The sequence below is a fragment of the Sturnus vulgaris genome, chromosome 3 (assembly GCF_052056855.1).
Source record: "Sturnus vulgaris isolate bStuVul1 chromosome 3, bStuVul1.hap1, whole genome shotgun sequence".
NCBI lineage: Eukaryota > Metazoa > Chordata > Aves > Passeriformes > Sturnidae > Sturnus > Sturnus vulgaris.
This window is the reverse complement of record NC_142245.1, coordinates 64,408,968-64,674,117: the sequence shown is the minus strand read 5'-3', so window position 1 is coordinate 64,674,117 and position 265,150 is coordinate 64,408,968. Positions and strand designations below refer to the sequence as shown.

The window sequence follows — 265,150 nt, the reverse complement described above, 5'->3', positions numbered from 1 at the left end:
TGGTAGCTTTCCTATTGTGAATCCAATGCTTTTTACTGGAAATCAATCATTACTTCCATGGGAACCCATTAGAAACTTTAATAATAGCAATCTATTGCACCTCACTGAGGTTTTCCAGCAGTCTAATCTTCTGGACTTGTGTTTACCAATGATTTAGAATGGCTAGCTCCTCTAAAATACATTAATTGGTTGTAGTCCTACTGTGTTTAAAGTCTTGCAAAAAGACATTGTGTATTGATTATAGTCTTCCTCTGGAATTCTAGGGAATGAACTTGGTGTGATTTGGAGCTAGCTTGGTTTCATGCTAGAGGGTTGGTGCATTATTCATTAAAAAAAAAAAAAAGCATCAAGCAACTGTCAATGTAAGGAAAGGAAGAATTTATGAGATAGATCAGATTTAGGTGATTCTGGCACTTCAGACTGCAGCTTCAGGCTCTCCTTTGAGAAGGCCTGCATTATTTTTCCCATCCCCTATGATATTGCAATTCTCTGATTCAGAGCATGGTCTCTTCTACTGTGTATCCAAAAGGGATTAGTGAGAAGAGCAGGCTAGAGCTTGGGTCTTCAGCTTGGATGGCATGGAGCTCCTTGAAGAACTGGGAGGCTGTAAAGGACAACTCAAAACATCTCCTTTAAGGAGCGACAGACATTCTATTTCCAGAAATATCTTTAGTTTTCACTGTGATTATAATTTGCATGCACTTGTTTCTGTCTTTGGATGTGAAGGCAAGGCACCCTTTCAGCTGGGTGGAGAAGGCCCTTCTCTTCTGTTTGCTTTAGAAAAGAACAAGAGTGTGTGCTTAGTGTAAGCCATGTGTCTGCCTATTCTCACATATGGGCTGGTCAGGGGTCAGATTCCTTTTCTGATGAAGAGATGACCTGAATGCTCCTTCCTGTCAAATTCAAGTGTACGAGAAAGAGTATAAGGGCTCACCATGATATTTTATTTTTCTAAATTTGGTATTTCAATATTTAAGAAAATATTTAATAAGAGTGTTTTAAATATTACATATTCAAGCAGAGAGCAGGTATACTTTTGGGTGGGTACCTAAAAGTTTTGAAGACAGTATATAGGCATTGGCCATAAGTTCATTTTGTGGGAAAAAAAGGTACCAGGTAGTACAGTAACATGACTAATTTATCTAGTGATGTATTTATGCTTGAGTCTGAAATGTTAGTGTGAGCAGTCTAAACTAGTTAATTGGGAAGTTTTAATATAAAAAACCTTATTAGACATTTCTATGTTTTTTAAGCAGCTTGAATCTTAATCTTCAGTAGCACTGTGACTACATAGATGGTAGATTTGTTTTTAATAACTGGTTATATTAAGAAATCAACAAAAGTAGTTTATATATGCTTATTTCAGCTATGTTATCTGATGGAAAGAAGATGTTGAAGAAGAGGGATGTTGTCTTTATAGCATAAATCTGTAATGTGTTGTTTATGTTGTTTGTAGTAAGAAGAGAAACCTTGTGAGTCTGGATTTGTTATTGTTAGAAAGTTTATTTGAAGATTTATTAAAAAATTACCTAATTGTTTTACTATACAAACATAAATATTTTTTTAAATATCAAGAATGTGGTGAGTGTACAAAGATTTATTTTACTTTAAAAAATGCATATCCTAAATGTCCAAAAACATGCAGCCATACATCAGGCCTCATTGGCGAGATAAATACTTGCATGTTTTTTTATAAAAATGAAGAAAGTTATCAGGCTGTGGGGGAGCATGGATATGGGGTTGAGTCTGCTGCTTCATCCTGCTGGGATGGGGCACTGGGCAGGGCTGACACCAAGCACGGAGGAGCAGGGGCAGAGGGAAAGGAGCTGCAAGCACAGCAATGCTTTGCTGCCCAGCGCTCACGGCACTCTCCTGCTCCTGGAACAACTCGTAGGCTTTGTCCAAAGGATGTGACACAGGAAAATAGGGTGTGATGAGCAATAGGTCGAGAGCAAGGTTGCTGCTTGTGTATGAAGACAGTGGCAATTGTTGGAAATCTGTCCACCAGTACACATGCTGGCCTCACCAGTGTCACATAACAAAGTACACTCTAGTCCCCAACCTCAGCTCCACTATTTGCATACTGACAGTGACTTCATTAGCCCCCTTTCACCTCATCATCACTCTGGAATCTCATGCTCAGTTGTTAATTCTGTGTAGTTCTCACCAAGTCCCTGTTTCATATGTGGTATTTAAGTTCCCAAGCATGGTCCAGATGCTTTTGTCTAGAGATACTTGGCATTTAAAAAGATCATTTGTTTGAGAGGGCCCAGACTGACAAGTTAGATATCTGCATCATTATTATCTGCTGTTCTGACAATCTATGTGTCATCCACACATTTTACCAGCAGTGATATTGTGTATTATTAGAGAACATTAATAAAACATTATTGAATTAATCCCTGTACAGGGATCATCCTGTTAGAATATTCCTCACTTCAGTATAACTCTCCATTGACAGCTGCATTTGGGCATCTGCCAATTAGTGCATTCTTAATCCATTTAATATGTTCTCTATTGGTGTATGAGAGACTAATTTCGTAATAGGACTCACATGTGGCACTAAATCAAACACCTCATGAAAGGTAGACTTTTTCAATTACTTTTGTCAAACAAGTTAGAAATCTCAGAAAAGAAAATCACAGCTACAGTCATCTTGGCGACTGAGTTACAAAATATGAATCAAAATCTCTTTTAAATAGAAAAGTACTAAAATATTTCTTTAGGGCTAATTTCACGGAGGGAATTTAGAATCGTGAATGTGACCTCTAACCCAGGTTAGAAGTTACTTTCAGGTAAGTTCACGAAAAGTGAGTTAGTATAAGGTGTAGCATCTCCAGGGGAAAGGAATGAAGATGCCTTTTGCTCCCCTCTTTATAGCAGTTTTCTCCCTGAACAGATTGCTCCTCAAATGAGTTATCATAAGTTGTGAGAGAAGCCTTAGTACACCTTGGTGTTGGAAAAAAAAAGAGTGGGAGCTTGAGTGGTTATGCAGGCCCTCTGTTCCAGACATACTTTAAAAAAAAACCACCAGCTCTTCCTTATCTTCTGAGAGAAAGATGGCAGAGCAGGAAAGAAAGATGTGCAAAACAGGATAAAGTGCCTAAATTCTTCCCTGCTCTCCTTCCTTCCATCTCTGTTTCTGAATGATTAGTTTAGATCTCTCTCAAGTCTGCCTTTGTGCAATCCATTTTTGGGCACCTGAAAGGATATCTGCACAGGCTGTTGTCTATCACTGTGCCTGTGCAGCCCCCAGTCTAAGCCTGGCACGTGTAGTTTTCCACTCTTCAAGCTGTCATTTAGCACTGGACTTTGCTAGCAAAAATGTACTTTAAGTCTTCAGAGGGAGCAACGTTATACTGCACATAGCAGCTCTTTGTCTTCTGGCCCTATTGCCAGAAATGAAAATAATGAACACTAGGGTCCTCAGTCTAAGGACAGGCTTTCAGAGCATTAAGGTTTTTGTGCCTCTAAGTATCACTATTTGGTAATAGAAGGAAAATCTACCTTGAATGTGTAATATAAAATAATTCAGAATAATATAATGTTAAACATTTTTTTAAAACTTGTCTTAACATGTGCCTACAAACTGAGAACAGTAGCTGCACTAATCTTATAAATTTTAATAAGCCAGAAACAACTCTTAGGATATTCCATACTAATGGTGATATTATGCAAAATAACCACATACAAGGAAAATCATATAGACTTTTGGGAATGATAATATTCCATCTTTCCAGATCTATCCTGATATCTACATCAAAATTTTAAAATGCTATAATTCCTTTGTATATGGCATCAGTCAGTTTTATGATCTTTAAGATAATTTAATTGTGCAGGTCTTCAGAGGTTTAGTGTTACTGTCGTCAGGCATTCCTTCAGATAATCATTGTTACTAGAGAAGATAAGAGGAAATGGATTCAAATATCATGATCATGATAAGTTGGCGAAATGTTCAGAAAAAACTAGGCTGCAGTTCAATAAACCCGAGAAGAAACACTGTACTTACATGAAAAAAGAACAGAATACAAGGCAGGGAAAAGACAAATAGGAGTTTCCAAGGAAAGGATTGAGCTATATTATGAATACAACCGCATGGACCAAGGTCAACAGTCCAACGGTGTCTGTTTCTGACAGTAACATTCCATGCTTAGGAAAAGACTGCTAGATACAGGAAGGACAGAATGCCACCTCTCCTGACTCCCTACACTTCTGGCACTTGAGATCAGAAGCTTAGTGGATTGACATCTCCAACATCATATTTTAGAATAACTAAGTGTAGCTCCCAAGTTTTATTAAAAAATCTCTGGACCTATTTTTGTTTGTGCTCTCCAAATCATCCTGTGGCAAAAGGTTTCAGAGTTTAAAACTGGCTTCCTTTTCTTAATGTTAAACCTGCTGCCTATAATTTCATGCACTTTATATTATATTTTATGAAAAAAAATAAACCATAGGTCTTATTAATGTTTTAAATTGCTTTTTCTAATTAAAATTAAATTTAAATTTTTAAATGTAAAAACTAATTTAATTTCAATTTAAAAAATAATCCACGTTTTTATAACTGTTATTGAGTACTGGGCTTACATTCTCAAAGAACTGTTCACAGGAACTCCAGTCACATTTTTGAGTCATAAAATCTTACTGCAAGCTGTTGCTATACATATAGAATTACAATTATCTTAATGAGACTTATTTTACATTTATTGTTTCCTCCTGAAATATTTTCATGCTTTATTATGAGACTCTTCTCCAGCAATTTTCAGCCAGTTTAGCTGTGACTAACATGAATGTGAGTGCTTGTGCTGCACCCCAGGTATTGACCCATGTCTGATTTAGGAGGAGATCTGTATACCTATATCAGTTTGCCTATGTGCAGAGCCACTCACCATATAAGTAGGTATGTGTGTAGATATCTGATTTGTGATTAGGCAACTGACATTTATGAACATAAATCAGGCACCCCAAAATAACTATATTTTCCTGTCACCGAAATTCTGGTCCTCAGTGAATTAAATGTCATCTTTATTAAAAGCATTAGGTGTATGTAGTTCAGTCCTTAAATCCCAAAATTGAGAGAAAGGTCAGTTATAATCTCTGCATGTTGGTGCTGTTGATGTTGAATTGTTTTTTTTTTTTTTTTTAATTTAATAAATTTCTGTGGAATGGAGTCTGTAAACTGATTAATGACATGAACATCATGGCCTGGACCTTGTATAGTTTTCAGACAAGACTGAACTGGAAAGAAAAGTAGAAAAAAGCTTACAGGCAGTGCTGCTGTGTGTTCTTCGGGGACACCTATTATTACCCTTTGTTCAATCTTATAACTGTGAAAGAATTATTATAGAGCCTTCACCCAAAATGTTAAAGGTAAACAGAAAACTGGGAAAATAATTTTCAAAATGTAGTGTGCCCAATTAGGCATGAGCTAGCTGAATGCCTGACTGCACACCCAATTGGCACATTAAATTTGTCATGGTTTCTTATTCAGTTTGGGTAATCGTGCATGCAAATGAACAGGTACTCATATAACCTGTAATTTCCATAAGTAATTGGCATATTTGCATGTGTAATTACTTTCTTTGTAACTGAAACTCAAATTTTGACTATCTTAATGTTCATCAAGAGCATGAGCTGTGTTCCTTTCAGCTGGAAAGTTCAGTGATCAACTGACAAATTTAATCCACCTCAGAAAAGTGGGGAATTAGCTCACCAACCTAGATAATCCCAAATTGTTCTTTTTCTGATTTAAGAAGGAGGGGTATCAGACTGCATCAGCAATGTCAGACAAGATATCAGACAAGATCCTGGCTAAATACAAACAACAAGGTTCTAGATACAAAAAGATTATTCTTAGTAGCCACTAAGTCCCTAAAGATTTTTTAGAAATAAAAATGAGAATAGTTGGTCAACTCGTCAAAGCTTTCTAGACAAAATACCATGGATACTGTATAGGCATCTAAGTGAAATAACCAGCATAATAGAGGTGGGATAGCTCATGACTATAATATGAACAAAAATTGGTATATACTAAGCTCAGAGAGAACAAATACGGGAGAAGCAAAAAAAGTATTGTCTTGCATATACAACATAAGGTACTTGGCAACTGAAAGTAGAAAGTATATCCCAAAAGTCTCTGGTTAATAGCTAAAAAGAATAGGGAAGTAATACTGCAGATATGTTGACAGCTCTTCACAATTTATTCTGAAAGACAAAGTTGAAGCTTAATGGCAGGTATGAAAAATGGTCAGAACAGAAACAGGATGACATGACAGGGAAGAATGTGGTACGTGGTGGACTGCAGGCTGGACAGAAGTTAATAGGGTTGTCCAGCTGTGAGCACCATGTCTGGGACATATTATCAGGGATGCAGCCCATAGGGTTTCTGTTCCTCTCAGACCTTTCTTGCCAAGCTACATTGCTTTGGTCGTTACACTTTGAGAAAGGCATGAGAGAGTCCAGGACAAGCTCTATAAAAGGTGGCCCTGGGAAATATTGAAGAAACTGGATCTGGATAAGACAGGATATAAAATATCTGGGACACTGTAATAGAATTTAGGCATATGGAAGTCTGCTACAAAAAAAAAGAGAGGATAAATTGTTTCCTAAGCTTTTGGGTAGATAAAGAAACAGTGATAAGATTTGCTTTTATTGCTAAATGATCAAGTTGGATGTTAGGAAACACTTCCTCCTTATAAAAGAAAGTGTCACTGCTAGTCATAGCTTTGCTCTGTATGAGCAGGCGTCTGCAGTAGTTATAAAATCTTAATTGCTGGAGATATTAAAAACGATTTAGCCATATGTCTTTCATGAACAACACAGGGATAATTGATCCTGCCAGAGCTGGGCTAACTAATATTCTCAGGGTTGTTCCCGAGTGTTCTTTATGTAATTATGTTATTTTACAGTTGTATTTAGAATCATGTATTCTTAGTAATTGCATAATCTTTTTTAAAAAGCAGAATTGAAAAAATTTAATGAGCCAGTGGGATATAGTTTCACAGACATTTACAGTTCCACTTTGTCCTCTGGCCTCTTTATTCATTGTCTGTTTCCAGAAAAAGAGTGGCTTAGTGGCTTAATATGCTTGTCCCTTTAGCAGGTCCCTGAGGACAGTCTGCAGGTAATTTCAGTGTCCAAGAGAGAAACAATCATGAAGGCTTTAGCCCTCTGAAAGTTGGCTAATCCAAGCAGTCAGGGCTGTCAGGGTTGAATAATCCACAAGGTCTCTCAAGAACAAAATGACTTTGACTTTCAGTCTATTTTTTGTCGTTTCTTATCCTGACTTCAAGCTCTGAGTGTTTCTGGGAGGAAACTGTGGAAGTGGTGCTAACCCCCAGACTCATATGCTGCATTTCTGGTAGGAGCTCCTTCTGACTGATCCAGACATTGGGAAGCTGGAACAGCGACTGGGGAGGGAACACAAGTCTATACTCATACAGGCAGAGTCTTCCATCTTTCCTGAAATTTATACTCATAAAAACCATGTGCAGTATCAGGCAAAAAGCTGGAAGAGCACCAAAAGTCGAAGTTTTAATAAAATAGGTATGACATATTCTAATGATTTTAATGATCACTTCGTTTAATTATTTTTAATAATATGGTTATTTCAATGAAGATTTCATGGAGAAAATAATGAAGATTTATGCCTCTGACTTGGATAAATAAGACTCTGCTTTGTCTTACAGCAAAGCCTGCCTGATATTGGGGAGTGAGAAGAGTCTGAGTGAAAGCAGGAAACACAGAGGGCTGGATCTAACAGAGGCAGCCAGCGAGCATGGGTTGAGGTGTGTTGGCAGCTTGGAGGCATCCATCTCCATCCAATTCCTGGCAACTTGCTCGAGCAGCTGGCATCCAGGGACCAGGCTGCCAGACACGGCAGGCAGTGATGATGAAGCTTATATTAGCAGGCTCTGAGTCTGCAGAAAGAGGTTTCTCTAGAAGTGATAAAGAGGAGCTCTGCTGGAGTTAGGCAGCAGTAAATACCTGTCAGCCTGGTGCACCACCCAGAGCCATACCTGCTGACCACCGTGCACCTGCGTGGTACACACTGGGGACAGTGACCTTCGAGGATGATGTGAGTCAGTGGAAATTAGTGATGCTCTGCAGAGGTTTGCCTCACTGAAGGCTATGGTGATCACGTAGGTGTCAGTGTGACTCCTGAATTCCCAGTGATGGCTGTGCAGCAGAACCTGACACAAACCAGGTTCCTTCACTGGAAGCTTGGCTGTGGCTGCTGGTTCCTTTGGGAGAGAGGAGGGAGGATGACACATTCACCATTTATATGGATAATAAAAAGTATCATTGATTTTTGCAAATTCAGATTCAAAGTCATAGTCATATTATTCTAGTTGTTTTTTAAAACTCTAAGGATCTCTGCACTATTAAATAATGAGGCATACATTCACACAAGCGCTCTCTTCAAAATACAGAGCAAAACAAACTGATGCTTGAAACTCAGTTTCAGAATTTCTGTGAGAAAAATATCTTTTTATTTAGTATTTTGGTGTTTATTTGGTTTTATGCTGCCATAAGACCTGTTTACAGCCATCAGGATTTTTCCTTGTACGTGCCTCTCTTCCCTGGGCTAAAGTAATTGCATTTAAATGATGATTTTCCTTTCAGAATGCTGCAGAAGGACAAATATTCACAATGCAGTGATTTCATAGTAGTCACATTTCAGTTTTACTTGCAGCAATCTTGAATGTTTAAGGAAAAGCTACAGAACAAAATTGTTCTCTGACTTTAGAAAACATATGCTAATGCTGCTTTCCTTCTAATATTTTACAAGGAATTATTGCTATGAATTAAATTTACTCTTATGTCTCAATCTATCATATGTATCTATATGCCCATGGCCAAATCCTGGGTCAAGTTTCTTGTCATCCAAGGAAGTGGCATAGCATGAGACCCCTAAAATTTCTTAAAAGTAGGCAGCAGAAAGTAGGCTGGGAAGCTGCAGGTCAGAAGCATCTTGAAGGTGTCTCTAAAGGAACCTTGACTTTGTTTACTGCAGAAGGATGTCAACAAGTGTGTGTCCAAAATGCAAAGTATACAATTGACTTAAAATTTAGAGCTTTTTAAATGAGAATTCTTCCCAGATTAAAGTGAAGTAAAGCAGATCTCCTACTAAAGGAAGTATTTTACTTACAGGCAGCTGATAAGAATTTTTGTACATTTGTATAACATATGTAGCTGTAGATGTGATGGTAAGAACTTGAAACAAGACTTTCTCTTCTGCCTTAATTTTGCTGGACTCGTGTTTCTGCTAAAATGTTTCATTGACAGGATGGTTTTCTGAGGTCCTTTCTTCCCAATGTCATCGAAAGTTAAGGTAAATGGAAAAGATCATTGACATTTGTATTATGGCTAAGGAACATATGTCCTCTCTTTCTCTAAATTGTTAGAATATTCTAGTTTGTAGGGGCCTACAAAGATCATCAGTTCATTTTTGGTAAGAGGTTTCCTGCTATTCTGAAGCATTGCATTAATAATGACAGTGCCAGCTGCTGGTGCAGAAGGTGTTGGTAAGGTTGATGTAGAGATTTTGAAGCCATGGAACAGGGGACCAAGGAAAATTTTTGCATCTCTGTTACTGGAGGGATTAAAAAATAAGACAGCTAAAAATCTATTGGCAATAATTTAGGCACATTTTATCTTACATACTCAAGATTCCTTACAGTTTAATTTTCTGTTATTTATTGATTTTAGCCACATGTCTCAAACTGTATTGTGTTTTCTTTCTTTTTGTTTGTTTTCTTAGTCTTGCTTTTTATTTTTGTTTTTGGATGGCTTTTTAAAATTTTAGCTCATTTCTTTTAATCTTCATCCCCCAGAGCTATGAGAACATTAGCTGTCAATGAAAAAACTTAAAGTAACTTCCTACCTGCAGAGAAAGGCTGGAATACTTGACTTCAAGATAGCCTGAGGACACAACACAAGAAGGATTTAACAATAAAACTCTGTTCTCTGTGAACAGCAGGACTGAGGAACCCTACTTTCCCTTGGACTCTAGCCCATTTTTTTGCTCCTCCACCATCATAATTCCAACTCTCTGCAGCTACTCTGCTTTCCCTACCACGATACCACTCATTTTCCTACAGGCCCTCCTCAGCTGGTCAGAATAGGAACTTCTTTTTCCTGACAGGTTCAAAAGATGCTGATCTTCCCCAGGAACCCCATTTGCTAAACCTGTTTCTTTATAATGATGCTTGGTGGAGCACCAGCTGATCCAAAGCTGTAGAGAAGGTGACTGCTGGCTGCTGCTGCTGCTGCTGCTGCTGCTCTGGGGCAATAAAGAGAAGAGCCAACCCTGCCTTTCCACCACCTGGTGCACCTCTGTCACACCACCTGACTGGTGGTTTTCCCTGCATTTGCAGGAACTTAGTGAGACCCCTGTAACCCTGTCAAAATGTCATTAATATTAGTTAATGCACAACAGTGAATCTTGGAGATTGATGGACAGATAGAATGATGGAAGTCTCAATTAAATTAGATAAAATTAGTCTTTACAGTTTTAAATACATTGAAATGTTGGAAACATAGCTCATATTTTCTGAACCAGTGGAATTGTCAGATCTGAACAAAATGTGCCTTGTAATAAACATCTCTATAATCTAGTATCTTGCAAGCCCTGTCACTGGCTTCTCTAAATTAGTGTCTTTCTCTGCTGGGAATGTAATACCACTCTTCCACTTTAACCCCAGTGATGTGGAATTGTTCTGGTAAACTAATATATCTTTCTCTGGAATCGAGAAAACTACAACTGGTTCCAAGTCACATAAAATAAATTATCTCAGACCTGATTAAACATGTCCTGAAGGTCTGATTGGAATTTAATCACCACAGATTTGGATGCATTTTTATCAGAGGATGTTTTGGAAATATGCATATGTGTTTACACCATCTGCTCACACAAAGGGACAAAACAAACTGATACTGGTCCTTGTTAGAATTAATTTGTTTTTTTTTTCAACTGATGTGGATTTTCTTAAAATAATTTAAATTATTTTCCCCTTGAACATAGTGATTTTAAACTTAAATATCATATTTGGAATTTAATAATCTGACTATAGTATAATAAGTGTAGAATCTTTTAAATTATATTGAGTGTATAATATTACTTTTGATAACTGCACAGTCAAAATACCGTATTATCATGAACGACACCCATGAAATATTAATTTCTAGCATAATATTAAATAAATAATATGAAATTATGACTTTAAAGACTCAGAAACAATGCTCAGAAAATTATTCAAATGTAATATTGCTGAGAGACACTCATTCAGATATATTTTTAATTTCCCTGCCATGATTTAATATGATAGGAAGGAAACCCCAAAGACTGCAAAACAGCATGAGTTCATGACTTTGCTGTGCTCATCTAACCAATCCACTTAGAAAAACAGGTCTGGAAATCATAATTCTAAGACTTAAAATTGGAAAATTTTTATACATTTGATGGTGATCTGTTATCCTTTTTTGATTGAAGGTATAAAGTAGGAAATGGGCATGAAACAGACCTGTAATCAAAGGCCAGCCTGAAAGTCATATTTGAAGCCTGAGTATACTGCAAATATAATTTCCTCAATGCTCTGCTTTTTGTATAGTTAAACCAGCAGTAAGCGATAGTGGCTTTGACTGCTGTACACTTATCCCTAACCTTATCTTGACTTTATATTCTCAGCAGTATTTGGTCACTTTCAGACCAGAAAAAAAAGCTTAAATTCTTATACATAGTGAGGTTGGGATTTACTGCCACCACATTCTCTGTCACCTCCTTTTGGACTGGAGCAGTGGAATGAGTCCTGATATGGAGCACATGCCGTGGTGGAACAGTGCTGTTGTACAGGTACCTCAGCAGGAACACTTCTCCTAGGAGGCGTGGTAATGTGAAAAGACAACGTCAGCTCTTTTCTGTGCATTCTCTCCTGTCAGTTCTACAGCAGTTGAAAATGTATTTCTCCCCTGGGGCCAGAGGGACAGAGGTGTGGGGTGCCCAGGGGAGCTGAGCCAGCTCTGGTCTGGGGGTTTCCAGCCCCGAGGGGGCACAGCCCTGAGCAGTCCCCTCTGACCTCAATGCTGAGCACACTGGAGCAGGGCTGGACAGGAATATCCCAAGGTCCCATCCCAAAAATCTGGCATCCGTTTCCTAAGCCATTGAACCTCAGAATAAGGATATATGATACTCAGAAACAAAACCCAAATAAAACATTTACACAAGAAAATTTCAATTACAGTATTTACCAGAATAACTTTTGTACCAGCTCTATCAATAATGGAACAATATGTCCCTGGCAGAAGCAGAGGTAAGGGGTCTGCCTGGGCTAGACAGGACAGACTTTTTCAGCAGACAATAAAGACTCCAGTTCATCGCTTTCAGATGCTCGTGTTATAAACTGTACCTTTGACAATACAGACAAGTTCTCCATTCATGAGAAAGGAATCCTGTGGTGACTTGTTGCAAAGACAGCCATTTAGTCAGGTGAACCTCCTCTTTTAGCCTCCTCCTCTGGGAGCCTTGTGAATGACTTCGCAAACTCAAATCCGCCTGCACAGAATACAACTTGTCTTTAAAGCCTAACTGTTACTGCAAATCACTGAGGTGTTCTTTGAAATATGTTTGCATGCCCTGCCAGCAATGATTTTCTCCACTGCAGAAAAGTCTGTGCAGATTACAGAATTTTCTCTCACAAAGGGAGATTTCTGGCATTTATCTATCCCTTTCATAAGGAAATGGGTCAAATAAAACTCATATATTTGAAAGAGAGTCAGGTTTTTAGGGAGAGCTTGCACTTATTAGTATTTGTGTGTTCAGCACTTCACATTTGAACAGACATAGGGAGAAGCAAAATGATGGGCATGGCTAATCTGATCTCAATGCAGAATTTTTAGAGTCTCTCTTCTCCTATCTTATTTTTCTCTGGAGCTATAAAATGATGGGTACTTTAAAAATAATTTTTGACACAAGCCTTTTGATTTTTCTTCACCACATCAACATATTATATAGGAACAAGTGTTTCAATATTGTGAGGAATGTTGTTGATTACAGAAAAGGGTTCTTGTATCTGTGTGTTTTGGTTTTTTTCCATCACAGTAACATAGGATTGCTATATCAGATCAAAACACTGGCTCATCGTACCCTACAGCCTGTCTCTTGCCCTAGCTTATATCTAAGGGTTTTTAAAAAACAGAGAAAAATTCTGTAATGCACTGAGGCTGTTGGGGTAACTCTGGATGCAAGTTAGATATTCCAACAGGATTTCTGACCGACCTCTTTACAAGATGTGTTTCTACATCTACAATTTTATTATCTGTAACTTCAGAGGCATGGTTACTATGGTAATATAATTCACCCTTTTGTATAACTAAGTCCATAATATTTGATGCAATATAAGGCACTTAAAAATAATCTACAAATCAATGTGAATCTGCAAGAGTTTTAATTAGGCACTAATGAGGGAGACCAGGAGTCATATGCATTTTCATACATAGAAAGACAGGAATAGAAAATACTTTAATTTTTATTATATTGCTCCTTTCCGTCAAAAACATCCCATCATTTTAATCTCTGTTTCTGTGATACTTATTCAGGGTCTTTTGTTTACAGCTAAGATCACAGAAGTTTGCTGAATCAAAATAACATCTCTGCTGAAGGGGATAGGAATGCATTATTGTTATGCTTCTGACCTTTTGCCAAGAACAAAAATACATACTCAAAGACAAAGAATAACTGGACGTAGCATCAAAGTTTCTTTTGTAAAGCTTCCAGTTTGCTGAAGATTTACACTTCCAATCACTATTGAACCACGTAAAAATTTTTGGTGTGCAGATGGAAGGCCTCACTTCAACAGGCCTGTTTCTGTAGAAGGTGCAGCTACCACACTGTGAATGGATAGCTGATTAATCAGCGAGCTGGCTGGAAAGCTGTGTTCAGTTCTTTTTCCAGATCTCCCATAAATTTGCATGACCTTGGGTAAAATATCCTTGCTAAGTCCTTGTAGGAACATCTGCCATTGTTTTGTGTTTCACAACTCCTGTGCAATGAGTAGGAAGCCATATAGATCAGCTTTTTATGACCTTGATAAAGATTTACTATGGTAGGAACTTCATTCAACACAAAGCAGGACCAGGGGTGGAATTTAGGCTGAGGGGTTCTCAGGGCAGCTATGGTTAGGAGGAAGCTCTGCAGGGGTCTGGTATTACCTCCTGTACAGAGCTGAACTGTTATCCAAATTATATCATTTTACTCAGGAGCTGACCAGTGAAATTTTAAAAATCTCTGAGGATGGATCTTATGCTGTATCTCTGGACACCTGTTCTGGTGCTTACCATTATAATGGTGGTTTTCTCTTTTTTTTCCTCATTGAAAATTGTGATCATTGTGTCTGTGAGAAGACCCTGGTTTTGCCTTTTCTGTAACTGTAACAACTTTAGGTTGTGGAAGATTGCAGTTAGTCTTTACTCTTAGTCTTCTCCAGGCTGAAAAAAACCTCTTCCCTCAGCCTTTCGCCATGCAAGCCCTTAACCACGGGACTGACCCTGCTCTGGCCTGGCTGCCAGTCACACCCCTCCTACTGGGGTGGCAAAACAGGACAGGACATACCTCCACATACCTCCACAAAAGTGTCAAGAAGAGGGGAATAACCTTTTCCCCCAACTCCCTTACTGTATGCCTCGTGATGCAACACAACATGCTGTTAGCCTTCCTCATTGCAGGGATGCACTCCTGCCTCATATTTAACTTGTTTTCTAACGTGTTTTTTTTCTGCAGAAAAGCCAGTTACTTGCCTGCATTGTTTCACTTCCTCTTTCTGTCCCAAGGCATTAAAAATTATCTTTGTTGAAGTTTGAGTCTTTGGTCCCAACTTTGAGCTAATTTTTGGTCCAGCAAGTGATTCACCCATCTTGTAGTCTAGTCATCCAGTCCATATCCCCAGATTTTACAATTATTATTTTTAATTAGTTTTCTGTATTCCTAGTTCCATTGCTATAACTTAAAATTTTGCTCTCTGAGTGAATGACAGCAAAAACTCACAGGGGAAGCAAGTTTTCCTTTTTCATTTAGCAATGAAGAAGAGTGAGTTTTGTGTCTGAATGCACTATCAAGCAGAAGCTGTTCTGGACAATATCTACAGCATAAATACTGTAATGTTATTACAGGGAGAGAAAAACACTGAGTCAGGCTGACTGGATAATAAATAATGCTCACCTCAGCTAGTGCCAGAAATCACTAGCGAGGATGTTTGTGAAGATGAGAGAGGAGTGCTGTGCATCTGCACAGGAGGTCTAGCTCTGAGTACTCTAGCTATGAACATCCTGGCAGGTCCTAAAGGCAGCAGAATGATTATTTCACAACTTGCAAGTGGATGCCAAAGATTTACTGTCCCAGCCATCTCAGTTACTGTTCATTTGCTGTCCTCTCTCCCTGTAGGACAGTTATCATTTTGTGCGGGTTACTGATTAGGCATTAGACTTCCAGAGGAATAATCTTAGCAGGAGTCAGCACATTCAATTTCCTTGAATGCTGAAAACTTTTACATGCAGCTTATTACATTTTGTTCTCATTAAATTAGAATTCTATTAAGGATATTTGGCTCCTATTGCTATTTATCCTGCTTTTTCTGGAGTATAGTATTTACTGGAGTCAAACATTCATGTTATCAATCAAATCAATTAATGTTATTGATCAAATTTTCAGTGTTATTCCTACCATATATTTAATCCAGTAAGAGTTCTGACCTCAAGAATAAGTCAAACAAATTTAAGACCAGTGGTCTGCTCAGTCTAAATGAAAATAAAGTACTTGATTTAAAGGAGCAACTTCAGCACTACATGCACAATTTTGGACCATATTTCTATTCCTCCATAATGGAAAAAAATTTGTTTGGAGAGAACAATGAAGTACTTTTTCCCTTATGAAGGGAAGAACTTTAAAGAATCATGCCAGCAGAGAGAAACAGAATATATAAAAGCACAGATGCCTGAAGGAAAAGGCCAAAGGAGACAACCATTAAGTAATTGGATTAACCTCTATTTGTCCCTTTTCAGTTGAGTGAGATTTATTTTGATAACACTTTGTTTGCTTTCTTCCAGGTTTTCACACAATGTAGCAGCCATTCTCAAAGGCTGAAAAAAAGACTGAAGCATGCATCTCAGTAAAAGTCTCTGTCTGGGTAATAAAATAATACATCTTTCAGTAACTTGAAATCTGTAATAAGATTGTTCCAGTGGCCAAAACCTGAATAACACACAGATGGAAATTTTTTTTACATAAAGATTCTTTCTAAATTGCAGCTGCAAGGACAACCTCAAGAGGAAATAAGAACTTCTCTCATTTTAGTTGAAAATTGATTTAAGACTAAAAAAAGTATTTTAAATTAGAATAAAGCATCAAAATCTAAGACTTTGCAAGTTGGAAGTCCAAAGCATATTTGATTCAAATAAATTATATTTTACATTAATTTATAAAAAACCTTTATCAAGAGCTAAAAAAATTGATTGTCCTTGATCAACTATATTAGGTCTAATTTAAAAACAAAGTTATTTCCAAGCAGAAAAATGTAAGAGTTTTGTTAGAAAAGATCAAAACTGTTATTTTGGACAATTTTGAAACTTAAAACCCAAATATTTTCTTCTAATATCATCACCTTCTCAACAGATATATAATTTAAATATTCTGTAACAAATATATACATTTCATAGGAACTGTAGGAACTGCTTATTTTTCTCAAAGCTTCCATCCTAATTTATCTAGTTTCTGAATATGTTGCTTAAAGAGAATTTCAGCAAGGACATGGTGCATTTTCCATTTCTGTGGATGGGCTGTTATCAGCGTTTCCTTTGTCTTCTATGAACATAGGTGTGGTGTGAGAGTGGTCCAGCCTGTGACCTTCAGCTGTGTCCGTGCAGAACACCCAACCCAGTCATAGCATCTATTACTGAGATAAGGATGGGTCTGGGGCCAAGGGGAGGCTGGCTGATGTTTGATTTGAAAGCAATCGAAGTGCTGCCTATGGGAAACAGAAGGAACAGATGGCAAAGAGAATATTGGGACTTTGACTCAAAGCGGCAAATAGGAATAAGGCTGGTTCACTGCTAGTATTAGAAAATCAGAGAGCTACTGTAGAGGACGGGTCTAGCTTTTTTTCCTTGTCTTTGACTCTCATTTTGTTGTGTATTTGGGTTTATTTCTTCAGTCACGCATTTAGTATCTATTACTTTGAGCTCAGACTTTGCAATGATTTTTACTAAGGACTCTACTTTGCAACCATCTGGAGACTGAAAATGCAACAGAACTCTGTGCTCATTCAGAGCATATCTTTCTGGAGTGCACACAGTAATGTTCCTGTATTTGTACTCTCCACACAGTAGGAACTAAATAGGATTTTGTTTAATTTGTTGTCACTGGATAGTTTTAGTCTTAGGATCTTTGAAATTGTCAAGACAAGAGTTTGAACAAACATTTTGTCCAAGCCCTGAGAGTCAGAATTTATATGAAATTGTAACAGATAGTATCATGGTAATTATTGTCCCAATAATCCTTTTCATAAATCTATCAAACTTAATCTTAAAACCAGATAGTTGTTTTTTGGTTTTTTTTCCCCCCCTAACAATATAACATATGGAAGGGCTGGTTCTAATGCTGTTTGGGGTTAATAACAGCACCTTCTTTTGGTTTCCATTATGTATTGACAGCTTTCTAAGCAATTGTTCTCCTCAAGATTTCTTGAAGATTTTCTTCAAAAGCTCGAGTGTTTAATACTGTTAGAAACTTTGCATATGACTGTTTATTTATATTTTTTACAGTCCTATTCTCTTCATTTCATCACATAAAAATGCTTAGAATGAAACTAGTGTGCTTTTCTTAGCTAAAAGCTTTCTGCTTGAGTTGCCTGGGATAGAATTTCCATGAGAAGATGTATTTCCGGATCTAAAAGATTATAAAATATCCAGAGGCTTATGCTTCCTTTGTGCTCTCACAGGTTTAGGCATAACACTGAGCAAAGTCACCGAAATATGATAGTATTTTTCCATTCTGCAGCTTTTTTGGTAACACTTTATCACCAGAAATTGTCACACTTTCTGTTTTACACTGAAGATCCAATGCTGGACTGATTCCAGAGTGTTCAAGGAACACAGAATGCAAAACAGAGAAAAAGCATTGTTAGAAGCTAAATTCAAGATTTACAATTCCTTTCCCTCAATCATTGTGCAGGATTTTAGCTCAGAAGAAACAAGACTAAAAATGTAATTAAAATGCCATAAATCTTACAAATAATGCAGTTTCAGACAGTAAGATTTCCTATTGCAGTCACTGATATGCCTGAAGGAAATTACAGGGACCTATGTGAGCTCTGCATTTTGTTAGAAATGGGGAGCAAGATCTGAGCTTAACTTGTGGAAAACATTACTATCTATGTGTTTAGTTATAAAACAAAATCAGATGTAACTTCCAATAGGAAAGACATATAAAGACATCTTTGAAACAAACTTTGTTCTACTGTCCTTATGCTCTGCACAGAAGTGCTTTGATACAGGACCAACAACAAAGAGATTTCTGTCCCTCCAGTCATTTCTTGCCTTGCGCCTGATGCGTTAGGGAGTGAAAACACGGAATTTTAGACAAATGGCAAGTAGAATTTTCTCAAGTTTGGGGATTTTACCAAACCCTTTCCCCCAAAGGATCTTAGTCATATTCTCACTATACCATTTTCACTCAGCAGAACCAAGAACTGGTGGTTTTTGTTTAGAGCATTGTGCCTCACCATTTGCCTGGATGTCACTTCTATCATTTTGCTGTCCATCCTTTTTCATCTTTTAAACTGGAATAGGAATCACTGATACATGAAGAGAGTGAACTGGTCACTTGGCAGGAATGAATCATCATCTTTTTCATTCTTTCCTACCTATGCCTTATTTTTCCTTCCAGAATGCTGCTACTGACATCCATCTATGCTTCTCTCGGGCTAAAGATATCTTGTTCCCATCTAAATACGAAATATCTAGAAGGTACGGAATAATCTGCTGTCCTGAGTCCTGACAATGGAGGCAATGGGGCATTTCACCTGTTTCTGCCTTTGCTGTGGATAAGGTTGAAAAACAAGTCTCCATAAGAAACTGAGGAACTGGAGGTTAAGAGATGATAGTTTGATGTCAGGAAGCAGCCCTGAATTGTTTGACTGTTGAATAATTTATAAGGAATGTCTGAGTTTTCATGAGGAAAGTAGAAAGGGTATTTTTTTCTGGTAATGTCACATATATAACACATTTTGGAAGAGAATAAAACAGAGCAAGGTCCTTACTAAAAGACTGAGAAGGTCTCACTGGAGAAAATATGGGTCTTTTATCTCCCTCATCAGAAAAGCAAAAAAACTCTGTTCACCACTGGATGTCTCCCCATTTCTCCACTGTTTCAATGGATGTTTTTCACAACGTAGCCAGGGCATTACTTGTTGAATTATTTATTTTTCAACAGAGGACGTGAAGTCACAGTGACCCCAGTTTTCTCTTGTGAAACGCTCTTCACAAATAACTACTTTGAAAGTCAGTGCAGTACGTAGGTGAGATGCCCTAGGTATGTTTAATTATTTAAGTTAACTTTCATCCTCTTTTCTCAGCAGTCTTAGCAATTTTAATGTGCACTTTTAAGGGAGACTGTTATAAATGTAGCATCTCTTTTTGCTCTGAATAAAGTGCTGTTTTCCCTCATTTTGAATTTTTTTTTTGCTGGTTTCAGAAAGTGGAAAAGGACAGGTTCATATCTTAGAGAACTCAGATTGGGCTTGGAATTTAATTATGGCTAATAACTGCATAATACATGTTAGGAAAGATGTTGTGAAAACCCACTAAGGGGAAATTGGCATGAAATATGTGGCCACATGCATAAAACTGCTTTTCTAGCAATTTATTGCAATGATCAAATTGCTCTGCCTTCAGGAGCTGAAATCTAAACCACACGAACAAATTTGGGTGACTTCAGCAAACAATATATGGGTTTTAATAGAGCAAGCAATGGATTCTGGGACAATTGTTATTTACTGTCATAATTTTAAATCTGAAACAAAGATATATTTCATTTAGATCAGTTGGTATTTCAGAAGAACAGGAGACATTGTTATTAGGAGAAACAATGTAGTCAAAATAAGAAGCTAGAAGTGTAATGTTTGCTTTATAATTTACTTTTTCATCTACAGGGAACTGTATCAGTATTTTTTTTGCCTAGATACATTCTTTTGTGTACATTTTCATATCTGCATCATATGGATAACTAGTCCCTCAAACATCAGTCCTCATCCTGATATTTTTTCATTTTGGAATTATTAGCTATCAGATCATAGTCACTCTGTGAGGAGCCTCCTACTTTGTAGTCCTCTGTATCATTCCTTCCTGTTACTTTAGTCTTGAGAATCATCTAGTTCCTTCCTATCATACCTGAATTGATAATATTATTCTTTATTAGGCCTTATAAAAGTTTCATTATTACAGTCCTAGTTATTTTGTTCTCAACAGTGTTCTTAGGAAATTAAATTAATTTTGCTGAAGAACTTTCTTCTGAAACATCATTTCTCTAAATGTGCTCCCCAGCCTGGCATATTGATTTCCAGTGGGTTACAAAAGGGATCTTTTTCACACATGAGAAGCAATTATAATTTTATGTTTCATCAAAGCTCTTTCTACTAGAAAATTTGTAAGGAAGAAATTCAAGCCCCCTTAGCACTGAAGAGATCAGACATAAAATCAAGTATCTTTCCTGTTTGGATAAATTGTCTCCATATTTTAAGACACCACATGTTGAAACAATTACATGATCCCAGAAAAAACATTAACATTCAGTCACTCGTAGCTAGGACTTAAAATTTAAATACACAGAGTCATTTATTCTAACATGTAATAAGCAGAGACATAAGTGAGGAACTGAGAAACCAGTCTGTCAGTTACAAGTAGCACAATATTTGAGAAATTTAAGAAGGCATCATGCCACATAAACACTTTTCTATTATATATTAAATATCATATACTATACAAGGTATCTTTATAAAAGGTAGCAATTATATGTCATAACTGGGAGTTGTTTCACTGCATAAAAATTTAAGAAAAGTAGCCTTTTAAGTGCACAGATTTTGTGCTTTAGCCCTTCATTTTGAGATTTATCCTGGGGGCAATTGCACAATGCTTTTGGATTGCAAAGAAAAAATTGTTTCATTCAGAATTATAGTTAGAGGGGGCTTCTTTCCATTCTAAATGAAATAGCTGGAAAAATAATAAAAGAAGAAATTGTGAATGTTTACTTGAATTTGACTGATAGGAACAAACAAATTAAAACATGAGAAAGGAGAACTGTACTTTCCTAATATGTTACGAGAATCTATCCAGAGAAATTATGTATTACTTTATTGTTAGTTACAATAATTGTCCTTTAAATGAGCTATTTTGTTCCTGTATTGTATTTCATGGCAGGCATTGGATTTGAGTGGGGTTTTTTTTGTTGTTGTTGTTGTAGTTTTTGTTTTTAAATCCGAGCAGGCTCTCCTGCTGTTTCCAGAGGTCTTAGAAAAAGGAAAGAGGAATCAAAGAGAATTATTCCTGTCCCAAATTCTGATACTTTCAATCTAAGAAAAATTACTGTGGGATAAATCTGCTTCATTAACCTGTTCAAATATTTTCATTTCCCATCAAGAAATAACAATTTAAACACCAAATGATGTCTAATCAGCAGCTTTTCTGATTTTCAACTAGCTCCCACAAAGCATGATGAAAAAGAATTTCTCCTTAAATAAATTTCTTCATACTTTTAAAGCTTCTGTTCTAGTGATAGAAAATTGTAGTTTGATAGGCAATAATACCACTTCCACTGGCATTATTTCTCTGAGATTCCATAGATAGAAAATAATTGCTTGTTCAGGTAAATACCACGGCTCTGATACTGATTGCATGGTACCAATATGATTCAGCCTCTGTAGATGTTTTCTCTAATTTCACCTTTATATAGGGTTGTAAAAACAATTAGTAATTGGACTGAAGTCTGTGGAATTTTTCTGAAATGACTATAAGTGTTTCTATTTGGAAAACATTGGTAAATTATGAGGTATAGAAACCTTGTTTCTCCAGTTATTTCAGTGGGTTTCTCCAGTTATTTTAGGAAGTGCCACTTCCCTGCTAGCAAAAGTCCATTCAAGCAGCCTGTAGGAGTAATACTTAACATTTGTATTATTAGAACGAGTATTTTTTTGTTATTTCAGAATAATTTTCTTAAATTTAACTTGAAGGTTCCTTGTATTCTTTTTTTGTTTAACCATTAATTTGGTTGCAGACTCCATAAATGTTTTTATTCAGCTGGATTTAAATTCAACCTTGTAGCATTTTGAAAATCAAAGTTTCTTGAAGAGAAAATGAAATAAAGTCTCCTCCACAGAAGCTGTTCTTCTGCCACTCTTTACTAAATAAAGTGCAGGAGAATCAGGAGATGAAATAAGGGAAAAGAAATATTGTTAAAAAGCACCCATCAACAGGAATTGTTGCAAGAAAATATCTGAAGTGAAAGGTTTCTTTGGCAAGTAGCAAAGTTGGCTTGGTTTTCATAAATTAGAGGGTCGTAATTTATTCCTCATTAATTAACCAAATAAAAAGAAAGGGAAGGTGGAACAAATTAATGCAACTGGAAATTAGAAAATTACCAAATTACTAAAATAAATGGTAGCATGTCAAAGGTTAAGTAATTTCTACTTCAATAAGGTACAGGAAAGCAGAGGTCACCCTCCTTAAAGAATTAAAAAAATGTAAACCCTTCTGATGGGAAACTTGCCATACCATACCTCAAGCCAAGTAATTTCTGAATTTTACCTGGTATTTCATTACCTTTTTTTGACAAAATATAATCATCCAAAGAGAGCAATACACAGTAGATAGCAGTGTGAAAACAATGAGGTAATAGCAATATATATATTGAGATGTATATATATATATGTATCAATTTTTTGTTTGGTACAGAAATAATATTAAACCACAAATCTTCAATTTTTATAGACAGAGCTTAAGTACTAGAAAGCCTTCCAGAAAGCAGAGTTGTATGAGCACTTTTTTGAGATCAGTTTCTTAAGGATCATTGATCAGAGTTTATGACTGCTCATCGTTGTTTTCTTTATGCAGTTCTGAGTGGTCAGGCCAATTTCAACAAAGTTTTTCAGAGGAGTTTATTCTTAAATTTACTTTCTTCAAGTAAATGTCACATGAAATGGTCCCTAGGTGGAAGAGAAGTGGCCCTACTGGTGCTTCTCTTGGTGCAAAAATATGTGGAGATGGGAACTGCAGTAAGCCATCCAAGTGGTGGTGCACTTCAGAACATCTTCAATAGGGAGAGTCTTGAGCTCCTCCTAATTTGCTGGGAAAATGCAGAGTGTGCCATGGAGTAGGGTTGAAGGGCTCATGACATTATGGGAGCAGCCATAAAGGTTTGGCAGACATCTGAGACAGGGAAAATTACAAGACTATGGAAGACTATGGAAAAGAACTACTGTCATGGAATGAAATGTGGGATACATTAATTCAGCTGCTGCAGAACAACACTAGTTTTTATCTCCTTTATTTTATTTCTTTGGTTAATAACGCTGCTCTCCATTATGATCTCCAACAAATATCTTTACCTTTCTATTCCTTTGCTCTTATGTGTAATGATACTAACTTTCTTTCCATATTTTGGAGAAGCACATAGTTTTGAAAAAATAATTTTGTTATTAATCTTCTGAAGAACATGACTCCAGGTGAGTCTATTTAAAATAATAAGGCAGTGTGCAAAGCCAATTTTGGCAAGGATGTGTCATGAAAATTTTATATATAGAGAATTAACTCCATTAATGTGTTGTTGAACTAGGGAAAAAGAAAGCCTGATGATGAAAGTGTTTTGTAAAGAATCTTGGAGATGGTGGAGAATGATAGGCCTTTCTAAGAAAGAAAAAATCTACTGCACTATGATAGGTTTAAGAATGGAGAAGAGTATTATGGGTACTGGAATGAATGAATTGATTGCATGGTGCATATCAAATGCTGATGTGAAACCTAGGAAGTTCCAAAAAGCATGTAAATAGTCACACTGATGAATCATTGGTATTACTTTTTGAAAGGACTGGCTTAGACTTTTGGATGTTGTGGCAGTGATTCTTCATTCATCTACTTCTGTTTTGCAGATCACAGGAATCACATGTTTCAGACACTTATTTGCAGAACTTGTCTTGGTTATTCTTTGGGAATAAGCAAGGAACATAATATAGGCAGCTAAGTTTGCCTAGGCTCCCTCTCTAGTCCATGGGGAGTGATAATCACTTTCAGAAGGTGATTCAGAGCGTTTAGAATCAGTTTCTATCTTCACTGGCTGCGTTAAATGTTTATACATGAATGGAATATATATTCCTCAGTCAGAATATATCTGGTGGGAGGCAATGTGGTAAGTTATTTGTTGATGCACCAAAATATATCAAGGGGCAAAGTGGTACAGCTGTCAGATCACTTTTTAATACATCTGTTTTCTCATGTAGAGAGGGTGAAACTGTTATGTCCTTATAAAAAGGAACCCAAGTGTTCCTGTGCCAGAGTCATATGGGAAAAAATGAGGACTCAACATCTCACTTCTCCAGATTCTGTCAGAGCTTTCCTAAGAGCATCTCATGAACAAAGTTTGTTGAGATATATTGATCTTGTTGAAAGCTGTTAGTTCAATACCTTATCTACTCTACACAGTATATGTTCAAATGATCAGTCTTTTTCTTCTTCATGAAATCCCTTGTTCTAGGATACATTTCTCATTAGGCAGCTTCTCTGAGTCTAACATTAATTATGTACCAAGTTCTAAGGGAAAGTCAACAAAACCACCTGATATGAATGAGCACAGCTGAGCATCCACAGGCTGTTAAACATTTGGGATCTTTGTGCCAGGATTTCCCAACAGAAGGGTCTAATGCAGCTGGACTTAGCTCTGCCTTCACAGGGCTAAACCTGAAGACATTTCACTCTATCTGGGAACATCAAGATGAATCAGAATCCAAAGTAATTTCACCTTGGAGCCTGCTAAAAAGGTGTCTTCCTCATACAGATGAGCATTCTTCTCCTGGTAGCATGTCAACGTTATCTGTCTTACAGAGGATACTGGATTTTGGCTTAGTTTCTTTCTGATATGTAGTACTAGGAATTAAAACATTACTATTAGCTTTGCTTTGGTATTAGTGTGATCATTGGATTTATCACTTGAAAGCACCTAATTAAGACAAATAAACCATGCCAAGGATCACGACACTTGCTTTATTCATGATTGCTTGCAGTATAATGGAGAAGAGACCACAAAATTTCAGCAAAGGTCAGTGCTCAGAATGGCCAATCAGGAATACAGCTATATTCATCCAAATTTCTCCTCTAGCTGGAAGTATTTTGCTGGTAAATAACCCTGGGAGAAATGAGGATACACACTGATGAGTCAGAAATTGTCCTTGCCAAGCTCAAAGATCCAATCAACTTTAAATATTAGGGAGAGGTGAACTTGTATACAGAGTCAGCATGCACACGAGAGCCATTTCTTAATAGTAGATCATAAATTAATCACTTAATATTAGCAGATGACTGCTAGTCCAAATATGTGGCTTTTGACTTAAATCAGCCTCTACTATGACAATACATGTTCCTGTGCCAAACTGAGAGGTCTGCCCCATCAAACATGATAGATGCAGAATTGCAAACCCCATTTGTTCAACAGTGGAGCAGTTATAAATATTTATAGGCTTTCCATTAGAAGCTGGGAATTTGACTATGCATAAAAGATCTGTTAATCACAGAAGTACAAGTGAAAGTCTTACTCACCTATCCCATTTCTGGAATGTGCTAGTTATGTGAGCATTCAGACAGCCTTCCTGAAATCCCCACCTGGTGCTCTAAGGACAGACCACACTGTTTGACAAGGCAATCTTTATTTCATTCACTGAAAGAACAGAGATGGACTTCATGCACAAAAACCTTGAAACTAAAAAGTGCTGCTGCTGATCAAATCAGGAATGGCCAGCAGTGATACTGCCTTATGTAATTTGGGCTTCTTTTCTTCAGGAAGTGAATTGAGAAAACAATTCCTTTCTCAGCTGGCTGCACTGTCATGTGGAAGTAATGCTCAGTCTGGCTTGAAATCAACTTTTAGTACTGAGTTCTGCTATCCTATTGCTATTCCCTTAACCTCTACAGCTGTTTTATGATAAAAGTTAGTCATGTGCCAATACCAAGTTCTCTAAACACCATGCTGTGGAAAATGAATAGTTAAGTTTTCAACAGATGTCTGACGATGGATTATTTTTGTCAGGAGATTAATTGTTTTATTGGGTTCTGCTGTTCTGCTGTACTCTTAGGCCATATCTCATCACTTCATTCTATACTGTTTATTTTCACAGTCATAAATTTGGTAAGTTGAAATACAGGATATCAACTGCAGTATGTCATTTTACACATGAATAATTTTTGTGACTGATTTTACCTAGTCTGCTAGATGTGTACAAGTATCTATCTAGATCTCCTGTGGTTCTCCATTTTGGTAGAGGGCTGTGTTTCTCCATTGCAAAATAGTTGGATTTTGGCAATCTGCATGTTGGCAATCTGTGTGTTGGAAGTACTCAGGCATTTACTGAGGCTTCTAGGCCTGACATATGCAAAGGCTGCTGTATTTCAGTTTAATGGCCATATTAATCCACTTGGGCTCAACTAGATTTTTGCAAGGAAGTTGTCTCTACGGATAGAACTTCTAAAAGGGAGCCAGATGTTTAATTCTGAATTATTTCAGCACAGAACTTACTCTTAGTGTTTATTAATAAATACTGGTAACAAAGTACATGCTTTTTTAGAGTCAAGCAGTATTGCACATGATCACTATACTGGAGTCAACAGTCTGGAGCACATTAATCTTGCATTCTAAACCCTTAATATAAAGTGCCCCAGAGGTTTACTGAAAAGCCACTACCAAAGAGATCTTCCTATTTCTTCAGAACTGCAGACCGTCAGAGCTCAGACTCTTATTCTCAAATAAACACCTAAGCAAGAGCACCCTCACGGGAAATCTGTGTTTTAGATAGTTTGTGCAAGTACAATTGGAAATTAACACATGTGTTTCTTAACAAATTTGGAAGTTAAAAAATATTATACCAGCAAAAGATGTGAATGTTTAGTGCACTTTTTCTTTATTTCATTCCTCTATAAAGCAGTGCAAATAAAGACATCCCAGTTTCAATATTTCTTCTCTGATGAATGACAGTGTAGACTTGGGCTCTTCAGGTTGGAAAAAAAAGGCTATGATTTGGGATTCAAGATAATACCATGAAATCAGGAATATCATAAGGAACAAAAGTAGGAAATTACTGTACAGTCTTTTCTAGTACACAAATGGAGGTCAAACAAATGAACCTAGCAAGTAGCAGGTGAAGATGGAATAATGGCTGTTTCCTCACACAGCATGCTGCTAAACAGTGGAGCCCATTCCCTCCTAAATATTTTGGATGCTAGTATTTTACAGAGTTTAAAAACTGGTCAAACTCATGAAAATAGAATTTGTTTAAGATTACTAGTTGGAAAGAGAGTCTCAGTACAGGAAACATAATTTTGATGTTTTTTTGGTTTTCCAAGGAAAATACCATTATACATCTACTCTATTCTTACTATTTCCTAGGCATCTTCTGCCATTGGTCTAAGCAGAGAAAAAATATGTCTATTTTTCTGTTCTGGTGGAAAAAAAAATTCTAGTCTGGTTAACTGGTGTGCTGTGTCATTGCTCTAGAAGAGACTGTGCTTACTTTATCCAATTATTAGTGTATCCTGATTGACATTTTCATTTAAGTTGTTAATTGTTCAAGGAGTAGACAGGAGAATTGAAATCCTTCTGAATTCCCATCCCAGGTCGTATCTCTCAGGAGGACTCTTCTGGTGCAGCTAATGCAATGCAGTGCACTGCAGACTTTCCCAAGCTAATTCTAAATACACTTCCAGGATCCTAATCCACTCACTCACCTAGCTTGCTCATAGGCTTCAATACAGCTATAACCTAACAAGCATGCAAAATGAACTCTGACAAGCACCTCCTCTGCTTTCAGTAGTTTCATGACATTAGGTGATGCTTCTTTTCCCTTTATCATGTTTTGTCTTTTAGGTGGGTTCATTGTAGCTTCATATCGGGAGAACACTTGGAATTGCCAGGGAAAATAATAGGTTTCACCTATTATCTCTCTTGACTGACTGGGCCACTCTTACAGCATTACAATACTTGATTCTAATTGTATGCTAACATCAATAATTGTAATGGATAAGTGCTCTAATCTGAGAGTAATTTGCTTTTTATACCATTTGCATGTATGTGGCTTTCAGTACTATCAGAAATTGCACAATAGGTGTTAATTGGCTCCTGAGAACAATTTTTGTAAACTAATACTCCTTATTCACGTATTAGTACAAAAAAAGAGACATAAGAGGGTTATGTACAGGAAATAAATTATTCAGAATTTTAAAAAAGACATTGTATGAAATATGATGTATTTGGGGCAGAGAATTCACTAGAGACATTTGAAGAGGCATTCAGTGTGATCATGGTGGCATGGAAAGTGAATGAAGTTTATCTCAATCTGTTGAATACCTAAGAGGCTGAAGAAGAAGTTAGATTGTAGAAGTTAGTCCAGTTTTTGGGAGGGAGAACCCACAATTTTAAAAAATATTTCTATGTTATTTATACATATGATGTGTCTATAAAGGCACATCACATCATAAGTGCCATATTGGAAGGAGAATGTGTGGTGGTTAAAATGCTACTGTTGGCTAGATAGGACTTTCCTCATCACAGAAAAAGAGAAAAAGTACTTTTAATTTAATTATTTAAATTACTTCTTTATCTGTTGCACTCAGAGCAATTATGAATTTGGACATGTCCTTTGACTCACTGACTAGCTCTTTCTTAAAACATACATAAGGAGAAGAATAAAGCGAAAGCCAAATTTTAGGGACAAGACGATGAGAAATTAAGCCCTGAACCCCATCCAGTGATAGAAGCACTTGTGTGTGATGTGACCCCTTTCAGTGGTGCTGCAATTCAGTAAATTGCAACATAGTTCACTATTAACCCTTCACGTACACAGTCCTGTGAATGCACTCCGTATCTGAAGTATTTATGAAGAACCTTAGCATGGCTATGTGTTATCAGAAAAATGAATATTAGTGTTGACACATTAAAATTTTGCAACATAAAGTCTTTTATCATGTGCTAAATGAAGCACACAGAGTGTTTAGAAATTATGTGTCACTTGCCTGCTTTCTATTAATAATCACTGTTTCACTGGAACTGTTCCTTATCTAGAGCACAAAAATGCCAAATGAAGTTTATTGTGATTTATTAAAGAAGTCTTGCTAATTTGATTTTAGTTATAATTTTTCATTTAAGTGAACTTTTAATTGTTTTTATTAACAAATTCAGTCAGTAAAAATAATTAGCAATATAAATCCTTTAACAGTATTACACTATATCTTTATTATACCTTAATCACTCAAAAAAGGTACCTGCAAAAAAAATTAAAACCACAAATGCATTTATGATGTTAATTGAATCACATTGTTTTGACTGCATTTTCATTATAATTCTTTTGTAAGAAAAAAATTGCCAACATATGGGATCTTAGTAAATTAAGACAAAGATAAAACTTTTCAATTTTATTTTACTATTTTCTCTTCATCAGAGGGTTTAAAACCCTTTTTTTTTACAGCCCTTTCTTCTGAAATGCTTAAAGACTGTTATTAATAAACAATATTCCTGATATCAAAATCTTTTATAATGAAAAGGTCATTTTATCTGCTAAAATAGCATATTAACTTGTTAAAAAAATAATTCAAGAACATATTTAGTTACAGGCAAAACTGTATGGATATTGTGTCCATGAATTCATGCTGTCACATTGCAATATCTTGGGTTGGGGTGGATATTCAATTCCATAGATCCACTTAGAGTTTGTGTAGAAATATTATGTGACCTGACATCTAAATCTGTTTCTTTGAGGAAGCTGATTCCTTCAGACGTATTCCAAGCATGCTTAAGAAACATTGACAACAGTGTCAACAGTATCAACAGTATAGCGAAATTGAGAGGTATAATGGCTTATTCAGTACTATAATAGAAAATCCAGGAGGTATTTTTGTGTTATTTATTGCAAGTTAAGCATGCTGTGAGTATGTGTGCTGGTTTTGCCTGGGGTAGAAATAATTTTTTTCGCAGTGGCTGGTATGGAGCTGTGTTTTGGATTTGTGCTGGATACAGGGTTGATAATGTTGAAATGTTTTTGGTTTTGTTGTCCAGGGCTTACACAGGGTCAAGGCTTTTCTGCTTTTCGTACTGACAGGCTGAAGAGGGAAGTTTTGGGGTGCATGGAAGGCTGGGAGGAAACACAGCCAGGACAGATGACTCCAACTGATCAAAGGAATATTTCAGACTATATGACATCAGGCTAGCTCTGGTATTTGGGGATGTGGGAGACTAGAATGTTGATGTTTAATGACTCAAACTATTGGCCATTTGCAAAAGTAGCAGGGTGCACAGATACCATCAGAGTGTACAAGCTGGGTGTTGGGCAAAATAAAGGAAGAGGCTGAAAATCCTGTGAGATGGGATAGTGCTTTTTATTGTGCCAAAGTCCTTAAACAAATGACTCAGCTCTGAGAACTCCCCTCCAGGGAAGAACCAGGACATCTGCAGGCCTGAAGTTATTCTCCTTTCTGATGGGCCATAATTGACTCAAACATGCTTATGTAAGAGGCAGCTGTAATGTACTAGAAGGTGTCATAAAACATCAAAGACTCTTCACTTGGTGAGAAGAAAAATACAATTAGAAATTCTAGTGGAATCTCAGTTCACTAGGTGACATGGAATTAAAAGGGTAGAGGGAGTGAGAAGAGAAATTACTCTAATGTACCGAATCTGATATTAATACTTTTGTTTTGGCATCTAAAATCTGACATAAATACACTGCATTGCACTTTTTTTGTACATCAAGATTATTGCCATATACTGAAACCAAGTCCATTTCTAGTTTTTCTTCTAGTCACACAGCATCACAGAATCACAGGTGAGTCTCACATGGCTTTAGTTTTCTGAAAGCTGCTGAGATATGCTCTTAACAGCAAGTGAAGAAAGACTTGTTACTCTCATGGGTGATTCATCCCAACCCTCAGATTTTTATTTTAGATTACGTGAACTCATCAGCAGTTACCAGTCTCTTTCATTGATTACAGACTTATCATTAAATGCCTTAGACTGGACACCTGACAAAACAGAGATAAAGTGAGAAATCACATGCAGTACCTTTTGAGTGATACAATTCCATATTCACTCTGAGCTTTAGTTTTACTTCTATACAGTCACGTCTTCACTGTGACCCATTGGGAAATCAGAAATACAGCCTCAGAGCCTGCTCACAGTTTGTTTTATAGATTTATTCTCATAAAGACTAAAGTAACAGAAATATATATATAATACAGATGGGTTTTTTTTCATTCCTCTAGAAATTAAGGCAGCTCCAGATGCAGAGGTTAGTCCAGTTGCAGGAATCTTAAACAACAGGGTTTGATTTCTCTTTGTTGGTGCTACTCAACATTTATGAAAGAGCAATTGTGGGATTCACAAAGCTTTTACTACTGAAATGAGGTCTGACATCAGAAAGAAGTTTAATGTAGTTCATTGTTTTCAAAAATATCTGAAAATATGCTATAGTGTTGACTGTCAGAATGCAATAGTTTCAATGAAACACCTCAAATGCTGTTTTAGAAGCTGGTTAAATTTAAAGGTGCTTATAATTTCTTGTCACTTCAGAATTCCTTGCTACAGCAAGATAAAGTGTAAGGATATATACTAATTCAACCATAGCACTTAGGGCTAGAATGGGGGCTGTGAGATGATTGTCCTTGCTCCTAGGCAGGATCAGCTATTACAGTGTCTCTCTCTTGACACGTTTATCAAACCTTTCCTTTAAAAGTTATGAAAATTCTGTGGGGTCTAATAATTTCCCATTTATTCACTATTTTTACAACTAGACAGTGGTATGTAACATTTAACCAAAACCCTGAAGTAGGTCTATTCTTTGCTTTGATAGTTGGAGCTAGGCAGAGAATCTAATCCCATTTTTATTTCTACAGTGAGAGGAGTGTATGCATTTTCTTTTTTTTTGTCCTCACACATCAGAATTTTAGTCAGCAACCAGAATCACATTTCTGGAAGTAATACACCATGCAGATTAAAAAAGTTTGAGCCTACTCTGCAGGAAAATAGTATATTATTAGATATGAATATTTGTTCCATATAGAGAATTCCTAGTATTGTTACATGAGGTTATACTTTTTTGCAACACAAAGGCAGAACTATTAAGCCCAGGGCTACTGTTTGCAAGAACAGGTAGTGCTTAAAAAGACTGAGTTGGTTTCTGTTCTGTGATGAGTGACTGGGAGATGCAGGCAATGGAACAAATGTTTCAAGAGCCAAGCTTTCCAGCACATCACAGATGCAAGCTCCATTGTCTAATATCCAGTGTGTGATCGTCAGTTTCCCAAAGAGCCCTGGGATCACACTGCACAGAGGCATTTTTTTTCCCAGAGGAACTGGGAGTCAAAATTTAGGGTCATATTTGTCCATCAGTACTGTATGGTACAGACATCTCGGTGTATTTGGGTGCATGCCAGAAAACAGAGAAGGAAGGAAGAGAATGCCAATTTTTTTGAGGGTCAGCAGATTCAGCTGCAGAGCCAGCAGATTTATTCTGGCTAGGACAGTTGATTTGATCAGGGATTGATATCCATCAAAGCTATTGCAAAAAAAAATATAATTAAACAAAAACAGACACAGCCCGCTTGTGGTTTTGCAAGGGAAATGGCTTGAATTCCTGTTTTGAACATTAGCACTGTACATCCAAAGATAGCCCCTCAGAAATACTTGCAAAATTGAATGCTACTGCCCCAGAGAAGAACAGAAAATGCTTGAGAGTAGCAAAATCTAACTTTGTAGCAGGGACTTTATGGTGTCTTGGTTTCCATTACCTCCAAATCACCCCGAGCCTCATGTCCCTTGTGCCTTGACTTTGCTCTCTGCTTTTGCTGTTCTCCTGCTTCTCATTTCTTCCCGGGGTGAACAGCTACTTGCAGGTCTGATCTCTCCTCTCAGAGAGAGGGAGAGGGAAGGAGTGGAAGAAGGTCTTTCTTAGGAAGGAGAGATTCCACTAGCACGGTTGCACTCATATTTGTGTCCTTAATCTCTCATTGTCATGTGTGTGATTTTCCACTCAATAGTTTTTCTCTGGGAATTTTTTTCATAAGTTTGAAATTGGTTTAATAAAACAATGCCGAGTTTAGCTATTTTGGAAGACTTTCTATTAAGCCAAAGTCAGTTTTCAAACTTTTAAATAATTTAAGTTAGTTAATTTTAATATACAAACTTTAATTTTTAATGTACAAATATGTGCACATTTAATATGATCTAAGTTGTTGTCCTAGCTAAACATCTCTGTACTCAAAAATGAGAAATATTTACAGCTGCTCCACTTTTTCATCTCCTGGATAATAACAGTGATGGAGTTTATTTGAATCTGTCTCCTGAAGGTTTTCACAGTAGGAAAAAACCGATTTTCAAAATCAGATACAATAACGATTAGCACAGATTCATCAATGCACTACATTGCAGTGATTTATTCTGATCTCTGCCTCATGTGAGCCTTCACAATTGGCAAAATTAAATTTCAAGAGTTACATATAACAGTAAATTGACATAGAGTCATCAATGTTGGTGGGAGAACAGTAACAAAACCTTATTGATGTGGCTGTAGTTGGTGGTGGAAAGAAGAGACAGGTCTCCATCATTGGAGACTGAAACATCTTATAATTACATACAGCATGGGAAAAAGAGAGTACTTAATCTACACTTTTTTTTTTAGTTTGGCTGAAATAGATTTTAAAGAGTTGCACTATATTCCAGCTTGAGTTATTATACTCCATATAAAAGTCCAGAGGTTAAAATATAAGGGCCTATTTCAGCTTTAAATTCCAGGAATTTGCAATTGTGTGCTGAGAGAGTGTGCTTAGGTCTCTGCAAGTGCATGTTCATAGGAGTCCAGGTGCCTTGCTGCATCCACACACACAGAAATTTCTTCTCATTAGTCTCCGTAGGTATTTTTTGCAATGACTGTCAAAGAGCTGATAGCTGGCTAGAGTGTAGCTCCACTAAATGTATTTTTCAAGTGATACCTGTTTGAGCCATCAACAGGTAAGAATTCAGACACAGTGTGAAAATCATTCATTGCTGGCACCTCGGAAGATAAAACCTCTGTCGTGTATTTTGGGATTTCATTATTGTTTGCTATTTTTTAAAAAACAAAGTGTGTGAAATTATTGGAAAAGGTCTTCCTTTGATCTTATTAAAAGTATCAAACGATTTAATTTGAATAATTTTCTGTCACTTAAAAGTTTTGGTTAAGACATTGATATGACCAAAATAAAAGAAGGGTCTAATCTAAAAATGGTTACCAGAATTTTCTTGTGCTGATACTTCCATTATAAGGCTAAAGTCTTCAGCTCAATCCTACAACCGAGTTCTTTGCATCTTAGCTGATGATATTATTTATATTAATCAGTATTAGAGAAAAAGTGTTAGAGAATGATTTTGACACTCTAACATATGCATTTATCTAAATAAAAGCAGATAATTATATATTTTTGGAAGAAAAAGAGTGACAATGATTGCATGTGATAAAAGACCCCCTTCATAGCAGAGGTCTCAATATGAAGGGTGATAGCTGTCAAATGGGATCATACCCAAACTTGTTAACTGCTCTATTTCTGCAAAATTTTTTTTAGGGAATTTGTCAACTAAATTGCAGAAATCCTTTTCACTGCAGTCTGCCAATCACTCCCGTCCATGACACAGCTGCCCACAAACAGATAAATCTGTAAAATATCCCCATGAATCTGTGAATTGGTCTCCCGTACCTGGATTATTTCTGAAATATTCTTGTAATCCACTGAAACTGTAGGACATCAACAACATTCCTATCAGCTGAAGATGCTAAATTATTTTTTCCTTTAAATCATTAACTTTTGGGCAAATTAGAATCATGCTGCTGGCTTTATTTTCTGGAAGCTGAAGCACCCAGATGTTTCATTTTCATGACATTTAGCATTTAATAACCTCACTGTTACTGGTGCTAATTTTCTAAATGCCTTTTCTGCTTTTGTTTTGAAAATAAATACATGACAAAATGCTTTGGTACTTCAATTTTCTCTTCTAGTTTTTGGGGAAGATTCCAAAATAATTAGCTAAATGATCAATCAGTTAAAAAAAAAGTGAATTCGGAGCTGGTTCCAAATGTCCCTATAATCTATACGATTCTATTAACTTCTATTACATCTGCCCAGAGATGATAAATCAGTTGGCCAGGCATTAATGGGAAAAAATGACTCTTGACAATAAACTAAAAGGGAGGATGATTTGTATTATTTAAACAGTAAGGGTCTTAAAATCTTAGAAAAATGGGCACTTTAGTTTTTATCTTTGACTTCTTTTTTTAACATTTTTTGTGAATTTAAAAGAACCCTCAATGTTATTTGACTCATCACTCCAGCTCCTTGTTCTAGTTTACTAATTTGATTTATCAAAGAACATGTTGTCATTCCAGCTGAAATGTAGGTATGCTAGTATAACTATATAATCACTTATATGTGTAAGACAGCAGAACACTGTATTGACTTTCACACTCAAAACAAGCCATCAAGCAGCAGTGATTTATTTAGATTTTCTCAAGGCAGACTTATACACACATCAATGCAAAGGAGACTCAGCTGTTTTGGGAAAGGCTGGCTATATGACTTTGGCAGGAAGATACAGTTTGGAGAGGCACATGGAAGGTTCTCATCATGTTGTCTTCATGTTGCCTTTTCTTCACTGAAACACTACTTCTAAGCCCTAATTTAACAACATGGTACTCAAGACATCTCCTTAGCATCTTTTCTGAAGGAAAAGAAACCCCACAGGAGCTGAGTTGCATGATAAATGTGTATTTATGCCTTTCTATTTCAGGTGGAAATTATGCCTGGAGCATTAATGTTAGCAGCTTTATTTTCCCATTTCTTTGACAGGTTCAAAACCAAGCAGACCTCCATTTTGTAATATCGCTCTTTAGAATTAAAAAAGCAGGTGAATTAAATGTTTCTGTTACTCTTTACCATAATTACAATTTTTCAGTTTGGTGATTCAGTTTCAAAAGAGATTGGTTATTTCTTCTAGCTGAAGCTTAACATGGAATTAATGGGAGAACAAATTAATTTCTGAGCAAAATTTAGCACAAAAATGAAAAGATTTTAGAATTATGAAAGCAAATAGCACACTTAAAAGGAAGAAATTTCTTGTTATCTCTGCTACTACCCAAATTCAGTAGCTTGCTGTTTCAACCACCAGCCATACTATCTAATACAATTTTATTGGTGACTGAGACAAACCCCAAAGGCTTAAGACATGGGCATGCTTATTGCCATCAGGTATTCTGAAAGAAAATTAATAGAACATTTCAGGCAAAATCAAATCTGGGAAGAAATTTTCCTGTTGGCAGAGCATCCTTTAGAATTATAGAATGGTTAGGGTTGGAAGAGACCTTAAAGATAATCTAGTTCCAACCTTCCTGCCATGGGCAGGGACACCTTCCACTAGAGCAGGTATCTCAAAACCTTGTCCAACCTGGCCTTGAACACCTCCAGGGATGGAGAGTCCACAACCTCTCTGGGCAACCTGTTCCAGAGCCTCACCACCCTCACAGTAAAAACTTTCTCTCTAATATCTAAACTAAACCCAACCGCCTTCAGCTTAAAGCCATTCTCTCTTGTCCCATCACTACATGCTGTTGTGAAAAGTCCTTCTTTAGCTCTCTTGCAGGCCCCCTTTAGGTATTGGAAGACTGTTATTAAGTAACCCCGAAGCCTTCTGTTTTCCAGGCTGAACTGCCCCATCTCTCTCAACTTGTCTTCATAGGAGATGGGCTCAAGCCCTGTGGTCAACTTAATAACTCCCTTCTGGACTTCCTCCAACATGTCAACATCTTCCCTGTGCTGGGGTTCCCAGTCCTGGACACAGTACTCCAGGTGGGGTCTCACCAGAGCAGAGTAGAGGGAGAGAATCACCTCCTTTGATGTGCTGGCCATGCTGCTTTTGACGCAGCCCAGGATACAGATGGCTTTCTTCACTTCCAGCACGCACTGCTGACTCATGTCGAGCTTTTCATCTACCAGCAACCCTAAGTCCTTCTCCCCAGGGCTAGTCTCTTTCCATTCTCTGCCCAGCCTAAAATTGTTTTTGGGACTGCGCCAAACCAGGTGCAGGACCTCACACTTGGCATTGTTGAACTTCATCAGGATGACCTGGGCCCACCTCTCAAGCCTGACAAGGTCCCTCTGGGTGTTATTCCTTCCCTCCAGTGTGTTGACTGCATCACACACCTGGGTGTCATCAGTGAACTCACTGAGGGGGCACTGAAACCCACTGTCCATGTCACCAATAAAGATGTTAAAAAGCACCAGTCCCAACACTGTTCCCTGGGGAACACCACTTGGCACCGCTTTCCATTTGGACATTGCCCCACTGACTTCAACATTTTGAGCATGATCATCCAGCCAATTCTTTATCCACCCAGTGGCCCACTCATCAGATCCACGTCTCTCCATTTTAGAGACATAGATGTCATGTGGGATGGTGCCTTTGTTCAAGTCCAGGGAGATGATGCCTGTTGCCCTCCCCTCATCCACCACTGCTGTAACCCTATGGTTGATAGCCAAGAAATTTGTCAGGCATGATTTGACTTTAGTGACGCCATGTTGGCTGCTACCAATCATCTCATTGTTTTCCATCTGCCTTAGCAGAGTGTCCAGGAAGAGCTGCTCCATGATCTTGCCAGACACTGAGGGGAAACTGACTGACCTGTCATTCCCTGGCTCTTCCTTATCTGCTTTTTTAAAAATGGGTATTATATTTCCCCGTTTCCAGTCAGTGGGGACTCGACCAGATTGCCATGACTTCTCAAATATATTGGATAGTGGCATAGCCACTTCCTCAGCCAGTTCTTTCAGTACCCATGGTCGTATCTTGTCAGGTCTCATGGACTTGTGCACCTCCAGATTCCTTAAACGCTTTTGAACTCGGTCTTTTCCTGCAATGGGTGGAGAAGAAAAACGAAACAACTTAGGTTTTTCTTAATGCAGAATAAGAATCAAGCCAAAGGGAACACAGCAGTCACTATTTGAGCAAGAAAATATTTTTCCCTTTGAGAATAAACAGCTCATCCAAGGAAAATGGCTCAAAGTTGTAAACAAATTTTATCTATTGAGTATTGGTAAAAGAGCTATGTAATAAAAGTGGTATCTGGAAAGTGCAATTTTTGTAATACTTTTCCTAAAAGAAGCATAACTGAATGAATTGCTAGACTTTTGGACCAGGCAAAATAAAATATATTCTAAAAATTTTACTAATCTTTATCACAATAAAAGACAAAACTGAAAACTGAAGAAAACTTCTTCAGTATGAGAAGTATTTACAACATAACTAAACCAGTCCTTGAGATGTGAGGACTTCAGAACAAATGGTTGCATGGGGTATTTATCACAAACAACCCGCATGCACAAAAATCCATAAACCAAGATAAAACCCAAAAAATGTTATATTATTTCATTGTTTAATCAAATGACTAAGAATTCAGCACTGGGAGATGTACTTGTGTTTTGCCCACAGATGAATAGTATGACTCCTTAATTATTTGGCTAATTGGGAATTTCTGGAGAACTTCATTCAGCATAGATGAATGGTATGCAAGCTAGAGATCTAGTGACCTTTTTAGGTGTATAAATAATACATGTTTCATATTTTCAATTGCCTTTGTATTTCTTCCTTCTGAAGAACGAAAAGGTGGCAGAAATATCACCTCCTTCAAGATTAATCTTTAGCAAATACTACTTTTATGTTCCTGCCTAGGAACACTCATAAAGCATTTTGTATTTACTTTCATTTTGTTGATTACAAGCCCCTCACATCTTCACTTTCATCACTACTACTCATGTAACACTTTTAATTTTTTTCTTGGCTTCCAAAATCTTCAATCCCTGGAAAGAAGTGCTGCCAACAGTATGTAACTGAAGGCAGTCAGATGTTGACTGTCTTAAGTTCAAAGCAGTTTAAAGGACCAGTGTTCTCCCTAAAGGGGTAAGTCTCTCATTTTTTGCTATACTGTGTGGTGAAGAAAAATTTTAAGACAGGAAAGGGAAAACTGTTTCAGCTGCTCTCCTGAGTGCCTGTGTCCTAGCAGATAAAGACATCTCTCTAAAACTGTGCTTACTGCACTTCTATTATGTTGTCTTAGAGTTTTTAACATGGAGAATTTGGCATCTATACAAGAATGCACTAAGTAGTTTATGGCTGTGTATAAAAAAAATCTAGCTGTGAAGTTTTAGAGTTGGGAATTGGTGGGATAAATTTTTGAGGCAATATACGATTTACATATGTTCTGTCTTGTGTTCTAAGTGGTGACCCTAAGTGTGGGACAAATAGAATTTTGTTGATTTTTAGTAGGACATGTATAGGATCTGTGTAACAACCAGCTGTGGTGGGTCAGCCGTGGTTAACAGCCTAACCTCCACCCAGCTGCTCACTCCTGCCCTCAGGGAGAGAAAATGGGAAGAACAAGAATGGGAAAGCTCATGGGTCGAGCTGAAGAGTGACAGATTGTTTACTAATTACTGTTGTGAGCAAAGAAGACTAGGGGAAATAAGCTCACAAAAATGTATGATTTCATGATTTGGATATTGGGAAACAGATAGGCAAACATTAAATTAACATCTTTCCTCCCCCTTTCTCGAGCTTAAAGTCACTCCTTCACACCAGTCACTGTCAGTAATAGTTGGCCCACGGTGGTTCCTCTTCACTGCTTTGCTCTTCTCAGACTTTAACCTGCTCTGCCATGGTTGGTTCACAGACTGTAGGGAAATCTCTGCCTTGGTGTGGAGCAGCTCTTCTTCCTCCTCATCTTCTGACCTGGGTGTTCCATCTTCTGCTTCTCAGTCTTTTTGTTTCTCCTCTCTCTCTCTGTGGCATTTTCAAACCTTCCTTACAAATGCCTTCCCTGAGACACCACCACCATGGCAGCAGGGCTTGGCTGTGCCCTGTGCCTTGGAGCCATCTGGAACTGGCCATGTCCAGCCCAGGGTGCTCCTTACAGAGGTCACCCTGCAGCCCCACCAGCAGCTGGGCACCTGCAGTGCTGTGCACCAGCACAGTTAATCACTAAAGAAGACTAACTCTTCTTACCCAGACATTCTGAGCACCCCTTCACTAACTGGTGCAATAGAAATGAGCCATTGGAAAAGCTCCATTTTGCAGGCAGGTTTTAAAATGGATGCAACTGGACTCCAGCTGTGGCATGGGTAGAAGTGTGAAACTGAACAGGGACTGAGGGCTGGGGATGGGGTCTGAGGGCTGCACCAGCAAGAGTGAAGTGAATCAGGCAGCAGTGTAAAACTTTTCTCACTGCTCTTGCTGGAAATTGACTGCTCCCATTGACTTCATCAGGATTTTAGCACCTCAGAGAAAATTGTGCAGAAAGACTGCTGAGTGACACACCTCACATTTGGGATAGCTCACCAAATTCTGCAGGGCAAAAACTCTTGAACCCCAATGCAGAGCTGAGCAACTGCAGTTGCATCACCTCTAGGCTGTAGTCTGTTTCCCACACCAGCTCATCTGCCTTAACCATTGCTAATATAGGCAAGCCATAGTTCCTGTGGGGTTTAGTTGGGAATATCACCATTTTTTACACTCTCAGTTTCTTGGTGGCCATTTTCCTTATTGTCTGAACTGCAAACTTGTCATTGGAGATCACGGCTTTGTCTGTACTGGTTGTGCAGTTGTATTGTAAATAAGCACTTTGATGAACATAAATGGTTTGGTGTAGATGAAGTTGTACCTTGAATGACTGCAGCAACAATTTAGCTTTCCATATGTCAGAGTGTAATCAATAAAATGTGTAAAAAAGCTGGCTAAGTATTGCTAAAAGCCCATTAGGAGTAAATATAATGCTGGATGGGTAATTTTTCCAGCCTAATTGCATCTTTATAATCCGAAGATTTCTAAACTCTGCATACATAAACCCTTGTCCTGCACTTTTGAATTCACAGAACAACATATCACAGCCACTGAAACAGGGTTTATATTTTTTTATTTTCCAAAATGTATAACAATCAGCAAAAGTTTTTGCAATATTTCAGGCTAATTTGAGTAAAAACACACAAACCAGGAAATTTTTTAAAGTTTCCAGGTGAATTTAAAGACAAAACCGCTTGCCTTTCTGAGAGTGGACCTGTTTTTTTCTGTTTTTCCAGGCAGTGACTAAGATTAGGGAACAAAATTAAAGAATTGATTTTACATCACTTACGCAATTATATTAATTGCTTATATTTCCAAAGCTTTCAAATATCTAACATTGAAACATATCTAATTGAGACATTATGGAAATGAGATCCAGAACAAATTCTTGTCATCTCCCATCTCAGACAGGAAGGAAGAATTAAGGGTAACTATAATGAAGAAAAAAAATTTCCAAAAGAAGACAAAAAAAAGCTTAGAGTATATATATATATATTTTTGTCTCGATTATTTGCATTAGATAAAATCTTAAATTAAATGATTTTGAAGAAAGTTAAAATCTCATTTTCAAGACAGCTTTCACAGTAAAACCTAGGGCAATAACATCCATCATAATGTATACAAAATCACAAATTGGGAAGGAAAAAGTTGTTGGAAATATAAAAAGAGACACCAAAAGAAAATTGAAAATCATCATTCTAGGGTTAAAAATTCTCTGTTGACAGTGCTATCTCCAGAGCAGATTTCACAGGAGTCTGTGGGGACATTCACCATGAACACTCATATCTATAGTGTGATTCTACATAAAACTACATGCTACTTCTAGAGCAGGACCTGTTCCTACTTCTTTCTGGTCACCACTGCCTAAGCTGCTTGTTGCAATGACAGCTTTTGCAGCACATGACCTGTGCAATATCAGAGCACATTAAGACCAAGGATCCAGTTCATATGAGGCCATGACCAGTAATCTGAGAGTAACAACTGGAGCCAGCAGTGCAACAGCAAAGCTTTCTGAATTGCACTAATCTGTCAAAGAATCAGTTGTCCAAAACTCATATGAGTCAATTATTTTATTAAAGTAAGATGAATGGGCAGGGAGAGTGTAAGAGGGAGGAGGCCAATGCTATCTTGGGCTATACTAAAACCAAAAAAGTGATATATAGTTTTTTGTGTGTGCAGACTCCAGAAGTAGTGGGTTTGCACAAAGAGGATCATGTTGCTTCAGCAGGCAACTACATAACTAAGGTCACTGCTGTATATTTCCCAGATTAAATGCAAAAATATAGTAAGGAAATGCAAACAAATAGCAGCTTGCAAAAATGCGTTATTTACATTGCCAGACATAGACCAGTGAGATGCCAATTTTCATTCATGTGCCTTTAAATGGATCAAATGCCATCCTGTCTCTTTTTTAGGGCAATAAATCCTTTATGCCTACATAAATGCACAAAAGAAGGTTGACGACAAGCACATCTACTTTTGGTTCTACTATAAGCCATTTACAGTTGTGTGCTGTGAGGAAGTCCTTTCATTTCATCTAGTAAAATGAGATACCTGGATTATTTCGTGTGTTTATGTTTCGTTTTTTTCTGATTCTTTGTTTATTTCGGTTAGGCTTTGGTTTTCATTGTTGTTCACTGATCTGAGATAGCATCAAATTCACACAATTACTGGAAATTTGGGTTGCTTTAGTTTTGTGAATGGCATCTCACATCCTAGTTTTTCATCTGGCTTAAGCTAATAGCAAATTTTTGGCTGGTATATTGTCCATTTACATGGTTTTTGCTGCAAAACAATCTGATTTAGTCACAGAAGAAAAGTGGAAGCACTAAAATTATTTCATTTGTTTCTTCAGACCTTCATGTCGGTAAAACAATGGTTTTCCAGACCTTTGCCATGTGGTTTCATTTTCTCTTCTCACTTTGGGCCTTAGGAAGAGAAGAGCTTTATTTCATCAACAGGCAGGGCAAAGAGCCCGTGCTTTTACAGTTCCAGATTAAATAGAAATATTCATCATTAACATGACTTGTGGAGTCAACTTACTGGTAGTGTATTGAGCTGCTCCGAGTAAGTGTGAGCTTCAGGCTACACTGGTCAATGAGACATAAAAATAGCACCAGTCACAGAGCACATTTTCATGACTTAGTGAGGCATTTTCCTGTCAGCAATTTGATTGAACGTTAAGAAAAAGTGGTTTAGGATTGCAGCTAGTCTTGCAATCTTGCTGATATAAGAGCTACATTCAATCTCTCACTCCTTAGATAAGATTAAATGGAAAAGACTCACTTCAATGCTGAGCATGTAGGTAAAGAAAATCAAGAGCAAAAGAGGCATGAAAACACACACACATGCTCACACACACAGTCACATCAATGCTTTGTTAACATTGCAGCCTTTCCATGAGAAACTGGGCACTTTTACATTTCTATCTTTGTTAAAAACAGTTCATTGTTCTGCTTGTTCTGCCGCTGCCCCATGGAAACTTTTTCCAGGTACATGTGTGCAAGTGGATCACGTTCTTGCAATGACAAGTACCACTGTAGCTACTGTGGACCTCAGCAGAAAAGATAAAGTGCAAAATGTCAGTGATCACAGGACTCAGTCTCTCTACTGCCCCGGTTTCCTTGTCTTTCTCTTGGAAGTCTTTGAGTGAGTCTTTTCTTCCTTGTTTGAAGGGGGATTAATAGGAAATTGCAGCCCAAATCCATTAGGTCCATTTAGGAAGACACATTGAAAGTAGCGGACAGGAGCTAGGAAAACAAGGAAGAGATGATTAATTTTTATGGTTTCTATTCTGGGGCCATGAGTCTATTCCATGTTCTTTCAGAAAACATCTGCATGACTTTATTCCCATTAAGTCAGTTATAACATCACAAATCTCTAGTGTGATCACAAGCCAGGTTCCACATATCAACAAGATTTTAGCTGAAAAGCTCAATGAGAGATCTTGTAGCACAAGTTGAGAAATTATTGACAATTTCACATTTAAATACATAATTTTTCTCAGTGTTACAGTCTTACTTTTCCCAGAATATTTGCATTTTGGGATAACTGAATGTAAGCCCCTAAAATTCACACATATATTTTTTGATTTTTATATTTCACAGTGATTTTCAGATACGTAGAAGTGTTCCAGAAAGACTCATATTTAATTCATATCTAACTCATACCTATTTATTACACTTCAGGTGAATTATCTTTTATTGTGAATAAAGGGATCATAAATGACTGTATCTATTTTCTGTCCTTTCAGAGTCATGGATGTTTTCTCCCTTTTAATTTTTGAGTCCTATGTATGTAGTCATACTTTCCATCATGTTTTAAAAGCTTTCAGGAACACATCAGCACAGATGGGAATTGATCTAATTGGCTTCAAAAGCTGAGTTTTGCACTGTGAGATTAACATTGACGAGATTTTAAAAAGCAACTATTTATTATTATTAAACTTTTAAAAGACCACTGTTAAATTTTAAAAGACAACTATTTAAAATGACAACTATTTAAACACACAACTAATTATTGTGTGTTTGGGAAAATGGCTGGAGGAATGTTGGCATCTGAAACAAGTTAGTTTTCATGGAATTGATTTTCTGATTACGTTTTTCTTTCCCCTGCTGTTCATCCCATATTAAAAAAAGAAAAGTTAAAAATAATTAGCTCTTCCCTGTGACAATTCTAAACTGAGATGGACTCCAGGACGCCCTGCACTATATACAGGGGTGCAGGCTTTATTTATTGACTTCCAGGTCCAATTAAGTGGTGGAAAACATAGCAGTGCATCAGAAATGCTGGTATATTCAATCCAGTTGTAGTATCCTCTGTGGTTTTCTTTCCTGACTCATGCAAAGGTTAAACCTTTTTTGTCTAAAAGCACACTTTAAAATAAAATTGGAAATTAGGTCCTAATGACTTACTGCTTATTCACTAAGTCTAAGAATGGAAATTATTTTTTTTCCCCCAGATTCTGAGTGTTTCTGTTTCTTCGTAAGATGAATGTCAGATTTTTTTTAGAAAACAGAGATAAAGCAACTCCTCTGATTAGGATTTACATGCCAAATGTGTCAGCCCAAGGTTCTTCTTTGAGGCTTGACAAACCATGGACTGCGTGAATGTGCTAAGTCCTCCACCACTGACCTTTTTATGTACATACATGGGCAGAAACAGGAAGCTTCTGAGATATAATTTCAACAAATAGACTTATTCAATTCTTGAACTAAGGTAACTTTTATGAGTAAAATTAACTGAAAATAGTATATTGCCACAAGAACCACGATGATTAAAACTGGTACTGTGCTACCAAAATACTTTGAGATTTTTCAATCAGATCTTTAAAAAAATCCCACAAACATAAAATCCCCTAAACTTTCATCACAGTGGATGCAAGGTTGACAAAGAGAAATTCTTTAAAGGAAGAAAAATGCCAATTACAAATTCACTTTTTACTGTTAAAAGGAAACTATTTCTATGTATTTCTTTCATGTATACAAAAATGAAAATAAAAAAGGCAATTACACTTTTCTTCATGAAGAAGGCAAGTAGGGCACCACACACTTCCTAGCCCAAATAAATGTAAATAAATATTTTACTTATGGGTAAAAAATTATTACTGCCTTCTGTTTTACATACTATCAGAATACAAAACTGTACCTCTTTTATCATCACATGCATTTGCAAAGTTCTGTAAAAGACTGTCTTACACAGCTACATACTTGAAAGTATTCTAAAAATGGTTATGCTATTTATGTATTGCAATTATAGCATACCTGACACTACAATGTTTTCCAGAGGTGTTACCTGATCATTATTCTAAAACGATTAGTAGAATTAGCTGCTGCAATAATTTCATTTGAAAATCTCATGTATAATCTACTGTTAAAAGGGACTAAATTCATGAAGGGGAAACTTTAAGATTTTTACAACTCAGCCAGCAAATACAAATTAATTATGTGGCCCATAATTCTGAATTGGGAAGAAAGAGATATAAATTACTTATTTTGGAAAAAAATTATCTAGGAATCATGTTTGCTTGGAATGTATAATGCTAAATATCACTTTATAATTGTTTATTTGGAATGTTAATACTTTGTTGTGTTATTTCTATCTCCAGTGTTTGTGAAGTGAGCCCTGTTTTTTTGGCTGGTATGTACTCATGTTGATTGCAATATGTTGAAGTGATATTCAAATGTTTATATAGCCTATTACTTATCATCTATCTTTAGAAAACATCAGAAAAATATTGCATAAAGAGGAACCACAGGAGAAATAGGAATGGTAGTAATGACTTTTGTTAAATTTTCCTGCTAATTGTTTTCATAAGAATAATGTAATTTGTTCCCAATTTGTGAAACTTTCAGTACTGAAATTGGCTGCAGGCTGTATACATATATATTGTTTGTTTGTTTGTTTGTTTGGGGTTTTTTTTGGCATAGATCACCAAATACTCCCAAAAGGTGTATATAAAAAACCCACAAAACAAAAACTCTCCAAAATCCTCACCCAATAAGAGGATATTTTGTTTATGTCTCTGCCTGAAGAGTAATAGTAAGATAGGGTAAACATGTGCAAATGGGACAGGAATAACAGGGAACTACAAAAGGCAGGACATGTAAAACAGGTTTTAAGTTAAGGAGGAAAAACCAATCATGCTTCTTTCAGGATGTGCTGGTTTTGGCTAGGGTAGGTTTTGTTCTCTCTATAGTAGGACATTCTCTCTATAGATCTCACGTTCTCTCTATATAGGACATTGTTTTGGATTTCATCTGGAAACAGTGTTGATGATTCAGGAATGGTTTAGTTCCTGTTGAGCAGGACTAACAAAATTGAGGCCTTTCTGCCTTTCACCCCACCCCACCAGCAAGGGGGCTGCGGTGCACAAGGAGTAGGAGGGGACACAGCCAGGACAGCTGACCCCGACTGACCACAGGGATATTCCTGTGGATATTCCATATTGTATGGCATCGTGCTCAGCTGATACAGCTGAGGGAAAAAAGAAGGGGAAGACATTTAGAGTGATGGCATTTGTTTTCCCAAGCAATGGTTATGTTTGATGGAGCCCTGTTTTCTTGCAGATGGTTGAATGCCTCCTGCCTGTCCATGGAAAGGAGGGAATGAATTCCTTGCTTGGCTTTGCTTGAGCATGTGGCTTTTTGTTTTATCTATTAAATTACCTATATTTCAACCCACAAACTTTGAAAAAACTTTTGTGATTTTTTTCAACAGTCTACATGATATGAAAATATCAAAATATGAAAATATGAAAAAATTAATAATTTTAAACTGGATTTTCCTTGGAAATAATCTGAAATATTTCATTCTGAAAAGTCCCCATTTTCTTCAAATGTTCTTTTGAAGGTTAGACAAAGAGGCACAATGCTTAATGAATTGATCCTAATATCCTAAACTAATCTATGTTTACACCTCATTTAAAACTTAAGCAGACTCACTTGGTAAAAGATCAGCTATTTTGATATGTTGTAGAGTATGTGTGATCTAGTGGTTACCATTATAAGAGTACAAGATTTGATAAGCAAGGTGTTATGCTTCCAAATGTAGGTAGAGAAGGACGTAATTTTCAGGTTTTGGAAATATTCAAACTATTAAAAAAGTCTTTTCCCCATACTATCTTTGTAGATGGTATTTCATTAATTCTCCCAGTGCAAAACTACTCACGTATAAAAGCAAATTTCATCATCATTCTACGATAGAATGGATCTTTTATATTTTAGCTAATTAAACAATCAGAGCTTTGAAATAGACATACTGCAAGTTTCCATATTTTCTGGTAATGATCTCATATTTATTTTTTAAAGGCAGATGAATTTCATACTTTTTGTAAACTGAATTGTCTGTCTCTAGCATATTCTAACTTGCTAGGTAAAACAAAGTCAGCTGTCCGTATAATAAGTCTATGCAGGATGAAATTGTTTCAGTATTACACTTTTTATTACTGCTTCTTTACAATTTCTGGTTCATTTTTCCCTTCTTAGGCTGCTTTATCTAGGAAACCTCAGCTGCAAAATATGCAGATAAGAAATTCATTCAGAAAATACTGACATCTGTGGAACTGTGTCTGCAGCAGTGTTATGGTACAAACCATAGTCAAGAGAACAATTTGAATTTTGGCATGCAAATAAGAATACAAATACATCCCACACTGCCTTTGCAATTCTTACATTCAATATGAATGCAGAATGTGTCTTTTAAACTGAAGAGGGTTCTCACTTTGAGTGTATTGTCTCATATCTTCAGAGCAAATGTTACCAAAAAGAAAAGAGGAGTAACAGTAGGAGAAAAATGTGGTTTTACAGTAGACTTATTAAATAGACATTGTTATCAGCTTAAGCAGGAAAAAAAAGCCTTATATCTGGGCTATACTTTTCTTTAGGATGTAGTTTATGAGAATTCATATAATTACTTAAATTCCCCTTATGATACTGAGGAAACAAAAATTCAATGCTGGAAAAGTGTCATAACGCTTTTTAAAAATATTAGAACTGCTACTCTTATATGAGAGCATCTGGTAACTAAGATGGATTAATTTCTAAAAGGCTGGAGGAAGGGATATTTGTTTGTTTCTTTTTCATTTTGGGAAAGGAACAGGAACTTCTTTAAGTAATCTTTTTCAGGATGGAAATCAGTTAGAGAGAGAACAGACAAGATGAGTTCCAGAAAGAAAAGAAACAAACAAAACCCCCTAGATTGAAAGATTGTGTGAAGTTGTTTAGGGCTTATACAGTGGAAATGCTAAGTACATTCCACAGTTACTCAATAAAGTATACAAATATTCCATGGAGCTTATTTGTGCTCTTGATTTCTAAGTGATATTCATGTCACACAGGGGGCTGGTTTCAAGAAATGACAAGAATATTGCAAGAGCATTGTCCTGGTGTTTTCAATTCTTTTAGCAGAAAGGAGGAAAGCATCTTATAATAAAATTTAATAATCCCAAAGAGCATGAAGTTGTTCCTGTTTATGTATTACAATGATTAAAGTCTCCTTTCTATAAGGTTCAGATAGCTGTTTTTAGTGCAATTCAACAAATTAAATATTCATTAGAAAGAAAACTCTTTTAGCAGTTCAGTTATTATAATAACAATTTGGCTATTAAGGGAAAATTACAGAGAATGTGTGACAATTATTTCCTAGTTTGAATCCAACTTCTTTGCTTAAAGGCTGTCCTAATAGAAGTAAACAATTTAAAAACCACAAAAATTCAGACAATCATAGCACTAGAAACTACTATTTGGTAAGCAATTACAAATAAAAGAAAAATTCTAACAACTACAGTCTTTCCTTGTGACTGCTTCTCAGGAGTGCACATGAAGTGCAAACAAATTTCAGAAATCAAAACTGAACCACACAACAGCATAAAAATTTTTCTCCAACTACTTAGTAGCCAAAGATTTTTTTCACTTATTAAAGGGTCAGGAGTAGAAGCAAGTGACCAGACAAAGCACAGGGCAGATAGGGAAGGGAAATCATGTTGAATTTTCTATAAATATCACAAAGTTTTGCTTTCACACTTGCTGAAAAGAAGAATGTAATTCTTTGTGCTTAATCGCTCTGTGCAACTGACATTTAATTACATCTTATTTCTTTAATAGAAAAGTTAAATGCTCTTCAGGAGCATTCTCTCCTCTTCAGGAGACCAAATACTATTTTCTTAAGTTCACAACATGTCCCATAGATACCTGCTATTCAAAACAACATGTTTGGGTCAAAAATTAAATTGTTTATTTTCTAAAAAATTCTTTTTAACTCCTTTCTTCTTGTTCATGCTGTACAGTCATACTACTCTCATTCTCAGAAATTACAATGCTTAATGAGAAGAAGAATGGGAAAAAGAAGAGGTGCAAACATTTATATGTCCATTACAAATAAACAAGAAATACCACTACTGCTTTAAGTCAATTCTGTATATCTAAAAACATCCTCTTCAAACGACATTTTTCTAGCATTGTATAGACAATGCATAGACAGGGAAAATAAAGCAATTATGCCACGAGGACACTTCTTTTGCATCTTATTTTGTGATTTGAATAACAAAAAAAAAATATTTGGAAAGTAGCTCTCAAAACTACTTTCAGAGTGTCTGTGATGCAATGTAATTAATTGCATATCTTTGCAAAGACCATCCAAATTTTCATATCCCTTTTATCAAGGGGTCTGTCAAATAATCAGTTATTTAATGAAAAAGGGCTAAAGATGTTTGAGGAACAGAATTAAATACTAGCAATTGCATTATTACTACAGCCATGAGAATTCAGATTTTCCTTAACAGCTCTTTTTCAGGCATTGTGGGATTTCTCCAGCAAGGTCTGGAGAAAGTAAAATAGATTTATTTTATAAGAGTTAATAGGCTTTTTCTCAGAAATAATCCTCAACAGTGAGAAAAAAAAATACCCAGAAGATTGCCCCATATGAGTGTCTGTGGTCCCAATTTGCCTCCAAATTTTGCTGAATACACAAAAGAAATGAGCCTTTATCAGTGTTTCAATGTGGAAAAAAATAGTATCAGTACAAAGTCAGTAATACATATCTCTAATAACACTTTCTTAGTATATAATATGATAAAAATGTACCAAATCAATAACACCAGAAGGGCACTCTCATTACAGTTAATGTCATTAGAGGGGAAAATATCACCACAGTAAAAATATATATAAGATTAAAGGAATAGAACTGGTTAAGAGCAGTTATGATCTATCACTTGTCAACGTCAGTGCTCTTTTCGAAACATAACAACAAAGCTCAGTGAATGTGATCTTGATTCTAAGAAAACCAACTCTGCAATAGAAGGTGAAATTTATTATTTCTTTCTTTTAGCTTAACTATAACATATTACATCTAACAACCATTTAAGGAAAAATTCTGTGTTTTGTTAACTGTCTCTTGCATTGTCTAGTAAGGAGGCTAAATGGATAAATAAGCTGTATATCTATGGAATATTGTTACATTCCATGTTATGGTCACTGCACACAAACCACGTAATTCTCCCATAAATGTGTGAATATCCCCAAAGTGACATTCCCCCAAAAGTCATTAAGAAAATTATTTTTGTTAGACAGTAAAACCATGCAAGATGTAAAAATGCAACACATATGTGGTAATGCAGACATTTCCAGCAAAGCATAGCAATAATCAGAGCACACAGGCTTTATAATTTTGCTAGCATTGAGTTTTCAAAGGAGTCCAGTACTGGCATGATTTGTTTTATTACTGAAACATAGGAGCAAATGGATGAATCATTCAAAAAAATTATATATATAGAAAAGGGACCAGAAGTTATTAAATTTTTTCACAGTGCAATAGCAATTATATGAGATTACAGTGGTTTTGGTGGACAGCAAAATCGAATTGGATTCTCTTGCTCAATAAATACTGATGGTGTCATGGTAGGACACACCATGTGCTGGTCATGAAATTTAGGCATGTTGACATGATATTGTCTCTGTCAACTTATTCCTATGTCCAGTACATTCAACTAATGTAATTTCAACGTATCACAAGAAAATAATTGTTTCTAAATTACTGTCATTCACTTAAAGATTGGTTTAAATTTTGCATGCAAACACATTTATGTACACAAAAAAGAATAAAACCAAATAAGAAGGAATAAACAATCAGGGATCTTTTAAGAATTCTTTTAATAAGAATGGATACCAAGTAACTGGAAGTTAATACCATATATTTATTTTGCTGTGAAGGGGTGGGATAGAGAAAGAAGGGGAGGAGAGGAGAAGGGAAGGCAGAGGAGGGAAACAGTGTATGATAAGACAGCTAAGCAGCTAATGAAAGGGAAGTTGGTGTTTGATCATGAAAGTGATTTCTTCATTTCAGTTATCATCCTAATTGAAATCTTTATTAAATAAAGGTTTGAGGGATTTTTGGATTTTGTGTAGCATTATGTCCACACACTTGTCTTCCTCAATGAGAACTCCTCTGCTGGGAACTTTTATGACAATAAAAACTCAGTGTTGAACAGTCTGATGAACTGCTGGCAAAACCTGTTAGAACCAAATTCACCCTGCTTAACAATAGGCACTGGAGGCACTACCTTCTGGATTTAGCTCTAGCCATGTGACATAAAGCTGGGAAGCAATTTAGATTCTGAAGCGATGAGTAAGCCATTGGAGAAGTTCCTCTCTGATTTACCATGAAGCAAATATGCTCTTCTCTTTAGTGCTAAAGATTAGAAAAGATCAGATCTGTGCCTGTGTGCTACTTGCAATGACAAATGGAGCTAAATTAGAATGTCTTCTTCACCCTGAATTTGCACAGTTCTGGGAATAAGGGAAGACAGGAAGAAACTGTAGGAACTCAATAGGCTGTCTTCTTAAAATATTTTACAACATCTGCTGCCACTGATTAAAAAATCGTATCACATAATTAGGATTTTTCCACTGGATTTCATATACTGACGATAGTCTGGAAACATGAACTCACTCCAATATCAGGATGCCTGCTTTTTGCTGATAATTTTTTAAAAACAAAACCTATGCTGATGAAAATACATAACAGCAATTACTTTCCTAAAGCTGAAGAGGGATTTGAAGAAATGGCCATTTATCTGAAACAAAGATAAATAATCTCTGACTCAGAAAACTGTTGAAGAATTACATTTTGTATATAACTTTACTTCCACAAAGTATGTCATGGGAATACATAATATGTACTTTTTTCTCTTTTCTAGCAATGTGATTTAAGAAGATATGTCAGTCAAACTAAAGGGCAAAATTAACATAACAATGTTCACTTAGATACTAGGCATTTACATTTTGTTTGTGGCAAAATCGTTCAGAGACTTATACAGGTATATTTTTGCTTCATTTGTCTTGAAATAAATTTCATATACATTTACAAGTGTTTGGAGCCATTTAGTTTAGTTTCAGAAAAATGTTTTAACACAGCTAAGGGGAAAAGAATGAACTCATTGTTCAACAGGCATAAATAACATTACTAATTTGATTAATTTTTCAAATTTAGGCAAAACAGATTCTTTCTGCTGGACCTAAACCAGTGTGTTAAATAAAAATTTTTTTCATACTCTTTTTTTCTTTTTTCCATAATCTGTGACCCTTGTATATTTAGTTACACCACTCTGTCCTGGATTTATAGAAAAAAATAGGTGTTTCTTTAATAATTTTCTAGACAAATATATTTTGAGATTAACATAAGAAGGAATCAATTAATGAGTTAATTGTAAAAAAAAACCAGCTTTTGATTACCTTGTGCATTTTTAACTATTGCTTATCTTCCAATTAATTTTTTTCCCCAAATGTCCTTAATTTCCAGGATGGCTCTCTGTGAGTTATTACTTGTAGAACTTTTTTCATCCTCTTTCTATACAGAAAACCACTCCAAGCTCATGTGGCACATTATCAAGAGTAATGGGAGAGGTCTAATAATGTCTGTGGACCAAGACTTAGGGTGGACTTCAGACACCTTGAGCAAGATTTAGGTTTACCAGTGCCCACATTTGAAGTCATGTTCACAAAGCAGATCTTCAATGAAAACAGGAAATAACTCTCCACTGTAAACGGCAGAGCTGTCAAGATATTAAACTTAGTGCTGTGCATATGCATGAGCCACAGGAGCCATCTCCATACATTACTAGGTGTACCCTGGAGCATAAAAATTATTTTACCCATAAACCATTTTGAAGTATTTTACATAAAGAGGTTTCTGAAACAGAAACAGACCTGTCAAGTAGATGTCTTGTCTATTAACCTCTGGTACCAATGGGTCTTGTATTGATGGATCTGGAATTGTGCAAAGTTGAGAGGAACAAGCAGCTTGCACTCCACCTACACTATTTTGTAACTCGGAAGCCCTAGTGCCCTCCTGGAAAACAGAAGCTGTAAAGCTCAGGCTTTCCAGTTGAAAAAGGCTTTGAAAGAGTACCATCTTAACCTCTTAGAGGTTACACAATGACTGCAAAGGTATAAGGGAATTATCATTATCTATATAATTTTAAAAGCTGCATTTTGTCAAGGGCCTGATGAAGGTGGCTTGGTTGTACTCAAAACATGTCTGGCAGACACGAATTGTTAATCATGTTTCTGGATCCTAATGAAGGTTTTGAAGGAAAAGAGCACTACTCCACCAGTTTGCCCTGCTTCAAAAGCAGGGATGTAGGATACAGAAAAATGTGCTTGCACCTTATGGATGTATAAACCTTAGGCTTTATGGAACCTCTTTCACACACTCTTTTGGACATTAGAATCTTCTAAAACGATGTTTTTTCTCTGACCTTGTATTTTAGACAGGGATTTGATTGGCAAGGACTCATTCTGCTTATTGATCTTCAGGATTTATCAGAGATTTTAAATAAGAGTCTACCAATGGAATCTCTAAAGCATATTCATGGTTGTGGAACAGCTCAGGTTTGCATAATAATCAGAAGTTATCAATGGCAAATAATGTTCAAGTGTTTTTAACATATAGCTGATATTTAGTTGTTACACTAAACTGAATGTAGTTGTTAAACTGATAGGAATCATCTCTTCTTTTTTCAATGTGTTGATAGCTGTGAAAACTTATGATTGCTTTCTGGGGAGGCTGCCTTTAAACTGATTCCAAATAACTCTTGTCATAAGGCAAAGATGATTGAGATTCAATCTTAGTAATTTCCAATTGAAAACTAATCTAGACAAGGTAATTAAATTACCAAATATGGCAAAAAATAATTTAAAAAAAGAGATTTAATTTAGAGCTAGGGATAGATGTTAAGAATCTCCTGTAGAAGAAACGACATGAACCCAAGGTGCTTGTAGATTCTCACTGTGAAGTTTTTTTGTTTTGAAAGATAGCTAGAACTTAAACCTTTGGGCATTTAAATAAAATCTCTGGAATTCATAATTTAAAGTATAATGCCACTGTGATTAGAGGCTATTTATAAACTCACCATTAACATAAATCCTGATATTTTGCTCTCCTTTTGGTGTGTCTTTACAGATTTTGAATTTCAAAACTTATTACAATCTTTTAGAAAATTTCCAGTGACATTTAGTCAGTTTCAGGACAGAACCTAATGTTTACTTTTTACCTAGTTACCAAAATATGGCTGAAATTTCCCCCTTGTATGTCTTTTCTACACAGAAATAATCAGCAAGATTAATTCCAGGTAAATTAAAAAGAGGCTAATTAGTCCATATAAAATGTTTTGTATATGCTCATTTGGAATTAAAGCAGCCTCAGGTGAAAATTTCACAGTAGGTTAAACTAACTTAAATCAAGGTCACCTTAATTCTTAATAAATGACCACTCCAGCATTTAGCATGGTTTAACTGTGCTCTTTTAAACATATGCATCTTCTAAATGGGCAGTGTTCCTCCGGGTCTTCATTTAGACAAGCCTGGTGAGATTTATTCTCCGGGTATTTGCTAAAGAGTCAACTTCAGAATAATGGAATGACTAACAACAACTTGCTGGAAAACCTACATACACAGGCTTGGTCCTCACAATTCTGACCAACATGAAATGTTGAGACATTCCTGTATATTCACAGAACGGAGGATGTTCTACATGGACTCTCCTGCAGGCAGTCTTAGTGCCCACTTCATCCTGCTCTAATGCTGAGTTCTTGTACTGGAGTGTGATGAACGCCCCAGAAAATCTTAGTGAGAATAATCTAAAGAGACACAGGTCTTGAAAATAAATGAGAACAGGTCTTTTACAATAAATTCTGAAACTTCTCAGAGTGTCAGTTCCTTCTAATGATATTCTAGCAAACAGCAGACTTTCTTATGTCCAGAAAACGACAACATAAATATTAATGATTTATTGCTGAATTTCGGTGAGAAAATTCTATTCAGTATAAGTTTATGCAGCTTGAATTTCTGGAAGGAACTGCTGAGAGTATATCAGAACCATCATACATCTGGGACACAGAGACTGGGTGGCAAGGAGAGTAGAGAATATAGTATCTGCAGTTCATTACCTGTCTATAGGTGAGAGCTACCTGCATTGCAGAGATGAAGTTCTTGCCTTCTCTTTTGACTATTGCACAATATTTTTAAAAGTTGTTCAATGCTTCTATATTATAGAATATTAACAATGTTTGTGCTTAATGACATTGAAAAAACTTCCTACTTCAAAACAATGAAAAAGATCATATTTTACTCAAAAGTTTTCAAATGCTCTAGAGCCAAGGAAAAAGTGAAGTGGTCTTATTCTCTTTCAAAATAATTATATATGGGAAAAATCTCATACATTGCACTGCTGACAAGTTTATGTTCCCTTAGCACTGATGAAATCTTCATAGTTTCCCAAATGGCTGTCATATCAAACCTCACATCAAATAAAACTTTCTGCTTTTTTTTTGAAATCATCTTTGCTTTTGAAAATATATTACTAGACAGAAAGTGCAAAGCATAGAAACAACCTCACTAATAAACCAATCTCCACACACTTACAAGACATGTAATGAATTCAGCCCCTGCAGTTGTTGAGGTTTTCTTGTAGTGATTAATAAGTAGCATTGAATATGTATTGATAGTATGATGAAATGATTGCTCTTTATGCTAGAAAATATTTGAGAATTGGTATTGCATTTGAGAACCTCTATCTACTGCAGAAGCAGGTTAAAAATCTAGCTTTTCATTCCATAAAAGTTCTTGCATTGTATGCTCATATAAGAAGTGTTCCAACTCTGCTTAATGTTAATTTCAGTTTTCACAGAAGCACAAGTTCTTTAAGTAAACAGTAGTTATAATAGTTCCCACATCAAAGAAAGTTTCACTCATGTCAAAGAAAGTTTCAAATGTCTAATAATGTATGAGGGTAAATGCACAAATTATGTAAGTCTTGAGGGTGGATGAACAAATTATGTAAGTCTATTTATGACTCATCTATTTACAAGGAAGTTATAATGTGTGGTTTGGTTTCACTTGACCTTGAGAATAATCCACACTTTAATTAAAAAAAACAACAACATATAAGAATAGTATCAGTTTCATTAATTCTCACTTTTCATGCTCTTGCAACACAGCTTCTCTTTATCTCTGCCACACTTGCACATCTGTGGGCAGTAAAAATGTCAACACCTTCAACTAACTGTATTATAAATGCAATATGCATTGGTTCCAGAGTTTTCATTCAAGAGGGCAGTTGGAAGGTAGTTAGAATAAATAAAACTTTTGATCAATTTAGATTTTCTTTCTCTGATATTAGCCTTGAAACAAGCAACAAAGTGTATAAGTGTACAGATGCTCATATAAAGAGTATGGTAGATAATCCTCACTAGAGAATTGAATTTGTACACTCTTTAAATTTCATTCCAAGAGTCAAAAAACCTGCTTTTGTGTGCTTCCAAATACATTTGTTATAAGATAGAGATAAAAATGAAGTTCCCAGAATTCCTGGTGGGTTCTGAGAAAAATCTAAGAACATGGGAATCTACTTTATTCAGCTTTTGAAGGCTGAATGAAGATTTAGTATTTAAAGTTTTAGATTAGCTCAGAATGTGTAAATCCTTTTCTACTTCCATTTATCAGAAAAAAGAATTAGTAGTCAGTGCACTGGGAAAAAAACCACTGGCTTCATCTGCATACAGAATAGGGAAAAGTTAATAAGTTGCAATTCAAGTACACATGACCTGGGACTTGGTCTAAACTTTTAAATTCCCAATTTGAGTAAATACCTAAAAGCAACATCCATAAAAGAGTAACTTATACCTAAAAACAAAATGCATAAAAGAGTAACTTTGATGTTCTTCTGAAAGCCTTTCATCCATTGTCTGAAAGCTAACTATTCTTTTCAGTGGGCAGAGAATATTTTGAAAACACTTACTATTAAGTTCTGTCTGCAAAGGCAGTTATGAAGAACTGATTTTGCATGCACAGAGCTGCTTATAATCTGAGAAACATTCAGTCAAGAATAATTGCCCAGTGATAATGTAAAACTAAATTAAACAATCATAATAATTAATGTAAATGAAAGCCACAGAAACATGATTTTTGAATGATGTAAACTTTGTAGGAGGGTGGTGGGCAGGGGAAAGTCCAATGAGAGAAAATTTTTAGTACATTCTTGTTTTACACTAAATTTGGGATTTTGATGCATAGGAGAATTCTTTCATGGCAAAATCTTTGGTTTAATGTACTGGTTATATATTATTATTAGCACTTCCTGATCTATAAAAATTCTGTGTTAATTAAATAGCAATACATTTTTGATGACATGTATTCTACCTTCTGTATCTGTCAGTTGATAACAATAATCAAGAAGAATTAAAGTCTACATCTGACTCCATATTTCTGTGTTCCTTTTAAAGAAAATGCAATGAAAAAAAGCAAAGCTGTTCTTTTACGTAAATGTAGTTGCCCTTATAAAACAAAGTGAGCCATGTAGGCAAATATTTTCATAATAATACATAAGGTAACAATTGCAAATTTTACCATAGCACTTCATTTGTATTTTCTCTTCCTTGAAAACAGATTGTTCTGCACTTATTTTATACTTAGGTATCTTTTTTATTATTCTATGGTTTAAAGTTTCTACATATGGATAAATAGATATTTCTAAATAAATAGATACATATATTGCCATTTTATATCATGATTGCAGGACTCTAAATCGTTCTACTTACAGTAAAGGGGTCAAAAAGGTATGTACAAGGAAACAGTCTGGATGATTAGAAGTAAAATATTTTCCTCAGTAGTTTAAGACTAGTTTAACTAAGTTTAAGTTGCGTTAGGAGGAACCATATTCACACATAGCAGATATTTTCTGTGTAAACCAGTTAGACCTCAGGTGAGATTTGATCCTTGTCTGTCATGAAATAATGCAGTTCCCCTGAAGTCATAGCTATTAATTTAATTTATACTTGTCAAGAATCTGGAACATATATTTCCTTTTGCTGTAAACTAGTAAAAACATGATTACACAATGGAGGGAGATTTTCTCCTGAGATGCCCATCTTTATTCACCCTTTTTGCTGGAGTGGAGTTGGGGCAGACTGTGATGGGAGATAATTAATGTGAGAGAAGAAAAACTGAACATGTTTCTCCCTGTGTGACCTTGTTACAGAAAAGATTTTCTATGAGGAGAATATATTCGTTTTAAATACTGCACTGCCAGATTAACTATTGACCTCTTGTTTTTTAAGGTAATCAGATGAATATATGTTTAAAAATTTAGGAAGGTGGTAAAGCAATACCATTTCAGCAATTCATTCTTCACAGGAACAAGATTTATGGATTTGATTTGCCTGGCTTGTCTCACATCTTGTCCCATAGACTTGAATTAGAAATGTAAAAATATTATAAGTGTGATCTCCCTTAAAAAAAAAACAAAACAAAAAACACAAAACCCCCCAACAAAACAACAAAAACAAACAAACCAAAAAAACTCCCCAACAACAACAAAACACCCCAAACAAACCCAACAAAAGCAAACAACAAATCATAACTTTCCTGAATCCTTTTCAATAAAGGAAAATCATGTACCTGATGTCACGTTTTGATGTCTTGGATCTTCTTTTACTGGTGGGACACATAAAAAAACCCATAGATAATAAATTAATTTACAGTTTCAGGTCAAAATATGGAAAGAAATTCCAATAAGAAACACGTTTGTTTCTTGGAATTGTCTGTCAGGAATTTCTATAACCAGATTTTTTTTAAAGCCTAACTCTCCTAGTGCATAATTTTAGATAGACAGATAAATTTTTCTGTCCAGTATAACCATATAAGCAAACTGCTTCTAGACAGTAGTTTAGTGAACTTGCACCAGTGCCACTGCTATCCTTTGAGGCTCTGGATTTCAATATGCAAAGTTTATATACGAGTCATTGCATTTAACTAACTTAGAGGAGATATTCATGTCTTCAATCACTTACCTAATAAAATACTGTAATTTATTGCTATTAATTCTCTTTAGAGGTATAATAGAAACCATTTCTCCATTTTCATATTACTGTGAGGAAACATTCAAGGCAGTGCTGTGTCCAGGATGTTAGCCAGAATATGGGTGATCATGAAGTCTGTCTTGTGTATAAAAAAGGGCTCCTTGTTATCAGTGTTGTTATTTTCCAGCACGATGCTGGTGACCTGAGCCATCAGAAAAGCCATGGGGATGAACTTTGCACTACCTCAGTAGGGAGCAGACTGAGAGGGAACTGCTCATCCTGCTGGGGGGCTGGACAGGTCACAGCTGTGCCAGCCAGGGAGGGTCACAGGCAGGGCACCGCTGCAGATTGGATGCACTGAGGTAATCCTTGATACTCGTATGCAAAGGAGGCACCAGACATTCAATTACTGGGGATTTATGTACAATTTCATCATTTTGGCTTACTAGCATGCGTGTAGAAAGACTAAAAGAGAGCCTCTTTCCAATCCCATAAAAGCCCCCAAATCTGAATGTTTGCATTTTTATTGCTGTTTGCAGAGATTTTAATCCCTTTATTACCTTTAGTCTTTTCATCTTTCAGCTGTTTCTTCTCAGTTGTTTTTTCTACAAAGAAAAAGTAGCACAGTTAAAGTTCTGTAAACTGACTTCTGAATAGATTTTACCCAGAGTTTTCAAGTACAATTCTTTGAGAATTAACACAGATATTTTAAGGGTTGCCTCAAACAGCAATACATGCAAATTTGCAATCTCATGCTATTTTTATTGTTATCTTCTACATATGTATGAAAACATGGAGTAAATTCCTACCTTCTTTTTCCTTAGTTGTCTTTGGTTTTTTTGCTGCTAGAAAGATTTGCAAAGAAATAACATTAAGTGTCAGGCATCAGAAATGCAGGGCTTTTACAATAAGCACATTGCACAAAGATTCTCTCCCCAGTAATTTCCCTGGAAGAATTACTGTGGTAAATGTGTCTCATGGCATGTTTACAATGTCTGTAATATTGCAACAGTGCCTGCTACACTTAGTGGCAGTAGCAGTTCTTCGTGTAGAGTTGTCTGAATAGTTTGAATATTGCTGGTTGCAGAGTAGTTTAGAAAATCCTGATAAAGAATTTAGCATTTTAATTCTGTAATTCCCTAACTCCTGCCAGATTTACCTATTTGTTTGTGGCCAAAATACACTAGGGAAGTCCTCTGTCTATTGCTTGCTTCTAAGTCTCTTTCCCAGAGTGATCTCAAGCATCTCAAAGAAATAAACAAACAAAAATTCCCAGGATATGGAGATAGATGGACCTTTAGAACTGCCATTCAGAAGTCCTGCAGCAATAGATTGTGATTTATTTTATTGAGGGGTGTTTTTTCTAGTCTATATTCACTTAGAGCATGTGCTGTTTCCTTTTCCGCACCCTTTTTCCCCAGCTGCAAAAGCGTTTGGTCTGTGACTCCATTCAACCAGGCAGGTTGAAATTAAGAAATGTATATCACTTCAGGCACCTGAGCCTATTTCATTCAGTTTCCCCCTGTTGACTGCAGCAGAAAAATAGCTGGCTGCCTTCAAATGGCTCATTTGCACTTTGCATCGTCCAACCAGTTGTAGTAACACTTTCTTCAGTGTCCTCTGGCACCCGTGTCACCTGGTGCACACCTGCTCTTTCAGTGAGGATCTAGCTCACCGTGTCTAGCTCACCAAAACGTGCTGCAGAAGTGAAGTCCACATAACCAGATGAAAAGAAGAGCCTGTGGCAGAGACCTGTGTGGCTGCAATGCTGTCACTTCACCCATGCTGCTTTATGTTATCACTGAACAACATGCACTCATCAACGCTGGTATGTTCATTGGCTCCTTCCATGAGGCTTACTAGAAAAATGTAATATTTACCTGATGTTGGGATTTCAGCTGTCGGCTCTCCAGGAAAATAACCAGTAATGAAGAGAAAGGGGGCGGGGAAGGGAAGGAAAAGAACAAGAATTTCAGTACCATGTTTTTTCAGGGTATTTAAATAGATCTCTTTCATCTGCAACTTTTCTGCAGGGTATTAATTTACAAACAAATGTGCCTTAACAATGGGCGTATATGTAGATTTTCACACTGAAAGCTAAGAGTCTCACTCTTTGAAGTACTATAATCCAGCATGCAATGATTCCTGCAAATGCAAACACTGTGCCAATCCAAGATTTCCAGCAAGCAAATATTTAAACATGCTTATTTTTAAGTGTGTCTTCAAACTTATAGCTGACTATGCTATTTTCCAAAAAATGTATTCCGTTTGTTACCTCTCTTTTCCTATTGTCCACACTTCCCAAAGACTGACACTGACCTTGAATAGCTGACCCCTATCTAAATTTCTCCCATATTAGCAGTTTGCCTTGCCTTTTAAGAATAAAATTTCTTGAGAGATTTTCCACACCAACTAGCACAAGAGAAGCATATATTCTTGTGCTATTATAATACCCAAAATAATTGATAAAAATTGGTCAATCCAAAGGATAGAAATTCTCTGGTGTAAAGCCGTCATCACTCTTTTTAAATCAAAGAAATTAATATTGTCATTTTGAATCCAAGAATTTTTTACCCATCACTACTTCATTAGTTCCAGTTTTATATAAGAACAAAATTTGAAAGAAAAAGAATGACCTTGCTATCAAAATAAAGCTCCTTTTCCTAGAGCTTAGAGCATTACAAAAAAGGAATAAGATCACAAAAGATTTCAGGGTATTCCTTTGATTGAGTTATCTCTGTACTTTCCTCCTGCTGAGTTTTGGCTTCAGATGAACATGAGCTCACACCAAGGTGAAAATGTTTCGGTCAATGTTTTTTTCAACAGGAAGACTGAGAAATTAAGCAACATTTCCCCTAACACATCCCAGGAAACTTTCACTGGAGTCTTGGCTCATATGGAGACCTGTAAATGTCAGTGCTCAATGCTTAGGCACCATGGGCATTCAGCAAAAGCCAGTTTTGCTGCTATTAAATGCTAACATGCTAAAGTCCTTCAATATTTACCTCTTTACTTATGCTCTTGCTCATAGCTTCTGGGAGCTGATACATTGCTGCACTGTGACCCATGGAATAATTAATATGTTTTTCGTTTTCTGAGGAAAGAACTAAGATTATTTTCTGAGGCACTAAATATAGGAAAGAGGTTCCTGCTCCTACTTCTTAATTGAGGGAGTCTCTCTCTGAGGGATCTGGATGGGCCCAGTTAAGTGCATGTACCCTAATTTAGGATTAATTTATTTCCTTAGACAGTCAGGTATGAGGAGACTGTTAACCTGAAAGGGCAGTTGATTTTGACCCTCTGTTGCATGAAATGTAAGGGCCATTCCCTCTTCTCAATGCATCAACGAACTTCCACTTTAAGAACATTGGGAAACATATTACTCCTATTATGGGACTTTCATTATAAACCCAAATGGGAATATAATTTGTCAATTCTTAGGGTCTTTTTCAAATATATCAGCCATGTTTTTCCTCTTGACTGCAAACTACAGTTTAGTATTCCTGCATGTGTAAGATCTGCCATGAGCTTTGTTTTCTGTTCAAGGTAATGTCTCACAATTTGTGAGTTTTTAGTCAGCATGCAGAGAGTAAATTCTGTTTCCTTGCACATTCAATGGTCAATGTCTGTCAAAGACCCTCCTGTACACTAAAACAGAAATAGTGAAAATTAAGATGATTTACTAATTGCTTTTAAAATTGAGTGAGTGGTTGTGTGGTGTATACCCGCCTGCCAGGTTAGATCATGGCAACAAGAAATTGTATGTGTCATTAATTTGGGTAGATTTCAAACTCAACCTTCTCTTTCTGTTTGTACCTGCATTCCCTAATGATCTGACTTCTTTACTAACTTAAAACATATGCTCTTACAGTAAGACTGAAGATACAATGTCTGAATGAATTCAGCCCAGGATAAATATATTCATTTAATTTACATTCCCACTGGATCTGAACTCCAAAATCAGTGGGTATTTTGTGTCCATTACTACATCTCATATTGAATTACATGATAGCTGGGTTCATGTTATGGTAAGTACACTGTCTACCTGGCTAAGAAATACATGAAGCTGAATTGTATAGTCCTCTACAAATAAAGAAGTCAGTGATCCAACTAAGTGTTCTCCTTTAAGTGGAGAAAGTCAATTTAAAATAGATAGCTCTGGTGTTTAAAATCTTAAGCTAGATCTATTCAAGGATAGTTTGCTCAAAAAGGGACAGTGCAAAGAGAATTACTTTTGTAAATGACCATAGGTAGGTCTGCTTGTTACTGTTTTTCTTTTCTTTTCTTTTCTTTTCTTTTCTTTTCTTTTCTTTTCTTTTCTTTTCTTTTCTTTTCTTTTCTTTTCTTTTCTTTTCTTTTCTTTTCTTTTCTTTTCTTTTCTTTTCTTTTCTTTTCTTTTCTTTTCTTTTCTTTTCTTTTCTGTTTTTAATTTTGTTTTGTTTTTTCTTTTTTTGGTTGCTTTTCTAAAGGCACTGTTAACCTTTATAATCATTTCAAGCAGCAGAATATAAGCTCCAGAATGTGGTACAAACATCCCCCTGCAAAGGTCAAGGGAAAATATCCTGACTACTCCTTATATTCACAATATACCAGGGTAATAAAGCTCTTGATAAAAAAGCATTGTTGACAGTGATTTTTGGGATAAAACCATAAGGAATTAGTCACTTAAATCTGTGATGAGCCTCCAACAGTAGTGAGTGCCATCACTGGATCTCTCAGACAAATCATTGCAGATGACATTACATGTCAGTATACAGATCCAGTGAAAAAAAGACTAAAAAAAGTGAATAATAGAATTAAATAGAGCAAAAATTTCTTAAAATACGGGCAAAAATGGAAATAAGCCCATGGATAGCTTCACAGGAAGTAATAACTTTCCAATAATAACTCAAAATGGAACATTGCAGTTTGTGGCTGAAGGAGATCCTTCAAGCTAGGGACATTTCAGATGCCTTATGCTCATGATTTAGTGTAACACTGTTTTCCTACAGGTGTTTAAGAGTAAGTATTCATCCCCTCTAACTTTAAGCACCTAGCACAGGTGACTGGTCTAGGAAATTTCAGCAAATCATTTTGCTTTGCCTTGTCGTCGGCTTGCTTTCCATCAGAATGACACATGGTTTGGTCTTGATGTGCCAGGCACAGCACCAAAAAGAAAACACAGATCCTGTGCTAGAGAGGCAACAACTAATTCACCTGTGCTAGTCCATACTGCAGCATTTTCAAATTCAAAGCATGCAGTACAAACACTGCCTTCTGATCCTTGTCTGACCATGCTTTGCAGACTGTAATGTGTAATGACTTGCCACAATAAGCACAGATCCTAATCCTCATCTGTTCAGAAGCCTGCCTTAAAAACGACCTTAAAAAGGGCATTATCCCATTACTTCAGTGGAAGTTTTTGCAACGTGAAAAATTCCTCTTGAATCCTCCTTAAAACTAATCTAAACTGGAAATATCCCTTTCTCTTATTTAATTTAATTTAGGTTTTTTATTAAAGAAAGCTTTCATTGGAACAAGGCCAACAATATGCTTAGTGAATAAAAGATGTAAGCAATTTCCAAATGGTAAAAGAAGTAAGGGAAAGGTTGACTTATTCAGTTATACTACACGCTATTTTCAATAAACAATAAATTTGCATAAATATAAATTATACATCTAAAACCACCAGAATATCAGTTTTGCTACCAGTGTAATTTACATCATTTTCTAGGGAGTAAAAATTGGAAACAGAATGAATCTGTTGAATCTTGCAGCTTCACAATATTGCATTATAAATGTGCTTGATTTTGTTGTATTTGGCTGTTAGTAAGCAGACAGAATACAAGAGTATCGGTATTATAAGCAAGAAAATAGCATTATCTAACATGACAAAATTGCAAAAATTCAAATTGAGAGAACATGCATCTGAAAAGAAGGTTTCTATTCCATAAGAAATAAGTCATTACACGTACTTGCAGTGGTTTTCGGTTTGACTGAGAAGTAAAAAGAGGAAAGAAAAATGGTCAAAACAGTCAAGTTCAGCATAATATTGTTATGGCAGAGAATGGCTTTATTTGTTCTATATGTTTCCACATATCGAAACATATTTTTACTAATCTCACAGTAATTAATAACAATCTAATAGTGAATAATAGTAGTAGGGGTGTTCTGATTTACAGACTATAATTGTAAGAATGACTAATATTAACAATAAAAATTGTAACTCTGCTGATTTCCTTTCATGAAGAAGCATGGAGCAGGCATTTTTTAAACCCCTGATGATAGTCCACAGTGAAACTGAACAATGCTCCTTCCTATACCAGCATCAATTTTGCTGTCTTGTGCAAATGAGACTGTGCATGAATATGATATCGTAGACATTTACCACAGATGATGGATAGTGCAAGATCAAAATCTGAATAATATATCATATAATACCTACAATGGGTGAAAATTAAAGTATTGCTCATCCTGGGGGGCTAACTGTGTTGTGAAGTCCAAATAAAAGGCACATCTCCACAAATAATTAGGCAAAATTGGAGCCATTTAAAGTAAGCAGTTTCAGAAAGCAGTTCCAATAATTTGCTGGCATATGCCTTTGACATCAATGGAATTACAGAAGCAGAAATTTGACCTTTGATAGATACATATATCTATATCTTAAAAGGACAACCAGCATTACAAATATGTACTGTGCTATTTAGTCTGTGTTACAGCATGTCAGGGCCATTCTATACATCAAAATAGATCACAGGACCATGGTTTTGACATTTGTCATATGCAATTGTATTTCACTATTTCCTTAAATAATATTTTCAAAATAAACATGCAAAATAAAATGCAGGAGTGCTTACCTGGTTTTGTAAGGGGAACATTTTTTTCATGTCTGACTGCTTCATGCTCTAGACAAAAAACAACAGCATAACAATATTGCCATAATGTTTCTAAGTTACAAGTGCACTGGTGGGGTTTTTGTGTGTTTGCTTTGTTTCTATTTTTTTTTTTAGTAAGAAAGATTGCATGTATGTGTTTTGGGATTAAACATTTCCTTTCCCTTGTTTCATGCTGTTATTTTGAAAAAGAAACCCACAAATGAATGACTATTAAAAGATTATCCACTGAGGGATCTGCCACAAAATAGCAAAGTTCATTAGTACTGCACATAGCTTCACAAATATAGCTACTATTACTGCTACTAAGAGGCTTGCATGTGTCTTAAGGAAGAAATAGGTTAGTAGGGCTCCTATAATTTTCAAAGTAATTTTTATCTGTTTTCAATTTTTATTATTGGAAAGGAGAGTGCAGAGTAAACTCAGCAATCTTCACTCATCCTATATTCTTGATTCAGATATACTTGAGCTGAATTCCCAAAGTCTTGGACACATACTATTACATATGAATAAATTACATTTAGGTGTGGAAAATGCATCTCATCTCCACATGCCTGCTTCCCTACCCCTCCTCCCATCCTTCTACTTCATTATTATTACTGAAAAAATATAATTTATGCTATGTTGTGGGAAACAGAAAAGTTGAAGAAGCTTTTCTTTTTTTTTTTTTTAAATAGGTCTAGCAAACAAAAGTCAGACTTAGAAAAAAACCCACCCCGCAGATCTCATAGCACAGTAGCAGCTATGCAATGGAAACTGGGGCCAAAAGACATTTTAGGGTTGTGGAATCAATGGGCAGCTCTGTTGGCTTTGTTTCCAGGTGATGTTTCCCACAGCTTAAGGACTGTGCATCACTTTCCTTTTGAGAAATGAAGACCCAAAAGCATGCTGGAAAGTGGAAAGTGCTGAAAATGTGAATGGCCTCTGAAAAAAGGGCAATATGCCTCAGCCATTCTGCTACTCAGATGTATAATTGAACTACTAGTAAGTGTGATTTCACGTGGGGAGACAAGTTGAGAAACGCTGAGATGACGACATCATATGGAATTTCAAATGGGAAACACTTATGAAGCATGAGTGAAAAATTGGTTCAGTGAAGAGTGATTCGTTTCCCATATCTGAACTTTTTTTGATCATTAAATTATTTGCGGAATTAATTGACAGTTTGAATTATCATTATTGTAGTTTAATTTGCATTCGGAAGGTGTGAAAGGTATAGAAAATCAACAAGCAGGCTGTATGGTAAGTTAAGGTATGGACTCTTTCTTGAGTTCTTTTTGACTGAGAAGAATTCAGGATGCAGTTATATTAAATTAATTTCATTTTTTCTTTTTTTTAACTTAGCAGGAACATTTATTCAACCCAGGTAATTTTTATAGTAATTTTTAGAAGATTTATAACTCATATATGAATTTTTGTTGATATGGGAAGCGTAGAATGAATTTATTCCTGCACTGAAGCAATTGGTTATGCCAAATGGACTTTTAAATAGCAATGACAAGACAGTATGTTAAATGAAAGGAATGGAAGACATGGTGATAAAGATACTACAAATCTAAGCAAAACTAGAAATTGCCTAGGGCATGTTTCCTTATGTAAAAGCAAAAAAAGACACATATCCAACAATTTTACAGGAATTTTTCTGATTAAGGCAAGAATCACATACTTGCTGGCTTTGCCTGGGCTACAAAAGACAAAAGAGGTTAAACTGTAATAGTTAGATACAGAAAGAAGAGAAAATATACTCTTTTTTTCTAGCTTCTAGAACACTCATTATTACTTGATTTTTTTCCTGTCAGCATTACATAAAAAAAACTATAAGGACTTAATCACAGATAAGACCCAAAGAAATAGAGTTTAGTCTCAAAAACATCTTCTCCATAAGACTGATTCAAAGTCCTAACCTATCTGGTAATTTATCCTCATGGCTGGGATCTTTTCAGAGATCTGATTTACTGCTACACCTCATTTCATCAGTCCATCTCTGGCTAATGAGAGGCTGGAACAAGCAGCTAAGGAGCTGAAAGGCCTTGACCTGTCTTCATCTTTGGAAAGACAATTCTTAGTAGAACAAAAGCTGCAATTGCCACCCTGTCGGTTTTGCTTTGTTATCAGTTACATATTTCAAAATACTGTAAAAAAATATTGCAATGCAAATATACTACACTAGATGAAGTCCTGAATAGTGTTTAATATCCTCCAGCCCCCTCCATAAATCAGGAGAGAATCACTTATTCTTACCTGACTTCTCAGTGGGAGTTGTCTTTTGTTGTTTCATTTTCTCCTCTGTATTGTGAAAGCAGCATTAAAATCACAATATGCTAGCATATAATTGGAAAAATATTTCTATAGGTGATATTATGCATATGGTTTACAATGACAAAATAAATGCATGTCTTCAGCATCACTATCCCATTATAGCACTGTAAAACAGCATGCAGGCATTATGAGTTCTGATTGCATGGTGAGATGATACTGATGGAAAAAGTAAATTACTGAGCCTAATGTCTCAGCTGCTGGAAAACAGCCACATACCCTTCAGCATCTTTCAGGCAGGCACTCAGGTGGAAACCATCCTATTCCTGCACCCATTACACCTGTGCCAACAGCACCTTCCTGGGTGTCTAAGCCCAACTGTTTGGTGTTACACAACACTAAGAACTTCTGTTTAGATACTGCCCAACCACAAACATGGGTGGAAGTATCCATACACTCCGAGGATGAAAAAGATATGGAGACACCCAAGCAAGTAGTAGCTCACAGAGGGACATAGGACAGTCTGAATGTCAGTCCATACCACCTGCTACTGGATAAGCCTACCTAGACCTAGCTGGACATCTGCCACAAGACCCTGGAGCAACCTTCAACTTCTGCTAATCTCATGGAAAATCTGCATGGAAATGCTTTTGAGCTGCCAGTGGATTTGCTCAGCACAATTCTCAGATGATGTGGACCCATGGTGACATCAGCCACCAGACCTGAATTTCCTCTTCTCCAAGTAAATTGGTGGGACTACACTTTCTAATCAAGTGGGGCTTGTTTTACCTTCCCAATGTCCCAGTCAGGTGGAAACTGGGATGTTTATGTTCAGGTTTCACAGAATCACTAGGTTGGAAGAGACTTTAAAGATCATTGAGTCCAACCTCTGCCCTAACACCTCAAATAAACCAGGGCACTAAGTGACAAATCCAGTCTTTTTTTAAACTAAATTTCTACTCTGCCCAGTTTGGTTGATTTTAAATTCACTCTACCTCATCCTTTCATAGATCTGCTCCATCTTATGCATTTTCCCATAATTGAATTCAAGTCCCTCTCCTAACCTCTACCTTTCAACAATCGCATACATTACTAAATTCTTCTTAAGTACCCTAAAACACATTCAGATGGTATTTGCCATTCCTCTAGCTGAAAGCAGTTTGCAGCCACCAGCTTCTGGTCCCTTCCTTTCCACTAAGACCTCTGGAAGGCATCAGATTGAAGATTACAATGACTGGGTGAAGACCAAGTTGGGCAGATATCTCTTGGTCCCCATCTCTTGCTTATTTGGTCTGCTTCTGAAAGAAAATTAGTACACTCTGATGCAATCCCTGCCAGAATTATAGGTGGTGGCTGCTTGGCTTTTTCTCTGAAATTCTAGCCCATGACAGAGAGAAAAGTGAAGGAGTAGAATATCCAGATTTAAGGAGAATAATCTCTATAAAGGAATAAACTTTAAGACATCAGGAAGCTTCATAAAATTGTTCTGTTTACCACATTCAGTATGAAGAAAAGCAGAGAAAAACATATGATGAGGATAATACATATTATTTTGCCAAGAACATAAGTAATATTTCTAATTTTTCGTGTATTTTTTGTTTTCCATATCATGAGGAGTCTTGCAAATAAAAAAACAAACAATTTTGAGGACTTCATAAAGGTATAAAGAGTAAAAAATAATTTTCATGAATATTTAAAAGAAAATACTTATTTTAAGTAAGCCCAAAGTTTAAAGTTCTGAAATCTTTCATTGAAGAGAATTTATTTGCTCTGCAGGGCTCCAGTTTTGCAGCACTACAAGTATTAATATTAATCTTTTCCCTGATGTACCTAATTTAAATGGAAAAAGTAAGGCTGTAAACATATCTCTGTGTATTGCAGGCAGTTTTACATCAGGAGAATTACATCAGGAATGAATTCCCTGGCTTTACTTACTTTCCCTGATGCACACAAAATGCTCTTTAATTTAAACTTTTCCCTACGGGATCAATATATTTTCTGAAATTACATAGCATTTCAGTCATGTGATATTCTAAGTCTGATGACAGGAGGCATAGGAAAAATGGTTTGAAGTTGCACTGGATCAAGGTGAAAAAGGAGACCACTGTTTTGTATAGAATGAAGCTTTTATAATTCAAGCTGCTAACTCAAGAGCACTCATTGGCACACAGCAGGCAGAAGCACCATTACCACCAGTGCCTGCAGATTAATACTTCTAGTCATCAAGTGAAACTCAAAACAGCCACTGTTCTCCAATGCAGCCATTAATCACCTGAGAATTGAGATTTTATGCTAAAGGAAATTTAGCAAGCATTTTCCTATTTTTTTTCCCCCTTCAAGCACTTAAATTCCAAGGGCTTGGGGTCTGGAGTGTACTGTATTATGCTAGAGTAAAATCCTAATCAGTCCAATATACTGGCTTGTGACACAGTGCTCTGATGTTTGAGAATGCCTTACCAAGGAAATTTATTTTCCTGCTGCTATGTGGATGAGATGGGGCTAATTGTGCAGCAGGACTGATTTTATTTAGCAGGAGAGGTGAGTGGTCATGTCATCCATCCAAGCAACCCACTTTCTGTTCACCACTGTGACCACCAAGCTCAGCTTCCTCACTAGGACATTCCTGTCTTGGTTGAACTCACCTAATTCCTGAAGCATTCTGCTAGCTGCTGATACACAAAAAGTGATCAATGAGTTAAATAAAAAGCTTGGCCTATGTGTCTTAGAAAGATGAAGAGAGAAATAATTTTTCCACGTTGACTCAAAACCAATACATCGTCACTAAATCAGATCCTCAAGGCTTCCAGGAAACCTCAAAATGTATGAAAAGTATGAAAGTACTTAACTTACAAGGTGGAATATTGTACATTATAAAAATGAATGAGAAAAGTACTAAATACATAGGATAAATTGATTTCTTGAAAAAAATAGAGGAAAAAGTAATTAAATAAAGCCTGCTTGCATATCATTGAACACATAAGGCTTAAATGGTTTATTTAGTCACTTATTCATGAGCACTTCATTTCAATGTGAAGTTCAAGCAGCAGAACTGCCAGCAAAGGTCAACGGGATGTGCATACTTGCTTTCCAGTCTCCACTGCCTCTTGAGTGCGGACTGGTAAACCACTCAGGAGTGATGTAAGCTGAGCATAAATATCTGAGTTTTCTGTGAGGTTGCCTTCTTAGTCTTGTTAATTCACACCAGACCCAACTGTGGATCCTTGAGTGCCTTCCTCCTCAAAAAACATGATTAGGGCAGAGCCCCGGTTTGAAAGAGGGACCCTTTGTCCTGCTCATTGCAGCCATTTATGGTTTACTTGAGTGCACAGTCAGTCCAGGAATAGTATTGCTATTCTTAGTTCAGCTCCTGCTAATATTGAGTTTCAGGAAGGGGAGGCTGACTCTACTGCTGAGTGTGTACTTAATGAGATTGTAACTGCTCCTTTCTGGGGGGACCACACTCACTCAAAAGGTTGAGAAGGGTTAATTCCCAGTATATCTCTTTGATGTAGTGCAGGGCATTAAAGCACTCCTTCCTCACACCCTGGAAAATGGGTTTTGCTAATACTTTTTAGTACATCAGTGAGAAAAGTCATAAGAACAGTCAAAAACTGTGACAGCTGAATCCTTTTAGTTAAATTTCACTCTCATTTTTGTTTCTCTCCAAGACATTGAAAAAAACCAATGGCACAAAACAAAATACCTGTACCCAGCTCAAAGAAGTCTCCAAGTTTTGCAGACCACACATATCCTTATTAAGAAGAGCTGGTGTAAGTGGAGGTTACTTTACCAAACCTACCTGGCTTAGTCTGAGAGACAGCTTTTTCACGTTTAGCACGTTCATGCTCTGAAAATAAGAAGAAATATTAGAAGGCTCTTTAATTTTTTGGAAGATTTTAAAAATAAAATATTCTCATTATATTTTTAAAATATGACTTTGCATTACATATTCCAGCTAGACCGGAGAAGAATTTTTCAATTTCTCTATACTTCTCAAGAAAAAATGTTTAACTTTCTTTTCCCCTATAAAATTAAAATAATGAAAAGTCTTTTTTAACTTTTTAATATGGTTTAATTATTTTCTGTGTATTTTTAGAAATATAATAGAATTTCTAAAGTTGTTAATTGCTTCTTATATTGTGATTGCTACCACTGATCTTCTGTAAAGAAAATTTCTCCTTGATGTTTAATATCGAAATGAAGAGAGTTTTTGTTACAACAGAAGTGGGGTTTTCTCGTACAGAATGACAAATAAATCTTCAGTATCCTGAATAAAGGAAAAGAAAAAAAAAGGTTTCCATGTTGCTCTGTGTCCTGGATTTGGCTGTACTAGAGCTAATTTTCTTCATTTTAGCTAGTGGGGATCCCATAAATATAATGTGAAGCACTAACAATAATGGACATTAGTCTGTACTATAGTATGAAGTGTATGCAATTTTGTGCCATTTGAAAAAAGCCTGCTATTTAAATCCCAACATCATGAGACAGAAAATAATCCAGGGGAATTTTAGAAATATGTTTAATTCGGACTTGTAGCTCTGATGTCTAAGCTATGCAGCAGGTCAGCATTGCAGCATATCAATAAATAAATCTCTAAAACTTGAACCAGAGGCCTGGCCAGAGAATTGCACAGACTCTCCCCCATCTGTGGCTCCCTCGATTGTCTCCCAGTGCAAAGCTGCCATGGAGACAAAAGACATAGGTGGGTCTCAGCTGAATTGGAAAATGGTTTCCACGCAAACTGGAACCTGTGAAACACACTTGGTCCTGCATTACTGAGCGAGTTGTTGAAAACCAGTTTCATAAGTCAAAACGTTGCGTGAGTTTGTGTGGATGAATTCCACTTCAAGCTGCTAAAACTTTGTAAAAATAAGGAAATACCTTCCTTCTGAAAGTTAAAATAACAATATTCTATATGGCCTTGGTACTTACTGTGTTCATGAGGGTTCTCTGAGGTAGCTAGAAGAAAAAAAAAAGCATATTTTAATATTGTTGTAGCTGTGGTGCAGAATTTAGTTAATTTCTTAATGACATTAAAGACACACAAAATTTCAATGAAATCTGTATTGAAGTGTTCAACAGTTACATTTTCTCACACTGTCCACCCCAGATGCATAAATGGGACTCTTAGCCAAGGAACACAGGTGCTCTGAATTCCTAATTTAGACAAAATTTGGTACAAACACCCCTGGAATGCTCTTCACCTCTTCTGAGGGCTGAATCACCCTCACTGAATAATGACCATATACCAGACCTAGGGAAACCACCTGGCTAACAAAGGTGCTTACATTACTTATTGCCCACTAAGAGACACGGAAAATTCAGACCATAAGGTCTCTACTACACAAAGACAGAAAATTAATTTTAGCAGGAGTGAGGAAATAACACCTAGGGCAGTCTAAAGATGAGAGTCCCTGACAATTGCACTTGCTCTTTGAGGCCAGTAAATTTCAGATGGATTCAGTGATATTCCAAGAAGCAGAAAGACATTTGAAAATGTTCATTAACTTCATTAGGCCACTTCTAAACAAAAAGATTTCAGTGCTGCAACTTCTAAACTTTGTACCATTTAATTTTCTGCATTTTTTCAGAAAAAAAAAAATCCCAGATGAGATAAAACTGAAAACCAAGTGAATACTTTCCATGGATGTTAAGACAACATTCCTCAGACACAGAGAGCTTGGCAGCTCTACCCAATGCCATTATTGGTTCTACAGAAGGAAGCAAAATGTCAAGACCTAGCCCTCCAGCTGGATTTTTCTTCTTGACTTTTGCTATGCAGCTGTTGTTTTCAAGAGAAAAAAGGCTCTGCCACCTGCATGTCTTCTGTGAGAGAGAGAGAAATCCCACAGAGAGATGTGGCAGGGCAGGGGATGAGCTGCCTTTGCAGCCCCAGCAGCACAAGCAATAAAATTGCTGCTGTGAGCTCCCAGGCTGTGACTCACTGAGCTCCTGAGCTCCCCAGCTTCCACTTGGGACAAAAACTCCTGTGCATGTGGGTTTCTGTTTCACTTGTTTCCCCTGCAGTATAAAATCCACTTCCATTTTGTATCCAGTCTCTAATCCAAGTTGTTGTTGTGCATTTAAGGAGACAGCAATTGGATATAGTATACAGAACAAAGTAAAAAAACCCCAAATGCCTGAAAATTTTTGTGGGTAATAAAAAATAAAGATACAAAGTAAGAGTACATGCTTTTTCTGAAGTGAGGAATTAGAAATCAGAAATCAAAGGGAAAAGGTCTAATGACAAAGCTACATTTGTTATTTTTATGTCTGTAAGTCAACCTTTTTGTAAATTTAGGCTCATTTAACATGCCAAAATCAACCAAAAAAGTAGTTCCCTAACCATCATAAGCTGAAGCAAATTCTATTGTAATTGAGTTTCCATGAAATATGTCGGAAATTTGTAGAGGAAATAAATTTTTAATTGCGTCAAAATACATAGTGAGATATGCTCAGGTAAAATGAATTTCAATTTACAAAAAGGAACTTCAAAGCAAATATTTAAATCAAATCTGAACATTATACCAGGGCCTAGTATAATGACTTACATAACTAATACAGGATATTGTGTCATATAACTCAGTAATCACCCAAAATAATCAGAGCTAGGCTACATATGAACAATGTTAATTTAAAGACTCTCTACTGACACTGCCTAACACATTTTACAAGCAAGCTTTTCTAATAACATCCTTATCTAAGATCTGCCTAAAATCAAAACAAAACCATTACTTAACTTTCCAGTGAAGTCAGTACAGTTTTTACAGTACAGTCTTTTTCCCCCCTTTTTTATGCTGGTAAATATCATTCACAGAGAATGTTTTAAACAATAGGAACTCAGTTAAAGTCTGGTTCCTGAAATTTGTGAAAATATCGCTGTTGTCCTTTTCCATCTTTTCTGTGGAGGCATTAATTAGACAAACTTGTATAATGTCAGCATCAAGACAGATTGAGCACTGAGATTACTGCTATCTGTGCTTTGCCTAAAAGGCCAACTTTCTTATTTCTGGCAAAACACTTAGAGATATTTTGATGAAATAATGAGGATATTCTAAAGTTAAAAGTCTCTAGAGTGTTGGTTATTCTAAAACCTATCTATATCTTTTCTATAAAAAAAGCCAAACAAAACACCAAGGTGAAATTCTGAAATGGCATTTGAGCCATAAAAATAAACCTTCACGTTTTGCTAACTGTGATTTCAGTCCATTCAATATTAATGTATCCTTCTTGTATGCCATTATCTCATGAAAAAATGCAACTCAAATGACTTATAGACTAAGCAGAAAGTTAAAAAATTAAATCCCAAGACCATTAGATTAATTTTTACAGTATCATAATTATCTATGACATGGGTACCTTGATTTTTATTCTACTTAGGGAAAAGCAAGATGATAGTCCAGGTCAGACTTTGCAAAATGTTTAATGACATATGTTATTTAGCCTAAATGGTGAGAAATTAAAGGCTGTGTTCTGCAGCTCTGGGAATCTCACACAGTTCATGTAGTATCGTGCACTGAAAGTACAAACAAACATTTTATGTTTTGGCCACTGACGGTGAGAGGGCTAAATCAACTCTTGGTCTCATTTCAAGTAGTTCTGACGTCATTAGCTAACAGGACTACCTACTGAGTAAAAAATTTTTTTTTTCAATTATTGGTCTAACATTATTGCTCACAATGTTAGAAAATTCAGTCCTAAGTAAGTGTTTTATTCTCATTTGTTTAACACTTAAACTGTACTAGAGAAGGAACAAGGTCCAATTTGAATTGAATGCAAACAGTTGGATTTTTGATGAAGTATTTGAAGCTACATAAGAACTGGATCAATGAAATTATCTGGTTATACTCTCAGCAAAAATTTGAAATGTATTTTCTGCCATTCTAAATTAAACTTGGAAAACAGGCCTCCATCTTGCTGGTTTTCACTTAACTTTTTTTTTTACTTGACTGCTATTCTGAAGGCTGCAAGGGTATTAATTATATATGGCATATTTTTGTAAAATAGATTCTGATATGGCTTCAGAAATTAAATCCTGCATTTTATTGAACCATAAATTGGTAAGGCTAAAAGCAGAATGTGCTTTTTGATTATAACATGTCTATTTTCCATCTGGCTAACAGTTGTTTACTATTCAGACAAGAAATACATTTGTGAGTGTGCACATTCTGTAAGAAAATAATATGCTGTGCAGGAAATAAAACCAATGCCAGAAGTACTTGTTTTAGTTAAGAAAAACAGAATAATAACACATGCTGTAGCTGGGAAATATTATTTTCAATTAGATAGTTACAGGTGTATTATAAATAAGAAATCTACTTTCCACTTAGACATGTAAGAACCTGGTTTATTTCCCATTAAAGAGAGCACAGAGATTCTTTACCATGTTTTGGAAATTGCATGAATACACAACACACACATAATGTTAATCATTAACAGCATTACAGGCCAAGAGAGATCAAGATCAACAGGAATCTTCTAATGGAATTATCAAAATTTGAAATGTATACCTTCCAGTTTATGCATCATGACAAAGGTACAATTTGATTTCCCTATTTAATATGAATTCATTTTCCCTGAACTACAGACAAACTATTTGTCCTTCGGAAAAATCAGCGGACATTATTACTTCCAAATTTAATTTTCAAGAATTTAAGAGATCACATCATTTGCATAATTTAAATAAGACAGTTTTTGGTCTAGTTTTAGGTCAAAGTTTTTCAAACTTTGAAGCAACTATATTATAAAGAAGTCAAACAGAATAAAATATATTCCTTACATGTCTCAGATAATAAGTTCAGAAAAAAGGGGATTTTAGGACTTACCACTCTGTTAAGGAGCAGTTCCCTACATTTGTGAAGTTATTGTCTGGATTCTTTGTCATTCAAAGGAGAAGTCAAATGTACACATAATTTTTTTAGATTGGCAGACCTGATCTGCATATCTGGCTGTCATATCAGTCTTACTCAAGTTCTTCTGGCTACATGAGCAGCTGGCAGACTGTGTTGCAAAGCCAGTCTACTGAGCATATGTCTAAAAAAGTGACTCAAAAACCAGATTAGCTGCAGCAGAATTCCTAAAAAGAGAATAGCTTGTGCTCATCTTGACCTTTGCTCTACGTTAAAAAATTGCCTTGGCAGAGTATGACCAAGAGTTACCCCGTGGCTGAGTCAAAGTAAAGAAAGCAAGTGTGTGGTGGTGGCATGATAGGGGAGGTTGGTATCCGATTAAAATACAGAGCAGGCTGCATGAACCTTGTCCTCACAGGATCTCTTAATTCCCCACAACATCCATTTTACACTTCTGGCTTGCTTTAAAACTAGTATTTTCCAGGACATTTGTCCAGGTTTCTAAATATTAAGGAAGTATTATACCACATTAACCTGATAAGTATGAAATGCTAAGTGATTAAGGCTGTCTGGAATATTTGTAGGGAAGTAGAGAGCTTGATCTTCTTACTCCTACTCTTGGTCTAGGAATGCTCCTCTGAGTCTGTGCATCTCCACAGACTTCCTTGGGTCACTCTATAAGCAGTGGTTGAAGGATGTTAAATAGGGTAAATGGTTAAGACAAACCATCCTAAAATGCCACAGTTTTCCATTATCATTAATAATTAATCACTGATATTAGACCCTGTAGGGTATTCACTTGCAACAGACAGACCTTCCTATTGCCACTTTCCACCAAAAAAAGGTGCCAAGCTGCTCTCACAGTTTTTTCTGCCTTATTTTTATTAGCAGAGCAGCCTGGGCCAAGATATCTATCTGCTTTCCTATAGTTGTCATGTTTGTGCCCTTGCTGTTTGGTTTGTTTTATACCTCGGGGCTGCATATTGAAAAATGAGCTGACTCTTGGTTTTGGAGGATTTTGTTGATGTTGTCTAGAACAACTTGTTTTTTAAGACTTGTTTTTAACTGTCAGTTTAAGAGTACTTTACATAACAGGGAAAACGAAAAAGTAATAGAGAGGAGAGAAGGGAGAAACTTTATCATGGTGTAAATATAATAGAAGTAGCAAAGAAGTACAGACATTTCCAATATTTTTAAATTACTTTTAATAAGAGGAATTGCTTCAACTTCAATCTGAGATGCATGCCTTTAGGAATCATCAGTAATGATCCAAATCTTTCTCTCTTTCACCGTTTTCACTTAACCTCTGGGAAATGTAAGTTGTTGAAGCAGCAATCTTGCACGATAACACTAAAACCTAATATCTTTAAAGTACAATAAGTCCTAAAATCCCAGGACAACAAATCTTCCATCGACAGAGTTGGAAAGAATAAAATTTCAGTCAAATGTAGATGAGGTACATCTGCTGCATTAATGCATTTCATCTTTAGGCACGTGTAGTGAAAGACCTGAAGAGCTTCCTCTCAATATCATCCTCAGCTTCTGATGTTTTCATGTGTTGTTCCCTGAAACTGTGGGATGGGAATATACAGATGAGGGAGAGTATGCTAACAAGCTTGCACTTTTAGAAATATCAGTTTTACATTTGCATATAGCTAAGACAAAACACAGTGGAGCTTGGGCTGTCTTTATTGCAACATTAATCATTGACTCACAAACGGCAATTGAATGAAATCAGGCAGACTGAAGTTTATAGGATGTTAGAATGATTTTTCAGAACATTTTTATGCAAAAAATGTTCACCACTCTATATTAAAAATTGGAGCCAAAAGTAGCACCTCTTACTGATGTTAATATTTGTTATAATTTAATCTTCAGTCATAATCCCTGTTATGGGTGAAAGCTGGCAAACTGGCCCTTTGGGTCCAGATTCCATGCAAGCACTTTGAAAAGGAACTTCTTAGTTGAGGTCCTTTTTATCTATGACTGGATTTGTAAAAGCATAATAATGGCTGAAAATATATTTGCAAATGTTATTAAATAAATGTGAAATAATAAATTAGAACATAATAAGATGACTATGGAAATCGAAGAAAGAAGAATTTTGGAGGAGAGATTAGTAGATTTAAAGGGTGGAGAACAATAAAAATTAATTGGCTTTTGAAAAAATGGACTTTTCCCAGTGTGCTACTCAAATTAACATGTTGATTAAAGCAAAGGGCTAATGACTAACTTCTAGAGCCATAACGGTACTGAACCATCTTTGTTCCTCATGAAATGCTGCTGATCACTGCTTTTGCTTTAATTGCAACTTTGTAAAAGCACATTTCTGTAAATGATGTCTGCATAGATAAGAAAAAGAAAGGTAGATTGACACTAGAAGAACTATTCATTCTGGAATTGCATGTGAATAGAATACCTCTGAGCATTCATCTGTACACATCTTTGTGCAGAGCAATAAAGTAATAGTTTATCCCATGGGGAAATTTTTAGCCAATTAAACATGTGTTATGTGGATATGCAGGTGTTCAAGCATATTATGCTGATTGACAGGTGTGAGTGTTTCTGACATGATGCCAATATATATGTGTTATACCTAACTTACAGTAACAACACAGGCCAACAATTACACAGAGCACTCTTTATTCAGAAATCACAGCTGCTTCATAATCATTAAAACAGTAGTTTAACTGACTCCAGTTTTTGGTAGCAAGAGCTGAATAAATTACTGTCGTACTTTAACGCAAATAAGAATGATTAACACAAGTTGTAATCATAACTGCAATTAAAATGCTATACCAGGTCTATCAATATGAATAAATTTTCAGGTTTGTTGTTATATAAGACTTCAAAGAGTGTAATCTCAATTTCACCTTGAATAGATTACAAAATTGTAACCAATGTCAAGGTTTTGCTTAAATCCTACTAAGAATAAAAATATCGGCATTTTTTGAAAAAACATGGATGCAAGGTAACATCATTAGATTTATGTGCTTTAACTATGAGTACATCAGGGTGTTAGGTAGATAAACATGGAGATTTAACCTTACTGTTAAAATGTTTAGATTTGCATTAGATCCTCCATCCAAGTACAGTGTCAATGGATATTCAATCAGTTATAAAGATATACAAATTACTTGCTCTTTCTTCTCACTTCTCTTTCAATGTCAGATTCTTAAAAGAGAGGGAAAGTTGTTAATTAGCAACAAACAATCCCAATATTCATGATGTTTGTTTTCTGTTCTTGTTACTAAACCTAAACTATATTCCCTGTTATAATTGAGAAATAAAAGTATAAAGTATATCCAGAGGGGCAAGTAATCGCTTTCTTACACAGACATAAGACAGATGAAACATTCTTTGCAGATCTCTCCATCAGCCCTAAACTGAGCCTAAGGTGAACAGTTTCAGTGTAGATGCCTAAATTTAGACATCTAAATTTGCATGAGGAAAAGTTTCTTAAGTTTCTTAATAGACTGTTTACATCAGTCTATTTAAACAAAATTCTTAAAGTTTATGAATTCAGTGAAAAGTCATGAGCTTGAGACATTCATTCCTCCACCTGCTTATATTGAATGGGTCATGTTTTATCCCACTAAAATCTCTGCAACATGGAAAGTTCTGTCCATCACTAAACAAACAGTGGTTACACAGATCATTGTCTCACCTAACCTTATAAAATGGATGTAAATTATTTATATCCTCAAAATAGTTGATACAAAGCAAACAGAGGTCAAGTAAATTTCACTTAACTGATGGAGCATTTTCAGATAATTTTCTTTATTTAATATGAATTATCTGTTCATCAATATTCCTTGAAAATGCTGGGGACTTGTTATTTTAGCATGGGAAATCAAAGCTCACCAGTGCATGGCTAGCCATCTATTAAATTGAAACCATCTTTAGCTGGATGGATTTACATTGAAAAACATCTTGTTTGTAGTTCAAGATTCCTGTAAAGTGTTCTTCAGTAAAATCACTTTATTTAACTCTTAATCTGATGCAGGATGACAATATCAACTACAGTTTGGAAGATCCTTTGGGCTCCATCTTGTGGCTATTTCAGTGATTGTTACCTTTGAGAGAGCTGTCTGCCTTCAGCTGGTCAAAATATCACTACTAGTTTCAACAGCATACTAGCGTATGGCTGTGTTTATTATTTTCTTGTATATAATACAGAATGTTTGACCCTATTATAAGAAATTTTTTTTTAAAGTATTTATAATTATTTGGAGTTTTTTAATTCCTTTGTTTAGGACTAAAAGGTCTGTTAAGAGGCTATGTACTACACTTTGCAGTTAACAATCAGATAATCTACTTTCTTATCCTTTGATGCTTGTTAGAAAGCGGCATAAGGAAACTGTGGTTCATCTTGAACCAGTGGCATCTGAAGCTGAGCAGAAATCCCATGCTACCATGACTATTTGCTTTATGAGTGAGATGGCTGACTTCTAATTTTTCTGCTCAGTTACAAAACTAAGCAGTTCTGAAATTCACCCCCCCTTTTTTGTTTTTTTTGGAAAGCATCTTGATTTTTATATATATTGAAATGGGATGCTGCTCTGCCTTGGCCAGTTTATTCCACACTCTGTATGCAGAACAGCAGTGTCCAAGCCATATAGTACTATTACAAGGAGTACTAGAAGGAAATTAATCTTTATTGAATTGACAAAAAGATATTGTTTGGAGCTTGACTGTACATGTCTGGCTCATTTTTTCCTTTTGTTTAATTTTAACTGCACTCAGAATATATACATTTTTTACACTACAATGCATTTATTGAGAAAAAGTCTAAATGTGATCCCACATACTCTCCTGTCAATCTGTTGTGGTGAAACTTGTCACATGAACGTGATTTTCATTTTGCTTTCTAAAAACTAGTAAATTAATTTAAGAGCAAGGTGTCAGAATGCTAATGCTAAAAATCAGAATGGGAGTGCTGCTATTGACAAGCAACCAGCGCCTGCATCTCACTAACTTGCAAGTCCTCATAATATCTGACTTTAGGCAGTCTACAGAGCAGATGAGACTCACTCAGATCTCGGATTAGATGTGCTCTCACAAGCAAGGCAGAGTTTGTTCTGTGTCTTATTCACTGGCTCCAAGGAGCCTGGTGAAACCAAGTCCCTGCCAGGTCAGGTTCATGCGTCACTTTGAACAATGAGAGTGTTCTTACACTCTCCCTTGTGAGAAGGGAGCAATCACAGGGATCATGAAACAGCTGAATCCTGTTTGGTCCACTAGAAACACAGGTGCAAAGAATCTTTACAAAACAAGACTTCCTGACACTGACTGGAGAGAGAAATCACTAAGCTTGCTTACCATTCCCAACCCAGTCCGTGTCCTCTATAGGCAGAAATAAATAGGATATGAGAGGTATCAGTTGAAAAAAGAAATTCCACTTTATGCAAAACTAGGAAAACTTGAAGTTTTCTTTGATCTGGCTCTATTCCAAACAAGAAATATTTGTAACCCTCTGTAAGTTCTAAAACATTTTTGAGATATGAAAATACTTTTATGATTTATATAAAAAATTATTAACATTTCTTTCATTAAAAATGGCAATTAAATGTGAAAAAATGATGAAATATTTCAGCATGTTACATGTCTGTTTACTGCTTTCTGGACATGCCCTGGAAATGATGGGATTTATATCACTTCACCTGGGCCTGTTTTAGTTCATTTGATTCCTTGCTCACAGTGCTCTGAATTATTAGCAAGAGTTAAAAATTTTTGTGTACTGGCAGCCAAATTTGCTCTTGGGAAATTTAGGAAGTGCTTTACTCATGAAAAGGTTTGCTGCCTCTTGCCCTTTTGGAATTGACAACATGTACACTTTTCTGTGACAGCTTCTCTATCCCACACATTTTGAAAGAAGGCATAACATGATGCTGGAAGGTAAAGCTGACCATTTTCTAGGACTTTGGTCATAAAGTCCTAGAGACCTAACCTTTGAAAGAGAAATAGTGAATGCCTACATTTAATGCATTAATTGTGCCTCAAGGTTCCTGTTAGTATCACTCATATTTGGAGAAATCAGCACAATATGTAATCTTTTTCCATCCTAATTTTGTTCTTTTCTTTCTCTTGCCAGCTCCTTCAAGTCTGATTTATGCTATGCATAGAATGTACCATCGACTGAACACGTCATTCCATCTTTTTCTCTTTTATGATGGCTTGTCACTCTGTATGGCTCATTATTCTTGTTTTTCTAGATGAAGGATGCGTATTTGAATAAGACAAAATAATTGGGGAAAACTTCATGTAGAGTACAGTGTCTGTGTGCTGTATGATTCACATGAGAAATGGTAAAGTGCTGTTTGAACTGTGCATGCTACTACCACAATATATTTTGGATAATGAGCCAGTCAATTTAGAGCACTGCCTGGCTACTTCTATTATTTTTGCAGCTGTGCAAAAAATACTGTATCCTTAAGCAAAACCAGTGAACGTTACCCTTTTTTATTGCCAGTCAGAGGAATATACATGAAGCCTAGAGCAATTTCTTGTGACAACAGAATAAGCAGAAATAAATAAAACCTTATCATATTAGGAGTTAGCTAGTAACATGCAATATTTTCCATGTGGGGCCTGCAGAGAGGGGGAAGCTAGATGAGAACGCATGGCAACTAAACATAGCATGCTCATTTTTTGGAAGAGGCCTTATAACTTCTCTCCAGTTTTTCAGATTAGTGCATATCTACCAAAAGCAGGAACATCACTGAACCAGTTTTCCTTAGTCACTGGAAGATTTAATTTTTCTGATTTTTTGTTTTTTTTCACTAGAATCAATACCTTTATTGCTGACAATGGTGGTTATGATCTCAGAAAACCAGAAGGAGGTTTAATCCAAAAAATAAATAAAGGAGTGATATCATAAGAATGACTAAAGCTGAATTTCAGTTCATACTTCCACGTTTCTGTGAAATAGGTTGGTGGTAACCAGCAGGATGAGATACAGACTGAGCTGGGTGCTTGAAAGTAGCCTACATGTACTTGTTGCAAAATCCTTTCAACTAAGAAATCAAAGGAAATTTTTTTAAGCAAAATAATATAGAAAAGAAAATGGAATGGAAAAATCGATCTAACTTCAAAGAATGTTCATGAAAAATGCATTTTTGTTGGGGAAAATCAGTTTTGTTGGGCAAGATTTTGGTTAAGGGGGAAGAAAATCTTAACTAGTGAAAAATGAGCTTTAGGTATTTAAAATAAATTCCCCTGGTATTCTTCTGTAAATGAATGGGCCCATAATCTGTGAGAAGGTTGAGAGAAGTAGCACCCTTAACAATGACTTCGTTCTTTTCTTTCCATTAAGAATGTAGCAGTTCATGTTTTTGAACACAGCAGACATTTTGATATCTGAAAACCAGTGGCTCTAGGTGTAGCTGCCAGCTTTCTGATTCTCCCTGCTTCATGTGCTATCTTTCACGCCTCAGTTGTTGCAAATTAATCTTTGGACAAAATATCCTGCTTGATACCCATTAAGCATGGTTGTTTTTGATAACTGAAATGAATTTTATTGTTCTGTTAAAGACATGAAGTGAAATTTTGGCTTCAGTGGAGTGAGTGGGAATTTTGCCACTAACATCAACACAGCCAAGATTTCACTCATGAGCTGCTAAAACAGTTGAGACTATAATTTTTTTTTTTCCAGTTTGGTTAACAGCTCTGTACAGGGATAACAGAAAAAAAAATAATAAATTAGTAGGATTCAACATGTATTAATGTATAGAGAATAAAGGCTGGCACCATTGTTCAATTATGCGAATCATAGAATTTCCAAATGGCAAAAGACACACCCTAGCTCCCCCCTCCCCCCAAGTTTCCCATCAATAATAAAGGGGGGTTTTTTCCTCATTGAATAAAAAATAAATCTCAAATAATCCTAAGAAACATATGGATATGTTCTGAAAATGTTCCCATTGCTCTATTTAGTGAGAAAGACAAGATTTATAAACTTAGTATACAATAAAGTTGAATAGGTTAAAAAAATACCACCTCAGTGCAAACATTTAATTATTTTTGCTGTTTGAATAAAAGCAGAAAATTAGGAAAATAAAGTTTTAACTCAGCAAATCTTATTCTGAAAGACAACACAATAAATAGATATTTAGGGCCCAAAAAATACATTATATTTATCTTTAAATAAAAGTAATATTTTAGGTTGTGATTTAGGGCAAATTTTTCCACTAATCTGTTAAAATATCAGAGAATGAGTTCAGCAAAGGTTACATGCAAGCTCCATATATATCTGAAAAGAGGAAATTAAATGTGCCTAGAAAAGCAGCTTCTGTAAAGAACAAGCACCCAGGTCAGCATGCATGGTGCACTGCAAGTTTTGTTCTCTTTGACAAATCCTAATGTGGTAACAAAGGCCTTTCATTTTCCTCCCAGCCAGGATGATGAAGTGTCTGATACTGGTCTGTATTGGCCTGTTTTAAAAAGGAGCTACCAATAGTGGAAATGACAACAGTGTTATCACAGCAGGAGCAGATAAAGTTGGCTGATGGAGGCACACGAGGTGCTGTATGTCATCACAATGCTGTATATCATCCCAGTTGTATCACTGAACGAAAGAAACATTTCTCACAGCAGTCACAGCCTGAAAGACGGTTCAGTCAAGGGAAAAGATTTATTTACCTTTCTTCTCCCCCTCCTTTTTCACTGCAGCTGAAATAGAAACAAAAATACTGTGTTTTCAAAATTGAAGTTAATAGCAGTATCAGTAAAAATAATTCAAAGATCTATATGAGCCTTTGTGTGCATATCTCTAATACATATATTATGCCATAAAGGAATAAATTTCTTTGCCAGATGAAAAAACTGAAGCATTTCCTCTGACACCCAGCTCTGCTATTGAAGAGAGCAAATTCCAGCTTTCTATATTCTCACATGTAACTTTAGTCATGGTCAACCTTCCTCCCAGACATTGACAATGGGAGAGAGAGTCATAGAGTGAATATTTCAAAATCAACAATGAAGAAGGATAGATTGAAATGGCAAGGCATAAAGGAGTAAAAGGAGTAAAGAGAAAGGTTATGAGATATCATCAGCTTTGCTTTTTACTATTAGAAATAGCAGTATTAAAAATATGCATAAAATAAGAGGTAAAAAACTGCCTGAAGTTATGTTTCTAAGCCTCTGCCGCATATTGAGATTTTCAAGATCTGATTATCCAGCAATCCCACCTCTACATCCCATAGCATGAATTTTATGGGAAGGAAAATGGGAAAGAGACTGGATGAAAACTGATACTTTAAAATTTAAACCAAATATAAAATACCTGGAATTAGTTCCTCAGGGTAAGCTGTGATGTATGCCCAATATTCAAACTCTGGAGACAAGATAAAAGTCCCCTAAAACTCAGCCCAATAAAACCTTGCATACCTCTACAATGAGTGCTGTGCAATCAACTAAATTTTAGTAAAAGGGATGAGGTGGTTAAAATGAGTTACCTTCATTTACAGAGGACTGCTGCAAATGTGATGGAGATGTGCCAACCTTATTCTTAAATCCGTTCAAAATCCATGCACTACCCATTTCCCAGCCTACATTTATAGGACTGAAACTTCTAAAAATGTAGTTACAGATGTCACTTTATTTTGAAATGTCTGTTAGAAGTGGTCTTAGTAAGCCTATGCCTTCGGCTTGCATTTGCAGGTAAAAGAAGAGAGAGGAATTAAGACTCAGAGCCTGTATTTCCCAGAAAAGGGTGTTCAGCACCTGGCTGCCAGTATGAATGGATCTGATGTGGCACTGAAACTGGAAATGAAACAAGCAGAAGTATAACTCTGCCCTTCATTGGATAATGTGCCCTGGTACAGGACAGATCAAGGATCACGAGGTCAGAAGAGGAAAGACACTCCCTAGTAGTTTCAAATGTTTGCATTTTGGGTGCTGATCTCTGTATCTTCAGTCTTCTTAAAATGAGAAATCATTTTACTTCAAACTGTTTGTACATTTGGATAAGACAGATCAAGAAGGAACCAGTTAAACTTTGAACTACTAAAATGGTATTTATCAGTGGCCTGTGGCAAAAATAATTCTGATTTCAAAGATTTTTCATGTTTTCAACCACTTACTCTCCTCTGACAATAAGATAAATTTTAAGCATCTCAAGAATGTGCTCAAAAAAGTGGTTTCATGACTAGAATCGGTGAAAAACTGGCACAAGGTTACCAAGATCTGGTGCTCTTTGCAGACACTCCACTTTTCTAGGTAATATGTGTCTCAAAGCCGTGCTGGTCACCTTTCACAAACTTTTGTTGCAGCAGATTTAGTAGTTTGTACCCCTAGAGTCTGCAATAGGAACCCCAATGGCTTTTGAAAGGAGTACTTATACCTAGCCATTTGTGGTGTGTTGAAGTGACTCCCAAATCAACAGAAACCCCAAATATCGAGACTCTGGGAAGGGCTTATGGGGTGAATGTGCAGTGCACCTCTGGGCTCCTCCTGCCCTCTGTGCTGCCAGCTTATGGGATGTGGCTCTCTGTGCTTCTGCTCCCAAGTAAGAGCTGGCCCATCCATGCCTGCCACTGCACTTACGGCTGGCTACTTTCTGTTATTATGCTATTATATCCTGTTGAGGTATCTGTTGGAATTTTCACCTTGGCCACAGTATTTTTGATGGAACATACTGTAAATGCTCAGCAAATCTCATGAGACAGAAGAGGCCTCATTCTGACCACTGTAGCATTGCTCTGGTCAAATCCTGCTACACAAACGTCAAATGACAAGGAATAAGTAAAAAAGAGCAGAACACTGTGCTTTATATTGCTCTTTCAGAAGTTGAGCCATGTGTCTGCATCTGAAAAGCAGCAAAAAGATGGATAGTTCACCCAAGGAACTTGGTTTGCCTGTCATAAGAGGCCGGATTCCCTCCCGAATAATGTATGGTAGCTAGGGAGGGAAAGACATGAAATCGAGTGATGAACTAGAAAGTGTGATGCTCCAGTGTAAGAGTTGCTCTTGCCATGTGCTTTTTAGCTCATTATTTCGAGAAAGAACAAATTTTTGAGTCAACTGTTTTGCTCTGCACTGATAAGACTTGTCTTGTAGTTCTTGAATTAGGAATTTGTACACACGAAGCTATTGAAAGAGGACTCTATTAATATACAAAACAAACCACATTTATCAAGAATATCCATACCACACTTTGGAATTATAAATCTAGATTGACAACTATTCCAGAAACCAGAAATGAGCATTGTCATATTTTAGGTTTTGTGAATAGGTTAAAATTATTACAAACCATGGAGGACCTTATTCAATTTTATTTTATGTAGGGTGGGAAAATAAAGGTAAATTACAGTGGTGGAAAGGTCAGAAAACTGTAAACTGTAAACTTCTAAAGAGTCCTTGACTTCGATTTGTGATTTGCAGTTTTATCACGATCATGCTAATTAATCTCAAAGGGAATCTTGAATCTTTCCTATTTCACTTTGTATGAGACTTTTGTTGTTTTTCGTAGCCCACTCCAGTGCCACATTATCATGCAAGGGTTTTGTACACAAAGCTCTGGACAAGATGCAACTTTGATTTATGCAATTTAGAACAGTATATGCATTTTTCCTAAAGCATTTGCCTATGGAAGAAAATTTTTCACTGACTTGTCTGCAGCAATACTTAGGTACTTTCCTGAATTTACACAGTGAATTTAGAGATAAATACTTCTTTAATATTCTCTCTCCACTACACATTTAATTCTATTTATTGTCACTAAATTTTCTTTGACATTGTGTTGTCTGTTCACCTTGTAAATTCAATGTATCACAGCCCCTTCTGATCCTGAATTCTTTAACAGATCTTGTCATATGAAGATTTCATTACATTGTTATTTCTATCTTATCCTGTTTATTAAGGAATATAACAAGACTCCAGACATGGAATCATAAGCAATTATTCTGTAAACGAGCTGCAAGATGAAAATTAATCAATTGCTCTCTGTTTCTTAACCAGATATTTATTTACTTTAATACTGTAGGTCTTAGGCAGCAGCTCCTTGGCTTCTGCAGTAATTCTTACACTGAAACTTTATAAAGGTCTATTTAAATATTTAATAAATCATTAAATGCTGTGTTTATTACTTTATTAATATACTGAAACCAGTTATTAAGACATAGTTTCTATTTCTAGATACAACACAGGCTGGAACTCAGTATTTTTCCAGATATTTGGTTTTGTTCTGATTTTATTATGAATTCACCAAATATCTGACAGATTTATTTTTAATTTCTGAATAACCCTGGAGTAATTTATGAGTATTTGCCCTGACATGGTAACTGCTTTGTTTGAAAGTGATTAAAGTTTTTACTAAGTTCTTATATATTTATTTTGCTTATAAACATATGAGCTATAGGGAGACGATCAAATGCAAACTCATCCCATGTGTCAGGTACTCTGTGATAACTGCTCATATGCATGCTGTTATGCTGAAGTGAAAACCACCTCATGTAGACAGCTACAGCAAAGCATCTGGCATTCACTGAGTTGATACTGTCTTTGCCCATCTCACCATAAATTGTCCATCTGTTCATAGCTTGAGAAGAAGATACTCTTTTAAAATATTTAAGAACGGCATAAAGTGATATTTCTCTCTCAAATCTTCCTAGAAGATATTTTTTTCTTCCTCTTTCAGTCTTTTTGGGTTCAGAATTTCTCTTATCCATGTCATGTGAAATCTTACTTATGTTAAGAAACTGCAGTTAAAAGAACCAGTATAGTGAGCATCATAGAGGACAATTTAGCCTTTAAATTGGCTGGAGCATCTGTTATTTAGAATAATTCTCATTCAGTAGCAAGAAAAACCTTTTGTGCCCTTTTCCTCCTCTGATTCAGATTTTAATGAACAGATTTGGAGAAATAACCTCTTATTCAATTATATTAATGCATTTTATCACTAATGGGCAAGAATGATATTACAGCTGAACTCCCTCATAACCTGCCTATAACTTTGCCTTAATTTGTATGACATAGCTGCTGACCTACTAAGAAAAAATTTATTCACTAGATAACCCCCAAAAAGTTTACAGTGCTTTTCTCTTTATTTCCAGCAATGCCTTAATGAGAATACACAAGGATATTGTCTAGAAGGAAAGTATGCAAACTCTGAGTTGAATTATCAATATTCACACTGTATGGATTATTAACCTCACGTGTTGGATCCAGCTATGACAGGGTTATTTTTAACAGTAGTCAGAAGGGAGCACAGCCAGGACCCAGAGGTAATTCTATACCACCTCATGTCATTTTCTGGGGGTGGAAGCAGAGATGGATTCCAGGTTGGGTAGGTGGAGGACAGAGAGGTGAGTTGTTGCCTGGTGTTTCCACAGGGATCATTTGAATGTGAATCTCTTGCTTTTCTGCTTGTACACTCTGCCATTAATATTGTTGCTGTTATTGTTCATTGTCTTATTTCATTGCTGTTTCCAGAAAACTCTTCTTATTTCAACCCATGGTCTGTACCTTTTAGGTCTCCAACTCTTTTCTCCAGCCTGCCACAATGGGGGAGTGAGGGGAAAGCAAGTGAGCAGCACGTGGTTTGGAGTGCTCCAGTGGGAATACTACATTGGGGAGTACCATTCCTAAACCACAACAGTCCTCTCTCTGTAAAGCCACTTGGCAGAGGTGGCAAGACTGTGGCAATGTTCCTGAGCAAATTCCCTTTGACTGTGCCTGAAGCCTGGTCCAGTCCAAGCAGGGACATTAAATCCAGAGGGACTGTGACACACTTGAAAGGTGAGCTTGTGTGAACCTCATGAAGTTCAACAAAACCAAGAGCAAGATCCTGCACACAGACTGGGGCAATCCCAAGCACAGATACAGACTGGGCAGAGAATGGATCGAGAAGGCTCAAAGGAGAAATATTTGAGGATGTTGATAGACAAGAAGTTCAACATGACCCAGCAACGTGCATTCGTAGCCCAGAAAGCTTCTGGGCTGCATCAAAAGCAGCTGGGCCAGCAGGGCAAGGGAGGAGATTCTGCCCTACCCTACTCTGGTGAGACCCAGCTGGAGTACTGTGCTTAGTTCTGGGGCCCACAACTTGAGAAGGACATGAAGAGTTCCAGTGAATCTAAAGGAGGCCATGAATATGATCAGAAGGCTGGAGCACCTGCACTACATAGACAAGCTGAGAGAGTTGGGTTTGTTCAGCCTGGAGAAGAGAATTTTTTGGGGACACCCTATAGCAGCCTCCAATAGCTGAAGGGAGAAAATGGAGAAACTTTCTTTACAAAAACATGTAGTGACTACACAAGGGGAAAGGGCTTCAAACTGAAAGGCAGTAGGTTTGGATTAGATACTAGGAAGAATTTTTTTACAGTGAGGGGGATGAGGTTCTGGAATAAGTTGCCCAGAGAAATTGTGGATGACCCATCCCTGGAAGTGTTCAAAATCAGGCTGGATAAAGCTTTAAGAAACTTGGTCTTGTTTGATATGTCCTTATGTCCCTGCCTGTGCCGAGGGTGTGGGGGGTGGGGCGGGGGGGATAGAACTAGATGATTCCTCCTAATTTAAACTACTCTATGTGTCTATGAGAAAATGGCAATAAAACAGAATAAGCCTGGTTCTGTCAGCTATTGAGAAGCACATTGTCTCAGTCAGGAGAATCCTTGTTTCTGATCAAAAATAATATTACGCATCAAGAATTTTGATTTATTGCATAAACATGCACAAATAAAAAGTTAGACTTATTTCTGGGCCCCTTACTTCAAGCAGGACACTGAAGTGCTGGAGTGTGTCCAGAGAAGAGCAATGAAGGGTCTGGAGCACAAGTCTTATGAGGGGCAGGGTAGGGGGCTGGGGGTGCTCAGCCTGGAGGAAAGGAGGCTCAAGAGAGACCTTATTGCTCCCTACAACTGCCTGAAAGGAGCGTGTAGCCAGGTGAGGGCCAGTCTCTTCTCCCAGGCATCCAGTGACAGGACCAAAGGACAAAGCCTCAAACTGCACCAGGAGGAATTCTTCATAGAAAGGGTTAATAAGCACTGGAATGGACTTCCCAGGGTGTTGGAGTCACCATTCCTGGAGGTGTTCATGGTCTATCTGACAATGAAGTGTTCTGTCTACAGTTGGATTCAATAATATTGGGTGTCTTTTTCAGCATAAATAAATCTGTGATTTTTTGATTCAGAGGACTTTTCAGGATGCTATTATGGAGTTCTGGTAGCACCAGCATGTAGCAGTCCCTAACTCCAGGAAATACCTGAAGTATCTGTAGACATACTTTCATTAACAAACCTGTTTTTACTACTGCGAGTGTATTTCTACATACACATGCAGATGCTACTTATTCAGCTTGAATATTTTCCTTAAGGAAAAGTAATAAAAAAATCAAGTATCAAGCCACAGGGACAACTTCACACTTTGTAGTTTGCCATAAAACATACCTCATCTTTATATAACTGACTTTTTGGAATTAAAATTTGAAATCCTTCCTTCCTAAATTGGTGTTCATTCCCATTATTTATGTTACCTCTGTTTTTGGTTTCTGTTTTTGTTTTTTTTTTTTTTTTTTTTTTTTTTTTTTTTTTTTTTTTTTTTGTTTTTTTTTTGTTTTTTTGTTGTGTTTTTTTTTTTTGTTGTTGTTGTTGTTGTTGGTTTTTTTTTTCTTATTTTCTAATGTCAATTGAAGAATATTTACAGAGAAGTGCTGGCTCAAAATAGGAATTTTATACCTGCCATTATGACTCAGTCCTGGTTATATATGTGTTATTGTCTTAGTCTGACTTTTAAAGCTCTGGTATTTTTTTGAAGTATTTCTTGCCAACAGTGAAGCAATGGTGTTCTGCAACGGATGGGTCATTTGAACAGGCTGATATTGAGATTTTTGTATACTAAATATATCTACCTTATATTTTTGTTCTCTATTAGTCAGTATTTTATATTGTAATTCTACATTGAACGTGTGTGAATTTGATTTTTACATTTCAGAAATGTATTTATCATAACAAAGGGGTTACACTGAGGCCACTGCTGTTACTGCAATTTACACTGGATTTGACAGATTTCTGTATAGTAGCAAACTATATAGCTGACCCAAACATTGCTATTTCATAAGGCATTTTTGGTTGGCTAGTTTAACCTGAGATGTCCTTTGAGGAAGCAGCCCATGTATTCCCAGTTAGCTAAAAAGCAAAGTGCTCATAAATGTGACCTCCTGCTCACACTTGGTTACAGGGCAATGGCCACAAAATTTCTGGAATACTATTCCCCAGAGAGGCTTTTCTCAAACTGTCTGCCTGATGTGTGTGACATGCCACTTATCATTGTTAAGAAAGAGTGGGTTAGTGATGTGCAGCATCCCACATGAATGCTTAAAGCCACTTTACGCATTGGGGTTACACTCTTCTGACAAAATGTCAATGTCTTGTCATGCATATTCAGTGTCACTGAGTTAGCTGTATTTGCTTTTGGAAATGTTGTACTTGTTTGAATCCCAGAAGCTAAGAAATAACATTATCTGTCACATGAAACAGAAAAGACAGAAAAAACTTTAAAAAAGCAGCAGCCACTGAGCTGAACTGCCTCCAAAAGAAGATTGTATAAGATTTGCTGTATTACAGACTTTGATGACTAGCAAATTACTGAATCCTATTGTTGACATAAAAATGGTGTCACTATGCATGAGTGTGCAACCTGAGATATTCCCACTTAAGCTCAACTTTCCTACTCAACTTTTCTGTTGCAGTCCTGCTTCAGAGGCCTTGAAGGATCTGTAGTCCTGCTCCTTGGGAGACAGATCTAAGATACACAAATCAGTTGGCTTAATTGTGTTTCTGACAGAATGTAATCCAAATATTTTATGCTCTTTTAGAGTCAGCTAGAGTCAAAGGTGTGAGATATCATTTCTCAGTGAGGGGTGCAAGGCATCAAGTACATCCACAGATGATATACAAGGTTGTATGGAATAACTGAAGTGGGTAGTGCTCATCTCGCTTGGGAAGCTGATAAAGGCTGTGAAAACTCAGTGCTATCAAACTAGATTATGGCATTGCTCAACCAAATATCCTGCTGTAAGTATAAAACCAATCAATTCTACCTCAGACTTCACCCACACTTCTTGAACAGAACAATCATAGGTGTCTCTAATGTGACCTCAGACTGTGGTAGAGTTAAACTCCGCATACTTCATACTAAACATTCAAATATTCATTCCTGTGCTTTGACAAGCAGGAAACTATAAGACTTTAAGACAACACAACAACATAGATTTTTATGTTTCTTACAGTGTTTTAATCTGTAGGTTAAAACGTTAGGCCATGCAGAAAAAATCTGCATGAAATGAAAGTTCATTTCTGAACATAGCGCATACTTTCTACTGCTGTACCATAAGAAAAATCATGCATGTGTTCTATCAGCTACTACAGGAAGAAGACTTAATTTTACTACAAAGAAGAGAGAGATAATAGAATTAATCACCTCTGGATAGTAACTTTCCTTTTCAAATATACTGAACATAAACCACCTCATGTGCAGCCAGTGGAATTCTGCAGTGTTTAGTTAAACATGTCCTTTCTTGAAATAATTCAGGTTTGGAATTTGACAGGAGTTGTTATTCACCAGTTGTTTCACTGTCTGATCAAACAGAGTTAATGAAGTCCTTTTTAAATACTTATTCTTTGTATAGTTGGGTGGGTGTTTGACACTTCATTGAAGCTAATTCATTAGCATTGCAATTAAAACAGTTTTACAGACATGTATTTCTTCTTTACAATTTTTGATCTTTTGAAGTAAATAGCATTTTATTTTCATTATTATTTACACTAAGCAATCTTCCAACCAGGAATATTTATGAGAAGAATTAGAGAAGAAACTCAATGATAAGGTCAAGAGTCAAATACTTAAGGATCTAATTAATGTTTATTAACCTAACTATGTTTCATAGACATTTTTCCAAGAACCTAACAGGCCTTGCTTGCCTCAAGCTTAAAATAACAAACTAAGTCTTATTAAACCAATAATCAATGTACAAAAAGCTTTTCTGGATGGCCTCTTTCAACACTTGCCAACTCTTTCTGTGAAGGATTCACTCCCTGTTGACTAAAGTGAACTAAATGGAACAGTACAATAACGTGTCCCTATTTTTCTAATGCCCTGGACCTTGAACTGACAATTCAGGTTCATCTACTTTGACTACTACAAGGAATTTACACTACTTAAGCCCTAGTTCATTTTCATAGAAATATAAAATGGTTTGGGTTGGAAGGAGCCTTAAAGATAACCTAGTTCCAATCTCCCTCCCATGGCAGGAGGGACACCTTTGGCCAGAGCCCCATCCAACCTGGCCTTGAACACCTCACAGTAAAAATTTCTCCCCACATCTAATCTAAACTTACTCTCTTTCAGTTTGAAGCCATCCCACCTTGTCCTGTCACTACATGTTCTTGTAAATAGTCTCACCCTATCTTCCTTGAGGACTCCCTTCAGGTACTGGAAGGCTGCAATTAGGTCACCCCAAAGCCTTCTCTTCTCCAGGCTGAACAAACCCAATTGTCTCAGCTTTCCCTCTTAGGAGAGGTGCTCCATCCCTCTTACTATCTTGGTGGCTTTCTCTGGATTTGTTCCAGCAGGTCCATGTTCTTTCTGTGCTGGGGACCCCAGAACTGGATGCAGCACTGCAGGTGAGTCTCACCAGAACAGAGCAGAGCAGAGGGAAAGAATTTCCGCTGGCCACACTGCTCTGGATGCAGCCCAGGATACAATTGGCTCTCGTCTGCAAGAGCATATTGATGTCCAGCCTCTCTTTCACCAGCACCTCCAAGTCCTTCTTGACAGGGCTACTCTCAATAGCACTTTTTTCTGGTAGCACTTAATCCTTTACTTTGATTCAGAATGATATGCAAAGCAATAGCTGATTTCTGCTATTCTGCTATACACTAGGTGAAATAGCCGCACTTGAAAACTTGTAAATGTTCTCTTCCATAATTTTGCCAGAGAAAATATTGCCTCAATGTTTCCAGTATTCCTTAGGGAAACTCTAAAGATAGGAAGCACTATTATTCAATTATCTGAAATAGTTTTCAAAACCAACTGGAAGATTTTAAGATTGACATTCCCATAATTTTAATAACTGCTATTAGTTAACAAGTTATTACATATTTTTATCCATGTTAAATTATTTACACGTTTAACCTGAGTGACTGTTTTATAATGAAAAAGTGGCATTTAATCCATATGCAAATAGGATAAAAGTAAAACTAAGTTTTGTTTGAATTTATTTGATATAAATAAATAAACCTGAATGTAGTTGGTTAATTATAATTGCAGTGCCTAAAAATACCTAGTATTTGAGATGTACTATAAATTGTAACTGATTTTTATTTGATGGTTAGTGCTGATATTTAAATATGAGAAGAGAGAGAAAAGTGCAATCAAACAATATGTAGAAGTAAAATGCAGTCTGAAATGACTAGTTTAAATAAAAAGAATGAGACAAAATAAAGAAATAAGAAAATAAGTTCTTTTGACTTTAGAGTCTATAAAATACCACAGCTACAACTTGCTTGTATAGCTTCATATGCACCTGTCACTTGTTCAGCCAGATAAAAAAATTGTTCAGCAGCAAAAGATGCCATTCAAGGTTATTTAGGAATAGCTAACTAAAGAAACCAGGACTTAATTTGTGACTCCTTGCACAACGAATTTATTTTCTCAACTGAAACTTCTGTTAAAGCTCAGTTCAACTTGGGGTTGTTACCTTTTTCCTTGGGATTAGTTGAAGCCTTAATTTCTTTTCGTTTTGAAGAGTCTGAAAAAGAAATCAAACAAAAATGAAAGGAGAAAATTAGCAACGTACATATACACTGTGCTCATTGGTACTGTAACAAATGTGCATAGCACCAGATCAACCATATGCATAAAAGAGTTAGAATTAAGAATTCAGAATTAGAAATTCCATTTAATTCAATAAAAGGCACAAACTAAAGTTGAAAGCAAACCAAAAAATAATTCCCCCTAAATTTGCTGGCAAAGTTTCTGCAGGTCAAACCATGCACTCATTCCTGTGCAGCCTATTATTTCAGCCTGTCATGTGCATTCAGTAGCAGCTCTGTTACTAATTCACTCAGAACAGATTATAGCACTCCCACTGCAATACTGGCTGTGCACTCAGACAGCAGTTAAAGAACACCACAATAAGAAGGGTTATGACTTTATTATTTCTGAATCATGTCAGACACTGCTCCTTTCAATATATCAGATCTTTTAAATGAGAAGAATCTAGGTTTAGTCCCTTTTTGCCAAGAGCCTGTAATTCAAAATATATCAAAACTGCACTGAGATACCAGCAGAAGACTTGTTCTTTGCCAGCCACATAATGATAAGATGTTACCTTTCTCCTTTAAGGCTGCTGGAGGCTTCACATCTTTTCTTTTACCAGTCTCTAGAAAGAAACATTTAACATTTATCAAAAGTCAGGTTAGGGAAATAAAATGACACTTGAATAGAAAGCAAGTCAAACAATTTGATATGCACAGAGCAAAAGAGATGTGATAATTAAATGGATTTAACAGCATGGAAATAAAGAACAGGACAAAAAAAACAAGGTCATCCATTCATCTTTCTAGTCTTGGATATGCAAAATAATAAGCCTTCAATATGTCATTAGTTTCTTTGCATTTTGAGGAAACTGTGGAGCCCTCTCAAGCAGACAATGAAGAATTACTTACAAAGAAGAAAGAAATTCTACAGAGCAGTTGGCACCAATGACTTTTTCTTTTGCTGAACCCCCAAAAAATTAATTAATCCACATTGATACAATTGGAATATTAGGAATACTGTCTTGAAATCCAGAGGCTGCTGATAAAGGTAAGTGGGAGGTTTTTTTTATTCAGGAGTGACAAAAGTACCAGCTACTCATTCAGGACTCCAATATTCCTTTAATATCGAAGAGGCCATATGGGTATTGCCTGTGAACAGAATTTCACTTCTTGCGTATATATAGCCTTTTAAAATGACAGGCACACTGGCTATAAAAGAAGAGCAGTGCTCACCCTTCAAATGTACAATCATATATTTTATGTCAAAATGAATAGTCCAGAGACTTAATTGTATCTTTAATTATTTTTATTCGGTATATGACAAGGTATTAAAGGAGATGAGAAAAACCCCATGATATTCTAGTTCTCTCTTTCTAGTAACCGACAAGGCAGAACCCAAGGACAAAATAACAAACCAACCAAAAAAAAAATCTGAAAAAAGCCCCCCAAAAATTCAGGAATTAACTAAATTAAATAAAGGAAAATTATGATCTTCTTTTGGTGCCCAAGTGAGACACAGGGACTGACAGCAGTGGCATAGAGGAGAATTCTCAGCCACAACGGATGTCCTGCCTTCATTTCCTACAGTTTTTACACGGAATAATACAGTCCTTGCAAAAGTGTGTCATTTTGTTCTATATCTATTCAGCAGCCACTGAATATCTTCAGCTTCCAAAAAATGGGACTTGGTAAAAATTTGGACTTCAGGTATGCTGTTCCAGCTCAGGAACCAGGCACAGTTCTGATAGCCTTTGCTGTTTAGTTTAATTTTTTCAGCTCTTTTAGTACTCTCCAGAAAGAGAATGTTCTATACCATCACATTGCAGCAAATAGGGTTTTCTCCAAATAGATGCTATCAAGCAACCCATGACCCCTGTGTGAACAGTTAGCAGTGGTCTTGCAACTGAAAGGGTTAGAGACAGAGATGTATGCCCACGTTGCCAACAAATTAAGAAAAAATCGTGACATAACAATTACCCTCAAACACCTGGATCTGTCAGTAGCCTCAATCATTTTGAATCTCAGACATCCACATTCCTGAGCTGTAGCCTCATGGACAGATTTAATCTAGTTCCCTTCACTAATGTTCCCACTATGGGATTTACGTAACTCATTTTTGACAAACTAACATCCAAAAGTGGTATAAAAATAAATTTTAGTATTTCCCACAAGAATTTTTTCCCAATACAAATTCAAATATCCACATTTAAAAGAAACTCGGATGATTTCTAGGAATCCTACTGGGATCTGTACAGCACAAGTATTGTTAAATCAATATCATGGCTAAAATAGTCTAAACAGGAACCAGGATGGGTTTGGTTTTCCACACTTCCATTTTCCTCCTGAAGAGCTCTTTCTAGACTGAATAGCTGTTCTGATATTCAGGTCTGTATTTCTTAACTTGTTCACTTACCTTTTTCTCTTAAGGTCTCCGGATTCTTGGGATTTTTTCCTTTCAGGGAATCTGTAGGGAGATAATTATGTTTCTGAGACTTAGAAGACAGGACTACTCTTCTACATTTGAAAGAAAACTCAATAAATATTTAAAAACCAAGACTGAAAATGTGAACATAAATAGATGCAAGCTTGACCTCTCTTTACACCCTCTCCAGAGACTGTCTCATATTTTTAAGGTAATAATGTTAGCAGCAAAAGCAAGAATAGAAATTGCTTTTGGTGATTGTCTGTAGAGACCACATAGAAGAGAGACATTCAAAAGGAGAAGAGGAAAATGCAAGCAAGACACAGGTTTAGGAATTTTTGGGTCTTATCCAAAACTTCATGAAGACAGTTTCTGCTTTCTCTGTCTGAATAATATATCTTTTGCCTCAGTTCTTCAGGGAATAAGCATTCAGGATCAGCAGGCACAGGAAAAGCATACTAATGTTTAAATATTTTTTTTTTTGAGCAACAGTGTCTTGACATCTTAAGTGTATTTATCAGGGAAATTAGGAGAAAACAGTTTTTTTCCAAAGTGAAGAAATAATTTGATAGGCTTATGAATGTATGTGGTTTGAGTGAGAGAATGGTAAATCGACCCAGTTGCATTCCATCTGACAGGATATAGCACCTAAGCTTCTAGAAAAACACATGCCATTTATTCCAAATGAAAGTAAACCAAATCTTTAGTAAAACAGAAAAAGCTAAAAGAGGATTCTTTACAAAATAATTTTAACTCTGAACATCCTCCTGGCTGCCATGGTACAGGAAGCAATCCCACTTATCCATCTGGATTTAAGTGAGAGTTGTAACAGAAAAAATTCCCTTCCAGGGACGCTGAAGCTGTTGGAGAAACCACACTGCACAAGGATAGGTTATGAAATTAGGAGCCTGATCTTCACAGCAGCAGGTGGAGTCTTCTTCAGGGGACTGAGAGAAAATTTCCAGCGTGAAGCCTGAAGCCTTTTGAAGTAGCCTCTATGTCGACTATACTAAAAGACTTGAGGCAAAGCTGCCCCACTTGACCACTTCACTCTGGGCACACTGGTGATCTCAGTGATCAGCAGCCACTCCTGCAGCCACAGCCACAAATCTTTGGCCTTGTTGGTTTTGTGCCATATGCTCATGCTGGTTTTTTGTCATCCATATAGCAGATCTCCTTCAGATTTCCTGTAATATATAGCTCCTAAAGAAGGTTCAGCACTGTTGACTCTTACAACTTTTGGATGCAACTTTCAGTGCAGGACACTTTACATAGTGCACCACGTTCCCCATCCTCTGAGCCAAGGATACTGAGATCGCCAGTTCTGCTTTTCCTCCAGAGAGCAGGTTTTCATTTTCAGAAGTTTAAACAGGTACTCACTGAGGACTTTTCAAACTTCTCCTCTCAACTGACCACTTCCATACTGGTCCCAGAAGGGGAAAAACATAAGGCTGGCTTAAAGCCAGCTTCTACCATAATGCTTTCCTCCCACATTCTACTCCGGGGGCAAGCTAGGTCAGGGTAGGAAGACGGTATAGAATGATGAAATAGCAGCAGAATGTGACATCCTCAGGATATAGTTCTCATGCAAATGACAATGACAAATAAACAAATGGAAATAGACAGAAATGTGAATTGCTACTGCTCACAATATAACTCCATTTTTAAGGGGAAAAAACGTATGTTACAAGTTAAGATGAAAAATGCCACAGGCAAGATATTATTTCATTTTACCTTTACTTTAAAGGAAACACAAGTATTGCATAGAAAGTGCAAATCAGCCCATTTGTTTCTTTAATGACAGTATACTATAACGTATATGGCAAGAAAGAAATACACACTACTTCCCTTATCAATCTGTGCATAAAAATAAATAGGCTTATTATCCACACATAGATGACATAAGAAAATACTCAAAGACAACCCAAAACATGTCAAAAACAAAGAATAAAAAAAAAAGCATTTTTTGGAAAATAAATAATGGAACACAGGGTGAGAATGAATTTATGTTATCTATACAGGAAAATGCTGTCAATTTAATAACTCAGAATTATGAAAATATCTTAGAAAAATTAAATGAGGAGTAATATATGAAATATTATGAACTTTTAGTACCACTGTTACACCTTCCGGATGAATGAACTTCTACTCTTGTTAGCTGAGTAAGATACCTAACCAAAAACCATGTGGCAAATTATACCTTAGAGTTTCACTGGCCTCAAATGATTTAAATATACTTATGTCAACAGAAAATCAGTTTTTATATTTGTGAGTACAAATGGGCTTCTTTACTCTTCTTTACTGCAGGGAAGAGCTGAAAAGCCAGTTATAAATTCAGACAGAGTCTTGAGATGTCCTGTATCACTAAGAAGTAGAAAACTTATTATTCCAGTGTTCTCTTTAACTACTCTCAATAAAATCAGGCTCCAAGAATGAAGACATTTTATTCACCTCATAAAATAGATAAAGTAACTCTGTAGGGTTATGATCTATAGAGTATCCCAGCAACAACTCTAGATTAAAGGATTTATTTCTCCTCTTTCTGCTTTAAATAAAAGCACTATGCTTCAGTTTATGAAAAATAGCCTGCTTTAGGGTAAGGTTTTTGGTATGGACATCTTCCTTGTTCATTCAAACAGCCCATCCTTCAAAGAGAATGAGGTGTGAGGATATCTCTTTTATTGCATAAGGTGCCAGACTCACATTAATCACCACAAGTATTTAACACTTCGTCTAGAAGTGTTCCTTTATTTAGTTTACATGAATAGTAACAAACTCCCAAGATACATGATTAGAAACTATATGCAGTCTTAAAAATCTTTACTTTCCTGTGTCCTTTGATATATTTGTATTTTCCAAAAAGATCCACTTTCAGAAAAAAATTGCTAAACACCAAGTTGCAAAGAGTAAAAAGAAGTCCCCAGTGACCTGGTCAATACCCTTTACAAAGGCCCACTCACTAGGCTTGAAGAGGTGATGGAGAAGGGAAGGAATGGCATGCTAATAGGCTTTGATTAATTTATGAACTATAGTTTGGGCAGATACAATGTCTGAAATAGGGGACAAATAATGTTAGAAACATGTTTAGGCAGCAGAGTAATCCATAACACAATAAGAAAATACATGGCTAAGAAAGGCACCAAGATTTCTAGAAGTTTCTCCCCACAGCTTTATAAGTTGTTCCTACAGTCTTTGATGCAGATATATTTTCACCTGAGCTCACTAATCAGCACCCTCATTTTCTGGCACAGGCACAGAACTATGCCAGTTTGATGCCTATTATGGGAAACAGTGGTGGCTGCATCAGCAAGAGCTCTCAGGATCTGAGGGACAGGCTCAACTGGGCTGGACATGTGTGCTACTGCAGGAGCTCAGGAACCTGTGATGGCTTTACAGATACATTCGGCAGCAAGTTTTCAGCTGTATTGACACTTAAAAGAAATCCCTGCCTGCTCTTTTCTTCAGGCTGGGTGGAGAAAGTCTAGCTTCCTTTGTCATGTTAGAAGGACCTTTAATTACTAATAATTTGGTAATTGAAGTTGCTGTTATGTTAAACATGAGCACAGGAGACCAAAAGCAGTGTTGTGGCCACTCTCAGCAAAGGACACACTACGGAAACTTTTTCAGGGCTGGCAAACCACTGCTCATTTGCTCAAAATAAACTGTTATTAAAGAGAAAGAAAGTTTTGGGCCCTCTCTTTTTTCTCCTCTCCCTGCCTCTCTGTAATCCTTTGAAAGGAGCAGCAGGCTGAATGCACATGCTCCATGCAGGGAAAGAGGGGGCGGAGTTGTCACTCAAGTGCTTCTTCTAATTTTCCAGCACAACACCATCAGGGAGACACAGATCATAGGAGTCTGTGGAGAGGGCCACAGGACTCCATGGAGTTTGGATATACAGTTCTGGTCCAGATAACCAAGCTCGTGTAAATGGGGCATATGTGGATTAGGAGTAGAACACACACAGAATAATATATGCACCATAGAAATTGCAGATTGCCATAATGTAAATCAAACTTTTCAACAAAGAAGTGAGTGAGTGAAAACTGGAATGATCTGCCCGGGGACGTGGTGGAGTCACCATCCCTGGATGTGCTTAAAAAAAGACTGGATGTGGCACTCAGTGCCATGGTTTAGTTGAGGTATCAGGAAACAAGTTGGACTCGATGATCTTGAAGGTCTCTTCCAACATTGTGATTCTTGTGATTCTTGTGAAAATAGCTTCTAGGATTTTGAAAATATGTCTATATTCCTCCTTTGCTTTATATATTTTTGTCATCTTTCAATACTGCTTGAATTGACCTCTTCATTTAGTTCTTTTTTGAAATTGCATAGAATGACTGTAACTTGAAATAGTTATAGACTAAAGCTTATATATTGCAGACCATATCTATCTATATGTAGCTATAGATTTATAATAGTTATAGACTATAACTTAGAATAAATATTAATTTGACTATATATATGGCAGATCTTATTATTCTGAATATGTCAAATAAGACTTATCCATAAGTAACTTCTTCCAAATAAAGTTATATCTAGAAAGGAAGGAAGATGTGTAAAAAGAGCCGAATAAAACAACTGATGAAAGGATATGTAACTGAGTTAACTGTCTACTCTGATCAAATTGGAAAAAAAAAAAAGATAAGGACTACAAGAAAGATTCAGACTACCTCTCGTTGCAGATGGTTGACTGGATGACTGGTTGACTCTGGGGTTTTAGCTATAACTTTTACAAAGTACAGAAAACATTTTTCCCAGTCATGCTTATAAAACCTACTTTCTTCCTCTTATGTTCACACATCTGTGAAATGATTCAGTTTCACAGAATTTATTAACAGGCCCCTATTAAAGACTTGGCATTGTTCAGACCTTCTTTGCAAGATTCTTGACTATTACACTGAGTGGTTTATGATATTAATTTAATTAATTTTGAGAACTCTGAAATTTAATTGTCTCTATGTATTCTATTTATATTCCCCCCTCCCCACCCTTTTAAAGCTATAGATCCTGTGGACTATTTTAACTAATTAAATTTTGATTGTTTAAAATTTATAATGAGGAAGACTGATAATGATTGCTTAAAAAATTAGCATTTTCATACTACTTTGTGTGGTTTTAGCAAGTCCTATATTTTATTATGTATTCTTACCTTTTTCTTTTAAAGATGTAGGATTCTTTCCTTCCTTTTCTTTAGCATGGTCTGTAAAAAAAAAAAATCTTCAAGCTAGAGTGTTAAACAGTTAACATCTAATGCCTCTAGGATAATGATTGATTGAATAATTGCTGGTTTCTCACTGATACAAGATACCAGCTAAATGTATAGTACAAAATTAATTTTCATCAGTTTTAGCATGCTTACAAAGTGAAATCACAATTTTTTTTCAATTTGATGATAGAACAAAGAACTCTAAATATATTTCACTTTGAAGCTTGTAATAAATGTTAACAAGCGTTCCTAAATTCTGAGTTTAGCCTTCTAAATTTTCATAACTATTGTAACCAGTGCTCTCTTTGCACTTCTAATTCAGGTAATGCCAATTAAGTTTCATAGTAAATTTTCTGAAATAGTATTAGGGTTACAATTTCTTAAGTAAATCATACTTTAAAAACTGAAATGGCAATGCATTCCAAGTTGGTTTTTTTTAATGCACAGTTGTATACAAATTATATATATATATATATATATACTTACATATGTGTATAAGAGTTATATACAAATTCATCTTGCCATGTTACCTTTATTTTTTGTGGCAGCTGGAGATTTCAATTCTTTCTCTTTTCCAGGATCTGTAAAAGAATTAGTCACACCAATAAAGTGAGAGTCAGAAACCACAACTGAGTGAAACAATGAGATTTAACCAGAAGTGAGAATGAAGCATATAGATTGTGCAAGAGACTAAAACTATATATTGGAAGATGTGGTTAAAATTGAGTTAGTAAGATTTATACAAAATTCTCTGGTATCATTGAGAAAGTTGAGTCCACAAAATGTGTTTTGTGGATTAACTATTGTAGATTTAATTATAAAATTTGCAACCTTCAATTTATGTATGAGACAAGGACAGCTTTTCAGTGTTCTTAACCAGAAGGGTCAGAGCTGATGCTTTGCCAAAGCAAAAGTGAGTTTTTGACTCACAGGAGATGACTGTGGCCTACATCCCTCATCTGGGATTGCCCATTCTTGCTGAGCAATGCCAAGGGTCTTATTGGATCTATTCTTTTCTGAAGGCCAGATGCTGATCAAAGTGAGTGAGCAACGTAGCAGTGACAAATAGGTGGGTGAATCTGCCTACAGACAGGTAAAGATGGCTGGGCCATACCAGCATTCCTCAAGTAAGGGTAGTCCCCTGGAAAAAGTATAAGAAATTTGCACCAGATGGAAAAGAAGAATTCTGTTTCAGACAAAATGTGAGATCATTATTCTGGACTGATGAAATGTCTCCAAAGCTTTCCACCACAAAACTAAAAAGGCAGATAAGACTGTCCCAAAACAGTCTATTCAAAAGGAACAGGGACCTGGATTTTGACATCCTGCATTTTAAGTGATTTAACCATCTGACTGCTGACTAAACTGTTTTGTACATGCCATCTGAGAAATGCTAACAGGTGTTTTCTGGAAAAAAAATTAAAAATACTAGGTTCTCCATCACATATGAAGCAAAAATTCCTTCTATTGAAAAACAGCAATAATTCAGTGCCAGAAGATATTAAACAAACTGTTAGAAGACCCTCTTGGTTTCTACACATACATAGGATAAGAAGACTTCTGATGAGGAGGAGTTTGTCTTTAGGAGATGGAGGTTGTGTTTAGTAGATAGATATGAGAATTGTATAAGCTACAGTAGGTAGTTTTAGTAGTAATTGTTTACTGCCTTAATGACACACACTTCACAAATTGTCTCTTTTATTATGTATGCATAGGCTGTGTCCAATAGTAATTTATCATTATATCAATAAAGCTTCTTGTTTGTGGTTTAGTATTTGTCTCTGACTAAGACAAACTGAGGTCCAGGGGAATCTGAATTGAAGGAATCCATAAATAATAAATTTTCATTTATGTTAGAAATAGCTATCAAGTGGGAAAACCTAATTTACTGTTGACATTGAAAGTCCTCTTCTGTTGAGACTGATGTCAAGAGATAAATTTTTCATTACTTTTCTCCTTCTACATTGTGTTTCTAAAAAGGCAATACTTCCATACAATATAATTTTTAACGGAGAAGACTTGAGACAGAAATATGTAGAGCAAGGTCAAAAATGCAATTTTATTGAAATAAAGGTGTCTCTTCTATTCCTCACTACACCTCAGACATCTGCTTCAGAAACCACTCTTGCTCTCTTGCTTTGACCTTCATGTTTTGTACTCATCAATTTATTATTCAGTCCCTTATTTTCAAAATGAGAAAATACACAATTTACTGCAGATATCTGTAGGCATATTTGGTGGACATATTCAGACATATTCATAGTCCTAATAAAATAAAAATCCAAATTTTAAATATTAAGTTAAACACAGAAGACTCTGCAAACAGAAATAAAATTCAGTGGGAAGATTGAAAAACTTTTCCTTCTGTGCTCATGCCTAATGAAAAATTCCCAAGAGGTTTCATGTTCAGTGCAGTAGTGTCTACAGAAAAAAGAAGACAGTGAAGACAGCTCCAGCCAAAATAAGTATTTAAAGCATGACATAAAGCTGTTACTTTCAGAAGCCTGCCTGTAAGAAATTAAAGCTGTTGTACACCTCCATTTTTAAGAGTATAGTTACCCAAACTCTTGTGGAAGATGTTATTTTAATGAGTAAAACTATAACTTACTTCCTTGTTTCATCTTTGGTTTATCTAGAGAAGGAGAAGGGAAGGAAAACAAAAGTGAAAAGAGAAAAGAAAAAGGAAACGTTAGAATACATATTCAAATGGGAAATTTTTTAAAATGTAATCAACTAATGAAAATGTATTTAACTGTATGTTGACCTAAAGTGCTTAAATACATCTTGAACCTCCACTGTTTCTTGACAGAGTATGTGAATAAAGTTCATGGTTCCCACCTATTGCCTTTCACACACACACAAAGAACATGAAACCCCCTAGCCTGATATGATCGTCTTTAACTGATGGCAAGGCTTCTTTCTTAGTACTATTGGATACCACTAGAAAAAAAAAATACCTTTTTATCCTCTCTTTTGAATATTAATTCTCAGTACCAGACATTAACTTCTTGGAAACCATCTGATATTTGCTCATGACATTTTTCAAACAAATAGGCCAAAGAGTTAAAGTTAAATGCCCTCTTACTCATCTTTTAACAGTTAAAAATATTATCTGTAGTTTAATTTTGCAACTAATAAAAGACCATTGAACTGAGATGTTGCTACAATCTTTCAGCCCATTTCCAGATGTGGGGATTTGAGGTCAGAGCTGCAACAATCACTAAAACCTCTGTTTGAACAATGAAGTTATGTCCTGATTGCTAAGCAAATCCTCCAGCCTCCAACACTCCAGATCTTCCTGCAAGTCTCCTTATACTGTTCTTCTTATATTGCAAGTCTCGATTTTGATCAGGACTGAAACCCTCTACTTTTTGAAATGCATCCTGATGCAAAGTGGTCTTCTGTGAGTAATATAAGTACATGGTAATATTAAAAAATCATCCAGAAAGGTTTTTTTTTCTTGTTTGCCTTTGGGGCGATCAATATGCTGGCAGAAGCTGCATATATATAGGGTGCAGAAATGAGAAGCAGAGAGAATTGATGTGTGAAAGTGTTTGTGCTCACTTCTGTGCACCAGAGGAACTGAGATGCTGCCAGCACTGGGAAGTAGCTGCAGAAATAGTTGTGACAGACATTACATGTTGCTCTTATTCCTTTGACTTGGAGAGACTAGATAGTGCTGGCGTGGGGAGACAGTGCTGCTGCTGCTGCTGACTGCTGTCATGGGAAACAGTTTGTCCCTCTTTTGAGCTCCTTGGGTATCACAACCTGTGGTTTAGAAAACACTGCTCCATGCCAACCATGTGAAACTGTATTTTGTACTGCTCAGTCTGTGCTCTTTATGACACAGTTAAAATGCTTGGCAGATAAAACCCCAACTAATGGTGGTACATTGTAGAAAGGACAAATCTTACAGCAACCACATGACTCATTGCTGCATGAGACAGACAAAAAGAGGGGAAACAGTACAGATGTCTGGAGAAGCACTTGTGTGGCAATGGAAAATAATGTGGAGATACCCAGCCGAACAATGACTGAAATCTAGGCCAAGGCCCACCTAATTATAACATTTTCCATGACAACTACCAAGCAGCTGACAGCTGCTGCAGGGTGTCTGTGCTGGCTTGAGTAATTCTGAGTAAAGCTGAAGCTGAGAAACTGGAGAAAAGAAAGGGATAATAGCTCGACTGACCAAAGCTACACCAATAAACATATCTTACACCTTATACTAAAGGTTACTGGCAAGTTCATCATCAGGGCTCTAGCTGACAGTTTGAGGATGAATAAATACAAAAATCACCTCAGTAGGCAGATAGGAAGTGTATCACATAAAGGAAACCTGAGCTAATAAGCTTTGGGGATTTAGACCCTCCTTTTATTACTTTGCTTCTTACTATACTAACCTAAAAAAGAATGGATTGCTTTTAACCAGTGTACAAAAAACGAGTATGAAGTATATAATGCTGAAGATAATAACAACAACAACAACAATAATAATAATAAAATAAATGTGTATAATAGGAAAATGCATATCTTTAGATGGTTTAAGGCATCGATCCTTCTATTGTGTTCACTCAGTGGCTTGAGTTTTGTTTTGGCTGTGATATGACTATTCCTTAATATTCCTACTGTCGTTGGCTTGGGACACTGGACACAGACTTTGTGTCCCTCTGAAATATGTGCCATCAATATGTAGTTTTTGCAGTCTTTCTTCTGGTGTTCCCAATCAGACATTCCCACTCATGCCTTATCCATGCCAATCCTAAGATTTTTGTGAAAAATTTCTACAGGGTCTGGTCTCAAAAGGTTTTGAGATTCTCTGCAGTGAACAAAGAATCTTCATGTGGCTCTTCATGGGGGTGATGTTTCATCTGGGATCAGAAGGGCAGCTCAGCTGACTTAGCTGACTTCAGAGGGACTCTGCCCCTTTACTTCATTGGAAGTTACTCTCTCAGACTGACTAGCAAAGGCTGATCCCCGTCCAGGCTACAGGGGCAGAAACCTCTTGCAAGATCAGTGGGACACTAAGTCCTAGCACAGAACCTTTCATCTGAAGTGGGCAGCCGTCTATTGAAGCTTTTTGTTGGGGAGGCAGTTTTGTGGAAGTGGGACAAAGCCCATTTTTATAGTAGAAATTCCCTGTTGCTCTGACAAACACAGCAGAACTCTGAAAAAATAATGGTGAACCAATGGACTTAAAGGTTGCTGTCATCCAACTCTCTGAATCTCAAGTTATTTTTTCTGTGCCATAGTGTTTTAAGAGAGATAACTCCAACATGTTTTGTTACCTTGCACTGCTGCCTTTGTTGCTTTTCCTTCTTTTTTTTCAAGTCCTGCTGCAAATAAAAGATACAGTTTAAATAAGATTTCTAGTCAAAGGTGTTGCTACATCAAACAAAGCTCTTCTTAAAGGCTTACACATTATTTTCAGTCAAAAGATTTCAAAGATTTGTAACCATGAGATTCCCCACCAAGATACGAATACATAACATATTTTTTGTCTGTCTGAAAGAAGAGTGATTTCTTTTCTTATTTTCTTTCAGAAAATAAATATTAGGTAGGATCAAGCAAAAGGTGGGGCTACCTAGTGCAGGGGGCTTGGAACTAGATGATCTTTAAGGTCCTTTCCAGCCCAAACCATTCAATGATTCTGTGATATCAGGTGAAAGAGGGGCTAAACTGCAGCACGCATTTTGTAACAGAGAAGAGACCAAAGCAAGCAGGAAGCACGGTTTTCTGATTGCTCCAGCAGAAACCTCCACTCTGCACCTGTGACACAGCAAAACCTTGCCCCATATTCTCAGTTTTAAGCACGTGGTCAGTCTCAGTGAAGGTGGCAGGCCACAGATGGACTGTATGTTATGACATCTAACTTGTTCCTTCTGAGAGCTGAGATTTCTGTGGGCAAGCAAGAACCAGAGCACTTATGCAGCAGGGCTGCTCAGCCTTGGCTGGCACCAGGGGAAGCAGCTGTAACAGCCCAGGGCAGGATGCACGGACAGATCCAACTGCTGAGTCACAAGCTTCACAAGCACAGTTTGTAAATTCATTTACATATCTTGGGACACAAGGGATATGAAGGATGAAACTGTCTAAGAAGAGATGGTGCAGGAAGGAGTATCATTAGACTTTGCTCACATAAATATGGGTATCTTTCATAGTTTCTGACAATTTACACTGCAGGTTTGGTGATGTACAAGATTATATCTTTAGGACAACCTATATAGTTCTTATCTCATTGAATTATTTAGGGAAATATTTCAAATCTGTAAGTTTACATATTAAGCTGTAAATAGCACTTCCAACACTTCTGTGAAACCAAACTTTTTTAGCCAATATTTAAAACTATTATGCTAAATAAAATCCTTCTTTTAATTTAAAAGCCTCTCCTCTTTCAGTGTTTGAGACAAAAAATGCAGCATTAAGAAAATAAGCTTCGCTGTCATTGTTTGAAAGTAATGTAAAGAGCAAACAATCAGCATAAGTAGCAGGATGTAAAGTGGACAGTGAAAATTAATTTAGTTCTGATGGGTATAGAAGATGTCTTTGCAGCTTTGGGGTCCTTAGCACATATAACAACCTCTCAGCTTGTTATTTCATCCTGTCATTTTATTTGAACAAATCACAGTTGAAAATTAAGAGTTTAGCTTTTGGAGACAAAGTAAATTCTGAGGGTCATGTTCTCTTATCATTATATATCCTGAGGCAGTCAGGGAATTCAAAGGACCTTTGAAGTGCCTCCATGTGTGTTCACTGCTTCCCTGCTGCCCGGACTGCAAGTCTGGCCTCAGGGGCACCACCAGGACACTCTTTCAAGAGCATTTTGGAACTGCTGGGCATGGTGGCTCAAGCAGATCAGCTTGGTTAATCAGCTATGGCCTGTCTGCAATGTCTGCTGGTGGGCTGGGCACCAAAGGAATGATCTTCTGTTCCCAGATTTTCTGAATCTGAGATTTAGTGAAGTCAGGTATGAATAGATGAAATGCTTCATGTTGAGTGGGATGAACTCACTCAGAGGCATCAATTACTCCCCTGTGATGTGAGCAGGTGTTTGTGAGCAAGCTCCGTGTAAACAGTGAAATATTACACTTCTGTATCTTGGTTACCTCAGGGAACTTATTTTATTGAAGATAATCTTCAATTTTCCTGAAAATAAAATCTAGGTTGAAAATATGTCTGACTCAATCCTCAAAGAAAAAAAGGGATTCCATTCCATTTCTATCCAAGTTCCTAATTTTTTATTGGTGTTCATGGGCACAGAGAAAGACAAAGAGAACCAAAGACCCTTAATATTTATTGTAGACCTCTGCTATTATCATCCATGTTACCTGGACCCAGATCAGGAGTACTACTTATACTAACCATGAGCTAGACACTGACAAGCCAAGATGAATCTGAGCACTGAGCCTGCCACTGAGCAAATCAAGATCATGGTGCTTCTAAAATGCTCACTGAAGTGGTCAATACCTTGAAGAATAAGCCTATTTGAATGTGGAAAGAAACATATGAAAAGGGACACCAGGAACCTGTCCCATACACATTTCAAAATATATTTTTAGCATTAAAACTGCAAAAGCAGCTATGACAAGAGTTAAATGAGTTATTGAGAACTATTGTTTTCTTCAAAGCATTTTTATACTTTTTAGCTGAAATAAAAGCAGTTCTGGTTCATAAAATTTCTGAAAGCCAGAACACTAATTGAGTAAAAGTATTTTTTCTGGATACTGAACTGCAGGCTAGAAGAGCAATACAGCTTTCTAAGAAAATCAGGTGTTTAGTCATCAAATGTATGTGGTGGTGGTAGACCATGAGTGTGGTTATCATAAAGGAGCCATCCATCCTTGAGAAACATCGAGGCTGCCATAACAAGCAGTACAATTAACAGGATCCTGGATATCAGTGCATTCAGTAAGGCAACACCACTTCCACGAGTGAGTGAGTGAGTGAGTGAGTGAGTGAGTGAGTGAGTGAGTGAGTGAGTGCTTGTAAGGAAGAACTTGCTGGGACAGAACAGAGCTTAAGTAACTTTTGGGGACTGCCAAGTTCATCTAGACATGGCAGAGCAGTATCTGGAAGGACAAACAGGACATTCTGTTATTCCCTTTGCTTTTTTGGAAGAGAGGCATGAGTTACTTTGGTGATACTGAGAGGTCTTTTATCAACAAGGTAATAGTTGTCACTTTGAAAGTCTGTATGAATAAATAGGAAGCCTGTCCATGTAGAGTCAGTGTTTGAAATAAGATTCAGGAGGCGTGGTTGTGTCTGTTTCTATCAGAACAGAGACAAGTTTTCTGAGTAGGTCAAGATGTCATCCCATCCACTGGGCATTCTCAAAGTTCTTGCCACTTCTGAATGGCAGCCTGAAAGATGATCTCTTTGTGAAAAATGACCCTGTTCCAGGTATTCCCTATTTGAAAAGCTGATCTTTTAGCCACGACTTAAGTAACATGAATGTTGTAATGCATTATAATTTTCTCCTCTGCAGAATGGCAGGAATTAAAAAAAAATAAAGAAGAAATACAACCCTCCATCCTAAACCAAACCCATTATACCCCTGCATGAAACAATACAAAATAAAATAAATGCACATGAAGGTAAAATCAGAAATTCATCAGGGATCCATATTTTCAGTAAAATATAGTTTAAAAAATTGATTAAATAAATGGAGCAATATTCCCACATATATTTTGTCATTTCTCAGCAAAATTCTTGACAATTTGGCAAAATGTAGATCAAATGGGCAATTTATAATTGTTTCTCTGATTCCATCATAAGTCCTTAGGAAACAAATAAGAGACAATTCAGCAGATATTGCTTTATGCTGAAAGTGGCCAGGAGAGCAATTCATCAGTCAAATATTTCTGCAGTCTCAATAGTTGTAGGCTACAATCAAATTTGTCAGAATATTTTTATCCCAAAAGAGTCAGGTTGCATAACTAGCATCCACATCAAAAATATGCATTCCAAAATGTCACTGATTTTGAAGCTATTTTGAGATATTTGCTCAGTGTGATGGAAGACTGAAATAAATCATTCTCACTGGAAACAAAAAACATTTCACTCACTGAACTCTGAGGTCAGAGGTTCCTCATTGTGGCATCACAAATATCAATAAATCATTAACCTAAGAGGTGTATGTTATGGTTTAGGAACTGTTTGGTTATATAAAGAAGTGAAAAAATTACATGCTGTAGTGGCTTGAGAGAAAATGCAAGAAAGCTGCATATGAGTTTGATAGTTCATAAGAAGTACAGGCTAGTGGGAATGGCCCAAACCTCTTTCTATGCCAGCTGATTAATTTTTTTTTTAGTTACTACAGAAGAGAATTTCATCAAAAGCCTTGCTTTTTTTTCAGAACACAATTGTTTGTCTTCCGTGAATATGCTTAAAAAAAATTTACATTTTCTAACACCTACTGAATACTGAAAATCACATTGTGCCCAGAGAGCTGCTAAGTCTCTAAGGACTAACAGCAGCAAAATGAGAAACAAACAAATAAATAGCAACATTGTAGAAAAAAGAAATATGGATTGAAAAGCAATGTTTTTCTTCAGACTTAGAGAAAGGTTAAACACTACTAAAGAACTGCTATTAAACAGTACTAGAATTTGTCTGCATAACAAAAGAATATAGAAGAAAATAACAACATTCCTTTGTGATTCTTACTAAAAGGCAAAAGGAACAGCTGTAATATTTAATGAATATGATTTTCCCCCTGGAGTACAGGCTATGTTTGAGTTTCAAATTTAGTAAATGAAGTTAAATTTAGACGACTTGATAACAAGAAATTTTTAAGAAATCAACAATTACCCCAGAGCTAAGATCAGCTCATTTTTATTTAATGAAGAATAAAACAAAGTTTCCATTACTTAAACACTGGGGAGCAATTTCAGGTTCAATATTAGGTTGATAAAACTAAGATGGCTGAGGCCAACAGTTTCAGTTGTGAGACTGCTCTTTTGACAACAGAAATAACAGAATTATTCCTATATTACATAATGGAAATCCACTTTTTCTACTTATCCTTAATTAACTGAACTTCCTGAAAGTTTTTTTCCCCATTTGTCTGAAAGGGGATGCTTATAAAAGTATGGCATTTATTGACATGAATAAACATGGACTAAGATTTTTAAGTTACAACTGAAATCTGTAATGTTCTTGAAGGCAATTTGGAGTTAGTAATTTACAATGTAGGTATGTAAAAACCAGACACTATTGTGAAACAATTAAATATTTGCTATATTTGCTCAGCTTGAATTTATGTCCTTGATGTTTCTCACCAGTCCCAGTTCCCTGTGCCTTGTGGAAAGGAGCAAACTTTGGAGCAAGCATTGATGCTCTCACACCTCCTACCTTTTGCCAGTTCATGTATGAAAGGTAGGCAAAAACTCTTGCACCAAACCTTCCTGAAAAGTTCCCTAGACTCAATAAAGAAAACAGCTGTTCAGTCACTGGGTTTGTCTTGCAGTCAGACTGGTAAAAAGTGAAATACTGTTTTGTGTCATGTCTATGTAGAAGATTGGTTACTTCTGCTTTCTTCCTGTCACAAAAGCCTTATGGCTTGAGTTAGGATTAGAAATTGATTTTCATCTCGTTGGAGAATTACAGTTAGTCAAAAAATTTTAGGAAAAGATGCCTGCTTTGAGATGCTGCAAAGAAGACACCATTATATTTTAAAAGGCTGTTTTAAATAAAAGCTAAAAGTTTTTTTCACAAGAAGTTTATTTTCATTACAGTAAAGAGCAGCATTCTTCCATTTCAGTTTTCAAAACAAATCAGATTACTCACCTTTTGACTTTGAAGTTTCCACAGATGCTGTAAAATAAGAGAAAACATTCATAGAAACAAATTGCATAGATGAATAAAGAAATTAAAATTGATCCTAAAGCCTCTTCCCTTCATCATTATGCTACCTATCTATGCAGAGCAGTTCATTTTTTATGTAGAGAGAAACTGACACACACATATGTTGCTTGTTTAGATAGTCTCATGGCAGATGACTAATTAACCTGCAGAATAAAAGCAATGAAAAACAAGGCCAATGGATAAGTTATATATGGAACTTCAGTACCTCTGCTATTTTCAAGTATGAGGATGAGACAACGAGTAAATTAGGCGCCAGAATGGGCATATATTAAACACAGATGAAATGTATGTAATAGAAATATTCTTTTAACAATTTCAGTGATTTGCAGAAGCTAGGAATTTTTTCTTTTTTCTTTCTTTTTTTTTTTGAGTTTATTGAAACTTCTAGAATTGATGCAGAGGAGGATCCAGTTTCAAAAGTCTTCCTTTATATAAGTTTTCTCAGTTTAATTTCTTTACTATTCTTCATAGTTGCATTAACTAAATGCAAATTAATTTAATTACCACATTTCTCTTTTTTTTCATTATTCACACCTTCATTCTGAAGCACTATGACAGGTTTTTATGTTATAGAAAAGGACAGATTCATTTTTCTACAAATTGTCTGTATACTGTAGGTATTTCTTGCTCTGAATTTCTATCTGAGAAAACAGAGTCATCTGATGAATGAATCATCAAGCTTGGCTGCAAAAAGAAAATCCTTATGCTCTCCCAAATTCGGTTAAAATGGAGACGTGGATTCCACTTGGGAATAAGAGCACTTGGCTGCAAAATGCATGGGCACTTGGCATAAAAAAAAATCAAACAGCTTACCATTTTTCCTACACATCCTGAATCTTGTATGTTATGTTTGTTTCTCCATCATTTGCTGTAACTTTCTTTGAAAAGACAAACCTTTTAAAAGCTGAAATAAAGAATTCTCTCCCTCTTGTTCATCTCAACGTTTAATTAGATCTCAGTTCCAGAAGACTGAATGGTTGCTCCACATCCATTCGATTGTTTAAGTTAATTAGCTTTAATTAAACCAGCAAAATTATATTCATGGCTTTATTTTTTTTATCCCTCTATCTAATACTGTCTCAACTGAAAATTAAACCAGATGAATGAGACTCTAAAACTCAGTCTTTTACAGGACTTACCATGTACTTTTGCTTCTTTCTTTGTTGTTTTGCCTGCAAAAACAAATTTTTAAAAGTATCAAGTATTGACTTCTGACAATAATTAATTTAAAATATTAGGATAGTTTAAAAGTAAAATAAAAAGGAGAAAATATTCACCAGATTCCATTACTTTTTCTTTTTTATGTGGTTCTGAAAAAGAAAATAAAAAGTAAAGTGTACATTTCTCTTCTTGTAAAGCTTTGTTTGGTTGCTTTGGACAATCATTATTCATGTTATTATTGGCCATTGGATGTGACACATTCCTATGGACTCTCAATTCAGTGAATCCTTCTCTGCTTTCCAATATGTCAAAATAAAGCCTTATGTTTGTAATCAATTTCTTCAGTGGTTTTCACACTGGATAAGCAGGGTCAGATTAGCTGTTAATAAGGGAGAGCAAAGGATTAATCTTTTATAATAAAGCTAAAAGGAAACCATAGAAAAGGTGTAGGTTAAAACAGCTGCAGTTTTGCGTCAGGATGGTTTAAATGGAGGTCTGCAACCCAAATATATGTGTTTCAGGACACCTACATTTTATAGTAGTTTCTGTAATACCTCTTCCCATGCTGCAAGAATGTGCTTTAACACCCCCTCACAGAAGGAGCAGGGCAGCCTGCCACAGATATAGACTGAACAACATCTACCAGCCAGTGCTGACATTCACAGTAGCAAAAAAAATAGTTAAGCTTCTTCTGTCTGGAGATGCTTTTAAACAGCATATGGAAAGGCTGTGCTATGCAAGTTTGTGTCCACACAGGAGCATTTCCTAAATTCAAGGGTATCTGAGCTACCTGATCACAAGATATATGATAGAATATCCTGAGTTGGAAGGGATTTATTGAGTTCTAAGTCAAGGTATCCTTTAATTCACAAGGATCATTGGGTCCTGGTCCTGACTCTCCACAGAACAGCTGCAAGAGTCACACCATGTGCCTTAGAGCATTGTCCAAATGCTTCTTGAGCTCTGTCAGGCTTGGTGCTGTGAGCACTGCCCTGGGGGAGCATGTTCCAGTGCCCAACCACCCTCTGGGGGAAGAAACATTTCCTGATATCCAACCTCAAGCTCTCCTGGTTCAGCTCCATGGCCATTCCCTCAGGTCCTGTCACTGGTCAGCACCAGGTAAGAGATCCGTGCCTGCTACTCAGTTTCCCCTCGTGAGGAAGTTGCAGACCACAAGGAGGTCTCCCCTCAGTCTCCTCCAGGCTGAACAAACCAAGTCATTTCATCCACTGCTCATATGATTTATCCACCAGACACTTAAGTATCTTCACAGTCCTCCTCTGGATGCTCCTTAATAACTTTATATTCTTACATTGTGGTGCTCAAAACTGCCCACAGGACTCAAGGCAAATATTTTTAAATGCAAGCTCATTGCTTACCAGTAGCTGTATTTTCTCCAGGCTTTTTATAGGTTATATTTGTATTAAAGCTGAGGTATAGAGTTGAGCAACATTAATATTTAAATGGTTTCCACTCTAGAATCAAGATATAAAGATCTATGTTCAAAGTGATTCTGAATGTTGCACCCTCACCAAAAGCAACCTTATTCATAGATGTGATATATCGTTCAATTGAATATGAAAAAAGGAAACAAGAACTGCCAACATAAAATTAAATATGTTTATCAACAACATTAATATGAATATTTCCAATAAATATTAATTTGCAATCAATGCTAATACTGACTACACAGTGAGCAAATAAAAGACATATAATTCATGCAGAACTATTAAAATAATTAATATTTGGAAGGATAAACTGATATTAAATATCACAATTATTAAGTTTTAAACAAAATATGTCATTACTCCATATTTGCACCCCAAAAAATCTTATATCAAACAACACATTTCCATTCTATCTGAAATAAAATAGTCCTTTTTGCCTGAGTTATTAAATCTTTCTGAAGAATCATCTTATATATATTTCAAAGAAAAATGCAGTTTCCAAAATGAAGCTTTGAGAAATAAAATTTAAGTGGATATTATCATGGAGCAGATTTGTGTCATTAAAAAAAAAAAAGACTCATGGTTGTCATTTTCCCAGCAATATGAAAAAGTGATGGAAATAGAGAGCAAGTTGGCATTTATTGCCTGAATAAAGGTACTTTCTTGATGGCATCCTACCCTGGGTTGCAATTCTAGTACAGGTCAAGGAGGAAAAATATAGCAAAAGCTAAGAGGACAGAAGTTTAGGACTCAGTGCTTTGGCTGCCTCAATGCTCTTAATCATCAACATCTGCAGCTTTGGTTTTGTGTAGCCTTGGTGCTCTTCAGACTCTCTACTTTCATGCAGATATTTTAGGACTTGTTCTGGCAATTATAATTTTCACTGATATTGTGAGGGTTTCTGTTTAACTATTGCTCAGGACATATTCCTGGAAGCTAAAGGAAATGTAATTACGTATTAAGTGGTTCTGAAGCAATTATTTTTCTCTCATTCTCTCAGCTCTCAGGAGATCAGGGAACAGAATGATCCTAGCAACATCAGCAAGTGTTTTGGCAAAGTATAAAATAATCAATTTATTTAGCCTTATTTCACAATTTTTTTCCCCTTAAACTGCAAACATTAGGGAAGGTCTATAGTGCTTCTTTCATAATAATTTTATTTCCAGAAGGATATGAAATAAAATCCTTTTCCATGAGAAAATTTATAAAAATGAATAACAGAATTTGACATCAATTATTTCTGAGAAATCTGACATGATATGAGATTTCAGGTGATTCATATCCTGATATTTGAATGGAATGAACTGAAAACTTCATTGCACAAGCCATAAACTGCAGGAAATTTCAGACCTAGCTCTTTCCTGCTTGCCACAAGTTATAGTTGCTTGATCTCAATGTCTTATTCTTTACTTTTTTTGTACTTTCAAGTAGTTAGCATGACATATGAAAGGTTATTGTCGGCTGTAAACACATTAGACATTTGCCATGCCTTTTGTAATTTTTTAAATATTTAACCGTTTTTGCATGTGTAAGAAACTGTACGGCATATTTTTATTCAGGGAAGTTTTTCTAGTAATGTATTATTTTTCTACCATGCATGGAAATGAGATTTGATTTTGTTTGACATTTTACCATTTTTATTTTCTCTGATGCTTTAAAGAAATGGCTTTTTTTTTTTCTTGTTATGCAAACTGTCAAAGTTATGTATAGCATGCCCATAAAACCATACAAATGTGGTTTTTGCTTCATTACTGGTGACATACTCCTAGGCAATACAGAGTAGGTGGGAGACAGAAGAAAACCTGAACCTGTCTCTGTAGCTCCACCCTAAGCCACATTATTCCCTAAAGCAAAAATAGTGCTGAAAAGTATCTAGGCTGGCAAATTTGCTGAGGTGTATTTTAATCTTTAGTACCAGAAGAGATAGTCAAAAAGTGTGACCCTCTGCTACCTGACAGGAAAGAACAATTGATTTCCTGTTATAATTGATATTCTTATGTGCACATATGCATGAGTGTGTGTGTGTGCACCTGTTATTTTCTAATTCAGATAAAGCATTCACGTCCAAGAATGGTTCAGGAAAATAAAAAAATTGTATTGGGAATGACACAGATTGGAAAAGTTTAAATAAATTACATTTCAAGTGGATATGCTGTTGTGTGGGATGCACCACATGTTAATTAACTAGCACCATTTTGTTTGCACTCAGTAGCTGCATGGTGCTTTCTGTACTGTTGTTTATCTTTTACCACAAATATTTCAGTGAAGCCTACTGTTGTCATATTCTATGCAGTGTCTTAGATACTTAAATCCTCAGCAAAAAGTTAGCTTGGTCTTACAGTTTTTTAATCTTCATTTTATAAGCTACATATAAGGCTTCTCAGACCTTCATATAATGTTGGTTAATTAAAATCAAATGAGACAGAGTAGTAAAGCTCTCCAAGATATCCTGTCATTAAAAATATTGTGAATATAAGCATTTAGATAAAGAGGAGATCCCTTTAGTCCCTTCTGCTGAAGGGAAATATTGCAATGAGTTCAGTCACGTTGTTAGACCTGAGAAAATCCACATGAGAAAGTCTTGCATTAAACTAGATTTTTCCTGCTCTCCTGCTCCCAATGAGTATGTGTTCTTCTATATTTCACTGCTATTCTTACTTTCTAGATCATTGTAGAAAATCTCACTGTTGTTTTACACTTTGATTTATAAAGATCATGAACTGTACAAATACATTTCTTCCTGGAATAAGAACACGCCAAAGAAACCTCTTACGTTGTGAAATCATGCCACACATATACTCACTCCTCTATATATTATCATCTTGTGAGGAGGGAAACACATGCTGATGGATTTTTGTGAAGGAAAGGAAAGCAGGTGACAGTTCTCTGTATCAACATCTTAGAAATCTGCTTCCTTGTTGGGAAATATCTGAGAAAATTTTTGTGTAAAGAAAAGAAAGAAAAGCCTGAATGAAATGCAACTGCATTCAGATCTATTTGGTTGGAAACTTTTCTTCATAAGCAGAAAGCAATGGCATCAAAACTGTCCATCATAAATTGTAAATGTAATATAAGCATACACGTTATGGAAAAGTCTAATCCATCACTGCTCCCCTGCAAATCAAGTGGCATTTTCATAATGATAGCAATGAACTGGATGAGGCCCATTTATTCCCATTCTCGTGAAGTTGGTACCATTTCCAAAGCCTTAATGCTTGGAAAGATAATTATATCCATAGTGTATGTGATAGTCTGGATTCAATAAAGCTTAAGCATGCCCTTGAATCCTTTGCTAGGTGACCCGCCTGGTGCATGCAGGAAGGGCTGTGGGTGTTGTGTACCTGGACTTCAGCAAGGCCTTTGGCACTGTCTCCCACAGCACATTCCTGGAAAAGCTGCAGCCCACAGCTTGGACAGGAGCACTCTGTGCTGGGTTAGGAACTGGCTGGATGGCTGGGCCCAGAGAGTGCTGGGGAATGGTGCTGCATCCAGCTGGGATCACCACCAGTGGTGTCCCTCAGGGTCTGTGCTGGGGCCTGTCCAATGTGTTCAATATTTTCATTGATGACATGGATGAAGGTATTGAGTCTTTCATTAGTAAATTTGTGAATGACAAATTTAAGCTGGGAGCATGTGTTGATCTGTTGGAAGTTAGGAAGGCTCTGCAGAGAAACCTGGAATGGTTGGATGGATGGGCAGAGTCCAATGGGATGAAGTTTAATAAATCCAAGTGCTGAGTCCTGCATTTTGGCCACAATAACCCCTGCAATGTTACAGGCTGGGGATGGTGTGGCTGGACAGTGCCCAGGCAGAAAGGGACCTGGGGGTGCTGATCAACAGCTGACTGAACACGAGCCAGCAGCGTGCCCTGGTGGCCAAGAAGGCCAATGGCATCCTGGCCCGGATCAGGAATAGTGTGGCCAGCAGGAGCAGGGAGGTCATTCTCCCCCTGCACTCAGCACTGGTGAGGTCACACCTTGAGTGCTGTGTCCAGCTCTGTCCCCTCAGTTTAGGGAGGATGTTGAGACACTGGAGCAACAAGGCTGGAGAGGGGCTTGGAACACAAACCCTGTGAGGAATGACTGAGGGAGCTGGGGTTGTTCAGCCTGGAGAAAAGGAGACTCAGAGGTGACCTCATCACTCTCTACAACTCCCTAAAGGTGGCTGTAGTCAGGTAGTGTTGGTCTCTTTCTCCAGGCAGCAACTGACAGAACCAGAGGAAATAATCTTAAGCTGTGCCCAGGGAAATGCAGGTTGGATATTAGGAAAAAGTTTTTTATGGAAAGAATGATCAAGTACTGGAATTGTCTGCCTGGGGAGGTGATGGAGCCACCATCCCTGGATGTGTTTAAAAAAGATTGGATGTGGCACTTGGTGTCATGGTTTAGTTGAGGTGTTAGGGCATGGGTTGAACTCGGTGATCTTGAAGGTCTCTTCAATCTAGTGATTCTGTGATTCTGTGAACTCAAGATGGAGTTAAAAATATGTTAAATTTTTGTCGAAATTGGGCCCAATTCTAGCCAAAAGTGCACTTAAATCATTAAGCAAGCTCAGGGCTAAGAAAGTTTCCCAGCCTCAGAACAAAGTACCTTAAAATGCCTTTTCTTGAAAGAGTGGACATTTCTATAATCTTTTTAGCTCTGATTTTTGAATTGCACTTAATTTGACCCTCTTTTATTGACGTTATTGTTACTTTCATGTATGAATAAAAATCATTTTTGTAGTTAGCTTGCTCCCCCTGCCTTGCTCTTAAAGTAGTGCTGTCTTTGTGCTAGCAATTCAAAAGTAGTTTGATGCACAGCAAATATCTGGTGACAACAAAAGAAGCAAGGCTTCATTTACAGTACAAGTGCCTTCACACACACAGTGATCTGAAAGGAAATATTGGAAATTATTTTAACTCTGTATTATCCTGAAACAGAGACTACTCTAAGGAAAGTATAAACGCAAAATAATGTGCCAAGCTATGGGACAGGTAATTTCAGCATCCCAGCAAAAGTAGTAAAAATATAATGGATTTTAGGCCATTTACTCAAAGACATGTTTTAAAAATGGTGAATAAAAACTGGATTTCAGATTAGAACGCTTAGTGTAAAATAAGCTATTTCATGCTCTGTTTAAATAAATCCCATATGTAAAGAATTCATGGTTGTAAAGTAAAATCTAACATCAGAAAATTCTTCCCCTTTCAGGGCATCATCTATTGTGACATAAGTAAAGAACTCATTTTTGCTTTCCCATTCAGAGTCAGATAACGGCTCAGTTTACATAATCCTGCGGACATCATGTTCTGGAATATTTTCTCAGACTTCAACTGGAATGAAAATGTCATGTGGGTTAGAATGATTTGTGGAATACATCTTCATCCACGCAATAGATTCCTGCAGATATTAAGTGGCTGAGTGATGGACTACTGCACCAGCACAACAAGGTTTTAGCTGCTGAGGAGACAGTGCATTCCTGGCAGTCCTGGAGCAGAGTCAGCTCTGAGGCTTCAATAAAGGGGAAGCATCCTGGGAAAAACAGTTGAGGACCAAGACCCAGTTTCTCAGCATACTGCTGAGGATTGAGATCAGATAATTTCAAGCTACTGTGCAAAAATAGGCAAGCCTGGAACCATCCCACTGAAACCAGAAAGAAAATTACTAAGTCAGAGAAGATATAACAATTAACTTCCCAAAGAGCTAAGGTGGGACAGAGAAAGAATTATGCTAAAATGGACTGAAAAGAAAGCTTTGGTGATTCAGAAGGACTACAGAATGGTCCTGGATCTAAATCCAAATACCCTGAGCAGCAGTATTAATATAAGTAGGGCTTCATTATTTTGTTTACTGCTGCACAAACACCTGCTGAGTGAAGATTTATTTTGTACAGAAATAAATTGCAAAGCTTGTCCTTCTGTATTCAGTAAGTTACCTCTAACATTTGTCCCCAAAGAGATGGACTGTAAACCCGGACTATAAACTCTGAGAATGGCTGTGCTTATGTTCTGCGAAAGTCTGAGAGGGTTAACTTCAGGGAACAGAAAATTGAACTGTCTGCTCCAGCTACCAGAATAATTTTCTTGGTAACATCAGTACGACAGAAATACATGCAGAGATGCTTTCTCCAGGTGCTTATAAAGAGAAAATTCAGGGTACACAGAGGTACTCAGATATAAGATCCTGAAGAGAATGCAGGACGGAAAACTTTACCATGTCCCTATAGAATGAGACAGACAGGCCCTTTTTCCTTTCTCTAACAGTACTTTCAGAGGGTGTGTAATATAAACTTAATCCTGATTTTTGAAGTCTCTCCTCTTGGACTGACTACACATATATACACAAGATGAGAATACATAGTTTGGTACATAGATGGATGATGTAGAGGGTGTGGTGCTGTGAGTAAAATACATCCCTGGTGTGTGTATTGAGACCTGAATCTGAGAAACCCGACAAACAATCCATGATAAGTTTGCCTGTTCCACTGTGTTGCTAAATTATTCAATAGAAATGCTGATTTTTATTAATCTTCTGTAACATATGGTTTTAACTTTCTATATACTTGTATCCTACAGGTGATAATTAAAAGATAATCAATAATCTAGCTCTTTGATAAACCTTTTCTATATTTCAAACACACCTACTGTGCCATAAATTTCTGGGGTTTTTTTGTTTTTTAGGTAGATTAAAACTGGTTATACCTTATGGCAAAAGCTTTCTTGTTGATATTTTAGTTACAATCATTTATCTTGAATGACGAATTAAAATAACTTCCTTGCTAAGGAAATAATGCCTGTTTCCAGTAAAACCAGTAGTTCTTCCTGTTGTAGGCAGAATGATCTGAACATATACAACCCATCCTCTAACCAAGTTTTTCAGTATAACCTGCATTATAATATTCTGTACTTATCCCATGGACCCATTTCCTACATAATTTCGTGCAAAATATTCTCTTTTTGCTTCTTACAAAGAGTGGAAAGATTGGTGGCATAATAAAGTAATAATAATTCTATACAACTGGCAGTCAGTTTGGGACATAGGATGCAGCTGACATCTGAGCACTTAAAATTAGCTATTGTCTGTCATACTTATTTTATTCTTTCTGGATCCAGGCTAAATTTTATTGATTTTTCAAGGGGGAAATTGTGCTCAAAAGAGTTTCTGTTATGAACCCAAAGCAAGTGATGAGTAAGATTTTTTTTTGAGTATGTGTGGAGAGGAAGATGGGGAAAATTAGGCATTAAAACCCAGTAATTAGGCAGTTAAGTGACAGTACAAAATCTGTTAAACTTACTGTAAAATTAAATTAAAATTTTCAAGACCATTCCAGGGAAATTCTAAGCAGCAATTAGGATTTAATTTTTGCAGTGTTGAAAAGAGTTAGAAATGGTTTTTAAATCAGTCAAATTATGAGGAGAAAGGGCTGTCACTGGTGCTTAGAGAAGGTGCAGGAGTCTTGCCAATGAAGTGAGGCCATCTCCTGAAAGGGACTCACAGATAAGCTGTTCCCATCCCTCTCCCCAGCTACAGGAGTGCATGAGGTTAGGTTAGTGGCATTGATGTTCTTGCTTCCTGCCAGGGAATACAGTCACCCTCCTGCTAGTTTAGCTGGAAATGCTCTCTGCATGGCTTGAGCCTGTGCTCCCTCCCCTGTCCTGCTCCTCCATGCACTTGCTTTTCCCACAGGGACAAAACAGACCCAGCAAACTTACTAAACTGATATGTGATGACTCTGCCCCACTGACAGCTGGAGCATTCACCCAGCAGAATTAGCTAGAGAAGGATTGAGGTGTGAGGCTCCAGAGGGATGGCAATAAGAGGGAGATTTCCCTCCTAGCCTCCTCTCCTGACAAAGGATGTCAGGATGAGGCAGCTACTCACTACCTACACCCCTGGCTCTGAGAAACCCTTCAGGGAGAGCCTGCTGGGCCCAGCACACAAGGGGTGCCCGAGGAAATCCTGTGAAAGAAACCTGTGCCACTCCTCAGAGCAAAAGGACAGATTGATATTTTGTAAGAGTAGGTCACTCTCAGACCTGTTCTGCTGGCACAGCTGGGGAGACAATGCACCATGCAGAGAAAAAGAGGGAATGGAAGCAGGATTTAGAATGAGAACGACATAAAACAGGGTTACTGAGGAAGATGTGTAACAAAACATCTTCAACTCTGATTTCCCCCTTTAGAACATCACTTGCATATATCAAAGAAATTATTCTGCTTTACAGCCAAGTACTGGGATCTCAAGCCAAATCTGATGATTGTCAGAGAGGTGATTTTTTTTTTAAAGTTAGAGAAATCTGGAAATATTTGAAAATATCACTTTTGAAATTAACTGATGGAAATTTATTGAGGCTGGTTTCCTAGAGCAGCTGTCAGCTTGAAGATCCAGAAGTTCTCATGACTTTCAAACTCCGTATTCACTTTCATTGCTTTCTCTGCATACATATAGGGAGATAAAAATAGTGTGTGTTGAATTAGGCAGGGATTTCTCAACCAGTGACATTAAGATCAGGAACATATGTGATGTAGATGCACTGTGAGATGACCAGCTGTGCTCTCAGTCTGTTCAGTCTGTTAAGAGGAGTAAACCTTGAGCTTTAGGCATTCTTGGGTACAGGTTGTGATGTAACAAGATATGTGGAAGAAAATGAAATATGAAATTGGATAATGTATTTAATTTACTGTGCTAATAGGCAACAGTCTACTTACGATGTTGCCAAACAAGCATATTTAATATTTTGCTATGGTGAGTTATTCTGGCGGTAAATTAGTTTTCAGAGAACTGAAGGGGAAGCTAAAATGTAGAACTCAAAGCGTACTGCTCTTTATAATTTTTAAGGCAAACTAGATATTTAGAAATGTGTCAGAACAGACATACTTATTTTATTTTTCCACAAGAAGCCATGCCAGTTCCCTCGCTTTCTTTATCTTAAGCAGATTACAGTGATAACCATTCTTGCCAACAAGCAGACTCATTGGAATATTTTTCAAACATGAACACAAATATTGGATGCAAGCAGGTGGAGTGAATTAATTATAAGCATATGGTTCTAACATAACGATTTCTACAGAGTACTGTTGAGACTTCTAAGGGTCTAGCTATACAACACACTTTGGCAACAAAGCTGCTTTAAGAAATTATCAGTGACATGAATATAAATGTTTGTGGAGCCAGACTTACTGAAATGATCCAGGCTGAAAACCTTGCCACACACACATTCCTAGGACAGCTTTCAGCTGTGAGCCATGGCAATGGTGTGATTTGCACTATTCCCTGTGTTATGTTAGCAGAGGTGAACATGGTGTTAAACAAACACAGCAGGCAAGGATGGGGGGCACTGGTGGGGAAATGGTGCTTCCCAGGCCAGTTTCACACAGTGCATTGTGCAGCCACACAACATGTGCTGCAACAGCCCAGATACTCTGTGATTCCACGCTATGAGCCCTTCTGTATTACAGAACTGCAGGTGCTCCTGGCTTGCACTGATCCTTGACCAATTCACAACCACCCCTACTGATGCAAGTTATTATTCCCTTTTTCAGTGGAGGAGAGCTCTGAGCTAGACTACTGAAATGGTCTGAATTAGAGAAAGATAGCTAGGAAACAATCTTAAAGAAGAAAAAACAAAACCAAAAAGGAATAAAAATATCTCAGATCCATACAGAGGGATCATCTGGAGGCAAGGAGCAGCAGAGGAAGTGTGGGGCTGACTGCTGCTGGGATGCCAGCACCTGGCACAGCTCAGTAACACAGAGTCTGCTTCAGACTAGAATAATATTGTGGTTTTATAGCCTCCACATTTTCATGTGGGAATTCCTGAGGGGGTTTTTGATAGTTAATATAAAATGTAGTCAAAGCACAAATATAAGGATTATTCAAGTTGTTATTCATTGTATTAGGTTTTATTTAATTAAGCAGAAATGATATGTTGCATTTTTGAAGATGGCTGTGAAGCAGATGAGATCGTAAATAAAAATTATTAGATTTTTACAGTCCAGTCTAAATTCAGATAGGAATTTATGCCATTATTTGTTTAAAAAGAGTTTGCTTGTCTTTTCAGTGCATATTTATGATTATCCAAGAGCTCATTTTTGACAACCTACTCTGAGATCAGAATTTTGAAATATCAGATCGCCTTCTCAAAGGACTCTAATACAGCTTCACATGGAAACTAATTTCTGTAACTATTGCTTTTAAAATCCAACTTCACATTCAGATTATTTTTTTTATCTCAAATCCTGCAGAATGGCCCAATATAGCAGCCTTATAGCTGCCATGGGAGGACAAGCAGCAAACATAATTTTAGAAGTCAGTGCTAAATATTTTTTTTCTTAGCAAATATTTCACATACGAATTGTCATGATTTAGAGCAAAACAGGCAAAAAACCACCCCAACACCTAACAAAAACCACTGGCTTATGTGCAATCCAGCAGATGGTGCTATGAGGCAATAAACTGGTTCAAGAGTACAAGAAATACACTACATGCAAACATTTTTCTCCTTTACCTGGTGCTGCTGCTTTTTTGATGGCTTGGTTGGCTGCAGGAGGTTTTGCTGGCTCTAAAAAAAAAAAAAAATAAACTAGTTATTACAAAGCATTATATTTAAAAAAAACCCCAGAAATCTGAGGAAAGGCTTCCAGCCAGGAAGCCTGTAAATTTTTTTTTTTAACTGAAGAGTTAAACAAAGAGATTACACAAAGGGAGAAGGGCTGAGTTGTCTTCAATAAACTTAAAGGCAACAACAGAATAACCAGCTGAAGGGCTAGTAAGCTCTGGATTTTAGGAACTAAATCCCTTCTTTCAGCTTTTTCTGCTCAGTAGTTCAGTTTCTATTGGCAAAGCAGAGGAAAGAAGGCGTGTAGGGGTTTCAGCATGGCCTTGTCCCTCAGGCAGCAGCTGTGTGCTGGCAGCCTCTGCTTCTTGCAGCTCTGAGAGCAGAAGGTCCTGAACCAGCCTCCGGCAGCTGTTGAGGATTCACTCCTGTGAATTCAGCAGGGGATCTTCACAGTGGCATCCCTTCCCCTGGACTGAAACTGGCCCTGGTCAGAAGAGGTGAAATTGGGGTGCTTTTGCAAAGTACATCCACAGACTTAGTTATACCAGGAATCTCCCTCCATCCTGAAGAACGGAGGAGCATTAGGAGAATGTCTTCACGTTTGATCCTGCTATTGAAAGAGAAATTGCTGTATTCTCCTAGCAGAGAAATGTGCCGTCTGCAGCCATTTAACTGTTGGTCTTTTCATGAAGCATTTACATTATACTGTGTTTGTAGAGCATGTCCCTGTGGAATGAAGGTCCTAGTGATGAATGGTGTGTGCATTCCCAAGTGGATTTCGAGAATCTCAGCCCCATATAGAAGAACCTAAGTAACCTACTAGATTTATTCACTCTTTATTAGTATTCAGTTAATTGCTTTTATCCTCAGGAGCTACCAAGACGTACTGTACTTAAACCAAAATAGTTTAACAAATATCCATAAGCTAAACTCCACCAACAGTCATAAAGGATTTTTCATATCAACTAGAAGGTTCTTTAAATTAATGTTCACAATTTCATATCTTGAAAGGAAATAACTAATCATTTTAATCACAAGCTGAATTACAGAATGTCAAAAAAATGTCAGTTAATCCTTCACATCTGTCACTGTATTATTACAATGAAAAAGAACATGGCTAAATCAGGAACGCAATTTTGAGTCCTTCCCCTCCAGTCTTTTGAGCTCATAAAAGATGCATCAGATTGTCTTGTGAAACCAAATGGAAACAAAACATAGTTTGCATGTCTGAGATTGCTTTATTTCCATCCATTTAAAAGCCCGCAGCTGATAATTATATCCTAACTTAGTTATTAACACAGCATTGTAGTTATTTGGGGTGCTCACCCCCCCCCCCCCCCCCCCGCCTTCAGGGAAATTTGTAGAAGACCTTGAAGAACATTTTACTTTTTATCATTTTTCTGAGTGCCTGTTTTTGCAGAAATAAAAGATCCAACAAATATGTTTTACAAGTGCCAAATGGACCTAATACAAAAAAGCAGGACTCTTTCATTTATCCCTTTCTGAGCTCTTAGTTAGAGTATGCTTGACAGTGAATTTTGAAATTTTTTTTTATAACATCTGTGAAAACAAAATTAGTTAGGATTGTTTTTGCTGTACAAAGATTTTGATTTTAAATATTTAATATCTGAGCAACTAAAATAATAAAAAAAATAAAGGATATGTTTGATTAAAAATGTCTTAATTTAATTTTTATATAACTTTAGTAGCATTAAAACAAAAGTGCCCAAAGTTTAAACTGTCTTTTGCAAGCATACCATTTTCAGTTTGTTATTCACAAATTATTTAAGTGTTAATGATTCTGCATCTTTGCACTAACTACTGTCAGCTGCAAATTTCGCTCTGCAATTTTCACTCGTGATGGAGATGGGAAGTTCTGCTGTGACAGCTGCTGTGGAATTCTCCCATTAAAGGGAGTCACGGAATGGTTTGGATTGGAAAGGACCTTAAAGATCATCTCATTTCAACAACGCCCCTGCCATGGGCAGGGACACTTTCCACTAGACCAGATTGCTTAAAGCTCCATCCAGGCTATTCTTGAACATTTCCAGGGAGGGGACATCCACAACTTCTCTGGGCAACCTGTTCCAGCGCCTCACCACTGTCACAGTGAAGAATTTCTTCCTAATATCCAATCCAAACCTACACTCAGTCTAAAGCCATTACCTCTAGTCCTGTCATTGCATAGCCTTGTGAGAAGTCCTTCCCAGCTCCCCTCTAGGCTCCTTTTAGGCACTCAAAGGCTGTTCTGAGGAATTTAATTAAAATTAATAGGTCCTTTAAGACTTGCTTGAAAACAGATACTTATTTCACTAACAGGGCATTACTTGTAAAGAAACTGTGAAATGTTTTGTTAGACATTTCTGCAAAATTTGTATAAGAACCCAATGTATAAGCCTTTTTCTCATTGCCAAAATAAATCTTATGGTAAATTGCTGCAAAACTGAGGATGGCAGGAGATTGTTCTGCCATAGAAGTCATGAAAGTTCATACATGGAAATGAGAGTCATTGCACTCTTTAATTGTGAATTTGAATCAGATTTCAAAGCCTCATATTTTTCCTAATTTTTCTTATATACTGTACTTTCAGAACAGAATGCTGAGTGGATGAAGTCTTACCAAAGATATTGTCTTACTCTCCTTACTGTGTTGAGGCATTGATGCTTGCAAATTTGCAGAAAAGGAAGATGTAGCGCTTCCCTTTTAAACAATATTATGTTCTCAGAGCATTTTCTGGCTATTTTTTCAGAAGAGCACAATTCCTATCATTCTTCAGCTGCAGAAGTTTCTCTGTTGGAACCAGAGCTACCTAGAAAGGCAGGGTCCTTGCTTTGCATTTGTTAAGATAAATTTGGTGTTCCTCAGCATGTTGAACTCTGAGACTTCCCAGCCTATTTATGAAAATTGCTGCCACTGAGATCACATTCAGCTGAGACCTCAATTTGACATTTCCTCCCGTATGAAACCTTTGTTTTTGAAGACAGTGATAGGAAAGAGGGGAAGGCAAAACTGTCAGTCGCAAAGAGGAGTGTGCAGTTAGAAGGAGGAAAAGAATGGATTAAGAAAGTAGGAGGCAGCTGAAGTCTAAACACGTCATTTTTCAATTATAAACTGTGTAGCTACTTTCTTCTTTATATTTTCAGTAACTCAATAACTATTATTTTGGATTAATGAAATGCACTTTTTGAAACTGGATGGCATATAAAAGGGATAGTAGTTTCTTACTTTTGAGTTCTTTGGATACAGCAGCTTCTTTTTTATCTGTAAGAGAAAAAAACACATGCATAAAAACATTGTAAGGATAAAGGTAGACAGAAAACTGCAGTGTGTGCTTTAGAGGTAAAACAACTTATTTGCTCTAAAGTGCATCAGAAAGATACAGTAATTCATTCCACTTTTATTTGTTCCATAGTACAGTGGCACTAATTTAACCCTAAGTGTAAATAGGGGAAGCCTGTGTGACCCCGAACACTCTTGTTTAGTTTTGACATGTGATTGAGTGACCATGGCTCACATGAGCTATGGTTGCTCACCATGTGCATGCTGTCAGGCTGCAGAAACACAAGGGAGGATGTGCTAGCAGCCTAAGAACAGAGACATAATGAAAGGCACTCTCTTCATGCAGTTGTTGGCAATCACACATCTGAGGGCCAGTTTAGAAGATATTCCTAACCTGGGGAAACTCAGTCCTATATATGATCCATGTAAGAGCAGGCAAAATTCATCCCTGGTTGACTTGAATAAAATTGAAATGACTAAGCTGAATCAAAATGCAGCATGGTCAGGCAATCCACCAGAAAGAGTTGAGGCTGCTCAGTCTCACTTTCACTTAAGGTAGGATTTTTGTGCACCTTTTTTGCAGGACTCTTTTTTCTGATAGCCGAGAGGTTTGGGATCTTTACTAAGGTGATATAAGTGTGCAGAAATACTCAGAGATAGCTTCTATCTCCGTCATAATTCTTGGTGCTATTCTACCTCAGGGCTTTTAACTGGTTAAAGAATCACCCATTTCTAGAAACATTCTTGGTGCTTCACATACCTTTTTCACTAGTCTCACCAGTACAACCAAGAAATTACTCGTGGGGATCCTGTGAGACAGGAGCAAAGCTATGCGTAGAGCAGTGGTAGAAGGTACTCCTCTGGATGGTAATGAGGAAATTAGCATCCTCTGTAACAAGCTATAGTGTGCTTGGAATATAGCCAGGATAATGCTTATGTCCATAACATATATGAATGATAAATGAATTGTACTCTTAAACACTAATGTAAGAAATACTTCAGGGCAGAAACTGTCAAATTAAATTGCTTGCGAGACTATCTCATTACTGCTAATAATACAAAGTTGCTTCTTTTTCTGTTGCTTTCTAAATTGCTGTGGAGAAGTTGATATGAGATAAGGTAATGCAAATGACTGCCAAATAGTCTAATAATCTTGAAAAATTTGGAGGAAAAATATATTTCTACTTGGGTGATATGCTGCTCTGAACAGAAATATTTCTGGGTTAATCCTCTGCTTCCACTAACTCTCTATGAAAGCATGTTCTGCAGGCATTACTTCAAAGTATGATAATTACCACATTTAGATGAAATTAATCATGAAGCAGCTTCCAGCCATGTTATCTGGCTAAGGAACCTATTGAAGCCTTCAAGAAATGCCTATTATTTGCCAGATATGGAAATTTTGAAAGGTATATATTGCAATAATATGAATCATTTATCACAATAATCTTCCATTGCCGGAGGTTATAAAAAAATAAATAAATTGACAGCATCATTTACAATAACAGAGTGGATATAAATAAAGCCCTCTTTATTTCCTTTTTTCATATAAGTTGCCATTTATTAGGGCAACATACTTTCATATATTTGAAACCTATAACTTATTTTGAAAGAATCAATGTGTTTTCCCATCATCTGAAATATATCACATATAAAAAGATAGTAAATCGCTGGACAATTTTTCAAGTAAGAAAATCTTATAATTCTGGACGTTTGAGGTTTGGTTTTTTTTTTTTTTTTTTTTTTTTTTTTTTTTTTTTTTGTGTTTGTTTTTTTTGTTGTTGTTGTTGTTATTGTTGTTGTTGTTGATTTTTGGTTTTGTTGTTTTTTTTGTTTGTTGTTTGTTTTTTGTTTTGTTTTGTTTAGTTTGGTTTGGTTTTGTTTTGTTTGGTTTTTTAATTTGTTTTTAAAGTGCAGAAAAATTACCAATAATTGATTTCAGTAGCATATAATAATATGAAAATGTAAATAGTATTAGAATATAATTTTCAAGCCAAGGTGTCTCACAATTGATTTCTAAAACCATATTTATCCAACTAGGCTGGAGTGATTTACAGAAAATGGTCCAGAGGAGGTTGTGTAGGACCTTGAACAATGTTAGTTAAGAACAGGAAATTCCAAAAAAACCCAATTCAGAAAATTTTGATGACACGTTTGATATTTAGGTCTTCTTAAAGGGTTCCTGTAAACCACCCAAATACTGTGCAATTCAAAGATTTGGCTACCTCTGAAACCCTATCCATTTCCCTCTCTTGAAAAAACCTGCAACATGCTTTAAAAGGCAAAGCTGATTAAATAACTCCTCATCTGTGGAACACTGTGAAACACCCTTTTTTTTTTTTACAGTTATTCTCTGGAGGTATTTGAAGACAATTGTATTCTGGTCTATATTCTCAAAATATAAGCATATTTGTACAAGATCTCTTCAGGTGAATGAACAGGTTTTTCTTTTATTGACTCTGGTGAAAGACTAAACTACAGTAATACTTAAAAAATTATTTTATTAAAAAATATTTAAACAAATATGATATGACTTTGTTCTTTTCACTACAGACTAAAACAATCAATTTTGAATTCAAGCTAGGAATGAGTATTTTGGCAGCCAGCACAGATGTATCTCAGTAGAACAGCAAAGCAGTATCTTGGTTTTTTGCCTCTTTTTAGCACATAGCTCGATCTTTTCCTCAGGCCTCCATCAGCATTCTTTTGAAGTAAACTACCAGTACACAGTAACTACAAATGACATCTAAACTACACATGGGGCAAGAAAAAGAATCCCTCTAAGCTTATATAGTGCCTTTCATGGCAGTGAGTCCCTAGGAGGTTGGTAATAAGCTATTAGACAAGGATGCCCCAGTGCTCTGGTACAGTTTGGTTGTTTGAGTTTAAATAAACTTCCAAAATGGAATATTTCAAACACTGCTCTGAAGTGAATTCCAGATCTGGGGTTCACAAAACTTTTACACTTTTTGACAATGGGCTTTTAATACAGTGTACATTGTACATTTCAGAGCAGGAGATCTTCAGCAGCTCCATGCAACCTATAATTTTGATAACTAAAAGGAAGTTCTGGGAAATAAATGGATCTCGAATTGTACTCTCTTGAAAGGCTTCCCTGTGCTTTTTTTTCTTAGCAATCTTTCACTCAAACATACCCAAGGGTATTAAAAAATCTTAGAGTATTATTCAGATAAATGAATAATTCAGAGACAGTATATTGATAGCTTGGATAATGATGCACCAAGTTAAAATAGCAGCTAAAACCCTTCTTATTTTTAGAAACATTACTCTATATGTTGTATCTAAAGCAACCTTTTATTTGTAAGCATACAAAAGAACATGTTGGTAATATCAAATTTGCAAACAGAAACTAATTTCAACATCAGTGGGCAACCACAGTGTCCAAGTTGAATGGTAGCTTAAATCCTAATCAAACATGGTGTAACCCAATAGATTCCTCTGCTGCTGATCTGGACTAAGACCCTGGGGAATTACTAGATGCCTCTGGAAGATATGATTCACTGAATAAAAAACTACTGAAAAAATTAAAATATTAAGCAATTAATGAAGGTGGAATTCTCACTCAAAAACCTCAGCTAACACTTTCAACTTCTTCTGTCTTTTACCTGATGATCACATACTAGAATGTACTTAATCAATCCCACTGACTGGTTTACACATAGCCACAGAAAATAGGTTGTGTGATGAAAATGCTTCACACAACATGACAATAGTTCTCCAAGCAGAATGTTCCTAATAAGACTCACACAAATCTTCCTTCATTTCAAATTGTTTATCTTGACATAGGTATTCAATTCATCTTGTGATTAAAAGTGGGAGAATAAAATGGCAGAAAAATAAAGTGGCAGAAAAATGAACAGAAACTTCAAGAATCAGAAAGAATTATGTTGAAAATAAAAATAATATTTTCCAGTGCTTTGAAGTCAAAACTGTGTTGCTTTTTCAGAAATAAATATAAAAACTCCTGGCTGTTATTACTGGCCAAAGCACAGTTCTGAGTGCATGCTTTGGAAGCTTGGTTCTGGCTTTGCAAGTACAATGCAACAGCAGAGTTTTCATGGCACTGCACCTTACAAGTATGACAGCTAAGGTTCCCTTTGCTGCCCTGAGCACGAGTTCACATGACTGGAAATAAAAATGATACCAGGTGGCATCTGATGGCTGAGAACTTCCATCATGTGAATGGAAAACATAATTAAAGTCACCTAGAGACCAGTCTCACTACTGTCTGCTCCCAAGCTAGCAGATGTACCAGAATTTAGAAACAATTTATTAAGTGGCACAATTTGCAGCTGCTAATGTTATTTACAGTGGTAAAAGAGGAACACACCCCAGATAGCTAAGCATTTTTCAAAATTAACTGCTGTTGAGCATTTAGTAATTAAACAAGAACTGTCAAACTTTCTATTAAATTATACTGTGATTTAACTTTTCTTTTCCATTTACTTGGAGTCTTAGAGATCTTAAAACTATTTTAAAAACTATTTTCCACAGTACAGTATTGATTTTAACTAATATTCCAACAATTCTGAGAAGTGTTAATTCCTGAAGTGTCTTTAAGAATTTCTTACTAAGTTGCTTTCTAATCTATATTATTTTTTATAATTTTTCACTAATTACATGGCATTACTGAAGTAATTTTTACCTTATCACATCTAAAAGCTTTTTGAAGTATTTTTAAATGTTGATTTCAGTCACTTCTGAAACAGCAGATGCCCATACGTAGGGGTGTTATATCAGAGTATCTACCCTTTCTGGTATAATGTCTCCATTTTACGATAAAGATTTTTAAAATTCCATACAACATAGAAATAAAGAAATAATATTTCTTCTTCTTAGTAGGCCTAAAATCTATGAAGGCTCTATCAAAACTGCTCATATAAATCTACAATTAAATTTTTAACATGCCCGAACCCCTAAAATTTGACAGCATAAAAGAGCTATTTAGAAATATCAACATTTCTCCCACATTCAAAGTTCTGTGTTTGAACCAACATTCGATCTTGTTCCCTTTCTTAATCACTGAGCATGGTATTGCCATATGCTCTGTGACAACTTCTGGCAAAAACTCGTCTTGCCTTTCCAAAATAACATTTCTTGGTGGGCATGAGAAAGGCATCTCATTTCACCAAGGAGGCTGAAGTTGTGCACAAGGGAAAGCAAAGTACAGTGCCACTGCTGCTTCAGAGCTGTTCCTGACCCACTACATGACAACAATAAACTCTCTGACCAGAGTTTGACTATCTTGCTTTGAGAATAATGGGAGTAAGAGGGAAATTCATTGGCAGAGACCAGTAAGCCTTGAATCCCAGACTGCAGGTTTTGCATCTCTATCTTTTGCCTGCGGAGATTTTCCCATGCAAAAAAAAGGAAACTGAAGATAATATTATCATGTTATTATAGCTGGATAAAACGGGCGGATGTAGAGCTTCTGGGTGTAAAAATCAGCATCAAGAATTTGGAGTATAAGATAGAAATTTTAAAATTAACTGATAATCAATGTGGCATGTGCTTGAATAGCGTAGGACAATGAAAATGGAGCTAGCTAACTAAAATTTCTCTGTTGTTGATTACAATAGAAAATTGGTGATAGTACTCTTAAATGTAGACAGACAATTTTCCACTGAAGTAGGAAAAGCATGCAAAACTTTCCATCCATTCTCTGAGAAGTGGACCTTCTCACCTCAACACTGTCTCTATTCCTTCTCCACTCAGTAGCAGGCTTTTTGATAGTTTCTAAATTTCTTTGATGTGTTCCAAGTCCCTTCTGATCACCAACCCTTGGAGGTGTTGTTTCTTCTCTGCAGTGCCTCCTCACACCATCATGTCTATAATCATTTTCAATGCATCTCTATATTCTGAGCAGCCAATGACTGCCTGCAAGTCCTGGGCACCAGAGCATCAGAAGCAGCAGGCTAAGGCCCCAGAGCTTTTCAGAAAGTGTTTTGGCAATGCACAGGGATGAAATAATAAATGTTATCTCAAACAGATTTCCCAAGATCATTAAAAAGGTTCGCTCAATAGAGCAAAAAATAAAGCAAGTAGAGGAGAGATGTGAGCAGACCAGTCATTCAGTTTTACAGTAAGAAAAAGCCTGCACTTGAGGAATGGCCAATTTCAAGTATAATAGTGGTTCATGGTTCCACTAATTGATTTCTCCTTTCTACTTTGCAATTGCTGGAATGGATTCAGTCTCTCCTACTGCAGAGCAGGTAGAATCTTGTTCATGTTAAACACATGCTCATGCATGAGCAGCATCCTGGTTTGTATCAGAAATCCCATGGCCAGACAGCCTAGGACAGGGATCGTCTCCCTGTATTTGATACAGGTGAGGCTGCACCTCGAATTCTCTCTCCAGTTTTGGGCCTCTCACTTCTTAAAAATCACTGAGGGGCTGGGATGAGTCCAAAGAAGGGCAGCGGAGCTGTTGAAGGGTCTGAACCACAAGCCCTGTGAGGAGCAGCTGAGGGAGCTGGGGTTAGAATCGCCTTTGTTGAGTGCATGTTATGCATCCTTGTGATATTTCTTTCTGTACTTCTCAACACATTTCCATTTCTCTCTGTCTGTTGGATAGATAGATGTACAGATGGCATCTGTAGACATTATCATTGGGAGGAAGATATTTTCTTATCACTGAACACAGATGCTGTCGACATTCTCACTCTGTGAGAAGGGAAATCTTAAAGAAATGTCCATCCATTCATATATACACTACTCTAATTACACTCTTGTAAGTGAGGCAGAATCTATGAGAAAGCAACTTCATGAAGAACATATTGCAATCAAACTAAAAATCAATGCTTTTATAACCACAGTTATGTATGGCTCTTCCGTTAAAGAACATTTGCCTATTCTCTTTTCCTAATCATTCAAGAATACTTTATCTGACCTAGTCTCTCAGAGTTACATATAGCAAACCACAAATTGGCTCTGTCTCTTGAAAAACAGATCAGGTGAACAAACACTGCCATTGGGAACATTTACTGAAAGATAAAACAATCATGACTAAAAGTGAAGCCTTATATTTTAAGTCAGAAATATCTCTGATCTATGAACCTTTATAGGGGAAAGGGACACAAGAGACTAAAATATAATTTCAATTTAGTGACATGAATGTCTTTAATATGTACTCATCAAAAGTTAGTAAAAGCTTTTAAAGCTTTATTTTTTAATTTATTAAAAAAAATTAAATGTAAAGGAAAAGAAAGAAAGGTAAATAATCCTGATCTCAGATTCTGAAGATTCTTCTGACTGACTTTAACTGTGAGTCAAGTCATGAACTTGTCTATTTAGCAACAGCAGAAAATAATGCTGCATAGTTATGTCATTTCAACCTGGTGGATGTATCTGTGCATAGACACTTAACACTGAATAATTATCCAAAATATCAGGCCTGCTGACTCAGATGTGCATCTTGTTTTGAGGACATGGAATAGTTTTCTTCATTAAAGAGATTAACTTTGTATTGTTTGAGGCATAGGCATATTCTAATCCTGTTATTTCTGGATGTGACTGGAAAAATAAACATTACATTAATTCCCAGACCAGCATAAAGAGGGTCGAGGAAATAAATTAGATTCTTTAATTAAAGCTATGCCACCCAGCTACTTGCACAGCACAGGTAGTTCTTTTTACATTTCTGAAATTCCATAGGCAAACCGTCTGTTAGCTTCCCTGTGTGGACTTTAGATTATTTATCACCTTCAAGCTTGATTATTTCTAGTATCATATCTCCCCAAACAGTTCTTTATGAGATTGACAATACAGTGTCAGAAGAGGTTGCCTGTCAGATGCTAATTCTTTCTAATTCTTTGTCAACCAGATCTTACCAACATCATTCACCATTTGCCTTTCTCATCTCTCTCTCTACTTTGTGTAGTCCAAGATGGAAAAGAACAAACACAAAACATCAGATCTGGATGGAGCAATACTCACCGTTGTCTTGAAAGCATTCAACTCCTGATAGTCAGCAAAAGGATTGCTGAAAAGTGGGTTGAATTTATTTTTCTGCTACTACCATTTCATGGAGAGGGCACCTGCCACAGACAGTGAATAATCACCCTTTTCTGTGCTGGAGATTTCTTTGTACCACATATGGAAGGGGGTGGGGAATACTGTTGCTACTCCCTGTATTTTGGAAAGTGATCAAAATACCTCCCCCACACAATACAATCGGAGGGGGACTAAACAGAGGGTGGAGTGGAGTGGAGACTGCAGCCAGATTCTGTCAAAAGCCTTGCACTGGAGGGAACTCGGTGGTATTTTCTAGTTGATAAGTCACCTAAGAGCTGAGAACCAAGAGAGATAACAGAAGACCTGCTGTTGAGTCAGCAGCTCTGGTAAAATCACTTTCCTTGGACTGATGCATGTCCCAATCCCAAGATTATCTCAGATACTACACTGAGATACCGACCACCAAGGTACCACCACCCCTCCCTGAGTAAAGGTATAGATGTATGACTAAACTCATTCAAGCTCCACCTGAATGTATATAAATAATACAAAAGTAAATTAAGAATCGCCAGAAGTTAGGGAAGACTCCATCATAACTTCTGGGCTCAGTTGATGGCCTAAACATCTTTTCTCCCCCACAGGGACGCATATTGGGTAAGAGCTGTATTCAATGCATGCTGAATGATCATCTCTTTGGCATATTGCTTTGAGTGTATTTTTGAAGTCAGACATTATCACTAGAAATCCTTCAACCTAAACCTGTCACAATTTTATTAATAGAGTGCTGTTCTGCAAACTGTTAGTGTGAGTCCTTAATGGGTGCTAGCAGTCACTGGCAGAAGCAACGATGTGAAGATCCAGGAGGGAGTCTCTCTTTTTGACAAGTGACCCTGAACAAGTCAGTCCAAGCACCCTGAGATGTGGTGAAATGCCCAGTGAAGAGTCCCCATAATGGGACACTGATAGGCTGGTTGGGCACAAGGCTCTCAGTTTACCCAGGACACGGACAGACTAATCAAACATTAAAGGTTTACGAAAATCTCCCTTTTTCCCATGATGGTGGGCAAGGATGGGAAAGGAACAGTTTCCTCTAAAGCTGATTCCTAAAGCTGAAAGTGGAGGTGAGTCTTCCACCTGAAAGTCTCCACATCAATTGCTATGGAGAGTCAGTCTGAGTCAGTTCTTATTGTGATGTAAAGGAGAGAAAAGGGGAAGGCAAAACTTTTTTCTAACTCTTTCTCTGCTTGCATTTCATCCAATTTCTATCTCTTGAACACTGAAAGCTAACCATATCCTGGAATGGCACAAGAGTTTGGCTTTGTTCTGATATAAATAATGTTACCATTCCCAATTGAAAAACTCTTTCAATAAGTAATATGGCACAGAAACACCATGGTGACTTTGCAGCCTCTGTACATTTTTACAAAAGCAGAGGAGGTATTTAGGAGCTCAGTTCTCACAGAAAATCAATGGGAATTATGTGTCTGGCCTTCAGGTGACATGCTGCACCTTTAGGCATTCTTTGAAATCATGCTGTCAATCAGTGATGATGATGGACCATAGAATTCAAAGTCCACTGAGTCCTTTGAAGTTTTGGAGTAGGACATGTTTGAACTTTTGTCTTCTTTCAGGAACAGATTCCCTTAACAGCAAGTCACATGGAGACGATGGGAATTGCCTTTCTGTGGTGTTTGCATCTCTGTTCTGCCAGATTTTTTTCCCTTCTCCCTCACTGTGAACTTTTTATCTGTTTGGGGAGATGCAATTTGATTTTTACTAAATAGCCATATCTGTCTTGAGAATTTCTGGAAATGTCAATTAGGAAAGCAGGATTTTCTATTTTCCATGGAAGACTAAACACTTAGAGGATGACTACCAGTCATGTTTTCAGCTTGAAAAGGCTTATAAAAATAATGCAGAATTTCTGTTTTTCCAATGAACCTGCAAGACAGTTGTCTCCAGCTGCATTCTTTCATTAAATCTTCCCTACAATCTCTTTTATCTGATTATGTATATCTCTGAGGGTATACCTCAGTAACGCTCAAGGCTAGAACACACCATCAGGCTATCTAGTCTGACATTTTGTTGTCAGAGACTCCTATATTTCAGCTAGGCACCTTTTCAGCTGATGTGTATTTTTCATTAGGTAAACAATCATCTTCTGCAGACACCAGGGAAAGCAATATCCACCCTGTGCTGTGGTAGTTTATCACTCTTAGTGTTAAGAACATGTACCTCATTTTCAGTCTGGATTCAGTTAGCTTCAGATCCCAGTCATTCATTCTTGTTTAACTGTCCCTACCATGTTAAAGGGAGCTATTGTAGCCGGAATCTTTTTTTTTTTTCTTTTTCTACAAAGGTACTTAGTATCCACAAAAACCGAGTCACCTCTCTCTGAAGTGATTAATTGAATACTTTGTTCTTCTATGTGAAAAAAAAAATCCTTACTTTGAAATAACTCAAGTGACTTTTTTTTGTTCTTTCTCCAATTTGGACATGCAACTTCCAGTCTCTTCCGTGCTTTATAGGCAGGGGATGTGTGGCCATGGTCAGTGTCCCCTTTTACAAGGTTTATGATTTCATGTCTGTATGAAAAAGTATCGACCTCAATTTTCCATTCTCCTTGTCAATTTTAAAGCTACCTTCCAGATGTAAATGTAAGTGCCAATATAACATGAGACAGTAGGGAATTGGGCCCTGAGGTTAAAAAGACTATATTTGGGTGTCACAAGAGAACATAACTCTGAGTAATGGGATAAAATTAAGCAGGGGAAAATTTAGGCAGACTGGAATGAAATACTTCTTAACTGTGAGATCTATGAGGTTGTACAATAATCTTCTGTGGGAATTGATAGAGCCTAGTTACTTCAGACATTTAGAACTAAACTGGTTAAAGCACTTGAAGATATTCTGTAAGGAATTATTCTACATTGCCAGAAGGGAGGATTAGATGACCTAGTAGGTCATTTCCATCTCCTCTTTCTGTGATTTTGTTGTACAAAGCCCCACAAACAAGAAATTGTTATCAAAGTCAAGAGATGCCCCTAAACCCTGCTTGTGTAAGAAAAAAAGAGTAAATTACATCACTTGCTGGTAACTGTACAGGAATCCTAATCTACCTTTTCAGTGGGTTAGTAAATGCTACCAGTGCTGATGGCTGCATGCATAATTTGTGAAAGCAGAAGCATCTAGTAATGAAAAAACGTCAGGAAACTGCAAATGAATAGGATCCAGGACAAGAGTAGGAAGAAAGGAAAAATCAGCAAAAATCAGACATGCATAATAGGGTCCTGAGCAAGTTATTAGTCAGGAATGTATTGGCCTGTAGTAGAGGAGATGAAACCTGAAGCTGCAGTCTTCCATCTGGGAAAACTAGGTGGGTTTTATAGGCTTTGGTGTATGGGCATTGATTCATATAATGATATTACCAATTGGAATCACAATTAAGATGAAGTCCAAGCCAGTGGCTTTGCTAAGGATTGTACAAACCCACAACAAGCCAAAACTCTGCAGAAATGTGTAAGTGGATGAACAGTCTAGCAGAGAAAGCTGCCAAGAGAATATTGATAAGAAACACCCTAGAGAAGGATCACACAGTTCTAAGGTCCTTAGGTTCCTCCTTTGATTTGTGTGTGTGCTTTAATGTGGTTTGTTCCTAAAACTGTTGCCAACTCGTAACACACCGTGTTTTCTTAATTATTGCTCTTATACATTCATCTGCATGAGGAATCACAAAGCAACTAATTGCTTATTATTTCTGTCGCTTAATTTTTACATTTGTCTCTTCTCCTAATCTTTCTAAATCTAGCTGCAAATAAATGCAAACTGTAGGTTCCTATTCTGGGTTCAGCTGGGAGGGAGAAGTTAATTTTCTTCACAGCAGCCTGTAGGATGCTGTGGTTTGGATTTATTACTTAGACATTGTTAGCAAACCTGAGTTTTGGCTATTATCAAGCAGTGCTTGCACAGCACCTGAACTTTTTCTTTTTCCCGCTCTGTCTGTGCCTACTGGGAGCTCGGAAAAGGTTGGGAGAGGACACAGCTGGAACATCTGAACCAAATTAGCCATAGGTGTATTCCCTACCCTGTAATGCCATGGTTAGCAATGAAAATTGAGAGCAGAGGAAGAACAGGGGAAGGATGTCCTCGGCTCCAACTGGCTGGACATTGATCTGCTTGGCAAGGTGATGAGTGATTACATAATTTGTTTTTCTCCTCTTTGTTTTTATTTATTAATATGTCTTTGTCTCAAACCATGAGTTTTCTCACTTTTGCTCTTCTTCCCTGTCATATTGATAAGGAGGGAGTGAATGAGTGGTTGTGTGGGTGTTTAGCAGCTGGCCAGGGTCAACTCAATACAGGGTCTTTTCGTCATGAAAAGAAAAAAAGAAAGGTAAGAAACAGGTCAGACAGGGTTCTATCACTCAAAATTCCCACCTTCTACTTGTTGTTGCAGCCATTCTGAAAACAGGTCTGGTCAATCCAAAATACATCATAGCACTTATATGTGCACTTCACTTCCTAAGTGACTCAGATTTTACCTCTTTCTCACCCTTTGTTTGATAAGCCACAAGAAAATATGTGAATAAACATTTCATGTCCTGTATGTGACCAACCACTTTCAAAATATCTTAGATTCTCTTGTTCTGATTTCACAATTCCATGTTTTCCTTGTAAGCAACCTAAATTGTGACAGCATCTACATCTCACTGGCTGTTGCAGATCTTACATTGTGGCCTCCTCCAAAAACACACATCATCCTCCCATCTGCTGACACCTGTCCTGTGACACCTCACACAAGGAAACATAAGACACGCCACAGTGTCCAAGCTGGGCTGCTTAAAGTTGCCAGACACTCAGCTGGAAATACACTCCTGGCAGTGGGCAGGGTAGAGTGAGGAGTTTCAAACCCTGCTCTTGAGAGACAACAGAGGTGTCTTCCTACAAATGTGTGCAATTACAGCCCATTTGCTCATCAGGAAAAAGCTGGGATCAACATTCGTACCCCTAATGAAACATTCAATCTCTTGCAGTTAGATCAGCCCAAAGCTTTTCAGGAAGTGTGGTATGCATCTACTTCTCTGGATCAGTAGGTTAGCCAAGCCTGGTTTTCCCTAATTATAACTTTTGTCATAAGGTATATTTTAATTAGTTTTTACTTCACTGTCAGTGCTGAAAATATTTGCATTCCAAAATTATTCTTCTGAGAATAATGTCACATTTAGACGACATTCTAAATATATAGTGACATATTTTTAGCCATGAAAGCAGTAGGTTAAGCAGCATGGGGAGCTAAGTAGTAGGCTCATCATCACTTCAGCAAACTCTTTTAAAATAGCCATATTTGAAGGCAAACAACAAAAAAACCCTCAGGCATATGGATTGAAAGAAAAAGATCATTTGCCACCAGGTGTCAGTAGTGGTTCTTTTATTGTAATTGAAGGCTTAATATCAAGACTGAAAAGGTTGAAGCTGAGCCAAGGTAGTCACAAAATTAAATGAATTTTTAAATTGTTGTTCAGACCAGGAATTTAAAAATGATCGAAGGAATTTCTCTTCCTGCCTGTATAGAGAACAATAACAAAGAAGATACTATTGGTGTATAAAATGGTCTTTTCCCTCAATTTCCTACTAAGCCATTGTGGGTTTATTTTCAAATTACAAGGACTGTCCTTTAAAAAAAATGCATCTGTCGTATACCAATAAAAAAGTTGCTGAGACCTGGTCAGTCATATTTGCTCTTGTCTGGTCACCTACACTCTGCTCTACCTGCTATTAACATTTTTCCTCCAAGAAGACAGGCTTAAAGACAGACTTTCTTGCTGTCTTGATCTCACTGAGTAACAGAATAGCAAGAATAACCTGGTTATCCTAGTTTTGTGGCAGTCATAATGAACTGTTTTCAGTTTTTATGTCCAAGATTAACTTTTGGTTTGCTTCTTTCATGACTGCAAAGAGACTTTGCTTGGTTGTTATAGTGACATAATTAAAATGCACCTCAGGGTCCACAACTTTAAGCCCCCAGAAGCTTTTTCTATTTAGGAGGCAAAGATTTACTGTGGTATCTAAAGAGAGACATCACTACGCCCCTTCTCTGCTAGCACTGCCTGGTGTGAAACATATGACATGGTATCACACGTCATAGATACATCTTTACCATATTAATATCTTTATCAATGATCTGGATGAAAGCATCAAGCACCCCACAGTCAAGCTGTGGACAATACCAATTTGTGGGCAGGAGTGTTGATCTTCTGGAGGGTGGGAAAGTTCTGCAGAGGGATTTGGGCAGACTGAATTGATGGGCCAAGGCCAGCAGGATGAGGTTCAACAAGGCCAAGTGACAGATTCTGCACATGTGTCACAACAAGCCCATGCAGTGCTGCAGGCTGTTGGAAGAGTGGCTGGAAAACTGAGTGGCAGTGAAGTCTGTGGGGATGTTGTTTTACAGCCAGCTGAATGTAAGCCAGCAGTGTGCCCAGCTGGCCAAGAACGCCAATGGCATCCCAACCTCATCAGTGTGACCAGCAAGACGAGGGAAGAGATTGTCCCTCTGTACTTGGCCTTTCTGAGGCCATACCTTGAAACCTCGGTTCAGTTTTGGGCCCCTCACTTCAAGAAAGTCATTGAGGTACTGGAGTGTGTCCAGAGAAGGGAGACAGAGCCAGTGAAGGGTCTGGACCACAGACCTTGTGAGAAGTGGCTGAGGGAGCTGGGGTTGCTTAGCTTGGAGAAGAAGAGGCTCAAGGTAGGACCTTGTAGTTCTCTACAACTACCTGAAAAGAGGTTGCAGCAAGGCGGATGTTGGTTTCTTCTCCCACATATTAAGCAATAGAAGAGGATGGAATGTACTCAAGCTACTTAGAGGAGGTTTAGATTGGATACTGTGAAAAATTTCTTCACCAAAAGGGTGGTCAAGCCCTGGAGCTGGCTGCCCAGGGAAGTGGATGAGTCACCAGCTCTGAAGGTATTTAAAAGATATTCAGATGTGTAGGGATAGAGTTTAGTGTGACTTGGCAATGCTATATTAATAACTGAACTCAATAATCTATGTATTTCCAACCTAAAGGATCCTGTGATGGTGAGGTAGATGCATCTGAAAAATGGGTGTGTAACTACTGCAAGCTAGTTCCTTTATCTATGGAGCAGTTCCAATGCTCCTTTGTAGGGGCTTGTATGCTCTGTTGGGAGCATGCATATACCAACACAACAAATGGTAGTCAGATCATGCTCCCTGCTCTGGGACAAGTAGATCTGCACATCAGAACTTCTCAGAGAGGTACTTAAGTGTGATGGCCTTAAAACATTTGTCACTGAGGTCAGAACCAAGGGATTCTTGTACACTGGTCCTGATGATAAGGTTTTATGATTTTAGCAAAACCATTTTATTCCTGGACATTAGCTGCATAGTTTCTGATTTATCATGAGGGAAATAGTGAAAATGTACAAAAAATTTGGGATCTTTAATCCAGCTAGTATTGGCTTAGCTCTCAGAAGATATGTATAAACAGAAGATAAATATGTGGACAACTGGCCTGGATTGCATATCTGTACCTGAATTTCCCCATATGGAAAGTGGAAAAAAAGACACTGACTATCTTTCTAAAGTAGTTATCTAAGATTTGTTATAAAAAAATTCAAGAATAACAGGAAGATCATTAATGACAGTTGAAACCGAATTTTAAGTAGGAAATTATATGATGATCCAGGCCGACATTTTTATTGCTTTATAAACTCATTTTACCTATGAGATTTGTTTTGAGAACCAAAACAAAGTGGGAAAAGGGTTTATAACAATTAAAGACAAAGGCTGGTGTGAATATCATTTCTAGAAAAGCTAATTCAAGAAGGAGCAAGGAAGCTCCAGACTCTGGGAAAGGGACCACCAGGAAAAAAATCTGCAAGTAAACTATCAGTGCCTGAAAGCACCAGTCTCTGTATATCATTTTCATGCAGGGTTGGATGCCAAAGATTTAATGCAGAGGGTCCCTTTTCTCACATTGAAGACTGGAGTCTCCTGGGCTGATGTGTCCCAAGTACCAGGACAAACTTTAGGAGAGCCTGGCAATGGCTTATACCTGCTGAAGTGTAGTAAACCCCTTAAAGGGGATTTGGAGATGCAAGTCCTTCTTTATCTAGAGTAGGACTGGATAGATTTTTGTAAAAGGTTTTGAAGTCAGTGTCAGACCCTTGTGTCTGATGATTACGTTTGTTTAAGTTAGGCCTCTGAGTTTATAACAATGGAATTATCTATTTTTCAGGACAATTAACACAATGCTTTTGTATGAGCTGAAGGTCAGAAGAATTATGTGGTTTTATCTACTATGCATTTTTAAAAGCTAATTAAGAATCATGCAGTTTATTCTGTACTAAAGACTGAGAACATTTCATATTAGATGACTCTTGATCCTCTGCAGCAGCAAAAGTGGGGGGGGGGGAGAGGAGAGAGAAATGGGGGGAGAGAGAATTGGAGAAAGAGTGAGCTGGCATGCAAATAAACAAATATATCACGGGGATACAGTTAATGAAGAGCAATAAAGAAACCTTCATTCTGGTAGCAGTAAAGATAAAATTGTCTCTTGGACCAAAGGACCAATCTAAAATATTAATCTGCAAATATATTCAGTATTTGCAATTACAAGCATTCCTTGTTACAACAAGAGAGATGGAGAGGAATATAGAGAAGTGCTTCTCTCAGAACATTATTTTAGAGATGTTTCTGTCATTAGTGCTTTCAGAGCACCTCTTCCATTCTCCCTCTCTTGAGCCTGACAGCCTGTGCATGCCACCATTCCTCTATGGGGAATTCCTGGTTAATGGGTCTCCAGCCAGGCATGAGTCTTCTGGGAGAAAGTACACAAAGGTGTGGAGCAGTGGTGGGACTTGGGTGCCAGGAGGACCTCGGAGCAGAAGGAGCTGCCCACCTGCATGGGATGAGTGTGGGTGGCAGTGACCAGGCAGCTTGCCCTGAAAACACCTCGGCTTCATGGACTGCAGAGGTCGGGGGAAGCAAAATGAGACAAATCAGAGACACATTCAGAGCAATGCAAGAGTTTGAAAACCAGGGTGAGGAGTCTATTCTCAATGCAATGGCCTCTGCCTAGCCTTTTAAAGGGAAAAGGTAAGAAAATTGGAAACTGTTCTTTGCTTTTGGATGCTAATCTATTCTGCTGATTAAAGTGCTCAGAGGCTGATTTTCTGTGTCTGTCCAAATTATGTAAAGGCTATCAGACAGACATCGAGATGCCTCATTTCAAACCTGGGCTATGCGCTATTATTCTATTGATCAAATATGGCAATAATTTCAGGCTTAAAACATTTTAGGGATAAAAATGGGTGCTGCCAATCAAAGGTAGAAAGTGCACATGCTTTCAAAGAACAAGCTGAAAGAGGAATAACAGCAACATGTGTAGCTAGAATACATTATGGATTACCATCGTCTTGCACAAAGGCTAGTAAACTCCAAAAATGCAGCAACCTACAGAGCTGATAAAAGTCACAAAAATGTGCAGATACCTTGGTTTGTCTAATTTGTGTCTTTCTAGCATTGGTAGGATGACTCACTGGATTTAGCAACTGCTTGTGAAGATGAACATATTAATAACTTTATGCTGCAGCTCTGCCATAAAATGTAATCTTTTACAATTCTGTATTCTCAAGTGAAATACAAGCTTAGAACCAGAATAAAATTACAGAAGATATTTGAATTGTTGGCTTATGTTCTTTTTAAACCTGTGTTTATACATTAAAATATGCAACTTAACTAGGAAAAGAATATTCTCTTTCATCCCTATCCCTTCCCCAGTGTGTACAACTCTCTACTATAAAAGACATATTTAAATATGGGACTACCAGGAGACTTGTCCCAGGTAATCTGTGCATTATATTTTCCCAAACATAAATTTCTATTTTTTTTCTCATCCATAAATGCTTGAATATGAAAACTTATGCAGACCACATCTGATTTAGTGGTAAAGAAACCAAATTTGCATATGTAACCCACAATATTAGTAAACAATGGGATAGAGATCCTTTCAGTTTTGATAACATTAAACAGATTTAAATAATTAGAAAACAGAGAACAAGGCTTGCCTTGAGGACATAGTAAATATAGCCCTAAATATTTACATCCTATTTTGAACTTTTCTCCGTGGCTTTAGGCATTACACTAACCTACAGAAAGGTTAATCTGAGTACTTTGAGGGCCTGTAGAATGATATATAGAAAGTGACAGATAAAGCATCAACTGGAATCAGTGTTCCAAGGTATTCAGATGGTGACAAACTACTAGACTGAGCATTTTGTTTCTCCTTGATTTTAATGAGACAGTTTTGCAGGCTGTGTCACTTACTGGAGATATTTTTGCATTTCTGCATTAAATATACTTGCAGATTTACTGAAATAATGGGGGAGAAAAATACAGCATTTTTAGTGTAGACAAGATCCAAATTGCTAATTTCTAATCTTATTGAAATATTTATATTTTATGCATGAAACAATCAATTTAGTTTAGGATATTCACTAGCTTTAATTTTTTAAAAATTCTTTTCTGGGCATGAGTAAAAATTCAGAAAATAACCATCTATTTTCTGCCACATTTAGGGCTTTGATATGGCAATATTTCCATTTATTACTTTAAATTATCTCTATTTGTAAAATAACTCATGGAAAAATATATGCTCTCCATTCAGTCTTTGCCATGTAGCCTTTGAAATTAGTTATGCTCTTGATAGATTTAGTGTATGAGTGAAAGCAGTGTTTGTAATTTATTTGTAAATAGATTTACAAATTGTAAAAATATATTTGTAAATATATTTACAAATTAATTATATTTATAAAAGTCCTAAGACCATAGAAGAGAAAATTAAATGTATTACATATACAAATATGAGTATGATATTATATGATATCATATCATATCACATCAACACAATGCAAACATAAATATAAATATAAATAAATATATATATGCTGTGATACATCTGTATCTATCTATAGCTCCATTTGGATTCTTGAATGATAATGAACTACATACACCCTTATCTCAAATGCTTAAAACTTGAATGTGCTTGCACTAAATAGTCAGATATCACTGCAGAGAAAGTCAGAGTTCAATTTCTTACCTGCTTTTTTAATTTCAGGGACAGCTGTCTTCTCATGAGCTTTCTCCTTCTTTCCTGTTTTTTCTAAGATTTAATTAAAGAGAGTAATTTAATGTGCTGGAACTCTGAATCATATACTCAAATATGCAGTCAACCAAGTCCTGGTGGGCACATGCTGAAAAAAATGTGACTTATTTGGGAGTTCAGATTATTCCCTTATAGCACTCGCACCCAACTAGCCACAGAGCAATCAGCTGAAAATGAAAATTAATCAGTATGCATCAACTATGGATGATTTGGACCCTTAATAATTCATCAAAAGTTAGGCAAAAATCATCAGTGCATGAATGTGGCACCTTTTAGCTTAAGTTCCAGTAGCAATGAGATCATTAAAAATTAATGAATGACTTAAATATTTCGCATGAAGCAACACCTTAGTGAATTTTAGATGCTTTCTGAAAATGCATGATCGAAATATTATTTGATGGGTATTGTGACTTTGCAGCTAAGTCACTTTAAGATTCAATTGTGATTCTATAAAATAAATAGATTTACACCACCTTCAGAAACTGATATATCATGAATTGAGTGATATCTTCCATGAGTTTTGTGCATTACAATATAACTATGTGCTGTTATATATGGACTGTATTAAATTGTTTAAAAAGCCCATAGATGGCCACCAAACAGGATATTTATTTTGTCAGAAAATTTGTTTAGGAAATATTGGATGCTGAACACATTAGACATTAGATACGGAAGAAGTGGAAACGTGCAAATAGTGACTGAGCAACCAAGAGAAGGACAATACAGCCAAAAGCATAGTATTAACCTAACAGAAAACCATGGGAAATGAGCCAGAAGTGTGAATAAAGCTGAATGAGGCCAGTAAGAGACGTTTCCAAACCATACCTTTCATCTTAGTTTCAGTCGTAGTCTTCTTTTCATCACTCTTTTTCTTCTCCTCTTTTCTCTCTAAAAATAGAAATTGAAGTTCAGCTAGCTACTTTTACACAGAAACACACAAAACCATGTATGTATGTATGTACATATGTATGCATGTATATATATTCGGGGAATCCACCAACTGCAATATCTTCAAGATTTGCTAAGCTGATCACTTATTACCAGCAGGTCAGAAATACAGCTTAATACCCAGAGAGTGAATGTGGTGCTAAGGATAAAACTGGAACAAACATGCACAGCAGATTATTAATTAAATGCTAATTCAAGAAACTGTGCTCATTAACCTGCTATAACTAGGAGTTTTTTGTGGTGAGTCAATAAACATGCACCTGTTCTGCTTCTTCTGTAAGACTGGACTGAATGATAGCAAAATTTGCATGTGTTACTTGGGAACAAGAAAAGCTTGCATATACAATATACCTTTATAACACTTTTTATTAATTTAATCTTTGAAATTGCCCTTACAGGACTTCTGTTATTCATGGACAGTTGTTGTTAAAGTACCATCTACAAAACAACATGACATTATTTCAAAAGTATCTTTCTCTATTTTGGCAGTTATTTGGGCAACAGTAGAAATAAGGAGAATACTTTTTTCATTTTTTAAAACAAGCTACAACAATTTAATTACTTATTTCATGAATGTTTTGAATTAGAAAATTGAGAGTTCAGTAAAGGACATGAGAAAGTTGTAATTCTTATTTTTCCTTAGGGAAATGAATCTCCTTTTTGACAGGAAAGAATACAAGAGTAAAAGAATAGCTAATCTAAGAGCTTTTTAATTGTTCATCCATGAAAAGCCAAATTTGTTACCTTCAGTTTTTGCTACATTGGGTATTGTGCTGTGTGGGTATTGATATAGTTATTGAAACTATAGTTTTCTTTTTGTGATCTTTTATCGTTACAAATGTGGATAAGAAAGCAAGATTTATTAGCTTACAAAAGATAATAAGACTTTATTATCTTACAAAAGATAATAAGACTTTAAGCAAGAGTCTTTTCTTTAATTGAAGAATATTTAAGGTATAGGAATATTTTCAAATCCAAGAAACAAATATACTCCTGTCCCTTGCATAAAACTAACAAGAAGATAAATGAGAAAACAAAAACAAACTTACTTTTCACTTCTCTGGGTACCACAACAGACTTTTCTTCTGCATGGAAAAAAAAATATACAAACAGGGAAAAAAAATTAAAATTTGTACAACATCTTATCTAAACCAAAAGAAATATGTGTGTTTGATTTTTGAAAAATTGCAAAATTGCTGAGTTTATAGAGTACCTGAATTCTACAATCTGTCCACGTTGATTTCATGAATAAAGTTAGTTTGCCTGTTGTGGAGGCAATGTATTTATCGATATTCAGTATCTCCTCAAATGATACTTCTGCTGATTTTCTGACAATGGATTTAATATTAAGCATATAGATGTGTTCCACTTGTTTTAAACAGATTTGTTCATGTGTTTCCTTTGTTATTGTCTTCAGAAAATTCTCACATATGTTCTACAGAATGTTTCAGACTTTTATGTGTTTAATTCTTCCTGCTGAAACTCTGAGCACACTACACTTCAAGCTACAAATTCCTCTGTGTTGTGAGGTTTCTTAGGTATGTGTAAAGCATCAGAGCAGTGCTCATCCTACACTAACTTGTTTGGAACTTCATTTTCTTGTATACTTTAATATTCTTGTTATTCTCTCTTTCTCTCTCTCTTGGTGAAACACTTCTCCAGAGACTTGTGCTAGGGACTGTGCCTGTCTGGTCGAAATGGAAGTCTCTTCAGCTTCAGATTTCACAAAGGCTCTTCCACAGCTCCACTTTCCTGTGCCACCTATGACTCTTCAGTGGATTATTTCCATATGCAATGTAGATCTCCTCTAATTTCTAAAATGTGGTTTAATTATTTGCGTACTCTGTCTGAATTAACCAAAACCGTTAAATATACTAAGTGCATCCTTTACTGACAGAAAAGAGCTTCCTTCTGTCTTCCTTCCACGAGACTTAACTCATAGTTAAGTGAGTTAAGAGGCTGAAGTGCTGCTAGGACTTCCATACTGTCCATTTTTTTTTTCTAAGTGCCTCAGTTCTGGTGAGTTAGATTGATTTTTTTGGTATCTTAAATTTCTGGTGCTAGGCGATTCACAAGAATAATTTGTAAGCCAAAGGTCCTTACAATAAGATTGTAGGGACACATATTGAGAAAACAAGAAAATTACAGCCTAAAAAATATTCCAGGTTGGAGCTTTTCAGCTCTGTTCCCAGCCGATAAGCTGGTCCAGTTCAAGGCTAGGGAAAATTTCTCCCAGAGTGATAATTTAGTCAAAATTAAAAGGAGTGAATAACAAAGATAAAATACCTGTTGTGGTGCATGACCAGGCCCTGAGAATGGGGTATCTCCTCTCTAAACCAATCATCTTTCCTCTACTCTTGAAATTACGAGTCATACTATAAAACCAAGTGTATTTCTGAATAAACTTGTCTCTTTCTTCCCTATCATGAAAGTCAACCATGTCACTGTACATCTTATTTCCGCCGCAGTAAAAGGGTTAAAACCCCTTTCCACGGCTACATGAGATTCTCTTTAATCCAAGACTATTTATGCCTTTGAACTTGTAGCATTTTGCATGCCTCTGGGGCCTAGAAAAACCCACATGAAATCTGCCTTAAGTTGCATGGCAAGGTTCAGAGCCATTTACATCTTGAAAACCACAAACTGAGGCATGGAGCTTTGAGAAGTGAAGCTTTGTATGGAAGATGTACAGGAAGTGGCAGGAATTTTTTGCTGCCAATAACCCAAAGATTCTGGCTGCAGAATCTTAATTGCCAAGTCATTCCACCAATTAATCCCACAGACATAATTTTCTTCCATCAAGCTCTCAAGTTGTATTATTCAGACTTTCCAGGCATCTTTGAGATGTCTACATTTGTTATGAAATTTCTGGGGGATGGTTCCATAGAAGTATTAAAGGACTGTGGCCCCTAATTCCCAATTACACTGCCTAAATGGAAGGTAAGCACTCTGGCTCAAGTCTGAGAAAAACAGTCACTGAGCTTCCATTTACATCTCAGCTACATCTAACTCCACCAACGCCCCAACAGCTACCACTGAAAGAAATTTCTAAATGAAAACAATGGACTTGGTAAATGGGTATTGTGGAAAGAGCTATTTCTGACTTAAGGAAGTAATCCCATTTCTTGAATAAATTTATTTCCTCTCAGTTTAAGCAGCTCACATTTAGAATGTTGCATCTGAAGCATATATTTAACACCAGTAAGACTTATAATTTCTGAAGCAGTAAATGTAGTGGGCTCCATGCAGATATGTACACAGCTAAATTAAGAGGAAGAGCCAGTAATTAAATAGGAACTTAGGGAGGTCTTTTGCACTGTAAAATATGAACCCCCATCTGTTAATTGAAAACACTTACTTTTTTAGCTAGGAACAGTTACAGAACTACAAAGGGCCAGCTGCATAAAGAGGGATCACGATATGCACAAATTGTAGGTTACACAAGCAAACACAAGGTGCTTTTGAGGATTTGCCATAGACCACAATATGAAATTCAAGTGCAATTAACTATTGAAAAATCTATTGTTATTGCTACTGCTTCTTGATAATGTAATTAACAGGAATTTTTCACCAGTAGCATTAATCCTGAGCCACATTTCATGGGCAGTGTAAGACATACGAGTACAAAAAAACCCTCACATTTAAAAGCCTGAAATACATTTACAAGAATGAAATAGGGATATATGCAGCTGGAAGAGGACATGACAGAATCAGTCAGCAAGGTCAGCAATGGACTTTTCATTTAGTCAAGTTTATTTTCTGTAGACTCTATACAGAAGTGGAGCTTTATGTAGTATAAGAAGTAGTCCAGAGAACATGAGTATAGTGAATTAAAGAACTGATGTACTACTGAATGGAACATTCAGGTAAAAAATTTTTCCTGGGTGAAAAATAAAAAGAAGTAGCATAGAATAATTTTCTTGCAAAGTGACTGGATTGAACAGAACAGCCCTTGAAGTAAAGACACCTCTGAGATGGAATTATTTAATTTTTATTAAGGGATGAAGGACTGAAGTCAGTAGAAATACAAGTAAGATTCAACAAAGACCAAGAAAGGGGTGTTTCAATCTGAATTTCATCCCCCCATCTTGACAATGTCTTTGTCTTATTCTCATTGGAGATCAGCTAATTTTTGGACAATGGTGGGAGGGGAGATAACAGAAGCATGCTAATAATGTGGCACTTGAAATCAGGCCTGGTAAGACCAGTGTGCTAGTCTGCCAGTGCTGAGTGGAATCTAAATTTAGGGATGAACATGAGTTACAGGGCATAGTGTCATGGGAATGCTGCACAGGAACTGGAAGAAGAAGGTGCTCTTAGAGCTTCTTTACCATATTGCTCCAGATGGTCCATGTTCTTATGGAAAGTTTCATTCTGGAAGGAATTGTCAGCTCATCCCATTCTGTCTGAGAAACTGAGGTAAGCAGGGAAGCAAAATATAGCCACAGATTCCTTCTGGTGGAGAGGCATGCATATAGCAAACACTAACTAGTGGGACAGAATGCCAGAAGTTTGGAGATGTTTTGGTTCACATTAGATTTCTGAAGTTCAGATCCTTATATGAGGCTTATCTGCATTTATCTAAACCCTGTTGTCAGGAAATCTCAGGAAGAAAGCTCATGTGAGAGACTTCGGATATTTATTGCCTGACTTTGTGAAATGCTACAGCTTTTCTTGCTTACAGATTCTAGTCCTGGCAGAACTCAGGAGCAGCAGAGACACATGTATACTCACTGACATACAAAATAGAGCAAAACAAACATTAATTCAGCTTTTCCTGAGAAACCATAATTCAGACTGAACACAGTGACTTCATTCCGGATAAGACTTCATTTCATTTTTCTCCAAGCTGCTCTGTACATCTTAAGCTGTCATTGGCATAATTTTAAAAGATCATTCAAACAAAACACAAGCTGCATTTTTAAAATTTTGTTTCCTCATTAATTTTGAAGGGATTACAGTTGCTCTTTGTTTCACTTGGTGACTGAAATCCTTGCTCTGTTTTGCTCAATAAAAGTTTTGCTGTTTATTTCAGTGGGAGTTGGATATCCTTTTAAATTTTAAAATAACTAATTATATCTCCGTTTTTGATTATATTTCTTTTCTTTCCCCTTGGCCTGTTGCTTAGAGACTTACAATGACTTGTCAGTAGCACTTTTGATTCTAAACCATTTAACACCCATTCACAAAATAAAATATCCTACGGGTTACAAAGCTTTTGGAGAAACGAATAAATAATGCAAGGAGGTATTTGTGATTAGTTTAGGATGTCATGAAACCTCATACTTTTAAGATTAAATCTAAATTTCAAGTAAAAATTTACCTTAGCTCTCTCTTATTAAAAAAAATCTCTTTCTGGAGTGAGTTGGTCTGGTTACTTTCTCTATGAGAAATAGTTCTATCTTGAGTCAGCCAAACTACTGAAACGCCAAGAAAGATCGAAGAAACTTAAATAGTATTAATCTAAAGTTCCTGAAATTCTTGCAATTTCTTCTGTTCACACACAAACACATACATGTGCATGCACACATGCACACACATGCTCTCTCTAGCTTACAGGTGATTGCTTAGGCCCAAATGAAGTGTATTTGCAAAGCTCTGTTTAAGTGACACCACCTTTTTGTTCTGCAGAGTAATGAAATACAATTTCTTTTCATATTGGGCAAGTGAAAGACTCTTGGGGCACACAGATCACTGGAGATATAGCACATCCTGAAGGCCTAGGCAATCTCTCCAGCTCGACTTTGCTCTTTTGAAACTGCTTCACTGTTTTCAAATCCCAGTCTGAAACTCTATTTGGCAGCTGTGAAGATTGCTTATGGAGATATTTTTAAGGTCTGCAGGATCTATGCAATAGAAATATCATGCTGGAAATTCCTAATGCTTTCATGTGACCTACATAAATGTTTCTTATTTCTTCCTGTAGTGATTATAGACTCCTTTTTCATGGCTCTGTTGCATTAAGCACCAGAACTCTTTGTTAATTGCATGGGCCATATGTCGCCCTCCCTAAAGAGCATAGTGTGGAGCTAAGTAATAAAAATACAAGTGAGATGAAACCAGAGTAAACAGGGCAAGTCAGAAAAGAGGACAGACCAACTCCCATAACAAGACCAGCAACAGAAACTCCACTGGACAATGCTCAATGGTAAATATGATGCAAATATGATTATGATAAATACTTAAATTCCTAGGGGAGCACTGATTTTTATGGTACAACCTTTACTAGTGACAGCCAAACCAACAGAGCTAAGGCAGCTGGGCTAGCCTTCTCCCTCCTTGTGACTGACATTTCCTGGACAACAGGAATAATGTCAGGACCAATTCTGTTACCAGTGCTGGGAAGGGTTTTGCTGATACTTTTCATGTGGCATGCTTTTGAGCAACAATGCCTGAGCTTTAGTAATGGGATCAGAAGGTTATGCAGGACCTCTTTTGTAAGAGTTTCTTTTTTCTTTCCAAAGAAACATGGAAGTTCTGCCTTTGAAAGCCCAGATTAACTTAATCTCAATATGTATTTTCCATTTGCAGGTGCAACATATGCAAAAGATAATTGTTTTTCTATAACATTTAAAAAACATTATGAAAAGCTGAAAATATTCTTCAGAGGTATTTGTTTGGTTTTTTTGGGTAGACTTTGGTGAATGCTTATTTTCAAAAGCATACTCTAACATTTCAAATTGCATAATTGTAAATTATGAGAAAATATAAAAAAGTCTAATCAAAATACCCATATATTTATAAATATTTTTTTTACTTTAGTAAGCTTTACTCTCATGTCTGTTTCACTTTTTGTATTTTATGATAGAATAAAAACAACACAGAAGAGCCTCATGTCATTAAGGAAAATGTCAAGGGCTTTCTGAAACCGTGAAGATTTAGGGTTTTTTTCATCATTGCTAAATCATTAGAATTTACTGCTTTAATGTCTAATTTAAATCATTAAATAGCTCACTTTGAAACCTTCTTCAGATTATTTCAAAGGTTTTATTGTCTTCAGAACAGACTCATGGAGATATAAGGCCCATATATCTCAAAAAAACTTGTTATTCTGTATATACAGCAATGCATTAAAGCTAACTATACTGTTCATCTGTTAACCTAGATTAAACCTAACCCATTGTGTTACAATATTTCTAATAGGAATATTTTTCTTTTTTTTCTGTTTTTCTTCTCCCTTAGATTAACGTTTATCAGAAAAATGGATTTTCATCCACAGCTCATATCAGTGTTATTAAGAATATTCTAAATGGGGAGAAAATTTTCAAAATTGTGCCATTTGTAAAGGGTTCTGTTGTGTATTGAATCACGATCTCTCACTGAAAGGATTTTTTTGAGGGTAATTGACTCTACAGTATAGAAGAAAAACAGAGGGTTTTTTATAGAACAATCCATGTACAGAAGAGAAGGCAGACATTGACAGACTGTACAGAAGCAGATTGATTTGTACAAGATTTATACACTCCTGTACATCAAGGGAGATTTGTCAAAATTTGTATTGACTTTAGTAATTTAGATATTCTTGGTTATATCCAATAATGTTATATTCATGGACAGAAATATAGACTAGAAATTCTTCTTAAGACAGTCAGATAGTGTACATTCTATATAATAACATAGATGCAGTTGCCAATTTAGCCTCCACAGGAGTTTTGGGGGAAGTTAAACACATTTCACAGCAACTTGCTTTATTACATTTTGCAAAATTTGTAATTAGAGGATTCAATGACCTAGAGAAAATACTTTTTGTCCCTCATAGATCCTCTGAAGATGCTACAGAGATTTTTTTTTCCCTCACTTAATATCACAGATACCATCAAGATGGCAAGGAATGGCCAGTATGCTTCAGTCATGGAAGGGGGATATTTCAGAGCTTGTCATGATTCATTAACAGATCAGAATTGTTATGCTGATGACTCTTCCATGGTAAATGCTCTCCCACTCAAAGATACAGGAACAGATTTTTAGGACAATATAACTTGGAAAATCATACTCAGATATAATGCTGTTCAAATGTTTTTTGTGATACAGTGCTCTTCAAAACAGTAAAAAGCATAGTTCTCCTTGAGATCATATACCATGTGCATTAAGATTCTTTCCACCTGGAGAAGGATTTTGAAACAGGCTTCTCTCAAAGGTGCTGTGATCTTGTGAGAAGGCAAAGACATGCTATTCTGGAGCAATTAACATGAAGATTCCCTGATAAGTAGCTAAGCCTCTGATCTTCGTTTCTATGCTTGTCTATCTGCAGTGTCTTCCTGAGTGATTCCCCTGCCATGTCAGAGAGGGAAACGTGGGGGGACTGTCAGAAAAGAAAGTCCTTTTCATGTGAATGTGGAAATGGAGGAAGGTAAAAGCCGTGTGAGCTGTGCAAAAATTCAAGACCTGAGAGAGAGAATCACAGAGAATCAGAACACACTTCAGAGAAGTTTTAGGATGTCAGAGGATAAAAAAATAAAAGAAATCTAGAGTTAAAAGAGGTGTGGAAGACTACAGCCAAGGAATAAGCAGCATATTAAAGTCAACGTTCAGATAGCCACGGAGAACTGATCTGTTCAAATTACTGGTGACACCAGTGCCCTGACATGGCAGCATCAGTGTCAGCCAAGCTGAGAACACTGCTTCCAAATACTTGTGAAAGCTCCATAAAAAGATAAGATAAAGAATTTAAAATTAGTTCTTTAGTTCCTAGTTTACCAAACAAGGTTTCCAAGCTTGAAATACAAGCAAATGTTCTATATCAATGCCTTTATCTTCACAAATTCCTTTACCTTCTTTCTCTTGTTCACCATTACAGGATCCTATGTTTTGTTTTATTATTCTCTTGTGTTGGTGATCTGAAAATTCAAACTCTTCATTGAAGTTTTAAGGTAAGATCTTTGAAAAGGCCAACCAACCATGAAATAGGAGAGCAATGATCTGTTCTTTTCTTTCTGACCAGATTAGTACAAAGCATTTTGCTTTTTGACCATGAGATATCTGAAAATTTCAACTCATACGCACACTTCAATGCAATTTATTGCTTACTATTAGAACCTAGTGTATAAATTGAAATTGTCTTAAATATTTGCCTCCTTTTCAAAAGATTTACTGTGGAGCTGAAGGAAGAGAAAAAGGCAATGACAACATGAGAAAGTTTGACATTTAATGCATAATAACAATATGCTCTTTTTCTAAGGCCTCAAGAATTCAGCATAGCATAATTCTACGGGACATTGGATACTATCCTGGAAAAGCATTCTATTTGAAGGTATCAAATAATCTAAAAATTTTAGATATATGTGGCACATACACACCACTATTTCCACCTTATCAGAAAATAAGAATGGTCCAAGATTACCTAAGGCAGCAATGGCAAAATAGAGCTATACTGAAAACATGTCAGTCTAGAAAAAGAGTAAGATCCTTTCAGCCTTCACCAGCTGCATGATCACATATATAATGTCTGAATATCAATATCACTGAGTTGGAAAGTCTAGGATGTAAGTAGATTGGTTTCATAAATTTTCTGTGTGATAAGCGTTCTGTTACTTCCTACAGTTTTACCTTTTTTTCAGAGCTGGTTTCTTATGTCAAAGGCTAAGCCAGTCCTTGATGCTATATAAAGTATATTTTTCAGTTAAAAAAATGCTTCTATTTATTCTCAATTGTGACAAATTATGATACTATTTTCAACTATATTTATAAGAAAATCTTTTGTTTCAATCTGTCCCTTCTCCTGATCAGTGATATTTAGTGATGTGCCAGTCATAAAGGTATCTGAGCACTAAGAAGTCATATCATATGCAGATGCTTTTTCAGCTATTTTAAACATTTAAATTTGTCTGCCTACTCCTCTTTTTCCTTTCTGACATTGTGCCAAATATTCTCATAAATTACCTTTTTTTTTCCCCTAGGGCTGAAATAAAACTTCAGGGTTTAGGGTTCCTTGAGGCACTATGGCATATTTTGTTATATATGGAAAACACAGAATAGCACAACATAAGAGCTTTTCATGCTAACGTTTTGCAAGTAATTCTGCCTTCTTAATTTCCTCCAAATCTCTTGCATGAAAAGTATTGTGTCCTAGTGACTGGCCTTGAGCCTTAAGGAGAATTTAGTTATATGGTTCTGAGCAGATAATGTCCCCCAGATTTGTTTGCCAAATGAGTGTCTAATTTACATTCCCAATTACCTGAATTGCATGCATAAATGAGCTAATGAAACACACAAATGTGTAACTGGTCATAAATAGTAATTTCTATGTGCAATTGCAGTAATTGCATGCTCCTTATGATTTTGAAAATCAAGAATCTAATGTTAATTTGATGCTAGTCTTCTTGTGTAACAGTTATATTTAAAGATTAAGTTTATCACTCAGCAAATGTGTCAGCCTTGTTCTATTATGTCTTTTTTCCATTATGGTTAATTGACGGATAACAGAGTTTAACATTGCAGGGACTTCTTTCTGCTGATAAGCAGGGTTCAAACATTTTCCTAAAATAAGCAGGACTGCAAATCTATTTCTATACTGTCTCAAAATAACCACAATTTTATATTCCTCTAAACAGCATGTTTAAAAAGAAATAATCATTTGAGGTAACGAGATTTTGAGGAAAGACACAATAAGTCACATAACTATTTTTATCCAAATATTTTGATTCACAATATCTAATTAATCTAACACTTTGTTTCAGTCATGGGTCTTGGCAAAACCGAAGTCTCGTTTTCTGTTTTCAAATGCAGGAAATCTTGTAGCTCTTGTTACTTATTCTGCTGCCACCCCACCTGTTTTTCCCTTAGACTGCAATTGCTTTCTGTAACATAGAACTTAGACCTCTATGAGAGAAATTAGCGAATGCTGTGGTGTGACTGAAGGACTCACGTATCATATGAAAACTGCTCCATAATTACACGAAAAGACTCAGGTGTTTTGTACTATTAAATTGTACTGTGTAAAGACCAATAACACATATTGCAGTTGTAGTTCTAAATCATTATAGTTGCATAGTTCATTTTAAAATTAAAATTATTATTTCAACCACTTTACAGTAATGATCAGACTAAAAACAATATAATTCAATTTCAGCGATTATGTTTTAATCTTCTGAATGTAAGACCTGACTTTATATTTCTCTTTCAGTGGTTTCAACAATAGTAATACAGTTGATAAATGCAGAGCCAAAAATATTCCATTCATTATTACAAATAATGCACAGAAAAATTACTGAATGACAATAGCTGAAAGAATTATCCAAAGTATATTAAGACGATAATGTTGATTATGATTATAGTTGGATAGCAAGTTATGGATGAACGCCATTCAAAGCATTTTACAGATTAGGCCTCAATCCTGTAATCTGTTTCACTCAGGAAATCCCCCAAACCATCTGTGAGACTACTGTGAGGAATATTTACATCTTGTCATGCATATGTCAGTGTGTCATTCATGTCCCAGGCCTAGCAATGCGATCAGTTTTGTAATATAGGTTATATTTACCAAAAAAAATTAACAAAAACCCATTAGAACAAACAGTCAAGTTAAAAAGTAGAAGCCAATAAAGGTGGGAAAATTCAAACTTGCCTTCAATAGCTGCTGGTTTCTTTCTTGGACTGTGTTCTAGAAGCAGACGAGGTGGTACGAATTCCTTATGTCCTGCACCTAAGAATACAGGTTAAGAAGCATAGAAAATGTATTCACCAACAGGCTGAGCACTTTCACTGGGAGGCTGAGCTCCCTTCAAAACGGTTCATGTTAAAAATATTACAGTGTGCATAAAAGCTAATATCTTTCAGACACTATAAGTAGGAAATGTATTTCTCAACAAAGAGCAATTTATTTTTAAGAGTCACATTTGAAACCAATGTGACTCAAACATATGATGAAATGCTACAGTTCTGTTTTTCTTCCTTAGACTCAAAAGAGAATGATAATACTACGATAAAAAGGGTACATATTCAAGATGCCTCTTCTACAACAAAGTCTTATTTTCATCTGTCAAACAAATGATCTTCAGTTTTTCCCTTAAGTCCACTTATTATGAGCTCTGGGAAACACCACTAAAATTTATGATGTTTCTCATCCTTAAGGATTATTCTTAATTAGCCAATGCCAACCAGGTCATGCATTGTAAACACTGATGAGATTCTGATTCCAGCTGCTGACTGAAACACCTCTACTTTCTCTAAGTGTTCACCTGGGACTTTATGTACTGTCTTAGCCTATGTGAAGATACAATGTTTTGTACAAAACACTTTTCACTACATTTCTCCGCAGATTCACGAGCATAATTAATGTACTCTTATATTACTTATGCTTATTTACTAGTTTATTACATATTTGCAGTCTCCTTATTTCTTTTTAAGTTATTTCACTGGTACTTAGTCTCAGTAGCTATCCTGTCACTGTCATTTGGAAAGTACAATTTTTGGTGACCTGAGAAATAAAATTAAGTAGTTAAATATAATATTGATTCAGTCATATGTGCCAGCATACATTCACTGCACCAGAGTCCACATGCAAACAGACTAAATCTGTTAAATCTCAGCTCCAGCTTCACATCTGAAACTCAAAGCCATGCCTCATGCTTGGTGATAGACTCAGAAAAGAAATTAAGGTTTTAATGGGCCTTGGAAACTGCAGCATCTTATTTCCCCCTCTCATTTTGCAAAGGTGTGTATACTCATGGGGAATGCATGAGAAAAACATCATCTTAAAGACAGCAGTGGGATTTGAGCATCGTGGACTTAATGTTATTGCATCCCATCAACATATGTACAATTTCAGGCACATCATTTGCAAGCATGTGGTTCAGTTCATCCAGCAACTTGTATAAAATATCGAACACAGAGCTGCTCAAACTTGACGTGTGCCTGAGCCACTGACAAAATGTTACTGCATTGATAAAACCAATGTATTGAAGGTGCTTTGCAACAAATTATAATAATCCTAGATTTTCCATGTATTTCCTGTCTTGGCAATAAACCCAAATGGATATTTACTGATCTCATCACAGAGTAACTATAGTCCTAAAATGAATGTTAGGCAAACTTCAGGAATCCAGATGTTTACTCATGATTTTCCAACCACTTTATGTCTGAAAAAAAAATGATCTTGAAGTTGCAAACTGAACTAATGAGCTACTGATTACCTCTGTTGCCAATCAGAATAGAAAAGTTATATTCATAGCCAGGTCAACACACAGAAACTTGAACAACTGAATTTCCAGTTCAGAATGTAAACAAAAAACAACATAGCAATTAATGAAGAATGAGTAATCTTGTTTTTCCTTCTACATTTGATCAAAGTCTGAGAATAAACATTAGTTCTTTTTTTTTTCATTTTTTTCTTTTTTTTTTTTCCTTTCCAAAACAAGACCACCTATTCCCCAGTTAGAAAAAGTGATAACTTTTATAACTTGGATGAATATTTCGTGTGAAAAAGGATAAAGGGCAGTCGCTCAGAATGTTGAGTAAGGAAGGATAGTCACTAATTTTGACTGCTGTGTGGTATCTACAGTGTGGGGCAATGATCTAACTCCTCTAGGTCAAATTGTAGGCTGGCCCCATTATCTTCCCGTGCTTTGTTGTGGCAGCAGTTTTGTAATGATTGCACCAGTGTGCTCAAAATGCCAGTATGATACCACTTATTGCTAATGACTTGTCAAGTTCTATCTTATAGCTTTACAAGTTTTAAGCAAATCATTTATTTCATGCAAATTGACCACACGATCCAATCTGAGAGTGTTTTAAGTTTAAGCTTCATAGATCAAAAACTTTCCCTTAGGCCAAAATGTTTGTTCTGAGCAGGTTCCCATCCACTCTGATAAAAGGCTTCTTTAATGTTTCCATGTCTTATTAAATGTCTCTCTATTCACTTTGATGGGAATGTAAAGGACAGTAAATGAATAAATATTTTATCTGTTCTTTTGATGAAATATATTAAAGGGGATAACCTAAGTCAAATTTCTTTTCTTTTTCTTTTCTCTCCTCTTTAACTTATAAAGCACAAGTGGTTTTCTGTAGTACAGACAACTGATAAATAGAAATTAGGAATTGGCTTCAACAAATCAGGCCATTAGTATTATTGATGTCTACTATCTTGACTCTAGCAGTGGCCAGTTGGACACATATCCATGATGTAAATGAGAGAAAGTCAAGATGTTCTTAATGCTCTCAGTGGACAATCAGATTAGTCCATGAATTGCAAGAAGTTGTTATCCAGATTACCACTATTATTACTGGACATACACTTATCTTACAGCTTTAAAAATGCAGCCACAAAAAGCACTGCATAGTTATTTGCTTCTCATTTCAAAAGTAGCCTTCATTTTACTGCTATGAGATAAGCTACAAAGGTTCATTTAAACTGCTTAAAAAAAAAAAAAGGGTGTTGATTTCTCCAAAAGACATAATTGCAAGCACAAAAATGTGCATGCATTTCTATGCCAATTTGTCCCTAGAGCTGATCCACAACTTTTCCATGTGTCATCTGTCCATGAAGTTGTGCTACAGGTATCTCCTTCATATATGATATTGTAAACAGCTTGACAACAAATTACATCTGATGAAAACTGAAAGAGGGAAATATTTGGGATTCAAGCACATGGGAATGATCTCACCAAGAGAAAAAGTGTCACATTAAGACACGAGTACCTTCCTCCACAGCCTGAAAGGAAAGAAATAGTCTGCAAGGATGAGTAGAAAGTTTAGGACTCTAACTAGGTAACATGAATAATTCATTGAAAATCAGCTAAAGACCTCAAGCTCTGGGAAAATTCTGTCATCAGTGTTTATCAAATTGCTTGAGATATCTGGAAGAAATTAATCCTGACTTGGTTTATTAATATTTTAGATTTTTTATTGCATGATAAGGAATACGAGACAAACTTTAATTACCTTACTTTTCTCAATCTAGGAAATGTCTTTCTGTGTACGTCAAAAATGTCATGTTTAAATATTGTGTATAAATTGATTTCCTATGATAATATCAAATTATGTGAGTTTTCTTTCTTTCCTAATCTGAGTTCAATTTTTCTGCAGCAACCTTAATAAAGTGTCTAAATATAGCTTTCTAGATAAAAAGATAAAATACTTGTAAATTTTTATTATTATTATTATTAATTATAATAACAATATTGTACAGGCATTTCAGACAGATGAATTTTCTAAATGGATATGGAGAGAAATAATGCCATCACAGAGTGCAATATGTGGAAATACAATTCCTATGTCTGTTCTTTTCCTCATATCCATATACCAGTTACTTAAACAGCAGGAATCCTACAGTCCAAGAGCACCAACACTTTGTTACAGTTTCTCAGTGCAACAAAATGTCTTCAGATAAATCTCCTTCTGCTCGGCTATGACATCATTCTCTAGTGATAGTAAAAATAATTCAAATCAAGTAATTTTCTTTGCAGAGTCATTTGTTATGAAAAGTAAATTCCAATCAAATATGTAATGAATTTTGGAGCAAGGCATGGATCAGCAGAATGAGGCAAGACTGCCAAATATGCTTTTAGAGGACTGAAAACATAATGGAGTCCAACCATTTTGCCCAGGCTTCCAGTTTTGATGTGTAAGTTGATACAAGTTAAGGGTGAGTCTCTTCCCAGCTTTCAGTCATTACTCTCCAGACATTAGGCTGTGACTGTTCTGGGGAAGGGTTTCTCTGCTTAGTACGTGTGCATGAAAAACCAGGACCAAACTGTTTTTCATTAAGAAAGAACAGCTAAGGATCAAGAGGTGAGATTGTGTAACTGTACTGAACAATGCAAATGCCCATTTTCTGGAATGCATTGCTCAAAATAAAAGACTGATGCCCCATATAGGCATTCTTTCCTGAGGAGCACAGTGTGACACAAGGATTTCATGCATAGTTGCAATTAAAAGGTGCCTGGGAACATTACTGGGCTCTGGAATTCAGACATAAATATCCTCCAACACATTTTTTGGATAGCCTCTGACAACTTTGACTTGTGCCAAGCAGCAGTGTCTCAAAAAATTCATTGGCTCAGTTCAGGAATCGGCAGGATCCAGGGACCACTCCTAATAGATAGCTGAGATACATCCAGCCCATTTTGGCCTTGAGGAAGTGCACTGGATGTGGATCTCTCTATGACAGAAAAAATCACCTTTAGAGAGAAAACAATTGAGTTTGATTTAGTAATCTAGATGTGACCACATAACAAGATTACATCAAATGGGAAAAAACTGTCTAAACAGGATTTTAATGACCTATTTGAAACTGAATTTTTGACAGGGGAAGATGGAATTAATGGATAACAAAATGAGACTTTTAAGAAAGTATATTTTAGTAGGCAATATATATTTCAGTTTTTTAATTGCACTCAGGATGTGGTCCTTTTTTTAATGGTTAATTGCCCAACAGAAAGTGAAACTGAATTTTGAATAAGGTTGATGATATTACTTAAGAAAAACCTATGCTACAGGATCTTCAGTGATTACCAGTAGCATGCAATCTTTTAAATTTTAATATTATGTCACACTGACTATCAGCCAGTTTCTTTTACAATGCATAAGAAAAGAAGAAAAGATTACATGAGTAATGACAAATATATCTATCTAGCTATGTTCCACTATAGCTATGTATTTAAAATCCACTAACAATATAACAAATAATTTTGGAACACCACATAGAGTCTAACTTGCAAGTAAAACACATTATTGTGAGATACTCCCTCAACACACAATGAAACTAGGCCTATACAAATAACCTAACAGCCTTGGGAGTCCATCCATCTATTAAGCTGAAAGCAAGGGCCAGTAGGTTAAAACTGAGGGTGTAGGAAGGAAGGAAGGATGCAGATTGATATTCTAAATTCTCTTTTGAAAGGGAGTAAGAGGAAGGATTAAATTTCTTTTTTCAAGGCCAAACAATAAGTAGCAGTAACTTGATAGCCATCTATTTTTAATACATAAAGATTTGAGTTCACCTCTTGTTGATGATGGATTCCTTTATGTGTTTTTATGTAGTAATAATAAAATATATGCTATATACATGTGCATGCATGAACATATAAATACATATCAATCTTTATTTAGAATGAATCATAGAAAGGTTAGGGTTTGAAGGGACCTTGAAGATCATTTATTCCCAAATTCCTACCATGGTTTAGTGATGTTTCTGTGCAGAAAATACTTGATTTGGTATTTAAACAGGTGTGACAATCATTGTTGCAGACTCCTGGAGGTTGTGTGAACATCAGTTGCTGTGTTTTCACTCAGACACCAAATCCAATTAAAGCCACAGTTGGGAATTTGTTTGATATATTTTTTCTTTTCCAGTACATTTGTATCTCACACAACGTAAGTGTACATAACAAGTGTACAAATGAGGCAGGCAAGAGAGGTGTGGGTAGAGCTATTGGTATTTTGGGGTTTTTTTCTGTTTTAGTTTAAAGTGAATACTGTGAATCTAGAAATGCATGCAACATATTTTAGCTGCATGACAGAGCTTGCAGTTTTATCTATTTACAAAACCATATCTGTTGGCTACTCCCTTACACAGATTTTTATCACAAAATCCCTCTATAGCTCAATCCATATTTGTGAAAATTCTTCTAATTTTTATGTTCAGAAGACTGAAGTCATTAAGGAGTTAAGAGCTAAGCATTAACAGTTTTGTCATTATATGTTAAGTAAGAAGTCACACAGCCTTTCCTGACATTAAAATAAAATTGAATTGAAAAAATTGAAAATTGAATTTGCTGCTTCTACTTCCTCCCATCATTTATCATGGGCAGTTAGCAGGTAAAAATAAACCTACATATTATGCTTAGAAATATCGAAAGTTGGATCTCAAAGAACTAAGTACCAGGACAGTGAAAATTATGGGTTATTGTGTGATAATGATGGGTTATTATATGCATAGACGAGTACAAATGGACTGTAAAGGCAGATTATAAAATGAAAAGACATATTCAGTTTTTCTCTCTCTCCCCAAATAACCTTTAATAAATTGGTATCATATACAATGACCCCTAGCATAATTAACATGAATATCAGGAGTTGGCATGGAAGCTTTTTTTTCACAATATGAAGTATCCAATTAAAACAGACAAGAAAACACGGCAACCAAATACTTACAGATAACAATTAAATAGAACAGAGGGACCTTATGAGCTGTTATAATGAAAAGTAATAGACACTGACTATGCCATGTGAGCACTCCTTAGTAATTTACATTCTTTGTATTTGGTTTATCTGTACATATCATTGTTTCAACCATCCTTGGTCCAGCTACATCTAAGAAACATTCAATGCTCAAGTCAGAAAAGCTAAAATTGAGTGCAGCAGGAATGCTAATGCTTTATGTTGTCTTCAAGAAAGAGTGCATATGCCAGTTTTTGCAAAACAAGAAGAGCCTAACATGGATAAAATCAAATTACAGATGAAATTACAAATTGTGATAATCTCTTACAATTACAGATATTTGTGGATAATGAATGTATTTAATCTAGGAATCACTGGAAGTCAAACTAAATCCAAGTACCTCTGTCCCCAAGCCACAAAGTTTTTCACATCTCTGAGTCTTTTTGCTAGATGAGACAAAAAAATGTTAATGATCATGTTACCTGTCTTGTCTATACTTGACAATCACCTAAGACAATGAATCCATACTCATTTTTCAGAAGTTAGAATTTCAATAATGCAGTCTGAACCTAGAGGGAAAAGAGCTGATAGGTTTTATTAGATCAAATATCAGAGATGGGCCCAAAGGTGCAGAGGTGTTGGCTCCTAACTCCTGTTTATTCACTCCCACTGAAATTGCTAGGAGCTAAGTGCTATGGCTGTTCTTATGAGAAAACTGGAAGAAAAACCTGCAATACTGGAGATAATCATTCTTTTAAACCAATAATGTTTTGGTAACTATTGATTCTTCTTTCCCTTTAGTTTTGCCAGGGAAGATACTCTATCCTTTAAAGAAGTTATTTTTAGGACAAAGGGTCCTGAGATTCATTGCCATGGGTTTTAACCCTTGTGCTCAAGGCATCCTCCATGATTTTTTGGATAAATGACTTAACTTATCATGTCTTTCCATTGAATCTATAAATAAATCTAACAGAAATTTAAAAAAAAACTTTGGATATTGTGAGCATACAGCAACTAAAAATTTGCAATCTTAAATTCTATGAAAGTGGAAGTTCTAAAGGTTGAGCTTTTGTTCTGATGCAAAAATTGTTTAGGTTTCTTTTGTTTGAATCACTTGGATGGGAAGTATCTTCCACATTTACTCAAGAAAATATTTCTCTCCATTTCTTCTTTTACCGTTTCATTCACTCCCAAACACTATAGTAACTGGAATGCATTTTTTTCCAAGTGACACCACTTGTTTCCTTGATTGAGGCAACAGTTTCTCCTGATAATATAATTTGAAATCTTACATTAAACTTGTCATTTCAAGTCTTCATTTGAACAAAATTCTTGCTTGCACGTTTGCAAGATATTTCTTGAATGTATGTAGGCTCTTTCACTACCAGACATTTAAAAGTTAACTTTCAGACAGTTATATCTAGATAAGTCACCCAAGGGATCCGTTTATAGTCAATGGAGAGAAATTGGTACCTTCAAAGGGTGATTCATCTTTTCTATCTTAGGCATCTTTTTTAGGATGAAATTGTCCTCTGGAGGCCTCCATTTCATATCACTGGCTATAAAGACAGCTAAAGGTTAAAGTTGGGCAATTAACTTTCGGGTATCTAAGTGAGGTGCAATGAATTGCAAACATTTTATTTTGCAGTTGTCCATAAAGATAATGCTTCATGCCACCAAAATATTCCAGTATTCCAGGACTAAAAGAGCCATGCATAATTTTTCACACTGTAAATAGTATCTGGTAACAATAAAAAGGATTTTGTTTTGAAGTCTAACAAAAAATTTTTAAAAAAGAAAAAAGCATAAAAAAAGCATTGCTTCAGTGTAATATGTGTGGGCATTGAACATCTTTTGAAATCTATGTTATTTACTTTGTCAGATAATACTATGTGTATTGAATGACAAAGTGAAACAATAGGAAGGAAGAAGGAAGGTGAATTGTCAGAGGTGGAATAGATGAATTAAATTCCTGATGAATTAAAGAAATAGTTTTGACTCATTATAGGTACATATCTTAAGTTACATGTCTTTTTGACAGGGCAGATACATACAGGAAGAAAGATGAAATCAAAACAAAGATGCACCTGAAGAGAGAATGGTGAAAGGATCTGCCACAGCTTACAGTCCTAGTGGCTGCAGATGAGATGCATAAGTAGGTGGGCATAAAACAAGGCAGAGAGAGCATGTGTTGCTTAGGCCAAAGCTGAACACCCTTCTGTCTACTGCATTTCATGTTCTCAGAGCAGAGGAGGTGAGGAATTCTTGCTAAGCTGAAATGCTTCATGATGAAATGTATCTTGTGAAAGTACTTGTAGATCTTTTCTGTGCTCTTTTTATCTATGTGATATGGTAAACTGGCACCATTACTGTTGTTGAAAGTGAGCCTCCTCATTTTCCAGCAAAGACAGCATAGAATTCTATATTGGGATGAGAAGAGTAGCATCTAGTTTATCAGTAGAGATATAGGCTTCTCCTTTTTAACAAAAAATGCAGGAGAAAACTGAAAGCTCTTCTTAGTGATGTTTCAGTGTATTCAGCATCAGGAGGTGTTTAAAGGCACATGGTATAGATGTCAGCTATTTTCCTTATCATTAAAGCTGAGCGAGATTCAATGTATGGTGATTAACTTCCCTGGGAATTTTCAGAATTATATTCTAACAGACACAGATTCATTAGCTCAATTATAATTTTAGAGTTATATAACCTGGGTCTATAAAACCTACTGAAAGAGAAGATTGTGGGTTACCATGTCTCATCAGAGACAAATATTTGCTTACAACCCATATAGGATTGCAAGGATTAGCTTTACTGAAATGGTTGGCATTTAAGATGCTGTTTAGTTTTAGCAACTCTGTGATGGAGCCTTGACTCCAACTTACTCTGACAATGTCCCTGTATTCATTCCAAGCGACCTGACCCTGCTTTCATCTCTTGTGTATTTCCTGTTTACACTTGAGTAATGACAGGAGTTCCTTGTAGATCCATGCAAGTCTCTTGCCCTCTGGTTTCTTGCTCGTTGAGATGCATAATTATTGAGCCTGGAGGAAGTGATCCTTGAGTATCAACCAGGTCTCTTGGATCCCTCTTCCTGCAGGATCTGTTCCTGTGGGATTCTCCCAAGAAGATCCTAAGGAGCCTAAAGTCAGCTGTCCTGAAATCCATGGCTGCAGCCTTACTCACTGCCCTGCTTCCTCCTGCCCAATGCTGAACTCCACAATCTCGTGGTCACTGCAGCCAAGGCAGCCCCCCAGCCTTCACATCCCTGACAAAGCTTTCCCTGTTTGTCACTATGGGGTAACCAGCACACCATTCCTTGTGGGATCCTCCACTACCTGTCACAAGAAGTTGTCATCAATTTACAGGAGCTTCCTGGACTGTTTGTGCCTCGTTGTGTTACTTCAGTAGATATCAGGGTAGTTATATTTCCTCACAAGAACCTGTGCCTGGACCTTTGAGGCTTCTTCAAGCTGCCTTTAGAATGCTTCAATTTTTAAATTTACTTGATGTAACATCGGTATCTGTTGTAACAATCTTAAATGGAAATCAATTATGACAATGAGTCATTAAATGCAATTGCTGTTTTACAAAGTCACTTGCTAAACTTCTTTTTACTTTTTAAATAGGAAAAAGTTTGTGTATTATTAGCTGTTTAGGAGAGGGTATTTTTGCATTTAACTTTTGGCTTTATTTTCTAAATAGCTTACTTTTCAAAACTAAAGTAGTTGAGTCTTCTGATGATCCTCCATTGAAATCACCCTTCATTTTGAAACTTGTTTATTGAACTATGTGAAATGTTTATAATACTAAATAGTAGTAATAAAACGTAATACAAGTGTGAAAATAATTTCTTTAATCTCTCTGCCTTCACAGCTTAAATTGGTTTGTTTCCATTAAAATCAATGATTTAGACTCATTTACACCAGCAAAGATTTTTGGTTTTCTCTTGTATCACATAATTTTGACCCTCAGAATGTCTTGCAGTGAACTATCAAAGAAAGGCATCCATTCCTTTCTGCAGAAGCAGAATACCACACATTCCCTTTGTAGCTGTTTCCAAGAGAGGGAGTAGTTTGAAATTTTTTGGCCAAGTTACAATGAAGTGCCATAAGAGTGTTGACAGATGCAACTTCATGTGCCAGCATCTGGCTCTGATTCACAGGGGGATGATATAAACTGGGAATAATGGATAGTTGTTTTGTCTCTGTGGGATGGTGTCAGGATTGTACGGTGATAACACCCCCTTTGAGAGATCAATGTAATTTCAGAGTTTGATGAAATAGACAGGTTTTGGGGTGGGGAGGCAGTCATAGACAAGGATCTTGTTAAAATTAGATCGGTGTATATCTTCTCAGACTTTCTTATAGCTGAATAGAGCTTTAAATATTAAACTTCAAATGACAGATAATATTTATTGAAAGAATTGCACATTAATAAAATAGTTAGAAAAATTTTTAATAACTCAAACTTAATTTTCAGTTTCTCATACATATATTTAAAATGACTGTTCATTAATTCTTTCCTTTCAGACTCTTTGAAAAGTATTCAAAACTCTCCCTAAATATTGATGGACAATTTCCTGTCATCTCTGAAGAAGAATCCAGATGAGTCTTTTCAAATTTTGGGGTACAATATTTCCCTCAGCAAGCAATAAAAAAGTAAAAAGATTAAAAAGTAAAACTGGAAAAGTCTCACTGCTTCCCAAAATTTTCTTTAGTATTTTGCTTAAATAAATATCTAGCTTGCTTGTTTTCTGGGTATAGGGCTATTGAGTAGTTCGCACCTGAAAGCATCTCTGCATAGGAAAAAAATAGTATTCTTTAGCGTTTATGCTCAAATGTGAAAGTTGAAAGTTTTTCATGATGAATTCCTCCAAACAGCAAGCTAATAATATGCTACTTTCTTATTTATTAAGACTGATTTTTATCTCTTTTTTTAATTGCACTTCATTAAATATATCCCCAGAGAAATGATATCACAGTTATATATGTAAATGTATATGCAACAAGTTCAAATGTTACTCCCTGTCATTGAGATATCCACAACACATCCTAGTCTAATCAAGTAGGAGTGTCACTTAAAAATAGTTCAAGAGCCTAAAGCGTTTTGCTATCTGAATAGCGGAGGGCAAGTATTTAGTTCCTGTGCTGCAGCCCACCCACAGCAAATACAGGCATTTTTGATTTCAAAATTGGTCTTTATTTTTCTATAACTTTGGGTTTTTTTGTTTTTGTTTTGGTTTTTTGTTTGGTTGCTTGGGGTTTTTTTTTTGTTTGTTTGTTTTTTATTATTATTTTTGGGGGGGGGGGTTGTGGTTTTGTTTGTTTGTTTGTTTGTTTTGTTTGATTTTTTTTCCAAGTAATATAGTCCATGATCTTTCAGTACTGATGTACCTTTATACCAGTATCTCCGTATTTTTTTTTATATTAAGTGGCAAGTATCATACTGACAGTTTTGAAATTCTCTTGCTGTATTGGGAAATAACAACAGTCCCTTCTCTTTGACAGAATATTTCTTGACATTGGAGAAGAAAATTGTAGACATGAAGGATTTTCAGTCTACACTTTCCAGGACAAAGCAGTCTGTAAGATTCCCCATGGATACTCATCAAAATTTGCCTTAATTTCTTGGCTCTTGTTTCTCGGAGGGTATGGGGGTGTGTTTCATGAGCATATTTGCAAAAGGTGAGGCTTCAACACTATTTTTAATGAGAAGGTGAGATGACTCTTTTACTCTATAGGATACTCTCTTGCAATGTACACATGCCAGAAATCCTGGTGAATTTCTCCAAGTCATATATTTTTTCAACAGTATAAGGTGGGTAAAAATTGTCTACATCACGCTGGCTTTCATACTGGCTTTAGGACTGGCTTTGAGACCCTGGCATGGAAATAGAGAGCAAACATACAAGGGTACATTGATGAAAGGAACCAATATGGCCACATTCCTTTGCAGTCTAGCTGTTATTGGAAACAGCTATGTAGTGGCATAAGCTCCACAGGGCAGATGTGTGTTTCAGTGGTAAGGTTTTGTAAAGTGTAAATTGTGAATAATACCACATCTGTGCTCCCACTGTCTTTGTTGCCATTAGGCAGCTGTAAAGGTCATCCAGTAGTGAGTCAGGTGTACTGTGAAATGCAAGTGGTTTAACCAAAACCAGAACAGAGTAAAACTATGCATGCAAAATAAACTTCTAAATTACTAAAAAGAAAACAAAATCACATCATGAGTAGACAACATGCCTGTGAGAAAAAGAAAGGTGCATTTTATGACTAAATACCCAAGTCATGCTTATCACTCTTAATTCAGCATGCACAATATCATGCTGAGGTCCCATGAAGAAAGACAGACATGCAAGGATCCAATTCTAGTAGTTGCAAAACAAAAAAGGCATTTCACCAGAACAGCTCCTCGATCTGCCAGAGTAGTGGCTGGCAAGCATTGCAGGGAAAGCAGAGGAGGAGTGGGAAAACAGGTGTATGGCACAGGGGGAATAAAATAGACTAGATCCAGTTAACTAGAGAATCATGAGCTCCATGCTGAAAGAGTGACCAATTAGTGCCCCTGAAATCCCTCCACATGGGCGAGGATTTCAAACTCTCTAAAGTAAAAAAAAAAGTTATGAAAACAAGTTTTAAAATTTCTACTAAAATAGAACCCTTTATCCTACCAATAAAAAATAAACTATGAATAAGAACGTTAAAAATACTACTGAGAAATACAGGACTATCAAACAAATTATCAAACAGTCTATGGAATAGACTATATCCATGAAACTATATAAGTCAGTGACCTTCTGCATCAAAAATACTATCTTGGACTTAAATGCCAGTAGAAAAACAAAGGCACCAGTCAGAGCTAATGTTCTTAATAAACAAGCTTTCCAACTAATGTTTTAACCTTTATCAGGAAAACTTGGAAAATTAATCCTAAAAGAAATGCATATTAATTCTTCCTTTACAGGCAGACAAAAGGAGTACAAAGTTTGGGCAGAACAATTTCTTAATGCTGAGACAGTACTGCCTAGGCTGAGCAACTACAGTCCAGGGACAAATAAGACCAGAAAATCTATGAGAGGTGGTTCAGCAGTGCCTCTGAGAAATTGTCACTTATCACAAGCATGTTAGACAGGTAAAAAATATTTTTAAGGCCCATTTCTCAAGAGATAAAATCAGAAAGTAGTTTTTTATACTGTATGCAGTAGGCCTCAAGTGGTCTACCTATAAATGTATCAGTAGAATGCAATTGGTCACTGTTGCAGTCGTGATATTCATGGGAAGGACTTCTGGGTTAGAAAAAATGAGTTTATGGCTAAAACTCCACTATTATCTATTGTAAAGGGCTGAGAACCTCAAATACTTGTCTTTCATAAAAAATAAAATTTAAGTCTTAGAAATTATTCAATATTGATACAATTATTGTGGTTTAAAGGAAGACATCCATGAAATCTGTCAGTATCAAGGACAAATACTAATCAGTGAAACAAGAAAACCAGCTAATGCTGCAAAAAGCAGCTTAGCATAAATTCTTCCTTATATGGCTTCCTTGAATTCCCTGTGTACATTTCATTCATTTTTTATAGCTAAGACTGCAGTGTCATGATGAAACTTTGAGCAAGTGAAGAATATTTCAGCTTCATTTGTTAAAATCGACACGAGCATTATCTGACCTCAAATAAATTGATGTGACCAACAAAGTGCATTTATTGGTATATTTTTAAAAGTATATCTATTAATGAAACCTAAGGAACTGAGCTTTACTTTTAATGTTAATTGTTTGAGCAGTATAAAATGCCATATTAAGTGAACTACTTTTCTAGAAATTCTTGCTCAAAATTTATATAAAACCAAAAAAACTAATCTTAAAAGTAATGTATATGAATTTTTTTAAATAGAAACATTTCAAAAGTACTTTGAAATAAAAAATGCTGAATGATATGACTATTAGTGACATTGTAATGTAATTATATGTATTTTGCCCAAGGAATCACAAATTCATGTTTGATGCCAACAAACACAGAAAATCCCAGTATGTCTATGCAAAGGAATTTTCTACAATAATTTTTTTTTCTCTTTCACAAATGGTAATATTGAGATTTTTGGAAATTATTCCTTGTTTGAAAGAATTGCAGTGTCAAGGTGACTGTAATTTAATTCCTCAGTTGATTTGCACTCAGAAGTCTTTATTTTGACAAAGTTCTTTACCATAAAATATATAGACAGATAAAAATTGTAAAGCTAATTGGATATTTGGGTTATTAAAGGGTGTTTTCCCCATGTTTATCTATTCAGTAAAATGAATTACAGTAATATTTCTGTTCACAAAAGTACAGTGTAAAATGAGAACTTTGCCTGAGAAAGACAGTAGCAAACTAACTGGGTACTGTTTGGTGGCATTCTTCTCAATGACTTCCATAAATCAAGGCTGATCATTCCTCACCTCTACCTGCATCTCAGAAACACTGAGTAGTGTTTCTGGAGTCTGAATATTTCAGCATTGCCTTTCACAGCTACTGGGTTGACTAAAGCTTGTTTTGAAGGCAATGCTTTTATTTTTTCTCTCCCACAAAAATGTATCTGGCTTCAGCACAACAATTGTCTGCAGCATTACACTTCAGGGGTCAACAAGTGACTTGAGAGGCCAAAAAGCAGTCACTTTACAGGTAGAGCTACAGGTGGACTTCAGAAGATGTTAAGGGACAGTCCTTTTCCATTTCACCTAAAAATTAGATTATTCAAGCTACTTTATGTCTTATTTCCATTTTTTTTGAGCTAAACCTGTCACCCTAGTTTTTCATTCACCTGTTAGGCCATTTGATCACCCTATGTCCATTTAATGTCTTTCAGCTCTTTAACCTGTGGTTTCTTACCACATATGACACAAGACAAATACTGGAAGAGGAGAGTCATGTCTCTGAAATTCAAGTCGCTACAGTCTTCCCTCTCTATATCACTGCTCCCCCTCATGGTTTTCCCAGTTTCCTTGTAGCTGGAAAGGTAAAAAGAGAAAAAACCCAAACCCTCCCTTCCTACAGCATGTCTGCTCTGCGTCAGGAGAGTGTCAAACAGGCCAGGGAGCCGTCTGGGAAAAAAGATTTTTTTCGCTGCTGCTTGTAAATGTCAGGAGAACTGTAAAAAAGATCCTGAAGATCTCCGTGGAAGTATTTTTCGTGGGATTTGTTAATGGTACAGCTGTGTAAATCCAGAAACTAGGTTATTCACATTGGTACAGGGTGTTATTTTTAAAATCAAAGCATGACTGACAGTCTCTGGAAGGTTTGGCTAATCATTCTCTCCCTCTGAGCCTAAAAGCAGTCCCTCTGTTTATAGCTGACTGTCTTCAGAAGTCCTAGAGGAGACACAGTATTTTGTTCTCTTTTAATGGAACCTGTTACCTCTCCATGTCATTCTTTGAGAACAGGACACACAAACCCTCTTCCTACAGAATCCCAAGCTTGTTCATTTCCTCTCCTCAAAAATCTGTGTCCTCCCTCTCCCCTTTGTGAGTCTTTCTTTCCCAGCTACATTCTTAGGACTTCCCAGCTCTGTCTGAACCTGGGCATGTCAAAAGAGGATGTAAGCCACAAGGTAGAGATAAGAAAAAAACCAACCAATTCAGAGGTGTACCAGTGGAGAGCTTGTTGAGCAAATAACTGAATAAACAAAGCTGGTAAGCTTTAGCGTGTCCTTAAATATTCTCTCCTTAAATGGTTTCATGAATATTATTGCTTTTCATTCCTAGAGTTATGTCTCTCTACAATATGTCTTGACTTCAGCAGGAAGAATACTTATTAAATAAGTTTAGGGTCAAATGACTTAATATTATGAGATGGTGCTCAGACACCCCCAGTAGCTCTATCTTCTTTTTTCAGTGAGGAATTAAGTGTCTGTGTTAGAACAGATTAGCATGGAGATGTGGGGAGAGAAGATAAAGCACAGAAGTGGTAGATCAGCTAAGATATTTTATATACTAACAACAATGGAAGTTCTATTTTTTAAGCATTTTGGAGTTAAGCCTTGCTATTTGTGTAGGAAAAAACCCAATAAAACAAATAATAAGCCATTAACAATAAACTCCTTCCTCTTGCATCTCAGCCAAAAGAAGCATGGAAAATTTTAGCAATTTCTACAGCCTTTCATTTACTCTACTTTTAACATAACCTCGATTTTAATTCATGCATTGTAGACAGAAAATTAGAAGCTTTAATAAAACAGCCATTAGCTCTTCTGCTTTATTAAAACTATTTGCACACTCTTTGTTGCTCTTGTGAGACCTTTGAATAATAAAAACCACACTTTCAATACATAAAGGAGCAAAAACTCTCAGGGAAACAGAAGAATATTAGAACAGAGTTCAATGATATAGGAAAGTACCTGGATAAAAATCCCCTTGCGCAAACATGTCAATCACATAGCGACAGAATGCATATTGATCTAACAGAGCAAAAAGGAAAAGAAGAATAATGAAGAAAGTAAATTTAGAATGTCATTTGTATTTAACAGTGAAGATAAATTCGGCAGCACAAAGACATCTCAGTAGCCTTTTCATAGGTAGTCTTACTTAGTATATATTTGCCGTTTTGTCCTGACTTTCGAGTGGTTCATATGTTCAGAAAGTGACAATTTGTTGTCCAGATCTGATTCAAAACCTCTAGTCAAGAAATGCAGAGCTTCCAGTGTCCCTGAGCTACCACCTCTTTTTCTGGGCTGGCTTTGCTTGGCATATATCTGAACCCCATGCACAAGTACAGTGCAAACAGCTACAGTGGGACCTGCTGGCCACAGGTCTCATAGACTTTTCATCATCTGTGAAGATCAATTTCACAGACAGCTGATAGCAAATTTTCAAAAAAGATTTTGTATCACAGTATTTTGTTAATATATTTTTAACCATGCATTAAATATGTATATTTAGTGAATGGCAGTATAAAGAGAACCCTGTGTACTTACACTCCTATAGCAACAAGATTTTCTACAGAATTCTGTTTCATTGCAGAATCATTTTTCAAACATTAATCTTTACAAATATATATGTATATATTAAATTTGTGTATGTGTATATATATATATATTTAAAACTATACTATTCAGAAATTAAGGCTTCTGAATCTAAATAAAATGCTGATTCTGGAAGTGTTGATTGTCTATTGACTTCTATTCATAAGGAGAGCTGGAGAGTTTAATAAAAATTTCTAACATTAAGAATGGTGAGGAAAAGTTATCAGCTTTATCCGAGCACAAAATAATTTCAATATTGCTGAATTCTTCAGTGAGTCAGAAAAAACAACTTGTTGCCTCAGTGCCCACTCTAAGGGGCATTTGCTTTGAAAGCTAATGTTGATGTCTAAATGCCAGCTCTAAGTTTGTTCTCAGTTGTCCTTGAGTGAAGCATATCCATCCATCTGCCCAAGACTCTTCTAGCACAATTCCTACACTCTAGAAGTTACATCTCTTCCTCTCTCCACCTCCTGTGGCATCTCTGTCCCACTCACTTACAAAGCCACTTGCTTTCCCCATTGCCAACTCCAAAATAAAATTATGCTGTCTTTGGAATAATCAAAGTTTTTAAAACAGCAGTACCGTTACATATAAATGCAAAATATAATTCCCAAGTATGGGACACTCATTATATTATTGAGTTTCATCCATAGGTCACTGCTACATCAGTATCACTTGATGCTGAGGCATTTATGTGTTACAGCAGTCCTTGGATGAAGAGCTACAGCTTTCAAGTCATTACTTCCTATGCAGATGTAGAAATTAGGAAAAGGTTTACCAACTCAACAAATATCCAAACAATTTTTCTAGCTGATAGAAGCCCAGACAGCTGTTTTCTGTCTGTGAGATGGTAAGGGTAATATTAGTCAGGATTGTAGAGCCTGGGGCATAACTTTCAGCATGTACGCAGGGCTGTGGCTATAAACATTGCCTTTAAAACCTCCAATGAATATTCATAGTAATTTTTACTTCCATTACTTTCAAATTTATCATTCTGGCTGACTCCAACTTTGCATTCCATCCTTGAGGCTACGGTATCTGGCTTAAGTCTATATGATGATTCTAAAAAAATGAAAAAATAACAGTGTGCATGTGATAAAACATGTAAAGATCCGTTTTCTAAGCCCACCTAAAGCTACTGAAGCCAGCAAAGCGTTTGCACTGACTTTGACACAGTTGCAATTGAGCCTCAGTGAGTATTTATAAATAAAATGCAGCAATGCCAACACTTTACCCAGAAAGCAAGTGGCAGGGCACAGTTCTTGCACAAAAAAGCTGCTTTTCTTAGTTCTCTTTTGCCAAAAAAGCTGCCTCTATCCTTGCTGCCTGTTGGGAAGAATTCTTGGAGAAGAATTTGGGGTATTGTACTAAAGTCTGCTAGAGGATATGGAACAAAACTGTGGCATGGGACAAGACACTATATGGACAATCCCAGGGCAGAGCACAAGCCTGTGCTGGTTCTGTTTGAGTTGTGATATAGACATAGCCTGAGGCCCTAGAATCACACCATTTCATTGATATTAAAATAATTAATACTTTAAACGCAGTAGTGTAGACCAGAAATAAACCAGACTGTGTTGTTGATTTTTGGGTTTTTTTTTAATATTGTTGCTGTTGTGTTTGTTTGTTTGTTTTTGTGGGTTTATTTTATTTTGTTTTGTGGAAATGTAATTTGAATAAACTTTTTTAAAAAGCCCTAAACTTGATTGTACCTCAGAAAAAAGATTTTGTATTAATTTTTTCCTCATATTATTTCTTTAGCAACTCAACCCAAAATATGTGATTTATAAAATAAATTGAAGGCAGAATGTGAAACTCTCAGTAACAAAAATATAATTTCTATATGGCATAGCAAGGTGCTCTAAAATATCCTATTTAAGTTCATAGGAATGCTATCAATCAGTAAAGATTGAAATCTAAGGAATTTTAAATGAATATGATCTTTCAAGTTCCTCTTCATGGCTAAAAATCCATTTTAATCTAAAGTCCTTATTAAAAGGAGAATTTCACACTTTAATTTTCACCTATAAATCTGTAATGGTGGCACAAATAATCATACAGGTACTAAAAAAACATGTCAAAATTTTTTACTAGATTCTTAATGATAAAAATACTCATAGATGTTTCTGTCATTAGATTTAAAGTGATTTACTTAGGAAGATGACCTATCTTTTTTAATTTTAATTTCAGTACTGAAGGATGCAACAACTCTTTTGTGGTCACTTCTATATTTTTTACATTGTTTCAGACAAGCTGGCAGAGCTACTCCCTTGAGAAAGTAAAAGTAAAAATTGCAGGATCAGGAAATCTCTGCGAAACTGCATCGACTTTAAAATTATGTTCACTTCGGGTCACAGTGAGACTGAAATATAAAAATGAATTTTTTTAGAGTATCCAGCTGGGCAGTAGTGGCTTATGGTGGAAAAAGGAAGCAAGACAGTAGGAAAGGCAGCTTTCACTAGATGTGCATAGCCCTGTCTAGAGAGATAAAGGTAGCTGAAGAGGCTCCTTCCTTCCTCCACTCCAGCTGCTTATTCTCATTTTCACCTGCTGGGATTCCATGCACAGTCACTGGGGTCATACTCTGAAGCAGACTTGCAAAGTGATCTGTTAATGTTTGATGTCAAGATGTCATTTTGCTAATATTTATCAGCTAAAAACAAATCAACAAACAAAAAACCACCACTACTCTATTGGTCTCTGTAATTTTTGATCCCTACTTAAAATATTTTAAATAGCATTTCTTTTTGAGAGCTTTATGATGAACAGTATGGAGTGGATCCCACTGTGCCCTGAAACTCTGCCAGAGCAAACAAAAAATTGGAAAAGATTTTCACCTCCCAAGTAACAATTTACTGAACTTTGTCCTTGGTCAAAGCAATCACTGTGATAGATGCTGCTTTGATTCCATGCTTCAAAGGTCCCAATATTTCAAGTAAAAGACAAAATTAACTGGAATAAAAATGAATGTTAAAACGTACAAGTTCAGCACACTATGCATGCCAGAAAGTGGGCTATGTCTCAAACTCTCTCAGTTTTCTAGAAAAGTATAATTTAGGCAACTCCTGAGGGGTCCAGAGGGATGGTTATGAAAGTCTGAGAGAATCTGATCAGGCAGGCTCAGATATCCAGGCAAGAATGGCTTCTCTGATGTTCAGGCACAGCGATTTATCTGTGGTTAGCAGCTGCAAGGATCAGATCGGTGCACTAGGCGACACCGAGCTGCCTCTTTCAATGTCAGAATAATCCCGTGGCTGCAGTGTGGCAGTTCAGACAGAAAGTCAGGTTCTGCTGCCTTCATTCATACAAAATTGTACTTAGTGCCATGGAAATGCCACAGGGAAATCAGAGAACCAGTCTGTGCAGCCTGGGAGTAGAAGAACCCAGGCTTACTCTGACAAAGTGGAGCATACAGTTAACACCTTGTTAACTACATGGTGTCAACGCTTATATGCTTACATGCTCTATGTTGATTTTTTGTTTTATCACTTAATTTCTTCCTTTCACCAGAGTAATAGCATTTCTTCCCTTTTCAGAAGAAATTTGGAAGCTGCTCACATTAAATTTCATCAGGCAGGTATGTCACTGTGTTGTACAATACCTGACAACCTGACAGTGTCTCGTACAATATGATGTTAGATAATTAATTACATTCCCTTTATACTGTCGCTGCTTTCATTATTGTTACAGAGGACATATACAGATGTAGAAACAAACCAAAATTCCCAGCTGGTCATTGGACAATTTGAATTTTCAAAAATAACTCTGCCTGCAATCTACTACATTAGATGCTACTGAGCAAATCTATGAAGTCTCAGACCTATCTGAAGGGAAATTGGTCCTTGGTAAAGGATTTAAATTAAAATGAAACTTTAGCCATGACGAACTTCTAGAATCTTCTGATTATATACATTAAAGTTATTTTATTTTCTGTAATCACGTTCTAGCAGTGTGAGGTTCATGTGGAATTTATTTGTACTTTTGTTTTCCATGGGTGCACTTTGGTCCTTGAGAGATTTAATTCCATTCTCTCTCTTTCTTCCCTACTACCTTTTTAGGATCTTCATCTGTTTCCTCCTCATTTTGTTTACCTTTCTTGTCCGATTTAGTTACAGTCTGAAGAGCTTTCTCCTCCTTAACTTTCGTTTTGGCCTTTATTAGCCCAGTTTCTGTTGTTTTTGTCTCTGTCTGCTTGACCTTCTCTGCCGTCTTTGCTTCTCCTTTTCCATCCTTCACTTCCTTTTTAACTTTTGCTTCCACTTTAGTGCTCTTTACTTTCTTCTCCTCTGCAGGTAATAAAGAAAAAGCTTTCAGTGTCATTCTCTGCCCCCAACATAATACTCAGTGCCATTTACTTTATATTGTGCTATTAATAAGGAGCATTTCTTCATTATTAACAGCTTGGTAAGATCTGATGAAAACTATAATCCCCTCAAACCAGGCAGAATTAAACAGAAATATGAGATCTAAAGAGGTTGTATCTTCAGTGCTATGCCACGTACTTGGCTAATGCTAAATATAATAGAATGTGCCAAATAATATTGTTTCTAACATGACAGTTTTTATGGTATAGACAAAGGAGAAAGATGTTGGTCATTAAACAAACAAATATAGGAGGAACTATCTGAACAATTTTAGACTTTAGAGTTAAAATCTGTTGTAACTGGAAAAATACTGTGTGGTTATTTTTAAGGTTTGCTTTCATGCATTAATTCTAGGTCTCAGTCCAAGAAGTCTTGAGTTCTTGAGTCTGATCTACATCAGTTCTCAGGGCTAAAAGTGTCCAAGACCAATTAATGAGATGCCCTTCAGCAGAGTGAGGAGATTTCCAAGGACAATTACCAAATTGTAAATATCAGTAGCTGAAGCTACACAGAGCTTGGTGAGACCCAAAGCAAGGTCTTTTCTCACCTGAGCCATGCGTACTCCCAGTGTGTGTTTCTACTTTTCTCCAGTGGAAAATCCAACAGTAGTATAAACTAACAAATTAATCTGTTTAGTGCAAATTTCATATTCCTGTTTTCTTCATAGATCTTGATGTCTCCATCTTTGAGGCAAAACTTTTATGCTACCAAGTAAGGCTCTAGACTTCTATTTCTGTTAAATCATTGAGATGACTAAACTGATTTTATCAAGATGTAAAATGGAATATCTAACTATTGCAAACCACAATTCAGATATTAATATAAGAGCATTGCTACTCCCAGACAAAGACAGGTATTTCCGGCTAGTGGAGAATTAATTTCTTTAACTAGTTATAGTGAAAATGTATGTCAGATCCCTTGCAAGTAGGCTTACTTGTTTAACAGTGAAATGGTGGTTCATACTTTTATTTTCAATTTGAAATTTCAAAAGATTTTGAAAGCATCAAGCATAGAATTAACTCCTGGATGTTCTACAGATATTTAATTCTGATTATAAATTAATTTCATTTTAGTTTCATATAGCTTATTTTTCACGCACATTTATAATCTCTGCTTAAATAAAATAAAGTTTATGCATTTCAATGTCAATTCAGTTTAAAAAACTAGTATAGATAAAAAAGTACCTTTGGGAGGAGGTTTCTTTTCAGCTTTTTCATGTCTTTCAGGTGCATCTTTTTGAGTTACTAGAAATGAGAACAACGGTATATTAGGGAAAAAACTCACAAAGAACAAGAAAATATTGACAAAAACAACATCATCAATGGAAATTTCAGATTTCCCTATGAATCCTGTTTTTCAGTTTTCAAAACTGTTGTTTTCAGATTCATATAGCGGGGTAAAAACCTTCAAAATATCTGCTGAGGCTCCCTTACCAGAAGACAAGTGAGTCACACAGATCTGAAGCTTCCTAGGGAATGTTTTTTCCTGCATATTCCAGATGAAACAAACTTGCTCATGTCAAGTGCTGAGCAGACGTGGACTTGCCCTTGTGCTCCAGCCTTCAGGAAGCCATGTGGCTATATTTGTCTTACAGAAAGGTGTTTTTCTTAGCTTGGGCTCGTTGTCTGCAAACACAGCCATAAGTCTGGTGCTCACTTCAGAGCCCAGCTTGAGTGAGTTCATGTCTGCATAAGATACACTGTGCAAACACACACACCACTCTGTTCCAGAAAGGCTGTTAAAATTTTATGCAGTTCTCTATCTTTGCCCTCCTGGTTACCATCCAAACAGAATAGCAGAACAAGCCAGATTTGAGAGCTAATTACACTTCTTTCAACTGATAACTACATAATACAACATCCTCTCTAACTGAATTCCATCCTGGAGTTCCAGCCTGTACAAGACATGATTGATATTTAGACTTGGTTTTATTTTTTTTAAGATGTTTTTAGATATTGTGTTTAAAAAACACTCATATCACTCATAAAGGCTTTCTGGAGCCTTTATCAGAGTCTGAAGAATTCCGTTGGGTCTTTGTAATGAGCTTAAAGAAAACCTGCTAACTGTGTGGGAAGTAGCCACACAATTTTCAGTATGTCCATTCCCCAGAGCTGGCCAGGACCTGAACATTTTCATTTCCTAGGGGTTGCAAGTGGTTGAAACAGCCCCTCAACACTGCTGGTACCTAATCCAGTTTAGAGCAGATCCCTGAGAAAAGGGAGGGGGGCCTGGCAATGGAAAGCTCAGCAGCACACTGCTGGCAGAAATGCACCTTTGGACACGCTGAGGACAAGTGTCCTGATGCCCTGATGCCATAGGGCTCACGACAGGAAAATTACCCAAGAGAGGGCAGCATGGCCATGTCTCACTGCAGCCTCGTATCTCCACAGCTACAGTGTCCAAACAATTCATAAAATTTTCCAGCCAGTGACTGGAGCCACGGCTGCTATTAAACACATTAAGGCTCTAAGTGATTATTTGGTTAGCTAGCAGAAGATAAACGGGAAAACAGGCTGGCTGCTCATTAGGACTATCTCAGTTATTCTTGGAAGGTGTTTGCTTTTCAAATCAACACCAGCACTGTGGGAATTTATTTTCTGTGGTTACTTCAGCATGATTTCATTTTATGGAAAAAGTCCCACACTTTCAAGCTATCTGCTGAAAGTAGAAAAAAATTAACAATATCCCTGCAAAAGAGAGAGTGGACAATCGTTACCCTTTAAGGTTTTTTAAGGTTTAAAGTTTTCATTCTGTTTTCTTTCCTCACTTTTACTTTCTGTTTTACATTTCTCCTTAGACTACGGTCAAGTGAAAAAAAAAAAGGTAATTTGTATATTTGTATCTATATTGCCTGAAAATATTCAAAGTAAAGCCAGTTAACTCATGCATTTCAACATCATGAGATTAATCTCAATGCCATAACAAACTGATACAAATATACAAATTTCTTCAAGAGTTAACTGAGTAAAATAAAAAGAGACAAAGACTAAAACTGAACTTCATTATAGAAATATCTGCCGTGAAGTAATGTATAATCTCAGAGAAAAACATTCAAATGCCAGGCACTAATACATGTTAGTCTATAAAAAATGGCATAATAGGGCAAGGGGGTTGTATTTGTAAATTTCCCTGTCCAAACCATAGCCAAAGATGGAATTATCAGTCAAAAGAAGAGTGAAAATCACCCCTCACACCCCAACAATATTGCTTCAGAATATATATGATAATTATTAGATATGTAAATATTAACTAAAGCCACTGCTGCCATAGAAGACAGTGAAAATCATACACTGAAATCAAAATGTTATTGAAAAGAAATAAAGGTAAGAAAATGAAATTCTATTTTTGGATATGATGGAAGAGCCAGACTGAGAGAGAGTAAATACTCTCACATTAGGTCTGCTTCAGGTTGAAAACTAATACACAAGAGAAAACTTTTGCAGGCAAATTACTGAATCCTTTGTGGAGAAAAAGGCATCAGGGAATGCAAATAAAATAGTGATAGGTTTTGTCCTTTAGCTGTGTAAGAATCGTTTGTAATAAACTCTGCATCAAAACAAGAGAGTAAAGGAAAAAAAGATATGCTGTGCAAGACTTCACTCAGGGGCTGATCAAGACCTGCTCAAGCAAAAGTGATAATACCCAAAAAATGCACATGAACTAGAAGAGCTTTGTACTTTAAATACTTATCTCTACGCTCTCCCAAGATTTCAAGCACTTTAATTGTACAACTTTTAATGATGATCCACAATACCTTTAGATGGCGCTTTCTTTTCTTGTTTTTCTGGCTTTTCAGGTTTCTCTTTGTGAACAGCTAGAAATAAAACCAATACTCTTAATGACCATTACAAAAAAACCCGCTTCATTTAAATGAGAAAAAGAATCAAGAAACACAAGTAGGCACCATAGTTATGCATGCAAAGAATGAGAAAGATTGATTCAGCTGCTGCTGTTTGCTCTTGATGCCTGGGATCATGGGATTGGAACTTTCAAAAACTTCTCTGCCATCACTGAGGTCTTTGCCATTGGCTGGAGGAGGAGCAGCCTTTCTAGCTCCACTCTAATGCTATGAAAGAAGATAGTAGAGTCATATTTATACTGTTTACTCTTTTTCTTTCTTTAATATATTTATATACTGTAATTTATTGGTTTATTTTGTTTATTACTTTCTTGTTTATTACTTTGGCTAATTTCTGAAGGATTTTCTGAACGCCACAGGAACAACTAACAGTTTTTCCAGCGATGAATGATTAAGCACTATAATTAATTACAAATCTAATTGCAGTGACATTATAACTAATGTTCTTTGGGGCTTTTTGTTTGCTTTTAATTTCCACCTTACAAATTGAAATTAACTGCTCTGTAGTTGCTAGATTTCTGGCTCAGGTTTCAGAATACACCTGAGTTGTGTGGTAGTCACCGAGCGGTGGGCAATCTGAAACGTTCTCCTGTGTGGGCTCTGATTTGCTAATCTTTTGGGATTAATGTTTGCACAGTAACTTGTCCACGGATGTGCAGAGCTGATATTTGCATGGGCTGATGTGCCCTGAGGTGGCCTTAGGGGATCATGTGTGTGAAAATACACAGTTCCCTGTTTGAGTACAGCATATGAGATTATCCTAGGAACACAAAAATGTATGCATGAGCGTTGAGCTGGTGTTTAATAAAAGAAAGTAGGATTTGGGGGAGATGAAACAATGTGTTGCAGGTATCAACTGAAAGAATTAATCCTGGCCTACTCAGTGACTATGCAATGGCCCTATGCAGTATTCTGTTTAAAATGCTTTTTTTTCCACATGACATTCCTGATCACCTTGTGAATGGTTTACCTTTTTTCTTGGATGACCATAGTCTCTTAACAACTATTCTTATTGCAAGTATTGGAAATACTCAGTGATTATTATAAGATTACACTAAGCCAGAGTACAAAATATATTATCTCCCTTCTCCAGGAAAAAAAAACAAATAAAAACATGCAGAAGAAATATTAAATACTACTTAGTGTGCAAGACTTCAAACTTTTTTTATTTAATTTTTTTTCATAATATTTTATAACTCTTTTCTCCAATCAAAGGGATACATAAATGGAAATTGAATAGAGAATTAGCTTTGGGGGTGCCTGCAATGTAAAATAAATTCTGACATTATATATTTACCTGCATGCTTTTCCTTTTTTTCAGGTTTTTCTTGTCTTTCCAGTTTGTCTTTACTTGTCACTAGGAAAGAAAGAAAGCATTATATATATATCCAGAAAAGAAAAAAAAAAAAAGTGGAAAAAATGAAGAATCCAAAACAATTTCACCAAGATAAGCCCTAGGATACTAAGTGGCAGAGTGTGTAACTGCTGAGCTGCCCTGTGCATATTTTCACAGCCCACATCATAGTACAGGGGTGTGAGCAGCCAGCTCTGCCTAACAAGTCACTGCCATGGTAACATGCCTCAGCTGTTTGCTGCATAGCATCATCTCTTGCAACTGTGCCAATTCCAGGAGAATTTCAGAAAACTGTCGATTACTAAGGCACAGCTCACAGCAAATGCTGCTGCCTGTGACAGAAAGAGGGCTTCACCTTGGCCACCCCATACTCTGTCGGACACAGGCTGTAAAAACCCTGGAATCAATCTCGGAGCATAAGAATCACATGTGCAAATGATACATCTGTGACTTGCCAGCTGGCTTGAAATGGATAACCAGTAATGGATATGGATAGCTAGTAATGGATACAGATAGCCAGTAATGGACACTAGCTGAGATCAGTCCCTGGCAATGACGATCTCAGAACCATAATTAGATACCCAGTATGTGCAAAGCAAAACTAACATTATGACAGTGGAAACCGCATTATGCTATCCACTTGTTCACAAAACATTTTCCACTTGCTTTTCTTAGGATTTCACACTATAATTTTCCAAAAAATGAAAAAATAAGCAAGTGGGTTTTAGAGGACTTCTAACAGCTGTGAAAATGCAAGCCCTAGCTTAAGTCTAACTCCTGTGGACATTTCATCCAAATTTAGTAAAACTCCTTTTGTCTAACATGAAGAGATACAAAACTTCTTTTACAGTGCCATGAATTCCATATGTAATTGGATACAAAAGAAGAGTGGAAGGCAATATTCAGGCTTACACATTTTTAAGCAATATAAGGATGAAATACATGAGAATATGGCTGACATCTCTGACTGAGACACTGCTAAGTGACTGAGACTCTTCTAATTACTCTCTGTGTCATCAAATAACTTTCTTAAACTTCATCCAAGAAGTTTATTATAGATTAGAATGGAATGCTATTTATATTCTCCATTATCTCGATCTTGAAAAGGCAATGTATTTAATGTAGAAAATCAGCAGCAAAAATACAGGGATGCAGTCTCTGGAGTCTCCCACTTACACTACAATGAAATGGACCTCAAAAGACACACATTCATAGTCTTAGTTTTGAAATGCAATGCACAGTCTGAAAGTATTGTTTATTAGCACTGTGACTACAGAGAATCTCTATACACAGTAGTGTTTCCATAGCAGTTTTGGCAATAGTTCACTAAATAAAACTAATAGTTCACTTCAAGAAAAAAAATCATTAGGTAGGCAGAATATTAATAGGATTTATGGCAAGGTAAGGCAGTATAACTGTATTTTTTTTCCCACTGGTTATCTGAATTTGGCTGGGATATTTCTTTTTCTTGTTCTGAGAAACTTAATAAAACTTCAAAAACTGTTCTCCTATGAACAAGTTGAAGAGTTCCCCAAGTTTTCCACATTAAAACAGAAGTCTTAATGATAAATTCATTATTTAATATGAGATATTATTACTTTTGCTTTGTCATGTTTCCCAAATCCCAGAAAAAAATTCCCATTTTATTACAATTTTATTTTCTACTAATAAATATTCATTCTAGCAGACACCTCGATTTATATGCCTGCCATTAACTTCTAAAATCAGTCTTGTTAGCTCAAGGTTAAGCACAGCTTTCAGGAGGTGCACGTTCACTTGTGTTCATGGCCTGAATAAGTCTGCTGTGGCTGGATATTCAGTCTTCCCTTTTGTTTTTTGGTAATTTCTTATGATCATTGGCTAATTTATTATGATCATTGGCCTGTTGGCTCTTCAAGAATGCGTTTCTTACTCCAGCCCAAGACTTCATTAGCCATAAGCTACTGCAAAGGACATGTTCTAAGAAGAATTTAAAGTGTTTTGAAAAGTAGATGCACTCCACCAAAATTCCATTTTGCTAAAATATCCTCACAAAAGGCAAACTAGATGGTGGCTCTTGTAACCCAGAGCTAACTTGTGAGTTGTGGGTGGAGAGTAAGCAGTATCCTGATTGTGACTCCTGAAACAGATTTATAATTTCTTGTTGGCATGCACCACCAGAAAATTATTAAATTCTCTCTGGAAGCTCCCCCCGGTGTCTCTGAAATTAATCTGGAGGAATTTCTTTTCTTTTCTTTTCTTTTCTTTTCTTTTCTTTTCTTTTCTTTTCTTTTCTTTTCTGGTTTTTGGTTTTTGGTTTTTGGGTTTTTTTTTGTTGTTGTTTTTGTTTTTGTTTTGTTTTGTTTAGTTGGTTTTTTTGTTTTTTGTTTGTTTTTTTTTTGTTTTTGTTTTTTTGGTACAAAGTATTCTCAAGGACAAATAATATGCTTGGATTTATTCAAGAAGAATAAAAAGGACACATATTTGTGTTCTGGGCATTTTTTACATAACTTACTAGTGTAGTAAAGACTTATTAATTAATATCTGAATATAATTTAAGGTTTTCTGTACAGTGATGAATTTAAATTGTTTTTAAAAAACTCATTCTCCTTCCAGCTGGCTTTCACAACACCTTCTCCATCCTTCAACATTATTGAGATCTACAGGAACAGTCTAAGAGTCAATAGATTAGACCATTTTGAGTCACTAATAAAAAGACAAAGAATAACAAAAGTTGAATACATACCCTTAGAGGGTTCCTTCTTCTCAATTTTTTCTTGTTTTTCAGGTTTCTCTCTGTGTGGTGCTACAAATAATAAACAAATAAATAAACCTCAGTTCACAATAAATCTGTAATCTAAATATATTACACATACTTATGATCTCGTGAAAGTGGTCAAGGAAAAGCATTTGTAAACCCAAATAATGGATTTTAGCTCTGAGTCACAGGTACTTGATAATGTATAGACCTTCTTAATGTCAATATTTAATTACAGCTCCAAGAAAAGTATTTTCCTTGAAAAAGTCTTAAAATATTAGACTATATTTTTCTGAAAGAAATGATTATTCAGCATCCTCAATCTAATCTGTCCTTTCTCTTTTGGTCCTATTACACAACCACCCTGACTCTAAGATTTTTGACAGAGGAAATTATTTTCAGCCGTTGACAGCATTGCTTTCTATTCTTAACAAAAAAACGGCCAGCATAGTGCTTTCTATGCTATTTTTTCTTTATTTTTAGCTGTCACTTCCGTCACAGGATGGATTAACAAGAAAACATCTCTTTTAATCAGAGTGTAACCTCAGGAAGAGCAGCTGTTCAAAACTCAACCGACTCCGTGTCCTGCAAGAGGCAGGCAAACATGAGTCTTTATGGACCCTACTGCCCACCTAGATCTCAGACCATGTTATGAAGTGGTTCAATCCCACATACTAATGATTTTATTCTTAGTAAACCTGCACTACTAAAAGAACAACATTTTGTAATTTCAGGGAAAAATTATTTTCCTTTCTGCACACAGGTTTCTGGGAACAAGTAAAACAAATTCTGATTACAAGATGGTGAGCTTTACAAACAAGCACGTTATGCTTTTGTATTCATTCATTTCACCAGCTTTGCAGTGAATGCCATTTCACAAAAGTGTAAGCACTTTTTTGTTGGCTGTTTCCACATTAAAAAGCAGGTTGTATTCATTAAGAAAAATAATTCAGAATATTCAGTAAATTCATTATGTCTTATATGTTTGGATTATTCAAAATTCATTTTTACTCATAACAAGTAAATTATTGCTGATAACAAACAGCAGTACAGTTAAAATACATTGAAGAGAGATATTTCAAAGCCTTTAAAGAATGTGGATAGCAAATTTGCACTTTAAAAAAAGCAGGCTGTGAAGAAAGCAGGAGCACCAGCAATGTATTATTGAATGAATTACGCACTGCAACTCATTCAAAAACTTTAGGAAATCTAGGAGCATACCAAGAAAAAAAACATCTTCCAAACTGAGTATTTTTTGCAGAAATTGTAGCATGCTTTTACATCTTGCATCTGTGTTAGCAGATGCTGGCTCTATCTAAACACTTTTGTCAGTTTTGGCTGCACAGTTTTGCAAACAATGGCTCCGTGATGGTCAGTGTGAGTGAAACATGAGCTTCTGCACATTCAGACAAAAGCTCTTGTAGTCTCTCTGCCAAAAAATACCACTGAACTATGCAGAACAGACTGATAATCAGAAAGCTTGTTTTTATCCACAAGACATCTTACTTGTGTAAGAAATGATTGTGGGTTTTAAAAAATTTATTGTCGTTTTTCCATAGAATTCCCTTATTTTATGATTTGAGAAAAAAACCACACAACAACAGGAAAACAAACCAAAAAAACTCCAAAAGAAAACAAACAAAAAAAACCCACCAAAACTCATATCCACACAACAAACCCATAAAATGAGCCTTGAACAACACTAGCTGAATTGAATGTCAGTAGACCTGAAAGTGGACAGGAGAAACAAATTTCAATTTGTTTCACATCCTCAAAATAATGCAAACAGCAAAAATGCAAGGAAACACTAATATTTGTGTAGACTACAGTTTAAAAATGAAGAAGAGATCAGCTGGCCCCTTCTTGAGAAAGAAAAGTAACTTGATGTATCTGGGCAGGGAGCCTGGAATGTGGATAAGCAGAGACCAGGCTGGCATAAGCATAAGCTATTTTTCTCTTCCCAATTATAGGCTGAAGGTGATCTCTGGTTAGTTTGAGAGCCTTATCCTGTGTGCTGATATCCCCATAGCCTCAGAGGTTGCTAATCTCAGATTGTAATGTTTATCATTACCTCTTAAGGGCACTGTCAGAGCTATGGCTTCCCTTATTTGGGAAGGGCAGGTGCTGCCAAAAATTAAAGTGTTCATGTTTCAGGGCTGTGATCATTGGCCATTTTTGACTCTTCAATCACAAGACCAACAAAATCTATGGAAGCTTTTGATCTGACAAATTTAAATCTGATATTTCTTAGCATATTAACTCTCCCCTGAAATGTTTTCATGTTCATATGTAGTCATAAAAGCTCTGTCATAGAAAATACATCACTGTCTACAGATCTTTTCCGTATTTTGTGACTTGGATATCTTTTTCTTTGTCAAGGGCTTAATACATGCCCTTTCTCAAGCCCACAGTTCTAGGTGCAAGCATTCAATTTTAGAATTAGCCAGGCTGGCCATACTGCTATATTTCTGTGAAACAAATTAGAGTTGATTGGATTTTCTTTTCCATATTAAAAAAAAAAAAAAAGTCATATAAAAATGTTTTTAAGGCTACTTATATACTCTTCAGCTGAAAAATGTCGGAGCTAAAACTGTTCATTCAGTTTGAATTCAATAATTTTATTAGCTTTATGACACATTTTGTAATTAAAAGATCGCCTCTTTTGTTACTTTTGCTACTAGGATGCTGGTGACATCCACAAGAAAAAATAATTAGATTTAAAAACCAAGTAGATATATGGCAATTATGGAAGCTAAAATTTTTCCACATATTAAAAGAGATTTTCTTGGACTTCCATGCAAATACCAAAAAGTCACAAGCTCAGAATGAAGTGTTATTAGCATTGGAAAAAAATATAACACCCCAACCTAATTTTCACTAACCTAGATTTTGGAAATTGCTGAAACATTTTTGCATGTCTTTGAATGAAAATTCAGCCTGAGGCAAAAAGATGAACCTGGGAAATCTCATCCTAAGAGACTGGAGTGTGATAAATTTATAAATAATCTAAAATAGAAGGTTATAATGGAAAATTTTAAGGTAATTTAGCAATATATTCCAAACCTAATATTACTATCTACTTCACAGAAAAATAAAAATAAGGAGCATCACATATATGTGAGAGGATTTTCCTAATTTCAATCATCATCACAGATTTTATTTGAATCAAATTGAATCACAGTGAAGGGGGATGTGATTTAGGGTTTTTTTCGATAAAGTTCTCCAACAAAGACATTCCACACTCCAAAACCGAAAGTGCAAAAAGAAGAGATGTAGTAAGACACTACTTCCACACCTAAGAGAAGCAAAAATAGTTTCCAGCAGAGTAAGTCTTAATTGTGCTGCTCAGTACAAGGCCAGGTGATGAGTGCAGTAAGCATGAAGCAGAGATTGCTCGCCCCAGCTGATGGACTAAGTGCTTGTCTACAGAGCAGCACTCTCAGGAAAGTTAAGATAAATGAACTGATACAATGAAGTTAGAGTGCTTTAGTCAGAGAGCATTAAATCTCTGTGTAGATGCTTTCATTTGGTAGTAAAGCAACTTTAGACGGCTAAAACTGTGTTCTTGAAGGAACACTGGAAAAAAAAAGGGGTTGGTCTAGAGAGGGGCATAAACTCCCAGATCTAAATCCATAACTTAAGGAAACTACAGTTATGCTGCCATCTGTACCATGTTCTCCAGTTTAAAGAGGATTCAGGCATAGCTGTAGCTGAACCTTGAGTAATCAGACTAGACAGATTTGTCTGTGAATTAAATATGCCTTTTAATTTATTAAGTGGGCGAAATTATGTGGGTTTCTATCATACTAGGATTTGTATGATCTAGATCTATTTATCTGTTTAGCTGTCTCAAATACTTTGTCTCCCAGCTACAACAAATGAGCCATCATTATATTGTTTTCTTCCATACCTCACTCCATCAGCAACGCATTAGTGAAGTGATTTTGGGAAAAGTCACACAGTAAATCAATCTTTTCCCATTCCTTCGCAGTGCCTGTCTTAATTAGAACTATTTGCCAGAAATGCAGGACAATTCATTTTACTGGTAAGATCAGTTTTCCATAAAATCAGAAATTGTCATTGGACTTCCATTAGACAGAACTTCTGTGCTTACATTTACTTTTCTCTCTCTATTTTTATTGTTCTTGCTTTTTGCCAAAACAACGTGTCATTAACTCTTATTGGTAAGTAATAGTAATAACAATTATATCACCTATTTCTTAAACAGGCTCCAGCAGCAGCTCAGAGACCTGCCAAATCTATCTAGAACACAATATCTATATGCTCAGGAGAGTTGTATACACGAAGATAATCAATCCCTTGTGCCTCTGCTGGCTGATCAAGCTCCTGGTCATGCAGTCCAGGTGCCACTGCGCTTGTGAAATCATTAATACCTCAAATACCAAATTGGAAAGATCCTCCTTTGTAGTGAATTTGTGCTTATGTGTACATGTTTTCATGAAATAATTTGATTTCAGGGCTCTTAAGCATGACCAATGTCTTTGTGAAATTATTTCTCAGAGTATTCTTCTTTCAAGGTTTAAATCTGCTACAATAATTGAAATAGACATTCTTGCTTATAACAATACATAGAAGTTTATCAAAATACTTAATTAAAAGCAAATTTTAGGGCACCAGTTTGTCTGGCTCTCAGTACTTTTTGAATCTTTTAATTTCAGCCACTTCCATCTGGGATTTTTATTCATTAAAAGTGTTCTTCATATTTCAGTTCAATCTTTCAAAAATGAGGCTTATAGATTGAACTCCCTTGTAAATTGTGGGACTTGTACTCAGAGGATTTGACTACTCAAAAAATATAATTAAATTACTTTTAAAACTCCAGTGTTCCCACATGTTGGATAGAAGACAGAAATGTTTTTCCCATTTTCTGCTATTGCAAATATTCATTTTATTTCTGGATTTTTCCTATTAAAAAACAATAAAAGACTGTTTGTACATATTTCCTGAAGGTACTTTAGAAGGTAACAGTAAAATTCCCTAAGGATTCATGCCTTTATCACACTGTAGACAGAGGCCAGACAGAATGTTTTCTTGTAATTGTTCCTCCTATATACAAGTCATATTGTTGGAATTAAACATGAAAACAAAATATAGAAGAAAAAAATTGTTTTGTGCTTCAGCAACTGATTGTGTAACTAGAGACTGCATTATCAGGCACATGAATAATAGGACTTAGCTAATAACACCTGAACACTTTTTTTTGCTGGCATCTTAAAATTTCTTTGTAATAATTCCTCCAGTGTTAATATTGTTCTGTGTAAAGAAATGCACTTTTGTATTGATGAAATGGTACACAAGAGGCTGTTTTGGTCAAGATTGCAACATCATTTGTGTTTTTAGATTACTTTGCTTGAAAATACTTTAACAGGGAACCTTGCTAATGGATCTGAGTTCATAATTGCCTGGCTTGCCCACTGGTATGCTAAAAAATTCATTTTGATAAAACATGATTTATTAAATAGTTGGGAAACAGTCCTAGGCAGTCCAGATGACCCTGATTAGCACAGAACTGGAGGTAAAAAGTACTATAAAAACATTTTACAGAGGTGTAATATACTATCACACTAAGAATACATATAGAAATTAATATAATTGCATGAAGGTGGGTGTATGTGTATACACAATCTTTTTAATAAGCCTTCTTCTTGCTTCCTCCTGCCACTATCAAGCTGAGCACTGGTGTGTTAGAGGGATGCTCATCAAGTTTTATGTGGCCTAGCCTTTACAGAAGAGCTCTGTTAGGCAAAAAACATTCAGAGATCCCAGGAAACACCTCTGTTTATATGACCTCTGGAAACCAGTCCAAACCAGTTCCTCTGTGGATTTTTGGAAACTGCCAGTTATAGGAGATTAAACAGTCTGGAAAAGAGCAGGTTCTTAAAATGGAAGCTTTTCTTATCTCTGATGCACACCTGGCTCATTCTTAACTATGACTTCCTAACATGGATGGCACCCACTGGCCTATAAATTTGCTTTTTTCCTTGCCCAACACACTTCATGCCTTTTGCACCAGAGGAAGTTCATCAACACTGAACTTTCTTGCAACTTTGCAAGGAAAAAAATTTCTGGAAAAGTTTGGGCAGGAGAATCTCATTATGAATGTGCATTTTCAATCTAGCTACACAAGCATAAAATTACAATTTTTTTGTTAATGCTAAGGTATACATGAATTTTTGATCATTTGCAGTCTGTGCCAACTGATCTTTGAATGCTTATATGATACAACAGCAGTAGTTAACCAAGTTAGCAAATAAAAATTATGTAATTAACAAAGACACTGTATGTTACACAAATATATGTGGGCAAACAAACAAAAAATCCAGTTTACCCTTAGCTGGTGTTCGTTTTTCAGGTCTCTCAGTTTTCTGTTTTTGAATTTCTGAAAAAAATTGCAACACATTTATCAATATTAGAATAATTTTCACACAGAAAAATATCAGATGCATTCTCAAATTAAAAACATAAAATTAAAAAGTGCTTAAAATAATATGGCTGCACCACAGCTTTGTCACCTACATAATCAGTTATATACAATATAGTTCAATTTTATATATATACCCAGACAATATATATAGTTAAAAATCACAATATTAAGTGCCTTTAATAATTAATCTGCTTTTAATTGAGCCATACAGATAATTTTAAAGGCAAGAATAAGTTTTGCTGACCTGTAATAGCTATACAGTAACACGTGTTGGTCATGATTCAGAAAAATATTATTTACTAAACATTTTTTGTATTTATCTTGAGTTGTTTACCAAGATTAGTATTTTATGTTTTAGAAATTACCTTTGGAAAGTTCTTTTTACTACATTTTCTAAAATTTTTAAAGCTCACATACTGCATTAGTATCTCCAACACACAATAAAAGGTAGACTCAATGCTCTGTACAAACTACAGAGATAAAAGTTCCCGGGTTGGGGATTGTTGTCTCAGGGAATTACTCATTTTGATCCTACTGTACACCAAAAACTGAGAACAGGAGGAAGGAGTACAGTATTTATCTGCCCTTGTTATGCCATTCCATTTGAACAAAATTTTTCAGCTATAATATTGATATTAAATTACTGCTATACTGCATATAAATCTTTTTTTCTACTGTCCTGTCTACTGGGTCAAAACCAGGATATTATATAAAAAAGGTAAAATGTTGAATTTTTAAAAAAGAAAACCAGAATTAAAACAAATGTGCGTAGCCCTCTTTGCACACAGCTGTAGAAATTTAAAGGGCGTTTATTATAGCTGTGAAATAAAGCCATTAAACTATACAGAGTGCCTGGTTTATCATATTTTGCACATATTTCCTGCAGTAGGAAACCTCTCTAAACTACTGTGTGAAATTTGTTTTAGACAAAAACAAATGCAAATCTCACTAGACTCTGTGGGAGATGCCTTCTTGTATTTCAGTGTTACCTGTGGTCTACTGGGTTTAAATAACAAGTACACTGACCCCAAAATTAATCCAACAGAGGAAAAGTTACACATTTTGCATCTCAAGTCTAAGAATCTACTCTAATGTCTCTTGAAGACAACTGAAATATTTCACTTACAACCTTAGTTATTTTGTCAGCATATACATTGCCAAAGAAATCCAGTAGGAAACTGAATTTTCTCTGCCTAGATATTTACATAAGTATTTGAAGATAATGCAGAATGTTTTTACTGTATAGTGTTTGGTACCTGAAATGATTATTGTGTGTGGTTTGCAAAAACATAACAATAACATTTCTATGGCATCAAGCTATGTTGTCTCCAGATAGAATATTATTTCACTGAGATAAAGAGTAACAGAGGGTAAAACACATCACTGTTTGCCACTACTGTATGGAAACATAACTAAGCTAATTATATGATGTCATTAGGCTAAAGGGAGTTTTTATTCGGTTTTCATCTTCCTCTTTTCAGCCTGGGTGCACAGTTCATTTATTGTTCTATAAACCTCAAAGGGTGAGAATAGGAAGAAATATACTTCACTGATTTATTGTATTTCAGCCGAACCTGGATTATTTTTCTTTTGAATATGCAAGGGTATTTTATTTCTATTGACTGAGAGAATCCTGTTGCTGGATTTTCAAACTTTTCCCACTTGTTTTGCTTAAATAGCTACATGGTCTAGGTTAGACAGAAAAAGTGGTAGGAATGGTGCAAGACAGGAACTGATGGAAGATTACTCCCTAATTCCGGGCACATCTGAGCACTTTTCCATGCCACTGCTCCAGACTGCCTCCAAACACTGGCTCAGGGGACTTAAAGAAAGCTGAGTCACTTCTTCTGCATTGCAACATACAGTGGAGACATATCTCACCCAATTCAAGAGGTCACCCTACACACAGAGATGAATATGAATAAATCCTATTCTTCAGGCAGAGTCACTTACACAGACACGTATTCCTTGCTTGTTTTAAAATGTCTCAGCTTTGCTGCATTTCTACCATATATTATGTGTCTCACACCAGAAAACAGGCCTATTTTGACTTAGGGAATTTACTGCTAGTTTGACTGCAAAATATGATATGTATGGAGCAATGACTCTAGAGCTGGTTATTTAAATCAGGCTCACACTGTTTCAGCAGTGAAGCTTGCTTCAAACAAATATTCCAGTAAGGTGCACCAAAAGATACCTTTTTAGACAGCCACACTGAGAATCTCATCTAATTTTCTGCTGCAATTTGGATACCACACATCACAAAGAAACATACACGAATTCCTAGAAGTGAAGTACATCTTAACACACAGTAGTGTGTGCATATATGCTTTTATATACTGCAAAATGTCCCATCTTTAAGGTCTCTTCACAAACTTCCCATTACAGTCTGAGCCATCATAAAAAATTGCAGCCTGGATCACATGAATTCTCATACATTTCATCTGAAATTTTCCCAGTACAATAAATCTAGTCTCAATATAAGCTAAACTGGATCAATTGACAAAACGGAAAATATTAACTATTTGCTAACTTCAAAGTATAAAATCAAGAAGCACATTAGATTATTGAAGAATTCTTTTTGTTGTTTTATGAGAGTTCTGATACTTTCTGCTTCATCTTTTATGACAAATAGCTTTAATTTTCTAGTAATCACATCATATCTTATTGCTGAGTTGACAAAGTGGTTGTAATATCATAGAAGACTTACATGGCCAGTTTAAAGCATGTAATTTATCTCTATCAATGTGACACATTGTTAATAAATACTAAATATTACGAATGCATGTTTAGAAAAATGACAGAATCAAGCAGCAGCAAGGATAATCTTTGTCTCCACAGCAACCATCCGGATTCTTTATGAGAGGACAGCACAGTTTATTAAATTATTGTAAGGGAGTATATATTTTATAAGCTATATTTCATTGTTGGTTTTCTTAAATTATTAGGCAGACATGAAAAATTATCTTTCCCCTTGTGTTGCTTGGGTTTTGAATAGATAAGTATTTCCTTAAATATGGGTACTGCTTGATGCTAATTTCTCTAGACCTTAGGTCTTGTACAGATATACAGAACATGCAGGGTGATTATTTTAAATAACTCCAAGAAGGAAAGCTAGGAATCTTCTCACTGACCATTTCAAGATGCTGAAAGGAGACAAACTCAACTATATTGCTGTCAGGCTGATTTATCTATATCCTGTTGACCCAAAACAGACCTTAACAGTCAGCTGAGGACCAGTACTGCAGGCAGCTTTACTGGAAATCCCTGCTGAACAACAGTCTGGGCAGCAGCTTCCCCACCCCTCACCCAGCTAATTTTCATTAACAGCAGTTGACAGTGTCTAATGAGAGCACAGCACTGGCTGTGCACTCTAGCTCCAGGAAGATCAGGATGGAAGAAAATCATTTCAGTTCCCTGAATCTGTGTGAACTAGTGGGTCAGCACTGTGCAGGTTTACATCAGTGTGAATGAAGAGCACAGCCCCTCATGCTAGGACATGATTCTTGGTTCCCTTCTTTGTCTGCCTTCGTGTGTCTGATTTTTTTTTTTTTGTTATGTCCTTTCTTATAGCATAGTAAAATGGATGGCATTATTCACGGCTATTTTAATTTTATTGTGTTAGAATAGCATCTATGAGCCTTAGCCCACATGAATTACTTTAGGTATCACATGGAGCTATAAAACAATATAAATATCTCATCTCTGTAAAACAGGAGTTCAAACTTAAGAAGGATGCATTTCTTCTTTTACTGGGAAAACACTGGGAAGCACAGCCTTGCATCTTGCTTCATTAGAGGATTAAATGATGAGTAGCATTCTGGCATTGTTAAAGCAGCACCTACACCTCTCCTTCACTGACTTTCCATCTTACAGAAATATACCTTTAAAAAAATCCCCAAAACCATATCAAAAATATCAGTGATACAAGAAACAAAATGAGAAAAAAAAAAAAAAAAAAGAGTCCCCATTTGGAACACAAGAATGCTTTACCTAAGATGACCCAGAAAGTCAGCAAAAGAACTGGGAATTTACCTCTGAACCTGGCATCCGACATTTCCTTCCATGCTTAAAGCCATCCTGTTACCACTTAAATGCTACAGTGAAGAAAGAATGTAGTTTCAATATATCTAGTGTTTTAAAGACATAATTAAGCAGATGGAATTTTCAATGAAAAGAGAATGGATTTTTTTTCCTAACAAAATTTACCAGCTGGTCACCTTTTTCATAATCTGTTCCAGGTAATAATACAGTGATATACACCTTCAGTGCTTTGCCATTCTCTCTCTTACAAATATCTAAGTGTGAAAAGGAAAATGAGTCCAACTCAGAGTCTGGTGAGCCAGAGGTTAATAATTTGCTTTTGAGCAGTTAAAATCCTTACAGCTATTGCCAGCAATTTAGTGGGGCTATATCCTTGCTAGTTTATCAAGACTAATTGGTAGCAGGCAGCTGATTATCCTGAAGAGTTGGTGCAAACAGATACTGAGGGCAAGGCCAGAGTGAGTGGTGTTAAGAACTTTAGAAGATGAGAGAGATGTCATTTCTAATGTGTTTTAGATGGTGTCTGTGTGAAGAATTGTAGTCAACTCTCTTGCTGTTGGTATCCTCAGGAGAAATTTGCAATTGTGCAGCTGATGTCTGTTTTTAATCTAGAGAGTACCAGCTGGTGAGGGTGACAGTTATCCTTGCGGGGCTAGGAGGAGAAGAAAGGAAGCTGTGCATTAGAGCAACTTCTATCCAACTACTAATACATCAAGTAGCTGTACTCCACAGGCAAAAAAACCCCAAAAACAGCAAAACCAACCAAAAAAACCCACCTTGCAACAGGAAAAAAAAAAAAAGCTTAGGGACAGAAAAAAAAAGAAAGGGCAGGAAATATTTAATTGGGGAATTAAATTGATGTATTGTGCCCATATCCAGGTACCAAACACAATGTAAGAGAAGGCCTTAAATACCAGCATTCAGTTTTGGAAAGTCTGAGTGACATGTATGACTGATTCAGGTGACTTCCCTACCAGCTTTCCAATAGCATTGTCTTATCCTCAGTGTTTTCTTAGATCTTGCCCTGTTCTGGGGATTCATAGCAACTTCAGGCTGGGGTACATAATAACTTTGCCTGAAGTCATGTGTTGTAAAAGCGTCCTTGAAAATGCAACAGAGCACAAATTGCTCTTATCAATGAAAATGCTGAACAGTTTGTGTGCTCATCCACGACACGACGAACCAGACCACAGTGCCTGTTAAATATGATTTCAGAAAGTTTTATCCACCTCTTTGGAAATTCCAACTATGAATTAGAGTGAGAAGGAAAGGGAAAGGAAAGGAAAGGAAAGGAAAGGAAAGGAAAGGAAAGGAAAGGAAAGGAAAGGAAAGGAAAGGAAAGGAAAGGAAAGGAAAGGAAAGGAAAGGAAAGGAAAGGAAAGGAAAGGAAAGGAAAGGAAAGGAAAGGAAAGGAAAGGAAAGGAAAGGAAAGGAAAGGAAAGGAAAGGAAAGGAAAGGAAAGGAAAGGAAAGGAAAGGAAATCCTCAGCTGAACAAGGGAAACAGAACTTGACATGGTACACAACCTTTCTTTCCAAAGCCTAATTATTATTATTATTATTATTATTATTAATAATAATAATTAATTATTATTATTTATTACTATTATAACTTTGAGTTTTGTTTTTCCCCTGGTAAGGTTTCCATTTGAAACAGAAAAGCAATACCTTATCAGAAAGGTTTTAACAGGGAGGGAGGTACTTGCAATTATCTTTGACTAACTGTCCTGTAAGCAGCACTGGCATCCTTCAGTGAGACCACATGCAGACTTTTTATGGTGGAATTTTAATGACTAGGCTTTTGAAAGAACTAGAAAGTGGAATATATTAAAATTTTTCAATCCTTAACATTTTAGGATAAAGTTTTATTCTTAATATATATAAAGATGTTAAGTCTGTGTTTTTCATTCTCAGACAGCAGTCCTGTGCCTTGGTTCTAAAATCTAAAATGAAAGCTACTTGCACTTTGATTGAAATAAAAAACTAAAAGACAGGTAACCTCTTTACTAAAATAAACCAGAGATAGAGCCAAATGGTCAAAACCAGATTTTATTTTCCTTTGGTGGAACATGGCATTGTCTCGACATGTTTCTCCTTATGGATGCCATTCTTCAATTATGTTACTAGCCCAGTGTAAAATATGTTTCATAGCAAATTTTATCAGTCTGCATTTAATTGAGGTAATTTTCTAAGGAAAAGAAAATGCAGGCAAGGCTTGTAGACCTCTTAGAGCAAAATTATATGTACAACTATACCTAAAATTTCTAATATTGATTAGCATCAAAGAAATCTTTTTCCATACAAATTTCTTGAATTGTTGTTTGGTTGTAGGGTTTTTTTTGTTGTATTTGTTTTTGAAAGGTGTTAAAAATACAATAAAAAGGAATCACAGACTCAGTTGTCCTACCAAGATTTCAAAACCATGAACTCTGCAGATTACTGTATTAGTCTGTAAATAGTAATTCCTTCACAAATTAAATCATTTTTGGATCAAATCGATTTTATTTTGGGGGTTTGGCCTGCAGAAGAGAGAAGTTTCTGTGGATCATGAGCATGGGCTCCATTTGCTACATCCTCTCCTTGGCACAGCAGTAGCTGTGAAGGATCTGAGTTCACTCAGAAATATGCAAGACCCTCCGTTTTGATGGTGTAGGGGTAACTGATTTTTGGAAAAGATATTCATTTTCCAGATCAGGCACTGCAGACTCCAGCCAGTGGGGATCTACTTAATGTCCTCTCCTCTGAGAGAGAACCTCCCCAGAGCTCCATTACTGCGCCACAAATTAAGATTTCTATGAAGATTGCATAGATATCTTCACTTAAGGTTTCCCCTGATTTAAGAGTATGATTTCAACAGCTGCAAAACTCTCTTCTGCATTTCTGTCCAGGGTCCCTGCTAGTCTTTTGGCCCAAAGTTTTCACCTTTTCTTTTAAAATATACTTGGTAAGTTTGGATTGAAAAGTTTTAGCTCAAGTTGAAAACAAATCACTATTCTGCAAAAGGCAAAAGAACTATAATTGAACATCTCTGTACCCTTGTGGTATATTGCCTTTTTTCATTTGTGTAATATGGAAAATATTTTATTTCTTTTATAAAATTCTATTTTATAATGGATATAATATTACTGTATTGATCAATGTAAGTAAAACCAGATGAAATTGTTAAAATAACATTAATAACAGTAATGGATGCCACTGAAATGAAAAATGCAAAAAATAAGTAACTGGAAAAGCAGTTTAACATCTGAGAATTGAACCAATCAATGGTTTAAATCTTTTAACACAGGGTGTACTTTACACAAAGATATGCAAAATGCTTTATAGTAAAATGTAGCCTAGGGAGACAGCAAAAGCCTTTTAGTGAGATCTTTAATAGCAACTCAGATACAGAGAAGCGAACGTTACCATACAGCAACATAAAAGAAACTGAATTCAGAAGGCATTATCAGTACAAATAGGTATATACTTTAGGGATGAATAAAACTGCGTAATTATTTTTTAAGACACATATATGTCAGCTACACTGTAACACAGTTTTCAGGTTGCATTTATGGTATTCTGAATTTATTGTCTCTATTTCATTTCCAGTCTGTGGCCTTAGGTTCACAAGAAGCTGTAGAAGGATTATAGCCATGCAAACATCATGTCCCTTCACTGGGGAAAATGCTTGGAGTATGGAGAGCTCCCTTGGGAAATTATAACTATATTTTTAACAGTTCTGATATACCTCCTGAGGCATTTGCACTGGTCACTCTAGGGCAGCAACAAAGACTTCTGTCCCCCATCCACTGTGTGAGCTGGACTTCTGGTCCAGTCGTACATTCTTAGGTATTTTAATAGATTAAAACAGTCTGACACACATGATAAATTGTTGGAGTAATAACTTGAATATTTGTCAGTATGTTTACCCTACCCAGCCTGGATACTGAGAACAGTTCTCTTTAGACTTATACAGGTTATCATAACAAAAATACTTTCAAGTCCAACTTAGAAAACTCCCTGACTTCTCTACACAGGTTGTTCCTTCCTCTCCCCTCTCCCAGGCAAACTTCTTGTATATGTTTACTTGATCACTACACCAAAAGATGATGCAGGAAATGGTCTGGCCTGAGATCCTTTCCTTTTGGGAGCACTTTGTTTGTTAGCACAGATCAATACCCAGGTCTGAACAAGCCAATAGATTGTGCTGAATAAATTCTGACTGACATAACCTTGGGGTGGAGAAGGGGTTAATAGGAGTGTTTGGCATCAGGTCTGGGGGAGCTGCACCTTGCCCAGAGCTGCCCAGGGTGAGTCAGTGTAACTGACCATTCCCTCAGAAGGTGACACGTCTCTTTAGAGCATGATGTGTCTTCAGCATACCAATAACCAGCCCAATACTCTGGTGATGATACTCTCCTTTGAACTGAAGACAAATGGATAAGGTGCTTTGCCAAAAAAGTTATTTGTCTTTTACAAAATTTATTGCAACCTTTAACAGAAATTTCTAGTCTGTGTTGGCTTTTTGTTGTAATCTATGATTTTTTTGAATTACATTTTCCAAATAAAGAAGTCAAAACCCCATATTTTTGTCTCATATATAGCCTAACTCATAGAAAATTACAGATCTATCTCTGTCTGAATGAAATGGTTTTTTTGACTGTTTGTAAGAATAATCTTATGCCAATAATAAAATTTTTCAGTAACATAGGGATGGATAACTGTCATGATGGTGCTTTATTTATTTCTCTACTTTTTAATTGAATAGTATTTATTGAAATTTAAATTATTTTCAGTTTAATAAAGACCTTTTTAGGCATGGTTGCCAATGTTGAAGTGTTTGCACTTCTTTACTATTTACAGACCTTTATTTCCAATTCTGTGTTTTTCAGCTTTTTTCCAAACTCTCAATTGAGGCCAGTAGTGTCCACTACTGTAAAAAAATACAGCAACAAAAAAAAAACCAACAAAAACCCAAGAAACCTCACGCTTTCTTTTTTCTAGCAATAATTTCTAGTAAAACCATACAGGCATACAGCTGTCAAATAATAGAATGTGTCTGTAAAGGTGAAACTAACCCTGAAAAAATGAACAAGATTATCAGTCATAACTATTATAGAAAAAAATGAAACTAAAAGCAAATTAAGCCTGAAAGAAAGATTTAAACTTCTCTGTCTTTTATGAAAATGCCCTATAGTTTTTGTATGTTGAGACTATGCATTGTTAAAAACTGCAAAGTCCCCTCCAGAATAATCTTTCACTATGTCCACTGAAGAATTCTGCTTTGTGAGACAATATTAAATGTTCATTCTTTTCCAATTATTGAAGATAAATATTAGTGATAAGACTTGGAGTGGAAAAAATAATTGCAATAAAAAAAACGTGCTTGAGAGATATTTTCATATCTTCTAAAGGATTCTGAAACTGATATTAATCCTCTTGCCTGTGGAAGACCATTGTCATTACTTGTACTTCTATTATCTTTGCTTTTAATTTACGTCTCTAGGAAAGTGATCTTTGCTTTCAAAGTTTATGATTAGACTTTTCTTCTTTCATGGCTAGACAATGTCCTTGCCACTCCCCTTGATTTTTTTTCCAATATGCAACTGTATTGTGATACCAGTAATCTTATTTTTTTCAGTTAGTATATTCCATTATAAAGTAAGTTTTGTGCAAACATTTTAGCATTTATAAAAGCTGCTAGTTAGCAAAGGAAAAGAGTGAAGGCTTGTCCATTCACTAAAAATAGACATGGAAATTTTTCAAAAATTCTCATTCTATTCATGAATACCACAATAACTGGGAGTTAGACCCAATACAAATGCTTAAATATCAGGCACAGCAACCACAGTGCACATTTCCAGAGTTAAATTTGAGAGAGGTTTTCCATAAAAATGTGAAAAATGTCAATCTGTTCATATTCTGAAGATAGCAGTAACATACTTCACAATCTCACCGTTTTTCTTTTTTTTCTTGTTTGGAATGTACAAATGCCAATGTCATCTAAGGAAGGGTCCTTCATAAAGCTATAGATAAAATTGCTGCTCAGAATGGAAGGGATTTTGATGAAGAAATGGTCCTTTACGTGTAGGCAGAGAAAACTCCATAATAAAAAAATTTGGCTCTAATTTCATAGATCAAACTAACATTTTGACACCCCAAAATCTTCAGATCTACTTGTATAGATGGTCCAGCCCTAACTGCAGCAACATGGAAAAAATCACCAATGCGGTGTCTTGTTTTATTTTGTTTTAGAAAGTTTTTCTTCTGGAAGTCTTATGGACTGTGTAAATGGCAGCACAAATTAATTAGGAAAAGCTGCTTGGAGAGATCTGCACCTTGTGCTCAGGGGAACAGATTGTGGTGTTTGGGAGAGTGTTACCTGCAGGAGCTCACCTGAGCCCTCCGCTCACCTCCCGGGGCTTTGCCTTCCGCGCTCACCAGCTTTAGCGCTGGCAGAGAATTTCGCTGTGCCTAAACAGAAAAGCTGTTCATAGACCACACCACAGAGCCCTCAGAAAACTTCTGTTTAGCCTTAGACCCTGCAATTAAGCTGTCTGAAGTTTATGCAGTTTTAAGGGAAGGCTGCAGAGAGGCAGGAACAGCTCTGAGGGGCTGAGAGGTGCCTGTCACTGAGGAGACACACAGTGCTCTGCACTCCCAAGGCACTCGTGGCTTCAGGCCACATACGTTGTGTTTCTGCAGCCCTGTAAAAGAGGTGACAAAATCAAGCATAAACAAGGCCAGATCCTGTCTGCCAGGATGAAATGGAGACCTCCAGTCACCCGGAGATGGTAAGTTACTTGAGGGTGTTGCTATGTGAAAGCTTATGGCATTACTTATGACAGAAATGGGTACTAACTTCAGCAGGCCCAGTCAAAACAAAGCATTTTGCAGGGAGACAGGGATGAGAATGCTTATACTGTAAAAGACAGAGGGACAATCTTGAGCACACATCCAGGAAGTGGAAAAGCCCACTCAAAATTTGTTTTACTGTTCAAGCAGGCGAAGCATGTTTGAATTTGTGCCTTTTCAAATCTGTGTGGCTGTGTTATCCTGTAAGATAGCAGATCTAGAGAAATCACCAGCTCCTTGTCCATTTCCTTTACACCAAAGATAGAAGATCCTCCCAGGATTCATGTCCAGAGCCAGGCTGTGAGCTTTCAATAGTGAGGAAAACATTCCCAGCTGGCAGTTAGATACTCAGCTCCTTGGATGGAGAACTTTTAGGTCCAAACAACCATATCATCTCTTCCCACTGCCTACAATTTAAACAGCCTTCAGCTTGTTTAGATGACTTCTCTGAATCCTGTTTCTACAGCTTTGTGTCCCAATGCAAGGGGCAAGACCTGTGTCACTGATTTCCAGAGAAGAAGGAATTACAATGCTGAGTGTGGGGTTGTCCATGGTGTTTTTATGGATTATGCCTTCCTAGCCATGAAGTAGCAGCACTTTCAGCCTGGCCCCTACACTGGCCCATGGTGAGAAGAAACATTCCACCCATGTGCATCCTTGTCAACAATGTGCTACAGCTTCAGACTCTGTGCACCTTCTGTAAAATTAAAAATGCACCTGTTTCTGTGGGAAAAGAGACAGGGTGATGCTGAAGGTTTTACAGTTCTTGCAGATGAAGTAAAGAGATGGAATCTTTTCCTACAATGCCTATAAGTTTTCCTAATATGAGGAGTCATCAATAGAAAGATAACTGGTTCTGGTCTTCAAGCCAATTAATTCCTTGGATTGCAGATTGAGACTGACAAAATGTTTCATTTAGTAGAAGCCTGATCCAGTTCCAATTAACTTCAGAGAAAACTGGATTTTAATCTCAGAAGCAACTGGGGTGATTGATTCTTCAATATGGGCATTCACCTCTTGAGAATTTGATGGATACCAAATTCAGTTCACATAGGGCTGGTTACTGTTCTCGAGCTTTGCTCAATATGGATAAAAAACACACCATAGTTTTGAAAAGCTTTACATTCTATCATCAGTAATTCCAGCCTTCTAATACATTTGCATTTTGATTTAATAGAAGTTGAATATAAGTTTTATGTTTCAGCAAAACAATTTCAATATCCATAAAGATTATAATATAAATCCTATTTCCTTCACTTGTCTACTTTAAAAATTCAATGAAAACTAAGTAATTTTTTCAGAAGATTAGGACACAGTCCTTTCTTTAGGGGCCTGTGTTGGCTTCAGGTAAAATGCTTTACAGTTCCTCATCATTATTTCTCACTAAATATACTTTCCATATTATTTTTCGTGAACTTTATTTCTATCCAGACATACATATAACTCCTTGGCATTAACAGAAGTTCCACAAGTATGATAAGGATATAAATAATATTTCTGTAATTTTATTTTTAGATGAAAATTTTTTAGATTTTCTCAATAACAGTGAAATAGTAAAGAATTCTCACAGATCAACAAACAGATCAGTAAATATTATTTGTGTTTTGCTTTAATGTGTTTGTTAGAGCACAACTGAAAAGGTTAGTAGACTGCCATGTAACTATTAACAGAATTTATATCACAGATGTACAGTTAATTTTAAAAATTATTACAAAATATTTTCCCTCTATTGTTAAGCAACTCACCAACCTTTTTTCAGGGAAGGTTCTACTTCACCTAAACCAAGAGAAAAGAACAGATATCAGAGAAAAGATTTTTAAAAAAACAACAAAAAAAACCCAAAAACCAAACAAAAAAATTCCACACCCCCCCAAAAAAACTGAAACAAAATAAATAAATAAATAAACTCCAAAACCCAAAATAGCCCTCACAAAAGCAAAGCAAAACAAAGCAAAAAACCACCTACTTTTTTCATGTTGGCTTTTTCTTTTTTCCCCAAAAGTAATTTTCTTCTTTATATGCTAAATGACTAGCATCTATTCTGAGATTTTGGATTTTTCATAAAAAATCTATCTTTCCAGAGTGTTTTGGGTAGAAAAATTCAAGATGCAGTAGTAACTAAGGAAATATCCAAATTACTGTTTGTGCTTCTGAATATTAACTTGTGAATACAATTAAAAATTGGTTTACTTTATGCATGTTTCCACATTTTCATGAAAGGCTCAGTGGTTCTTTTCAAATTCCAAATAAAGTATATATGAAATTTAGCAAGATTATAAATCTAGCAATGCTTCCAGTAAAACCCAAGGCAAAAAATAATCAATTTCAGTGTAACTATAAGCATTTGATTGTTGCAATATGTTATTGCACCTCCATGTAGGAAATGGAATTTGATGGAGTGATCCTGAATGACTGGCTAGGGTGCAGCCTCAGTTGCATAAACTACAGCACAGAGTGGGCAGGGTGCTCAAAGCACTTAATTTTTATGTTATAGTGCAGTAAGATGCCTTACTGCCTATTCACACTCCTGGTTGATGATGAAATTCCACTTCACTCTGGCAAAACACTGCCAGAGCTAAGGTTTCCAAATCTAGTGAACATCAAATCTTGAATTTTTGTCTGTCAGATATTTTATGACTTTTCCTACTGCCATTAACACTTGGACACTTGAGTGTTTGAAAGTTTGCACTTGCTTTGGGAGCTATGAAATGATAAAAATGCACACCGATCACATTTCACCAAGCTCTCTATTTTTCATCTTTTCTGTTTGTCAGCCTTAGGAGAGACTGGCTTTCTGCTAGTTATAAATCATATCTCAGAATAGGATGCCCAATTCACAGACTCACATGTAGCAGCCTATCTATTAGCATTCATATACGGCGCTAATATAAAAAGCTCATGCACATATTTAAAAGGTAAACACTTGGTAATATCTCAGGTTTCTGAACAAACATGTAGAAGTCAGTTTCAGTACATGTCGCTTTTTAATTATATTCTGGTGTAGCCAAATGGAATATAAAATAAACTACCGTGAAATGAAGATGTCACTCCTACACGTATCGCTTGTCAGAATGACCAATATGATGTGACACGATGATCCACCGCTGACTGTGAGCAGTCTCTGCTCATACTGGAGACCTAGGTTTTATTTTTTCTTTTTGGTTTGGCTTTTTGTTTTTATTAACAGAAGGAGAGTTATTTCCAAAATCAAAATATTAGTAATTTACTTTCATTTATCTGATTATTTCAGACGAAGGTTGGTGTCATAATGGCAGAACTATAATTTCTAGTAAACTGAATTATTTGCAATATGCCACTCAAAATCCCTTAAATTCAGTTGAAATATCATATTTTTTTTGTTTCAATATATTGCCCCATCGTCAATATGTCAAATTAAAAAAGTTCTAAATTTTTGGATGCATGTTGTATATTTTTGGGTTCTTTAGATTCTTGCTGATTAAAAGAAAATTGTTATTTCCATTCTCTGAAGCAATATCCTGATGCATATTTTGGTTGTGGCTTTGAAGTCGTATATAAATTAGTGCTCTTTTCTTCAAGATGTCCTGATGGTAATATTTAAGTCTGACAGCTTTTCTGTAATAGTACATTAAACATGAGATGAAAGCTAACAAAGAGACCAATTTACTGATTGGAATAGCCGGTGGATGCTTTATTAGCAGCAATGTTCATTTTTCCTTTTGTTTGACCTTCTTGTCTGTGATGTTAAAAGCTGAGTAATACATTTTAATGCGTGTAAAACAGCAGTTAGAGCAGTTACAGAAGTCTTTACGTTACAAATACCTTCATCACTGTCATCATCATCATCACTCCATACGATGTCAGAAAGTAAAGAAAAAAAGCCATAAATCCAATCAGAAGACTCTTCCAGTGTCTCATGAATGATTCTCAGTGGTTCTGTGCTGAGCTTGTGAACAGATCTTCCTGAGTGTAGAGTTTAAAACAAAAGTGATTTGAAAAAAAGAACCCAAATCAAGAACGCCTTCATTAATAAAAATTAATCTTCATTTTATACAGGACTAATTATGCTACCTATTTTAGCAGAAACAAGGATCGTGAATGTTAATTTTTATTATTCAAACATTTGAGGACAGCTCTCCTTCCTGTGAAAGACTGGTATGAACTGTATCTTACTGCACTTGGTGTTCACAGAGTGAGAAAAGACACAATGTATAATTTGGTCTGATGTTGTACTCCAAGTTCTGGCTCTCTTTCTGAGGCTTGGTTGGGCAAAATATAAATATAGATTTCATTCTAATGTTCTTCATTTTAGACAATCTCTTAATTTCAGCCTAGATTTTAATCTGACTCAGATCTCCTGCCTCTTGATGCCCATCTAGGATTCAGTCGCACTCATGTCATATCTCCCCACTGAGTTCCTTCCTTCACACAAGTCCTGGCTGAAGAAATTGCTGAGCCTCAGGTTAACTACACACACAGGTCACATCGTTGTCATGGACCACACGCACAGGATGGGAAGAAGAAAGTTGTGCACTCAAGCCAAAATTAATCTGAGTTCAGAATAAACAGGAATGCAAATCCAGACAGTGGCACAGAGACAGCTGCTTTCAAAAACATACTCCTGTGATTCTGGTTCTTCTCTCACAACTTTTCTAGAATTTCTTTCATGTACATTTGTGCACATGTGCATACTTAACTTGTTCTGGTCTTATTGCCCCTGTAGGCAAGCAAATTGGGAAATAAGGAAGATGTGCACTTTCATGTCCTTCACCTTCCTGGAACCTCTGATGGAAGTGAAACTTCTGCTCCCCATGGTATCCACCCCCAGGCAGTGCAGCCATCAGTGGGTAATACTAGTATTCCCTTAAAGACTTTTCCAACTTCACCAGATTTCTCTGTATCTGACACACTGCTTCAGAGGGACTTTCCAGCCTCTGACGGACATTTTCTTCTGACCATTTTGTGCAGCAATTTTCTATTTTCTTGGACTTCATACCAAACATTGCTTAGGAAGAGGGACAACCCTCATTCTGTCTATGTTACTGCCCACGGTACTTGAAATCACAGACTGAGTCCTTGCCTGGTCTGTGCTAAGCTTTTCCACAAATATAAACAACTGAAGGTAGACTACAAATGCGGATAGAAATATGTACATTGAATTTAACAGTATCGAGATGGGAACCATACCTCTGTTTCACATTACCTTCTTTTAGGTAAATATTTTAGTAGGAAGCTAAAGACAAATCTCTTCAGAACTGCTTCTGATTGCAGTGTTCTGACTCACAAGCCAAATCTTAGCATTAATCAGAAGCAGTCTCACATGGACTTGCAGGCTAAAAATCATGCATGGTGCAGGCTTAAAGGAACTTTTTCAGTGACAGCAGTGTGAACAGTTATTTTCTATAAGTGTTTTAATGAAACTTAGATGTAGCTTTATTCAAAATATAAATGCATCAATAAATAGTTAATTTTATTTCCCATTAATTATTCTGAAACAAAGGAGACCAGGCTGACTTTCTATTGGTTTGCACCTGCTTGTTGATAATGCAGACCAAAGAAATATTGTAGTTAGTATTTTGTGAATATTTTATTATATAAGTATATGCTGTTGAACAATCAGACACATCAAATAAATTCAAGGTGTGACATGATGCAATGGCATAATTGCAAATAAATTAATTTAGAGTACAATGTGAACACTATTTTATTCCGAAAGATTGAGCAGTAAACCAGCAAATATTTACTTTGTTTAGCACGACAATTATTTGTTTGTATTGTCTTCATGCATTAAGATGTAGAGATTTAATTTTTTCAAGTGATTTGCCACAAATTTTCTTCTCAAGCACTAACCAGAAGGAATACCTATACTTGGGATCTTCAACATTAAATTTGTGGTCTGATCCCTGATGCCATTTGCACTTTATTCTAATCTAAAGGTGTTAAGGAGTCAAAGTGGACTAACAGAATGGACATGGCCAGAGGTGTCTTAGCATAATCAAGATTTTGATTCACAAGCAGGGATGGTTTAACTTTGGACAGCTGCCTTGATTTTCAGTGTGGCTATCCACCCTCCTTTTACCCACTGGTTGCTTAGGGAGGGCTGAGTTGCTTTTACAGCCACAGGTTTTCACAGCTGCAGGGACTACAGCTCTAAACTAAACAAGAACTGGTATCAATTTATTTTAATGTACTGATCTATCAACTAGCAGTTCGAGAACTGCTGCTGCTTCACAGGTAGCAGAGCTGTCCCCCCTGGGCAGGCAAGGGAAATGCTCAGAGAAGTGCAAGATCAAGAGCAGAGGAAATTATTCCAACCACCCCAAGGCAAGCCATCTTTGCTGATGAATCAGTCTTCAACATCATATCCTGGTCTTTAATTCATAACATCTTCATACCACACTATGAAAAGGGATTAGAAATTATAAGTGTCCAGAGGCAAAATTGTCCAGTCATGCCTATGCTAACAGGCCCAAGCTGCAAATCCTGTTTAACATAGAAAGTTCCAAAAAATCAGTTTGGAGCTGGGTAGAGGACACTTTATACATATCTGCAAAATGAAATTTTGTATTCAAACAGATACCATGAGTTCACTTGGGATCTGATGCAAGTGGCACAGACCTGGAAAATTATGTCCTCATGTACAGATCTTCTGTTTAACTTGTGTTGTATTTCCACCATTTTTTAACTGTAGTGCTAATAGTAATAATGTCTTCTAGAATTCTTAAGAACACCACACCAAGTAATGCTGAAGTGAAAATCACAACTGATTAAATCCATTCTTTTAGTTCTCTCAACAACTTTGACAATAGCAGGTACTATGAGGTCCCTAGTAGAATGAAATACACTAAAAATAAAAGGAAATTAAATTATTCTGGTGTTAACAAGCACAGAGAAATATTCAATTTACCTCACACACATGCAAAAAAAAAGAGAAACATTTCCAGAAGATCTGCATACTCTTGCATCAAGAGTGAAGCTGAAAGAATGCAGATTTTCATGACAAAGTTTGAACTTGATTTTTTTTTTTAAATTTAGAGTTTTCCAGCAATTGAAAATCATGACGAAATTTTTTACAATCATCTTGTGGTCAAGACATTCGACTGGATTAGCAGTCTTCTACACAACTTCTCATTCCTTAGCAAATCTTAGAAAACCAATTATTTTAAACATTAAGCTCACAATATATTTCTTTTGCTAACATATGGTGTGTAATATAGAATTTGTAACTAATCTGTAGCTATAATTAGTATTGTTATAGATTAATATAATTGATCTAAACTGTAATTAATACATCATATATCACATAAAATCCACTGCTCTGGAAATAGAGGGGGCAGGATTTTGAATTTAAACTGTAAAGAGCCTTTATCAATGCATAATATTTCTTAAGTAGGTACAGACTTGTGAAGTTTTCCCTTTTGTTTAACTTTGAAATAGGGATTGAGCTAATTTTTTAGTCAGATAAAACAGTAAACCATTAATAAATGCCTGTTGAAGGAGGTGAAAAGAAGTAAATGGTTCCTGAGGAGGTTAAGTTCTGACATGAAACATGCAATTAATATTGAAGAATTTAGTGGACTCTATACAATTACCTTTAATCACAGTTTAAGTTCAGATTTTCCTATTTAGTGAAATACACCTTCAGAAGGCAAGTGTCTTTCCTCTGAAATCTGTTTCAGGGTTACATGAATTAATTTCCAAAGATACCCACTCCTTTCCATTGACTAGAAAGGAAGTCTGAAAATTTAGCATGGACATGTCACCTTTTTTTCATATTGCTGAGGTATGTGACATGGATCCTGCTAGTGATGCTGTCTCAGATTTAAATCCTTCTTGTTATTGTACACTTTGACTAAGCACTTAGATTTGTAACTATATGTTCATAATTAATTCCAGGTCTATACAACTATTTACCTTGATAAATTACTTAAATTCCAGAACAGCACCAGTTCCACAAAAATGCTTTGCTAAAACATTTTGTCAAAGTCTTTTATTACTTGGTACAGTATAAGAGATGTTTTTCAGATCAGTAAAAGTTCCTCTTTTCTTGTGCTGGCATGTTCACTGCTGTGAGAATAGTAACAGTTGTGTTTTCAGAGGAAACATCAGAATTCCAGAACCTTCTGGAAAATGCTGAAATTTGGAACAGTTAAAGCTCATAGAGGAAGAATTCCAATCAAATGGAATGAATTTGTATGCTACCTCTCAAATAAATCTTATTCTAGGGCAACTCAATTGAATTTGATTGGAGAATGTTTGTTAGTAGTTGGAGATCTATCTGGAAGATTGTTTGAATTTTCTGTACTAAACATAATGCAAATGTCTTTAAAATAATTATTTAAGAAATGTGTTGTAGGTATTAAATACTTCTAAAAATCTCTATGTAATTTGAAGCAGCACATCAAGTGCTAAGATTCTTTGTAGCTCTCTAGCATTACTGGTACAGAAACAGTAATTTGTTTCAAAATGTGAGAATAACAGTTCTGAATAATTAATTTTTTAATTTCTGAAGTCTCTCTGGCTCACAATCTTAATTCCAAATGATTTTAAAATCAAAATTTTAACCTTAATGGTAACTAATAACTCACATTTCACACAGCTCCTTGAAACCAGTCAATGACAAAGTTTTCAAGTCCTACAACTGGCATTAGGTATGTTCTTGGTAACAAGAAGATAGAAAGCAATTTTCATAAACTGACAAAGTATTTTTAAATAGAAAACCCCTTTTTTTCATCAGGACTGATAATGGGTACTTTAAAAGTGATTTTTATATACAAGAATTGAGTAATCACATGGTATGATTTGCTGTAGCCTCTCAAGCAAATTTGGTTAATAGTCTGTGTCATTTATTACTGTAAAGTGCACAACAAAAAATGAATAATTAATTATCTGTGCAAATCACTTCAGTCATTATTTGAGTCTTAGTAATTCTGTCAGAAATGTAGTTTCCCATCAGTCTTTATTGCTTGTAAATGGTTAAATGTATACTCAGAGTCCAACATATATTAAGGTGGCTTTTTTTTTTAATGAATCACAGCAAATTAGCTAATAATTGTTGGATTTTCATCAATTACCTATTTTGACTCCGGTGAATTGAATGCAATTAAGTTACAAATTATGGCAATTATCTGGTGCAAAGATTGATCAGTGAGATATAAACTACTTCATTGACACTGACAAGGTACAACTAATGGAGACAGAGAATTTCTATTGTGTTTGATATAATACAAAAGCCTAACACTATGGTAGTAAAACATATCCTATTTTTAGTAAGATATTCTATTATAAATATAGAGACCTATATTTTCCGTTAAAAGTTTATATATTTGGAAGTCTCTTTATTTCTACTCTGTGATCTTTTGAAGAGTAGCATCTAAGATACTGAACTCAATATACACATAGTTTCCTATTATTAACAGTCCAGTTTATCAACAAAACTGTCCTTAGGTCTCACGGTTCTGTTTCATAGACTTACATTTTTATCAAGCTTATAGCTCTAAGCCATAAACAGGTAAAACTCTGGGTGGTACCACTGAATTATTAGTATCAAAACACGATTTCAATTCTTTATTGTATTACATATAAAAACTGTCAAAGAAAGCGCAGAGTCAGCTTTCTTGGTAATTTCCATTTTATAAGTACGTATATTGTAAATATGAAGACTACTATTAGAAAGCTGTCTCTTTCTAATACGAACCTTAGATAATTATATTGAGATCAAGTTCATAGAGGAAACCTAACCTGAAATTGAACAAAGAGGCAGTTATAACTATAATTTACTTGCCAAAATTTAGAAATAAATTCACAAACTCTCACAAAGTAATTGAGTAATTTCAGATCCATATGAGATAGCCCTACATGTTGATAGGAGTGTATGTTTGGGATGGGCTTTAAGTGTAGTTTATATGACTTGATTTGAGATCAGCTGGAAGGTTTTGATTTGATAGCTCAGATCTTCGTTAGGTGGTGTTTTCTGAAACACATTCTATCTAAAATAATTTAAAGCTTTATTTTTTTCTCATTCTATGGGTTCAGTTCTCTGACTAAAAACACAGATCTTCAGATTAACAAACTGCTAATAATTGCACAACAACATTTTTAAAGGGCATTTAAAGTGTAAAATTAGTACCTCAGCTTCACACTATTTCCTGGGACTCCCGTGGCTGGGAGCATCTCTTAGCTGTCAGATGTGTTTCAAGCATGATGTGAAATGAGGAATAGGCTGCTGCAAGCCCCAGCCGGGTGGAGTTGGGGTTAGCTGAGAAGCAGCGCTGCCGTGTCCCAGCCTCTGCTCGTGCCCATGCTTTGTTATCATCCACACACATATTCATTCAGAACACTGCAGGCAGAAGGTCTTTACCAGGTGGGAAACAGGGATCATCGCAATGTTGTGAATAGGTGGCTATACCTGATGGCAACAGGATGAACCCCAGAAAGGTCAATAAAAAAAAAATGGAGAAACACCATTAGCAACAATGAATATTCTCAGCTGTCTCTTGGCTAAAGGAAGCACTTAAGGAGTGAAGTGAGGAGTTGTTTAATCTCTGTGGGACTGCTGTTATGTGGAAGAAATTTGAGTTCATTGAAAAGAGAAACAATATGCTGTAGGTGTGAGATTATACAGTGTGACTCAGAGCAAGGTAAAAAAGTGGTCAAACAAAGCACAGTATTTTCACAAGTCACAAACAACTTCTATTGCTAAAAAGAATATATTATATATAGGAGATTCTAGTTGAGTTACTTCAGTTTCTTCAACAGCAAATAACCAAGGAATTGCGTCATTGCAGTTGTTACTGAAATGAATTACTGGTCTGATTTGTTTGTTTAAAATTAGAAATTTCGCAGATACCATTATGCACTGGAAATTTGCTTTGTGTTTTGTGCCCCATGAAGTATATTTAAGCATGGATTCTCTTCTTAGATCCTTCCCTATACATGGAGATGGTTTCTGGAATTTCATATTTTCAACTACATAACCTCGCAAAGTTTGATCTATTCAAATTTATTGTCTTCTATACTCTGGACCTTTTGTGATGAAAACAGCACTTGCAATACTGCAATAGTTCATATACTGCCATTCTTTTCAGTATAAACTCATTTTCTAGGGGTTTATAACTCAGATATGAAATCTGCTGCAGACTGAAAGATGAGAAACCAGATGTCATCTGAGCAGCCCTACTTCAAACTGAAATTGAGTTTAAATTCCTTTAATGGATTTTTATCATGGAAGAGAGGAAAAATGTTTTGTAGATTTTAGGTACATTAATTGAAGTCTTATATAATTCAATTAAGAACTTCATTAAGAACTTTGAAATAGATAAGCTGTTCACTCATGCTTTGAATTGACATTTATAAATACAGTAAAAAATGAATTTCAGAACACTATAGCACTGTTTTGATAAATTCCAGAATAGGAGATTTGTCTAGGGCTTTGCATGTTTGAAAAAGAGAAAAAAATTATTTGTTCCATTAAGATTGCTGGTGGTTTAAACTAATCCAGAAGCTCATTCTTTTTCCTGACTAAATGCAAATGTATTTTCAGTTTCAACTTTGGTGGATATATAGCCACAAAACATAAGAGCAAAAATAGGTACACTCTTCTTTTTTATAGTTCTTAAAATTTTCCAGAGAACATTAGCCCAACAGGGTGACTACAGTGAGATGATGCTGCAGGGGAAAAATGAATGTGTAAATTCTTTATAATTATTATACACTCCCTAAGGCCAGACAAAATCTATCTGTGACTGCAAGACAGTAATAAAAATGACCACAAGTTCAGGCAAGGGAGTGGTGACTTCAGACTGTATTATTCAGAAGCTACTATGGGAAACGCCTCAACATTTGGCCAGATGTTTTACATTAACTTAAAAAGATTAAAAAAATATAATTAAAGGAAGCATCTGACTGGATAGGACTCCCCATTCCTAAAGGCATTATCTCCACAAAGATCTGCCTTTGCTACAGGTCTCTAAAAAGCCTCTTTATGTGAGCAAAACAAATTAGCCCCAACAAAGAGCATACTCATGGGGGTTTTGTGTTTTTGTTTTGGTTTTTTAGTTATGAAAACAACATAGCAAGCTCATTCTGCTAAGTGTGTCTATGTGTGTTTTCTATATTTTCACCTATATTATTTTGTAGGTAATTTTGGGTTTCATAGATTTGGTGAGGCTTCATTAGGTTTGATTTAGTCTGGCCTTTAGGTGACTGGCTAAATCACTGTCAATTTACTCTGAATATTGTACACTCTGGATCTGAAATTAGGGGGATGTTAATTAGCTGTAATTGGTCACAGAGATGGCAGGGAATTTTGAATGCTCTATTAGCCCATTAGCAAATACGGATTCCTGGGCCATCAATTTTAAGGACTAAAATAATCTTAAATTACTGAGTTGCATTTATCAATTAAAATGTATAATCCAGTTATGTGTACAAGAAATGCATGAAATACATTCATGAATTATGAAGCCAGTTAAAAAGGTGTGTTTTCTAACACAAAGGATGGAAGTAATTAACTGTTGTAAAGCACATATAAAGCCAAAATTATTTTTCTTCATTTCTGGAAATATTGAAAATATATGAGATCCTTCAATGTGATATACTGCTCATTCCGTATTCATACACACTGTGTACTGTATAAGATTTTTAGTTTCTTCTCTCAAGCTTTTGTAATGCATGTCACCTTCATACCATGTTAGAAATATTTCAGTCGTGTTCATAATTGTACAATACAGCATGATAGGAATGCAAGCTTTCATTTGATTCCTCAAAGGAATGAGCATAATGCACTAAAGCACAACACTGCAAAATTTAATTTCCTTCTTCTGGGTAGATAGAACAGGGGTGAAACTTTCAGTACAGATCTAATTCTTGTCTCATACTTTCCCCAAAATCCACTGCTAAAAGTAAAGCTGATTTGCGGATTCTATCCCTGTCCTAAACAAACTGACGCATAACCACTCAGGAAGCAAAGCTTTATCCATGCAATCCATGACTCAGGGTCCCCCTTCTATGATATATTTTGTATCATAATCAGCACTTCCAGAATAATACAGAGTGCTATAGAATTTACAGCCATCATGTTCTGGATGTGTAAAATTATGCAAAATTGTATCTTAAATCTTTCCGTGAGCATAGCTTGAATTCATACAATCTAATTTCACTTACCTAAGCCCTAAGTGTTAACCTCCCTCAGCCTCCCTCAGTTCCATAAGCTATTGTACAAATGCTGAATAAAGAGGGCCAGCAAAAAAGCAATTTAGCACCTCTGCTTTAGGATGACATTAAACATCTTCTTCATATCATTCCGGGACAAATTTCATCTTATACAAATTGTCAAAATTTCACAAATTTGATCGTTTACTTCTAAAAGAACATGAAACCATAGCAATCAAGAAGCAAAATGTAAGGGTTGGCACTCTAATCACAGAGGGTGGTGTGAAGTTCATACTGATAAATTATAAGAATATATAAGAGCTAAAATACACATACTGATAATTTATGTCTTTTGGAATTATTTGCCTTTCAGATAATGAGAGAAAAATTGTTAATTATTGAAGGAAAAGAACGCTCAGGTTCAAGTTTAAAGTACTTCCTACTCAGCTCACGTGTAGCGTTTTTACTGAGCTCCAAGAATCTCTAGGCAACCCATAATTTGGGAACTGAACTTCCTGTATTTTCCAGAGGTTAGCAGCTCTGTAGTGTAATCAGGGGGAAAATTCCATGTCTTTTCCTCAGGCACACAGTTCCCTGACTGGTTTACCAGGTCAGCCTGCTCCTGCTTTCTGCTGCACTCACTCCCATGTGGTGCAGTCACTGCTACAGCTCTGCTATGGAGATGGTCATTTCTGGAACAGTGAAAGTCCCTGTGGGAGCCCATAGATCAGAATCCTCTTTCTCAGCTTTGTAAATGCCCTTCAAAAATCTGCAGCCTGTTCCTTGGTCACCCTCCTGTCTCCTCTAGGCTGACTTCAGCTCTCTCTCAGCCTGCCTCATTCATATGCTGTGCAGACATTCTGAACTTGAACTTCATGGAATTTCAGGTAGAGAAATGGGAATGAAATTGAATGCACTGGCTTATGAAAGGCAAGTGTTCTTTGAGGTAAAATACACTGAATTTTCTGTGGTTTATGGATTTAAAAAGCATACAGCTGAATATCATTTCTTTGGCATCTTTCATTTGCATTTGGAAACTAGGAAATTAGTTTTAATAATGCCTGCAAAACTAAATTTACAGTCCTGAATATAACTATTTGCTCTTTTTGTGTAGGTCTGTTTTTTCAAAGAACAATATCAAACTCAAGACAAAAAAAGACGGGTTTTAAATTTAAGGAGTCACTTAGAAATACGCTCCAAATTCTACTTTCTATATGAAAAGGAGGCATTACTTCCACTTTAGGCAAATTGTCCAAAAGTGAAAATCATTCTTTTATCAATAATGCCAGCTACTTGATTCTATGTAAAATCTTTGGCCATTTCCATGGAATTTTGACGAATCACTGGGTTTAACTCAAAAAATCAGCAAGAAATCAGGAGTGGGAACCTAAGAGTTATGATAACAGCTATGCAACTATTCTTCTATGCATGTAAATACAAAAAACAGCGTAATAAATCCTGGTCTAAAGAAGTACAGCAGTTCCTTCTCTTACTGTTTGACCACCAAGAACTGATTTGAATGCTGGCTTAATTAACCACTTCAGAACAGAAATATTGCTGGGAAGGAAGAGAAACAAACTCAAACTAAAAATAATATAATATCATCTCTCAGAGACCTTCACAAAATAAAACCTTACCCTGAAGATCAAATTTTACATTGTTATATTTCTATGTCCTTGTCTGAAAATGTCAGTTGCCATCAGGACCTGTGAGATTTAGGCCCATTTAACCAATACAATGTGAACAGAATTCCATCTGCTTGGAAAGTTTCCTTTGGGCTCTGGTACAAATACAGATTCCTATTGCTTAGCATTACCCTGACTTGTTTATTGAGCATGTGTGACCTGACAGCCACTGAAGAAATTTTTGAGTTTAAGAGTTTAGTCTGACTTATGCCCAGGTTCTTGACTCTTCATTGAAAACATATTAAGAACTTGATGAGCTGATTGACTGATTGATAGAATTAATTAATATTTAATATGGAAAACTAAAGCTGAATATGACAGTTTCTCTTTCTGGGTTTGTCTCTCTGTTGTAGCATCAAGTGTTTGGTGTTCAAACTAAAATCTGATGCTTATTTTGGAAGGATCTCTCAAAAATCACTTTATGCTTTCCTGGTACTCCAGAGATGTCCTTCTGAAAACAAAGACAGATGAGAAAAAAATCCAAGAAAGTTTTGTGGTACATTTTCTCCACATTTCAAGCTCTCTGACATCTATTGATCCAGGATTTGTTGGTCTCTTTCAAGATCTATATGTGTTTCAAAAGCTTTCTGAGTAAATCTTGAAGTCAATATTGATATATAGCAGGACAAAAAAAATCTATGATTTTATCAGTAAACTAATAAAGTCCAGGAAATTTATTCCAAAACATCAACTCAATTTCTTTTGAATTAAAAGGCTGAAGTCCAAATTTCAATTCCTAGTTAATTATTGTGACAGATGCATTAACTTTAGAGCTGGAGTTCTCATTTAGGGAAGACAAGGACCCTAATCATTTGTTTTCTGGTTCACATACATGTTTCCCAATTGTTAATGGCTGTTAGCCTCAAAAAGGTTTTACTACTGAAGGCTTGCTGAACACTACAAACATAGGTAGTTAATTTATTTTTCATTATATATCATTGTCAGATAAAAGGCACAAATATTCTATTTCTTTCTATTTGCTGCTCTTTTTTTCTATTCCTCAGTTAGAATCGGAGTCCTTATACCACCCACTTCATTTTCATCTTTGTCCACAATAATCAATACGTACCCTAAAGCTTGATTTTGTTCATTTATCTAGCCAAATCTTAAAACTAGGGTAGAGTTATTGCCTTATTGAAGACAAGGGTGTGCCTTAGCTAATATTAAGAATCTGGTGCTCTGTACTTATGGTTCTTCAAGATAATTTTTAGGGTTAGAATGTTCTTCTACATTTTTCTGATCATTGAACTGTGTAAGAAGATATCAGAATACACAAAGCAACTATTAAAGACTTTCTATTTCTGAAAATATGAATTAATACTAATTTCCTGTTTCTAGAAAAAAAAATTATATAGAAATTGGAAACAGGAATCTGACCTTACATGCTGTCTTGGGGTGTCCTAAACCAGGACACATGCTCATATACTTTTTACATTACTCTCAATGTATTCATTTTCCAGGATAAGAATGGGCTACAAAATGGAGAGACTTAAATTATAAAGGTGTATGAGATGTAAACTAATGTGTTCTGACATTTCTCACAATATCTTCTCTTTTGATAAACTCAGCAGAGACACTGTGCTGTCCCCAAGGAGGTGAGACACAGGCATATTTACGTAATAGAGGCTGCTTAATAAATTTTTAAATTTGAATATACAAGGTGTCAAACAGAATATACTGAGTTTTACCTGCTAAGGTTTTGTAATCCACCAAGTCAAACATTACAATAGCTACTGCTGACCAGGTAACAATCAAAGCAACAACAAGAAGCCATGCTGCTGGTGAGCTGAACGTTGTCACGAGGTCTTCTGTCACTGATTTCTTGCCCACTTTCATGGATGACGAGGGAACGGATCCGTTCTTACCATCGATTATCGTCGTGGTTGTAGACATGTGTCCTATGCAAACAGACCAAACAGAGGAAAACAGTGTAACAACTTGGAGCCTTAAAGCCAAGAATATGAATGCTGTTTTGAAATTGTTTTGTCCTCAGAATGTTTAATATAAATATAAATGTTGTATTATTAAAAAAAGGTCCTTGCACTTTCTGGAAGAAATAGTCACAACCAGCCTTTTTATTATAATATAACATTTTTTAGTCTGCCACAAATAGCTGCAGGCCTAGGAGAGTGATTGATGAAAGCATAAAATATTATTACCCTCCAAAGGATTGTCTTGTTACGGGCTGTAGACCAGATTCTCAGGTGATGTGATTAAGTGAACTTCCTTTGACTTTAATGGACCTAATGCATCTATACTGCGTGAGGTTTGGCTGGAATTCTGCTGTGAAGGACATGTATCAGTAGCAATAGAAATACATATACTTCATTTAATCTAACAGAAACACTAATGATTTCTATGTCCAGGATCCTTAAAAGTAGAGAATAAGATTCTTGCTGACTTTTAAATTCCTTTGTTTGTGGAATTTTTCACTTAATGAAATAATCTCCTAAGAAACAAGAGTTACAATGCCAGAGTAGACTTGATTCCAGAAAACACGGGTTTGGTAATAAAAAGCTGGCAGGAAGTTGAATGCTACTTGGCTAAGTGACCAGCTGACACACATGAACTATGTAATGGACATTAACAGTAGTGACTTAACCTACTTTTTCCTGAGGTATTAAAAATGCTAATTCTGGACACAAACCAAAATTATGCTAACAGAAACCTAATCATACTTGAAAATTCTCATCTTAATCTGCTTCTTAAAATACATCTTGATAACGTAAACAATCTAGGGAGGTATTTTTTTCCCCATTATATACAATAACAATAGTAAAAGATCACGGTTCAAACGTCACAGTTCAAACTTGTAGAAGACCATGGTATCTCCACTTAGTTTGCAATATCTTCTTGTATGCTACAGTTAAAATCTTCAAAGATATATTTTCTTGGTCTGGTTGTTCACACCAACTTGCATAAATTAATTTCAGTGATTTAAGGGACTCTTGCCCACACAGACATCTAAAATTTCAAGGAATCAGGTGACACCTGGTTTGTGAGACCTGTTTGTCTTCTGTCACAGCTTATACAGCTTATAGAACTGATATTTTCTGTGTAGCAGAGTTGCTCTACATGAAGGTAAGCAGAATTAATTTCACTTTTGACATAGAAAATGACAATAGTCACTGAGAAACTTTTGCTGGAGCTAAGGTACAAGCTGTTGAAGACTTTCCAACATTTGTCATCACAACCTGTATTTAGACTCTCTTTGAAAATCACAACATTTATATTCTTAAAGAAATAAATGAAGAAAGGATTAAATCATTAATATTATGCATGCATATATTTTTCTTCCCATTGTACCCAAGCAAATCTTGCAATTCTTATGCTAACAATTACTGGTTTTGTTCCCTTCTGTAGAATGTCAAAACAATATCCTAAAGTGATACTGAAATGTCCCTTTATGTATCTGACAAAAACATATAAAATTGGGAAGGACAATTTTGGTGGAAGAAGTTCCCTAATTCTTAGCCTGTCATACCTGTTGAATTTTCAAAGTCATACCCTAATCTGTTCTAGAATTCTTTTTTTATTTTATTTTATTTTGCATTATATTAATTTATTAATAATTGTATTAATGAGTAGTTCCCTTAGCTCTGCCTTTTAATTTTGCTTCTGCATAAACATCTTGGTGCTGATCAGTACCTTGCTTCAAGCCCTGAAAACCTGCTCTGCTACACAGCAGAGTTGTAAAAGCAGAGCAAGATTGGCATATTACATGTTTTTTGTTACTTATTTGAAATTTATTCTTATTTATATAATATTTATTCTGCTTATGAATAATGTCTGTCTCCTAGGATAGATTGTATACCATTAAAAAAAATATTATAAAACCATCACTGCTTCCATTTCTCCAAACAAAAATTTTAGATCAAACAATTCAAAGCAGGAGGAAAAATCTGCCAAGTGACAACTAGCAATAAAGATCAGCTTCCTAAGCAAATTCAAAATCAATAGCGTTTTGTTATCCTACTGCATACAAGATGCAAGTAATTTGTGCATGTAACAGGTCATAAATGACACATTATGCATTTTTTCCCCCTTGGGGATATCAGTCATAGTTTATGATGTGTAAGAAAGAATAGAAAGGTACTGTCTCATCTTGACAAATCTGATTAGTATCACAGCATATCTTCAAGGACATCCTAGTGGCAGATATTTGCAGTTATAATATGAACAATTAAAATTGCACGTGTGTATACAGATACTAGTCAAAGGATCATTCCTCTAGGTCTGCTGCTATGTAAAAATAGTTCTCTACTATTTAGTATACCTAACTTTTCAAACTCAGACCACTATGTATCTTCTTTGGTGAAGAAAATAGTAACTGATGATTTATCAATCAGAGCAATGCTGCAGAGACAGAGCTCAAGTATGCTAGGAGGTTATGTGTGGCAAGCTTCTGGCTGTTGATGTAGTCAAGTCAGATTTCCCCTTAAAAACTCAGGATGTTAATAAAATTGCTGTCGTTGCATTCATTAAAGTGTAAGTAAATAGCTATTGATTCAAATTTGACTGGAAGTCAAGCTAGGAAAATACTGTTATACTGCTGAAAGTTCCTGATACAGGTGCTTTCAGTGTGATTCAGGGGCCTAAGAAAGATCTCCAATGTTTTAAATGCTTTACATTATCAAAGACATCCTCACAGGACTGGCAAGCAAAATCTACAGGAAGTAACTTTGAAACTGCTTAAAAAAAACCCAGAGAGGATGTCCTAAAACAAATAGAAATTAGATTTTTATGTCCCTAGGTACCTATATAAACAAAATTGCCTGGAGGATTTTATCTGATGACTCCTGAGAAAGACATTGTTTGCTGCTATGTAATCTCATGTAGGGTGGCTTGTACATTGATACCATCATAATTTCATGACTCTGAAATGAAGAGGCAATAACACTGAGATGATCTCTGTCTCTCTACAAGCATTCTGTTATTGTAGTACCCAAGGTGTTATCCTCAAGCTTTTCTCTGATTGTTTCTTGCTTTTGGGTGTCTAGGTGCTCTGTTCATTTTTGTCCACCTCCTACCAGTGCTAGCTTTCTCTGCAAACCTTCAGTGATGATATTTACAGAGCTAGATAAGAGAGAAAAAGGGCACATATATACAGTGTTTCCATCAGTTCAGCCAGCAGTGATTCTCCTTTTTCTCAGTGCCAAAGTTAGGCAGAACTCATGCCCAAGAGGTCAGTGGGGCTTCAGGTGCCCAGTGGGGGACAAAGATAGGCACTTTTGTTGTTTTGAAATCACCTGATGGACTCTACTGAGTTCTACATTTACAGTTAGCAGAAGTCGTTCAGCAGCAGGTTAAAATCAGATTGCTGAACTTTTATAGGTTACCTTGCCATCCATATAATAAACATTTTCTCTTTCAATACAAATTTCTGTGTCTGTATTACAGCCAGCCTGAATCCAGGTCAGTTTACTTTCAGTGAGCACTGCAGTGGATCAGGAGATTCATGAGCAGATCAGTTGTCTCTGCTTTGGGAGAGGCAACATCCATCACAGGAGTGGAGGGTGCAGCTGAAGGCTGCTACAATTTCAGCCATCCAATTTTAATCCACTGCCACATGTCTGCTAGAGCCTCTTGGCACTTTGGCTTGTGATTGCTATTGATTTTCAATGAGGATAGGAACTTTAAAAAGTTATATATACATTTCTATAAAAAGATTACTCCAGGGATATATACCTCTGACTGCACATCACAATTTCTCGTTCACACAGGACTACCCCATCAGGTCACGAATGTCACCTTTACATCAACAGATTGATTTGCTAAATTCCAAACAGCTAAAACTCTAAGATTCTTACTATTCCTCTGGTTTCAGAGTTGTCACGTAGAATACAATCTGAAGACCCATAAGGTCTCGTAAGTATAAATAAACCTTGACAATTGGCGACAACTTTGAGAACACTGTGTGACTTTCAGAGTCCAGAGTGAGCTTGTAGTCCTGGAATCTTAGGTAAAATATCCTTTGTATTTGTGGGCTGAGGCATTTTCTCCTTAAAACTTAATAAACATAGGAGTCCATGGTTGAGGATGGGTGCTTTATTTTACAGTTCAACTGCTACACCTCCTACTACTCTAGAAGAAAAATGAAACAAAACAAAACTAAGCCTCCAAAACTAATAAATAAACCTATTCCACTCAGACTCATTCAGGTGTAAAAGAGTAATTTTCTGGTTTTTTGTCATTTCATAACTATTTTATGTGTAGCAATCTTATTCTGCCAATAGGACAAAAAACCTAAGTAAAATATTTAACATGCAATGCCTTTTTAAGACCAGGCATATTAAAAGCAGAAGGTTAGTCACAATACTAAAAAAAAAGAGGTTGTTCAGTTTTAAATAATAATATTGTTGCTAGGGCAATGCAGTTGGGATGTGAGAAATCTCAGTGCAGTCTGCTCTAAATGAGAGAGCTGGTAGATTTTGACTTGTCTGTTGTACTCCCCAGATGAACACTCCAGTAAATAGGCTATAGAGTATTCTGGATTCAGGTCATTAATGGCTCCTGTTTGACCTATTCCACTTCACTCAGAATATTTAAATACTAATTAAGGAAGCAAGAAAGAGAAAAAATGGCTGTATAAATCGATGCTGTATGTTAAGCACCAGCTCAAGCCTTAGGCTTTAACCTGGTGACCTTATCAATCCACCACTGCTGCGATCAGGGGGCAGGAGTCTCAGCCCACAGTGAGCAGGGGACCGCAGGGAGAAGAGGACAAGGGATTAGAGCCCTTCAGTGAAGAACTGGGCAATGGATATTAGATAATCTGCTGCATTTTTTTCAAGCTCAACACATCACCCTGAGTGAGTCCACAGACCTGCAAGCATCACAATAATCACTCTTTCTCCATGCGGGGAAAATTATTTCTATCTACCACAAGAAAAGATTACATCTACACCTGCTGTTCAGGTGATACTTGTGCCTGACTGTGACATCCTCCTATTTCAATCTCTCTGCTAGGGTTTCTTCTTCCTTGGTTTATATGAACAGAAAGGAAAAGACAGAATTAATTCCCTGGTCAATGACTAGTACTTTACAATCAAATACTTGTAATATTTTTTCCTAAAGCAACCTAAAGACTTTTTCATGCTTTTTTTCTTGTTTATATATTTATTTGAAAGCAAAATGCTGAGGAGAGAAAGGAGAGACCCTTAGGACCCAGTGTATGCTCTGAACAGAGAGCCTCTATCATCTTATCTAGCCAGCACCAGGGGCCAAAAACGCACATACTGGACAGCAACCAACAGAGTGCAAAATATTTCAGAGGAGAAAGAACAAGAGCACTGCAGCTGCTCAAAACCTTTTGATCTCCTCCAAATACTGCTAAAGGATGCAGTTACAATGGATTTAAAACCACTTTCTGTGGAAGATCTGTAGCCCTGGCAAACTTCAGTAGGTTAGAAACTCAGCTAGATGCATTAACATGGATTATGATTTCTATTGGACATACGTGGAAATATACAGGCAAGACTTTTTCTAACACAGAGAAGGAGATAGAAACAGCGAAAGACAACTGAAATAGGCAAGTTCAGCTTCTCTTTGAAAGCTCCTTTCTCTCAGTTATCTGCAACAGATTGTGAGTAGGACAAGGATCCACAGTGCAGCCCAAAAATGGGTGATAGGCAACTAGTGTAGGTCTTCTGAGTATGGACAAGCTTCTACAAGCTTTTGAGCAGAAATGTGAAAATTTTAAGAAAAGCTAGTTTATTTAAAGATGAAGCAAAAGTCGTTTCTTGAGATGACTGACATTCAGCAATTTCTTGTCTTTTGTATAGAATTATATCCCTGTACAAATGAATGAATGAATGCCACTGGAATACCTAAATGGAAAAATAAAGAAATGGCGTTTCACAACTGATACCAGAATTTACACACTTTTAAATTCATCGCACAATGTACTGAAGTGTTGCTATGCTGTTTACATAATTAAAGTGCAAAGAGAAAAACCTCTCAACACATATAATGTGTATATTTACAACTTCTCAGACTTTAAGGTAGTCTTTCTGCAGAATAGAGTCTTAGAAAGCTGTGTCTGGGACTGTATATGAGAGAACATATGCAGATTTATCAGTGACTGATAGTTATAAAAATGTAATAATCTTTATGAAATGTGGAAAACAGGGCTGAAGATTATGCAGCAACCAATTCTACATGACAAAAGAAATAGAATAGAGATTATGGAATATGGAGAAGATGGTGTATGAAAATTAGCTGAATGATTGGATTCAGAAGAGGCACTTATAATTATACTGGTGGTTGGTGCTGTGTACGTTTTTAATTTCCTTTTCTGTTATTATATCTGTATTGGTTTTATTTTTGATCAATACAGAACATCTGATAATTTAAAAAAGGAGATAGTATTAATCTTTCTATTCATTGTCCAAGAAATTATGTACACCAATCTTTTCATTTCGTCGATTTCAATAAGCAGCTTTTAGAAGAAAAGATACATTCTATCAAGTCATTTCATTATCAAGTCCAAAGAAACTGTGTACTTCATACAGTATCAGTAATACTAATAGCACTGCTATGGGGTGAAAACTAGAAACTATTAATGCTGTATACTAACATGTGGCATATATTTTGGGATTGTAATATTTTCAGTTTCTTAGGGTACTGTGGTGAGTTGACCCTAGTGGATGCCAAGTGCTCACCAAAGCCATAATATTTCTCTCCTTCATTGGACAAAGGGATAGAAAATGTAAGGAAAGGCTCATGGGTTGAGACAGGAACAGGAAGAAATCAGGCTCCTGTTATCACTATGGGCAAAGCAGACTGGACTTAGGGAAATTAGTTTAATTAATCAGAATAGGTAATTCGGAATATAATCTAAATCGTTCAACCACTCTCTTAATTTCACTTCATATTTTTCCTACCTTGTCCCTGCAGAGGTGCAGGAGGAGAGGGAATGGGGGTTGTGGTCAGTCAGTTCATTGCATGTTGCACCTGCCACACTTTTTCCTCAGTGGGAAGACTCACACTCATCCCCTTCTCCAGCATGGAGTCTCTCTTCATGGAGACAATCCTCCATTAATTTCTCCAACCTGAGGCCTTCCTGTGGGCCATAGTTCTTTACAAAATGCTCCAGAGTGGGTCCCTTCTCTGGGGTGCAGTCCTTTAGGAAAAGGCTGCTCCAACACTGATTCCCCAGAGGGTTGCATTTCTGCCAGGAGCCTGGGCAGCATGGGCTTCCCATGGGCTCACAGCCTCCTGTGGGCACACACCTGCTCTGGTGTGGAGCCCTCCAGGGGCTGCAGGTGAGTATCTGCTCCCCTGCAGGAATGCAGGGAGGCAGCCTGCCTCACCATGGGCTGCACCTTGGGCTGCAGGTGCTTGGGGCACCCTCTCCATTCATCTTGGGGTCTGCAGAGCTGTTCCTCTCACTTATTCTCTCTCCTCTCTCTGGTTGAAGTTTTTTGGTTTTTTTCTCCCCTTCTTTTATCTCAGAGACTCTCTCATCATAACGGCGGGTCCATCTTGGGGTCATAAGATATTGGGTCTGTCAAACATGGGGAAAGCTTCTGGCACCTTCATCCAGGAACAATCTCTGTAACCTCCCCACTGCCAAAGTCTTTCCATGAAAACACAGTACAGATACAGGACACCACCATGGACTATGTGGAAAAAAAGTAAAGGATCTCAGAAGAAAATAACTAGCACTAACTAGGAAACCTCCATAGCTGTATGATCAGAAAATTACTTTCCAGTGATGTAAAACCAAGTTGCAGTAGGGACTGGACAACTACATGTAAGGAAAAAGGACATTTGAATATGAAGATATAATTTCTTTATTTCATATCTCTGGATGATGAGGAAGTATATTGGCAGCACAGAGTCTAAGCATTTAGTGCCTGAATTTAAAACTTTTTCCTCAGCCAGTGGCTGCTGAAAAAGGCAAAATACTTTCAAACCTTCATTTTTCATCTGCTAAAATTATTTCAACGCATGTATCTGATTTTTTTTCGCCCCTGAGGACAGCTACAAAGATTATCTTAAAAATACTTTTGTGTATATAAAAGATTGGTTGTACCTCATGTAAGAAGTTGACATATGTGGTTAACTCCTTGTCATGCAGATTCAAATGATGGATTTGGACCTTTACTGTACGAAAGGAGTCAGAATTCCCTGAAGGCAATCTGGACTTCACCTCCCTACTGATCAAGGAGAGAAATTCAAGTAGCAATAGAGGATGGTTTCTCAAGAAAACCCCAGAGAATGCAATGGGGTAGTAAGGAAGAAAGTCTGGGAAGAACAGCTGGGAAGATCAATTTGCTCTAGCAACCAGTGTAACTGATAAAAAAGATCATCAGAAGATTTTGGAAAGGAATAAGTATACAAAATTGCAAAAAGGTCTCTTTGCTCCAATCAGATTTCCCTTGCAGAAAAGAAAATTGCTTTTTCAGGAATGCTTCACTGGGTCCTGTTGAAGAAATATTAATACTAGTAGTTGCTTGTTCTGGAATAGGCCAAGGTATGAAATGTAGAATTAGATAAATTACATATGAAGAATCTACCTATTTGTGCAGATGTCTTGAAGCAATCTGAGAACTTCAAGGAGGGGAAGTGAAAAACAGTTTCAGCCAGACCTAAATTAAACTGTGCTTTAAAATACAATCATCAGTAAAATAAGTTAATTCCCTCTCAGCTAATATACTTCTAACCTTTGGCTTCAGAGGGCCTGGTTAGGTCAGCAGATATCTGAAGGATTTAGGTGCCTACATCCCATTGAAAGTTTATACAAGATGGACCCTAAATCACATTAAAAGTTGAACTTCAGAGATTTGGAGCTGAATATTCATCTTTCCTTATATGTTTGAATTTCATAATCTAGTAGAGCATTGGTTGAACCTCAAATTAAGCAGAAGAAATCTTGTCTCATAACTTAGCAAGGAAGTATAAAAATGTCTTTGCTCCAAACTCGCTTATAAAGAACATAGGCGGACATAAACTTTAGCCTTCTGCTCTGTGGGATGGTTTCCTGTGTGCATATGCATTTCAGCAAGCTTTTACATTATCCTGATTATTCAAGTACCTCAGACAAAGAAGGCATTAGCAGCAGTTAAAAAGATCTTCTGTGCTCTTAGTCTTATATTACTGATTGTATTGTGAACTTATCTGCAATAATTCATACCTGAAATTATTTTAGAAATAATAGTAAAGGAAGACCTAAGGACCAGGTTAAAAAGATTGTTTTATTGGAAATTTTACAGATTTTAATTACAACTATAGAATTTTTTTGCAATAAATTCTTGAGAATTTAGCAGACCACAGGAGTGAGTAATAATAATAAAAATAGGATCAATTATTTTATAAAATCAGAGCTGGAAGATGTGTAGTTGAGAAGAACAAGAGAAATGCCTTTTACTACAGTTTAAACTAGATACCAAGATATGAAAAAGGGACACTGAGCTGCTTGCTTTCCAAAAGGCACCAGATTTCACCTTTTCATGGTCTGAAAGTTAGAAATTTACATTTTTCTCTTTTAAGTATCTCTTCAGTTTGATATGTTTCTTACATTGTCTTTGAAATGCGATTTTTTTTAAAAAAAACAAATTTTTCATTTCCAGCTTCTCAGTATGCAGATGAGATAAGAATGCAACTGAATTCTGAACCCTCAATCCTAAACTACCAGCAACCTGAAAAATCCATTATTTGTTTGGTTCCACATCTGATTTTTTATTGATCAGTAGTAATACCTTCCTTTCTTTGGAAATAAATTGGTGCTCTGAAACAGTAAAAAGTTTTACCTTCCTATTCATCTTAGCAATCTGACATTTCAGAAAGAGATGCCAAAGGGATATTTAGACACACTTCTCAGTTGATATAAGCTGAGAGGTACATCTTATCTTTTAAAATGTCAAAATGAAAGTTGGAGAAAAATGATTGCCATTTATCTCTAAACAGCAGGAGACCTTCTGAAGCAAGAGCACTGTGTGCAGTCCCCTTGTTATTAGATTTCAGAAACTCAACTCTACACATCCTTGAAATATTCAGAAAGGATTAGAAAAGAAAAAACAACTTATTTTTTATTGTTGAAAAAACAATTAATCTGTTCTCATCTGTAAAATTATGATAGCCCTGATAAATAATGAAAGAAACTAGAATAAATACCAGGTTCCACACACCTGTCTTTAGTAGGTTCCCACATGCCTGTCTTCACTCTGGACAAGTCTACCAGTATAAAAAACTCTGTAAAGACAATTCCAGATCTGTGCTTCCTCTGACGGAACTACTATTTTCTCTCAAATAAGTGTATTGATGAATGGTTAATAAGATTATTTGCTTGATTTCTTTTATTCCAAGTTAACATGACCGTGAAGGTTGGACCAATTTTATATGTCTTAATGGACTGGCATTTACAGACTCTGAAGACAAAAGTAGTTCGAACAATAATTTGCTGTACTCTCTGCAAGTTATGGTGCAAGTCTGACAAGTCTTCCATATGGAGCTACCCAGTCACTACAGCACTTAAACTTGGAGTTCACCACATGCATAACTTGAATATATATACTCATAAGTCATATTGAAGAAACTTGGTTGCAGGTCATTTACCAGAGACAGAAGATAAAGGTATTTTCGGCAAACAACAGAAATTGCAATTCTAGGTTATGCAATACATATATATATATATCTGTATATAGAAAGAGAGGGAGAAAGAGAACACTTTGTTAAAAATTGGAGCAAAAAATTCTCATCTGACAGAAGGGGAAAACTAAGATAAGTGCTTTTGGCAAGTTAACCATCTATGTCACTGTTACATCTGACCTGTAAATGGCAATTTGCAACTATATTATAGGTCATCCTGTCTGTGAGACAGAAAACTGAAAGCGAGCTGCTGAAGAAAACTTACGTGGCTTACAAAAGAGTATAACCAATTTCCCAAGAGACAGTAGTTAGCTATAGTAAACAGATGAACCAAGGTTTATCTTCTATCAGGGAATTATTTTCGAATAAATATGGGAGTACTCTTTCTGTATGCTTACAGAATAGCTAAAGACCAGCCCACTACATAGACACCTAAAATACTAGGGAAATTAGGTTTTCTGAAACTTGCTTTAAAAGTGATTTTCCTATCAAAATATAAAGCCAAAATTATTTCTGATATATACTTTGTATTCAGTGTGTTCCCATACGAAAAAAATTCTAGGAAGCAGTGGCAATCATAGAAACGGCTCATCTGCAGGCTTTGGGTTTGGTCTTTTCTTCAGTTCGTGGTCTGAAAGAATCCCTTGGAAAACATCCTTTCAATCTTAAACTGACACAGATGAATAGAATTCAGTGTTTAGGTAAAAATTAATGGTGTGTTTCATCATTTTCTTTTTGCAATAACAATTCCTAAAATTGTAAGTTGAAGTGCAAGTTTAACCTTGAAAAACTAAATTAATAATATCGTTCATCTCTAATCTTCACTTGGAAAAAGGCATGATCACTAAGGGCAGCTGAGACATGTAGGATATGCTGTCACAGTGAGAACAGTTGATCTTTGTTGAGGGTTCATATTCACAACACACCTGTCATTTAACATATATTCTGAAATTCTCAAGAGCTCAGAAATCCTTACACTGTTTTACAAATATTTATTTATTGGAATCTTATGCCAGATGATCACATCTAAGAAGAAAACTTTATTTCAAATAAATATTAAGTCATCTGGGGAAATGGGATATTTTTGGGACTGTTGAGACCCATTGCTAACCAGCTACCATAATTTAGCCATATCTTAATCAATTTTATTCAGGATTATACTCTGACCAAGTTTTAGAATGTGTGAAAAACTTTTCAATTTAACTTGGGTGAAAAAAATCACTACGTAATATCCACTACAGATACAGAGCCCTGGGTACTTTTCTCTTTTTCTCCCTATGCAGATGTTTTTGTGGAACCTCATGAACACACTGAAAAAAACCAAGAAGATTTAGGATTCTTTGAAGGCTACCTGAGGAAAAAAAAATTCCTTCATTAACTGTATCCATTCTCTGCATCCTTCCTCCTGCCAGCCCAACTCAATCAACACCTGCCTGCAGAACGAGGTCATGACTAGGTTTTAGAAATTGTTAGCAATATCTGAGTTTTAGCCACAAGTAAATTCACAACAAATGAGCCTATTAATGCATCTGTTTTGTACCCATTCCTAAGTTAAGAGAACATATAATTGTTAATTTTCACACTGTTTTAAAATAGTTTTATTTTGAAAATCTATCTATATAGACTATAATATTTCTTTACCCTACTTACATTAAGCTTCTAAACACATAACCCAAACCAGGAAGAATACATTAATTATAAGCTTATGTGTTTGTTATATATGTGAAGTAAAAATTATTGTCTACTGAGAGACAGACTTATAAAATTATCTTACTATAAGGTTCCAGATTCCAGAAGATAAATTCAAAATACACACTCTTAGGCAGAGCATAGAATCAGACAATCCTTTAGGTTGGAAAAGACTTTTAAGATTATCCAGAACCCAGCTGTTAACTCCAAGCACTGCCAGGGCCATCACTAGACTATGTTCCCCAGTGCCACATCTTTTAAAGACCTCCTCCATTCCTCTGAGCAGCCTGTTCCAGTACTTAAACCCTCTTTCCATGAAGAAATTTTTTCCTAATACCTGACCTAAACATCATCTAGCTTAAGGCCATTTCATCTCATCCCATTGCTAGTTACCTGGGAGAAGAGACGAAACCCCACCTGGCTACAGCATCCTTTCAGGTGGTTGTAGAGAGCAATAAGATCTCACCCGAGCCTGCTTTACTCCAAGCTAAATAACCCCCTGTTGCCTCAGATGCTCCTCATAAGGTCTGTGCTCCAGACCCTTCAACAGCATAGAATGTTGCAAATTTATCATTAATTTTAACTGACTCTCATTGCACTTTTCTCGTCAGCATTGGTGAAACAAAAGTGTTGAAATGTCCGATTCCTCTTCCTGGGCAACTCTCTGCCCTGTGTATGGATGGGGAATCCATTTACTTATATTTTTGGAATGTGAATTTTTCTGAAGTTCATAGCCTCTCGCAGTTCCTGTACCTGCTTTATAATGTTAGACATAGGGTTCAGTCTAATTTGGCAGCGGAAGACTAATTAACATGTAAGAAGACTTCAGCACTCAAAACTCAGTGATACATCTTAGAAGAGAAGAAAACCTTTCCTCTTATTTTAATGGCATGATCAGCCCTGAAAGCTTTCATAATGCTAAAGCTTTGCCTCAGTACAGTTAAAAATATATTGTTTGAAATTAAAAAACAGCCACCATCTTGAGGTGGACCCTCGATGTTATTATTACTAACTGGAACTGAAAGTGAGCTACATCAAGGAAAATTTTGACCTGGTTGGAATGATGGCTTCCTTATTAACTCCCATGGATTCTAAATCAACTAATCTTTAGCATCTGCTGTAAACACACACAAAGTCATCACAAAAACATTCAGCTATGCTTCACGAGCTGTAACACCTCCCCACATTCTCTGCAGAGCAGATCCATACAGCTCCAGTATTCCTAGCCCACAGTAACAGCAGGTGCTGCAAAGTTTCCACCCAGCCTGAGAGCCTTGCGAGAGCATCAGGCACTTGCAGGACCTTTGTAATGTTCCTGGCATCTTGCCTTGACCTTCAGTATTTTGTGCTTTGCTCTCTGACTGTTGGTGGGATTGGAGAAGACAAGAACAAAGTTGCATACCTGTGCCTGAAGTTGAATCATGAAAAGGATATTTATGCATATTTGTCCTAATTTTGTCCCAATATTTTCCATCCAACAAAAAAACCCTTTTGTTTCATATCTATGAAATAGAGATGGGAGCTGGTATTATTTCCCAAACAGCCTGTCCTGTGTTCACAAGATTTCTAATTATGCTCAAACATGTTCATATAAACACAATGTTCTCTTGTTTACTCAGTCTTTACATAGTCTCAAGTCATAATGAAATTGTGGAATTGTGTTTTGTGTATTTTTATAGATCTTAAAATCTTGATTTATTTGTCTCTAGTCTTCTGATATTTCTATTCCCTCCAGTTTATACTCTGATGCAAGGCCGTATTTTTTTCATTCTGAAGAAAAGAGGGAATGGGAATCTCCTGGCTTACTGCTACTCTACACTAAACATAACGCAGCCTTCCCATGGGTGTAGTTGTTTGTCTTCAGCCATTTTTGTAAGCTTTTTATATACATTCAGCAAAGTTATAAAGTTCTGTGAACTTTTCTCGTTGGATTTTAAGAATACTTAAGCCACTGTTACCTTCTAATTTCAGGAAAATTTCAAGCAATTGTGTGATATTTCTTCAGTATTAATACAGCAGTTTCAACTCATAACTTTGCCAGTATAATGAAAAGACTTAGAGATGTCCTCTGCAGTAGAAGTTGATGGTCCTTTCTAAATTTTTAATAAAGTTTTCAAGAGTTACTTAGTTATCCTGCCTACATGTTTGCAAGATTTTGCTAGCTGTTATATTCTAGTCAAAGGCCTATTCATCATCTAACCTTTCTTTATTAATTTCCTTTTCTATTATACCAATAGAGTGCAGCTTCAGCTGTAATTATGTAAGTGCTAATAAATAAAAAATGCATACTTTCAAATCTATTGAAAATGAACACTTACTTTACAGTCAATATTTCAGCCTTACATCTTACATTTACTATATTCTTCTGGTCATGTAACTGATAATCTTTCACTCACTAACACAATCCATGCTCCCAGAACTACAATACATTCACAGTGCTATTAAACTCTTAAGATGGAACATAAGAATAGACACAAGATGTATCTAATAAAATTGAATGAGTAATAATGAATAGCATTCACAATATGAAATTAAGGAAGGCCTTAAGACATTGTACTATACTTGCTATTTTTCCTGATTTGGTTTGTGGCTTTTTGCTTTGGTGGGTTTGTTTGTTTATTTTTGGTTTGTTCGTTGATTTGTTTGTTTGGGTTTTTGTTTAAGATAGTATTTTATTTAGACCTTAGGCCAAGTGTGACACAGGAAGTGTGAGATAAACTGTATAGGATGATCTTGAACTTTATTTACATACTGCACAACCTCCTGTGCACTCCTCAGGACCTGAGCAGGCAGGGTATTTCTCACAGGTATGTGGAGAAAAGTTAAAGTGTCTTTAGAGTTCTTATACCATTGGAAACTGTGACAGTAAGACATTAGTCTCACATACAGCTAAGCCTGACCAACAGTTCAGATCAACAGTTTATTTTTATTCATCTTTTTGATGTGGGCTGGAGCAGTATTAGTTTTTAAGAGACATCTATGAGATATGTGTTATAACAGAGAACTGTAACATTTCCTTGACCCCAAATAGGAAAGCTTAGGTTAGGTGGTCTTCACTCCATTTCCAAATGTTCAGACTTGGAGCACTACAACATGAGAGTCACTTTGGTATTTATTCTTCAGAGAGGAAACTAGGCAGCTATTCCCTAGTAAACCACAGCAGAAATAGACATTGAAGACCATTAGACATCAAGGGCTTGTAAAAATCACCATTCCCATGACCAAGTATTGAAAATGTTGATAACAAGTCTGCATGCATGAAAAAGTGTAAGATCTATTTTTCATGGAAAAATATTGTTATGATTTGTGTCACGCACAGGGTATTTCCAAACATACTTCAATTCACATCACCTTTAGTCAGGAACTATTTTTTTCAGAAAGGAGTATAAATTTAAAAAAGTTAGAGTGGTGAAGCATTTGCAGATTCATATAGTGGAAATTTTGACAGGTAACCTTCATACAGAATAAATTCTGATGAAACCTTCAGAAGCATATAAGCCATGAAAATGATATTTGTACAAGAGATCCAAAGAAATTAATAGTCTGTATGTTTGGAAGTTCACATTATTCATATCTATGTCCAAAAAAAATTGTTCATTAAATTCTGGTTATAAAATCATTGAAGAATAAAATAATTTATTATTTCCTTATCTTCCCTCCTTGTTGCCCTGGCATTTAAGCAAGTTGTAAAGCTAAAACAAAAGTTATGTTTCTTCAACCAAAAGTAAATCAGAAAGGCACTAAATGTTAATAAAAGACACAAAATATGTGCTTTTTCACGCAGAATATGTACTCTTCTTTTTCCAACTGATGAGACACCACTACAGTTTCTAGTTCTATTCAAAGTGATTGAAAATACGCTCTTCAATCACTGTGAGAATAAAAGGTAATATTTCTATATTTAATGTGGCAGGAAACCTTGATTCTTTCAATTAAAATAATGAAAGGCATGAAAGAAATGGAAAGATTGAAAGCCAACATAGATAGTCCCGACTGTGGCTGAAAACAGGTGGATCTTTTCCAAAACCAAATTCAGAGTTTCAGCAAATTTCATGCAGACAACATTCATTAAAGGCCTAAGTAAGTGCATCTGCTTTTTGAAGACTTATATAATTAGGTAAAGTGAACATTAGAGAAATTATTCTCTAAAAAAACCCTTAAAGACAACAAGGATTTTGTTATTAGTAATAGCAACAAAGGTTATTTCAAAGGCATTGACTGGAAATATTAAATGAATTGGCAAATGTAAAACAGTTTACAGTAAACACCAAAGGTGCAATAAAAATAGGAGAAAGACAGGGAGAACTCCGAATTTTATCTTCAAGAATTGGGGTGTAGAGAATGCATTCTGTGAAAGCTGAAAATATTAGCTGAGTTTTCATTCCCACTAACTTGAACCAGTTCAATCTATGAGAAGGTGGGTCTCACTTGTATATTCCTTAGAGACAACGGGAAAAAAATAAAGTTGTTTTAGTGAGGAAACTACTGAGACAACAATAATATTAAAATATACTTTCAAAAATACACTGAAGTTTCTGAAGTTTACAATATGCTTCTACAATATAAACTTCAAGATCAGGTGTTTTCAGTGAAGTGCATGAGGTGTAAAGATTTTAACTTCATTTCTCCGTCTGCAAAATACACAGCATATTCTGATCTAAAGTGTGTTAATGTGGCTTATGCTTAATTTATATTTGTTTAAGTAAAGCATACCTTAAAAGAGAAGGGGCTTTGATATTGCTTGCATTCAAAGATGAGAAGAGAAAGAACACTGCATACAACCAGGATTTCAGAGACTTTTGTAAACATTCTAATTTTTAGCATACTTTATAGATTTTCTTTCTTTTGATACCTACTCTTGTGCAAAAGAAGAAATCTATTGATGTTTTTCGGGTTGGTTGGTTGGTTGGTTGGGTTTTTTGGCAGACTGGAGATTGATTTCCATACTACATAGCAAACTACAAGCTGCTCACCAGGTAACTAAGAAAATGAGTAGTCAGGTGGGAAGAAAATCCAGATAATTTTTTCAAGGACTTACAAGCTATTATTCCACCATTTCTTTCTAATCTTTAACATGAGGACCTCATATTAATCATAACAATTTTTTATGTCTCGTGTGCCCACAAGACCAGAAATGCAGGCTTCTGCAGAATATTTTGTAGACATCGTACAGGAAGAGAGGAAAGGTTTCCTTTCCTGCTTGTTTGCATAGGCATAGAAAAATAGGGAGATGTGGAATTGGATAAAAATTAGATTTCTGGACTAGAAAGCACATGCATATTATAAGGTGCTTTTTTTGTTCATAGAGTTAAATAGCTTCACCTGAAGAACAGCTGCTTCCTCCAGTGGGACAAGACTGACACTGGAATTGCTCCAGCACAACCAGTGTACATCTGTTTTCAAAATAAGATGTAATTCATATCTGCCTACCTGGGCATTTTCAGGGGAAGATGGAGCATCTGGAAGTTAAAACTCTATTCATATTTGAGAAATGCCAAGAATATATAAACAGCTTGATGAAAGAACAGAGGGGAAAGTGGCAGAGTCTGCAGAAGGAATCAAGGAATCAATCATTACTTCATGATATTTGCAAATAAATATTCTGCATTTACAACTCCAAGTGTCTCAGTACATAGAAAGAACTATGGAGAGGTTATTTGAAATTTTATATAAAGTCTGCAATATCTAAGAAAAATTTCTGCTATGCTGAAAAACTATTTCAGATATTTGAGAATAAACTCAAAAGCTCTGTAACTACAAGGACTAAGAAGTAGTGTGCTTCTTGTTTTGCTTGAAGTAGCACTGATTTGAGGCAGCAGAACTAAGATTTAATAGACAGGATGATTAATGGGAGTATAAAAGGGGGGAAAAGTGAGGCATGAAGGTGGGTTGGAGAGGTGTGTGCCTGTGGGGCTCAGCTGCCTGCTTCCTTGCACCTGGGGACGTGGGACCACTGCAGCCATCCAGCACTGGAAGGAGAAGCATCCCTGCAAATGGCTGTGGCAGGGAGTAGTGAGGAATCTCAAAGGTCCTGAAGCCTACCAGACATGGCCATCTCCAGGATAATGAAGAGTGCAGTAATCACTTTTCTTCTTCTTTGTGTTACTCATGTAAAAAATCCACTCATCAAGTGGAAAATGTAAAGCATGATTTATATATCAGAACAGCACAAGGAAGCACTTAAAATATTCTCCAGAATTTAATCACAGGATCATTTAGTGTTAAGATCTGTGAGATTATCACCTTGTCAACCAGACCATGGCACTGGTTGTCATGTCCAGGTGATTCTTGAACACCTCCAGGGATAGACTCCACCACCCCTCTGGGCAGTCCATTCCAAGCCTTTCCAGGAATAAATTCTCCTGAAGTCCAGCCTGAACCTCCCCTGGTGCAGCTAGAGGCTATGTCCTCTTGTCCTGTCACTTGTTACCTGGGAGAAGAGGCTGACCCCCATCTCACTACAGCCTCCCCTCAGGAAGAGAGAGGTAAGGTCTCTCCAGAACTTCCCTTTCTCGAGGCAAAGGAAAGAGCTTTTGGACAGTAGTGTAGTTTAATATTCACTTTACTAGCACATTGAAGCTTAAAATTATTACCAAAAAGATTTTATTCGGCAAAATATTAAGGAAATCAAATAATCTTTAAATTATTTTAGGATTCTAGTGTACAGACTGTTTCCATCTGCATGAAGTAAAGTCATTAGACCAGTGTTGCCCTGACCTAAGCACTACCACAGGGAAAAAAGTTAGATCCATCACCAGTTTATAGTCCTGACAGTCTCCAAAGATGTAGCATTGTTTCTGATCTACACTTAGAATGACACTGAAGGGTGGATAGCAACATTGTTGTAAAAGTTAGTTTTACAACTGACTAACTTTCCCTTTTATGAAACTGCCCTTAGCATTCACAGTGTGAAATGCATTTGCCTATCCTGATTGATGGCAAATACATGCTTAAAAGGAATTTTGTACTAATTAGTTTTTAAGACAAAATCCTAGATCTCATCACTGTTTTCTCGGTATACCTAAAATTATCTTAATTCACTAACTCTGGCAAAATTGCTGATTCCCCTTCCCAATGCACTAATATCTGCATATACACACTTTAATTCACATTTAATTTTAGTTTTAAGTGTATGCGGAAACCTCATCAATATTTGTAGCTAACCTTGCCAAGATTTCCCAAAATTGCATTCTCATATATTTGTAGCTATTTTCCACATGATTTCTAAAGTACCTTTCTTTCCAGAGTAACAGTGACCTAGCAAGTTTCCTTTGTGAATGTTCTTACATGATCTCTGTATAAAGAAAACAACAAATCACTGGACACTTCTGGTTCAGTACAAACTTGCACACAAAATACAATCAAGTTTTATTACAAAATCTATGGATATCTCCCTCATGGTAAATGAAAGGAATAGGTATGGAGCTGTGTCTCTGAGCAGAGGGACACACTGCACTTATTTCTGGAAGGGGAAGAAAGAGAGAGGGTAAGTTGGAAGAGCTTATATTTCTACTGATCTGGAAATTCATCACTTCATCTGGTTTGCTAACACCAGAGTAGAGCGTTACATTATCCAGAGCATTTCACGTGGCTTCTATGTAATCAATACAAAATCACAATGTTAGAACAAGAGATGCATTTTAGGATAAATGTATCTCATATGGATTAATTCTGCTTGGGCATCTGATAATGGGGTATTTTTTTCTCTTGCTGGGAAAAAAAAATGCTTGTATTTAGTTTTAAGTTGACATGCCTCTTACTAAAGTAAAAACTGTATCAAACATATTTATAGATTAAAAAAAAGAAAATGTTTTTATGCCCTTCCATTTTTGAATCAGCAAAAGCTTGCATTCTCAGAATTCACTTTCTACTGCAAAATACCATCTTAATTGACTTAATAGGTTGAGAGATAAATTTAGAGTAAAGTAGAAGTGGTTCTGCTCCAACTCATAGGATGCAGTCAGTCATTTAATCGTTTAGCTGTCCCAGACAGGCAGGATTCACATTCAACCACTACCACAGATTTTTTTGCTATAATACTATTATACTAACACTCCTGGTAAAAAAAAACAAAACAAACAAACAACCAAAAAACCCCAACAAACCAAATCAACAGTAACTATGTGAAAGGGTGAGTCTAACTTTGGATGCCTCACTGTAAAATGCTCACATTTTCTACTCCTATCCTGAATGGTGCAAAAAAAAACTTCTAGGAAAGAGAATTTTAAACTTTTCCTTATAAAAAGCCATTGGTTTTATACTAAATTATGTTTCAGTTGCAGTTTAAAGGTTGACATTACAAACTATTCAATGTATATAACCTGAACTGTACCATATACATGGGTTATCACCTCTTTGGGGTGTTAAGGTGTATCCTACACCAGATGTGTTCATGTACTAATACAGCTGGTTTCAGTAGGAATTGCATGGATAGACCTGAAGTCAAAATTAAGATCCTACCTGCTATAGGATGAAAAGGTCAATGCAAAATGAGGACCTTAACATTTGAATAGATGTATTAAATTATGCCTCTAAAAACAGTAAAATAGTTACCAGAAAACTATATTTATGATAATTGTGTCAATTGTGAATAGCCTCTGAGTATGACTGAAACAAGATTTAGCCTTCCTGACATACATAGAGAACCACAACTTAAATCTACATAATGGAATATAGGAAAAAATTGAGTTCATTTACATACCAAAGGAGGCTACAAAGGCTTAGATTCATTGTGCCTTTGACAATTTGACTCCAGGCAAAGGTACAGAGATACTTTTGAAGTCGTGAGAACATAAGCATGTATAGGGAGTAGCAGGTCTTTACTCATTACATATTTGTAAAGGATTTTTAAAAGCATCTTTGAAGATAGAAAGAGGAGACTTCTCCAGTGAGAAAGTTTTTCTGTGCCTGGCATTTAATATTTTCTTCTCGTAAATGTCTTTGCATGGCACCAAGCAGAACTTCTAGATCAGATACAAGATCATACTGCACTCTTAGACTTATTCTAAAATAAGGTCAAATCTGCCCCTGGACTCAAATGAGGCTTATTCCAGACTTAAGGCCACAGCTTTTTTATTTTGATTTGTAAGGAAAAAGCACTGGCTATGATTTTGAGCAACTGAATTTATTGGAGTGAAAGTATAACATAGGTTAGTTTTAGCATGTGGGCCATTTGGGATAAAAAAATTTAAAAATTAAAAATCAGTTCCTCTTATGGATTTTTTCTATTTAACCTCTCCTACACTGCATGACCTGAGTTTCGTTAGCTCATCTCTTTTACTCAAAATATAATGAGTCTAAAGAGTAATGTAGCTGCTTACAGTGTGCTCTATGATGTTCTTCTTACTATGCTTTGCACTTAGAGGAGGGGAACAAAAAAAGTATCAGAGGCTATGAAGAGAAGGACAGGACATGGGACAGAACAAGCTGTGTCAGCAGTGTCATCCGGTATCTCTGCTACCTGTCCGTGTCACTGTCTCTTCCATTAGTCAAAGATTTGGTAGCCATGTACTTGCTTCACAATTCCCGAAATAGACTTTCTTACATAAATCAACTGTGCTGTAGGCACATATTAGGAAAAAAAACAGAAGCTAAATCTTGCTGGTCCCTTTTGACCACATACAGCTTAAACACACTCCCACTCAGGAATCTAAAGTCTGAATGATCTGTTCAAATGCACTAAAAGAAGACGTACTATATAAAGGTACAGGGATATGACAAAAATATTAAATATTTTAAAAATAGTTTGAAGTTGATGAGAACATGACACTGGGATCATATGGATAATAAGCACAGTTGGTTGTGCATAGCTTTAAGTTAACTGTTTAGAAGCAGGGACTTTATATCTTACTTATCTTGCTTATTTACTTCATGTACTGTATGACCAGTCTGATCTGTCAGTGTAAAGCAGCAAGGATATGAAGCCTGCCTCTCTCTACAAGTCCTCTTTGACAATACCTTTGGTCTGGTTTTAAATCAGTAAAACCCTGTATTCCTCTTTTACATTTCTCTGAAGATATTACTGCTCAACAATCCTCCTTTTTCTGACCCACGAAAATGAGGCTGCAGTGGGGGAATATAGGGAGGGAATATAATTGTTGATGCTTTTTGAATCATAAACTAAAATTTTCTATAAATGTCATTTTTTAAAAAAAAGTCCTTTAAAATCAAAAATTAATTTAAGAAAACCCTGTGGTAAGGACCACACTTTCACAATACTACAATTTTATATTACTATTTATAGGAATCACATATATTTAAAAGAAAAAAAAAGCTATGATAAAGCCATTACAGTTGTGAGGAGTTAAGGTAATCACTGAATTGTTGGAAGCCACTGGCTGAGCAGATGCAGTCAAATTAAGGCAGCCTTTTTTGATAGTATAGCCAGTTTGCAAATGCAAAGAATATATTCCTAATTTCAATTTATTTTACTATTTAAAATCAATTATCTTCTTTCTATCAAGGATTAATAAGGATTTTTTTTTTTTTAAGTAGGAAATATTTTTTCTTTCCCTAACCTTTGAAATAACATTACATGAAAAAAAAACTTAGCTCTATCAGTAATATATACTCTTAGGATGCAGTGGCCAGGACCTGAATTAGAAATAGCATTATATTTGTTTAATAAATTATTTAACTTATCAAAACAACTTATATTTATGATGGACTTTTTCTATTTAACCAGTATGTAAATGTACACATATAAACAATTTTTAAATGCTGGGTTTGTACCATTTTAATTGAATTACAATTCCCATCCTAATGAAGCTTGACAGAAACCACAAGTAAAAATGAAACCATTATCTTGCAAAAGAGAAATGCACCGTTTACCATTCTCCAGAATTAAAAAACATTAAAAAAAACAAACAAACAAAAAAAAAAAAAAAAAAAAAAAAAAAAAAAAAAAACAACAACAAAAAAAACAAACCAAACCAAAGCAAAACAACACATGGAAAAAGTAAGAATCCAGATAAATTACTTCCAAAATATAGATTTTTTTATTAGACAGATATTTAGGTTATCTTTCTTTCTAAAAGGCATAAATTTAATGAGAAGGGCTATATTCAGTTGCCATATTAGTCTCTTTTGGGAAAAAGAATGATAGATGAAATATGTAAAAAACTTGAAAATTGCTATTTTTAAATACAGGTTTCTTTGTTGATTTAAATCATGATTAAAATTGACGATCTAAAAATCTTTTCAATCATTTGGATTTAAAGCAATTCACCCTCTACTACTGTAATATGGTTTAGCTGGTAAAATGAGTAGTTTACACTAGTTCAATCTTTTTAAACAGAGAAGAAACCAGTGACTGTCAGCATCAGAAAGGAAAAACTTTTTCATTTCTGTAAATGGATGACCTGCTTCAAATAGGGTAACTCTGGTATGTTTCTCTCTTCTCAGTACACCTGAACAGAAGCCAGACCCGTATTATGAAATGTTTTAAAGTAAAACAGTTTCTGCTTTCCAGAACTCAGCAGTAAGAACAGAGTGAATCTACCTCTTACTCAGTATTTACATTGTAGGCAATGGGTAAAAGTATTCGAAATATTTCTGGACTAGATTTTTTTTGTTTCGAGGTTTAGGTCTCTGGAACTGTAGATTGGAACTTCTGCGAATGTAAGTCGTTGCACAGATTTCAGTTTTAAGTCAGTAAATCTGATTTTTCCAACAACTTGAAAACACTAGTGGGACTTTAAAAACATTTCCCATTATGTTAGTAACATTAAAATATGCTCCAAACACTTAAGATCACAAGGTTCTTTTGAAAAAAAAAGTGAATAAATATTCAGACCTACAGTCCATTTTTTTGCCCACAAGTAAACGGGAGCTAAGTGTACACACACACACACACACACACACTCGCACTTTTAGCCTGACGTGTACGAAGATGATGCATTAGCTTGGCCCTCTGGTTTGTAGGTTTTCATTCTTCCCGCTGTCCAGAGCCAAGCTCCTGGCTCTCTGAGGGGCTGCCTAAGGCAATGAATTAGGTGTCAGTGCTGCCTTGTACCAACTGAGGGCACGCAAATACGGTAACGACTCTGAGTAGCTTTGTCCACAAATTCTTAAACCTAAAGCTCAAGCTAACCAATTTGGCCTCAACAGGCTATGAGAAAACACCAAGGCTGAAGCCAAACGAACCAGCACAGTTGTACAGGCCCACAGTCACGGAGAATATCATTTTTAAAGGAATTTCAGTAAGAATTTGGAGCTTCTGTTCCCCACAAAGAGTTTTTTACAAGCAGACCTGAGGTTTCTGACTTTTTTTTCACTTTGTGTAATTAGGCTGTTGATTTTACCTGGAGGTTCTGAACAAGAACAGACAGATTCCTTCAAAAAATCATAGCTAAAATTGTTGTGTTTTCCTTACCCTGCTGTAATAAGTATACTATCTTCTTCCTCATCAACATTGAAAGGCAGAAAAAAAGTTATCTTTTAATTTTGAAAATTTGCTGGATGCAAATAGATTCCATAGAAACATCCTAGCTCCAAGCATAAACAGCAGTCTAACTGTAGGGTACAAAACACCTCTTATGCCTTTAGCCATCGAAGTGAATCATCTAATCCAATTTATTCATCTAGGCTCCTCAGCACAACTGGCACCTCTAGCAGCCAGTCATGTATTACCATAAGAAGTAGCTATCTGCCTCTTGCCTCTAGTGTAGCTTCATTAAACATTTTGACAATTGAATACCACTGCTAGCTTCTGACCATCACACTCGTGAAATAATTGGGATTTTACTCTCTGACTCTTATGTGTTGTTTCTCATACATTAGTAGTTTCATATCTTTTAATCTTCAAGCATACACATCTTTTTCCCTTCTGAAATGGTTTAAATCTTAAAACTTTTCATAGTTATCCAATAGCCTGAGAAAAGGGCTGAAATGCAGAAGCTAATTTTGATTTTGTCACTGACAAGCTGTGTGTAGCCTTGGGGCTAGCCTGTCTCCTTGCAGTCTGCTCCCAGACAGGGGAAATATGTAGCTGCATAGCTCTCAGCAGCAAAATAAGGACCAAACTGTGACTCATTGTCACATTTCTATTTGACTCCTGCTTCTCTCTTGCTCCACTGGGGAAATAAGTTGTGGCAGACAAACAGCTGGCAGAGAAACCTTGTCTTTCTCCTCTCCTCACCTCCCTGGATTAGATCAGTGCACAGTCTCCAGAGCATCGCAGCCAGCAGAGCAGAGTCTCTGTTCATTCTTCCCTGCGTGGGAGGATGAAGTGTCAGGGGATGGCCATCAACCTTGGACTGTGACCTGCAGGAGACTGGGCTAGAAAGCACCAGCTATAGGGCTGGTGCTGGAGCTGCTGTGCACATACAGATTAAGCTGTACATTGGCAGAAGCCATTTCTCAGAGGTGTCAGCCTTTTTCTGTTCATGTTTCAGTGGTGGCAGCTCCAACTACATCTGCTACTGAGTCCAGTCCAACCCCTGTGTTCATAGATACAGTGGAGTAGGATAGTCAGAGACCCATGGCTTTTTAAAGTCTTAAGTGTACTACAGTAAAGATCTTGGCTGCTGCAAGAACACTGCTTAAATGCAATAATAACAAGAGAAATAATTAGTATTCATTGTAATAATATGGCTAATGCTAATATTAATATTAGATGCTGAGAGTATAGCAAAGACAGAGTAATTAGTCTCTATACTGAGTCTTTGTACTTTTTTTTATACAATTTTAAGGATTGCCCCTTTTTAATAGCACATTTCTACGATCACAATGACATGTAATATGAGGATGCTGAAGATAATCCTTTGGAATCTTTTCCTAAATACTTGACAGCTAGAGACATAGGTCCTGCCAACTTTCTAAGGACATTTATGAATTGCTGTCTTCAGGGATCTCATTTTGTATTTCTCAGTGTACATATCACCAGTATTTCCACAACTGACAATTTCTAGCTGTATAAAAGAATAAGTAGCACATGTAGGTTTTGGTGCAAGTAGGCAGTGCAGGGTAATTGCTTATTGGCTACATATTTAAGTAACTGAATCTCATTGTCATTATCATGATGTTGACCTGGAAGAGCTCTCCATTGCCCCTGTTCATCTCTGAATAGATCGTTGTCCTGACACAGACTGTCAGGAGAGCCCTGAGATGTGCTCCAGCACACCCTGCCAGGCCAGGACCATCTCTCTAAACCAGCAGCCACACTGGCCATGGCAGTGCCTGCATCTCTGCTGTGCCCTGCTCTCTGATGTGTCAGCATGGCACCCCAAAAGGCAAGGAGCCCGAGAGTCTGGCTCTGTGTCTGACAGTGGGGGAAAAAAAAAAAAGAGTTATAAATGCCTATTGCAAGGAGCAAGGGGTTTAGGCCTGGCAAAATCATGAAGAACTCAGCAAATCATGGGCTGCGAGGCATTATGGAAAACAAAACAAATTGTATGAAGTAGTTGAATTGTTTTTTGTTTATCCAATCTATATGTTGCTGAAGTTTATAGCTAAACTTTCAGACTGTGAATGCCATACTAGCCCCAGAGGAAAACAAACTGCAGTGAAACATTAGCTCCAGGCTGAATTCTTACTTTTTTGCCATAAATAAAATTTCCATCTTGTGGATACAGTGTTTAAAAATCAGTCAGTCACTACAATTGCATTCCAAGTGCATGGAAACGAAATAAAACTAAGCCAAACGTAACTAAACTAAACTAATTATATACTTTATTTCCCTGTCATGTGGAAGGTCAGCTTACTGGGGAGCTGATGCCCCATATCATCTAAGTCTATGCTTTGTACAAAAAGCCCCACAGAAGACACACACTTTTACAGCTGTAAAAACACTCCTGTAAAAAAATATAAAAAACAAAATAAAAATATTTTATGACTCTATTTTCTTTCATTCTATAGTCTTTTGTTTCATTCTAGAGTCTTTAATTTTCTTTCTTTAATAAGCTAAATGACTGAAAAGTCAGACTGGTTCGAAAGTCTTATATTTTTTGCCATTAATTTTGGATCAAAAATCTCGCTAATTTGGTTATTTCACAGATTTGCCTTATAATAGCAGAAAATAACCAGTGTTTCCAACAAACCTAGTTAAGTATATCTGAATAAACTAGTGTTAGTATTTGGGTTAGGGCTATCAGGCTGAGCCACCTGTTTTGGCAGTACTTGCAGCCAGAAGTAAATTATAGATCAGTCCAACTGCTGATTAAAAAAATCACACTGCCTCCCTGCTGTGGCTAACCAGACATCAAGCAAGGATCGTGCTGCTTGACACAGTCCTAACATCAGCCCTTAAGAAGGAAGGGGATCACTTTCTAACAGCACTTAATGCAGATCCTCTTACAAGTATGAACAATAAAAAAATGGACTACATCTTTCACTCACTGAAACACCATATAACCTTGAGAAAAAAACAAAAAATAACCCTCAGAAGACTGTTAAAAAAGGGAGGGGGCTTGTATTTTTGTCATTATTACATTTTTGTCATTATTAAATTCAGAAAAACAGTGGGAAAAAAGTTGGAGTGAAATTCAACTAAAATATTCATTATTAAAGAGGGTTGCATTTTAAATATGTCCCCCCTCTGACTTCAGCTGATAAAATATTGTTATAATCTAAAATCGAAAATGTTATTTAAATATGAATGATCAGGAAATATTAAAGTACATGAAACTTTCACATTTTAGAATATTTATTTATTAATTAATACAATTGCCTTTCATTTTTGCAGGCCAACAACTGGCATATTTATTTCAGCACAATTTTCACTGACTCCTTTAGAAGTCTACCTAAATAAGGATAGCAGAGGGATTTTTACCTCTTACCCTTCAGTAACTTCACGTACAGTTCACAAATACTCTGTGCTCCCTATGAAAAAATCAGGGCCAAAAACCACAAGTTATTCTGACTCTGGTGAGTCTCTAATTATAAGGAGCTACCAAAACTTTTTCTGAGCAAAGGCTTGAGAATAGAACACCCTGAGCTTCAGACATTCCCTGTTTGTATCTCTAATGGAGCTGCCTAAATAAAGGTGTTCTGCAATTGAAACTAAGATTATTTTTAGAGATGTACAGAAAACTTGCTTCAGTAACTGGTAAAAATTCAGGCTACAGAAATGAAAAAGTGAAAAAAAAAAGGAAACAAAAATAAAAAGAAATCCAGAAAGCAAAATTAAATTATGCTGGATTAAAAATATTAATTTCTAAGAACAACATATAATTTTGACATGCCATTCAATTATAGTATTAAAGCACATATCATTTTTGGTTAATTATATTTGAAAATAGGTACTGTACCTTCTGCTGTTATCTCGGCCATGATGATGGTAAGAGATACCCTGTTTAAAAGGTCAAGATTTACTGTGGCAGCTTAGATAATACTTGTGGGTTGCTGACTCTCGCAGGAGCTGCAGAATGAGAAGGAGGCAGGTCCTCTGCTTTTTCTAATTGTGTTCCTTCTTCTTTTATGCTCCCTGAAATGTCTGTTTCCTCTGCAGAATCTTGGCCTCCCAGAACAACCCAAGGCCTTCCAGAGGCAACACTTAAAGCTCAGTCTAAAGTATCAGCTTCTAACAAAAATAGCCATGCCTCAGAGTGAACCTTCAGCACGTTTTTCTAATATCCTCAGAACCATGCAGACCACAAATAAAATGTAAAAAACCACAGCTCTGAACAGGACAGGAATGCATGGAAAGGCAACAAAAATCAAAAGACCTGGGAAAGAACAGTTCAGTGCTCCTACAGCCTTGCTAACATAATTGCAGTTCTTTGGGGGGTATGTCAGGAAACATGAAATATAGAGTTCAAAGTAACCTTATCCATCCCAGTACAACTTTATTCTTAGCACACTCAGTGCTTAGCACATTCTTCCTGGCCTTATATGGCTTGGGGAGGGTCCTATGAAGCTCACCGCTGACTAAGGGGGAGGGTAAATTTAGGTGATTTTCTCCACTTTGACTCTTACTTGCAGTTCAGAACCAATTAAGACACCAATTTAAAAGAATTAAATTGGTTTGGATTTTTTTCTTTGCTCTTTTTCTGATTTGCTGCAATTATCACACATACCTGTGAGGTTCATATAAGTATTACAGAACAGTTAAAATTTTAAATAATGTTATTTTGTATAGTCTAGATACATGAAGGCAATATGCAAGGATATTAAGTAGATCAGATTTATTTTTCTTGGTCTAATTCATGGAAATATTTAAGTAGCTCAAAAATTCTGTGATTTTTAAAAAGATTTTATAAAACTGAAAACAAGTAGAGTCTGGAAAACATTTAGAGAAAGCAAGATATTAACAATTCAACTAAGAATAATTATTTTAAAACCTGAGCAATCTTTTCCTTGCACTGCTTGCAATTTCACAGCCGTAGAATTATGAATGTGGTCAACAGCTTGAAAATGAAATTAGCAAAAAAGCGCCCTCAAGCCAGCATACCTTAAAGTAAATGTCATCATCACATGAAACAAGAAACCATCTTAAACAGCTCTTGCTAGTGAACCTATAGTCACCTTGTCTCTGCTACATGAGTTGGCATTTACACTTCTCATCTTGCCCCCAGGAGACACAAGCACCTGGCTCTGTGGCAGAGTGTGGAGAAAGGAATCTATTTATCCAATGAACAAGAAGCAGAAGCAAAGGTTCATTGAACAGCAAAATTACCACCAGGTTTTTTTCTCTTCCCTCTACTCTTAACACACTTCAAACGTTCCATATGTCTGAAAATGTTAGCTTTTTATAGCCAAAGCTTGCAATCAATGCTTGATGCCCATTCTTCTTTAGCTCTACTGACCAAAGGTTTTGCACTGACAAGTTTTGATTACTTGGTGCTAAGTACTCAGTGCTTTTCTGATCATCCCTCTAGCTCTCTGTTCCATTAGCTTGTTCTTCAGTAGATGCTCCTCACTAAGGCTGATAAAGAGATTTTATGTAAAACCTTATTTCTTCAAAAATGCTCTTTCATGAATACCAAAATGGTCCAAGGAGTCACATTCACATATCAACAAAACAGCTGTCCACAAAAGGTCAGTGGTTAGTAAAGAATGATAGAAGGTGTGATACTAAGGCAAATCCCTTGTTCTTAATTGTTTCTCTTCTGCTGAAGCAGCTCCATTTTACATTAACAGTCAAATATTTGGGGTCACTTATATTTTGATGGCTTTACTACTTGCTTGAGATGTGAGACAGATCATCTCAATACCCGAAGCACAGAGCTAGTCAACCCTGAGAAGTCAGGATTTTTTTCACTTGTATTCCTATTCAAATTGAATAAAATAGTAAAGTCTTAGTTTGGGGATGTGGGTAGAGAGGTAAATGGGGAAAATTCATGTCTGAATCTTTACTTTTTTTATGTAGCAAGATCCTGAGATTGTGGATAGATGTTTGTATGACTAACTGTATGTGCATGATTGTCTGTCCCTCACCACTTTACATTTCAGCTCCTACCACCTGCCCTTCTTACTCCATTAGCTTTACTCCCTTGTTACTATTTCTGCTTACCCTCAATCATGGGCTGTTATTCTGAAACCAAAATATAAGAGCAGAACAAATAAGAGAATCCAATTAGAAACCAATTTTCCACAACATCTTCACAGTGGCCAGAAAGAGAAGTGGTTGGTATTCTCTGCATCCCTTGTATGCACAAAATATTCATTCTGGGAAGCAGACTAAAGATGTCATAGGTACCAATTTCTTATATATATAAGTGTGGCTTTAGACACCTGTATTGGAAGTTACATAGTTGCTGCCTTTAAGGAGGAAAAGTCAAGGGATCTGGGTGTCATATTTACTAGAGATAACCACAATTTTGATGAAAATACACAGAACTAAAACAAAACAAATTATGTGTATGTACATATACGTTCGATCTGAAAAACAAACATTGTAATCTGGAAATTATAAAGAATGTCATTTTATTCTGTAGAAGTCTAAGCAAGGGAAAATCTAATTTTTTTTTTTTTTTTTTTTTTTTTTTTTTTTTTGTAGGGCAAGTTAGAAATTTTTTCAAAATCTGAAGTTTAGCTCCTGATTCAGTTCAGGAATTTCTGTGAAGATTAAACTAATCTATGAAAATCACAATACGCAAAAAGTGCAAAACTTATACAAATCTTCATACAACAAAAAATATTTTCCTGGCCTAGCTTATATGTTGAAAATTGCATTTTAGTGGGAACCTTTTCTGTCTAACCTGGTCAGAAATATTCTTTTGTAAGATGCCCTTTCTCTCTCCTTGCTCCTCAAACAACAAGGAAACTGAAAAATCAAAAACTACTTTGGTTCTTGCAAGTGATATCTAAACCTAGACACACACAAGTTTTCCATAATTTTTTCTGATTATACCTTAGGTGCAAGGAGAAAATTCTCTTGCCTCAAGTTAGCAATAGATATTCCTCTCCTACTCACAAGGGTTAAATGATAAATGAACTGTCCTGGGATCAGTTCTCACATTCAGTGGTGGGAAGGGGTGGAAGGAAGTGTAGATTCAGCTACATCCCCCCACCAGATTCCTCAGATACACAAGTCTGTGCTAGAGAAAATAAAATTACTGTTCTCTTTGTTCTATAGTTGCCTGGATAGGGAAAAATGTAATAATATTAGGAAGAGGAGAGAAGGACATACTATATGCTGCCACTAATGTCTGCATGTAACCACATGCCTTGATCTCAGATAATGCATATTTCACTTAGAACTCTGACTGATGAAACAAAGTATAGCAATTTTTTGAGAAAAGTTTTTAGGGAAATGTTAGAGGTTTACTATTTGTCAGATTCTAATGCCAGCTCGTGCTTATTGGTGAAAAGTCTAGTTTTTCATATAATCAAAGTAGGAACATACAAATACTTTATGAGCTCATTTCAGGGTTGTCTTGATATTATTAAAAAGGAAATTGGGAGAGACAAGAGTTCACATGAAATTGTGAGGTAATTGGAGGAAAGATTTTGATACTCATATAAGGAAGTATTGGAGGAATTGAGTATAACTGTCATTCAACTAGAAAATGCAGAACAATATGAGTTGTCTGCTAACATGTTACTGATGAATTCCCAGAGCTCAGTCCTACTGAGAATCAAACCATTCATAATAAAAGAGTTTTGTATCCCAGTGCATGCTCAGCACCACAGCTGGGTCAAGGAAAGGAAACTTAACTTGAACTCTGATACACCCAATTATGTCCCCAGAGCAGATGGGAGTATGCTGTTATCAGAAACACCCAGTAATCAACTGATAAGAACTAAATATAGGATGAAATTATAATGCCAATGTCAGGGTGAATGGTACTGAATCTACTGAGTAACAAAGACGTATGCAGAAGCAAATATAGGATTAGAGTGATGTCTGCCAACTGAGCTTTGATGTGCATATGAACCTGGTTTCCTCTGAAACAGACTTTTACTTTTTGTGCTCTGGTTTTGTTTTCTTCAACTATGTTTTCCAGTATGAATAGGAACATACATTCTGGTGCCTTTGAAGTCCTGATCAGACAAAATGTAGCTGTGACTTTCCATGGACCATTAGACAACTCTCAAGAAATTTTTTCCCATTTGTGATTTATATTTCCTAATTAATGGTTGCAATCAATATGACCAAAATACATACACATTGTGAATATTCTGAAGTACACCCAAAATACAAAACAAAGCAAGACCTTAATATCACATTTGATCTAGGCTAAATCTTGGCATATATATGTTTGTCTCATAAATCAATTTGCACCATTTTTCAGAGAATTGCATATAAAGTAGTACCTTTAAGCAAGTTTTTATTGAACATGTAGGAGACAGTAGGTTGAACTCCACAGTAGATCTGTCCTACATATAATGTGAACTGCTGACAGACAGATAAGCAGCTTTCTCCCTGTAGCCTGACTGGTCTGAATGCAAATCAGCCTCTTCCTGAGGACAGCTGACAAGTACACTGGGGTCACACCACCTTGGCACTCTGAGCTCATTAGGGGGCACTTCCAAAGCCATTAGGTAGAAACACAGCAGGTACAAAAGGACATATCTATGATACTGACTATTCTGCTTGACTATGGACAATATCCCTATTAGCCATTGTACTGCAAAACTGCTGAAGTAGCCTCAGTCAAGGTGTGTGAATAATGAACATTTTCTAACATCTAAGAAGGCCAACTGATTATAAAATTACTTCTAGGAAATAAGAGCATCCTACTTATTCTTCCTGCCAGTCTATGGCAGGAAATCAGACTAAAAAAGCCCCCAAGCTTAGGGGAGTTGTGTGTTTTCAGTCCTTTAACTATAAAAATTACTATTATAAACTATGTTCAGGGAGGGCATTTATTGCAGCATGTCAAGGTAGACTGCTTTTGAATGACCTTTAGCAGCTCCATGTAATATGCTTTTCATTTTCCTTTGATTACTCTATTCTTGCTTTTCTTAATGAGTATTGTTTTATTAGCAGCTATAGAAAATTACTCAGAAGGCATTTCAGACAAGTCTTATGACACTGAAAAAGGACTATCTGTAGCTGACCCTTTTTAGAAACAATGACAAAAAGTACACTATAATTGTCTTTTTCTTCAGGACAATCTCTATCTAAGGTTGACCATGGACAGAATATAGAAAGTTGTCAAATAATTATTAGAGATGGGGATTGGTTCTGACACAGCATGAATTACCCTTGTCAAATACTGATTGAGAACTGTTCAAATATACCAAACTATTTGGTGTCAGGTCAAAAATGTCCTTGCAAAGCAAGGTGACTTCAGTTCCCACGATTTTCCTTGAGAACAGGAATTATCTGAAAAAAATCACTGACTTAAAAAAAAAAAGTATTTGAAACCAAGTTTTTATGCTGAAAGAACAAGGCTGAAAAATATATCACATAGAAATAGCTAGAAAAAGAGCAAAATTAGTTTTTAGGCTTATAGTTCCTGAGCTTCAAATTTCAAACCCAGCTCCAAATTTCCAGTAATAAATTTTAAATTTGTCTTCACATCTTAGTCTTATGAAAAGTTTCAGTATAAATCTGGATTTAATGGTTTGCTTTTTTCCAGATATGACCATAGTCAAGCACGTTGCCAAAAAAAGATGTAAAGACAATTTGAACAAAAGTCTGATGTCAAAAGACAAAGACAAATAAATTTTTTCATGCCAAGTACTTCGGGAAAAAAATATGGAGTAAAACTAAGTATCAAGTATCTTCAGTAGTGTGAACCCTTTTGGGATGCTTTAAACTATCTGCTCAGGCTGACCTTCACAACCAAGGGGAAATCTCATCTTCCTTTCCATTTAATAGCTTATTCTCTGCTTGATATGGTACATTATGTACCACATGTTCCTAGATACATGCTAGGCTGTACCTCCCCTAGTCATATTGCCAAATATTTGCCTTGCAAATAAACTCACTCAAAGTGTCAGGAGGACCATCAGAATTTTGGCACTTTCATACTTTTCTGAGAGCAGACACTCAGTATCTAGGCACAGTGACTTAAAAGCCATTTTCAAGCACTTTTTGTCCTGGACATCTCTGTGTGAAATACAGCTGCAGCTCTAAGAGTGGTTTTGCTGAGAGTTTGTGTCTCCTGTGTTTTGTGTTTGGGTGTTCTTGAACATCAGGTTTTTCTGCTATTCTCAGGTCCTTGTTTGCCCTGGGACATCAGGACCTGCCTGAATTATGCATTTCCACAGATACAATAGATATCAGCTCCTGGCAGTGGATAAATTATTTTCTAATGAAATAAAAAATTCTGCAGATGAATTAACTCTCTCTGTGCCACAGTCACCCATCCAGAAGTACACAAATGTACGATGCAAAATGCTGAAGAAAATATTGAATCTGTTATTTGTCACAAATATACAGAGAGACAGAGAATAAAGGAGAAAAAATATAAAGCAGACTAAGTATTTTATCAATTATCATCTCTAAGAAAGAAATTACATGAAAGAAACGAGATTTACAAAAAAGTTTCTTTCTACAACATCTATAATTTTTCTTTGTGTTTCCTCTTTCTTTCTCCTACATTCTAGTCACAGTCTTGGAGAGATCAAAGCTGGAATTGCAGATGAAGAACCCACTTTATTATTATTATTATTATTTAAAAGAAAACCTAATCTGGGAGCTTTTTCATTAGGCAATTTAGCTTCTTTACAGAGTAGAAGTGGAAGACATGAATTAGTAAATTCAACCTTGTCAATGCTGACAGCTGTGACTGCATTGAAAAAAGTATGTCTAAAAATTAAAGGATCTTTTAAAAGGATAAATAATTTTGAGCACTGATGTCTTTACAACTCATCATAGCACATATATATTAATTTTCCTTCAATAATACATCATCATTTGCCATTGTCAATCAATTTAGAACCCTGTCCAAGCTCCAACATATGTCCATAGTAAACCTCCTAATGCAAGGCATAAAGAATATTTGTCTTCAAAGCATTTACTGAAAAGAATTGCTAGATCTTTCTTTCTCCCCTCCAATCACCCTGAAAGAACAGAACACAAATAGAGCAAATGTAGAGGACTACGATGATCCTTAAGGGACAGTTATACCATTTCTTTTTCCAAATTCCCAGTTTAAATGAAAATAAAAGTATTACCCCAGAGGCACAAGGTAGAAGATCCTCAGCTGCGTCGCCAGAGCTCCGAAGGCAAGGGCATTGGGGACTTTTGGGAGCCCCGGGATGCATTCCCAGGGCCTGAGGAAAGCGTGCAGCGCTGGTACAAGCGGCACAAAGTGCAGCTGCCAAGGAGCTGTTGGCAGGTGCTCCCTGCGGGGCCGCGCAGCCGGAGCCGCCAGGGCAGCACCCGAGCTCTGGAGCAGCCGCTAAACAATCCAGACCGGGACACAAATACTTCCATGAGGATCTGGTCTCCACTACAAGCGTTTGTGCTTGAGATCACGGGTCTTGGAGGTGATGATAACTATACTTGTGGTTTTTAAATTCATAGGCAGTCTGTGAAGTGGGCATTTGACTATAAAATCCTATTTTATACGCCTTGTACCTTAAAGATTTTTCTCTCTGGTCACTCCTGCTTCTTCTGCTTTCTTCAGCTACCTGGAAAGTTCAGGGTTTTGTTCAAATTCATGTCAGGAGAAAGGTTTTGTGAAGAAAATGTAGCCTGAATATTTGGATTCTGCTTCACCTAACAATGCTGCCTTATGATGAACAAGGAAAAACTATGTTTCTTGTTACAGAGGTACAGACAATTGAGAGAGAGGTTTTGGTTTTGTTGTTTTGTGGTTTTGTACATTTTTTTCCTTATGACAGGGAAAGTAGCTAGGCTTATCTCTGAGGAAGGAACATATAACAGTATTTTCTACATTTTCAGAGTAATGACAAAAAATGTTATCCATTCTACAAATAAGAACCAGAACAAGACAGCTGAGTGGGGCAAACCTTTGGTTCAACTGCAGAAATAACAAAGGCCACACAACATCAGATACACAAACACAGGACTGAAAGTACAATCTACCAGAACATGCATTTTGCACAATCAATTAGGACACACACTTTTCACACGTCACCAAACTTGAGCTAATGTTCAAATTCATGTTTGTGACCCATATACAGCAAAGAGGTGCCTGATAGAAATGTGGG

At 36.3% G+C, this 265,150-nt stretch overlaps 1 protein-coding gene and 1 long non-coding RNA gene across 2 annotated transcripts; one reads left to right on the top strand and one right to left on the bottom strand.

Moving 5' to 3' along the window:
* Positions 1-41,257: 41,257 nt before the first annotated feature.
* Positions 41,258-257,357, bottom strand: TRDN (triadin). Its single transcript, XM_088161865.1, has 39 exons — positions 256,885-257,357; positions 228,043-228,252; positions 215,340-215,480; positions 213,288-213,314; positions 200,567-200,617; positions 194,206-194,265; positions 191,424-191,483; positions 190,022-190,081; positions 187,452-187,511; positions 185,995-186,189; positions 181,280-181,339; positions 164,374-164,445; positions 153,860-153,895; positions 152,688-152,750; positions 151,797-151,859; positions 132,646-132,681; positions 129,370-129,423; positions 117,550-117,582; positions 117,412-117,444; positions 116,195-116,221; positions 110,695-110,742; positions 108,015-108,038; positions 105,937-105,987; positions 105,350-105,400; positions 100,192-100,242; positions 98,351-98,401; positions 97,718-97,768; positions 86,662-86,691; positions 74,105-74,131; positions 72,972-73,019; positions 69,158-69,202; positions 68,583-68,600; positions 66,881-66,928; positions 65,999-66,019; positions 61,925-61,951; positions 60,854-60,889; positions 60,605-60,649; positions 59,644-59,679; positions 41,258-43,944 (listed from the first exon to the last, which is right to left on the bottom strand). Exons 1-39 carry the CDS (start codon positions 256,904-256,906, stop codon positions 43,802-43,804), a joined length of 2,214 nt encoding a protein of 737 aa, XP_088017991.1. The 5' UTR covers positions 256,907-257,357; the 3' UTR covers positions 41,258-43,801.
* On the top strand, positions 149,462-173,154 carry LOC148224386 (uncharacterized). Its single transcript, XR_015802505.1, has 4 exons — positions 149,462-149,794; positions 161,608-161,680; positions 168,212-168,390; positions 172,948-173,154. It is a non-coding gene; the product is annotated as an uncharacterized LOC148224386 (long non-coding RNA).
* Positions 257,358-265,150: the final 7,793 nt, after the last annotated feature.

Excerpts from the sequence above, each read along its gene's own strand:
- TRDN (XM_088161865.1), bottom strand. The coding sequence starts at position 256,906 with ATGGCCGAGATAACAGCAGAAG. Across the intron at positions 132,682-151,796 it reads CCCTGAAATTAAAAAAGCAG|ATAAAAAAGAAGCTGCTGTA; the intron begins GTAAGAAATTGA and ends TTTCTCTTACAG. Across the intron at positions 117,445-117,549 it reads AGAAAAAGTAATGGAATCTG|GCAAAACAACAAAGAAAGAA; the intron begins GTGAATATTTTC and ends TTGTTTTTGCAG.